At 40.0% G+C, this 288,358-nt stretch overlaps 1 protein-coding gene across 6 annotated transcripts; it reads left to right on the plus strand.

The window, feature by feature from the left end:
- The first annotated feature begins 83,600 nt into the window (after nt 1–83,600).
- On the plus strand, nt 83,601–225,090 carry ELAVL2 (ELAV like RNA binding protein 2). 6 transcript variants are annotated; one of them, XM_061425130.1, is made up of 8 exons: nt 83,601–84,151; nt 145,398–145,488; nt 148,288–148,531; nt 182,112–182,215; nt 211,945–212,098; nt 215,266–215,491; nt 222,060–222,098; nt 222,643–225,090. In XM_061425130.1, exons 2-8 carry the CDS (start codon nt 145,417–145,419, stop codon nt 222,971–222,973), a joined length of 1,170 nt encoding a protein of 389 aa, XP_061281114.1. In that variant the 5' UTR covers nt 83,601–84,151; nt 145,398–145,416; the 3' UTR covers nt 222,974–225,090. The 6 variants fall into 6 exon arrangements, with proteins under 6 accessions (XP_061281114.1, XP_061281115.1, XP_061281116.1 ...); XM_061425131.1 differs by having other exon boundaries at nt 83,602–84,151; nt 222,646–225,090; XM_061425132.1 differs by lacking the exon at nt 222,060–222,098 and having other exon boundaries at nt 83,602–84,151.
- Nucleotides 225,091–288,358: the final 63,268 nt, after the last annotated feature.

Consider the following 288,358-nt stretch of genomic DNA (forward strand, 5'->3'; position numbering starts at 1 on the left):
AAAAAATTAAGTGAGGGTTTGTGTGGCATACAAGCGAACACAATTAAGGAAACCCTCATTGTTGTCTTCTGAATAGACTTGTCACATTACTATTCACAGCTTTGTCTAGTGACAGTGGAATATCAAAAAGATACTGAATAATATAGCAAAAATCTATTGTGCCACTGAGATCTAATCTTTGTCTGAATGTAATTGCCTTATTAAAAGATTTGCAAGCTTACTCTTTCTATGATTCTAAAATAAGCTAAGAAAAACGATGCTGTAAAACTGCAACTGTAGTCTCTATGATATGACAACAGCATGTAAGTCAAACTGAAAATTAAAACCCCATTCCATGGTTCCCCAGCAATGTCATGGATGCTTCTAGTCCTGCAATTATCCATGGTGATGTGAATGGCATTTGGAATTATTTCTTCCCATGAACTTAGCTTACAGTGCCTGAGGAACTCCTTATGTCAATATGAGTATCTCATTTAGATTGTAATTTACGTTATGTGGCAACGTCTGCTTCTTCATACCTGTTCATTATAGCTAATAGATTTGGGATAAGCTCTTTGGTCTTTTTCCCCACCCCTTACCCCTGAAACACCTTGCTCTAAGCCTTCCTAGGGGGAGAACAGCTTCACCATGCAGAAGTAAAAATGTAATTGCACATGCTGATGCCAGTTCCCATTACAAATTGTCAGCCTTAGTAAACAGTGTAAGTGGATAATCCTCTTCTACTTTTTTATTTTTGTCCTTCAGATTATTTCTTCTTATATATTGCAGTTTTACTTTTATGATATTGTGAAAGGCATTGCTTCCCACTCCCCTTACTCCCTTGTTGTTGTTCAGTCACTAAGTCGTGTCTGACTGACTCTTTGCGACCTCATGGACGGGGTAGCCTGCCAGACTCCTTTGTCTGTGGGATTTCCTAGGCGGGAATATTGGAATGGATTGCCATTTCCTTCTCCAGGGGATCTTCCCCACCCTGGGATAGCATCGTGCGTGTCTCCTGAGTCTCCTGCATTGGCAGGCAGATTCTTTACAGATGAGCCACCAGAGAAGCCTTTACTCCCCTCACTCAGATATAAGACATAATACATGCTCCAAAAAAATAACCACATTAATTCACTTCAGTTGTGGCCTCAAATCCTTATTCATAATAGAGAAATGAACAGCAACTCATTTCAATTTCCTATAATGCAGCTATCTCATTTAGGAAACAGACATTTAACACAACCCCTTCATTAGAGTGGATTTGGATAGAAAAGAGGGTGAGGATTCCTGTGTATTTTAGCACTGGGCAAGACAGAAGAATCATTTGTTATGCATCCAACCTTGGTGGGTTTTGGTATATATTCAGTTCTGTTCAGTTGTTCAGTTGTGTCCAACTCTTTGCGACCCCATGAATCAAAGCACGCCAGGCCTCCCTGTCCATCACCAACTCCTGGAGTTCACTCAGACTCACGTCCATCGAGTCGGTGATGCCATCCAGCCATCTCATCCTCTGTCTTCCCCTTTTCCTCTTGCCCCCAATCCCTCCCAGCATCAGAGTCTTTTCCAATGAGTCAACTCTTCACATGAGGTGGCCAAAGTACTGCAGTTTCAGCTTCGGCATCATTCCCTCCAAAGAAATCCCAGGGCTGATCTCCTTCAGAATAGACTGGTTGAATCTCCTTGCAGTCCAAGGGACCCTCAAGAGTCTTCTCCAACACCACAGTTCAAAAGCATCAATTCTTTGGGGCTCAGCTTTCTTCACAGTCCAACTCTCACATCCATACATGACCACTGGAAAATATATTAGATATGTATAAAATCATATCATATGTAAATTAGACAAAGTTTTTCTTTAGTGTTCTCTTTGCATTTCAGTGGCATGGCAACAATCTTGTCACATAACTGTGAATTTATAACTGTGGTTTTTTGCTGAAATGAAAATATAAAGTTAACTCTACTCAGAAACTATGACTCATCATGATGATCACCAGAAACATCCATTTAACACTGAAAATTCCAGTCAAACTGTGTTCAAAACATAAAAATTTGACATATCAACATGGGATTTATTCAGTGAAAATATTAGCAAAATTCCAAAAATGGAAACTTGTTTATAATAGTAAGCTTCTCCTTACAAAATCCAGATTTTTGGTTAGCTGTTATGGAAAAGAACAAATGTCCTTTAAAGAACACTTGTATTCCTATTACAGTATATGAAATAAGACCAAATATATTTGCATATAATTTGCATGTGCCAATGTATCTGTGACTTCACTTCTAAATAGTAACAATTTAAACATAATTATTGCTTCCTAATAAAAGGCCACCTCTCATTTTTTTTCACTGTTTTTTCCCTCAAATCCTCACTAGATCTTCTACGTTTATAGCTTATGTGGGAAGTTGGAGGATAGAAGATGACTAAAATATATTAACAGTCTCACAAGTGAATGTCTGTTAATGTCCCTGAGCAAAAATGAGGCTAGTACTGCCTTCTAGTAAGATTAACCCAAGTCTGTCAAGTAGATAGCACACAATTGTCCAGTTGAAGGAAAATGAATGTGATAAAATGCTTGACCTCTAACTCGATGCAATCCTGGCAAAGTCATTCATTCAGTCTCTCTCCAAAAATCTTTTGGATTAGCTGGAAGAATGTAAGCAAAAAGGAACTATTCCCTCCACCTTGTCCCATCAGCCTGGTTTAACCAAAATAAACACTCAGTATCCTCAGAGACCCAGACTTAGATGGACATTCTGCATGTAAAAGAGGGAGCTATTTATAATTAGATGAAGACAACAAGTGTAAACAGATGATTTTATGTCTTGTGAAAACTAGAAAGTATGTGTACTGTATTCATTGCCCCTAATCTCCCCTTTTCCAAGGTGGGATACACTCACACTCTTCTCTTAGGACAGAGGTGGTGGGTAATAAGGGATTCCCTGATGGCTCAGATGGTAAAGAGTCTGCCTGCAATGTGGGAGACCTGAGTTCGATCCCTGGGTCAGAAAGATCCCCTGGAGGTGAAAATGGCACCCCACTCCAGTACTCTTGCCTGGAAAATCCCATGGACAGAGGAGCCTGGTGGGCTACTGTCCATAAGGTCACAAAACGTCAGACAGGACTGAGTGACTTCACTTTCAATTTCAGTGTGTAATATATGTGATGTTATAATATTAACATATCTCAGATGATAAAGACTCAACTGCTTCTGGAGACATCCTTTTGAAGGCAAAGGGGAATAAACTGAGAAGTTTTAATCTTTTAGGATCTCAATTTTTCATCTATAAAATGAAGATATTGGAATGGATTGTTTCAAGATCTCTTTTCTGTTGTGATATTCTTAGATTTCTTATGCAAACTTGAAGTTCTAAATTGTTAGGAAGAGGAAAACATAGTGAATGTTTTGCTCCTTGTTTTAAAAATTTTAGTTATACATTAAACATAAGATAATACCACTTTTTTTTTTCTCTTAAATGTGAAATCCTTGAGGGCCTTTTTTAAGAGATGGTTCATGAGCTTGGTTATAAAATCTTCAAGGGATAAACACCATTTTTTTTACTAATTTCTAAGTATAAAGCAAGATCAAAAAATGTAAATGCTGCAAATATTATCATAAACTTATAATGTTTTAAATATTTTATAAGACAAATACTGGTAAATAAATAAGACTCTTCAAATTATGCAAAAATCCCCCCTCTTCTGAGTTTATCTCTTTATATATAGCCTTCAGCACCTTCAGTAGAAATTATTTTTTCTCTCTCATTTCTGAATGAATTACTTTATCTTTGAGATTTTGAGTACTCATTTGTTTCTCAGCAGACAAGAATCTTCCTTAAGTTTCATAGGGTCCTTACAAGCAAGGTCAGTTATATTAAAGCTTTATTTAAAGACCCTTACTTTAGTCAGATGAGAATGATTTAAAATTAAATCATTAAAATGCATCTGATACAATCTCGTGAACACTCATAGTAAAATTTTCATTTATTGGCAGCAGTTGATTATGTATTTTGTCCATCTTTCATTTCTAATTTTACCTTCCATAATAAAAGTTAGCCTAAATATTTGTAGAATTTGTGCAGAAAAAAATAAAATGCCTAATACCTCTATACAATATTTACATTATTTTAGAAATCATTTTCTGTATCTAGCCATAATTCCTGGCTATAAAAAATTAGAAAATGTATTATATTGGGGGGTATAATTTTAATGTAAATATTTTTAGGAAACAATATTTTCACCTCTATGATATGATATTATAGAGCTCTGAGTCTTGATTTTAAATTGGAAGATATTCTACTGAACATTCTCATTATTGTCACAGCCAATATGACAATAGGTATCTCACTAAAGAATTTCAGTTCCCATCTCATGTATGTAAAGTAGTCATACCAAATGTATATCTTTTATTAGTATTTCTTTAAAATATTTAAATACTGCATTTTAGACTCTTTTGTTAACTATAATGGCTACACCATTTCTTCTAAGGGATTCTTGCCCACAGTAGTAGATATAATGGTCATCTGAGTTAAATTCTCCCATTCCAGTCCATTTTAGTTTGCTGATTCCTAAAACGTTGATGTTCACTCTTGCCATCTCATGTTTGACCACTTCCAATTTGCCTTGATTTATGGACAACCAGGACAATATTCCAGGTTCCTATGCAATATTGCTCTTCATAGGATCAGACTTTACTTCCATCACCAGTCACATCCACAACTGGGTATTGTGTTTGCTTTGACTCCATCTCTTCATTCTTTCTGGAGTTATATCTCCACTGATGTCCAGTAGCATATTGGGCACCTACTGACCTAGAGAGTTCATCTTTCAGTGTCGTATCTTTTTGCCTTTTCATACTGTTCATGGGGTTCTCAAGGCAAGAATACTGAAGTGGTTTGCCATTCCCTTCTCCAGTGGACCACATTTTGTCAGAACTCTCCACCATGACCCGTCCATCTTGGGTGGCCCTACATGGCATGGCTCATAGTTTCACTGATTTAGCCAAGGCTGTGGTCCATGTGATCAGATTGGTTAGTGTTCTGTGATTGTTGTTTTCAGTAGGGGAAGGATAGGCTTATAAAAGCTTCCTGATGGTAGAGACTGACAAAGGGGGAAACTGGGTCTTGTTCTGATGGGCAGGGTCATGCTCAGTAAATCTTTAATCCAGTTTTCTGTTAAAGGGCAGTGCTGTGTTCCTTCCCTGTTATGTGACCTGAGGCCAAACTATGGTGGAGGCAATGAAGATAATGACAACCTCCTTCAAAAGGTCCCATGCACTGCCACACTCAGTGCCCCCTGCATCAGGCAATTGCAAACCCAGGCCTCCGCCAGAGACTCCTAGACACTCATGGGCAAGTCTGGGTCAGTCTTTTGTGGGGTCACTACTCTCTTCTCCTGGTCCACACAACTTTCTGTTTGCGCCCTCCCAGAATCTGTTTCCCAGTCCTGTGTAAGTTCTGGCATCTCTATGATGGGTTAATGGCAACCTCCTCCAAGAGGGTTTATGCCATACCCAGGTCTACTGCACCCAGAGCCCCTGTCCCTGCAGCAGTCCACATGCTGACCCATACCTCCTCCAGTTCAGTTCAGTCGCTCAGTCCTATCTGACTCTGCAACCCCATGGACTGCAGCACACCAGGCCTCCCTGTCCATCAACAACTCCCAGAGTTTACTCAAAATCATGTCCATTGAGTCAGTGATGCCATCCAACCATTTCATCCTCTGTTGTCTCCTTCTCCTCCTGTCTTCAGTCTTTCCCAGCATCAGGGTCTTTTCCAGTGAGTTAGCTCTTCGTATCAGGTGGACAAAGTATTGGAGCTTCAGCTTCAGCATGAGTCCTTCCGATGAATATTCAGGACTGGTTTCCTTTAGGGATGGGCTGGTTGGCTCTCCTTGCAGTCCAAGGGACTCTCAAGAGTCTTCCCCAACACCACAGTTCAAAAGAATAAATTCTTTGGCACTCAGCTTTCATTATAGTCCAACTCTCACATCCATACATGACTACTGCAAAAACCATAGTTTGACTAGACGGACCTTTGTTGGAAAAGAGGAGACACCCAAACACAGCTCTGTCTCAGTCTCTGTGGGGTCTCAATCTCAAAAATGACAGAATGATCTCTGCTCATTCCAAGGCAAACCATTCAATATCACAGTAATCCAAGTCTATGCCCTGAACAATAATGTGGAAGAAGCTGGAGTTGAATGGTTCTAAGAAGACCTATAAGACCTTCTAGAACTAACACCCAAAAAAGATGTTCTTTTCAATATAGGGGACTGGAATGCAAAAGTGGGAAGTCAAGAAATCCCGGAGTAATGGACAAATTTGGGATTGGAGAACAGAATGAAGCAGGGCAAAAGCTAACAGAGTTTTTCCAAGAGAATGCATTGGTCATAGCAAACACCCTCTTCCAATAACAAAAGAGAAGACTGTACACATGGACATCACCAGATGGTCAATACCAAAATCAGATTGATTATTCTTTGCAGACAAATATGGAGAACTTCTATACAGTCAGCAAAAAAAAAAAAAAAAAAACACCAGGAGCTGACTGTGGCTCAGATCATGAACTCCTTATTGCCAAATTCAGACTTAAATTAAAAAAAAAAGTAGGGAAAACCACTAGACCATTCAGGTAAGGCCTAAATCAAATCCCTTACGATTATACAGTGGAAGTGACAAAAAGATTCAAGGGATTAGATCTGATAGAGTGCCCAAAGAACTATGGACGGAGGTTCTTGACATTGTACAGGAGTGAGGAATCAAGACCATTCCCAAGAAAAGGAACTGCAAAAAGGCAAAATGGTTATATGAGGAGGCCTTACAAATAGCTGTGAAAGAAGAGATGCCAAAGGCAAAGGAGAAAAAGAAAGATATACCCATTTGAATGCAGAGTTCCAAAGAATAGCAAGGAGAGAAAAGAAAGCCTTCCTCAGTGATCCAAGCAAAGAAATAGAGGAAAACAATAGAATGGGAAAGTCCAGAGATCTCTTTAAGAAAATTAGAGATACCAAAGGAACTTTTCATGGAAAGATGGGCACAATAAAGGACAAAAATGGTATGGACCTAACAGAAGCAGGTTAAGAAGATATTAAGAAGAGGTGGCAAGAATACACAGAAGAACTATACAGAAAAGATCTTCACAACCCAGATAATCACAATGGTGTGATCACTCAACTAGAGCCAGACATCCTGGAATGCAGTCAAGTCGGCCTTAGGAAGCATCACTACGAACAAAGCTAGTGGAGGTGATGGAATTCCAGTTGAGTTATTTCAAATCCTGAAAGATGATGCTGTGAAAGTGCTGCACTCAATATGCCAGCAAATTTGGAAAACTCAGCAGTGGCCACAGGACTGGAAGAGGTCAGTGTTCATTCCAATCCCAAAGAAAGGCACTGCCAAAGAATGCTCAAACTACCGCACTATTGCCTTCATCTTACACAGTTGCAAAGTAATGCTCAAAATTCTTGAAGCCAGGCTTCAACAGTACATGAACCATGAACTTCCAGATGTTCAAGCTGGATTTAGAAAAGGCAAAGGAACCAGAGATCAAATTTCCAACATCCGTTGGATCATTGAAAAATCAAAAGAGTTCCAGAATGATATCTATTTCTGCTTTATTGACTATGCAAAAGCCTTTTCTTCAAGAGATGGGAATACCAGACCACCTGACCTGCCTCTTGAGAAATCTGTATGCAAGTCAAGAAGCAACAGTTAGAACTGGACATGGAACAATTGACTGGTTCCAAATAGGAAAAGGAGTACATCAAGGCTATATATTGTCACCCTGCTTATTTAACTTCTATGCAGAGTACATCGTATGAAATGCCAGGCTGGATGAAGCACAAGCTGGAATCAAGATTGCCAGGAGAAATATCAGTAACCTCAGATATGCAGACCACACCACCCTTATGGCAGAAAGCAAAGAAGAACTAAAGAGCCTCTTGATGAAAGTGAAAGAAGGAGAGTGAAAAGTTGGGTTAAAAGCTCAACATTCAGAAAAATAAGATTATGGCATCTGGTCCCATCGCTTCATGGCAAATAGATGGGGAAACAATGGAAACAGTGACAGACTTTATTTACTTTGGGGGGCTCCAAAATCACTGCAGATGGTGACTGCAGCCATGAAATTGAAAGATGCTTGCTCCTTGGAAGAAAAGTTATGACCAACCTAGACAGTTTATTAAAAAGCAGAGACATTACTTTACCAACAAAGGTCCATCTAGTCAAAGCTATGATTTTTCCAGTAGTCATGTATGGATGTGAGAGTTAAATGTGCATTAATTTTTTTAAACACCATCCTTGTAGAGAAGGGGGACAAAAAGAAGCAAATGTAGAAAAATATAGGAAAACTATTGAAAGCTGAGCAGCAAAGAATTGATGCTTTTGAACTGTGGTGTTGGAAAAGACTCAGGAGTCCCAAGCAAGGAGATCCAACCAGTCCATCCTAAAGGAAATGAATCCTAAATATTCATTGGAAGGACTGATGTTGAAGCTGAAACTCCAATACTTTGGCCACCTGATCCGAAGAACTGACTCATTGGAAAAGACCCTGATGCTGGGAAAGATTGAAGACAGAGGAGAAGGGGTGACAGAGGATAAGATGGTTGGATGGCATCACTGACTCAGTGGACATGAGTCTAAGTAAATTCTGGAGTTGGTGATGGACAGGGAGGCCTGGCATGCTGCAGTCTATGGGGTCGCAAAGGTCGGACACAACTGAGTAACTGAACTGACTGACTAAAATGTTTAAAATTAGTAAGTTACATTATTACTAACTTATAAATCAAAAAAAAAATAGCCTATTCTTCTTTGAAATTCTTGGAATATTATTTTTGTACTACATTTATGTGTGTACATGCTAAATCACTTCAGTTGTGTCTGATTATTTGTGACCCTATGGACTTTAGCACTCCAGGATCCTGTCCATGGAGTTCTCCAAGCAAGAGTGCTGGAGTGTATTGCCATGCCCTCCTCCAGGGGATCTTCCCAACCCAGGGAATGAACCCTCATCTCTACATCTCCTCCACTGGCAGGCAGGTTCCTTACCACTAGAGCCACCTGGGAAGCCCATACTACATTTACACTATACCATAACAAAAACTGTAAGGACCTAACAGAAGCAGAAGAGATTAAGAAGATATGGCAAGAACACACAGAGGGACTATACACAAAAGGTCTTAAAGACCCAGATAACCACTATAGTGTGTTTACTCACCTAGAGCCAGACATCCTGGAGCATGAAATCAAGGGGGCCTTAGGAAGCATTACGATGAACAAAGCTAGTGGAACTGATGGAATTCCAACTGAGCTTTTTAAAATCCTAAAATACAATGCTGTTAAAGTGCTGCACTCAGTACATCAACAAATTTGGGAAACTCAGCACTGGCCACAGGACTGAGAAAGGTCAGTTTTCATTCCAGTCCCAAAGAAGGGCAATGCCAAAGAGTGTCCCAACTACTGAACAAAGTGTACAGTTGTGCTCATTTAAAATGCTAACAAGATTATGCTCAAAATGCTTCAAGCTAGACTTCAATAGTATGTGAACTGAGAATTTTCAGAGGTACAAGCTGGGTTTAGAAAAGACAGAGAAACCAGAGATCAAATTGCTGAAATTTGTTGGATCATTGAGAAAGCAACGCAGTTCCAGAAAAACATCTACATCTGCTTCAGTGACTATGCTAAAGTTTTTGACTATGTGGACCACAACAAACTGTGGAAATTCTTAAAGTGATGAGAGTAACAGACCACCTTACCTGCATCCTGAGAAACCTGTATGCAGGTCAAGAAGCAACAGTTAGAACCAGACAGGAAACAATTGACTGGTTCAAAATTGGGAAAGGAATACGACGAGGCTGTATATTTTCACCCTGCTTATTTAGCGTCTATACAGGGAACATTGTGTGAAATGCCAGGCTGGATGAATCACAAGATGGAATTAAAATTTCTAGAAGAAATGTAAAACACCTCAGATATGCAGATGATACCACCCTAATGACAGAAAGTGAAGAGGTACTAAAGAGCCTCTTGATGAGGGTGAAGGAAAAGAGTGAAAAAACTGGCTTAAAGCTCAACTTTCAAAAACTAAGATCATGACCTCTGATACTTCATGGCAAATAAATGAGGAAAAAATGGAAACAGTGATAGACTTTATTTTCTTGGCTCCAAAATCACTGCAGATGGTGACTGCAACCATGAAATTAAAAGATGGTTGCTCCTTGGAAGGAAAGCTATGACCAAAAAAGCAGAGACATCATTTTGCTGACAAAGGTCTATATAGTCAGAGCTATGGTTTTTCCATAGTCATGTGTGGATGTGAGAGTTGGACCATAAAGAAGGCTGAACACCTAAGAATTATGCTTTCAAATTGTGGTGCTGGAGAAGACTCTTGAAAGTTCCTTGGACTGCCAAGAGTTCAAATCAGTCAACCCTAAAGGAAATCAACCCTGAATATGCATTGGAAAGACTGATGCTGAAGCTGAAGCTGAAGCTCCAATATTTTGGCCACCTGATGTGAAGAGCTGACGTGTTGGAAAAGATCCTGATGCTGGGAAAGATTAAGGGCAGGAGGAGAATGGGGTGACAGTGGGTGAGATGATTGGATGGCATCATTCACTCAATAGACATGAGTTTGAGCAAACTCTGGGAGATAGTGAAGGACAGGGAAACCTGGCATGTTGCAGTGCATGGGGTTGCAAAGAGTCAGACATGAAGAAAAGTGAAAGTGAAGTTGCTTAGTTGTGTCCGACTCTTTGCGACCACATGAACTGTAGCCTACCAGGCTTCTTGGTCCATGGGATTTTCCAGGCAAGAATACTGGAGTGGGTTGCCATTTCCTTCTCCAGGGGATCTTTCCGACCCAGGGATCAAACCCGGGTCTCCCACATTGTAGGCAGACGCTTTACTGTCTGAGCTACCAGGAAAGCCCAGACATGACTTAAAGACTAAGCAACTACAAAACAACAACAACTATTAAATATTAACATGTGTCAATGCATAATGATCATTTCCTCTCAGAAAACTTAAGGGACATAGATGATTGGATTACAGGCAATCTTTTTCCTTAAGATTTCTGGATATGCAGTCAGCCCTCCATATCTGTGGGTTCCACAAATTCAGATTTGGTCAAATGTAGGTAGAAAATACTCAGTGAAAAAATTTTCAGAAAATTACAAAGAGCAAAACTTGGAATTGGCTGCAAGCTAGCAACTATTTACATAGCATTTACATTGTATTTACAGATATTTACATAACATTTACATTATATTAGATGTTATAAGTAATGTAGAGATGATTTAAAGTATATAGGAGAATGTGCATAGGTTATATGCAAATACTAAACTTTGCATAAGGGACTTGAGCATCCTCAGGTTTTATTATCCTGGGGTCCATGGAGTGGTCCTGGAACCAATCCCCATACCAAGGAACAACTCTAATGAGGAAAGAAAAACAAAAAAGATTTCTAATGTGTGTTCTGTTTTCTTCTCTTTCTCCCTATCACTACGAAAGATAATTCTGTCGTTGCCCATTTAGATTCTTTCCCTTCATGCTTAGAACTCCATCTTTGCCAGACCTGTTCTTTTGTGATGCAAAGTACAAGAGTGAGAGAGTGGGAGAGGGAAGGAGAGAATCCTTGGCAACAAAGGACACATCTATTTATATAACAAGGAACTAGGAGAGAGGGGATGGGAAGGGAGGATTGGAAGACTCAGTATCTGGGAGAGTTTAGGGAGGTTCCTAAGTGTGATCCTTCAGAGAATTACAAGATGAGTAAGGAGGAGTATCTGGGCCTTCCCTGGTGGCTCAGGTGGTAAAGAATCTGCCTGAAATGCAGGAGACCTGGGTTGGATCCCCGGGAAGATCTGCTAGAGAAGAAAATGACAACCCACTCCAGTATTCTTGCCTAGAGAATTCCACGGACAGAGGAGCCTGGCTGCAGTCTATGGGATCGCAAAGAGTCAAACATGACTGAAGTACTGACACTTTCAAGGAGTATTTTAGAGAGTACAGTTTGGTAATATACATTTGATCTCCTTTTTGTTCTATAGGCGCAAGTAAAAATTGAAATTACTTCTTAGTGACCATTGAAGTAGTAACTAATGTTACAGGATGGGTCTTTGTTTATTTATGACACACTTAAAAGAGTAAGCAACATAGAGCACTACAGTGAACATGAGCGTGAAGTCGCTCAGTCGTGTCCAACTCTTTGAGCATGTTCCATTTTTTCCCCAATATTAAAAGGAAAAATTACTTATTTAACCCAGATATCAGCTAGGGGATCCCTATGTTTATGACCTGAGCAAATTTGACTTGATCTGACTTACAAAATGCAAAACTCTACCCAAGATTACAGTAAATTACCAAAAGGTTCGTGTTCTCAGAGCTTCTGTAACCATCTTGGTTCTTGCTGCCTTGTGTATTGTCTCTATGATGCAGAGCTTGAACTTGGACATGAAACTTAACCCTCACTCCAGTGTATACACACACACACACAAACATACACACACACACACACGGCATGAAGTATTTATGAGTTTGGTAGCTAATTACTGACTTAGAAGGGGAAGATGAGAAATGGGCTTTGTTCTTGTTTTTAGTCACTCAGTTGTGTCCAACTCTTTGCAACTCCATGGACACCAGGCTTCCCTGTCCTTTACCATCTTCTGGAGCTTGCCCAAATCATGTCCATTAAGTGAGCGATGCCATCCAACCATCTTGTCCTCTGTCACCCTCTTCTCCTCCTGCTTTCAATCTTTCCCAGCATCAAGGCCTTTTCTAACGAGTAGGCTTTTCCCATCAGATGGCCAAAGTATTGGAGCTTCAGCTTCAGCATCAGTCCTTACAATGAATATTCAGTGTTGATTTCCTTTAGAGTTGACTGGTTTGATCTCCTTGTAGTCCAAGGGACTCTCAATAGTCTTCCCCAGCACCACAGTTCAAAAGCATCAATTCTTCGGCGCTCAGCCTTCTTTATGGTCCCACTCTCACATCCATACATGACTATTGGAAAACCATAGCTTTTTCTAAATGGACCTTTGTTGGCAAAGTAATGTCTCAGCTTTTTAATATGCTGCCTAGTTTTGTCATAGTTTTTCATGGCTGCAGTTACCATAAGCAGTGCTTTTGGAGCCCAAGATAATAAAGTCTGTCACTCTTTCCACTGTTTCCCCATCTATTTGCCATGAAGTGATGGGACCAGATGCCATGACCTTTGTTTTTTGAATGTTGAGTTTTAAGCCAGTTTTCTCACTCTACTCTTTTACCTTTCTCAAGAGGCTCTTTAGTTCCTCTTCACTTTCTGCCATAAGGTGGTATTCTCTGAATATCTGAGCTTATTGATATTTCTCCTGGTAATTTTATAAGCCAGAAATGGGCTTATATCTCAGCAATTCAAACAGTTTCTCATGGGATATTAAGTCAGAACTATCTAAAAGCCCTTCTGCCATCCTATTATAATATAACCCCAGATTTTCCCCAACTTCTGAAACCCCTGCCTTCTTTTCTCTTTCTCTTTCTCCATTCTTCATGCAGAGCAACTTTTTCTCTCTGATGATAAAAATAATGATAGCTAACTTTTATTATCTCATATATTTCAGACACTGTGCTAAGTGTTTTGTGTGTATTACCACACATTCTTCACAGCACTCCTAGGAAGTAACTATTACTATTATACTTTTTATATGTGAGGAAACCAAAAGGCCTAGTAACTTTTCCAAGTTTACACAGCTAATCCATAGTAGAGATGGAATTTGAAAAAGTGCAGTTTGATTCTACAGCCTATCCTTTGAACCACAATACTATGCTGCCTCCAACTATAATATGTGACCTTGGCAACTGCCACAACTTGCAACAAAATGCAGTTTATTCCATGTGAGCTTTCTACTCAAAAATCTTCTCACCATGAGAGGAATTCTGAAGCCAATTGCTCAGATGATAGAGTAGTTTCTCATTTCATTAAACTAATTTTTTTAAAACTTGAAACAAAAATTTGGCATGAAATGAATTAACAAAAATTATTATTTGATCACATTATCAATATTTATATTGACAAATCTATAGTCAGACTCAAGGCATAATGATCTACTTAGGAAATCAGAAGACAAGAGGGAAGGATGGGGAAAGGATTAGGAGCAAAGAGGATCTGAAATGAAACTTGTATTGTAAGTGCAGATAGGTCCTAGGGAAACTTACCTAGTTGTAAAAGTAGAGCCATATAAATAATGCTGTATCCTACATGTATCACTTTGGTATTCTTGAACATTAGCTGGAGATCAGAAATAGGAAATATAGGAATCAAACAATAATTAGGCATTAGATAAGCTGGATGGTAGAAGGCAGAAGTTCATTGTTCAGTGTAAAGCTCTATCTTAGAGTGAGCTGAGAGGAGGAAACCTGGCAGTGTAAGATCTAAGGCAGAAGGTAACTGTATTGACACTACAAACACAGAGTGAGGGGGCCACAGAGGATTTCCTAAGAGCATTAGCCCCTAAACATGAGAGTGACATGAGCATCTGGAGGTATTTGTACCTGTCAGCATTCTTCAAAGAATCAGAACTAATAAGAAACAGACAGAAGTTGACACTGATAGAGATTATTTATGCATCTTCAGTTCACTTCAGTCGCTCAGTCATGTCCAACTTTTTGCGACCCCATGAATCGCAGCATGCCAGGCCTCCCTGTCCATCACCAACTCCCAGAGTTCACTCAGACTCATGTCCATCGAGTCAGTGATGCCATCCAGCCATCTCATCCTCTGTCGGCCCCTTCTCCTCCTGCTCCCAATCCCTCCCAGCATCAGAGTCTTTTCCAATGAGTCAACTCTTCACATGAGGTGGCCAAAGTACTGGAGTTTCAGCTTTAGCATCATTCCTTCCAAAGAAATCCCAGGGCTGATCTCCTTCAGAATGGACTGGTTGGATCTCCTTGCAGTCCAAGGGACTCTCAAGAGTCTTCTCCAACACCACAGTTCAAAAGCATCAATTCTTCGGCGCTCAGCCTTCTTCACAGTCCAACTCTCACATCCTTACATGACCACAGGAAAAACCATAGCCTTGACTAGACGAACCTGTGTTGGCAAAGTAATGTCTCTGCTTTTGAATATGCTATCTAGGTTGGTCATAATTTTCCCTCCAAGGAGTAAGCGTCTTTTAATTTCATGGCTGCAGTTATTATCTGCTGTGATTTGGGAGCCCCCAAAAATAAAGTCTGACACTGTTTCCACTGTTTCCCCATCTATTTCCCTATGCATCTTATATATCCATATGTATATTGAAAGATAGGAATATTATATATATGCATACATATATATGTGCATATATGAAATTGCGTTATGCAATTGGGAGTGCTGGCAAGTCTGAATTTTGAAACCCGTAGGGCTGGAAACTCAGGAAGAATTTCTATAATACAATCTTCAAACAGAGTACCTTCTTCCTGGAAAACATCAGTTTTTGGTCTTAAAGCAACTGACTCACATTATCTAGGGCAATCTCTTTAACTTAAAGTCAACTGATTGTAGATGTTAATTATATCTACAAAATACCATCACAGGAACAGCTAGGCTGTTGTTTAACCAAACAACTGGGCATTGTAGCTTAGCCAAAGTGACATAAAATAAACCATATCAGTATTTGAAGACTTTGGATTCTACATCTAGTTACTAGGGGGGAAAATACATGGAACTATATAGTTAAGCAGTTGGGGATCAACATGTACACATTGTTTAAATTTATATTAAAAATGAATAACCAACAAGAACCTACTATACAGCACAAGGACCTCTGCTTAATGTTGTGTGGCAGCCTGGATGGTTGGTAAAGTTGAAGGAGAATGGATACATGTATATGTATGGCTTGGACTGCAAGGAGATCCAACCAGTCCATTCTGAAGGAGATCAGCCCTGGGATTTCTTTGGAAGGAATGATGCTAAAGCTGAAACTCCAGTACTTTGGCCACCTCATGCGAAGAGTTGACTCATTGGAAAAGACTCTGATGCTGGGAGGGATTGGGGGCAGGAGGAGAAGGGGACGTCCGAGGATGAGATGGCTGGATGGCATCACTGACTCGATGGACATGAGTCTGGGTGAACTCTGGGAGTTGGTGATGGACAGGGAGGCCTGGCGTGCTGCGATTCATGGGGTCGCAAAGAGTTGGACACGACTGAGCGACTGATCTGTTCTGATCTGATATGTATGGCTGAGTCACTCTGCTGTGCACCTGAAACTATCACCATATTGTTAATCAGCTATACTCTCATATAAAATAAAAAGCTTTTTAAAATGTATGGAGCAACAAGGGGGATTTGCTTCAGTCAAGAAAGATTCAGGACTGAGAGGAGGGAACCAGCCTGGTACTGGTTCTTTAAGGAGACATTTATTTGAGACACTAGTGAAACAGAAGGCAGTCCAAAATAACTTAGAGAATTATGGTTCTAAATTTTAGGTTACATGGAAATCACCTAGGAAATTTATTAATCCCAGCATGTTTATCCTATAAATGCATGCTGGTATCTATATTGTAATAGTCATCTCAGGTAATGCTGATGCAATTCACACAAAGATGACACTTGGGGTAAAACTGAAGTTAACAATGACATTCGTCCCATGACTAAAGAGAAAGTGAATTCCTATACATAGTCTCAGTGAGGACAAGCTTCCCCCATCAAAATAATAGAATGACCAGCTAGACCTGAGTCTTCTCATCCCACTGAAGAAAGATAAGCTCTATAAAACAAAAGGAAATGATAGCCTAGATATGCCAAGAGAATTTAATTTCAGAATAGCCATTTTTGAATGTACAAATGGAATCAGAACAAGTCACAGTTGAAAGCCAATTCAGGATATGGCCTGTACCCTACTCCCTATCCCTACGCCTTTCATTTGTTTGTGGTAATAAAATTAGAGCATATCACAGAGAAATAGAACAAAGTAACTGCAGCGCTAAGTGAACAGTTTGTTCTCTGTACCCAGTTTTCAAAACTGCTGTTTTTGGAAAAAACAACTTCATTCTTCTTGCCAAATGAGACACTCACCAGTCTGAATGACTTACATAGGGTATATTAGTCTGCAAGCACACCAAAGACAAAGCTTCTAAGAGAAGATGAGCTTGAAATAAAATCGTAATTGAATTACTGTTGGTAATAGAGAATGGAAAGTAGAATCAAACTTTCATCTTATGACAAAGCACTACTATTATCATATGTTTGAAACCATTCTTGTAGCCACGCAAGTAGAAAAATAAAAACCTCTCCCACTTTGAACTCAATTTAATTCATAATTGCCATCCACAGACCTCTAACCAGTTTCCTACCATTTAGAATCACGGATTTCTAGAATCTTTCATTTGTAAGTGGGCTTGATACTGGCACACCATGTATATATTGCAGGTTTGGTTCCAGACCACTACAACAAAGCAAATATCGAAATAAAGCACGTCATGTGATTTTTTTTTTTTTTATGCCAGGGCATGAAAGTTATGTTTGCATTTTACTGTAGTCTACTACATATGGTGTAGCAGTATGTCTGAAAAATAATGTGCATGACTTAATTAAAAAGTAATTCACTGACAAAAATACTAACCATCATCTAAGCCTTTCAATAAGTCCCAATCCTTTTGCTGGTGGAGGGTCTTGCTTTGATGTTGATGTCTGCTGATGATTAGAATGGTGGTTGCTGAAGGCTGGAGTGTCTGTGCCAATTTCTTAAAAGAAGTGTGCTCTGCTTTGTTACTCAGTCATGTCCACCTCTTTGCAACCCCATGGACTGTAGCCCACCAGGTCCATGGGGATTCCCCAGGCAAGAATGCTAGAGTAGGTTACCATGCCTTTCATCAGGGGATCTTCCCAACCAGATCTCCCACATTGCAGGTGGATTCTTTACCATCTGAGCCACCAGGGACCCCCAAGAATACTGGAGTGGGTAGCCTATTCCTTCTCCAAGGAATCTTTCTGACCCAGGAATTGAACCAGGGTCTCCTGTGTTGCAGGTGGATCCTTCACCAGCTGAGCTAACAGGAAAGCCCTCTTAAAAGAAGAGAACACTGAAATTTGCTGTACCAGTTGAGTCTTCCTTTCACAAACAATTTCTCTGTAGCATGCAATGACATTTGAAGCATTTTACCCACAATAGATGAGCGCCGAAGAATTGATGCTTTTGAACTGTGGTGTTGGAGAAGACTCTTAAGAGTCCCTTGGACTTCAAGGAGATCCAACCAGTCCATTCTGAAGGAGATCAGCCCTGGGATTTCTTTGGAAGGAATGATGCTAAAGCTGAAACTCCAGTACTTTGGCCACCTCATGCGAAGAGTTGACTCATTGGAAAAGACTCTGATGCTGGGAGGGATTGAGGGCAAGAGGAGAAGGGGATGACAGAGGATGAGATGGTTGGATGGCATCACTGACTCGATGGACATGAGTCTGAGTGAACTCCGGGAGTTGGTGATGGACAGAGAGGCCTGGCGTGCTGCGATTCATGGGGTAGCAGAGTCAGACACAACTGAGCGACTGATCTGATCTGATCTGACCCACAATAGAATTTCTTTTAAAACTAGAGTCAGTTCTCTCAAATCCTGCTGTTGCTTTATCAACTAATTTTATATAATATTCCAAATCCTTTGTTGTCATTTCAACAGTCTTCATAGCATCTTCCGTGTCTTCATCATGAGTAGATTCTATCTCAAGAAACCACTTTCTTTGCTCATCAATAGGAAGCAATTCCTCATGCATTCAAGTTTTTATCATGAGATTTCAAGTAGTCAGTCACATCTTCAGGCTTCACGTGTAACTTGGGTTCTCTTGTTATTTTCACAGCTCTAGTTACTTCCTCCACTGAAGTGATGAACCTTCAAAGTCATCTACAGAAGTGAAAACCAACTTCTTCCCAACTCCTGTTCATGTTGTTATTGTGACCTCTTCTCATAAATCACAAATGTTCTTGATGGCATCTGGAATGGTGAATCCTATACAGAAACTTTTAGTCATTTTGCCCAGACATATCAGAAGAATCATGATCCATGGCAACTTTCAGTTCAGTTCAGTCACTCAGTCGTGTCTGACTCTTTGCGACTCCATGGGCTGCAGCAGGCCAAGCCTCTCTGTCCATCACCAACTCCCGGTGTTTACTCAGACTCATGTTCATTGACTTGGTGGTGCCATCCAACCATCTCATCCTCTGCCTTCCCCTTCTCCTCCAACCCTCAATCTTTCCCAGCATCAGGGTCTTTTCCAATGAGTCACTTCTTCACATCAGGTGGCCAAAGTATTAGAGTTTCAGCTTCAGCATCAGTCCTTCCAGTGAATATGCAGGACTCATGTCCTTTAGGATGGACTGGTTGGATCTCCTTGCAGTCCAAGGGACTCCCAAGAGTCTTCTCCAAAACCACAGTTCAAAAGTATCAATTCTTCAGTGCTCAGCTTTCTTTATAGTCCAACTCTCATATCCATACATGAGTACTAGAAAAAGCATAGCTTTGACCAGACAGACCTTTGTTGGCAAAGTAATGTCTCTGCTTTTTAATAAGCTGTCTGCTGCTGCTACTAAGTCACTTCGGTCATGTACATCTCTGTGTGACCCCATAGACAGCAGCCCACCAGGCTCCCCCGTCTCTGGGATTCTCCAGGCAAGAACACTGGAGTGGGTTGCCATTTCCTTCTCCAATGCATGAAAGTGAAAAGTGAAAGTGGAGTCACTCAGTCGTGTCCAACTCTTAGCGACCCCACGGACTGCAGCGACCCCTCCATCCATGGGATTTTCCAGGCAAGAGTACCAGAGTGGAGTGCCATTGTCCAGGTTGGTCATAACTTTTCTTCCAAGGAGTAAGCGTCTTTCAATTTCATGGCTGCAGTCACCATCTGCAGTGATTCTGGAGCCCAAAAAAATAAAGTTTGCCACTGTTGCCATCATTTCCCCATCTATTTGCCATGAAGTGATGGGACCAGATGCCATGATCTTATTTTTCTGAATGTTGCATTTTAAGCCAACTTTTTCCCCTCTCCTCTCATTTTCATCAAGAGGCTCTTTAGTTCTTCTTCACTTTCTGCCATAAGGGTGGTGTCATCAGCATATCTGAGGTTATTGATATTTCTCCCGGCAATCTTGATTCCAGCTTGTGCTTCATCCAGCCCAGCATTTCTCATGATGTACTCTGCATATAAGTTAAATAAGCAGGGTGACAATATACAGCCTTGACACACTCCTTTCCAGATTTGGAACAAGTCTGTTGTTCCATGTCCAGTTCTAACTGCTGCTTCTTGACCTGTATGCAGATTTCTCAAGAGGCAGGTCAGGTGGTCTGGTATTCCCATCCCTTGAAGAATTTTCCACAGTTTGTTCTGGTCCACACAGTCAAAGGCTTCAGCATAGTCAATAAAGCAGAAGTAGATATTTTTCTTGAACTCTTGATTTTTGATGATCCAACTGATGTTGGCAATTTGATCTCTGGTTCCTCTGCCTTTTCTAAATCCAGCTTGAACATCTGTCAGTTCACGGTTCATGTACTGGTGGAGCCTGGCTTGGAGAATTTTGAGCATTACTTTGCTACTGTGTGAGATGAGTGCAATTGTGTGGTAGTTTGAGCGTTCTTTGGTATTGCCTTTCTTAGGGATTGGAATGAACACTGACCTTTTCCAGTCCTGTGGCCACTGCTGAGTTGTCCAAATTTGCTGGCATATTGAGTGCAGCACTTTCACAGCATCATCTTTCAGGATTTGAAATAGCTCAACTGGAATTCTATCACCCCCACTAGCTTTGTTCATAGTGATGCTTCCTAAGGCCCACTTGACTTCACATTCCAGGATGTCTGGCTCTAGGTGAGTGGTCACACCATCGTGATTATCTGGGTTGTGAAGATCTTTTTTGTATAGTTCTGTGTATTCTTGCCACCTCTTAATATCTTCTGCTTCTGTTAGGTCCATACCATTTCTGTCCTTTATTGTGCCCATCTTTGCATGAAATATTCCCTTGGTATCTCTAATTTTCTTGAAGAGATCTCTAGTCTTTCCCATTTTATTTTTTTCCTCTATTTCTTTGCATGGATCACTGAGGAAGGCTTTCTTATCTCTCCTTGCTATTCTTTGGAACTCTGCATTCAAATGGGTATATCTTTCTTCTGCTTTGCCTTTCATTTCTCTTCTATTCACAACTATTTGTAAGGCCTCCTCAGACAACCATTTTGCCTTTTTGCAGTTCTTTTTCTTGGGGATGGTCTTGATCCTTGATTTCTGTACAATGTCATGAACCTCCATCCCTAGTTCTTCAGGCACTCTATCAGATCTAATCCTTTGAATCTATTTGTGACTTCCACCGTACAATCGTAAGGGATTTGATTTAGGTCTTACCTGAATGGTCTAGTGGTTTTCCCTACTTTCTTCAATTTAAATAGTTCATGATCCATGCCACAGTTCGCTCCTGGTCTTATTTTTGCTGACTGTATAGAACTTCTCCATCTTTGGCAGAGAATATAATTAATCTGATTTCGGTATTGACCAGCTGGTGATGTCCATGTGTAGAGTTTTCTCTTGTGTTGTTGCAGGAGAGCATCTATAACCTTATGAAATATACTTATTTCTGAAATAATGACTTGAAAATCTTATTTACTCTTTATATCATGGGCTACAGAATGGAGGTTGTGTGAGCAGGCACAAAAACAACATTAATCTCTTCATACACCTCTATCAGAGTTCTTGGGTGACCAGATGCATTGTCAGTGAGCAGTAATATTTTGAAAGGAATCTTTTTTTCTGAGCATTAGATTGCAACAGTAGGCTGAAAATACATTTTCATAACAGGATGTGCTGTCAGCCTGGCTTTATTCCATTTAGAGGATAAGACAGAGTAGATATATTATAATTCTTAAACACTGTAGGATTTTCAGGATGGTAAATGTGCACTGGCTTCAACTTAGAATCACCAGCTGCCTTAGCCCCTAACAAGGGAGTCAGCTTTGAAGTTTTGAAGCTTTGGACCTAGGCACTGACTTTTCCTCTCTAGCTATGTAAGTAGCATCTTCCTCAAATAGAAGGCTAATTTGTCTCCACTGAAAATCTATTGTTTAGTACAGCCACCTTTGTTTAATTACCTTAGCCAGATTATCTGGATGATGTACTGTAGCTTCTACATCAGCACTTGCTGTTTCATCTTGCACTTTCATGTTCTGGAGATGGTTTCTTTCCTTAAGCCTCATGAAACAACCTCTGCTCACTTCAGACTTTTTTCTCTGCAACTTCCTCACCTCTCTCAGCCTTCAGAGAACTGAAGAGAGTTAGGGCCTTGCTCTGGATTAGGTTTTGATATAAAGGAATGTTGTGGCTTGTTTGATCTTCTATCCAGAATCTTTTCCATGTCAGTTGTAAGACTGTTTTGCTTTCTTATCATTCATGTGTTCACTGAAGTAGCACATTAACTTCCTTTGAGAACTTTTCCTTTACATTCACAACTTGGCTGACTGGGGCAAGAGGCCTAGCTTTCAGCCTATCTTGGCTTTTGACATGCCTTCCTCACTAAGCTTAATCATTTCTAGCTTTTCTTAAAGTGAGAGACTTATGCCTTTTCCCTTCACCTAAACACTTGGAGGCCATTTTAGGGTTATTGACTGGCCTAATTTTGACCTTGTTGTGTCTCAGGGAATAGGAAGACCTGAGGAGAGGAGAGAGACAAAGGAACTGCTGGTTGGGGTAATAGTCAGATCACATACAACATTTATCTTTAGTTTGTTATCTTATATATGTGCAGTTCATGGCACCTCAAAACAATTACAATAGTAACATCAAAGATTACTGATGACAGGACAGTATAAGAAATACAATAAAAATGGAAAAGTTGGAAATACTGCAAGAATTACCAAAATAAGATAGAGACACAATGTGAGCAAATAGTGTTAGAGAATGGCAGCAACAGACTTATTCAAGGCAGGGTTGCCACAAACCTTCAATTTGTAAAAAACACAATATCTGTTTTTGCAGAAGCACAGTAAAACAAGGTATCCCTGTAATAGATCCAAATATCCAAATACCCAACACAATATATTAGCCAAAGGCCTTCCATTCTCTCTTTAAAAAACTCTGATGTAAGTCAAAAGAGAAAAACAAATATTGTATATTAACAAGTGTATGGGACTTAGAAAAATGATACAGATGAACCTAGTTCCAGGGCAGGAATAAAGAGGCAGACATAGAGAATGGATGTGTGGACACAGGAGAGGAAGGGGAAGGTGGGATAAACTGGGAGATTAGGTTTGACATAAATACACTATTATGTATAAAATAGATAGCTAATGGGAAGCTGCTGGATAACACAGGAAGCTTAGCTTGGTGCTCTGTGATGACCTAGAGGGGTTGGGATGGAGGGTGGATGGGAGGGAAGCTCAATAGGAAAGGGATATGTCTACTTATAGCTTATTCACTTTGGTGTACAGCAGAAACTAACACATTGTAAAGCAATTATACTCCAGTTAAAAACAAAACAAAAAAACCTCTGATATGGTAAAAAACAAAACCTCAGAATTAATAACCCTGTAAAATTAGCAGTTAAAAGATTCTTGCTCCTTGGAAGAAAAGCTATGACAAACCTAGACAGTATATTAAAAAACAGAGACATTACTTTGCCAACAAACATCTCTATAGTCAAAGCTATGGTTTTTCCAGTAGTCATGTACGGATGTGAGAGTTGAACCATAAAGAAGGCTGAGTGCCAAAGAATTGATGCTTTTGAACTGTGGTGTTGGAGAAGACTCTTGAGAGTCCCTTGGACAGCAAGGAGATCAAACCAGTCAATCCCAAAGGAAATCAATCCCACATATTCATTGGCAGGACTAATGCTGAAGCTGAAACTCCAATACTTTGGCCACCTGATGAGAAGAACAGACTCACTGGAAAAGAGTCTGATGCTGAGAAAAACTGAAGGCAAAAGGAAAAGGGGCTGCAGAGGATGAGATGGTTGGATGGCATCACTGACTCAATGGACGTGAGTTTGAGCAAGCTCCAGGAAATGGTGGAGGACAGGGAAGCCTTGCATGCTGCAGTTCATGGGGTCACAAAGAGTTGGACATGACTGAACAACAACAACAAATACTTAGCAACACTGACTTGACAGTTTCTTTCTTTGATGTGTTCTGTTTTCCTCTCCCTACTTTTCCATAGCACCCCTCACTCCTCCTACTCCTTACATCCTTGGAAACAGAAATAGTCACACACCTTATATGTTCCCCACACCATATACATTCCAATCTCTTGGAATGGTTGAAAACATTGACCATGACAAGGAAGAAGACAACCAAGGCTAGAAAACATTTCTGATTCTCCCAAGGAATAATGTGGATTACATATGGTGATCATTTATACATTGGGGCTTCTTTGGTGACCAGATGGTAGAGAAGTGTAATATGTGTGCTCAGTAGTGTCCGACTCTTTGTGACCCATGAACTGTAGCCTGCCAGGCTCCTCTGTCCATGGAGTTCTCCAGGCAAGAATACTGGAGTGGGTTACCATTTTCTTCTCCAGAGGATCTTTCCAACCCAGAGATTGAAACTGCATCTCTTGCACCTCCTGCATTGGCACGGAGTATCTTTACCTCTTTGCTACCCAGGAATCCCAGACTGCAAAGAACCTGCCTATGATGTGGGAGACCTCGGTTCGACCCCAGGGTAGGGAAGATCCCCTAGAGACGGGAATGGTTACCCATTAAATTAATTTGAATTAATGTTACTATATAATAATTATATTTTGTGATATATTATATATTTGTGTAATAGATACAATATCATATAATATATATAATTATATTGATTGTTATCATTAACTATTCTAAACATTTGCTGGGACCCAAATTGACATAATATTCACCACACTTAGAAAAAGTCATTTAAATCAATATTCATTAAAGTATGTTTCACAGTCCATTTTATTTATGAGTGAATTATTACTTCATAATACCAAATGTAAACAATTTCACATTACTAATGATTTATCAAAAGGAGTTATTTTCTCCCCTTAAATTTCAGTCAGTCAGTTTAGTCAGTGTGTGTGTTAGACTACTACCAAACAAGTGAGTTAAGACATCCACCAAAAACAAGCTCAATAAATGCTTGTTGATTAATTGATCTGTCTATCAAATTTGAAGAAAACTTACCAACTTAGGTATATTGCAACTTCATTATTTTCAGCACCATATGTTCAAAAGCTATCCTGAAGAAAGTGAATTCTTCCATTTAAAAATGTAATATAAATAGATTTTAATTAATAAGGGATGAAGCTTTAGATGATAACAAGCAATCATGATTACATGAGAAAATGTCCATGCTTTTAAGTGCTACATACTAGTGTATGCTAAAGTAGCTAAAGCCATTATGACAATGTCTGGACTCTGCTTTAAAATAGTTCAGCAAATGTATACAACAGAGATGCACACATGTATTCACCAAAAGACATGTACAAGAATGTCCATGGTAGCACTGTTTCTAATACCAAAAACTGGAGTAACCCAAATGTTCAACAGTAAAATGGGGAAATAATGGCCTATTCATACTATTGAATACCATACAAAACCAAAAATGAACAAACTCCAGCAAAGTATGAAAATTCAAGTGATTCTTACAAACACAATGTCAAATAAATGAAAACAGGGTCCATGATATATGACACTATTTATATAAAACTCCAAAAAGAGGCAAAACTAGTATGTGGTGATATAGGTCATAATTACCCTTTAAATTGGGAGTAGTGACAAGAAAGGGGCATGAGGCAATTGTTGGGATTTTGCTTCTTGATATTGATAACTGTAGGGCTATATTCTTATAGTTTGTGTACTTTTCTATAGTTTGTTACTAATTTTTAAAAATTTTATATTTTATATACTCCTGTAAAGTAAAAACTATGAAGCAATCATAATGTCTTGATAACTTGAACTTAAATGACAGGTATACAAGGATTCATTTTACTTTTCTTTCTATGTTTGTGTCTGTCTGAAATTTTTTCATATTAAAAAATTTAAATGTAATCTAAAAAACACTGTATCATCACCAGAGAATTTAAAATGTATAAACCCTTCAGAGGTACAGATTGAAGATTTAACATGTTGATTTATAAATATATAGTATATATTAGCAGCAGCTTTGCTTTCCTGGAGCAGCTGTGAAGAGATACCCAACATCCAAGGTAAGAGAAACCCAAGTAAGATGGTAGGCGCTGAGAGAGGGCATCAGAGGGCAGACAGACTGAAAGCACAACACAGAAAACTAGCCAATCTGATCACATGGACAACAGCCTTGTCTAACTCAATTAAACTAAGCCATGCCATGTGGGGCCATCCAGAATGGACGGGTCGTGGTGGAGAGGTCTGACAGAATGTGGTCCACTGGAGAAGGGAATGGCAAACCACTTCAGTATTCTTGCCTTGAGAACCCCATGAACAGTATGAAAAGGCAAAATGATAGGATACTGAAAGAGGAACTCCTCAGGTCTGTAGGTGCCCAATATGCTACTGGAGATGAGTGGAGAAATAACTCCAGAAAGAATGAAGGGATGGAGCCAAAGTAAGAACAATACCCAGTTGTGGGTATGACTGGTGATAGAAGAAAGGTCCGATGCTGTAAAGAGCAATATTGCATAGGAACCTGGAATGCTAGGTCCATGAATCAAAGTAAATTGGAATTGGTCAAACAGGAGATGGCAAGAGTGTACATTGACATTTTAGGAATCAGGGAACTAAAACGGACTGGAATGGTGAATTTAACTCAGATGACCAGTATATCTACTACTGTGGGCAGGAATCCCTTAGAAGAAATGGAGTAGCCCTCATAGTCAACAAAAGAGTCTGAAATGCAGTACTTGGATGCAATCTCAAAAATGACAGAATGATCTCATTTCCAAGGCAAACCATTCAATATCACGGTAATCCAAGTCTATGCCCCGACCAGTAACGCTGAAGAAGCTGAACAGTTCTATGAAGACCTACAAGACCTTTTAGAACTAACACTCAAAAAAGATATCCTTTTCATTATAGGGGACTGCAATGCAAAAGTAGGAATCAGGAAGCACCTGGAGTAACAGGCAAATTTGGCCTTGGAGTACAGAATGAAGCAGGGCAAAGGCTAATAGACTTTTGCCAAGAGAATGCACTGGTCATAGCAAACACCCTCTTCCAACAACACAAGAGAAGACTCTACACATGGACATCACCAGATGGCCAACACCAAAATCAGATTGATTATATTCTTTGCAGCTAAAGATGGAGAAGCTCTTTCTATACAGTCAGCAAAAACAAGACCGGGAGCTGACTGTGGCTCAGATCATGAACTCCTTATTGCCAAATTCAGACTTAAATTGAAGAAAGTAGGGAAAACCACTAAACCATTCAGGTATGACCTAAATCAAATCCCTTATGATTATACAGTGGAAGTGAGAAATAGATTTAAGGGACTAGATCTGATAAACAGAGTGCCTGATGAACTATGGACAGAGGTTTGTGACATTGTACAGGAGACAGGGATCAAGATCATCCCCAAGAAAAAGAAATGCAAAAAATCAAAATGGCTGTCTGAGGAGGCCTTACAAATAGCTGTGAAAAAAAGAGAAGTGAAAAGCAAAGGAGAAAAGGAAAGATATACCCATTTGAATGCAGAGTTCCAAAGAATAGCAAGGAGAGATGAGAAAGACTTTCTCAGCAATAAATGCAAAGAAATAGAGGAAAACAACAGAATGGGAAAGACTAGAGATCTCTTCAAGAAAATTAGAGATACCAAGGGAATATTTCATGCAAAGATGGGCTCGATAAAGGACAGAAATGGTACGGACTTAACAGAAGCAGAAGATATTAAGAAGAGGTGGCAAGAATACACAGGAGAAGTGTACAAAAAAGATCTTCATAACCCAGTTAATCATGACAGTGTGATCACTCACCGAGAGCCAGACATCCTAGAATGTGAAGTCAAGTAGGCCTTAGGAATGCATCACTACAAACAAAGCTAGTGGAGGTGATGGAATTCCAGTTGAGCTATTTCAAATCCTGAAAGATGATGCTGTGAAAGTGCTGCACTCAATATGTCACCAAATTTGGAAAAGTTGGCAGTGGCCACAGGACTGGAAAAGGTCAGTTTTCATTCCAATCCCAAAGAAAGGCAATACCAAAGAATGCTCAAACTACCACACAATTGCGCTCATCTCACACTCTAGTAAAGTAATGCTCAAAATTCTCCAAGCTAGGCTTCAGCAGTACGTGAACTGTGAACTTCCTGATGTTCAAGCTGGATTCAGAAAAGGCAGAGGAACCAGAGATCAAATTGCCAACATCCACTGGATCATGGAAAAAGCAAGAGAGTTCCAGAAAAACATCTATTTCTGCTTTATTGACTATGCCAAAGCCTTTGACTGTGTGGATCACAATCAACTGTGGAAAATTCTGAAAGAGATGGGAATACCAGACCACCTGACCTGCCTCTTGAGAAACCTATATGCAGCTCAGGAAGCAACAGTTAGAACTGGACATGGAAAAACAGACTGGTTCCAAATAGGAAAAGGAGTACATCAAGGCTGTATATTGTCACCCTGCTTATTTAACTTATATGCAGAGTACATCATGAGAAATGCTGGGCTGGAGGAAGCACAAGCTGCAATCAAGATTGCCGGGAGAAATATCAATAAATTCAGATATGTAGATGACACCACCCTTATGGAAGAAAGCGAAGAAGAACTAAAGAGCCTCTTGATGAAAGTGAAAGAGCTTTAAGTTTTAAGTTGGCTTAAAACTCAACATTCAGAAAACTAAGATCATGGCATCCAGTCCCATCACTTCATGGCAGATAGATGGGGAAACAGTGGAAACAGTGGCTGACTTTATTTTTCTGGGCTCTAAAATCACTGCAGATGGTGGTTGCAGTGAAATTAAAAGAAGCTTACTCCTTGGAAGGAAAGTTATGACCAACCTAGACAGCATATTAAAAAGCAGAGACATTACTTTGCCAACAAAAGTCCATCTAGTCAAGGCTATGGTTTTTTCAGTAGTCATGTATAGATGTGAGAGTTGGACTATAAAGAAAGCTCAGCACCAAAGAATTGATGCTTTTGAACTGTGGTCTTGGATAAGACTTTTGAGTCCCTTGGACTGCAAGGAGATCCAACCAGTTCATCCTAAAGGAGATCAGTCCTGGGTGTTCATTGGAAGGTCTGATGTTGAAGCTGAAACTCCAGTACTTTGGCCACCTGATGCGAAGAGCTAACTCATTTGAAAAGATCCTGATGCTCAGAAAGATGGAGGGCAGGAGGAGAAGGGGACGACAGAGGATGAGATGGATGGATGGCATCACTGTCTCAATTGACATGAGTTTGAGTGGTCTCCGAGAGTTGGTGTTGGACAGGGAGGCCTGGCACGCTGCGGTTCATGGGGTCACAAAGAGTCGGACAGGACTAAGCAACTGAACTGCACTGAAGTACATTGAATCTTGTGAAAAACAGTCAAGATTCTTCCCCAAATGGCATTCCCCTATACACCTAAAAGACTATTGTTAAATTAAATTGAGTCACCCCCACTCCCTAGAGAAATTATCTAGCTAAGCCAAGAATAATCACATTGAACTCCAATGTTTCTTTTTTAAAAAGCCCTGAAGAATTTTAAATCAGTTGCCAACACTGTGAGAAAGTGGACATCTTCTCTGACATCTGAAGAAAATACCTATTCCTACATGATTTCTATTAATGTTTATTATGTGTATTCTAGAGTCTAGTTCTGAGCGATTTGGATGGGGTGGGAAGGGAAATAAGAAGGGGAGTTGAGTAACTTGACAGCAGTCTGCCTATAATTTTCAGCAAAGCAGCTTCAAATTTACATGCAGAGTTGGACAAAGTATCATTAAGCTATTGATTTAAGGAGGTAAAGAAAATTTAGCCTACAAGGAATAAATAGTACAATAATTCATTATGCTAACATGAAACCTCAGGAGTTTGCTAAATAGAACCTACTGAGTATGCATGGCCAACACTTTGTCTTTCAAATTAGGCCATTTTTATACCCCACCATGAAGAGTGCTCTTTCTGAGTTTGCTATTACTTAAGCTTTGCAAGCCTAAAAGGGTATTCTCATGGTATATGAAGAAATAATTGATTTCTCCCTCTTCTTTGTTTTACGTCTATGAATATGGTTTTTTTCATTATATATAATCAGAAAACTCGATGTCTGAGGTGAGGCTGGAAATTAACAACAGCCAAGTATTGATTGATTTGTTTTTCATTTTGTAACCATTTGCTAGGTTATTCCTACTTTTTTTTTAAGGTAACTTGAAGAAATGCTTTTACAGCAGCCAGCTACAACAGAAGTCAGTTTCTTTTTAAGCAAACTAGCTCTGCTTGATGCTTTTTTTTATGTTAAAGCTGAAAAGAAATTCACACCTAGTCACAGGATATATAAATTGTAGTTAATAAACCATTACTCTCTGTGAACATTATATTCTGGATTCCTACTATTATATATTCCTTAAATTAAAAAAAATTTTTAAATTTCTTTCCATTCAATGCAAGTAAAATAGGCTTAACAGTAATTGCTGATTATTTTTGCCAGATTTTTTTTTATTAGAATTGCATGGTAACTATCAAAATGGGTTTGCATTTTCTTCAAGAACATTAATTTTCAGATTAAATAAAATACATGGTCTTATTTTAAAGCAGACTCACTTTATACAACAGACCAATTTTTTAAATGAGCTACCCTACACTTAATGTCATTAGTAAACAATGCATTTATTCACATAGGAATACCAGGCTCATACATTTAAAACACTTTAGCATCTTGTTATGCCAGCTGAACCCCTACACAGTGATATAACCTAACAATAGATACTTATATAATCAAATGAGCATAGGAGACCAGATTTTCCAGCACAGATGCTGCCTCTTATCTAACCTGTCTAGGCTAATGTCAAAATAGTGATCATTATCTCTATATGTTGAATCTCTATTTGGTATTTTTCTGGAAAGAGTAAAAAAATGGATTGTCACCCACATATTTTCACAGAATTCCATGGAAAGTCTACCAAGTTAAATTTCCCAGAAGAAAATATCTCTAGGGCTTATATCATAAGAGCTATGGTATGTTACACTGCTTTTGCATGGAGGTAACAGTCTACCATGTTAACATCATTCTTTATTACAGCTAACAATTATTAAGCACTTATAGGGAAACGTGCTAAATCCTTCATATGTTTAATCTCATTAAATACAAAAGCCCTATGGTAGATACTATTTCCCCACTTTCCAGTTAAAGAAGCTGAGATTCCAAACAGATACACAGTGCTAGAAGATGGCAAACGCAGGATTCGACTAAGTCTATTTAACTCAAAGCAGAAAATCACCTCAGACAACTTTCTGACTTTCTAAAATAGTGACTTTTTTTTGGTCTTACTTTATGCTTTCTGTTTTTCTTTAAAATAAAAGCACTAGCATTTGCTGGTAAACAGAAAGCTTTGACATTAACTTCAACACAGTTCAAATACCCATATAAGTTATTTGCAGGTAAATGACTTTCTTTATTTTAAACAACTGTCATATTGTGATGCTTCTAAGAGATAAAATAATAAAAATTAGTAGACGCTCAAAAGTTGCATTAAATTCAATTTCTTACTTGCTATTATTATAAAGATGATAGTTTAGATTTTAAAATAATGATAAAAATATAATCAGCTTATAAATAAGGATGGAATTTTATAAAATACAATCAAATACAATCTGGGATAAACATCTACAATAATCATCTGAGCCCTTATCGCCACACCATGGCCAGCTTCAATCCACTGTCTATCGCATACACACTCAAACGCACACAGCCATCAGATACTTCAGTACCCTCCAGTAGCGCTACCACAGTGGAGATTTCATCTCTTATTAATTGCCCTCCAATGATGAGCAATTCTCTATCTCATGAGAAAGTTTATTCCATTTTTCAGTTTCCTCCAAGTCTTCCAAAAGTAATGGTTGCTCCCTAGTCTCACCAAATTAGGTAACTACAATTCAAAATAATTGGTCAGAATAACAATTACAAAATTTAAAATGTTGTCTCCCTTCTCATTTTATTTGTCCTTGTGAATTTATATCTTTAACTTCTTGACTGGTTTTAGTGTTGTTTCAGGAGGGAACACAGACAAATATGTGTCTTCAATGGTATATTTAAGTGGAAGCTCTTGAAATTTTTTCACTTGTACAACTAGCTCAAGAAAAGTCTCTTGTGATTTATTTATTCTGAGCTTTTAACTAGAATGCATATAGTGGATAAGTTTTGCACATTAAATATTTTACAGTTTCCTTATAAAAATACATTTGCATGTAAGCATAGAGCATGTAAAAAGCTTCTCAGGTGGCGCTGAGGTAAAGAATCCACCTGCCAACACAGGAGATGGAAGAGATTTGAGTTTGATCTCTAGGTCAGGAAGATCCCCTGGAGAAGGAAATGGCAACCCACTCCAGTATTCTTGCCTGAAAAATTCCGTGGACAGAGGAGCCTGGAGGGCAACAGTCCATGGGGTGGCAAAGAGTTGGATATGAATGAGCGACTAAACACAGCACACATAGAGTTAAACACACAATTACAACACTTCAGTTTAGTGCAGAGTGGAGAATTTTGTTCTATGAGAATAAGTACTTAGAAGGAAAAATAACTTCATTCATAGTTTTTAAGTTAATTTAAATTGCATATAAATGTTTATATTATACATATGTGTATATATATTGTATATACATGTATATATATTTAGCATGGATTAATTTAGTTTATCGATTCATATTATGGCTCAGTAAGAAAGAAATTAGAAAAAGTCACTTACCTGTGTTGTAATCTCAAAATAAATCAACGAGGGCTTCCCTGGTGCCCTCCACCTGCCAATGCTGGAGATGCACGTTGGATCCCTGTTCTGGAAAGATCCCACATGCTGCAGAGCATCTAAGCCCCTGTGCCACAACGACTGAGCGTGTGCTCTAGAGCCCAGGAACCACAACTACTGAACCTAGATGCCTGCACGCCCTAGAACCCGTGCTCTGCAACAGGAGGAGCCAGCACAGTACAGCGTAGCTCTTGCTTGCCGCAACTAGAAAAAAGCCCACACGGCAACAAAGACCCTGCACAGCCAAAAATAAACAAATAAATTAACCAATAATAGTGACATCTGAAAGACCAACCTTCCATCCTAGAAAGTAGTCTGTAGTTCTTTTTGTTTCAAAATTTAGTATTATAATAATAAATGATTGCTTCCAATTACTTCTAAATATTCTGCAAGTGTTAGGATGATGAATAACTTTGTTTTTGTTTGTATTTGAAACATACTTCACAACTAGTAAGTTGTGGGTTAATGTTAACACTATTGCTAAAGTCCACCTGATATTTAAGAGACATCTATTTTTGTATCTTCGTTCATTTGAGATATTAGAACATCTTCATTCCAGATTGTTAAACTTGAAAACAAGTCCACTTACATTTTTTTTTTCCCAAAACCTGGATCCAAACAAACAAGACTAGCAATCTCCCATCCATTTACCACAGAAAACAGTTTCAACAAATTTTTATTAGACAGAACTCTGGCTGTGTGCATGTGGATCTTAGTTCCCTGACCAGGGATCTAACCCACACCCCCTGTGTTGGAAGCACAGAGTATTAACCACCGAATACCAGGGAAGTCCCAGGATTCTCAGTATTAAGGCAACAGCAAGCAGTGCTATTAGTAGAATCAAAAGGTTAACTACGATGTCTGTTTTGGATAAATCTTAATAGCTAAATTTAGGTTAACACTTCAAAGCATTCCTGCTGTTAAAAGGTACCAGTACCAAAATTTATCACAAAATTTGAGAGAATACTTAATGTCACTCAAATGGTAACACAAATTTTTTGAATTATTTATTTTCAATTTAAGTTTCAATGAAAAGATAATGTAAGACATCCCCCTAAAGGAATAGTTCATTTTTTGTGAATCATGTCTTTAAGCATCTAATTATATTTAAATAAGTAAAACACATTTGTTTTCTATATTGCTTTAATTCCTCTACACCATCAAAAATAATTTGTATTAAATAGCTTGATGGACAAACGTCACACTTAAAAAAATTAAACTAAAAATAACTAACCCATGTCTCTTAAGTATAAAGTCATAGAAATCATTCCAAATTTGAGATATCTCTGTGATCAGTGTATTTTCAACAAGTTTAAAAATTCACAGTTCGTTTGTAAAGTTCTTTAACTCATGAATGCTGTATTTTAAATTTTCTTTTTTGTCATGATATTTTGCTTTCGATGGTGGAGGAGAAGGCACGTTCATGAAGAAAAGAGTGGAACAAGGAAAAGGTGATTAAGAACAGAAGGGCTAAGGAAAAATAGAGGCCTTGAAAAGTGAAGAATGAAAGAAAAGTAAGAGGCAGTTGTTATGTTTGGCAGTGGAAAAGGAGCCAGGAAACCCCTGTGGGGAAAGGAAATGGAGCAAATAGCACACTACAGTTATCTGTTTTGGGTGCAGGGAGAGGGGATTGAGAGTTCTGCAAGTAGTATAACCCCGCAATAAGCTATCATATTACAACAATAGAAATGGACAAACCACATCTATAAGAAACAACTTGGGTGGATTTTATAATGAACAAAATAATGCATATTGTATGACGCCACTTCTAAAAGCACAAAGCAAGTACAACTAAGTGATAATGTCAAAGTCAGGATCGTGGGTAGGAGCGATAGTGACTGGGAGGGGGCACAGTTGGCACTTCCAATACTTTGGTGCTGTTCTGTTTTTTGACCTGGAAATGCGTTCATGGATTTCACCTTGTGTTAGGTCATTGAAATATATGTTTGCGTTTTGTACACTTCTCTGTTTAGGTGTTTAATTCAAAGTAGAACTAAACAAAGAAGTACTGAGGGAAAAAAGCAACAAGGTAATGACAAAGACACAAAGCTAAATACTCCACTTCAGTCACATAATTATTAAGGCTCAAATACTAATACTATTTCATCTATATGGACATAACTACCCAGGAAAATATGTGTTTAATTAAAAAAAATTAAACCAGTGAACTACAAAAAAATTCAGATGTCAATCTTTTTAAATCCTTTCATTGAATTAAACAAAACAAGTTTTAAGTAAACAAATGTTAACTACTGTACACAGCATAGGACTTAATGGGGGAACGATGAAAGCATTCTTATTAAATTAGGAACAAGTAAAATGCATTCTTTACCATCATTATTGTTGAACACTTGTTTATTCATTTAACAAACATTTATTTAGAGTCAGCTGGTGCTAGGCACTTTTCTAGGCAGCTGGGATAAATCTTTGTACAAGGCAGCTAAATACCCTGCCTTCATAAAGCTTATAGTATTAGGGGAAAACCAATAAATAGGCAAATAAATGTTAGATAGGAATAACTGCCATGGACAAAAAATAAAGCAGAGAAAGAGAGAAAGAGTGAGAAATACAAACATTTGAAGAGAAAGAATTATCATTATTAGTAGATAGTAAAGTCATTTACTTAGAAAACCCAAGAGAATCAGCTAAAAAGCTATTCTAAATAACAGTAAAATGACCAGGAATAATATTAATATTTAATCAATAGCCTGCATATATGCAAACAGCAACTTAGAAGATAAAATTTAAAGATCCAATTATAAACTCTAAGAAAAAGGTAAAACATCAAGAATAAAATTGACAAGTAATATATTAGCTCTATATGATGATAACATTAAAATATTATAAATGAACACAAAAGAGGAGATAGAAAGGCATACCATGTTCTTAGACTATAAAATTTAAGTTCATAAATAGTTTAATTCTCTAATATTTAGTGTTCTCTTTTATCCCAGTAAAAATAGTTAGACAATATTTTTGGAATTTGACAAGAAGCTTATAAAGATCATATTGAAAAACAATCAAGCAAGAATGGCCAGAGAATTCTGAAAAATAAGAGTCCTACTCATTTAAAGCACTAAAATATTCCAAGTGGAATGGGAATAGCATTCCAGGTATTAAGACATTGAAAAACCACATTAGTTACAAGAGTATAGATTGGTCCATGAATGTGTGGGTCTGTATCAATGAAAAATTAATAACCCCAACTATATATGGGAATATTATAAACAATAAAGGAGGCATTACAAATAAGTGAGAAAAAAAGACTGGATTATTCAATAAATAGTGTAGAAAAAAATACCAAGAAAACACAACTTTGTAACCATACTGCATACCTCACACTGAAGTAAATTCTAGGTGGATCAAAAATGTACTGTAGGAAAAAAAAGTCATAAAACTTCTCAGGCTGGGAAAAGTCTTTCAAAATATTATATTTAAAAGAAATGTATAAAAATATGTAAACCATATAAACTCAAAATTTTATGCATAATAAAAAAGCATAAATCAAGTCAGATATACAAATTCAGGAAAGATATTTGCTACTTGTATTACAATCATTTGATTTCTTTAATATATTTAATGATAAGAATCTTCAATTTTTTAGAAGTCATTTAACTTTTTAAAAATCTCCCCAAATGGGCAAAAGACATAGACATTGCACAGAAAAGAAAAACAAACAGTCCTTAGATTATGAAAGGACTTTACCTTCCCTTATAGAAAAGAAATGCAGGTTAAAATAGCAGTGTATATGTGTGTGCTCAGTCCTGTCGGACTCTTCGCAACCCCTTGGGCTAAGGCCCACCAGGTTTCTCTATCCATGGGATTCTCCAGGCAAGAATACTGGAGTAAGGTTGCCATTTCCTACACCAGGAAATCTTCCCAACCCAGGGATCAAACTTGAAACTCTTGAGTCTCCTGCACTGGCCAGGCAGATTCTTTACCACTGTTCCATCTGGGAAGCTCCCCCCACCCCATTCTACACTTGATCTTAGCCAAAAGTCCTCAATAAGATACAGTTTTTAAAATTTATCAGAGTGAAAAACAAGAAAGTTAAGTACATACTGTATTGTATTGTCCTGTATGTCAGAAAATAGATACATTCATAAATTACTAGCAGGGGTGTATGTTGATATATGTTATCAAATTTTTTAAAGTGTAAATCATTTTATTCAGCATTCCACTTCTAGGCATGTTTGCTTGCACAGATGAAAAATGATGCCTGTAAAAATAAATACAAAATTGTTGGTAATAGCAAGATATTGGAAAAATCTTAAATGTTCATCAATAAGAAACCAGCAAATAAATATTACAGGGTGTTAAAACTGAAGTTTCCTCCAGGACATATATGAAGTTCCAAAGACAGATTGTTATGTATTGAATTTACAAAGCACATTAATAAAAAATTTCATCAAATCTAAAAACTTGTTCATCAAAGAACACAATCAACATGGTGAAAAGGCAACTTACAGAAATGGGAGAAAGTATATGTAAACTACATACCAAAAAAGCAGTTAATATCCAGAATATATGAAGAACTCCTTTAACTCAACCATAGAAAACCAAATAACACAACTTAAAAATGGGCAAAGGACTTGAATGGACATTTCTCCAAAGACTACATACAAATTGCCAGCAACCATATGAAAAGATGCTCAGCATAATAATCATCAAAAAATGCAAATCAGAACCACAAGGAGATAATCTCTTCACACCCATTAGGAAAAGCAAACTAACAAGTGTTCGTCCAAATCTGTACAAGTTGAAACTCTTGTATCTCTTGATAGGACTGTAAAATGATTGCATCCACTGTGGCAAACAACATGATGGTTCCTCAAAAAGTAAAACTAGAACTATATGATCCGAGCAATCCCACTCCTGGATTTATAGCCAAAAGAACTGAAAGCAGGGTATCAGAGAGGTATTTGTCCACCCATCTTCACAGCAGTACTATTCACAACAGCCAAGTAATAGAAGCAAACAGCAAGGATAAACAAAGTGTAGCTTATACATACAGTGAAATACTATGCAGCCTTAAAAAGGAAAGAATTTCTGTCGCATGCTACATGGATGAAACTTAAGGATATTATGCTGAGTGGAATAAGTGCGAATATGCAAATGCTGTATGATTTCACTTATCTGAGTCATCTGAAGTAGCTGAATTGATACATAGAGAAAGTAGAATGGTAGTTACCAGGTTTTGGGTCAGGAGGAAAAGGGGAGTTGTTTAATAGGTATAGACTTTCAGTTCTGCAAGATAAACAAGTTCAGGAGATCTGTTCCATAACAATGTAAATAAATGCTACTGAACTCTACACTTGAAAATGACCAAGATGCTAAATTTTATGTGTTTTCTACCACAATTAAAAAAGTAATGACTAACACTAAATCTATCATTACTAACAAGTACTTTATATGAGTTTATTCTTTTAAACCTTACAGGGACTCCATGAGGAACATAGTGCTGTTATCTCAGTTTTACAGATGAGGAAATTGAAGTTCAGAGAGTTTAAGTAATTTCACTTATAACTGAAAAAGAAGGATGTGAATCCAACCAATTGATTTCTAGAGTTAACCATGCTACTTCCTTACCAACTACTCAGAGCCAATTTCAAGACTGGTGGATGCCTCATCCAGATCAAGCTATAAAAATAATTCAGAGAGCCCAGAAGTAAACCCACACACCTGTGATTAACTAATCTATAACAAAGAGAGCAAGAATATACAATGGAGAAAAGATAGTCTCTTTAACAAGTGGTGCTTGTAAAGCTGGACACCTATGTGTAAAACAATGAAATGAGATCATTCCCTTACACCATATATGAAATAAACTCAAAAATGGTTTCAAGACTTAAATATAAGGCAAGATACCATAAAATTCCCATAAGAGAACATAGACTTTTTGACATAAATTGTAGCAGTACTTCCTTAGATCAGTCTCCCAGGGCAAAAGAAATTAGAGCAACAATAAACAAATGGGGCCTATTCAAACTTTGCACAGGAAAGGAAATCACCAGTAAAACAAACAAAAAACAACCTATGGAACAAGGTGGGCAGGGGGGAGGCCCACAGGAAATATTTGTGAATGATGCAGCAAACAAGAAGTTGATATTCAAAATATACAAATAGCTCATAAAATTCAATACCAAAAAAACAAGCAATCCAATCAAAAATTAGGCAGAATACCTTAATAGATATTTGCAAAGAAGATATACAGAGGGCTGACAGGCACATGAAATCATATCCAATATCACTAATTATAAGAGGAATGCAAATCAAAACCATGATGAAGTATTGCCTCACACCCTCAGAGTGGATGTCATCAAAAAGTCTACAAATAATAAATGCTGGGGAGGATGTGGAGAAAAGGAAACACTCCTATACTGTTGGTGGGAATGAAAGTTGCTGCAGCCACTGTGAAGAACAGTATGGAGGTTCCATAAAAAACTAAAAATAGGATTACCATATGATTCTGCTATTCCATTCCTGAGCATATAACTGGAAAAAATTAAGCAAAAAGCCTAATTTGAAAAGATACATGCACCTCTATTTGTAACACTACTTATAATAGCCAAGATGTGGAAGCAACCCAAGGACTCACCAACAGATGATTAACTTAAGAAGACGTGGTATGTATTTTACATCCATATATGTATGTATATATACATATATGTATATAATGGAATATTACTCAGCCATGAAAGAGAATGAAATAATGCCATTTGCAATGATGTGGATGAAGCTTGTGGAGAATAATGTAATTAGTGAATTAGAAAATACTATATGATCTCACTTATATGTGGAACCTAAAAAACCAATACAAATGAATGCTTATACAAAACAGAAAGAGACTTATAGGAAACAATCTTGTGATGACCAAAGGAGAGAGAAGTTGGGGAGGAACAAGCTAGTGGTATAGGATTAACAGGTATAAACTACTACACATAAAATAGATGAACAATGAGGATTTACTGCACAGCACAGGGAATTACACCCATTATCTTATAATAGCCTATAATGGAATATAATCTGCAAAGAAACACAATCACTATGCTATACACCTGAAACTAATAATATTATAAACCAACTATACTTGAAAAAAGCACTTCAAAGTATGAATCTACAGAGGAGTTTGTGAAGAGTTTTTGGGTTTTTTGTTTGTTTGATTTTTGTTTTTGGAGAGAAGTGTTGGACTGATGTGAAGGCGAAAGAATGAGGGATTTCTTCTCTTTCAGCTCAAGGAAGGAGCAGGTCCAAATGCAAAACTTAAGGGAGCTATCTATTTTTTTTTAAGGGAGCTATCTTTTGTCTATTATGAATAATGCTGCAATGAATATTTTTTATGTGGGTATATGTTTTCATTTCTCTTGGGCATATCAATAGAGACAGAAAGTAGATTAGTAGTTGCCTAGGGCTGTGGAGAAAAGGGACTGACTGCTAATGTGTTTTGTGGGGGTGATTAATGTGTTCTAAAATTGTGATTTAAAAACTCTGAGAATACACTAAAATTCATTCAATTGTATACTTTAAATAGATACTATGATGTGAATTGTACCTTAATAAAGCGATTATTTTTAAAATTTAAAGAGGATGCCAAACAGTAATCAAGATAAATAATAGTTAATGTAAGATTTTTAGAAGTCAAAATTAATGCAGAACCAATCCACATTGAACAGAATATCAAAATTTTAAATAAAGATGAGTTGTTTGTTTCTGTTTAGGATGTTACATTATTGTGCAAGGGAAGAGTCATTTCTAAACACCCCTCCTTTCAGACCAGCACAGTCATTGTGTTCTTCCCTCTAGGCATGTTTATGTGGGTTGGCAAAAGTGTGCAAACACATTGGACAAAAGTGAGGCTTTATAGGACTTTCCTGTAGACACAGTGGTTAAGAATCCACCTGTCAATGAAGGGGACATGGGTTGCAATCCCTGGCCTGGGAAGATTCAACATCCTAAGGAGCAAACAAGCCCGTGAATCACAACTACTGAAGCCCACAGGTTCCAGAGTCCATGCTCTGCAAAAAGAGAAGCCACCGCAGTGAGAAGCCTGCACACCGTAACTAGAGTCGGTCCTGCTCGCCACAACTAGAGAAAGCCCATGTAACAGCAGTGAAGACCCAGCACAGCTATAAGTAAATAAAAATTTTTTAAAGAAAGTAGAATTAAAATTTTTTAAAAGTGAGGCTTTATATATACTCATAAGGGGAAGCTTTTCACTTTCTTTCACTTGGTTCAAAACAGGCGGATAATTTGTTAACTGTATAGAGGGGTGCACATCTTTTGCCTCGGACTCTACTGTAATTCAGTGAAGTACTAGAAAAGAGCTTTGATTGAGGACATTGGGACAACTTGACATGTGTAGCCTGTAGAGGACCTCATGGGAGCTGAGAAGTCCACAGGATAAGAAATGGGGGTTAACCAACCACTTAGTGATAAAGCCAAGAGAGGTCTGTTGTGTTGAGTAGACCACAGTCCCAAAATTGTCAGGGTAAAAGATATGATTTTCTAATGGACAAGTTATGGACATTAAAGAACAACCAGGTTAAGACCATCTTTAGTTTGGCCTAAGAGGGCATCTAGAAACTGGCAGAGGGTGAGGGGACTCATCACTGAATAACTATGGAGGGTGAATTACCTGGCAGGGAAATGTAAGTTGAGGCAGGATAGGAAAGACCCTGCTGAAAGAAAAAGTACATGGCCCATGTCAAGAGTGTTATATTTTGTGGGACCCTGCAGGGAACCTTTGAAAAGCCCACCAGAAAGTCCACTTTAGACATATGTTTGGTCTAGTGGGCATGAAAAGATCTTGATGACCCAGATAACCACGATGTTGTGATCACTCACCTAGAGCCAGACATCCTGGAATGTGAAGTCAAGTAGGCCTTAGGAAGCATCACTACGAACAAAGCTAGTGGAGGTGATAGAATTCCAGTTGAGCTATTTCAAATCCTAAAAGATGATGCTGTGAAAGTGCTGCACTCAATATGCCAGCAAATTTGGACAACTCAGCAGTGGTCACAGGACTGGTAAAGGTCAGTGTTCATTCTAATCCCAAAGAAAGGCAATGCCAAAGAACGCTCAAACTACCACACAATTACACTCATCTCACACAGTAGCAAAGTAATGCTCAAAATTCTCCAAGCCAGGCTTCATCAGTACATGAACTGTGAACTGCCAGATGTTCAAGCTGGATTTAGAAAAGGCAAAGGAACCAGAGATCAAATTGCCAACATCCGTTGGATCATCAAAAAAGCAGGAGAGTTCCAGAAAAACATCTGCTTCTGCTTTATTGACTACACCAAAACCTTTGACTGTGGATCACAACAAACTCTGGAAAATTCTTAAAAAGATGGGAATACCAGACCACCTGACCTGCTTCCTGAGAAATCTGTATGCAGGTCATGAAGCAACAGTTAGAACTGGACGTGGAACAACAGACTGGTTCCAAATTGGGAAAAGAATATGTCAAGGTTGTATTTTGTCACCTTGCTTATTTAACTTACATGCAGAGTACATCATGAGAAATGCTGGGCTGGATGAAGCACAAGCTGAATCAAGATTGCTGGGAGAAATATCAATAACCTCAGATATGCAGATGACACCACCCTTATGGCAGAAAGTGAGAAAGAACTAAAGAGCCTCTTGAAAGTGAAAGAGGAGAGTGAAAAAACTGGCTTAAAACTCAATATTCAGAAAACTAAGATCATGGCATCTGGTCCCATCACTTCATGGGAAATAGATGGGGAAACAGTGGAAACAGTGACAGACTTTATTTTGGGGGCTCCAAAATCACGGCAGATGGTGACTGCAGCCATGAAATTAAAAGACACTGGCTCCTTGGAAGAAAAGCTATGACCAGCCTAGACAGCATATTAAAAAGCAGAGACATTACTTTGCCAACAAAGATCTGTCTAGTCAAAGCCATGGTTTTTCCCGTAGTCATGTATGGATGTGAGATTTAGACTATAAAGAAAGCTGAGCACCAAAGAATTGATGCTTTTGAACTGTGGTGTTGGAGAAGACTCTTAAGAGTCCCTTGGACATCCCTTGATCAAACCAGTTCATCCTAAAGGAAATCAGTCCTGAATATTCATTGGAAGGATTGATGCTAAAGATGAAACTCCAATACTTTGGCCACCAGATGTGAGGAACTGACTCATTGGAAAAGACCCTGATGCTGGGAAAGATTGAAGGCAGGAGGAGAAGGGGATGATGGAGAATGAGATGGTTGGATGGCATCACTGACTCGATGGACATGAGGTTGAGCAGCCTTCGGGAGTTGGTGATAGACAGGGAATCCTGGAATGTTGCAATCCATGGGGTCACAAAGAGTCAGACACGACTGAGTGACTGAACTGAACTGAACTGAGAGGGAGTGAGAAAATATCCCTTGAAAGGGATCAGTCCAAATATCTTGCCCTTCTGCATCCTCCCAGTTCTAACCCTGGAGGGCTCAAAGACTAGCAAATTTCAAGGGTCGGGGTAGGGGTTTGGAGGAGCTCCATAAGGAAGAAGAATTTCACATCAAAACAACCCTGTCCCTAAGCTTGGTGTGTTATATCAATTTTGAATTGATTATCTCTGAGTTTTGACTAATCTCTAAGACGGTGCATTCTGATTTCTGAATTCAGTCTGTGTTTTGACAAAATGACTATAGGATTATATAATCTCTTAAAAGGGAGCAAAAAAGTCATGGAGAATCTGCCCAAGCTTCCACCGTAGGGGCAGGGGAAGATTATGCCTACAAATTATATCTTGTGAGTTTCAGTGACATAATTATTCATGGATATAAAATAAAATATTATGCACAATTAAAAAGGATGCAGCAGTTGTATATGTTTGTATATGGAACTACATTCAAGATATAATAAGTTTTAAAAAAGTATAAAACTGTGTATGGTGTATGCTATCATTTTTATTTAAAAACTAAAAATATTTATGCGTGCATGTATTTATATATATTTATAAGTGCATGCATGCTAGGTCACTTCAGTTGTGTCCAACTATTGGTAACACTATGGGCTGTGGCCCGTGAGGCTCCTGTGTCCATGGGATTCTCCAGGCAAGTATACTGGAGTGGGTCGCCATGCCCTCCTCCAGGGGATCTTCCCAACTCGGCCCAAATCCACATCTCTTACGTCTCCTGCACTGACAGGCAAGTTCTTTACCACTAGCACCACCTGGGAAGCCCATAGAAACATGAACATATATATTTATTTTTTATGCACAGAAACCATTCGTTTTTGGAGATTTACACTAGAACTGGTAACAGTAATTGTCTCTAGGGAAAGAATCCATATTGATGGAAGGTAAGAGTAGGAAGAATACTTACTTTTCACTGTACACACCTTTGTATATTTTGCATTTTGTGCTGTGTGTTGCCTATTCAAAAAATTAAAGTTAATTAAAAAGAAAATAAATGATTTCAGGCTTACACATAAGGATGGCCAAATGAAATCATATTACAGAATTGACTACAAAAAAATAGTAAACACTAGACAAAAAATGTCATATATTCAAGGAAAGGGGCATAGCCTAAGGCCATTTTTTAAAAAAAGGAGGCACGGGAGGAAGTGGTTAAGACTCCATGCTTCCAATGCAAGGGGCACTGATTCTATCCTTGGTGAGGGAAACTAAGATCTCACATGCCATTTAGCGCAGCCAAAAAGTAAAAATTATTGAAAAAAAAAAAGTAGCCAACAAAATAAGAAAAGGATTTTGGAAGACAGCATGATGTATCTCTCAACATCAGCCTCCAACCTGCCCTAACCCCACCTAAATTGCTCTATTGAGGTCACTAAGGGGTTCTCTCTGGCCTTCCTGTTTTCTGAAAGGGAAAAATGAGAATTAACACAAGGTATAGGCAGTCCATGGGGTCGCTAAGAGTCAAATACGACTGAGTGTCTTCACTTTCACTTTTCACTTTCCTGCATTGGAGAAGGAAATGGTAACCCACTCCAGTGTTCTTGCCTGGAGAATTCCAGGGACGGAGGAGCCTCGTGGGCTGCCATCTATGGGGTCACACAGAATCAGACACGACTGAAGCAACTTAGCAGGAGCAGCAGCAGCAGCATAGGCAGATGAGAGACGTAAATGTTTCATTTGTAGCTGAAAGAAGTTAAGTGGATGACACAGTTTAGAGTTAGAGCAAAATGAGCAACCAGCTAAAACCCAGAATTAATTATGTTTATGTACCAAATCACAGGCATCATTATCCATCAGAGAAGTAACTATCATCTTTGGCACAAAGAGTTAAGAAAGGTCAGAAAACAGTGCTAAGGGATCTCATTCAATAGGAAACATACCATCTGAAGTAAGCAACTTTCCCTTTTCTTTATCCTGACTGGAGAGTAGTGGAAATGTTCCTAATGGAGAAGGAGATGATAAAAAGCAAGTGAACAAAGAAGTGAGGTCTACACTTAGAATTAAGAGACCACCTTAATTCCAAGTAAATTCTTCTTTAAGAGTGAGATATCCCACCACTGCCCATGAACCTTGGTAGAAAATGAAGCAATGGAGCAATGAACCTTGGTAGAAAATCTTTAATACAATTTATGAAGTGATAGCAGAACCCAGATGTTCACATAATCTTGAGTTCTCCTACTTGTTCACTTTGCCATCTTGGTTTGAGAAAAAAAAAACCTAGAACACTAAATTCCTAGCTATCAACTGTTTATGAAGAGAAAGCAAACTGGTTTTAGTTAAAGTAGCAAGTTATCAAAACATTCCTTTAATTACAAGAAAACAAATACAGGTCCAGACAGATCTCCATGCACATGCATAATGAAAATAAATAGTAGGCAATAACACAAACATATTAGGAAGGGAGGAAAAGCATATAAAAGACCGACATTGAACCAAGCCTAGAAAAAAGTATAATGCAAAAACAGTGAATTAATTTCTCTGCAAAGCTTTGCCATGTAGAATAAACTTAAGGAAAACAAGAACTCAAAAATGAGTTTTAAAACAGCAGAATGAAGAAAAGAGGGATCGCAAACCTAAGGAAGTAGAGCACTAAAACAATGTCATAACGAATTAATAATAAGTTTTAAAAGCAAGAAAGAACTGACCTGAGGTAATCATAGGAATGCAAATGAATAATAAAGAAGTTAATAAATTGGAAGGTCATGGCACAGTGGTAAATCTACCTACCAATGCACAAGACGCAAGAGACATGGATTTCATCCCTGGGTTGGGAAGATACCCTAGACTAGGAAATGGCAACCTGCTCCAGTATTCTTGCCTGGAGAATTCCATGGACAGAGGAGTCTGGTCGGGCCCCCTACAATCCATGGGATCGCAAAGAGTCTGACCCGATTGAGCATGCACACATGCACAGAAGTGGAAAACTGACAAATTCCATGTAACAGAATTTCTAACCTAAGTGTCTCTTAGGTTAGAAAATTCAGAGAAACATAGCAATGTACTCAAAGACATAATTTCTTTCTTTTTTTTTTTTTCATTAAGGAGAATCTTCCTTTGAATTGAAGCAAAAGTTTAATTTGCAGATTGAAAAGTAACATATTTTGATTAGGAAGACTCATCTCTGAGATAAATCCACAGTTAAATGACCAATCTTCAAGGATAAAGAATTCTTCAGGCACCTGAAAAAAGAGCAAATCTCCAACAAAGGGAAGTATCCATGCTGGTCTCATATTATTCCACAGTAATAATCAATGACAGATGTCACTAGAAAATATCTAAGAAATTTCGGAGTAAAGGAATATAACAGTAATGTAAATGTCCAACATACACAAAGTATACATGTACACAAGATAAACAACAGCAGTGTGTAGAACAGGCAGATGTTTTCAAACATGAAAGAAGTCTGAAAATACAACACCCTTGCACACTTCTTCACCAAAACCACACAAAACACAAACCAAAAAAACAGAGGAACACATGCTACTTGTTAACGAAATCCAACTACTTGAGAGATGATGGAAAAATAAAGAGAAAACACATAAAAAGTCTTGGGCAAACACTGAATCAATTTAAAATATGTCTAAATTATAGAACAGGATATAAATGTAAAAACCTTGACAATATATAAATAATAATATAAATAAGATGGAAAGGTAGAAAGGGAGCAAAGAGAGAAGTTAATATCTTCATCTTTCAGAGCAGGGAAACATTCAATGCCATCTACAAATTGAAATGGGTAGGTGTTAAAGCTATGACTCAGCATTTGCTTGTTTTTAGTCATCTCTTCTTAACTTTAGAGGGATCTCTTAAGAAATAATAGAATTCGTATTGGATACAACATTTATTTGAAATTTAGCAGTCCATTCCAATTCATTTCTACTTCATTTGACTTCTTTCTAATTCATTACTTATTTGTAAAAAGAGTAAGTATTATAAAATAAAAAATAGCAAGTACTGTGTGCTAATAATGGTTAAAAAGGGATTTGCGGTGATTTTTATAAAAACAGCTCTTTTTACTTTTCTGCATGACTTGAACTCATTAAAATGAGAAAGCGTTACATTTACAAAATCAGTGAAGAATTTTTCTTTAAAAATGAACAGGAAAGATAAAAACAAGGAAACATTTCAGTTATTTTAATAAACTTATATTGAGCTCAGTAGAAATAGTGTTGTAATTTAATTATTTCTCAGACTTAAGATTTTCTGTGCACTCAGATATATCTCATCTTCAAATTCCAGATAAGCACTTCCATTTGAAAATCATTTGATTCTGTAAACAGAATTTAGCATGCAGGAGAAGTCCAAACACTCAAATTACTGACTTGGCTGCTAAATCAACAGTATAGATGTGATTCAGGGTTGGGGCCAGAGGAAATGATGAAGGTTTGAGAGTGGAGTTATTACATTATAATAAGAATGTAAAAAACTGCTTCTGCTTTTATGAAGTCATCTTTTGTTCTGTTCCCTTCTGCTTATTCCTCCACCCATTTGAACTGGTCCTCATTTCTTTGGGGGAAGCTCGTTTTTACAAATGCTGTCCTCACATACATAAGTATGATATGTTCAGGTTAAAAACAATACTCACAGAACATGAACTACAGAACTACATAGGCTTTTAAATATATATATATATATATTCACACAGGCTATTTATGGGGTGTGTGTGTGCGTGTATGTGTGCTCAGTCACTCAGTTGTGTCCAATTCTTTGCAACCCTGTGGACTGTAGCCCACCAGACTCCTCTGTTCATGGGGTTTTTTCAGGCAAGAACACTGGAGTGGGTTGTCATCTCCTTCTCCAGGTGGTCTTCCTGACCCAGGAATTGAACACATGTTTCTTGCATCTCCTGCATTGGCAGGCAGATTCTTTACCACTGAATCATCTGGGAAGCCCATGGGCTACTTGCTACATAAAAATTTCCTTCTCAGACTCCTTAGGATTTTTAGTTCATTACATGAGTTCCCTAAAGTCAAAGTGCCTGGCACAACTTTATTTGTCTTTGTAATTCCTAGAGAGTAGATGTTACAGATACCATGTTTACGATGAGAAATATTTTTTTGTCACTACATGGATGTGGTAAGTAGAATAATGACCCTCCCCTAGGATGTCTATGTCCTAATCCCTCAATTTTGCAAATATACAGCAAAGGGAAATTAAGGTTGCAAATGGAATTAAGGTTGCTAATCTGATGACCCTGAGATGGGGAGAGTATCCTGGATTATCCAAGTGGGCCCAATGTAGTTGTAACAGTCCTTATAAAAGAAAGAAACAAGAGAGTCAGTATCAGAGGGACACGATGTGAGGAAGATGCCACCCCCATCACTGCCTTTGAAGATGTCAAGGAGCCACCAGTCAAGGAATGTAGGCGGTCTCAAGGAACTAGACAAAACAATGAAACATATTCTTCCCCTCAGCCTCCAGAAAGCAGGCAGCCCTCCTAACAGCTTGATCATAGCCCCAAAAGACCTGGGCTTATGACATAACAAAGTTTTTGTTTTAAGCCATTGCTTGTGGTAAGTTGTTGCAGCAACAGTAGACATCGAATCCAGTAATAAAAGGTGAAGACACAGCACAACCTTTCTCCATGGACCATGCTTCTGAATTTCCATGGATACGGGGCAGGCTTTAGGCAAAACAAAAAGTAGCTGTCTAAAGTAGCTTGTTCCCTCTCTGCATCTTACTGCTCCTTTTGGGTAACCTTGCCTAATAAAACCATAGGATTTAAAAAAATTAAAAGGGCACTGTCCGCTATATACCTATACTACACTGCCTTTCCAGGACCAGGCCATAAATCCTATTTCACTTTCTGCCCCCTACCATTCATTTCTAAGACCTAGGTGGTGGGTGAAACAGCCGCGTTGAGAGAGAATGGCATGCACAAAAAGACTGGGTGTCTGAACATAGAAACAAGGCAAGAGAGTCATTACCCAGAAGACAGGCATTCCAAGTAAAGAGTTCCATCTTTTGTCTTCCTGGGGAGAATGTAAGAGGACAAGGAAGCAGAGCAGAGAGGACACGAGCACAGTTGGCAAGTAAATCCTGTAGCAAAAAAAAAAAAAAGAGCAAATACCTAGGCAGGTAAATATTCCCTGATATTAAACAGGGAAGTTGAAAGGCAGGTATTGAACACTAGGACAGGTGATGAATAAGATCTGTGCATGGTCATAACAGGCAGTTAATTATATGAGAATCTAGTAATCCCCACTAGCAAAGAAAAGGGAAAACAAAGTAGGAGCTCTCTAACTAGAAAATTATGGTCAAAGTAACAGCAATAAAGTCTATAAATTGCTGGGCAATTCTTGAAACAATCTTTATAAACCGAATGTTAACACCTCAAATAATGTGATGTCTTAACCTTATTTAAGTGTTATCAATATAAAGCTTCTTAAGGACAGACTGGAATAGAATGTATTCTACACTTTGAGTAGGCTGTGTCAATTAACATGCTGCTGCATAATGAACCACATCAAAACTCAGTGGCTTAAAGCAGTAAGCATTTACTATTCCTCATGTGTCTGTGGGTCGGCTGGGCAGTTCCTCTCTTGGCTGGCATTATTCATATAGCACCTGTGGAACCTGCAGGCAACTCTCCTGATTTTCTCTGGGAGTTGACTGGCTGTTGGCTGGCCGGGATGTCCCAGTCTGGCATACCCGGGTTCTCCTCCATGTGCTCTCATGTCTGAATACGCTACTCTGAGATTACTAAAATGGTAGTGTCAGGGTACCAAGGGAGAGGAAAAGTGCAAGGATTCTTGAGGCCAGGGTACACTGTTACTACTGCCACATCCTGTTGATCAAAGCACTTCACAAAACCAGCCCAGATTCTAAGGGTATTGATAGAGACAACTTCTCTTGATGGGAGAAACTGCAGTGTCACATTATAAAGGACATATTCTTTTGCTCAAGCCTGCAGCAGAGGTTCTCAAATTTTCACAGTCATCAGAATCTTCTGGAAGGCTTCTTAAAACTTAGATTTCTAGGTCTACTTGGGTTTCTGATTCAGTAAGTCTGGAATGAGGCCCAATTATTTTACATTTCTAATAGTTTCTCAGACGATGATGGTGATGATGTTTGTAGATAATACTTTGAGAACCACTGGTCTGTAGTTGACTCCTCTCTATCAAAAAAAATTAAAGTTTAACATACATTTACTTTTATTTCTGAATAAACTATTCCCTGCATAGCATAACATTTATTATTCACGATATATTTATCTTCTAGTAAAATAAGTAAGTGTTGGTCACTCGGTCATGTCTGATTCTTTGTGACCCCATGGACTGCCAGGCTTCTCTTGTCCATGGGATTCTCCAGGCAAGAATACTGGAGTGGGTTGCCATGCCCTCCTCCAGGGAATCTTCCCGATCCAGGGATTGAATCTGGGTCACCTGCATTGCAAGCAGATTCATTACAGTCTGAACCACCAGGGAAGCCCAGTAAAGTAAGAAAAGTTTAAAATCTAAGTCCTTTTAGAGGATTTTGATTTTCCCTTTCTTCTGAAAAATAGAATTTCCTTTTTGAGGTCGCACCCTAAACACACAATAAACTCTAGTCAATCAAAAACTATTGAAAGATGTTCTTTTATCTCTCTTCTTTCCTCTGTTTTACTTTCCATTCTGCTTCACACAACTACAATTAGGTCAGTAAGGGGAAGGTCTTGATTCAAATGAGAAAATTGTGTTTTATATTTAAAATTAACTAGAAGCAAGTAACTGAATACCTTAAAAGTGTATTGTTTCATTTTCTTATTTAACAGATGAAGGAATAGGCTCAGAGGAGTTGAGTAACTTATATCCAAACCCTATTTTTGTTTAGTCACCTCTGTCTGACTGTCATAAACATGATCTAAATTAACTGCCATCTACCTTCTCTTTTTATCTTAGATCTCCAAGTAATGGGCGAGGGGTGTGGGGTGGGGCTTCCCAGGTGGCTCAGTGGTCAAGAGTCTGCCTGACAATGTAGGAGACAAAGTTTCGATCCCTGGTCAGGAAGATCCCCTGGAGGAGATCACCCCAGTATCCTTGCCTAGAGAATCCCATGGACAACGAGTCTGGCCGGCTATAGTCCGTGGAGTCGCAAAGAGTTGGACACGACTGAGTGACTGACCAACCAACTGCAAGTAATTCTGGAGATCTTTGGTAAACTACAAGTTAATTGTGACTTCCTGGCTATTAGCAAATGCTCCCTGTTTTCTGTTCTTTATTTACAAGAGGTAAAGAAGTAATTACTGCATTCTTAACTATTTTTTGAGAAGACAGAGATTAGTTACATTACACTGAAGAAATGAGACTTAGATTGTTTTATCTAGAATTATACACTGAAATATAACTGCATCAAACAAAATAATAAAATACCCAGATTAGTCCATGTTAACTATCCATGATAAACTATTAACTGACAATAAATTTATTGTGCACTTCTTTAGTCTGTTTTTCAAAGTGCCAAAGAAAATACCTTTATTCCATTAGTTAGCATATCCACTCCTTCCATTTTTCCTTTCCTAAGAGATGTGTTTCTAGGAGAACTGAAAGGGAGATCAGGGAAAAGTGAACTTAGTAAAAAGTATATTTTTCAGAAAGTCTTCAAAATTGTTGAAAATTAGAAGTATACAACTGCATGCAGTTCTTGGTAGAACTCCTATAAATAACCTATTATTGTTTACCTTTTAAATAATTCAAAGACTTCTCTATTTGCCTAACATAGTCTTATCCTAAGTGATGCTTGTTGATCACCAAGTATATCCCAGTCATAACACACAAAGTTCATAAGTATTATTTTATTTACTATTCACATTCTCTAAGATATTAATAGATACTATTTTTATCTTCATTTTACAAATAAAAAGTAGGCTTAAATGATTAAATAAATAATCATTCAAATTACACAGCTGGTGAGTAGTAAGGTTGGAGCTCAAATAAAATTCTGTTTGATTCAAAATCTTACCAGTATTATTATTTTGTTTTGCTATTTGTACTTTTCTAAAAAGCAACTCTAGTAAAATTACAGTACAAAAATGGCTTTCAATCAAATGAACACTGAACTTGTTTCAGAAAAAAGAAATTTATGACAGAATGGAAGGGGAAAGATGAAAAGGAAACATCTGGTTTATCCAAAGAAATTCCACCTGAGCATAGCTATTACGCATTCTTGCCAGGGAAATCCCATGGACAGAGGAATCTGGGCAGGCTACAGTCCATGGGGTCACAAGAGTCAGACACGACTTAGAGACTATACAACAATAACAACACAGTTATGAAACTGACGAGTTTAGCTAACATGTATGACCAAGTGTGTAGAACTCCAAAGCAGTCATCTTCGGAAGACATATTCATTTAAATCATGTCATCAGTGTTGCAACACATTTTAAACCTGATTATTTTGTGTACATATCGAATTGTTTTTTACAGTAACAAAAAATGTTTATTTTCCAGTTTGTGATTGCGTACTTAATTGACTAGATTTGACTCTGAACAATTTTTTGGATATTTTCCAAATTCAAAATCAATCTTAAGAGTACATATTTGTTGATCTTTCCAGCATGCCCTAAAATTATGATTCAGATTCTGAATATAATCACTAAAAGAGGGCATTTAAAATTGTTTTGGCTTTGCCGGTAAATTGGAGTCATCAATTAAATAAGCGTAGTCTTCCCAGGTGAGGATTCTGAATGTTGCAATATGAATACACTCCAAGGTGACTATGCCTATATGTTTATTTGAAAACGAAAGCAAAAAGGTATTTTATTATGAAAAGAAGGTGGAAAGACATCTGGATTAAATAAACTCTAAGTTCAATCTATTATAGACAGTTATGGGAATTCCTTAAAAAGAACTGTCAGTTGAAGGACTTCCTCAGATAAATGGTCCTTACAAACCCACTCTTGGTTCAATCATTTGAGCAGATCATCCCACGAGTACTAGTGACCTGATGTGGGTGAAGTCTCAGAGTAACCTTTACCTAGAATTCTTCAAAATGGCAGACATGCAGAGTCATTTGAATAATCAAGCAGATTTTATCTATAAGCAGGAAACTATAACAACAGTAGTAGATATGTCAGCTAGGAAAGCTTCAAGCTCCAGAATACTCAGCTAAATACAGATTAAATAAAGAACAGTATATTTTTTCATATAAAACAAAAGTTCCAAAGTTAGGAATCCCAATTCTTCCCATCTTTATTTTCTACCATCTTTCAGAGATTGGCCTTCAACTTATTGCCTGATAACTGCAAGATGGTTGTTCCACCTCCAGACATCACATAATATTCAGGCAGGAAGAAGCAAGTAGGGCAAAGGGGCAAAAATGTGTTGGCAGCTGTGTCTATTCCTCTTGCATCAAGAAAGCAAGTTTTCCCAGAAGCCCCCTCAGCAAATATGTATTAACATTTAATTTTCCAGAAATACATCAAACAGCCACAACTAACTGCAAGTAAAATTGGAAAACTCAAATATTCAACTTAGCCTCTAAATTAGAATAAGACGGGAGGAAGGAAGTTGAGATTTTGTTTTCATTCAGTTCAGTCACTCAGTTGTGTCTGACTCTTTGTGACCCCATGGACTGCAACACACAGGCCTCCCATCACCAACTCCCAGAGTTTATTCAAACTCATGTCTGTTGAGCCGGTGATGCCATCCAACCATCTCATCCTCTGTCATCCCCTTCTCCTCCTGCCTTCGATCTTTCCCAGCAAGTCAGTTCTTCACATCATGTGGCCAAAGTATTGGAGTTTCAGCTTCAGCTTCAGTCTGGAAGGACTGAATGAATATTCAGGACTAATTTCCTTTAGGATGAACTGGTTGGATCTCCTTGCTGTTCAAGGACTCTCAAGAGTCTTCTCCAATACCACAGTTCAAAAGCATCAATTCTTCAGCACTCAGCTTTCTTTATGGTCCAAATCTCACATCCATACATGACTACTGGAAAAACCATAGCTTTGACTAGATGGACCTTTGTAGGCAAAGTAATGTCTCTGTTTGTTAATATGCTGTCTAGGTTGGTCATAGCTTTTCTTCCAAGGAGCAAGCGTCTTTTAATTTCATGGCTGCAGTCACCATCTGTAGTGATTTTGGAGCCCAAGAAAATAAAGTCTGTCACTGTTTCCATTGTTTCCCTGTCTATTTGCCATGAAGTGATGGGACCAGATGCCATGATTTTGTGTTGAATGAGCCCAATTGCAATGGGGTTTACACTTTACTAGGTGGTGTGTTTTCATTCTTTGTATCATTAAATCATCACAATGGTAGTTTGTCCTTGCTCTTAATTTTACTAAAAGGAAAAGTGTAGTCTAGAGTACTTAAGAGAATTGCCCAAGTCATCCAGTTTATAAGAATTGGAACCAATTTCTATATGACTCCAGAAACCCTACTACCTAATATGGGCAAAGAAATCTCAACAGCACAAAAATAATGCTTTCCTAGAGACTGAGTATTGAAATTGCTCTTAAAAAGGCAGCACGCAGGAGAATCTTTTGATTCCTTATTGGAGTCTTACAAGAATCATCTTGCTCTTTCTTGTAACAAAACTCACTGAGAGGTTCCTAAAAGGGGAGAGTCAAGGTCACTTGGGATGAACCACTGTATTCCACGAGTCACTGAAACCTTGGCATGACTCTCAATATTTACCCACTGGTGGGAGATTTACAGTTGGTAAATTACTTATTTAATACCTAGCTTATATATTTTCCAGACCTGGTTTGTGTTTATTGATGATAATCTCATTCTTGATGTATGTCAAAGAAACTATTTTGTCCTCTATTTTTCCCTGCTACATACAGCAAAGAAAATAAATCAGGCTTCTAATTGTAATAAAATAGATTTAATAAAAATAGAAAATAGAATATATTACCTTTTTCAGGTGTTAAACATCCTTTTTAAAGTGTACTAATGCTATAACATAGGTTATCATGGAATGGGCTCGAGAATTTTGGGAGGAGAAACACTTTTGCAGAATGGTAAGTTTTTTGTTTTAACATATCTACAGTTTTTCTTTGGGCTTGATATATCCTTCTCTCCTAGGCAAAAATCAATTTACATTTAGGCATATGACTCTTGCTAATTTAGTACAACTGTGTTCCACACTAGGCTCCAGTTCTCCTCATTAATGCTGAGTGAGTTGATACGTCTTAATAATCTCCAACTGTGTTAACGTCTCCCAGGTGCAATTTCATGTTTTGCAAAGTTAATACATTTAATGCATACATTTACTGGAGCTATTTTTATCACATCTTAAAATTTTAACTTGTTAAAAGACCCAGTTTCCAAATGTATTGTTCATTTCTTTAGTCTGTTTTTCAAACTGTCAAGGAAAACCCCTTTATTCCATTAGTTAGCATTCCCATTCCTTCCATTTTTTCCTCTCCTAAGAGTTGTAGTTCTAGGCTGGAGGAGCAGTGCAGGAGACCAGAGAAAAGTGAACTTATTCAAGTACATATATTCTAGAAGGTCTTCAAAACTGTTGAAAAGGAGTGTAGGGGGAACTTACCCAGTCACTTAATGAGCTATTCTTTGAAAAATGTCCTGGGTACCTTCAACCAGACAAATATGCTAAAAAAGAAAAGTCCTTAGTGTCTTGCCAAACTAGGTCTTGAAGTAATGGTGAGTTTTAAGAACAAAATAAACTTTTATTCTTTATTATTACACTTATAATAATATACTACAAAAACCATTCAAGCTCTGTCTCCACTCACAACTGTTTTTATGAAGCCTTATATATTATGCAAATTATTAGTAAAACAATGTAAGAGGAAATATCTTTTAAAAAAGTTTTCTATGCTCTTTAAAGAGCTATTTACATAGAAACACTTATTTTGTTAATTATATATAATTCATATTCTTATTCATTAAGGTATATCTCTAAAAAGTTCCAAGGGTTGTGAAAAGTAGTTGGTTAAAAGAGGGGAAAGTTTTTGTGCCCTTGAAGGTTAGGAACAGTAAAGTCAACACCATATCCTTTTTTCCCCCGTATGCTGAAGGTCTCTGACAAGATCTCTGCTTGCTGTCACTAAATGTGGTTTCTTATTAGAAGCAATTAAAAGCTACCACCGGTTCCTTTACCTTCCCTTTGGATCAGAAGCTCTTTGAAGAGTGGCATAAAAATCGTCTTTAGTGCTCTCCCACGGCCTAGAACAGTCTGCAGAACCTATTCATATATGCACAAATTTTAAGTGATTAATAAATAAATAGCTGACATAAAAACGGAGAGATGCTTCATTATACATAAACTTTCTGTTTTCTCTGTGCTTTCTCTTAACTGCTGTAAGGCATGAAGAAAATATAGAAGTCGATTACAGTGTCAGAGAAATGGAGCTTCATTAACTCTAATAAAAATAGATAAATATGATCCACGCGCTTCTGGAGAAGTCGCTCAGGTTGTTCGAGACAGATGCTCTGTAGCCACATCAACTGGAGAGCATCACAGTAAGTTGGGAAATGGAAAGTTGAGTGTAAAATAACAATCTATTTGTCCACACAGAGAAATAAAGTAGACCGTAAGCCTTTCCCATACTTGAAAAATCAGTGCTTGTGAACAGGAAAAAGTATCCGCGGATGTTTTCAACCGGGCAATAGGAAGGCAGCGAAGCAACGATTCAAGAGTCTTCACAAAAGAGGCGAAAAGAGAGACGTTTTCAGGTGCTTTCTGCCTTCTGGGGGGTGCAGAGCGAGCAAGACGAAGGAGTGAGACTGGGAGGGGTGGCAAGGTTGATGGGAGGGGAGAGCAAGAGGCGAGGTAGACTCGTGGAAGCCGAGACTTTGATGCGCACCTGCGAGGGCGGCGCTTCCGGACCAGGGAGCCGCGCCGAACTAGCAAACGGGACGGGGCGTCGGGCCGAGGTGTACCCCTCGGTCGGGGACCAAATCCCTGGCCCGCTCCGCGGGACTCGGACCCGGAACTCACTCCATTACCCTGGCAGCCCCCTGCCCGGCCGATCTGGCTTTCAGTCCAGCTGCAGGGTGCCTCGGCTGCCGGCTGCGCGCGGTCAGGGCGCCGAGACCCCGTCTTGCAGTCTGCTCATGGGCCGGGACCTTTCGTGTGGATTTTATCCCCACTTCTCCCTCTGCGCCCGGCCCCCAGGTTGGTTCCGGGAGGAAAGCGGAGCGCTGGGAACTCAGTCTCGCGCCTCCCGAAGCCGAGCGGAGGTGCGAGTGCGACTGACTGACAGTTTTAAACTATCCGCTCGTTAAAGTCCCGGGCGCACGACTGCTCCCCTCCTGCCCCAACCTAGCTGTTCTCTCCACTTCCACTTATGCCTGTATGCTTCGATTTTATGATCTTCTCTTTCCTTACGGACAAATTCGCTATCCATTATCTGTTCACATGGAAAGGATCCGATGGTTTTCATACTTTTTTGAACGCTGACAGTAGAAAATCCCAGAGGGAGGTGGAGAAAGACGGAAGTGTGCGTGTGTGTGTGAGAGAGAGAGAGAGAGTGAGAGAGAGAGAGAGAGACCATCGGATCTAGGGGGCAGGGCAGGGGGCTTCCCTCTCCTGGAGGACAGACAGAATGATACATATTGTCATTAACAGTTTTGACCCACCCAGACCCCACCCTTCGGTTGCATCCATCACACAGTCATTACAAAGGGGCAGCGCTGTCACACTGCCTGCCCTGCTCCCGGGGCTCTCGGGCTGGCTTAATGAAGTGCACCCAGCCGGGGCTATTGTGCAGCGCGAATGAGGCAAGGACGAGACGGCAACGATCCTAGCAGCTGCTCTCTGCAGCCCCGCAGCAGTGGCCAAGCCCAGACCTCAAGTGGATGGATGCCTCTGGAAGTGTCTTCCTGAACGAACCCATCAGGCAGTAGAAGACTGTGGCGGGGCTAGTGAACTTAGATGAGGCGTTCGTCTCCTGCAGTTGAGCCGGCCGGAGGCAAGTGCAGACACTTGGGTAATCGCGGGGGTGCTGGGGGCGGGGAAGAGAGAGATAGTGGTGGTGCTTTTAAGCCCGTCTTCTGTCTAAAGGCGGCTTGGACCAATTTCTCTTCCAACCACTCTTTACCTTTTGTTTTGTTAGCTTGGCATTTCCCACCCCACCCCCTCCCTGGTGTGGTCTGAACCTTGCATCTTGCTCTGGGGGTTGTGCATTTTAATGTAATTCTGATTGGTGAATGTTCTCTCCTTTTTGTTGTGATTACTAGAGACACTTTAGTCCTGCCTTCCCAGTTCTGCGCCCTGCACAAGCAGTTTTGAAAAATTAAGTGCAAAAAGCATGACAAAGCAATATGAGGTTGCCGTGGTAAGTGAACTTTTAAACAAAAAATTACCATTTCTTCTCGTGTGCTCGGTCTGTGGGTGGTTTGAAGGGGACTCATCACACACAAAGGGCTGGGGGCTGGGTGCTGGGAGCAGGGGGCGGTGAAACAAAAAACAGTAGTTTTAATTGTTTTCTCTTTACTATGGTCAGTCAGTTAACATGTTCCGTGTTAATCTGTTTGATAATCTTGGGATGGCAACGTACCTGATGCATTTAAAGTGGGTGAGAGTTGGCAGTCTGCAGGGTCGAGGTACAGGGGAGGGAGAAGGGAACTAGGTTATTGTCTGGTTTCAAAAGCGCCGTGCAGTTCTGACTTCCTGAACTCTGCACAGTAGCCAGGTCATTCCTGATCAAAATCCTAAAGAGAAAAGGAACAATGGGGTCACTGCAAGTTACTACAACGATCTCTTGCTGTCACCTGCATTGTTAGACCTCCCTCTTTCTTCCTTGCACTTACTCAGGTAGCAACCTTAGAAGCCATCATTCTTAGACAAATTTTAAATGCTAAATGATGATCAAATGATGCATTTGGAAAGTTGTGATCTTAAAAGATTGGGTGCTGGAGAAGAGGATTGCTTGCTACCCTCCTTCCCACTTCTCCCTGCCCTCCTCCCGACTCCATCCTCTTTTTCAGCTAAAATGACCAGGTTCATTTAAGGGTCTTTCCTGCATCTCCTCTTCTAATCCCTTTTATTAGTTTTTTTTAATGAGAGGTATATTCCAGGGAAGGGTTTCTGAGTTTTGACCCTGTATCTCATTTACTTTCCTGAGGATAAACTATCCAACTTAATATTTGTGGCAAACTCGAATGATTTTCAAGTTTGGTAAAGGGCTCAACCTTTCATCTAAAATTCTGAATTGTTTGGCCAGCTCTCAGTAGTCCTAATTTTTTCCGTTTGTGAATCTAGTTGCCTTTTAACTTGTCAAGGGCAGGCCATGGAGATGACTGGGCCCCCCAATATTGGAATGGACTTGCACATTCTCTGATGAGGCAAGGGCATCCAAGTTTTCTCATTTGAAGGATGGGATGGAAGCAAAAGTACTCCCTTGAAAGTAATTGTTCTCATGTTTTGTTGAAACCACTTCTAACTTTGATTTATATGTGTGTAAATATATAATCGTATGTGCTTACATTTCTCTCAAGATGTATTCTGAAATAAAGTTTTTTAAAGTTGTTACAAATGTCCTCTGATCATGAGAAACACATATAGTAACTTTTAAAACTAATTATTTTGCAATAAAGATTAATGTATTTTATTAGACTTACACTTTAATAACTTATTTTAACAACTGACTTATTTTTTGTCTATTCTACATGAAGCTAACTGTCATTTACCAGTGAATATCACAGGAAAATGACACCTTATGGTTAACTTTCAAAGTAATCACTATTTGCAATTACTATCCTTAAAACAGTTTTCAGTTTGAGAGTTTAAATACAAAATAACTAAAACACTTATCTGTTGGTAAAAGCAGAATCAATTCAGTAAAGTTTTGACTCTCAGAAGAGTTTAGGTTAGAATATAGTATTTTATATATTTTTAAAATATATAATTAAATCCTATTACAGTTGGGAAGTTTGCTTTTCTTATGTATTGATATTCTTAGAGCACAGGTAGTCAACTAACAATCTTTTTCAATTGTATAATTTATTTTGGACCATACTACTCAACTTTCATACCTATTTAAATATATGGCCTGAACATACATATAGAAAATTAGATTGCTTTGACACTTGAACTGAGAAAAACATCTTTAATCAGATTTACTTTATCATACTCGTAATCTCAAACAAATCCTCAACTTTACTGTAGTTTTTCATTTATACATTAAAACTACTATTTCAGCTAAGGATAATCATAAAAATTATTATTGAAATAAGTTGGATAGTTGAAAGTTGTCTTCTAATATTCTCTATATGCAAATTTCTTTATATCAGAATATAATATTATAATCATTTTTTTCTCAATGTTCTAATTATGTTATTGGCACATTGGAAATACAGTGGCCATGTTTTGATATCTTCCCCTAAATCTTGTTCCGTTAGAACAAATTTTACAAATAACAGAAAGCTTATAGTATTCATAAGAACAAAATTTTAAGTGCTTTCAACTAAGCAATATTTCTGTTTTCTCATAGAAATATTCATTTCCCATGACATTGACTCACTTTAAGTGAATAGGTATCATAAATAAAGGAGGAAAAATGGATGAGATATAGGGAGTGGGGATGAGTGATAGCCAGGGTCATCTAAAATTATATTGTAGATTTTACCTTTTAAACCGTATCTTGGACATAAAATGTTCCTGTAAGCAAAAAGTACAGGTAAAAAAGAAATGGCTGAAGTGAAACTATGATTTTAAAAGTGAAAAAATAACTTTCATTTATTATGTCTAATTAGCATTAAGCTTAGTGTGTATCTTATATCAAATACACAATGTAAAACAGCTAAGAAGTTAACTTTAATAGTTAATATTTGTTGTCTTTCTACCATGATCCAGTCAGGCATCCCATCATATATGTAAGTGCTTTACCTGTATTATCTCAGTTCATCTTCAGAATGCTCTAGGTGGTAGGTCTAAGAACTGAGTAGTTGAGTCAGACAGCTCATAAACCATGAAGTGAGGATTTGAATCCATCTGACTCTAAACTTGGGTTCAATATCAAGCAAAATGAAAAGGAAATAATAGAAAATGTGAGCTCATTTACTAAATTTAAAGAGACCTGCCACATAAAACCCATGGTATCTCCCCAGATTCCAAACATAGGAATGACTACCTGTTACTCTTGGCACTTTCCTCAATAAAACATTTTGGAGAAAAAAAAATCTTACTGAAATATTCCTATGTCCCCAAATTGGGTTTGGATACATTTTGCTGGTTTGGCTGGTTGTTTCTTTTTGAGGATGCTAATGGAAAATTTATTGCATCTTCTATCCCACCCCAAAAGTTAACGAAAGAAGAGGACGATTAAATTTAATGACAAAAGTATTTTCAAATATGTGCCAATATATTAGAAATGTACACAACATACACAAATATGTAGCAACAACTTCATAAAAGGAAAGACTAACTGAAAACCAGTTTCCCTTAAAAATAAGGGACTTAAAAATAAGTCCCTTATTTAAATTTAACTTAAATAAGCAGTGATTTTTTTTCATTTTACCAATGTAAATAAGATTAATTTTCCGTTTTAAAGACTTTTTTAAAATAAAAAAATTCAGTTACAAAAGAAATTCAGTTACAGTAACATTTGCTAAAGTAGTGAAATGTTATATGACTCTATAGGTAGCAAATCATTTCATGATTTTTTTGGCCATATGTTTATTTTCTAAGAGTTTAATCAATTAAGTTTTAGCCTAATTATTCAGTGAATAGGGACCTCCATTTTAAAAACTACTTTCATTTAATGAACTAAGAGACTTAAAGATAGAAAATGATATAGAAAAATAAAGTCTCAAATGGTGCTTCATTTTGTGACTGTTTTTTAAATATTATAAAATGATAGACTCTAAAATACTAGGAAAAAAACTTTTCTCTTTAAAAAGCTCCAATTGTTCATTTTTATTTATAAAATATTTGAACCTAAGAGATTGGGACATAGATACTGTATCTGCTCAGGCTTATTTATTTACTACCTTGGGACTGCAAAACTGAAGATGTTAAGATTTTGTCAGGAGCATCCACTCAAGCCCCCCTAAGTACTAATAAAAGATCTTTAAGCACATCATGTCATTCAACAGAAAACTGCTCAGTTTTTTCACTTTCACCTGAGAAGAAACGAAAGCACTGTAACTGCGTTTTTTGCAGTGGGTAGAGTCCTCAGTTGTTTTGTGTAGACCCTTCTCTTTTAAAAAAAAAGAGTTGCTTTTATTAAATGCAGAGAGCAGTCATATTTAAAAGGCATTTGAATTAGTGCTCCTCCCCTGATAGCTCAGCTGGTAAAGAATCCATCTGCAACGAGGGAGACCTGGGTTTGATCCCTGGGTTGGGAAGATACCCTGGAGAAGGGAAAGGCTACCAACTCCAGTATTCTGGCCTAAAGAATTCCATGGACTACTCCATGGTGTTGCAAAGAGTTGGACATGACTGAGCGACTTTCACTTCACTAAGTAAAGGACTTTTAAAATGGATTCATTTTGATATTTGGCAAAACTAATACAATTATGTAAAATAAAAAAAATAAAATATAATCAAAAGCAAAAAAAAAATTAAAAAAAAATAAAATAAAATGGCTTATCCACTTTGTAAGTTTGACTCTTAGAAAGAGAAATCATCCAGCCCTATCCTGTTTAAACCTATGAAAATTCCTTTTCAAAAAAAGTTACTTTTTAAAAAGTCTGATAATTTTGGACTTTTAAGAACAATGTTAACAGTCTAGGAGTCAGTCACATATAATTCAGTTCTGCCTCACTTTGACCTAGGAAACCATGCCTTAAAAGACACTCTTAGACTTTTACCCCTGATCCCCAAATCTAATTCTAGTTATTGCCTTATTTTAATTAAAATTAAGGCTAGGTTGTTTAACAGCATTAATAAAATATTTGTGTAATCTTTTATCTTATTATATATTTTATATGCATAATATATTTATCATAAACAATATATTTGTTATTATACATATATTTTAAAATACATGTATTATTATAAATATGTATCTGTACATAATAATATATATTTATTATTGTAATCTATCCTTGATTTGAAAATTCACATTCCATTATTACTGACTAAAATCATAGAGTTTTATATATAATTTTCTTTCCCTTAAAATTCATCAAAGTACATAAGTCTGTATGTATAAATAATAACTATACAAAAAGTTATATTAGTATTAAGCAAAAAAGTTATTAAAGCAGTTTTTCAGTTTCAGTTTGTGGGATAATGCCACAAAACTGAATTTTGTCTAATAATAATATTAACATTTATTATTCACTAAAAATCTAAGAGTATTTTAGGATAGGTTTGTGGCATCTCTTGCACCTCTCCTCCATCGCTGTCCCGTAACTTCAACAAAATAATAATTTCACTTGAAAAATTAGGAAAATGTGGACTCTGTTTAAATTAGAAAAAGAAATGAAAAGACCTTAAGATAGTTCCTGCATAGGTCCTGGAATCTTTAATGCTATGCATTTCAATTATTACTTTAAATTCTTTCAAACATGAAATCTTTACATTTTGTGTTCAAAGTAAAATTACATGTTATGGATTTTCAAAGCCCTTCAGAACACGAAAAGTTTATAGCAAAAGGCTGAATAATACTAGCTGCTGCTGCTACTGCTGCTAAGTCGCTTCAGTTGTGTCCGACCCTGTGCGACCCCATAGATAGCAGCCCACCAGGCTCCCACATCCCTTGGGATTCTCCAGGCAAGAACACTGAAGTGGGTTGCCATTTCCTTCTCCAATGCATGAAAGTGAAAAGTGAAAGTGAAGCCGCTTAGTGGTGCCCGACTTTTAGCGACCCCATGGACTGCAGCCCACCAGGCTCCTCCATCCATGGGATTTTCCAGGCAAGAGTACTGGAGTGGGGTGCCATTGCCTTCTCCAATAATACTAGCTACGTACCGCCAAACCAGACAAAGTTTGACAATGGCTGAGAAGGCAGTATTAATGATTCTAACTTATAGAAAGAAAGACATGGAAAGCTAATGAAACCTGAAGTCATTCCCATTAAGAAGTGAGAACTCAGTTTTGTGAGTGTTTCCATTAAAAAAAAATTACCACTGGACACATTATATTTAATAAAATCTAAAGAATTACCCTTATCCTTTGTTAAACATAAGGAGAATAAGGACTGCCACAGAAATCTAGACTGGAATTTCTAATTTCTCAGTGCTTTAGATCACCATTAGATCACCATTTAGATCACCATTAGATTTGATGTTATGGTAGAGATAGTATTTAATATATGGTTGATCCTTATTAATCACCATAACAGTTTGATATGTCTTGGAGTATGGAAATGATAAAGTTCACTCAACAAACATGATTGTATGTTTACTAGGTTTAAGGTACAGTGCTGGAGCCCAGGAATACTCTGCTGGAAAAAGATGGCTTTGCTGTCAGGCTATATAGAGTCTGTGTAGGAGAAGGGCATGTCAGTCTCCTTATAATGCAGTGAGATAATTGTTATCAGAGGTGTGTATGAAGTGCTTTTAGACAGTAGAGGAAGCCATCGCCAATATGTCCACCGTTGGCTTTCCTGTGGGTATTCAGGAAGTGCTTCCCAGTGGAGGTGAAGTTTTGCACACTGACTTTTTTTTCCATTAATAGTGGAACTTCAAATAATATAAAGAAAGAAGAAAGTATATATATTTCCTACTCTCTACATTATGATATATACTTATGATGAGGAAGAGCAAGTTTTCTATGTAGGATGCTGAATTTTTCAAGATTCATTAGTGTAATTTCTCAGTTATACTGTTTTTGACAAATGCGCACAGCCAGGAAAGACTTTACTCTATTGATTATGTTAGTGTTTTCTTGGTAGTAGCATAATGGATAATGCAAAGGCCTCATTTTTATTCTTCAGTGCTCTACCAAAAAAAGGGTATCTTGTAAAACCTTGAAAGGCACACAAAAGCAAAAGTAATTAAATAACACAAATGGTGAGAGAGACTGCCTGTGATCTGGGCTAGCATTAGAAAGGGAGGTGTAAGAAAGAGGTTATTTGAGAGGAAATAATAGGGAAATGTTTTAAAATAGGAAAAAGGGTTCTGCTTCATAGCAATTGGGGATCAACTTAAGCGATTTCACTTTCCTTTGTATTGCTTTCCCATTTACAGTGGAGGAGGAAGGTACTATTAATCTTCAATTTTCCTTATTTATGATTGTTTCATTATTGATCAGACTAAAACCACCCCATTTTCTTTCTTTAAATGCATGGGAAATCTTCTCTTCAGAGTGATTGGTACTTCCTGTGAATATCATGCTCATCGATGTCGTGACAATACTGTTTAGTCCATTCCTTCTGGGATTCTCTCTTGGCAACAATTTTTTTTTCTTAATTTCCTTGTGTTCATTTTTAGGAAAATCCTCTCAACATTGTTATATGTATTATTTTATAGGAAGGAAGCATGTAAAATACTCTTGAACTCATATTACTTGTGAGTTTGAATAGCATTCAGATTAGAATGATTTCCCCAGAATTTTATAGGCTTGCCCAATCCAGCTGTATATTTTATATGCTAATGTAAATTCTATTTTTGTTCCCCTTGGGGGTTTAAGTGATTATAATTGTTGCTCTTCAAAAGCCAAACAGATGATGATTGCTGCTTCAGGAGTATACCAAAAGAAACTGGCTTTCATTAAACCTGCTCATCCACTTCATAATTATCTCCATTTTATCTAGCTAAGAAGCAGGAAAAAATGGCAAGTACAGTTCACTGAAGCCAGTTCAGTTATTTAAACATCGTTTTATTGAACTAGCAGGAGGTGTTAAAGTAGGGGGAATGTTTTCATTCTAACACCGATATGTAGCCAGTGGCCCAAGTCAAGAGTTAGTTGAACATCAAATGCCAGAGGCCACAGGGAATGAGAGGAGAGATATGTTGAGCCATTCTGAGAGGTATCCTCTGGTGAGTACAGTAAATAGTACTGCAGTGGCAGCTATTCTGAAATAGTCTTTTTGCTTGTTCTTCTTCCTATATGTTCAAAAGGGAGTTATTATTTAGTATCCATTGGAGAAGGAAATGGCAACCCACTCTAGTGTTCTTGCCTGGAGAATCCTAGGGACATTGGAGCATGGTGGGCTGCCGACTATGGGGTTGCACAGAGTTGGACACGACTGAAGCGACTTAGCAGCAGCAGCAACAGGAATACTGGGGCTCCCAGGTGGCTCAGTGGTAAAGAGAACCTGCCAATGCAAGAGACGCAGGTTCAAGCCCTGGGTTGGGAAGATACCCTGGAGAAGGAAATGGCAATCCACTCCAGTATTCTTGCCTAAAAAATCCCATCATTAGAGGAGCCTGGTGGGCTACAGTCCGTGGGGTCACAAAGATTTGGACATGACTGAGTACCTAAACAACAACAAACAATTCATTAAGAAGCACTCAGAAATACACCCTAAATAAAAGGGAAATTTCCTATAAAGTGTAAAAAAAAAAAAAAAAAGCCGAATTCTGAGACTGGTCAATATCAAAAGTCCTTCAAGGAATCTTTATGGTCACATAAGCCTGAGACCTAACCATGGGTCAGAAAGCAGATTTTTGTGGAGGTTGGTTTTCCTCAACTGAGAGACTATTTCCGGTAGGTGACCCAGGGCTCTGAGTTATCTGTGCCCTAGTCCTAGGGAGAGGATAGAAGGGTAGCCTTGGAAATGGGCTGGCGTGGGACGTACTTCTGACCACATACATTGCTGACTGTCCTCCTAATGGCATAAGGAGGGTCCATGAACTCTCACCCAGAGGAACAGAAAAGTGCCAAGTCAACAGCTGTTCAAGCTTCCAGCTGTGAGAAAGCAATTCTCTCTGGTTAAATGAAATATTCTGAAACGGATCTCTCCTCTAAAACTTTAGAGAGCCATGTTTTAGAAGCCAATTGTCTAAGTCTAGACTTATATAAAACATTACATTCACAAACAACCAAAAAGGAAGGTTTCATTTTTTTCTACAGATTTACATTTCCATGTTAATTGTTCAGCAAGTGTGAGGCAGTTTCACTTTTTAAGGCATAGGGTTATCTTCCAAGTTGATTTTGAAACTTTTGGGGGAATTATATTGAAAAGAAAAGAAAAAAAAGCTTACATAATAAATAAAAGTAAATATATTCCTGACAGGCTTTGGATAATTTGCTAGAAAGCTATGTACATTAAAAAACAATTATTTTTCTCTCAATTCTTATGCCACAGCAATAAGTATTTTTTCCAGTTTTCATATATGTAATCTTATTTTGACTTCATGGCATCCTTATAAAGTAAGAAAAGAAAATACTATAATTTCATTTTACCCTTATAGAAACATAGAGATTTAAAAATAGTTTTGCAATTAGAATTTAGGGAAACCCACTTCTTGGTCAGTATCTTAATCAACATTTCTTTGATTACCAACAACTTGGCAAAACGTGATGTTGAATTATATCTAGACTGTAGAGTCATTAGTGAACCCTGAGATGGGGTTGCAGGTAGAATGTTTCCAGATGTTTTCCCAGAGAGATCTTAGGTGAATTTTTGCATATTTAGATCCAAGGAAAGGGTATTGGCCTGCTCTCTAGAAACTCCCTAAATTCAAAATTCTATTTGGGGGTATGGCTGTATTGAATTTTCTTGGATTCCTGTATAGAGATGTACATGCGTTCTAAGTCGCTTCAATTATGTCCGACTCTTTGTGACCCCATGGACTGTAGCCCATCAGGCTCTTCTGTCTATGGGATTGCCCAGGCAAGAATACTAAAGTGGGAAGCCCTCCTCCAGGGGATCTTCCCAACCCAGGGATCGAACTCACATCTCTTACATCTCCCGCATTAGCAGGCAAGTTCTTTACCACTGGTGCCACCTGGGAATCCTGAATAAAGATATGCTAGAGTATAAAGAACTCTGATTGCCTACCAACAAAGAAGGCCTTAAGTCTGAGACCATACCAGCTGGACCTAGAGCAGCCCTAGGCAAAAATGGTGAAAAAATGGTGAATGACTTATCTCACCTCCCTATCACCTACCCTTGATACCCCTAGCACCTGGCTATCCCTTATTCCCCTAGGTTCTCATTGCCTCTTTACAAACCTTGCTAAAATCCAAGATCTACTAGGACAATCTCTCTTTCAACAGGGAGACAGTTTATAATCTAATAAACTAATCTCCACTAATGGGACGATATTAAGGAGAGTCTTGAAAAGTGAAAGTAAAAGTCGCTCAGTCATGTCCGACTCTGCAACCCCATGGACTATATACAGTCCATGGAATTCTCTAGGCCAGAACACTGGAGTGGGTAGCCTTTCCCTTCTCCAGGGGATCTTCCCAACCCAGGGATCGAACCCAGGTCTCCCACATTGCAGGTGGATTCTTTACCAGCTAAGCCACAAGGGAAGCCCAAGGAGAGTCTTCGTTTCAGTTAATATTTAAAAGTTGTTCCCAAGGAAAATGCCCTCATTTTTGTTAAACAATCATGGTGAGTTAACTCGTTGGGTGGTCATTTCAGGCCAAAATATATCTTTCTCTGGTGGTTGCTTTTCTTAATTGTGTGGCAGTCCTAATCTGTATCACTAAGAAGATTGCTCACTTGTCTTGGAATAGGAGAGTTAGAAATGAACTCAACAGGAAAATATATCACTGGGAAAAATTGATTTGGTAGTATTGGCTTATCTGCTTAAGTGTGTTAAACAGAAGCAAAAGCTACAAGAGGTAGTAAACACTAAAATATATCCATGCCAGTGGAATGACGGTAATTTCCCAGGTTTATCTCACAAGTCTGTTCTTTTATTATAATAACAGGAAATTGTAGAAAATCATGCTTGCTCTGTGACCTCACAGACATCTGAATACAAATAAAACATTTAAAATGTCTCCCAGTTAAATCTCTCAGCATAATCCAGAATACAGATTTGTCAATTACTCAGTTCATCTACTCAACGGAGAAAGCCAATCCAAAACAGTTCAAGCGAGAGTTTACAAGTCCATATTTAACTGAGCAACTGAAAAATCTGTATCATTTTTTGCTTTAAACCAGTAGCTCATGAGAATCATCCATAGAGGTTTTTATAAACATGTATGCTTAGCCCTCACCTTGGAATTACCGAGTAGAATTACTCCTGGGATCAAGACCAGGTATCTGTACTTTCAAAGGAAAAAGCCTCTGCAAGTGGGTTGAGGTATGAATGCACTTTCATCTGATCTCTCACAAGTTCTGTTGTTCATTGAAGACCCACTCTGTGCCAGGCACTCTCTTAAACACTTAACAGACATTTTTTCACTTTATGCTCACAACATCCTCCCTAAAAGGTAGCTATTATTTTAATTTTTTTATATTTATTTATTTTTCTGTGCCAGGTCTTAGTTGCGGCATGTAAACTCTTAGTTGCAGCTTGTAGAATCTAGTTCCCTGGCCATGGATCAAACCCAGCCCCCCTGCCACTGGATCCCCAGGGAAGTCACCTATTATTTTTATACTCATTTTATTAATGAGAAACCTGAGGCTTGGAGAGATCAGGCAACACGGCTAGAGTCATATACCAAGGAGTGAGGAGAGGCAGGACCAAAATGAACGTCTGCTTGAGTAGTTTGAACCGCTACAACCCTGCAAAGGCCTTTTTAATATACAGATTGCAAATGTATGGCTGCATTTTATAGCTGTAATTTCCAACCTAGAAGCTTCCATTTTGCTGCTTTGATTACCCTAAGATTATCTGGAGCGTACAGGGATTGTTTCATTTTATGGCCTTAAAAGAGAGCCACTATATTCGTGTGAAGGGGGAGACATGGTCTAATAGGTAAGAGATACTTTAAAATTACAGGTAAAATGTTTTCTTTCTTTGTGTAAAAGTCACAGATGGCTTTGTACCTTAGTTCTTAATTCAGAAACTCAGGAGCTGCTGAAAACTACCTTTTAATTTTGTGGCTGAAAAATATTCAGAAGTAAGACAGTGTTTGAAGAGCGTGATTTTTGTTCCAGATCAATTTCTTATTTTAAAAATATTTTTAAATTGTATAAAATCATTGCTGAGAAATGCAGTTTCCAGTGTGGAATATGCAATTTTAGGATATGTTCTTTCTGATTTGGGACTGACGCCATTATTTAGAATAGTGATGACTCATGTCTAGGACTGAAATCTGTTTTTCATGGGTTTATACATTTTTCCCCTTGAATTGCACCAAAAATGGTTTTTTAATTGGCTTTAACTCATGCCCAATAAATTGGACGAAAATTGATTGCTGCAGTCATGTTTGGTTTAAAATTATTCAAGACTGCACCATGAGTCAAATGAGTGCTTGAGTGAGGGCAGAGGCATTTTATGTCCTCTATTTATGACAAATAACTTTTTTTCCAAAATGGTCATAATTTGTGTATAAAAGTTAATATATATTCACATTTTATAAAGCTTAAAAGATAATAACAGGTCCACATTAAAACACACACATCATGTTAAAAAATAAAATTCTCTTGTTTTGATATTGTTTCTTAGTACCTTCTTTTTCACTTCTGTCAATACAAGTTTATTCATAGTATTCCTTTAAAAATAAATAATGCCTGCACGCAGTTCTTGTTAGATTCATGGTCACAATGTTAGATAAATGAGGCTGTTTGGACTGTCCCATCCTATAGAGCTGAGATAGTGAAGAGTGATTTTAGAGACAAAAATTAAACAATATGAAAATTGAATTAACTCAGGTAACTGTCTAGGGCACTGAAATAGCAATTCACTAAATGGTACCTGTCAGGAAGCCAGTTATTGTTCAATCTTATTATAATTCTTTACTGTATTAGAGTTTTCATTTATTTATTTGCCATAGAAATATAAGGGCTTTCTTAGTTGGGAATAAAGGTTCATTGTATGAGATTCTTCAGCAACTTGCAAGAAAGGATAGAATAGGGAAAAAGAAATGTTTAATTAAATGAAAGAACATCCCTTGGTCATAGGCAGTGAATGAAGAAAATAGTTGTTCCTGTGTGCAATTCATACTGGGCAATTCTAAATGGACAAGATAGTTCTATCTGATACTGCATTATCCTTAGAAACTGGTAGAGCAATTTCTGAGATTTTTTTTCATTTTGTTCTATTATATTTATTTTTATATACATTAAATCTCAGGATTTGTCTTTTATAAATTATTTTGTTTAAACTATAAAGCTCCAGAGCTGTTAATATGTCCTTCTCTAAATCTATATCGTCTTTGAAGAGGTCACCAGTCCTCACGACCCCATATCATACAAGGCTAAAACTTGACTGGAGCTGTAGAGATTTTTTTCCTTCTCAAAACTCAAAACTACCTGTTTTTCTGATTTGTAAAAAAAAAAAAAAAGCTCAGAATTTTTACAAGCTCAATATTGCAGAAAGTGTTAAGAAAAACTAATTCCAAAAAAACAAACTTAAAGTTCAATCCCTATTACCTCTAAATAGGCACTGTTTAATATTTTGGTGACCATCCTTAACTGTTTCCTCTACGGTTATGGAGTAAACATATGAACATTAAAATTTACAAAAGCTAAATAATTTTTTCTTTTTTTTTTTCTGGCCTTGTCTTGTGGCTTGTGGGATATTAGTTCCCCAACCAGGGATCAAATTTGCAACCTTGACAGGGAAAACATGTAGCCCTAACCACTGGACTGCCAGGGAATTCCCTAAAAAAGCTAAATAATTAAGATTTCTTCAACCCCCCTGAAATTGCCAGTGGTTAGGACCTCCTAGTACATATTATGTAATATTTCTCAAAATTTTATTGCATTTGATCTGAATTGTAGAAGCAAATCATCCACTTATCACTTTTATCTCTTTTTCATTTGTCAGCAATAGGTAGCATGCCAAGACAGGAGTATAATTATTTTCATAATAAAAAATAGAGTTTTGTTTGGTAACTGTAATATCTATTTTCCTTATGCCTTTGTTTTCTTGCACGTATTAAGTTCTGATTTGTTTCTTTAGAATTACTGAATTTTATATCTGAAAAGTACCTTACAAGTCATCTACTAAATAGTGGTTTCGGACTTGGACCATTCAAATGGTCTACTGAAGGTCAAATCCCAGCTTTGTCAACTTCTAGTTGTGTGGTCTTGGGCAAATTACTTAACTTCCTTAGTTACTTCATCTTTAAAATGATAGGATTGTTGTGAGGCTTAAACGATTTAATGCACATAAAGCATCAGAAACTTTCCAGGTGTGTAGTGGTTGCAGACAACACAAAAGATGCAGGTTTGATCCCTGGGTCAGGAAGATCCCCTGGAATAGGAAGTGGCAACCTCCTTCCTTCAGAAGAGTGAAGAAGCTTTTTGTCTAAAACTCCAAGGACTCCCTGGATGAGGTGGCAAGGTCAAGGGACAGAAATGTGGAGAAGACTGATATATATAAAAGAAGGATTTACACAGGTAATAATGAAAATGTTTTAATGGTCAAAGTATTTATAGCAGATGTTAGGGAAGTGATAGCGTTCTAAACAAATAATACTTTTGAGCCAAAAAAAGCTGAAGAAAGCTATGAGGAAGAGAAATCAGTAATCAGAGCCAATCATGTGGTAGCCTAATTAGCAGTGAAAGTGAAGTCGCTTAGTCGTGTCTGACTCTATATAGGGCTTCCCTGGTGGCTCAGAGGTTAAAGCGTCTGCCCGCAATGCGGGAGACCTGGGTTCCATCCCTGGGTCAGGAAGATCCCCTGGAGAAGGAAATGGGAACCCACTCCAGTATTCTTGCCTGGAGGCTCAGAGGTTAAAGCATCTACCTGCAGTGTGGGAGACCTGGGTTTGATTCCTGGGTCAGGAAGATCCCCTGGAGAAGGAAATGGCAACCCACTCCAGTATTCTTGCCTGGAGAATCCCATGGACGGAGAAGCCTGGTGGTCTACAGTCCACAGGGTCGCAAAGAGTGGGACAGGACTGAGCAACTTAACTTTCAATATATATATATATACCTTGTATCCAGTAGTTTTATGTCAGTTTTCTGCTCTGCTGGCTATCTATGATGTGAGGCCACAAAACCTAACCAACCTGGTAATTCTGTTGCTCTGCAGCCCACTTCCTTCATGACAGTCAGCCTAGTCTCCTCACCTCTCAATCTCGTTTGCTCTAAACATACACAAACACACACACACACACACAAACATGCCCCTGCAATAAAGTAGATTTATATAAAGTTCTTTTAAAACTAAAGAGTAAAACACCATAATATATTTCATATTTTCCTCTTCTATAAAAACCTTGTAAAGAGGCTCAAATTTTTCTGCATCCTTTTGATATGACTAATATGAAGATGCACCTCTATTTTAGTAATAATTACGTCTAGGAAATACTAGTATTCTGCAAGACAGTGCTCTTTGAGTTAAATAATAAGCCCTGACAAAATAGAGACTTTTTTTTATTGTTTGCACAAGAAATCAAGAAATATCAGCAAGAAAAAAAAAGAAATTTCACAGTAAATTATGTCAAAATAATTCAAGGAAACGTCTGTTTGTTACTCAGACAACTTAAGCAGTCTGAAACACCATTCATTTATGTTATATCTTCCAACTCGTGTTTATAAAAACTGACATTTCAAACAACCTATTCTCTAATTTGTCATCCTGGAATGACAGTGACCAAAGACACCAAACATTATTTCTATTACAACAGTACTTTCAGTCTTTAAGATGCATATACCTGTGCTCAGTCAGAGAAATAGATTTTCCATTTAGTCACATCAACATGAAGGGTTAAAAGGGGTTGGTGTGAAATGACAGTGAAGAGTAGCTCTGGCTGTTCTGTGTGTGTGTGTGTGTGTGTGCTTTTGTTTACTCTTGGTGGTAATTAGACTTTCTGGTAGAAGTCTGGCAGTCACATGGTTGGACTTGATTTTGAGTGGGTCAGTCCTATCAAATTATAAGATATATTTAGGCTATAGAGAGATGCCTACTGAAGTTTAAAGAATAGTAAGTTTGTTTTTCCATTGTAACCTATGAACTTACACATCCAAAAGCCTAAGCTTCATTCTTTTATCAGGCTGCAAAGTTTGGTTTCCTTTTGTTCTGCTTACTCACTGAAAGTCCGCATCTGTAGCTACATCTGTATTAATCCATGGCAAAGTAAGCCCAGGAGGGAAGTGCACAACCATAAACCATACGCAAGGTTTAGTATTCTTTTGACATCTTATATTTTACAATGTCAAGTGGACATTATGGCTCCATTTTGTTTCATTCAAAACAAACTATTGTAAAAAGCATAGTCTCCTGTGCCCTTTATAGAGTTTACCTCTGTGTTCTTTTGGATATTTATTTTAATAGATTTTCAAGCACAGACAACGTAAGAAATACAAAACTAGAGCAGAAAGTACTGTTCACCTATGTAAATGGAATAAATATAATAGCCTATAAAAATATATGTGGAGAGAGGGAATGAGCCTGGGGAGAGGCAAGTGATAAAGAGGTGGAAACTGATTTCTTTCAAGGTCATAAATGACAGGTAACTTCTAAAAATCTTGCTGTAAAGGTAACAAGAATGGTAAATAAAAATGGATAATGTATGTATATATGTATTGTGTTAGTCACTCAGTCTTGTCTGACTCTTTGCGAATGGAGTATAGCCCGTCAGGGTCCTCTGTTCATGGGATTCTCTAGGCAAGAATACCAGAGTGAGTTGCCATTCCCTTCTCCAGGGGATCTTCCTGACCCAGGGATCGAACCCAGGTCTCTCACAGTGCAGGCAGATTTTACCATCTTTACCATCTGAGCCACCAGGGAAGCATATATATAATATATATATATGTATATTATACATATGTACACATACATATACACTTACATAGGTACATATACATATGTATATTATACATATATAATGTACTTGAATAATAAAAGTTTCTCAGCACAAAATGAAAATATTTTTATTTGATTAGACTGTGATAATATATATTTGACTCATCTTGATTTCTGTGAGTATTTAACTGAATTATAACCTATACTTAAGGCCAAACACTAACATTGGTAGCCTAACTAAAAGAACAATGGTTGCAATTAATGCCAAAGAGAGTAACACATTGCAGAAAGAGTGGTATTCAGGAAACCTATTCTGTATTCCTATTAATCTTAGAAATGTTACCTAAATTCCTCGTGCCTCTGTTATGCCCTTGAAAATGAGAAATAATTTATATCCTTCCTTTCCTCCTGAGTTACAATGATAAATATGTAAAAGTACATTGAGCTTTTTGTGATAAAAGTTACTATAAAAATCTAAGGTGTTTTTATTATTATATCAATCAAATGGGATCTCAGACTAAGTTCCTTTTTGAAGACCCACAACTTTTTTACAGATGAATCATGAAATTGTATTGGGAAATATATTGAAGCTACCTTACAGGGGAGACAGAAGATTTTTGAAGCCTTTTAAACTTGGTTACAATTAGAAATGTAAGAAGCTATTTATCATAATATATATCAGGAAATTAATGAGGGCAAATGAAAATGTTTAAGAGACAGTATATAAACACAGGAATTCTAATTCTGGCGTCATCAAATAAATGTGCTAAGTCACCATTTTGTTCCATAGTCGTAGTTACCTTGTATGGACTACTTCCTCCATGCCAGGAAGTCTGAGTACTTCACACTTATGGCCTCATTTAACCTTACAGTGATCCTAAATTAAACAATATCATTACCATTTTATGGATCAGAAAAATCAAGGCTTAAATGAGATAAAATAACTTATCCAAGACCCCATACTAGTGGAGTCAGGTTCCGATTCAGATGTAGCTGAAGTGAAAACCCAAGCTCTTAAAATTTTCAGAAGTGTAGCTCATAATAAAGCAACATATCAATTTCTATTTAAAGGACTAATTTTTGGATGAACCATACTATTAAAAAACTTATAAGAGATATTTTACAAATATAGGCACTCAAAAGATGCTTAAAGCAAACTGAAATGGGTCTTTTGTCAAAGATTCAGGAATAGTTAGAAATAGGAAATGACTATGTACCACTCATCTGACCCTCACCTGAAGATAAATGTTATATCTGGGAAGATACATTTAGTTGTCTGGTTTTTTTAATAATAAAATTATAATCAGTTTTAAATAAAAATATTTTAACTTTTATATATTTCCAAAGCTTCCAATATTTTGCCTTTATACATCATAGAGAGACTGTTTACCTTAAAAATCTGTGATCCTATTTCCCACAGAGAAGAATTAACATGGGGAATCATTTTAAAAATAAATTTTGCACTTAAAAATTTTTAATTATTTTTTATCATTCATAATGTATTGCTATGCTTTTAGAAACTATATATATCATTTGTGACAAAAATTAGACAGGAGTGGTCTTTATAATAATTTCATGCTAAAACACTTTTCTGTTCAATAGTGAAAATTTTCTTTTTAAAATTATCTTTTCCTTTTGAAATGTTACAATAATTTATATTTATAAAATATATTTGTCTCACATTTCAAACTTATAATGCATCTTTTAAACCTTATGTAAATTTATCATCTTTAAAAAGTCCTACTTGTAGTGACAAAGAATAGGTTAAACAGTTCTTTGTATGCATATTTTCTATTTACTTAAGGAAAATAAAAATAAAACCCATAGCTTAAGAGACTCATTAAAGCTGGCAATTCAAATTTGTTTGACTATTTGTAACAAGCAGGGAAATGTCTCATTATCAGAAGATAATATGATATTGCCTAAAACTCTGAAATTCATTAAAAATATTTCTTAAAACGTGTATATAGCCTTCATTATTTAAACTAATACCATCACATTATGGAAAGTGGTGTTATGGAAGGGAGAAATTGCTTAACATAAACTTAGATTTCTCTCTCATGGAAGAACCCTTGCAGCACTCATTCATTTGTGTGCTTGAGTGTTTTTAATACCTCTTGGTGTTACAAGGCATGAAGGATTTTTGCAAAAAATGTTCAACAGAAACATGTTTGAGATTCCATGGCTTATATTTATTTGCCTACTTCCCTATGAGTAATCAAATGACAATTTCAAAGTTTAAAAGAAGTGTTTTTTTTAATATATCTAAGTAGTTCAATAACTGGAAACATACACTAGCATCTTAAATTTTTTCTCATCATTTTTCTTGACAAATTTATTTTCAATTCTTTCTCACCCACTGTGATTTATGCAGCCTTTATATTGTCAATTAAGTGCACTCTGACATTGATCAAAGTTTTGGGGTTAAACAAAGTAAAAACTGATCGATTTTCTAAAACTGTGTTAACCATGTCTTATCAGCTGAAGGTATCTTTTTAGAAAGGTTGCTAAAACTTAAAATATAAATGCTGCCTGGAAAATGTACTTCGTCCTCTCATACTTGCACATTCTCAAAAATGCACACCAGTGAATTTGCAAACTATTCAACAAAATAGAGAACAAGATACAGTGCAGAGTCATCAGTGAGTCAAGACAACAAGGTCACTGGCTATATTCTGGTTCTTTTACATTTGAAACTTTTTTGCCAAACATTTATTTAAATAATGCATAGAATTTCATGTCCCATATCCATAAAGCAGAAGTGTGTAGATGTAAAGTGTGCTGAGAGAATCAGGTGATGTCCAAATACCTATGTGGAATTTCTTGAGTTCCGAAACAACCCATAGTGATTATCTGGGTAAAGAGGGTGGGGTGGATGAAATAGAACTCTTATTCTTGTAAGTAGCTAAAGCAGATTCGTTTCTGTGGTTGACGACTTCTTTGGCTATTCTAAAAGCCACCCTGGAATCTCTCCTGTGACCCCATCACTTCAACAAAAAGGTCAGGTTTACCTCCGTTTATGGTACGTACACTCCTCTGTATCTGGTTAATCTACTTTTCTTACAACAAAAGGAAAATTTGAGAGCCCATTTGGAATCAGAGAGCTTCCGATTCTAATACTGGAGTCAGAGAGCTTCCTCTATCCTACGCTCTGAAAAAGACGGAATCCTGTTTTTTTAATCTGATTGGTTTAAATTGGCCCTTAATCTGTATTTACATCAAACTTCACACAACTTTATTTTGTTCTAATTGTTTCTACATCGTAACTATGACTAGGAATCATGACTAAGATGTTGTGTCCCTTTGCAACTTTTCCTTACAGCTTCCTCTCCCCAAATAATTTTTAAAACCGGTGGACTTCTCTCACCGCTCCCCTCCCCCCATTAAAAAAATAGATCCCGTTCCGGGCGCCCCCTCTCTGCCTGCCGAAAGCATTTTAATGACAGTTTACTTTAGCGGTCTATCAGCCGACTGCTGCCTCTGCCACCTGAATTTCAATTTCTTAATTTACAGCCCAGATAAAACAGAATGGAGCAGGATCTGGACTGCTCTCTACATTGGGTTGGCCTTATCAAGCGTGAAGTTTGGCGCATTGCAAACGTATTCAAGTGATTATCTGTTGAGGACCTCTCGAGCCATCTCCATCTCTGCAGCGGGCTGATAAGACAGCTGTTTCTCTAGCCGCTGTCTCCCTGGGCCTCAGTCTTCTTCTGATACAAACTCTGCCTTTGTCACCGGGCTCCGGTGCGGTCACTTGCTCTATGGGGCAAGGGTTTGATCTGAACACACGTGGGGGAGAAGTGGGAGTGTGTGAGACAGCAGAGGAGAGAGGAAATAGGAGGGGGAGAGCAAGGAGAGCGAGATAGGCGGAGGAGGAAAGAAGGTAAGGGATCGAGGGAGGTGGGGGCAGGGCTGCGTGCCGAGCAGCGTTGATAGCTCTGATTGACTGGTTGCTCAGCCCGGCTATATTATTTCAAATTAGACGTGCATCGCACACAAGTGGAAACATAAATCTTGAATATAAGAAAGAGTCTCCGAGCCTCGGAAGCAGAAAAACCGCTTCTTCCCAGGACCCGGCAAAGGGACCGACGAAAAGACTGATTGCCACCAGCTGAGACAGATGGTTTCCTTTAACTTTGCAAACTGCTATTTTTAATTACTTGTATTAATTTTGCATGAGATGTATCGGCTCTAGGAGGAAGCTTAGATAAGGCTGTTAGCACCTCTGGAAGAAATGGACACGAAGCTCTGATTTGCCCTTTCTCACCTCCCGTTTTTCTTACTTCACCCTCCCTGGTCGCCTAGATCACCCTTTGCATGCTCAGGAAAGACGTGAGTTTATCTTGCTAAAAGTTGGTCCCGAGTAAAATAGAGAAGGGAAAGAAAATCTGAGGGCATTTGTAGGAGCGTTTACATAAATGATCGTTGACCCGAAGCTGCAAATAAATTTTCTGAAACACTCTGGGGCACATGCAACAGATTTTAGCCTGAATATCCGCTGGCAAATGATCTAAAGGAGAATGAACCCCATACAAATTTTGCCGAGAAAAAAAAAAAAAAAAAAAAAAGCGATGGTGGTGGGGAGGAAGGAAAATATAGGCTGATCTTGAAATTTTACCGAGACACTACATTACGTTTATTTAAAAAATTATACAATTCATGTGTCTTTAAGTGTAAACAGTAGCCTCAGAATTTAGGGTCAATTCTTGCTGAGGTGTTCCGTTTACAGCTTTTTCCATTAAATAGGAGTTTAAAGACAAAATTAAAGAGAAAGTAAAGGATGTCTGTGATCCTGCTCACTGCCATCTCTGGCACAGTCCCTAATAGAAAGTGTTTGCAATGTAAAGGGTTCCTTGCAAAATAGTCTCCGAGGTCACTCACCTTCTGAGAGAAGGCTTTGCCCGTTTGCCAGGCAATGGAGGGAGCTGGGGGAAGAATTGGGGGAGGGGAGAGTAGACGTTTTTGTTGCGATTCCTCTGGGAATTTCGAGGATTACAAACTCTGGAGTAGGTTTAGTAGACTTTTTGATGACTACCTGGATTTGCATTATTTTGTATGAACACACTGATGACTGGCAGGCTCACTAGGGGAAGAAGTGTCTGCAAGGATTAGAGTTGAGTGTGCACAGCCAGTTCGGGGCATTTAACCTTCCTGGCGGTGTGTCACTATGGCCGAGTCTTAGCAAAAGCAAGCCTAATCAAAATAAACATGTTTCTATGGATAGGAGAGACTCTTCCTTGAAGTCTGTAGACATGAAATTTCCCCCAAAATTGCAGTTTCGGTGTCTCACTGGGAGGGACAGAAAACTCTATTAAGCTTTGCAAACGTGTAGTCAGGCTGGCTCGGCTTGTCTCTGTCCATGGTGCTAATTCCCGCCTCATTCTTTTGCTCCGCTGCCATGTTCTAATTCAAGTAGCATCAGTTTTCTCTACAACTTCCCCACCCCCCCAAATCTCCCGCCCTGTTTTTTAAACCGTGGAAGTAAAGTTGACATACTTCTTTAGGAAGGATAAATAAAATAGTAATTGTCAAGCTATATATTTCTCACGCAGGCAGTAAACTGTCACAGTTTCAACATTATGAACCACAGACATTCCCCTCCCTCATCCCAAACAGCCCAACAAATTAACACAGACAAATATTTTTACTTATCTGACAGGATATGATGTTTTAAATCACCTTAAGCCAAACATTGTAAACTCATTTAAATAGCTTAACTGCTTTATTTACTTAAAAAAATGTTACAATTGTAATGTACAGTCACCTTTATCATAAAATCCTGAAAGTTTTAGAGGATACTAAAAGAGGATAGTATTTCTCCCCAGATCTAATATAAGGGGGTTATTTATCATAAAAAAATTGCCACAATAGCTTATGAATATTCCTGTGAATGACTGTTCCTCTATAAAGATATTTTTGTAAAAGAATTAATTGAATTCATTATTTTTTCCTGCTTTGAGAACCATTCATTTTGCAGCTTTCTCTATGTCAAACTTTTTCTCCAAGCTCTCAATGACTCCCCATACCTTTCCTCCTCTGCTGTAGTTTAAAATAATATCAAGTACTTTGAAGACATATCAGAGTTAACAAGACAATCATAATTCAAATGCTTTTCTAATGCAAGACCAGATGCTCTGGATAATTCTTTACCCAACTATGAATGAAGAGGGATTGATTATAGGTGCTTAATGTACAATGTGATGTTTACACATGGTCTGTATTAATTGCAAGATAGAGTATATTAATATTTCAGTTTATAACAGTATAAATTTCAAAGTGAAATCCACATCCAGATACCATTTGTTTTAAAGTGATTGTATTTCATTTTTTATTGTTAAAAGTTGGAAAAGTACAAGTTACTTATACTATATCCATTTAAAAGTTTTTAAATTTAAAAACATTTGTTTTATTGAGGAAGTAAACTAGTATTTTAAGATATTTTCAATTTCTTACATAATTTAACTCCACGTTACAGAGAAAGAAACATGTTGAAATGACATTTTGAAAAGTATTTGCTCCTCTGAAAAAAACTGAAAAAAGCATATATACTGAATGAGTAGAATTTAGCATTTTGTGTTTGAATGGACAAGTTTACCATTTTTCAGGTAATTTCTTTAATGACATAACACACATGCTGGATTTTCATCACTCCACACCACACCCAGCTTTCCATATCCACCCTCCCCCAAATCTTGGAAAAATATACTACTGTTATCTACTAAATCTTTCTTGTGGATACAAACATCACAAAATAAAGTATTAGTTTCCATAGTTAGACAAAACTTACGTAATTATAAGTTAATGGTAAAGATTTTCTTCAAATTGCTGAAAATATTACATGATCAAATGCAACTCATTCAATATTAAGAGCATATTAACAAGGAGAAAAGACAATTTACTTCATTGGTAATTCTGACTAAACAGTATTACACTTTTACCCAACTGGCATTTATTATTTTATTTTTTGTACAGATCTAGGGGGGAAGGGAACGTTCGAAGGAAGATGACAAATGGAATCTTCCAGCTGTTTATTCATACATTGATTATTGTGGATGAGGTGGAGACTTTCTGTTTTTTTCCCTTGATTTGTTGTTCCCTCCACCCCTTGACTCTCTTTCTTCAAACAGCTTTGATTTCTTCTTCCCCTGAGTTCCACGCAGGTCTAGAGAAGAGTCTTAAGTGAAATTATGACCCCAGGCCTGTTGTTATGTAAAATGTAGGGGTGGGGATTACAGCATGATAATTATAAATGGTAGTTATATAGATACAGGCCTTGTTTCTCAACTCCCAGTTATTTTTATCCAAGGATCTCAGACATATTATATGGGCTATATGGGAAATAAACAGGTTTTATGTTTTTTTGTCAGTAAGCATTTATCAGCACTCAAGGACACTTTCAAGGAATTATGATTTACTTCAACCCGACTTTATAGTCATTTTGCATTGTGACTATCTGTCCGTTTTCCTTCCATCCCACTCCGCCCTCCTGCCGTCTCTAACTCTTACCTGTGCCTCCTCTTTCCAGCATTCTCAAAGATAGTGGCTAGTAATAAACAAGTAAAGGAATTTCTTTTGGAAAGGAATGAGCTTCTAGAGAAGATATTACATTGTGTAAGAATTGTAAGTACTGTGTAGGAAGTTGGTGCTATTTTTCAAGATTAAAAGAAGAAATTCAAGCTGGAAAAGAGCCTAGGTCAAGTGGATATTGTTTCTACTTATACATCAAGTCGATCCTGACGACTACAGTTTCACTTGGAGGATGAAATAAATACCATGAATAAAACTCAATTTCAGCTTCCTGAATGTTATTAATATATGGAATTTAATAAAGTAGTCTTCATCTATAAAGCAGAAGGGTTGACAGCAAGCACCTGGTCTTCTGGTTAAACTTTCTAAATCCAGATAAAGGCTCGATTATCTTTACTGTCAGCAATACATGTGTGGTCCAAGAACTGTACCGCCAGCAAATGCAGAGGAGTGGCTTGTTCTAATTTTATATACAGCTGCTCTTTTTGAGAGTCATCATACACCTCAAAGTGAAGGACCTTAGCTCAACTCAGTACCTCTTTCCCTGGACAGGATGTTTATCCTGCACTTTTCTATTGTAACATGAAGTGATAGGTAATTCAAACCGTGCAGCTTTATTTGAAAGCATTTCTGACTTCATTCTTTTCCTAAAAACCCAGACAAACAGCAGCACTATGCATATATTCAAATAGAGAAACACATAAAATTGCCTACTATCTAATATAGCATACTGGAACACAAATCGAAAAAGGCATGCGTGCAAGTAATGGATGTACATTCATTCCTTTCACTCAGATCAAAGACAGGGAGCTCTCAATGACTCATACATACCGGACAGAGTTTTAATGTTATAAAGAAACGTGCCACAGATGCGGCAGTGATGGCAAAGGAAATGAGTCTTTCCGAAGCAGAAAGATTTAAGAAGAAAGGAGGTCGTGCCATATCGCAAACTCTGATAGTACAGTTCCAACCCTCCCACGTTGCTCTCTCCCCATCTCTTTTTGCTTCTTGCATTTCCCTTCGCCGCCAGTGTTAAGTGTGTACCTCTCCGCACAACTTACCTTGAAACGGGACTCCATTGAGCTCTCGAGAGTGACACAAGCACCTAGCCAATCATATCGCGCGGCCTCGCTTGGGCGGACTCAATAGAACCGTCTAGGCCAATCAGGATCCTAGGGAGATGAGCAAGTTGCGTTGTGAAGCGACCTAGCGTATACTTCCGCGCGTGCTGCTTGGGATAGGAGCCTGGCAGAGCAGCTGCACACACGGCAGTGCGGAGGCAGAGAAGGGGTTGGTGATACCGTGCTATAAATCTGTGGTCCAGTCCACCTCCCTTTTAAGACGTCCTCCCCCCTTATTTCTGTTCTCAGTTAGAGATGCAGCAGCTTACTCCTGTAGCGACCTACTAAAAAGCAACAAGGAGAAAGACATCGTCTTTTTGAAAAAACGTTCTTTCGTCTCTTTCTTTGTTCCTTCGTTTGTTTTTCTTGCCCCTTTTTGTTTAGTTGAAAGGCAATAGGAGGGTAGTCTCTCCGTCTTTTTAAACTCTCTTTTTTAAGTTTCCCCTCCCCTTTCATATTTTTTTTTCGCCATTTCTTTTAGCGTTGGACTTTGGGGTCGAAAGCATTTCTTTTTATTTGCTTCTTTTAAGCCGAGCACAGTTTAGGTTTCGTGCTGTCTTAAGAGAACTATCCAGCAGCTTCTTGCTCATCCTTATTGGGAGAACTGCACCGTTACTTTAAAAACACACATACACAAAAACCTTAAGGGAGAAAGGTAAGTTTCGGTTTGGTTTCTTTAATCATTAGTTGCAGCGATGCGCTGGCAAACCCAGAAAACCTGTAAGTGAGCGGAATACAGAATAAGAAGTTAATTGCACATGTTTGTCTCATTTCAAAGCTACTGCTCTGCTTTTTAATTCTAGAGAGCTAGACTAAAAGACAGTGGACGCATGCTTGACGTATTGAATATTCGCAAATGTCAGGGGCAAAAACTTAAGTGGTAAATGTGGCCAGTGTATAACAGGGGTACAGTGGGAGTCTAGATGATCAGTGAACTGGGATTGAGGTTGGAAGTTCATTTCGTGGGAAGAGAGGGATAACTTGGGTTTAAGGGAGGATGCATGCCTCTACTTTCTCGAAGCAACCGAAGGACCGTAGAGGCTTTAGAACCATTAAGGGGAATCAGAAGCCTGGACTTGGAGATTAGACCAGCGAAAACCCCATACTTAATTGCATTAACCAGATAACATGTGCTGGGGAGATAGGATTGCCAGATGGAATTTAGATGCTGCACCAGGCAGCGAGTTGTAGTTGACTGAAAAAAAGTACATGCCGCCCGAGGGCTGGGGCTGGGGCTGGGCTGGGGTGGGTAGAAGCTGTCAAAACTCATCATTGCGAGGTATACGGACTCTAAATCACGGTCGCCAATTATCGTGCTTCTGTTTTAAAAGAAGATAGCCAATTTAGGGCCGAATTCTTAAGCCTGTACCGGATATGAGATTCCCTTTGTTCAGAAAAGCGTAAATAAGATCCTTAGAGCTGTGTCTGTGGAGGGGCGGCTGCATGGAAGCCGAACTGTGCTGGGCGCTGGGAAGTGGATTCCAAGCCCTGTCCTTGGTCCTACGCTGCTGACTTCGCCTTCTGGGCGAGGGGGAACCCCTTAGCAGCCGACAAGGCTCCACAGCCACCTCAGTAGCCAACTAGGCTACAGAGCCCTCACTCACCCCCTTCCTTGCTGCACCCCCCCAGCCCCCGTTTTCTCGAATAGCTATTGTTAAACTGACGCCTGAAGAAAGATGGTTGGGGATGAGACGCTGGGCAGACTCTTGCTTCATTTTAACTTTTGTGATTTGTCAGGGTTTAGGAGAAACCAGCTGGCTTTCTGCTGCGAAAAAGAGAACCCAGGGTAGAGGTGGGAAAGGGGGAGGATGTTCGCGCTGGAAGGGTGATCTTGGGGCGAGGAGGGTGGAGGGAGTGGTGGTGGCGCTGGCTTTGCCTAAGAGAAGTTTAAATTATTGGCACGAGGGGATGTGGGTGAGTATGTGTGCGTGAGAGCGCCTGTGTGGTGCTTGAGAGGGAGAGCATGGGGGAAACATACAAAGCCGGCTGGGGTTAATTTCTCTTTGCTCTCCTCCCCACCCACCCACCTGGTTCGAAAAGCCAACGCTCGGCCGGCCTCCTCTGGACTTGACTCTGCCATCTCTGGGGCAGTGGGGGTTGGGGATTGCAAGGTGGCAGTGCCTACCACGGGATCTCAGCGGCGAACAGGACTTCGTGTGGCCATTGTTGCTTAATTTATGCCCAGCACGTTGCCACATACCCACCTATTTCACGTTTGTAAAGAATTAATATGAGAGCTATACAACTGTGGGAAATTGGAGGTTGGATACATTTCCCGTTTTCCATTTTCGAGCATAGGTTAGCGAAACTGATGTCGCTGGGTGTTTTCTCTCATAATTACCAACTGCAGATCTGGCTTTATTGTGGCCCGAGTGAGAGAAATAGTCAACCATTTAGAATTTACTCTTAATACGGCTGGGCCAGGATGGATGTTCCTGTACTTTCTCCGCGAACAGGTTCTTTTCCCTCTCCTACTCATGTACAAACACTCCTGTTGGTTAAGATTCTAAACCTTCAGGCTTTTCCTACATTTATTATACCCATCCTCTGGATGTTGAGAGTGCGAGGGAAGTCGAGGTGATTTATTTCTTAGGCCTACAGTGCAATCTATAAAATGTAGTCTTAACATGGTGGGGGGAGGGTAAAGAGTGGACATTAATAACCTAAGAAATTATTTCCCAAACAGGAAATCAGTTCCTAAAAGTTAGGGGAAAAGGTGTGAGTGTTTGGGGGATGGAAGGATAGGAAGTCTGGGGCCCATAAAATTTCCTTGGTAAAATGGTTTCTTAAATGGGACATCTGAAAGATGTATTAGAATCTGAACAAATAAGTCTGAAAAAAGAGAGACAAAATGCCGAGTGTTTAAATATCACCTTTTGGGGGATTAAAAAGTAACTATTTCTCTTAGTTATTGCTTAGTGTGTCTTACACCAGGTACTCCTGGGTTCCCCTTCCCTCTTTTAACCAAGTGATTGGCAAGCCTACTTTATAAAGCTTAACCTATTCTGGAGTTCTCCACGAAAATGCAGTGTTAGCCAAGTAGAAGCGCTTTGGAAGACTTGGGGAACTCTGTTGAGAAAGAGGACTCCCATAACTTCAAGAAGTCAGTTTCAGGAAGTAGGGCGTCGTAAGACATTCTAAGAGTTTTAGGCTTGGATTGGCAAATTTGGTAGGCCCATTTTTGCCTGACGTTTCGAAACAGGCATTCTTAGCAATCCCGCCTGCCTGGGATGGAATATTATAATTGACTGTTTAGAGGGAGGTCAGAGAGACGCAGGCGCTTTGAGCCATTTTCCCAGGAACCCGTACAAAGTCAATTAAGGTCATTTAATTGCAAATCGTAACTGGAGTGACAACAGAAATGCTGATACAGAATCAATTAGCTCTTTCTGGTGTCCCTCGTCCGGGTCCCCCAAGTTGAGGGATGGACTTCTCCATTTCGATCATGGCTGAGCCCCCTGCTTTAGTGTGTCTGATTTAACTTCACGCAAGAGGGCAATTTTGTCTCCCCTACCCTGGTCCTGGGTTAGATGAGTCTTTCCCCTCTTTTCCCCCAGCCCCGCCCGTCGCGTGGGGGCGGGGAGCGCTGGCCGCCCTTAGCGGACCTTGCTGCATCAAACCCGCATCATGCCCTTGAAGCTGTAACCTCGGTCACGTTCTTGCGGCGACTCAGCTGCCCACTGCTCAGTTCCTTTCTCTTACCTCTTGCGACTACAGGTAGGTTTGACAGGTGATATTTTTAAATGTAGTTTTTTAGGGGGAAGGGTTAAAACGGAAGCTTTTGCAAAGGAAAAAAAAAACAACACGACAGGTGCTCTCGTAATTAAACGGCTGAGCAGGTGTAAAAACGTGCTTCCGCCGCGTGGCTTGGAGTCGGTTTTGACTCCCAGCCTTGGGTTTGAGGACGGGCACAGGTTTTTCCTGAGGAAAGAGATTGAGCAGGGCGTGGGGGCGGGCCAAGGAAATACAGCGATGGGACGCCCCCTCGGTGAAGAGTTGGCCATTTCAGGGCTTCGGTGGGTGGCGTTGGAAGGATGCGGCGAGAGGCAGGCGCTTATACAGTCGAGTGCAGGATTTCCTACTTTTGCGTTTGAAGCAGAGAATAGCACCCCGCACAGGTACTCGGGGCTTATTTGAACATCAGATTCCATCTAGAAAGGCAGAGAAGGGCAGCGCCGGCAAGCCTGTAGTTTTTCGCGAAGGGACCGGACCCTTCCGCTGTGAAGTAGGAAAAAGCCCTTTAGCTTTGCTTGCAAGATGTGAGTGTATGTATATATATATATATATATATACTTGATACACATAATATATCAAAGTACCCCTCGCGCAAATCTCTCTGGTTGCCGGTTAGCGTCCGGAGCCTCGGGGTTTGCAAACTTGCACCTGGTATTTGACGCTTCTGGGTGCGCGACGCTTTCCGCGCTGCCCGGGGAACCTGGTCAGGGGGCCTGCTCGGAATCGGAAGCCGGGCGAGAAGGACGGGAGCGGCTGCAGTCAGACGTCTGCTCCCAGGCACCGACCCTCGGGGCGGCCGGGCAGGGCACGCGCCGGCGGCAGCAGCCGCGGCGCCGCGAACTCGCCGCCGGCCCCGCCTCCTGGCGCTCTTCCAAGCAAGCCCCTCCTCCCCGCCCCGCTACAAACGGCGGGACCGCGGCGCCCGGGCGTCACTGAGGCAGCTGCCGGCCGGTTGAGGAGGCCGGTCACCGGCGCGCGCGGGTGGGGCGTGGGTTCCGCCGGGTTCCAGTCCGCCTTCCCGCCACCGTCAGAACTGGGGACGCCGCCGCCACCACCGCCTCTCCGCGGAGCCCGCCCGGAGCGAATCCTCCGCGGCTGTGTGACGGCCGGCGGCGCGAGCAGTAGTAGCTGCAGCTCCGAGTCGCAGCAGGCAAGTGCAAGGGGGCGTGGGGTGGGGGCGGGCACGCCTCGCCGGGCCTTGAGTCGCTTTCGGAGGGCGGTGCGCGCCGCCGCGGCGCTGGGCTGCGGAGTCCGGCCTCGCCTCGGCGGGAGCCCTCGTCCGGGCTCAGGGCGGGAACGCTGTTGGGGGCGGCGGAGGTGGTGCACGGGAAGTTCCTAGAGCTCGGCCCCTGGCGGCGGGAGTCGAGGGAATTGGGCGCCTCGGGAGGTGGCACCGCCCCTCGTGTGGGCACGGGCTGGTTGGGGGCGGCGGGAGCCTAGCGGGACCAGTCGCGCCCGGCAGCGTGCACGGGCGTGGACGTGCCCGGGTACGGCCGCGTGTAGCGCGAGAAGCACTGCGCCGAGACGCAGGTGAGTGTATTGGAGGGAAAGTGGGGGAGGGGGCTTTTCTAGAAAAAGGGCAGGATTCCTGTGGTGCACTGGCACCTCCGCCTTGTGGGAGGTGGCGTGCATTGGCTACCCCAGCCGGGTGGTATCAGGTCGTGTGCCCCGTGGTCCGGCGCCCCAGCGCGCGTGGCCCCCGGCGCTCTCGGGGCGTCTCGAGACTTGCCGCGGTCGCGCAGTGTGCGGAGGTTTGGGACCGTGGGCGCCCGGGGCAGAGCGGAGAGGCTCCTCGGGCCGCTCTCCTCCCTGGCGCCGCGTCAGGTGAGGTCGGGTGCAGTCGCGGGAGGTCGCAGCTCGAGGTCGCACCCGGGTTTGCGCGCGAGCGGTGCACTGGGCGGGAACCGCGGGTCGGGTCTGGCGGCCGGGTGAGGCAAGCTCCCGGCTTTGGCTCGCGGCGGCGGCAGCTGCCTCTTGCTCTGCCAGCTGCGCCCCGGGGCACGGACGTGTGAGCATGCCCTGGTGAGACCGGTAGAGTCTCGGGCGGACCTGCCTCGGTTCACCAGCAGGTGCTCCTCCAGTGGTCGTGACAATGACCAGCAAACAGCCTTCCACGGCGTTTCCTTAAAAGCCGACTTGTTATCCTAGAGGGCTGGAGCGCAGAATCCTGCCTCTAGATGTGACCTACAAGCACGGACTCGTAGTTGTCCAGTTGATCATTTTAATAGTGTGCGTTTTAAAAGATCGTCTTTACGATAAAAATTTTTATCTCTTCTCTCCGTTTTATAAAAATGTGCAGAGACAAGGGTTTCTTATCGGCTCTCTACTCTCCTTTTTTCCTTCCCAAAGGATGGCGTTTAACAATGCCAAACGAAATATGTCCGGCAAGGACAAAGAGCTTTTAAAAACTTAATATTTCGGTGGACCTACCCATAATAATTCTATCTTCATAAAAATGTACCTTAGTCCCGAACTTAACGGCAAATAAATCCATTTAGGAACGCTGCTAATACCAGTTGGGGTGTAATTTCCCCATCCCCTTAAGTAAAATCGGTTTGTTTGAAATACTGTTCAGTTGCCCTTGAAGACAACATTGTCCAGAATCGTTTCCCCCAGAGTCGTCTGAATTTTTCATTTGTGCTAAGGTCGCTCTTTTTTGCGGAAGCTGATCTGGAGTCTCCATTTTGGTGAGCGGGCGGAAAAGGTTTCCTGGATCTACTTTCTCATCTGGACCTTTGGCTCTAGAAATGCGAGACGGACTTGCTGGAGGAACTGCAAGGTTACTGCGTCTGTTTTTGAGCTGTTCCTTGTAATAGGTTTGTAGGAATGTTGATGTAACACTTTTTAGGGGGCGGGGGATGTACATACTTAGAGAAAGTTCTCTTGGAAATGGAGGTAGAGCTATGAGGGGGCAAGAGGGTTCTGGAAAATCAGATTTTGAAGGAACACATAACATTTGATTTTCTATGCTTCCTCTACTTCTCTTTTCCTTCTTGAGAGAACATTTTTGTGTCTGTGTGCTCAAAACTGGCCTCTTAATGCCCTTTTGGGTAACTTTGTGCTGCCACCTTTAGGGGAATAAGGTTTTTTTTCTCTTCAAAGACGAGTCGTAGGCGTTTAAGGTGTCCTTTCTCTCCGTTTTTTAGGTATTTCCTTCTCTGTATCTTGTTTACTCTTAGAAATTATATCGGGTCATCTGTTTAAGCTTCACACACTCTTTCTCCATGGTTCAAGAGAATTCTAGTTTTAGGATATTCTCCTAGAATCGACCAGGTACCCCAAACTGGTCAATGTCCATCAGGCCTATTATTTCCTACTGAACCTAGTTTTCCTGTTCTAGGCTCAGAGTGTGTTAGTAGTTAGAGTTCCTTTTTTGGTTTTGGTTTTTTGGTTGGTTGGTTCTGGTTAATGCTTCTTCACCAGAGAAGCAAGATAATTCTGTCTGGTTGGGCGCTTTTAGGTAAGACCCAGCTCCCAGCCGGTTAACTGGAGAACAATGCTCTTAAGTGGCATTTCTGCTTTCTCATTTCTTAATCTAGCTTCTGGTTCTTTGTGTATAGACAGATGTTCCTGGCTGGATGCTTGTTGTCCCCTTTCAGCCTTTCTAGCTTTTTGTGCTTTTCATGTTAATGTGATTGTTACAAAATACTGCTTTACCTCAAACGTCTTTTTCTCTTCTAGAAGGAAGGTGCACAGTTCTCTTTAAGGACACAACAGAGCCATCCAGAATACCCCAGCTTCTAGGCTAGGGTCAACCTTTTCCTCTTTATTTGATGGGAGAGAAATCTTTCTAAAAAGTGTGATGCCCTTTAGGCCTCAGCATGGTGCAAGAGCACTACAGTGGCAAAATACTCTTTCATGTTCTTTGTCCCGGAAGGCCTAAAATACTCTGAAGCAGCATCTTACCAAGACTGACTTTTCCCTCACCTCTTTGATGGTTTGGGCTGTCTGGTAGGGTCAGTTCTTTTTCTCTTACTTGAAATCTTACTAAATCTACCATATTATCACATTCTTATTGTCACCTTTCTCGCTGATCATGTTTACTTGGAAGTAAGGAAGGTTGGAGATACACAGTATTTAGCCTGGCCAGGTTAGTTTTTTTGATGGTGTAGGGCCTGGATGACGTGCCACCCTGTGGAAAACCTACCCTAGCGGTTTCTGGTTCTTTGGAAAATCAGCTGAACAGGCCAATGATCATAGTACGCTACCACATCAAAAACGGTGATGACGATGATGTTGTTTTCTTTAGCGTTAGTAGTTGGTTGGAGGCAGGGCTGCTGAATGGGCCCGTGAAACGGACTGAAAGGGGCCAAGCCTGCCCCTTGAAATTCTTGATTTTGAACAAGGGGACCAGTACTTTCGTTTTGCTCTGGGTCCCACAGAGTATGCTGCTTGTCCTGCTTAGAGGCTGTCTCAATCGTTAATATTTAGCTGCTAGCTTTGCTGCTTTGTGTTATAGAAGTGTTGGAAATCCAAGGCTTTGTGCAGTGGTGATGCCACACCCAACTCTTGAATTAACTCTCTGGAGGACATTAGATGCATAGAATGTTTACCTGCTCTGGCCAGTTTCCTTTTACAGATGTGGAAGTCTTCACTGGTTCTCCTTACTTCCAGAACCCACATGTTGTGTACTCGGATGCCAAACCCATTGTTTTGTTACTAATTTGGAAAGAACATTTATCATCTGTTTATTTGATTCTAGATACTGGTTGGTTTGCAACGCTTGTTGATTTTTCTTTGATTTCAAGTGCTAAGTATCAACAGAAGGCACTTAAGCTTAAAGGCAGTAATTTGTTTTAAGGCTTTTTTGTATTAAAAGATATGCATTTTTTATGGTTTAAGTAGAACTGGTAACTTGAAGTCTGAACTAAAAATAGGAATTTGTGTAGAGTAAAATCTCACAGGGTTTTATGGTATATTTGAGAAAATTTTCACTAACAAGAAATGAACAGATTTGGCTTTTAGCATGCATCATGTGTATCATGACTTTAATTTTAGTAAGGTCACAGGAATTTTTTTTTTTCCCTAAAGAAAGATGACTTTCTATATCAGCAGCCTTGTTTGTAATCCACTGTATAAAACAAAACAGAAGGCGGCGACTCTGTAACACTGCACTAGGTGCATCTCATGTATACCGGCTAATACAAATGCTAAGTTTCCGGAGATTAGTCTACGTAAAAATACTTGTTTCTGGGTAAAGATATTATTTATTTTCTCAGCGCTTTGGGTTAGATTTTGAATACATCAATTTTATTAATATTCGTAGCTGTGTATTTCCCTTTACAGGGTTGCTCATTAGTTTTGTGTGATGACAGATAAGGGTTTTCCTTGTAAGCAGCCTTTATGCAGAAGAAGATAGGTGCTTTGGCAAGGAGTGGGATAAGTAAAATAACGGAGACGGTCATAGGAATAGGTGGTGTGGGGTTGAAATCGAACCAATTTGGAGGTTGCCTTATTAATTGCAAGTAATTGTGTTTTTTTTTTCTTTTTAATAAACTTGCACTTTCCTAGTATTTGTTTTTATTACTGATTTCATTATATCAGTTTCTGACTGAAAATGAGTAGCAAATAAGGTTTGGCAGTCAAGACCCTCTTTCCTGCTTTTAGAAATTATTTGAAAAAAACCGAATGCTTTTTCTCAATAGATTTATTTATCCTGAGACAGTTATAGTAAAATGTTAGATTTTTTTTTTTTTAAATCATGAAGGTTTTGTTTTAGCATCAGTTAAGTTTCAGACTATTAGGTTGAGGTATCTGTATGTTTTTTCTTTCTCTAATAGTGGTAATTTATACCAGCCTTTTTCCTTGAATTAAGGAATCTGTCTTATAAAAAGGAAATTTATATTTTACATGACTAGTGTTTCTTTTTCCCCAGAATTTTTGTTGTTGTGGGCTGTTGATTACTGGAGATTATTTCAGCAGCTTTAAAGACTGTTAATGGAATAGCACAAAAATCCTTATTTTCATATATATCAGACTGATTAACTGTTCTTTCAGGATGGATTTTCATTTTATTTTGTTTTGCTTTTAGTTGTCAGATTCACTACAATCCAAGCTCAGTACTCCGTTTGACTTATCTCTTTAGGAGAATATGGGCAATGGTTGCTTTAGAATTCTCAGCTTTCCTGTGTTTCCTTATTATGGAGTCACTGTAAAACTGAAACTTCTTGTCAAGATTGAGGAGTTTTGAAACTCTCTGAGAATCTGAAGAAAGCTGTGGGCCTTCTTTCACTGGAGAAATTCACATCTACAGAAATTTCCATACAGTTTTTTGCCATCTTGCCCTCTGGAATAAAGACTATTAAAGTTCTATTTGGGAAACGGGACTTTGAGACTTGGAGTTGTCTTGTGTTGGTGAGAGCAGGGAGAAGTCACTCAGCTCTGTTCTGTGTGCCGGCGTGTTAGCGGTGCGGGCCTTCAGCTTTCAACCAGGACAGACTCTAAGCTCCCTTGTCTCCTCACAGTTTGTTTTAAAATCCATTCTGATTTTGTAAACAAATATTATACTTGTAAGGTGGTCTTGTGAGCACGGTGCTGCCAGTTTAGCTACTAAGTTGTCTTGCTTGAGTAGGTTTTGTCACTTCAGTTGAAATTCTTCATTTAGCAGAGCCAGGAGGAAAATACTAGGCTGGAATTTTGAAGTTTCCATTGTCTGATTTTTGACTCAGTTACCTGTGTCCTTGGTTTCTTAACCTTTGAGTATAAAACCTCAACCCTCCACATCTCTGATGGTGTGAAGATCAGCATATTAAAGTATAAGATTTCCGGCAGTGGAATGACAATGTTTCCTGAATTGGAAAGGTGGTAATAGGTGGACCTTATAGATGACTTTTATATATTTGACTTTCAGTGTGTTTTTAGAACATACCATCCTTATAGCATACTGTCATATAATATATATTTCTGCCATGGAGAAAGAAAATTCCCAGACTGTAGGGAGGTTTTGGGAGAATTATGTCTTTGAACATTTCAATATGGAAATAGATATAAATATATCAGTGGAATTTGGAAGGGAAGTTTAAAATGTATTTTTTTCTTGAAAATATAAATAAAGTTAAGAGATTACATGTAAAATTATGAGAATTTAGCCAGCTGACATTCCAGGAATATAAATGTCTCAATTTAAATTTTCCATCTTTTTTTCAATGAGAAATCAAAGTCTAAAATTTAAGCATTTACATTAAAATAATCAGTCCATATTTTCTTGATTTGAATTTTAATCTCTTATCAAGGATCTATTCCTATACATCAAAAAAAAATGAAATTTACACAGAAGTAACATTTTTTTCCGTGTTTGTTTTAATACCCTCTCACACCCCAAGTGAAAAGTCATTGATGAATGCCCTGTCAAGTAAGTTATTGGAAATTGCTCACCTGTTCAGTTTTTAAAGGATGTTTAACACTTTTTTATCCTTTAGGCATCATTTGTGCATATCAGAAATAAAAGAAGTATGTCTCAAAGCAAATAAATCACAGCGTATTTGAAAATAGATTCACCAGATTAAGGTGGGGAAAATATTCCTGGAACTGATGGTACTTGGTCCTGAATTTCCTCTGAGCTGCTTTTCAGAAGTGAGCTTTTCTATTTCTCCGTTGCTGCTGCTCTGCTGGAGGTACCTCTGGTGACGTGAGGATCACCCACCTTTATTGCAGAGCTATCTAGAATGTTTTAAATATACAAAGCTTATTACAGAGTGAGCAAGTTTCTATAATCTCTTCCAAGGTAAGGCCTATTTCTGTATGAGTTTACTCAACACCACTTTGTCTCCCCTAGGTGCTACTTACTGGTGCCTGGCTTGTTTTGTTTAAACCGTTTGGGTCCTTTCTGGCCTGTGACTGTGAATGACTCATGGACTTTCCCCAAATACCAGAACACCAGTGCTTTAGGCCTTTATCCTTTCCTTGCCTTTGTTTCTGCAGAAACCACCCACAGCCTTCCTCTCCTCTGTGACCCCTCTGTGCTGGCCCTTAGTCACCTGTCTGTGCTGCTGAGCCCCGTGCCAGCTCTACTAGCCTGGCACTTCTGGGTCAGGTGTAACCTACTCACTTGCCCTTTTCTTATTTGGCTTGCACTTTTGCATTGGCCCTTAAACATTTTGTTGCATTTTACTCACTGAAGACTCCCTTCTGTGACCAAGACAATTGCTATTACAAAACAAAAAGGAGAAATAGGTATCAACAGACAAGTGAATTCAGCCCCTGATTCCAAATGGTGGCCCATGGGTTACATATTCTGAAGTTTTTATTTGGCCTAAATTATGTTATTAGAAAAGTAGTGAGTTGTTGGTTTAGGCTTTGGGAAATATCAAATAGAGATCTAGAGCCCTATTTGTGTTGTCTCGGAAATGTGTGAAGATGGAGCAACACTGAGCCCATATTCCTTAACTGCACCCTTTATGTGGAGCCTGGTTTATTTCACTTCAAAATAAATTGCTGTCTGGCCTTTATGGGTATTTGAGCCTGTGAGTTTAATGCTACAATTCCTAAAGTCATGGGAATTAAAAAGTTTATTCAAATATTTAGGCAAAGGCAATAGTTCTAAAGGCTTTAGTTCTTTTGATTTTCTTTGTGTTTACAAGTAATATTTGAATTACGTTAGGTTGTTCCTTACAAATACACATCTTGAAGTCTTTGTTTTAGATAGAGAAGTCTTGTCTTTGACCTCCTTTTCCTTAATGCCTCCTCCTTCCTTTATATGTGCCTGCATCAGTTTATCTTACCTTTTCTCCGCTCCCACTCTGGGATTGTAGACCTGCCCCTTTGGGAGCAAATATTTCTTTCTTCCTATTGCCTGCTTATATTTGTTCAGATGCTTCCAGGTCAGCAGAAGTTTCTTGGTGCTGTGAAAACTAATAGGATGTTCCAAACTGTTTAAAAGAGGCCCGTGGCCCACCTGCTAATCTCAGTGCTGATGGTGTCAGCTTAGAAAAGACATTGTCCCCTCAGAATCCTGTGAAGAAGAGCTGATACGAGAGGTTACCAGGTGTGAGGTTTATATGTGTTGTTTTTCTCTCCTGCTCCCCCCCCACCCACCCCCCCTTTTTTTCCCCCAGTCTTCAGCCTTTTCTCCTCTCTAGAAACAGCAGGGCAGCTCTGCAAAGCTTTCTCCCACGTGTGCAGTAGAGCAGGTTGATGCGCCAGCAGAAGTAGAGAGAGGCTCCACATGTCATGTTTGGACCAATGCTGTAATTTTATTTTACAATAAGGAAGGTGGATATTATTAATCTGCTCCAGAGCATAATAGCACAATTTAAATAGCAGAGAGCAACTTTGGTGTGTGTTAATGTCTAGTGAGATGAATACAGATGAATGCTAAGTAGGTAGAAAATGTCAGTGTAGAGCTTTCCTTTTGGTGACTTTAAGCACTTACATTTCTAGTTAACTTTTTGTTCAGCCCGGCACACAGATATGAAGATCTGTTTTATCAAGCTGGCATTAATGTGGCTTCTGAGGACAGAACAATGCTTATAAAGCCCTGCTCTCCTGGCAGCCTCTTGAGCTGGGCCAGTCATAACGAGGAATTCTGTATTGAACTTCACAAAACCCTTCAGAATAATAGGAGCTTAATGCTGGCAGTTTTAAAAATTGGTGCAGTCTTTAGCCCAGCCAGATTTTTTTTGTTTTTGATAACTTGGAGTGCGAATAAAAGTGTGTGCCTCATTTGAGAAAGCAACTACTTTTGAATTAACTCTGTGTATAGTTTAAAAAATACTGTAGGTCTATTCTGAACTTATTTTTCAGAGGCACGTAAAAATAACTCTTGATACTAAGAGTATCTTCTTGGTGTCATCTTCCATGATTATATTATTCTTTTAGATGGATATGTTGCTTATTTTGACATGCCCTGGAGTGTTTGGTGGAGGGGCTTCCAGGGTGTCTTTCTTGTTGGGGGAATTGAGAATTTTTTTCTTTTTTTAATTGTGTTTTACCTTCCTAAAGGTTGAGAATCATCGTCACGGAGCTTCTGCTGTGCTATCAGAAAAGCTTTGGTTTTGGTGGGCCGGTGGGCTAGTCTACCTTGGAGACAATACTTATTCCAATTCACCTGAAGTTTTTTCTTCCAGTTTTAGTAAAGGATCTTAAGAAACGTCTTCAAGTCTTTTCGTATTGGAACTATGTTCAGAAGCCACGAAGTTTGTGTAATACTTAATGTTTCATCACACATCAATCCTGAGTGCCTAGGTACTGAGAGAGCTTTAGAGGAATTTGTAAAATATCGCTGTTTTCATTCCTTGGTCTGCTTAAGGAGATGAGGCAGAAAAGAATAACTTGAAAGATGTCACAGGCCTCTCCCTCCAACTTTAATAGTCTTTTGAGGACTTGAGAAAAGGGACATAGCTCTGTAGTCTGGGTATTAAGGACATGGCCGGAATACTGCATATTGTTTTGGGGAGAGGGTGTGTGGTTTTCTTGCTCTCCGTGTATATTATATTTGCTTAGTTTTTGTCTTTCCTCCTCCTCAGTCTGTCCCTCCTCCCCTCCCATGTCATTGTTGTTTCTTTTGGGTATATCTTTTGTGGCATGAATAATTACTTCCTGGTTTGCCAGGAGTCCAGCCACAGGTAAAGAATATCTGTGCAGTGCAGAACCTGCCAAGTGTAAGTTGTGGCTGAAGAGAGACACCACTGCGGCTGTCTTAATTCTGCCATTGTCCAGCAAAGCTTGGAAACATACGTGTGTGTGGAAACACTTGACGTCCCCCTAGTTTTCCCCCCATACTTTTATTCTCTTGCTAACATGTTGTGTCAGGAGCTTCCTCCATGTATAACATTTACTTTTCAAAACACTTAGGAAAAAGTCGTGAGGATGATGTGGCTTCTTCGACTCCTTCCCTGCTAGTGTAGTTGCAGTAGCAGTGAGTGAGTGACAGGCCAGAACCCAGGATGCTTTTCCGAGCACTAATCTCTGCCTTCTCTTTGAGTCTTCCTCATGCTGGGATCACGTCTCCCAAGACCACGTGTCCTTAAGGCTGTTGAGTTAGCTTTCTGATGCCCGTTCTTGGTATTCTCAGCTCTGCCTGTTGGCCTTTCTCCATTAGTGGCATTTGCATTATTTTTCTTCTGAAAGGTGATTGGACAGCCTGTATGCTGCTTCATCTCCTTGTTTTGCTGGAGAGGTTCATTCCTTCAGGTGGAACTGGCTCTTCAGAAATATGTATTCTTGTTTCTTGGACTTTTTAAAAAAAATTTGGCTAAGCTACCTGTATTGTTTGTGGACAGTAGGGGGCAAAGTTTGATTTCATGGTGAGCAACATAGTTTGTCATCCAGAGAGGAAAAGTGAAGACGTTGGTACAACTTTCATACAACTTCTAATGGTAAGTTCAGAATTACTGCCTTGTAAGAGTGCAGTGAGAGTAAGAAATTTTGTAGTGGGCAGTCAAGCTGGCATTGTATTAGGTGGTGGGGCAGCAAGAAGCTGCCTGTTTTTAGTTGCTCTAAGTCCTGGTCATTAGGATAGAAAGACAGATGGAATCAGTACTGGAAGGTGGTGTACTGTGCACAGTGATGGAGCCGGGAGACAAGCATTTCCTCTAGGAACAGTGATGACAGCTAGAGTTTCTCTTCTTCGAGGACCTTAAGAGTTGCCTGGGACAGTGAGTTTATAGGTGAGGGAAATGAAGCTCAGAGCTCGGTGGTTTGTCAGATTCATCCTGCTGAGTGGGGATGAAAGTCTGTGACCCCTACCTAGTTCATGACCTATTACCCTGGACTCCAGAATGATGTTCTTTCTACCTCTGGTAGTTCTGTTGGTTATAGTCTAAGGTGGCTGAGGACAGAGACAGATCCAGGAGGCACCTCAACAACTGTATATCATCTCTAGGTCGTCTTATTTGGCTCCTCAGTGGTGGGGCTGTTTTAACAGGTTTTTGTTCAGAAAGCTTCACTCTGGTCTCTATAGCAGTCCCAGCGGAATACCCACACCTGTTTCCCCAGGGCCAGGATTCTGACCTTGCATTATTTTAGGTCTATGATCAGAGATCTTCCAGGAGAATTTCATCACAGGCTGGTGTCTTGATGCCAGCTTGCAGTCTTAACCTGCAGGAGTACTTTTTGGAACCATATGAAGTATGGATCTGTAAACAAGGAAATGAAGACACTGTCTTTTTCAGACTTTCAGGATTCTGTTGGGTTCAGGATGGGGAACGCGGGTATACCTGTGGCGGATTCATTTTGATATTTGGCAAAACTAATACAATATTGTAAAGTTTAAAAATAAAATTAAAAAAAAAATCAAGGGGAAAAAAAAAAAGTTGGTGATACTGTGTGCTGTATTCCTGGTACAGTTGTCATTCCCCATTACCCTAACTTGTTGAAGAGAATCTGTAAGGGATGTTCCTTAAAGTTGTTAGGTTTCTGAGACTAATATGTTCCAAATCTGGTGGGGTTTTAGAAATGGAGCTGTCTTTGTTCTTAGAGAAAGTTGCAGGTCACGTACACCATAGAATGTATGATGTATAAATCTGAATAAACAAAATAACTACCCAGTAAAGATTGTTACTGATTTATCTTGGTTCTCTAGATTAACTTAGAAAATCCAATTGGAGGGAGGGTGGATGGAGAAGAATACAGATTCAAGATAATCTTTTTGTTTTTCCCTTGAAAGGGGACATCTGTCTTGTTTATTATCTCTTGCACCTAGTGTGCTACTTGTAGTAGAAATTCAGAAAGTTTTTGTTTCAGTTCGGTTCAGTCGCTCAGTCGTGTCTGACTCTTCGCAACGCCATGAATCGCAGCACGCCAGGCAGTACCTAAAAAAAGCTATCAATTGAGAAAGTTTTATTTGCATCTGTAGGTAAACCATGAATTATTAAAATTTTAATCACATTGAGGAAATTTTAGCAAAAAATATTGTTTTAACTAATACCATGTTTCCTCAAATCCTTTATGTACAATTTTTACATGTTTTTGAATATCATAAATATGTCCACTTAATGTACTGATTTTTATTTCTCTTACAGCTGGGAAGCTTAGTGATGTATCTTTCGATCACAGTATTGGAGAATAGAAGAGCTTCTTGGTTTCTTATCCTTATGTATATTTTACTTTTTCAAACTTGTAAATATTATCCTTGTGCTCTGTGAAGCTGTTGGAAATCTGAAAAAAAAAATTAAAACTGTCTCTACATATTTCAAGCAAGTGTCTCTGGTGTAAAATTGGCCCAACGGGCTATGTACACAGCGAAAGTATAGCATAGCAGTCAGGTGGAATCCTGCCAAGGGTACTCCGTACTGTTTAGCCATATTTAGGACATCACAAGATGAAGTAGAAGTTAAGATAGGTATTGAGAATTCAAAGCTGAATAGCTTTTTGTAAAATCATTTAATTGTAGAGGACACCACAGTCCTCAACTTTGACTTGAATACTGCCTATTTAGATACCCCCTACTTCTTAATTTCTCTAGGTTTATTTTAAAGTTTGCCTTCACTACCAAAGACTTTGAGTGAAAGTGGTCTACAGTTGCCCAGTTCTCTGAGACACTAAAAAAACATAAAGAGGCCAGGGGACTTGTGATCAGGTCTTGGGCATTTTATATTGAATTTCCCTAAGAATCTTTATGGAACTCTATCTTATGGAATTTTTTTATTGTGACTGGCACTTCTTTCTCTTCCCCATTCCCTGTGATGATTTCCTGTTTCTTATTGTGTAAAGAAATGAAGCAAATTTGCTGACAGTTTATTAAATAGCTCATGGGTATTTGAAAAAGTCCACTATACTTTTTTGCTAAAAACTGGCTTCTTAAAACTTTAGAATTTTTTTTTTTTTTTGCTCTGGACCCGTAGCTTTATAGGATTTAAATTTTTATGGTTATGTTGTGCCTGTCCTCCTGACCTTAAGGATATTTTGCTGTCTTCTTGATTTCTTATTCATTCCCATTTTTCTTGGATTGTTGATCAACCTCTTTTGCTCTGCAGTAGTTTAAAAACAATTATTTTTCCAGCTTATATGTGAAAATATCTTAGTTTCCTCAGTTTCATTTACTTGATAAACATTTGATTCATACTGTATGCCACACACTACCTTAGATATTGAGACATAGTGGTGAATGTGATGTAGTCTTTGCTGACATGAAACTCAGAGTTTAGGAGGAGACATATAATAATAATTCTGGAAATTATTATTTAGAATTGTGACTTGTGCTATACAGGGAAAGAGTCTTTGGGGTGCCTAACTCTGTGGATGGTCAGGGAAGTTCATTTGCTAACCTTATCTTCCATCCCCCATCTTCCTGCCTTACTCCCACAAAAGCAGACTTTTTTTTTTTTAATTTCATAGGCATTAGAATATTAGAATAGAAAGGGGTCCTGAAGTTGAACTCTCTTCTCCCTGTTAAATTCATGGTGAACTTTGAATCCTGGATCTGATGTATTAATAGTTTATATCTCACCAAAAATCTGTTCTTAAGTATACAGTAATTGGACAGTTTTCGCACTATAACCTATACAACCACTGCCACGTCCGGCAGTGTTATCTGCATAGTCTGCATCCTTTATTCTCTTTACTCGTGGTTTTGAAAATATGCTGTCTTACCCAGTTTTGAAGTATAATTTATCAACATTATTTGATAATACTTTTCTGGTATAAAGATTGCATTTATAAAAACTGTAAAGAGGAATGTTTGTTAAGCTTTCTGCTTGGTCTAAAGGACTGGACCAACTTGCCCAAAACTATCATTTGTCATGGTTTGAATTATTTGGTTAATTTATAAATAAACTTTGTAGAATCTCTTTTATATAAATTCCTTTTATAGAATCTTTTATAGAATCCCTGTGCTAGATCAAGGGAACCCACCCTATTACTTCACAGTACTGTGTTCCTCCCAGTATGCATTTAAATTTGAGCTAAAATCAAGTACCATATTATTTTGAAATTGTCTTTGAAACATTTGTTGGGATGGAAGAACTTTGGCAGTTTTTTTGTAGAAACCTTGGAAGACATTTATTGGGAAACACTTTTTTTCTTAAAATGACCTGAATGTCTTTTGGCCAGTCCCTTAATCATAAAGGGCTGTGTATGTTTGTAAGATATTGATTGTAGAGTCTGGGAAATTGCTCTAGGTAATTAGAAAAAGAGAAGAAAAAGAGGTTAAAAGAAATGAGGAAGTGAATTCTCCATGTGGCTTATTTCCTCTCCCGCACACATCATCAGAACAGTACCATAAACTTATAGCATGGTATTTTAAAATAATGTCTTACCTACCTATTGGAGCATTGTATTTACTAGAGTATATTGTTTTTTTTAATTGGAGGGTAATTGCTTTACCATGTTGTATTGGTTTCTGCCGTACAAGAATGTGAATCAGACATATATATCTATCCCCTATATTATACATATGTATATGTATATATATCCCCCTCTTAAGCCTCCCTCCCCCCATCCCACCCCTCTAGGTCATCACAGAGCGCCAGCCTGGGCTCCCTGTGTTACATAACAGCTTCCCAGTAGCTGTCTATTTCACACGCAATACTGTACACATGTCAGTGCTGCTTTCTCGATTGCTCTTACTCTCTCCCCCCCCACTGCCTCCACAAGTCTGTTCTCTACATCTGCATCTCCATTCCTTCCCTGCAATAAGTTCATCAGTATTATTTTTCTAGATTCCATACATATGTGTTAATACACAGTATTTGTTTTTCTCTCTCTGACTTCACTCTGTATAACAAACTCTGGGTTCACTCACCTCACTAGAACTGACCTGTTTGTCCCTCTTTATGGCTGAATCATACTCCATTGTATGTATGAACCTCATCGTCTTTACCCATTCATCTGTCCATGGACATCTAGGTTTGTTCCACATAGAGTGTGTTCTCTACTCATTGGTTTCCTCAGAGACATGAACTCTGCTGGCTAAAACAGTTGTTTTTCTCTTGTTTTTAATACTGTGTGGTCTTTTGGAAGGTAATCAAAACGTTTATACCCCTGAAGTTTACATCATCTAGAATTGTTTTTTTCTAGTTGGATCTTATTTCATCAAAGCTTTCAGATCTTAGTCCTTTGTTTCTTTAGGTGGAGATTGATGTCAGTGAAATGACACATGAATAATCCCCACTGTTGATTGAGGGAACATAGAAGTAAAACAAGTTTTAGCTCAGAAGAGAATTCTTGTTTTTTTCCTCCACTTTTTTTTTTTTCAATTTTTTAATTGTGATAAGATCTACATAATGAAATTTGCTGTCTTAATCATTTTTAAGTGTAAAGTTGAATGGCATTAAATACACTCACATTTTTGGCCAACCAGCAGCACCATACACCTCTGGAACTCTCTTCATCTTGAAAAACAGAAACTCTGTACCCATTAAACATTAATTCTTCATTCCCCCCTCTCTCCAGGCCCTGGTAACCACCATTCTGTTTTCTGTCTCATAATTTTAATTACTCTTCAGTACTTCATGTAAGTAAAATCATTAAGTTTTTGTGCCTGTCTTGTTTTACTTGGCATAATGTTCTCAAGTTTCATCTGTGTTGTAGCATGTGTAAAAATTTCCATACTATTTAAAGCAGAAGAATACTCCATCGTCCATATATACAACATTTTGTTATCCACCTATGGGTGAAGACTTGTGTTGCTTCCACATTTTAGCTATTGTGAATAATATTACTACAAACATGAATGTATGAATGTCTCTGAGGCTTGAATTGTAATCCTTTTGAGTGTATACCAAACGTGGAATTGCTGGATCATATGGTAATTCTATTTTTAATTTTTTGAGAAACTACCATTCTGTTTTCCACAATAACTGTCCCATGTCATTCCCACCAACAGTGTACAAGGTTTGCAATTTCTCTGCATTCTCATCAACTATTATTTTTTTTTGTTTTGTTTCGTTTGATAGTGGGCATCCTAGCAGGTGTAAGTGAAATGTGAAAGTCGCTCAGTGATGTCAGACTCCTTGCGACCCTATGGACTGTAGAGTCCGTGGAATTCTCCAGGCCAGAATACTGGAGTGGGTAGCCTTTTCCTTCTCCAGGGAATCTTCCCAACCCAGGGATGCATTTCGCTAATGACCAGTGATGTGCACGCGTGCTCAGTTGCTTCAGTTGTGTCTGACTCTGCGACCCCGTGACTGTAGCCCCTCGGCTTCTCTGTTCATGGGATTCTCCAGGCAAGAATACTGGAGTGGGTTGCCATGCCCTCCTCCAGGGGATCTTCTTCACCTAAGGATCGAGCCCTCATTTCCTGCATTGTTGGTGGATTCTTTTCTGCTGAGCCACCAGGGAAGCCCAAGCGATGTTGAGTATCTCTTAATGTGCTTAACCAGTTGCAGATCTTCTTTGGAGAAATGTGTGTTCAAATCTCTTGCCCATTTTTGAATTTGATTCTTTGTTTTCTTGTTGAGTTTTAAGTGTGTCTATGTATTCTGGATATTAATTTTTTATAGATGATTTACAAATCTTGCATTCTGTAAGTTGCCTTTTTACTCTATTGATAATGTCTTGATTCACAATAGTTTTTAATTTTCATGAAGTTAAATTTGTCTGAATTCTAATGTTACTTCCTGCATTACATGAACAGCAAGCATGAGAGTTAAGGGGCTGGTGATGGAAGTGGATTTGGGGGTAACAGTTTCCCATTGCCTTGAGTATAGATTTGTTCTTAACGGCTCTTTGAGTGAGTTTGCATTTTTAGGACACTTACTTAATGTGTTCAGCTCCATTGGAAGCTCCCTGAGGTCAGTGGTTGTGTTTTACAGCTTTGTTCCTTGAACATAGTAGATCCTGTATTTTAAAAATAAAATTTAAAATTATACAGGCCAAAAGTACTGCGTGTAAGTTTAATTTTTTTAAAGGCATACTCAGCCTTGGTACTCAGACTACTGAGAAGTTGCTGTATATAACATACATATTTGACCAGTTGGGATTAATCAAAATTCTTAATGTTTGAACTGAGCATTTTGAGGTTTTTTATAGACATTAATCATTACTACACAAAAGTATTTTAAGTGCTGGATAGTACATAAGACTAAAAGTCATCTTAAAATATTAAAGTAACAGTGCCGTTTCTCTTCATCCTTTCCTGTGAATAATTACGACTTTCCCAGTTCTCTTTGCACTCTCCTGGCTGGGAAGTTTAACAGTTTACTTGGAGCACACAGGAAAAGACCTGGTGTGGTGCTTCTACAGCCACTTTGACATGACTGAGATTATGCCTTTTACATGTATTTATGACCTCTTTTATATAGCTTCAAAGCATGCTGTATTAAAAAAAGTATCACTGCTTCAGGACTGAACTGAGGTGGCTGTGTTTGCCAGAAGTAAGGAGGCAGGCTCCAGGGATGACTGCCAGGCTGGTCTTGCAGTTTGAAACCTCCTCTGGCTGTTGGGAAAATGACTGCTTTCTGCTCAGCACTGAGTCTTTGGAAGCAGAGATGCTGAGGTCCAAGGTGGAAGCTTTGATCAAGGAAGGCTCATCTTAAGAAAGGTTATTGGACTGGGTACTCCTGAGGTGCGCGCTTGGTGAGCAGACACACACACAGTCCCGGGTACAGCAGCAGCTCCATCTGGTATGTTGCAGGCCTGCCGTGACATAGGACTGTTTGTTCTAAAGCGACTCATTTGAAAACTGCAATATGTTAAATGGGCAGCCCTTCATTGGAGGCCCCTGGTATGCTGGCAGTTCATCAGCAGCAGGGTTGTGATCCTGTCACTTCTTGTTAATGAAGGCTTTTATTTAGCATAGCAAATCATATCTCCTGTTTACATCCACTCTTTCAAATGGTAAACTTGAAAGGGATGTGTGTGACTTTTTATTAATTAGTAGCCATCAGGGTGCTGTGGTTGTCCCTTGTGATCGCCATTTAGCTGCATTTCTTCTCCTGAGATGCTGCTTGTCTTGACTAGGAAAGCCTCCAGATGATTAAAATGATCCTTTTTTTGTTTGTTTGTTGTTTTTGAAGTGGTTTTTTGTCTTTCCTCTTAGGTGGCCATTTCCTCCAGTCTCAATTTCACTTCCATTCTAAAATTCCTAGCAGGGGTTTTATCAGAGCATTTACTCTCCCAGTGCAACAATTTGACTTTCCCAGCGCTTGTTTGCTTATTTCTGGGCAGCCCAGGAGAGTAAGTGTTTTGTCTTCAGATAGAATATGCATTTGTTATATACAGCAAATTCAAGAACATAGAGAAAATCAGAGCTGGAGGGGCTCTTATCCACAGTGTTGACCAGCACCTTCATTTTATACATGTGGGACTTACAGTAAAGATGCTGTCAGATGTCTTAGGAATAGTGTCAGCAGTTGGTAACTCTCCACCCACTGCTGGTTCCTGACATACTTTTCCTTCTCCCAGTTCCCTCTCCACATTGCTGCATTATTTCCACTTCATTTTTAAAAATGCAGGCAGTGTCTTGGTGGGATTGTAAATTGATAGAACTTTAGAGGGCTTTTTGGCAGCAACTAGCATAATTAAAGATATAAATTGACTATGAACCAACAATTTCTGTCTTTGTATTTTTGCTCTCTTGTGTAGGGTATTTATTGCAAGTGTTTGAAATAGGTAAAGCCTTGGGTATTTATCAGGGGATCCATTACATAAATTTGGGCCCATCTCCTATAGTCAGCCCCTTTGTGGATTCAATGAACTGTGGACTGTATAATGTGTTTACAATCTGTAGATATGGAACTGAGACTGTGGATACGAAGGGCTGACCTTGGGGCTTGGGAATCCTCAGGATTTTGGTATCTTTGGGGATCCTAGAACCATTACCTTGCAGCTACGAAGAGACCACTTTATAGCTGTCCTAAAGAAAGCATTCTCGTATGTCTGATACTTAGATCTAAAAATCAAGTTGCAAAGACAGTTACAGGATGATCTACCTCTGTGAATGTACAGAAGTATTTGCTTTCTTCACCTGTGCTTGTTTATGTTTATATTGGCTTTGAAAATGTTCAGATTTTTAATGAAACTGTTAACCTCTGGTGTGTGTGTGTTGGAAGGATTATATTTTTTTTTCATTTTACAGTGTACAACAGTTAACAGTCTTTGTGTCATATATATATCTACATTAATGTGTAGTTACTAATTACTGCAGAAAATAATCCCTCATGTATTTTTGAAAGCATTTTAGCAGACTTTCAGTATTCTCTGCATCTCAACTATTCATTAGTGGTTCGTGCCTCTGAGAGCCCGGCTTTGTGCCAGGTCTTTGGGAGTTCAGGAACAGTTGGATGTGGATACTCTCCTTAGGTTAAGTCTAGTGGACAGCCTATCATCAGGAAATGTGATGAGCTGATTGTGGGAGAGGCGATTTGGTGAGGGCTGCCACTTCGTTGGGAAAAGGTTTGTGAAACTACAGAGATGTGAGTAACACTTTGGGGAGGTTTTATATAGATAAGACTCTTTTCCTCAGACAAAAGGGGATTAAGCATAACATGCTCCCATATTGAGGAAACGGTTTTGACTATTAGAGGGTGGTTAAGTTTCCAGAGAGCCTTGAAACTCAGGAAGGAATGTTTTCCCCTCTCTATATGGTGTAGGGTGTTTAAGCTTAAGGCCTTTGGACTGTGGGCATAGTGGGATGAAAGCTAGAGAGAAACTAGATTGGGGACAGTTGCAGGATGGCCCAGGATGAGGAAAATGGAAGTAAAAGATGTCGGTTGCCACAGCAAAAGCAGCCTTAGAGAGGAAGGAGCAGGGCTTCTGGAGGAAAGTAGAATGTCATTTGGTGCCTGACTCTGGTTGAATTTAGCAAATGGAAAATGACCATCTGGTATATTGTATACACTTAGTATTGTCTAAGCCGAAGTAAGTATGCAACATGAAGTATACCTTATTATGATGCTTTATAAGTGTCTTCTCTGAGATTACATTCATGGTTCCTCTATCATGGTTTTGTAGCATTTCTGTCGGAGAAGGCAGTGGCACCCCACTCCAGTACTCCTGCCTGGAAAATCCCATGGACGGAGGAGCCTGGTAGGCTGCAGTCCATGGGGTCGCTAGGAGTCGGACACGACTGAGCGACTTCACTTTCACTTTTCACTTTCATGCATTGGGGAGGGAAATGGCAACCCACTCCAGTGTTCTTGCCTGGAGAATCCCAGGGACGGGGGAGCCTGGTGGGCTGCCGTCTATGGGGCCGCACAGAGTCGGACACGACTGACGCGACTTAGCCCCAGCAGCAGCAGCAATTCTGTATCAAAGAAAGTTGAACTGATTAAAGTAAGTACTGGGATAAGAAGTAGTTTACATAGTCCCAGGGCTAGAGAAACATCTCTTGGAAGATAAGGAGAGCTATAGGATATCATTCTAAGGTTTATCTGTATTTGCTATAAAAATTCACCATGGAAGAAAACTTACTTAGCATGGGATTCTCAAACTTACCAGAGATTCTCAAACTTTTTTTCTTTGGACCTCTTTTTACACTTAAAACTGCTGAGGACTGAAAAGACATTTTGTTCATGTAAGTTATGTTATATTAATATTTTTATTGTGTTAAAAATTAAGATGAGAAAGATAAACATAGATATTTAGCTTAAAAAATCCAGTAGTATTAACAAAAATAACATTTTTAAAATGACAGATATGTGTATTTTTCTAAAACAAAAATAGTAGTGGTAAGAATGGCATGCTTTTACTTTTTTTTATTTCTTTAATTAAGCTTAATAGAAGTCAGCTGTTTTCTTACATTGCACCGGCCTGAATGTAGAAGCAGCTATCACATATCATATAACTTTTAGAAAGCTCTGCTGTATGCTTATGAGAGGATGGGAGAAGAAAAGGTATTGTTTTGACCTCCTGAATCTATGAAAAGGTCCCTGAGACCTTCGGAGGTTCCCGGAGCACACTTTGAGAACTGCTGAGTTGGGCTAATGTCTTCCTGGGACAAATAGGGCAAGGCTTATTTGAGCCTTAAAGGAAAATTTAGAATCTGTATCATGGGTATTCATGGACAGTCATGTTTCCTGCGAAAGTGCAAATTTAAGAATAAAGGCATGATATTAGGATAATGGAAAGTTGAGATTGTGCTGGGAATCGAAGCCTTGAATGGTGTAACCAGGTCTGTCACTCGCAAGTTTTACCTTGGTCCAAAGACTGGTTCTTATTTTCCTTACCTAAAACTTGAAGCTGTGACTAGCTCTCAGAAGTCCCTTGTAGCACTAATGTTCCATGAGTTATTCATTTTTTTATAGTGCTCGCAACACTTCCTCTAAACACACACATGGCCACACATCTACGTGCACGTTTGGAGTGCCGTGGGAGGTCACGTGAGCTAAAATGCACGTTGGAGCACCTCACCTAAGCGTTTTCTTTTTCCTGCATTGGCTTCATTGTCCTAGTTTGTTTCTTAAATAGAAATTGACTAAATGGTACTGTGGGTGTATATAGAATCTTAACCTCTTTTGTCAGCTGTTGAACACACCTGCAGTTTTTTTAAACCTCCCACTGCATTTATTTACCCCCCAGTTTAGTCATAGGACTGGAGGAAGGTGAGATGTCCTCCAAACCACTGTGTCAGGCAGGGCTCTGCTTGCCCGTTCCAGGTTGCTGAGGTCCTCACGAGAAGAGAATGGCACCAGAGTCCCTTCCTTTGAAAAGCAAAATGGGGCTGGTGGTGGTGAAGTGGTGCCCATTTACTTTTTTGTAATACCACATTCATTTAATGTCCTTATAGAATTAATTTCTTTAAGTTTCAGATTTGTTCAGTTAGACATTTCCTGGATTTTAATTTGCATAACAAATTCCTGGATGTTACGTTGTCATTTATTGAGGCCATCATATACCCGGATGTGATCAGGAAATAGCCACTTAAATGTGGAATCTAAAAATTACAACAAACTAGTGACTATAAAAAAAAATAAAACAGACTCAAAGATAGAAAAGACTAATGGTTACCAGTGTGGGGAGAGGCGGCGGGAGGAGCAGTGTAGGGATAGTGGGTTAAAGAGGTACAAGCTGCTGTGTATAAAATAAACCACAAGGATATATTGTACAGCACGGGGATTATAGCTAATATTTTGTAATAACTATAAATAGAGCATAACTTAAATTTGTGGGTCACTGTGTTGAACACCTGTGACTTATATTGTGTATCAACTACATGTTAATTTTTTTAAAAAGCTTATTTTTAGCTAATAAGAAAAATCCATACCAGCATTGTCTAGCATTCTTAATGGTGTTGATTTCTGTTTAAAACCAGAGTCCCCTTGCTAGGATACCTCTGGTGGGTGGTGGTGAGGTTTATTGATATTTTGGAGTTTCAGGTTGCAAGAAACTTACTTCTCTGAAAACTCTGAAGTCCCTGAGGACAAAATGACACTTGTATATTCTGATGGTTCCGTGAACACAGAGCTTAGTTAGTATTTATTGAATGAATGACAGTGAAACTTTTATTTCCTTTCAAACACAAAATTCCAAACAAGAAGTGTTAGTTCCTTTTTTATTTTGGAAATCTCTGTAGCTATAAAAATGAAATCAGTCTGAGAAAATTTCTGCCTAGGTTAAAAAGAAATAAGGTTGCAGTTAATATTATTTTATATGCAGGCACACACATATATATTTAAATTTGGAACTTTCCAGTAGTGCTGCTTTTGTATGTCATTTGGGCTTTTATATTTCATCCTTCCTGGAGTCTCAGGGTAATGGTGTCTCTACAGGTAAATTTTTGAAAAAAAAAAAAAAAAAAAGTCTGGAGGACACCTGTATCTGTGTTACACAGCTCTGCTTAGTAAATGAGAATGAGATCCTTTGAAGAGATTTAAGAAACATACTCATTGCCCTTAAAGGCACCCACATCCAAAGAATACAGATCTAAGTTAGTACTGGAGTAAGAATTTCAAATGTGATATGTTTCTCCAAACTAAATTTAAAAATTAGTTTTAAGTTGTTACTGTAACTAAGTAAGTTGAGTTTTTTAAATTTTGTAGATGCATTTGCTGAAAAGGATTCTAGACTGATTCTACGCTCGCAGACAAGTCATCTGAAGTAGGTTTTCATTCTCACACCTTAGGTCACAAGAAGTTACCATTAGTCAGGATGGGGACCTAGGCCCTTTGAAAGGTGCTTTAAAATTTCATTCTTAGTTTTTTAAGAAACTGAATGGGGCTTCAGTCCATTTCAAGTTACCCTTGAATGAGAGAGGCTAGGGAGAAGCTGAATTGCAGGTTTCAGAGTCACTTGGTATTGAGGCCTGCTCATATATAAGGGCTTCCCTGGTGGCTCAGTGGTAAAGAAACACAGGAGACATGGGCTCGATCCCTGGGTCGTGAAGATCCCCTGAAGGAGAAAATGGCAGCCCACCTCAGTATTCTTGGCTGAGAAATCCCATGGACAGAGGAGCCTGGCGGGCTGGAGTCCACGGCTCACAGAGTTGGACATGACTTGAGAGACTGAGGCAGCACACATGCTCATACAACCTTGGCAGAGCTGCTCTTTGGCTGCACCTTCTGGGGTTGGAGGTGACCCGTGTAGGAACTGACAACCTGGTTATTTCTGCCAGTGTTAGAAAAGCCAAGAGTGAGAAGTATGAACTCTCCCATTTCAGAGCTTGATTGTTACACCTAAGGTTAGGAATTCAGGGTCCTTATTTAAGTAACCAACCTCTCTAAGCCTGTAAGTTTGACTTACAAAACGGAAATAGTGGTGCTACGTGTGGCAGAAGGTTAACTGGGATGCTATAGTGATGCTCCCCTCCCCCAAACAGTAGGTGTTTTCTTTTTTCGTTCCTGAATTGGAATTCTTTGGAAAACCAAAGATACTGAGATTGTTTTAGGAGAAATTTAAGGCTTCGAATCCTGCATAAAGATCACTTGTGTCCTCTGCACTAGAGTCCTTGGACAAGTAAGTTTAAAGGAACAGGCTTGGTATAGATCTGCTAGGAGACCTCTCGTAGCTTTTTGAGAAAGGAAAAAGAAAGGAAAACTGAAGAGATGAAATTTCTTTTTGGTGATAAATAGAGTCCTCTCAGGGTTTTCTAATTCTTTATGGATTTTTGGCCAACCTTGTGTCTCTTGCTGGGTGTTTTAGGGCTGTGAAGAAGCTTAGTCTAGCCAGAAGGGACTTGGGTGTGGTAAGGCAATTACAGGCTCTCAATAGATGATGCACTAATTAGTGATCTGCATCCCTTTCAAACTAGGATGTTGGCTGCTGGGAGTAGCAGGAGTTGCTATTAAGCATCAGTGACTAAGAATTAATCTTATTTAGCTGGAAATGGGGATGGATATTGTAATTAGATGTAAGAGACACAGCTATCGGGCTTGAAAATGTAGGGCCTCAGAATTTCAGCTATCCACACAGTGGGGTAGAATACAAAACGCGTTTTTTTTTTTTTTTTAAACTGGAAGAGACTTGGGTTCTAGCCTGAGTTTGATCCTGAATGTCATAGGAGGGTACCAGTTCTTAGCGTGTCTGTTTCTTATGTCTAAAATGTGGGGTGGGAAACAAGCATAGGGTTGTGCTCCTCCTTCGAGGGCCTGATTTGCTGATGTCAGAACCAGGGTAGGGTTGAATGCCGTTAGCAGTGACTTTGTTTTCTTGTTCGGAAAGCACTAGGTGAGAGTGAGATACTACCTTCTATTTTGGGCTTTTTGTGGGCTGTTGTTTAGAGATGGAGGTGAAAAATTTAAAAAGCTGTTATGAGATTGCATTGGGTTGTGTTATGCTCTCTATTCTCAGATTATGTCTGTCATAATTGGGTAATAATTAGCATTTTAGAAGGCCATTATGATAAGGGTTTTAATAGTTCTTCCGCCCTTCACTTTATGTGACCACCACCTGGGAGAATATTTTGTGCACCTATCAAGGAAGAAAATGATCAAGTTTTGGATTTAAGAACCCAATTGTTAAGTTTTGATTAAATGATGCCTATTAGGTTGTAATTATATCTACCCATAAAAAAAGATGATAGCAGATTTGATTGCTGGGTTTCCTAAAGCAGTCTTTTAAGATAATGAATTTTAATTACATATGTGTGCCTGGGAACCATTTTAAGCCATTGAGAGGGGAAAATGTGTGAGACATATTGAAAGAGGAAATGTTCACCTGGTTATATAGCCTTTGGCTTGTGGTTTTAGGGGAATAGGAACAGAGAAGTCTGTCTCCTCATGCTGTCCTCTGACATAAACTCCTCTACAAAGGCTCCTGGATCAACAGGCTTCCGTTTTATAGGAACTGTTTTTATAGGTAACTTTGGTCAGATGTGAGAAGGGTGTGGCACAGTAGAAGTGGTTGTCTCAACTTCACTAGGAGGCTTCTTCTCGATGCTCGGCATTATTGTAAGCAGTCCTCGTTCTTTCACTCCAGTGCTCAGCACTCTGAGGTGCACACACACAAGATTCACCAGTTTTGCAGATGACAAATGGCAGCCCAGAGAGGTTTGTAAGTTACTGACCCGGAGACACAGAGTGGGAGGGCTAGAATTGGAACCCGTGCAGACTGGCTTCCGAGTGCACGATTCTAACCATGCTAGAGTTCTCTGGGCCCAGGTTTTAGACCTAAATTGTGGATCAATTGGGAGTACTGTTCTACTTTTGTAACCTTTTCAGCATTGATTTTTATGAACCATCTCCTGGGATAAAAATAGCTCTGTAGGATTTAGGCACATTTGAGTTAGAACCTTGGCAAAAGACAGGTAAAGGGCAGCTCTGGCTGTCACGCCTGCTGGAAACCTTCCTTGGCTGTTGGTGGCTGTAAGAACAGATTTCAAGCACTTTCAGACATTTCAGGTTATCTATTCTTTTTCAGATATAGTATTCGCTTTGTGAACTAGCCAAATATTCTTTTATTCCTTTAACGTGATCAATGACTTCTTAGCCCATAGTTTTTATTCACTCACGTGTTTTTGGTAACCCTAAATCCTAGGCATGTTGCCTTTTTCATCTCCTCTCAGCCCATCTTTTATTAATTCTGTTGACATCTCCCCCGCTTCTCTGATCATCCCCCCGCCCCTGCCCCATAACACTGTCCTAAATCCTAGTGCTGGCATTCAGGTCTCCTTTATGTGTGATTTATATGATTTTTATGAAATTAAATGAATATATAAGTTTATATGAAATTTATGTTATTCATTTATATGAATAACATAAAGATGACTTACAAATTCTATTTACACTGCTCCTATCAGGGTCTTAAACTCAGGGTTCACACATATACTTTGGATTGCTTTGGGTTTTTCATATAAATTCATATTCATTTATATGAATAACATAAAGATGACTTACAAATTCTATTTACACTGCTCCTATCTATCAGGGTCTTAAACTCAGGGTTCACACGTATACTTTGGGTTGCTTATATTTTACAATTCAATTAATCATTTTCAGAAAATAATTCTCTTTGCAAAGCGCTTTTGTTGGTTTGTATTGTGGGAAAATGCTTTTTTTAAAAAAAAAGATGAAGGCTCATTTTTGGGTTTAAGCAGAAAGTAGGATTTAGTCTGGATTTTGGTTCATTTTTGTCTCAAATCTTAAGCCATTTAATCTTACTGTTAGCAGTTTAGGACTCAGCTGGGCAGTTAGTGTCCATTGTATAACAGTCAGAACATTGAAGCATAAAGGTCAGGTTAATTCAACCTGTGCCCACTTAGGCTAAATTGGCTACTATGTCATGCTTGTGGGTTGGTCTCTACATCAGCCAGCTTTACTTTCCATTATCGTATTCCTCGTCCTTTGTGGGTTGCTGTCAAATGCATCCTTACTTGATTCACTCAGCTAGGGGTTAAAGTGAGTGGATAAGCAAGCCTAAATTCAATCCCTCTATTGTATTCTATGATTATGAAATTGAATCAGTAGGGAAATCTATGCAAGTGTAGTTACTCACAGAATACCTTTTGCGTATTTGCGACAGTACTGTGTTTTGAAGAGACTTAATTATAGAATTGTGAGTAAATGCCTTTCTGTTCAGGGAGCCAAATATGTAAGTAGAATTGACTGTGGTAGTGTCAAGGCTCCCTGTAACATCTTTCTTACGGAAATCATTGGCCCAGTGAGGGAAATCAGAGGTCTTTGGACCATAATGACTATGTAGCAGAATTATAATCTGGCAACTTTGTAGATTTACTGTTAGAGTGTGAAGCTGTTTTTGCCATTTGGCAGTATTTTGCTTGTATCAAAATGATCTCAGCTTTCATTAAGTTTTCATCTAATTGAAAAGATTGATTTTTGAGTAGGTGAGAGTCCTTTTATGTAATGTCTCAGAGGACAGAGTATGGGTCAAATCACTCTTCGAATGGATGGTAATTGTGAATGAAGAGTCTTTTAAAATGGAGATAGCAAGTTATCCAGAGCTTATTGGAACTGAGAGCTTTTATATGTAATGAGCTTCCACATTTGTAACCTGAACCAAAATAACCCAGTGGAACCCCGAGACCAGGGCTTGAACCAGACTTCTGCTTTTCCGTTCCTCACCCTTAGAACACTCAGGCTTTGTATTAGGCACTCCTGTAGTACGACCTGAAACGCTTGACAGTCTTCCCTTGGATTGCTGAAGTATTTTACTCTTTGTAGTTTCGGTTCTTGTAAAATTAAGACTAAGTAGAAAAATCCAAGGACCAAAAAGAGTACACTTCCTTTGTATGATATTCCACAATGTGATGGGGAAAAATATTGAGATCAAGTAAGTCAGTTAAGCATCCATTTAAGCGTTTCCCCCAGTCTATAAGGAGGTGGTGGTGCCACAGCAGGTTGTGAAGAGGAGTCAGTGTTGAAAACTATTGCTTAAGTCTTGGAACTCCTTCCTTGGAGTAAATCAGCTTTCAGGAAGGAGACACGTTGGCATTAAATGTCTTATTTTTGTGTAAGCTTTGTAATGAACAAAGGGATGTTTTTTCTTAAATACATGGAATCTTGATATTTTAAATGTCTTCCTAATACTGGCAATTGGAAATTTCTGCTCTGTGTAAGATGTTCCTTATTTTATACGTGTCCCGTTCTCTTTGGGGTAATTTTATATGCTGTTAAAGATTATGAACTTTTTATTGTTCCATATTTAAAATTCTGTCTTCTCAGTGTTTTAAGTAGTCACTGGTAGGGTAGGATCTTGGACTCTTTGGGAATCTTTATATAAAATGTAAACAAATAAATTACACACTTAATCATGAGCCTATTACTCTTCTGGTATATGAAGGTAGGGGCTTAATTTGATTTTCAAGGTTGTTGGGTTTGAAAATACTGCTTAGAAATGTGTTTAATGTCTAAAGACTGATAATGTTACTTTATTCCTGCAGTTTATTTTGATAGCTGTTGATAGGTAAGGGGTGTGTGTGCGCGTGCATGCACATGCATGTGCTTTCTGTGTGTCTAAAAATAAGAGAAAATTTGATTCAAGAGAACTGTTGGTCATTTTAACTTTCGTTAAGTATTATTTTTCTAGGAGCTATGTGTACCTACCAGTACACTCCTGACTCTGCTTATCATTGTAACAGTAGAAGGTGGAGATATTAATACTTACTTTGTCATGTTTTGTCTGTATTTCATTGGTCAGGGATTGTCCCTGGATTTTAGAGAGCAGTGCCAAGTAGTTGATGTGCTGGCACTGAAAAGATTAGGTAGCTTTAACCACATGAATTTTGAAATGATTTCCTTAAACATTAGGGATTGATTGTACAAGCTTTGTGTAATTTTAATAGTTAGTCTGGTTTGACAAATGTATTTCTTTGATCTGAAGAGGATTGGTATTTTGGAAGTCTCAAATTATAGGAGTTTTTAAAACAGAAAGATATCTTATTAAGTCCTGAATTTGAGAAAGGGTGCTGTCAATCCAGTATGGGTTGATATATATCTTGTCACCTCTTTAAAAAAAAAAAAATTGTTGTCCTCAGGAGCTTTTAAGCTCCCTGGCAGGACAGCTTTCTTTTCTCCTTTGAGAGGCCTGCTGTACATGTGTTGAACAGTCAATCTGTCGTAGAAAGTGGGTGGTTCTTTCCCCCTTTCGATGGGAAGCTGATGGCCCAGCCCTCCTGGGCCCCTGGTGTTCCAGGAAAGGAGAAAACCTGAAACAGTCGCTGAAGTCTCTGAACGTTACACTCTCAGTTTGCTTCCGACTCTGGAGCCAGATTGTAGCTCTGCTTGGTGTCACCTCTCTGTCCTTTCACGCCACAGTTAACGTGGTGGGAAAGATAGGGTCCTCGGGCAGTCTGAGTGCTCCTGGCGTGCTAATGAGGGACCCTGGAGTATTTCTGGGTACTGCTGACTGCAGGGTACTTTGATTTGGGATGGAGCAATAGCGCTTAGTTTCTTCTGATTTAAGTTTCTTCTCTGGTTAGGTTTCTACATAAAAACTACCACTTACAAGTGGAGTTATTGGTGGGGTCTTAAAAGGGTCTGTATTGATAGTGCATGCTAAGTTAACAGGGTAATTTTTAAAGAGAAGGAGGGATTTGAAGGTGCATGAAGTTTTTATAGTGAGGAGCTTGCGTGTGTGAAAAAGTGGAGAAAATAACAGTTACGAGAGTATGGAAGAGAAGGTCCACTGAGTGGGACAGAGGCTATTTTGGTGCATATGAAATTACGAGCCAGGCATTCACTTTGTGTAAATCTTGGTATATTACTGTTTTTGTCACTCACATGATAAAAATCAATAAGATATAATAATGTAGGTTATGGAGCTCAGTTATGTCCTCAGGAAAAGAAGGTTGATGAGGCCTGGGAAGTTCTTTGAAGAGTCGATAGGGGAAGGGATCATTGAAAATCAGGAAGATCTGACAGAGACTATTGATTAGAAGTTTCGTTGCTGGCATATAGGTGGAAATGAAACTGGGAAATAAAACAGTGGGTTTGAGAGAGGAGCTAGTTCAACCTGGAGATCAAGTTTGTGGGTGCCTCATGGTCTCCACAGACCTTATGTGATGCTTACTGGGATGGTAAGATTTAGGGGGAGTCTTTGGAAACTTTCTGAATTTAATTATGTATGATCTCCCCCATTTCCTGTTTATACGGAGCTGAAATTTTTATGTGTTGTGAAAGTTAAGCATCATTGACTTTAAGTAGAGCATGTAGTCTATTTTCAAGGGCCAGTTAAAACCTCATTGGTTTTCTCCTCCCTACTCCCAAACCAGAAATACTTGGGATATATTATGAAATGCATGGACATGATGTGGAATTTATGATCACATTTGATTATTTCTCTTCTATTGGATGGTACTGTCTTTCAGGTCTTGTGAAAGACCTTGGCATGATGCCTTGCTGAGGCTAAAAGCCTATTTGAATAAAATAAACCGAGCAGCATTTTGGAGCAGAAAGTTTTACCATAGCCTCTTCTGTAATTTTCTTCGGTAACTTCTCTTCCAGCCACCATTAAGAAAGAGGAAGTAGAGCAGAGAGGACAGTGCAATTTGTAACAATAAAAAAAAAAAAAAAAGGAAAATTGAAGAGAGATTCACAGGATGGTGCTGGCTCATTTTGACCATGTGCAGGGTTTCTGCATGAGAAGTTGGAGGGAAACATTAGGGCAGGTAAGTTGTTCCAAAGTTGGAGAGGTCCTTGAATGCAGGTCTGTGTGTATGCAATTGATGGTATTTCAGCAGGTGATAGAGGGAGATGTTCGTGGGAAGTTGAGGTTAGCTGCGTTGGGATGAAATGTAGGTGATGAGGGGAGACAAAACAGTAAGCAGTGTATATGGTGATAAGACTCGCCCTTGCGTTTTGGGAATTGGAAGATGGAAGGGTGGATGTCGTAGTGAGGGGAAAATTAATGGTTGTAAATTCAAAAGTAAGGAGGTATTGTTTAGTGGAGACATATAGATGTACACACATATACACACCCACAGTTCAGATGCCAAGAGTCCATAAAGGTTGGGCAGCAGCATTAGGAATAAAAAGAGAATGGAGAGAATGAATTAGCCGAGGGGTTGCATCAGTCTACTTGGGCTGCCATAACAGAATAAATACCGCAAACGGGGTTGCTTAAACTAAAGAAATGTATTTTCTCATAGTTTGGGAGGCTAGAAATCCAGGATGAAGGTGATGGCAGGGCTGGTTTCTGGTAAGGCTTTGCTTCCTAGCTTGTAGAGGGCTGCCTTCTGACTGTCCCCTCACACGATGTTAACTAGTGTATGCTCCTGGTGAATCTTCCTCCTTTTCGAGGGGCCACGGTGCTGTTGGATTGCAACCCACCTTTATGACTGCATTAACCTTTATTACCTGCACAAGGGCTCTGTCTCTCCATATGCAGTCACACTGGGGGTTAGGACTTTGACTTATGAATTTTTAGGAGAGGGGGGTAAAGGTATTTAATTCCTCCGGGGATGAAGAGAAATTAGTCTCTTTTCCTTGCATTTCTGATCTATACTTTGCCTTTTTTTTCATTGCAGAAGAGAAATACTTTCTGATCTTCACAACTAGTCAAAGACTTTTTTTCTTGCTCCTACGCAAGGGATTGGGCATTTCCATTGTGAAGTTTCCCTCCCCTTGCACCCTCTACAGCAGTTTCTGACCAGCTTTACCCTTTAAATTTGGTTTTTGACAGTTGATATGCAATTGATTTCTTATCTCTTCAATTTTATAGTCTGACTTCTTACAAACTGTTTTTAAAGGCAGGGTGCTTATGCTTTAAAGCCGCTTAAATAGCACATGTATTTAAAAGAGACATGATGCTTTTGCCGCAGGTGTCAAGAGAGTCTTGGCAGTGTTTTTCCCGAACGTCTGCTGAAGTGTGGGTGCAGCTCCGAGACCCTCTGGGCCCCCCTTTACTTGTAAAACATCAAGAGGTCAAGTGTTTATTGTGGAATTTGTGATATTTTTGTTGGAAATGTTAAGAGATGTGAGGTTTGTGGTGCCTTCTCTTTCTTTTCTGTACTGAAACAGAGCACACATCTGCAAGTCACAACTTCTTAGTGAGACACTGGTTTTCAAACTTAGAGACAGAACGAACACTGGAATCCTGTTACAGGACAATAAAATCAAAGCTCTGGGATAAATGACTAGCACCTTTTTACATGGATAGCTAGCCAGTTGGTGGTTATTGGCTCCAACCTAACGTAACTATTGCTTTCCTGTCTCTTCAGGGTAATTAGGAGAGGGCCAAAGCTTTAACTTTCTTCTCTTGGGGGAACGCAACAAGATTTCTAGCTTTCTTTGGGCTGAGGTTTATAGGTGTTAGCGAGATTGAGTTGTGAGAACAAGATGGTGCCTTAGATGGCTATTACCCCATTTCCATCAGTCAAGTTTTTAGTGTGGCCTCATTTTATTTGAAAGTAAACTCTCAGGGCAGCTGATATGCCTGAAATTAATCCTAAGTAGAAAATGCATTCCAAAACCAAAACTATTTTTGGTTGTTTCATCCAGGCAGGCCTTTCAGTGTATGTGTGTGTTTTCCTCTACTCTTCTCACCATGAAATGTGAATTTCAGGGTTCCCTCTCTGATCTTTCCTGGTGTTCATTATAACTGTTATCTCTGTTTTGTGTCCAGCACAGAGCAGGAGAACAGCAGTAGGGCGCTTCGCCTCTCAGAGTGCTTCTCTAGCCAAAGCATGATTTAGGAGAAAATGTCTCATTTGCTGCAAGGCCATTTTTCCTTCTTCCAGAAACTACCATTTTATTTGTGTCTTAGAGTTACCCAAGGTGTTATAGTGTTTCTCTGTGAGAACTGGTTTCAGAAATGGAAAATTAATGTAGTAATTACTTCACTCTAGAGACCTGCATTCCTCTGAGTTGCCCTGTGTCTCTACACTCGAGAGGGTTAAAAGAACACTGCTCTTTAAAAACACCTTCAAATATCTTTTTAAAAATAATTTTTAAGCTATACTTAGTAGACTTGACCAGAGAAGGCAATGGCACCTCATTCCAGTACTCTTGCCTGGAAAATCCCATGGACGGAGGAGCCTGGTAGGCTGTAGTCCATGGGGTCACCAAGAGTCTGATACGACTGAGCGACTTCACTTTCACTTTTCACTTTCATGCATTGGAGAAGGAAATGGCAACCCACTTCAGTGTTCTTGCCTGGAGAATCCAGGGATGGGGGAGCCTTGGTGGGCTGCTGTCTATGGGGTCGCAGAGAGTTGGACACGACTGAAGTGACTTAGCAGCAACAGCAGTAGACTTGAACAGTAGAAGTTAGCCCTTTTTATATCTATACTCTGTTTTATTCCTCATGTTGGGTCCTCTCATTTTTAAAAAAAATTATTTTTATTTTTAATTGAAGGATAATTACAGTATTGTGTTGGTTTCTGCCATGCAACAGCATAAATCAGCCATAGGTATACAAATGTTCTCTCCCTCTTGAACCTTCCTCCTACCCTCCCTTCCCCTCTTATTAAGAGTATTTATTTTCTTGGAGAAGGAACCCAAGTTCCTTTCTAGTTACCAACTTAGGTTTCTATCATAATGACTGCGTATGATAGCTTTTATAATATAACATTATTAAGGAAGCAATTTCTTGCCATTCAGAGTGTGGGTTTAAAGGTCACTTAGGTAAAGGATTACCCACTAAGTGTGTAGAAAATCATCTTAAGACATAATAAGGTATATGAAAACAAAAGTTAAATGGGAAATCTTACAGACTCCCAAGCTTTATCTTGTGTGGCCTATTTTGACGAATAATTGAAAGTTTAACCAACTCTTATTACTGGATTTGTTTCCTGAATATTTGTCTCAAAGAATCCAGTTGAGGACATACAGAGTATATTTTAATACATAATTTATGCAAAGTTAGTACCATCACTTAATATGTAAATTCAGTAACCATCTGTAAAATGACAGTCATTTTGCAGGTGGTGGGGTACATTCCACCTTACAATTAAGGAAAAATTTCCATCTTTAAATGGCTGCATCTTAGCTTCCTGGGTACTTGCTTGGACTGATAAAGAGAGTAACTGAAAATAGAAACTAAGCAGGCAGGCCAAGCTTCTATTCTACATTTATAAGTCTTTAAAGTTATCAAGGCCATCTAAAGATGTACTGGTAAGAAGGAAAAAAATTGGGGTACTATTTTCTTATACTCCTGGAATATGGCTGCTCCAAGTCTGTTTTATTTGGATTATCTTCTCATTTATTCCTTCCAGTAAGTGGACAAGATGACATGATTATTTTCTCCATGTTCTAAATGAGGAAATCGAGGCTTAGAATGGTGAATGCTAGAAAGGATCACTGCAGAGTTTGTGGTTACAACCACCGTGCTTCGTCTGATTGCTCAGCAAGCCCTGCTCATTATCCGTGCCTTCCTGTACTTTGTATCTCTGCCCATTTACTTTAGATTAGTCAACTCTTATTTCTTATCTACCTAACATTCATAGCCCTTTTGTCACATTAGCTGTAAAAATTACGTTGTGCCCCTTTCTTATTGTAGTCTTGTGAGCACAGCCTTCCTGGCCTGTACCTTGCTTGTGCTGTCAGCAGACAGGTTCCAGTTGACTGTCCCTGGCCTTTTAGTCACTGCCCTGCTGAGACTCCCTGAATGACCTCTGGCTTGGCTCTGCCTCCACAGCTTCATTGATGCTCACAGTCCTGTGTTCCCCTAAAAGTTGGACGCCTTTCCCTTCTCTGCTTGTTTGACTCTTATCTGTTCTGCATGTCCCAGCTGCTATTCCACTTGTTTTTTGAAGGTCTTTGCAGTGGCTCTTAACTTTGGCTTCATGTTACAATCAAATGAGGTGCTTTAAAAAATCCCAGTGTCGTGGGTCCTTACGGGAGAGATTCTTATTTAATTGGTCTGGACTGAGGCCAGGCATTGGATGTTTTAACTGCTTTACTGAAGTGGTGCAAAGAGCATGTGCTTTACAGTCTGATAGACCTGGATTTGCAAGTTTTGTAGTTCAGGGCAAGTTAATCTTTTCTAAACCCATTTCCTCATCTGAAAAATAGGGATAAAATGACCTATTTCCTTAGGTTGTTAGGATTGCATGAGGATAGTGCCCCTGAAAAGGATTTTTAGTGCACTGCCTGATACATCCCAAGTTAAACGAATAATCGCTGGTGTCTTTCTAACCCCATCCAGCAATGTTGTCTTCCTTTTCTAAATGCCTGTACTCTTCGTCACATTTGCTGTTTATATATTTGCCTCTCCACCATGTTTATATTTTTTTACCCATTAAAATTTGTTTACAGGTCCAAGGTTGTCCTCAGTGATGTTTTGTTCCATTGTGTGCTTAAGTAAAAGCATACCTTTAAACTTTTAAAATATATTAGACATGAACATCTTCCAAAGAAAAATAGATACATAGCATCAAAATTCTTTGAATAGAAAAGTAAACTGGGACAGATTTGGGAGAATGGCAATGAAACATGTAAAATATCATGTAGGAAACGAGTTGCCAGTCCAGGTTCGATGCATGATGCTGGATGCTTGGGGCTGGTGCACTGGGACGGCCCAGAGGGATGGTATGGGGAGGGAGGAGGGAGGAGGGTTCGGGATGGGGAGCACATGTATACCTGTGGCGGATTCATTTTGATATTTGGCAAAACTAATACAATTATGTAAAGTTTAAAAATAAAATAAAATTAGAGAAAAAAAAAAAAAGTAAACTGGGTCATGTGGGTGTGTCATTTAAAATTTCACTGGCTTAGATTTTTAAAAGGCTTTCTTTTCCTTTTCTCTTGTCACTGAAGGCTGTTCCTGAATCCACTGCAAGTTTTTTGCTAATACACTTTTTGAACATTTACCTCTTACTTTTTTGTCTTAATAGGCTCCCAGTCCTATCCTCACCTGAAGTTTAAATTTTTTCCCCCCTAAGCTTCTTATAGCTTCAGGGTGACTTTCTGAGTGATATATTCTATCTCCAGTGATAAAGGGGAGATCAACACGAGTTGAAAAGGATAACTGTCTTTCTATTTTTAAAAGATGGGTTTTTATTGAACTGTACTTTTTTTTTTTTTTGAGAGTAAAAGACTTCTTCAAAACTCCCATTGTTATTTTTCTGATGTTAGTAGTTCGCCTTTGGGTTGTCACCATTTTAGTTGCTCAGAGTCCATGTATGTTCCTAAGTCATTCATGTTTTATAAATCTCAGTATGAAATAAGCATCTGAGTTCCTTGCCTAAAATAGCCTGAGCTATGTAATTATGTAGTATATAATAAATTATATCTTTATTGCTTGCATTATTTTTATAAAAGTAGGTATCAAGGTTTTATTTTTCATAAAGTTCACCTTGACTTTCCTTATATATAATGGAAGAGTGTTTTTAAACTACTGTTCTATGTTCCTTTTTTTTTTTAGTGCACATGATGTGGGCTTTCAAGGCAATTTTTTTGGAAGGTGACTTTTCTTCAGTAACAGAGATAAATGCTCTGTTACAGACAAAAATGTTTCTGATGTCCTTGAAAGGTTTAGAAATCTCTCAAGTTCAGCTAGCTGAGACAGTGTTCAAGCTAGAGCATAGCATCAGTGAAGACCAGCCAGGCTGTTCCTTACAGTAGACCAGTCCACATTCTCTTCAGGGTGACCTTAACTGGTGACCTTCAGGGCACCGAGGTCTAGAATTCTTTCTTAGGTCACTGCTTTTCCTTTGGGGCTGTGAATTAATGTGAAAAGGTTGAGAGAAACCTGCCTTAACAGGGACCCTGTATCTCGCCAGTGCAGAAAGCTGTAAACTGATTGCTTTTTTTCCCGTTACCTCTTCACTTTTAACCTCTTTCTTCTCAGGCTAAACCTGGTTGCACACTTTAGAAGTGTCTATTTGCAAGTTAACCTGGACCTTGAGCAGCAGCTAATAGGCAAAATAGGTACAAACTTCTGTTGTAGGTCTGGTTGTGCTTGTGGGAGTTTTTGGTTAACCAGGCATGAGACAGTGAGGGGTGAGTTGTCGCAGCTCCAATCCGAAGGGCATTTCTCCCCATGTTCTTTTTGTTCCTATGTGATCTTTAATGTAAGAATGGAAAAACAGGTGATTGAAATGTAATGTTTCCTTTTTGACTCTATGTGACTTCTAAGGACAGTTGTAATAACTTAAAAGGTTATAAATCCCTTTGTCAAACAGGACACAGAATTAAATTGATCAAAATTCTCAGTTTGTAATACACTTTCATCTGTGCGTGGGCCTTCTTATTTCACTGCTGAATAATAGTTGTGTGAATGTAAATGACCATTTATTTATCTTCATGTCTTCCTGTTTATTTCCTTGAAAAGTACTGGAATTACTTTCATTTTTTTGCTTTAATGAACTTTCCTCTTAGGGACTCCTCACATTTTCCCAATTCTCTGTAACAGTTGTTCCTCATAAAAAAGAAGTGTGTGGAGGGGAGGGGACTGATGGATTTGCCAACTCTTTTTGCCTGGAAGAGGCTTTGAAAAAAATCTGGCAGAATCACTATTATCATTTCCTGGATGCTTAGATACCCAAAAGTAGGATGCATATAACTTCAAAAGAGAAAATGAATACATTTCACTTTACAGAAAGCTGGCTACGTTTTTGATTTTGTTCTGATGAGGAAAGATGATTCCACAATGATCTGAGAAATGCGTGGCTTGGAGTCTCCTTGTTTTCCCTGCACACATTAAGCATTCCTTGTACAGTATCAATTCACTGAGTTCTGATCGTCCGTATGAGTTTTCTGATAAACAATCTAATGGGCAATTAAGAGATTAGTGTCCCCACCTCTGCCGCTGCCTAGTTCAGGGACAGTCCCTGAGCCAATCTCTGGGCTTCATTTCCTTCATTAAAAAGAAAAATGGTTACGCTGAGTGGGTTTCAGGATCTCCCGAGGTCCTTAAGCTTCCATCCTGGTAAAACTCAGTTTACTGGGCTTCTCCATCCAGCATGTGCATGCTTCCCTAGGAAGAGATTGCTCAGGGTGTAGGTTGTATCTTATTCAGCATTCCCTCCATGTCCCCAGCACCTAGCATGTGGCCTGGCTCCATCCCCTCCCTCCAAAGAGACAAGTATTAATACATCTAAACATGTCCCTTATCTTTCAGGTTTCAGTTTAAATGTCACTTCTCTAAGAGACATTTCCTGATCACCCTTCCTATTTTATTCACATGGATGCTTTTTTCCCCCCATGGCATAGGTTGCAGTTTTAAACAATAGTTTATCCCTTTTCTTGTTTGATCTCTTTCCCACCAAGTTCCCCAGGTGCCGGTTGTGTGGACTCTCATAGTAGGCATTTATTAAATGGCTAAATCCACGTGTGTCTCATCCCCTGTGTGAGCACATGGCAATGGATAGCTTAGTGCAAGTGTCCTTTTTGTTTTCTCAGCCTTTCTGATTTTTTTTCCTGTCATCAAGAAATAATCCCTGCTCCCCACACATGCCAGATTGTGTCCTCTGTTGTGGTTCTGCATGTGTTCCCTTCTTCGCTAGACAGAGTGGGAACTGATCTGAGTCATCTTGAGTATCCAGCACAGGACACTGCATGTTACAGGATTTGCATATTAGAATGAATGTGAATGTCTTTGTCCTTCACATATGTTTATTTGAGGCATATCTATTTTTTCTGTGTCCTTTTGGTTGTGACTCAAGCCTCATTCGAAAACTCCGTCTCAAAGGATCCCTGATGCTACTTCTTATGTAATAAAAGCTCCCGCTTTGCAGGCTGGTTGTAATGCATGGCCACTTTGTAGTCCGCATCGTGTGAGTTTGCCATGCTGTCGGTAGTGATGTGTGTTTCTTCAGTTTCACTTTGGTTTTGCTTGCCGTCATTCCATTTAAGGGCTCCTGGATCGTAAGCTGAGATCTTGCTGTTTTCCATCCTTGGCCCTTTAAGCATTTCCTTTAATGTTCACTTTAGCCATTTTCTTTTGAGCAGTAAAGGTTAACGGATGAGGTTAAGATAGTTCTGCCCAATAGGTCCTCTGGGAATGGGATGACGCCATTCTCCAGGGAGTTTGGCTGTCTTTTCACAAGTATTGGAATACATTTAGAGGTATTTCTTGCTTTTTGAGGTATGGGTTTGTTGGATGAGGAGAAAATGCATTTACTTCTCTCAAGGCAGATATTTACCAGTTAGTATCTTGTGGGTATTTGGGGACCCAGCTGAGCTCTAAAATGGGAAAAGGGATAAGGGCTCATTGAGCAGCAGAGATGAAAAGCTGGGAGGGAAGAGAAGAGGGTTGGTAAGGTAAGTGCAAGACTATCAGAGAGATTTGGCCCCCTTCCTGCTTTTCTTCCTATCCCACCCCTCCCCCGCTTCACCCCCTTTTTTCAGTGCTCTGGGGTTTCCATCTTCAGTTATGCTTATCCTTGTGCCTAAATCTGTTTGTTAGGCTTGTAAGTAGTTTCTTTATCAGTTATTCAGGTAGGATTGCCTCATCAGCAGATTGTACCAGAAAGTATTTGGCTGTGTAAAGTGGTTTTCTTAACGTGGTACATGCTAAGCATCTTTAGGCTTAATTTTAGTTCATAATTATAGCTCTCTTTAAATGGCCTAATCTTTTACATTTTAAAGAATAGTAAGCATTAAACAGTAACTGTCAATTTGTTAACCATGTTAAGACCCTGTGTCTCTGCTAGGCTCTGAGCAGATGCCTACCATGTACTTCAGTTATTAATTATCAAAGGATATCTGCAGTACATGGTCTCTAACTTGGCATCTGAACATCACCATCAGCTGTTTAGCAGGAAAGTGTTTTAACTCAGTGTGTTTAAACATTCTTATGTTAAACTTTATTCAGATAGTCTGTTCTGTCTTCTGTTGGTAGTTTAAATATTTGGTACTTGAAACTTAGTGTATGAGAGTTCTTGGTCTGCTTGCAGGTAAATTTAAGGTAGAAACTGGCCCCCCCCCCCCTTTTTTTTTTAAAGCAGACCCAGCCTGGTCCATATGCAGACCTTTGTTAATTTGAATTTCCCGAGTTACGGTGATTGTGACAACTTGACCTTAGCACAGATTAGAAGCAGCAGAAAATAGTTCTCTAGAAGGTTAGCGTCTAAAGAGCAATACTCTACATGGCATTTTACAATTTTTATAAGCTTTTCTTTTTAAAAATTTTTATCAAAGAATTTAAAGAACAGCCTGTATATAAGTATGTATTAAAAGTATGGTGAGAACAATAGAATCATACATGTTGTGTGCTAAGTCGCTTCAGTTGTGTTTCACTCTTTGTAGCCTGCCGGGCTCCTCTGACCATGGGCTTCTCCAGGCAAGAATACTGGAGTGGGTTGCCATTCCCTTCTCAAGCTGTTAACTCTGATTACATCAGGTGAGGTCCAAAGGGTGGTTTTAGAGGAAGACATGGGGGAGAGATTTAAATTTGAATGTATAAGCTATTCTTTTATCCATTAACTTATAAAAGCCCTGTTTGCTGGGCATAGTGGGAAAAACCTATACTTTAAAGATGAGGAAAGTTACTAAGGTTAAAAAATTTTTCAAAGATCACAAACTATGAAGAAATACAGTTAGGACTTGGCAGCAACCAGCTGCTTTACTTCACACGGGCTTTTACTTTTATTCTTCACTGTTTGCATATCCCAATTAGTTGTCTGTTAGACTTGGACCTAGAAATCAGATATATATATATGTGCCCCTAATCAATTCCTAGCCCTCACTTTGTTTGATGGCGAAAGCTTAAATTCCAGAGTTCTAATGCTACATAGAACTGAGACTTGTCTTTTCTTGACCTTACTGACTACCTCTTCTTCTGAAGAATTAAACTGAAACTTTTATTTTAATACAAATGAATGCAATTTTTTCTGATATTTTAGGTCTGGGAAATAGTAACTATACTTGGAGTCACCGTGTGTTATAATGATAATTTTATTTGAGTACAGACTGATCAATCACTGCACTCATTTCTGTAACGCTGGCCCTTAATGAAGACTATAGTAAGAATCATGGTGGGGGCCAGCATAGCTAAATGTGAGCTGAAGGAGTGTAACTCTTACCTGCAATTCACATATTCCAGAGTTTAGCTTTTATAAGGTTATATTAAATTGAACAAAAATATAGTGAGAAAGTGATTAGACAAAGACCCATAAGGAGTCAGTATTTAAAAAACTTTGTCAAATTGGAGGTTATTTAGTACATAGAAAATAATTTTCCCAATTTTCTTAGGCTGAAAGCATACTTTAAGAGTTAATGACAACCAGGTGTCAAGGGGAGAAGATAAATACTTGTTTAAATGTGAGGATTTCAGATTCTGTTCAGTAAGTTCTCTATTGTTTGACTGCTTTCTTGTTTCGAAATCTCATACTGGACTAGTAAACAAATAAATATTTAATGCCAAATGTTGATCTGTTCCCATTTTATGTTTTATAATACAGTCCTGGGAGAAGAGAGAGTCAACCTAAGTTACACATCTGAGGCTTTGGGGCTTCCCAGGTGGTAAAGAATCCATCTGCCAGTGCAGGAGATTCAAGAGACACGGGTTCAGTCCTTGGGTTGAGAAGATCCCCTGAAAAAGGAAATGTTAACCTGCTCCAGGATTCCTGCCTGGGAAATCTGTTCTGTTAGACAGAGGAGCCTGGCAGACTACAGCCCATGCGGTTGTAAAGAGTGGGCACACGACTGAGCGACTGAACACACACATACACATCTGAGGTTTTTCACAGTGGGCAGTGTACTTTGCACATTTAGGAATTCATGCCTCTGACCCTTACTATAAAGATTGGACTGGAAGTTAATGAGGTTGTTTTTTTTTTTTTTTTTAAGGAAAGTTACCATGGATTCTGGGGGGAAACAATAGCATTAAAGTAATACTCTGCAACCCTAAATATAAATATTGGCAGTAGATAAAGCATAATTTAATGTGTCCTATAAAACCCTCAGTTTTTTTTTCTTTTTTTTTTTTAGTTCCTTTGGCTTTTTTAACTGTGGCTTTTAGTTAAGGAGAAGAGGTGAAAACTAGTTTTCTCTTAATCTCCCTCTGAAATTACTGAAACTTTGCATCCTTAGTTCAGGAGATCCTAGAGGAGACCATTATTAGGCATTGGGTGGTGGTGTCTTTTGCTTTGTTCAGCCTTCTATTTCTAGAGTATTCTTTATTTCCGGAGAATTGGAAAGAATGGTGAGTCAATTACTTAGGATGTTACCGAAATTGTAATTGTTATGATATTGCCAAATGGGCCTAGGGACAGTTTTGCAGTTCTTTGAAAACTCACAGTGGAAACAAAATAGCAGTTCGGGCCCTAGAAGAATGCATGCAGCCTAGCCCCTGGCGGTTCATTCCTTCAGCCCCCGCCCAGGTTAGGCATTCACCCCCTGGGAAAGTGGCCAGTCCTAGGCAGGCTTTCTGTAGGCCCTGGATTGCTTTTGTCCCACTGCCTGCCCACTCTGCAGGGTTGAAACAGGTTTTCATGAGAATCTATTTGGGTAAACTGAAGGCAGCAGGGAAAGTGTGAAGTAAGACCTTTTTACACTTCTGTTCTGTCCCTCCTTACCCTCTATTCTGCTTCCAAAATATAAATTGTGGTATGTCATGAGACAGTGTTCAGAGAAGATGACCTTGAAATTTGCTTGTATTCTGTCAAGGGCTTCTGGTAAAATGCAAGGTAATTTTTATCTTTTTCTGGGTGGATCACCCCCCTGCCTGCTCCACATCCTGGGGATAAAGCACCTAATATGTCCCTTCCATTCTTTATGGTCTCAAAATATTTAATTAGATCTGACTTTTTCCTTAGTCTCTGGAAAGGACAGGATATACTTAGTTCTATATGGACAGGATGGTTTTCAGTTAGTCTTAATCGGGGAGTATAACATGCCAAAATAAATCTCCTTTTAAGAGTGTTCTGAATGTAAGTGGCGGTCTTAATTAGGATGTATTAATACACAGAATTGGAGCCTTTTCTTGGGCCATCGCAATGTAGAATCTTAGTTCCCCAACAGGGATCAAACACGTGCCCCATGCACTGGAATGCCAGTAAAGCTTCAGTCCTTTTTATGCTTAGTCCTTGGAATACTTCATAGATAAATAGGTCCAAGATGAAAAATGCTGAGTTTTGAGCAACATGATATATCAAAAGTAGTTAAGATGAATTCATTCCACTCTAGCCCATCCTTGGTGCATCTCTGTGCAGTACCTATGGTGACATTTTCGCATGTTTTATACTGGGGATATTCTTGTCATTTCTATTCTCCCACGCACTTGCCAATATTCTGGTCTTCTGAACCTCTCTGTCACCATAGTAGAAAAGCTGTGCACCCTTCAGTAAGTTTGACCTTTAGGCTGTGATGATCCAGCCCTTGCAGGTCTTGCAGGGACCAGGACATGCAGGCCAAAGAGAAAAGCTGGTGCTGGAGGGAACAGTGGAGAACATGATCCATTTGAAGGGCAACCTGCTGACTCAGAGCTCTGTGGGAATATGGCCTCTGTTGCCAATCTGTTTATTTTTTATTTTTTTAAAGAGAAGCCGGGAATCTATTAAATAAATGTGAAATTGCTAAAATGGTAAAGTTTTATACGTTGAACACTACTAATTAAAAAAAAAAGACATAAACCAAATAACATATATTTGCGGGTTAAGTCCACCCGCTGGTGTTCAGTTGTGACTCTGACCTCAAGGTCTTGAGCCTGACTGCTTGTTTCCGTCTACCTCTTGGCTTTCCTCCGAGAAGCATATGCATGGTTGTATGTGGTCATTATGAATATTTTTTTGGCTCCCTTTCCTTACAACGTTTAGATGTGATCCTATAACCTGTTAATAACTTTGTGTATGAATTAAACGAAGTCCACTGTTGTCTTATATTTTTCATTTTATTTAAGCATCTGACTCAGCCAGGTGAGAATTTGGGTAATACCTTAATTAGGAAAATTTCTGTCTACCTACCCCACATTTTCTTCCTGCTGGTCACAAGCACTGTTAGTTCCTGTTCGCCACGCCACTGGTGTATGATTAACTGCAGACCACAAAGAGCGTTAAAAGAGCCCTCCCCCGGCTGTTGTCATTTCTGTTAGCCCTATTGATTAGATCTTAGTTCATGTGTAGCCAGTTTGGACAGATAAACAAGAGGATTCATTTGTTTGCCTTTTGGTCAGTTCCTAATGCAGGAGACCAGTCATTTTTAGTCTCAGCAAGTCAAGATATGGGTTATTTTCAGTCCGAACAAAGAGTACTACTGGTGAAATTGTATTGGTGAAATACTGCTGTGTCTTGGCCAGTGATGCATAGTAATTGTTCTTTCTTGATCTGATGGCAGTGAAACTCACTCTAATGAGTGTTCCAGCTCAGAGAAAGTTTTGTCCAGTCTTAATTTACTACTGCTGCTTCTACTTCAATGATTCCCTTCCTCTGTCCTTGCTATTCTTGAAGTACGGAATGAAGAGTATCCTTTTTCCTCAACACACTTCTAAGGCCTGCCAGCCTTTGTCGTGAATCTTGGGCTTTAGCCTGAGACAAGATAGCTTTAAAAAGCATGCTTGAGTATAGAAAATCACATTTGAAGCCATTCTACTTCCCTTATATTGATGATTCTCAACCAGAGATTGACAATCAGAATCAAGTCAAGAAACTCTTTAAAATTTGTGTGAGAGTGTACTTGAGTAGATCTCCACTCTCTTTACAGAACAAGTGAAAATTTGGGTTTGGGGTTATAGTCTCAAGGATGGCTTGAGAATTTTGTTTGTTTGGCTTGAGGATTTTGTTGTTTGTTTTTAATCTATCTGTGAATAAAATAGTAGCTGATGGTAAAAATGTTTCCTTTTAGGCTGATCTGAAATAGATTGCAGTCATAATTGCTCTGGACTGGTATGTTACTTGTTACATAGTAGGTACTTTTCTGAAAGTCTTGTCTGAGGTAAAATACTGTGCTTTTGCTGCCAAGCAATTTAAGTGTTCAATCTGCTTTAGTGAGAAAATTCTTGTAAAGAAACTTGCTCTTTATATGGGATAAAAGTATGGCAGAAAGTGGGTACCAGGAAACTCTTAGTGGTCCTAAATCAGGAAAAATTTTCAGCTTGTGCTTCTTTGTAACTTCATATTTTCCTAATGAGGCAGAAATCCAGTTTAATGTTTAATTGGGAAAGCTGTATATAATCTCTTGTTATCCTTTAGCATTTTAAACACCGGGAAGCAAGATGCTTCATTTCTGCTCAAATATATGTCAGGCTCAGATGTTTAAGTTAGCAGTGGTAGTTTCCATGGCAGCAGTGACTCTGCCCTTTTATCTTTTTCTTAGCACAATATTTAGCATAGGTTGTCCAGAGAGATTATTATTCCTGGCTGTGGGTTCTTAAAGACTTCTGCTGAGCCTTTGACATCTCTGGGTGAAGCTGTGGTCCAGAGAAGCTCCCCGAGGGGTAGGACGTGAGTCTGTTTTGTGTATCCTTGCTTTCATAGCATCTTGCACAGGATACCTGTCACATCTGGTGAATAAGGGGCGTTGCTTTTCTGCCCTGGTGGTTTCTTCTGTACTCCCAGCTTCCTGAGACCTTGGCTGGGCTGGAAGAGAGAGATTAACTCTCGATGTGGTTTTGTTTTTTTACTTTCATGGTGAAGCCTCCTTTGTTTTTAACTGTGATGTGATGACAACGGACCACTCCTGTAGTCCCCTCTCTTCCTTCTGAGGCTTGTGGTGTTTTAACAAAGGCTTGTAGCTAGAAATTTTTTTTTTTTTAAAGCTGATTCAACTTGATGCTTGAGCTCATAATAGAAGAATTAGTAGGTGTATCTGGAAAGGGACATGTGTGTTTGTTAGGGGTGGGGGACTACCTAGAATATGTCTACCTTCCTTCCCCTTCATTGACAACCTGAGGTGACTCTTGCTACTCCAGATGTATAGAGTTGCAATAGAAGGTTTCCTGCTTGGCAGGGAAGGTAAAACCGCATGAAAAAAAATTCCATAAATAAGTGGGAATTTTTTTTTTTTTTTTTTTTACTCATTACCTTGAATTGCACTTCTCTGCACTGATGTGCTTTCTTTTATGGGTCCTGTGCACTTTGATCGCAGAAGAGACTGAAGGTGAGTGTGGGCTAATAGCTCAGAGGAGGAGTATCCGTCTTGGGTCTCAGCTTAGCTGCTCACAGAGGGCTTCCTTCCTGGAGGCGTTGTGCCTCCTTTCGTGTGCTGAGGATGTTTCCATTCCCAGGAGAAGAAAGGTAGTGAGACTCTTGAGGGTGGAGAGAGGAACGTGAGTATCAGTGGGAAGCAGCCTGGATGTGAGAGGAACCGCTGGGAGATTGTTAGAGCCTCGTGTGTGATGGGGCATGGTGGGTGGGCATTCCCCTGGAGAGGGAGGTGGGGACCAGCTCAAGTGCCGACGATGCCCCCTCTGCAGGCTGAGATGGTACTTTGTAGGCAATGTGGGGTCAGTGTGAAGGCCTGAGAAACAGAAATGGTCCTGGGATGCTGTTTTTAGGTAGATCATAGTAGCAGTGGAATGGAGGATGGATTGGAGAAGGGACAAGCCCGGAAGCAGAGATCAGGTAGGAGGCTTCAGACACAGTCTCAGCACTGGTTACAAATCCTAGTTCTTCTTCTATTTAATACCTGATTAGACTTTTGAAATTCTGAAATCCATTTGTAAATGGAAGCTAATGTATACAGCTCATAGTGCACGAGATGACTAAGTGGGATTTTTGTCTGTAAAATATGTAGCTTCAAGCCTTTCCTAGACTAAGGAATAAATGCTAATTTTCCTTCCTTGCTTTTCCTTATTTCAGTCATAGGATTCACTAAATTCTGCTTCAGGAGGTGGTCAGATCATCTTTCCTGTAGCAAAAGATCCCTAAATCCTTTGGAGGGTTTAAGAGGATGCCTTATTTATTTTTTATTTTAATTAAACATAAAGCCTAGTGTAGGCTCAGTTGTTCATTCATGTCCGATTCTTTGTGGCCCCATGGACTGTAGCTCACTAGGCTCCTCTGTCCCTGGGATTCTTCAGGCAAGTATACTGCTTTGCCATTTCCTTCTCCAGGGGAATCTTCCTGACCCAGGGATCAAACCCACGCCTTCTGTCTTCTTGTATTAGCTGGCTTAGGAAATGTTTAAATTCCGGTCATTTTGAAAATCATAAGAGGAGAAAGATGGTGGGAGGCCATGGAGTTGTGTGTGGAATTGTATGGAACACTGATCTGTGAATTGTGGAAACTGTGACAGCATGCAGCACATCTCAGTGTGCAGCTTGTCGAGCTAGATTCTAGAGTACCGCTGTGAATGAGACTCTGTTCCCTTTCTGCCCTGTATTGTAAATAACTCTGAGTATGAGGAGAAGATGCTTGTGTCATCCTTGGAATTCTTAGCTAGTGAGGTAGCAGTTTCTAATCTTAAATAGTAAAGTTCCAAGAGACTGAGCAGCTGATGAGAAGACTAAGTTCAGGAGAGTGGAACCTGTGTACTGCTTTGCGGGTGTGTATGGGCTGTACTCTTTAAGATAAAATAGACAAGGCTGTAATTCCGATGTGGAACGTTTAGGCTGTTGGCACTGTATGTACTAATTTGGAGGTCGGGGGTTGAAAATTGCAGCATTTTAAGTAAAAATTCTAATCCTCCTCAGTCACCATTTGTGACCACATGCTAAGTATAGTTTAAGGTAGCATGTGCATCGGGTCACAGGAGTTGACAGTCATGACCGGGCAGTCTTCACACTGAGCTTTCTGTCTACCCGTGTTCCCTTTTCATGTTGAGAAGCTCCCAGTGCAGCTCTGCACTCTGTTGCCCATTTAAACATGAAAACAAAACAACTGCGCCATAACCTAAAAGACAGGTAAGCAAGTCCTCTATGCCAGCACTTCAAGATGCATCTTCCTTTGCCCAGCAATCATGATAATAGCACTTGAAAATTTGTAAAGTGCATGCACATATTATCTGTCTAAATTATATGCATATAATTGAAGCTTTTATAGAAAACAAGCCTCTTTACTTCCTCTGCCTCTTACCAGAGTAGAAATAATTCAAAAGCTAGATTAAAACATTTTTTTTTCTTGTTAAAATATAGCATTTGATCGCACACGTGCCCCACCTTCCCCACTTCAAACCTATAGGAGATGCTTCTCTTCAACTTTGGAACTACGTATGTACATATGTAAACAGGTTCTGTACTTCATGCTCACACATTTGCTTCATTGTCCATTTGTACAGTAGGGGGACTTGGCCCAGTGCACTTTGAGATACATTCAAGCGTTTACTTCAGATGTGCTTTAGCTTAGGGATAAGGTAACTTGTGAAGTGGGAAGTCTGACAGCAGTTGAAGTGACAGTCATTGGCAGGGAACCCAAGCACCTTAACTCCTTTTCGTGCTGGAGAGAGCTTTGAGTCCTTTGTTTTCTGTGTCTGAAAGTGCACACTTTCCAACATCTTAAATGTTGAATCCATCTGCTGAGAATTTTTTTAAATTAAATTTTATTGGAATATAGCTGCTTTACAATGTTGTGTTAGTTTCTCATGTACAGCAGAGTAAATCAGTTATACGCATACGTATATTCCCTCTTTTAGATTTCCTTGCCGTTTAGGTCACCACGGATCACTGAGTAGAATTCCCTGTGCTATAGAGTAGGTTCCCATTAGTTACCTGTTTTGTACATAGTAGTGTTATATATAAACATGAACTCTTTTGTAGGCAGCATATTAACCAGAAATTTACTTGTGACCCTCTCCTTTAGGCCCCCTCCCCCAATTGGAATGTCTAGAAGTGAAAATAACACTTTATCTGAATGCAGATTCTTGCCCCTTCCCGAAATGCCGTAAATAACCAGAAGCTTTTGTACTTGTTTTTCCTAGCTGGGATGTAGCTTTTTAAGAACACCATCTTTTGAGGAGGAGGGGAAGAGAAGATGGACCAAAGGAAATAAAGTATCTTTCTTAGTGTGAATCATGTTTTTTAAGATGCTCCAACTTTCTGTGCTAAATAATTCATAGTGGTGTTGCTAAATCAAATGTAGCTATCTCTTGGGAGTCTCAGGACTTCAACATCAACTGAAAAGAAAAATACATTGCATAGGTGAATACCAGTGAAGTGTTCCACTTGCCAGGAGAGGAAAGAAGCTGGCCCTCTGTGCTGACCACGGTTTATGCTCCCACAAATCCTACTGTGGACGGGGGAGAGCCCCTTGGTCATGTCTAAAGGTAGTATCTAGTATTTTCAGTTTCTTTAAAGTTCAACAGAAGTATTTGTAGCCTCCCAGCATTATGAAGAAAACATTTCTTGTTCTGTTGACATTTTATTTTGTTCACTTTAGTTTGGTATAAGCTACTTGGGGTTAAACACTTAACTATAGTTTTTGGTTTTCTGTGTGTACATTCTGCCAGATGACACTTAAGAGTAAAATAACCTTAGTGGCCAGATGGAGTATTGTGGCCCTTTATAACACTTCTGAGTTAAAAAACAATATTTGTGACTGTAAACCTTCCTTGTCTTTTATATTCCCTTTAAGACTAGGCATACTTGCTCTTTTGGAGCTCAAATATGACAGTATTTTAGTGGCTGTATCCTACAGAGGAGCTATGTTTTTAACCTACCTAATGAAAACACTCAACTACTGGGATTAATTTGAGGATTTCCAATCAGCCTTTTACAATTTGTACAACCCTGAGGGGGTTCTCCTTAGCTATGACTTTTGCAGAAGAATGTGAAGTTAATCCAATTTCTATGTTGATTACTACGTTAACTGTCTTAATTTAGCAATTCAAATTTATCTGCCTTTTCCAAACAAGAACCCTGCTACAAAACTGTGGGAGTAGTTGATTTTCTTCTTACTATGTTCATGTCCTATTTTAGGTTCTACAGCCAAATAATGGCGTAGAAATTAATAATGCCCACTGAGGTTGGAATGATTCATCACTAGATGACAGTGTATTCTAGCCTGTAACCAAGATTAAACTAACCCCTGGCCTGACCTTGACTACTGTGGAGAGGGGTGGGTGGGTGGGGGTGTGTGGGTGGGTGTGTGTGTGTGTAACCCTGTTGAAGATTATAGATTTAAAGTTTAATTACATATCACAGAAATGTAAGTTATTCTCATTATTTTCATGCATCATCTACTTTGTTTTACCTTTTGGGGTGAACTTTTGAGGGTTTTCTTTTTGAACTCTGAGCCTTAGGGGCTGTCGTAGTTACAAATCAGTGGCTGACGTATTACTGAGAGTTGCGTCTTTTGAATTAGTCTGCTTTTTATAGATTTTGCATTTGCTATTAAATGTTTCACTTGCAGAATTCTTTTAAAGACCCCATAGATAAAGTGAATAACTCTTGATTTAATATTTTTAAACTCAGATTTTCAAATGTTGGATTTCTTTAAGGAGATCTACTCCCAAAGTAAGACGCTAACTTTCTATAAAAGCTAATCCTTTTCTTAATCATCATGAATTCTTAGTGGCCAGAAAGATGAATTGATTCGAATGTGAGTAGTTAGAATCTAAAGCAGTTTCTCGATAATGGATTTAAATAGTTGGTTGTTGTTGTTCAGTCGCCTAGTCGTGTCTGACTGTTCGTGGCTCCATGGACTGCAGCGTGCCAGGCTTCCCTGTCCCTCACCATCTCCTGGAGTTTGCTCAGAGTCCTGTCCATTGAATCGGTGATGCCATCCAGCCATCTCATCATCTTTTTACTGATGTAATTAAACTAACGCATTGATGACATGTTTCCTGCTGGGTTTGTCCACTTCTCCCCTGGTATCACCCTGATTGGAATCACTGTCATCCTGCATCTTGGTTACTGCAGTTGTTTCTTGGTTGGTCTTCTTGTTTCCAAAGTTGCTGAGCTCTCCCACACAAACATGCCCAGTTTATTTTCACAGTAGCCACCTTTTCTGCTCAAAACCTTTTCTATGGTTCACTTTCTTGTGGCGGCCTTTGATGAAGTTGAGGATAACTGCCCCAAAGTATGTTACTTTGGCATATTTAATATCTTAAGCTGAAGGAGTTTGAGAAAATAACAGAAGTAGAAAGGTCATTCTAACCTCCTCCCTCTCCTTTTTTCTCTGAAATAGGTAGTAAAATTCCCATGTTGAAGGAACCCTCCCTGTACTAAGAGGAAGGAAGGCATTCTTAACATCAGTACAGTGATTTGGGGCCTGGAAATCTTGAACAAGCATACTTTGTTAAACTAACCCTTATCTTCCTACTTTGGGCTTTCCTGGTAGCTTAGCTGATAAAGAATCTGCTGGCAATGTAGGAGACCCTAGTTCAATTACTGGGTCAGGAAGTCCCCTTGGAGAAGGGATAAGCTAACCACGCCAGTATTCTTGGTCTTCCCTGGTGGCTCAGCCAGTAAAGAATGTGCCTGTAGTATGGAGACCTGGGTTAATACCTGGATGGGGAAGATCCCCTGGAGGAGGGCATGGTAACCCACTCCAGTGTTCTTGCTTGGAGAATCTCCATGGACAGAGAGGAGCCTGGCGGGTCCCAGTCCATGGGGTCGCAAAGAGTCAGACGTGACTGAGCGACTAAGCACAGCACATCTTCTTAGTTCCATCCTTATCACTCACTACCCCCAACCCAAACCGCCGTCTAGTCAAGTCTTTACACATCTGTTGTTTCTTTATCTAAGAGAGGTATATAAACTTCTTGCTCAGATTACTTCTCTCTTGTGAAGGCTCCCGTGTACATGTATAAATAAATTAAATAAAATTTGTATGATCTTCTCCTATTAATTTGTCAGTCTAATTTGCAGACCCAGCCAGAACCCTAAGAGTGTTGAAGGAAACGTCTTCCTCCTCTACACCTCAAAGGTCCTGTATGTCTGGCTTTCCACCTCTTAGACTCATCTCTCTCTAGCCTCCTCCTAGCTTCACCCTGGCTGGTCTCTGCCTGGTTTGTCTTCGAGATATCCCCATGGGGATGTATTTATTTGCTTATAAATCTTTAACAAACTAACCATAAACTTGGTGCTTAAAACAACACGGATTTATTAGCTTGCAGTTCTGAAGGGCAGAATCCCGTGACATGGGTCTCTTGGGCTATCATCAGGGTATTGGCAGGGCTGCATTCCATCTGGAGATGCTGGGGGAATCTTTCCCCTTGCCTTTTTCAGCTTCTGGAGGCTGCCCACATTCCTTGGTTGATGGCTCCCTTCCATCTTCAAAGCCAGTGACTGTGGGTTGAGTCTTTTTCAGGTTGTATCACTCTGATACCAGCTCTCCAGCCTCCGTTTTCCATTCATGTGGAGTCTTCTGATTACCCTGGGCCCAACTGATAATCCAGGATAATCTTCCCATCTCAGGGCCATCTGATGAGCAACATTAATTCCATATGTATGTTAATTCCCTGTCATGTAACATAGTCACATATTTCAGAGTTGAGGGTGTGGGCATCTAAGGTGAGCTGATATTCTGCCCACCACAGGGGTGCTTCAGATCAGATCAGATCAGTTGCTCAGTCGTGTCCGACTCTTTGCGACCCCATGAATCCCAGCACGCCAGGCCTCCCTGTCCATCACCAACTCCCGGAGTTCACTCAGACTCACGTCCATTGAGTCAGTGATGCCATCCAGCCATCTCATCCTCTGTCATCCCCTTTACCTCTCTTTTAAATCTTGCCTGAAGGCTCATCTTCTCACTGAGACCTCCTGTTTAATACTGGAAACTGTCCATTCTTTATCTCCACATTTTCAGCCCTCTTACTTGGCTCTACATTTTCTTTTATTCCAAAGCACACTTATTTCCAGCTAATACACAGTTTTATATATGTGTACACCTCCTGTTGCAGGTGTACACTCCAGGATATTTCTTCACTGCTGCCTCTGAAGCATGTAGGACAGTCCTTAGTTTGTGGGCGTTGTGAACTAATGTTTGTTGAACGAATGGGTGAATGAACAGAGGGTGAACCTTAAGCAAATCTTTTTCACAGGATCTTTGCTTTCGTGTTGCCCGGCATGGAAGCCTGATATGGACCTAGAATGAAGGGGAGGACTTGGGACCGACCCCTAAACTCACACTTTACTCTCTCACCTCAAAGCTTTTAGTTCTGCCAGCTCTAGAACTACAAAACCTCAGAAATCAGAAAGACTGGCGTCAGAAGGACTCTGTAGGAGCCATAAAGGGCCAAGAGACAGAGAAATGTTCGCATTCGCTGCCAAAGAACATTCTCCCTGTGAGTCCTGCAGCTGTCTGGGGCAGTGTCTCTGGCAGCTCTTGGACCCTTGTTGGCCCCAAGGCGAAAAATCTGAGCTCGACAAGGCTGAAGAATCCATGGAGCTGGAGGCAGCTAAAATGGTATGGGAGTGGGGCGGGGAGTTGACAGGGATTCCAGGATTGAGGATATCCCATGAAGTGTAAAGCTGCAAACCTTTATTCCTTTAGGAACCACATAGCAAAGTGAAGGGGTTTAAAGAAAACAAAGAAATGGCTTATTCTTGTAGCCAACATGCCAGTGCCATGATTTGAGTGCTTGGTTGACCCTTCTGTTGTTTTAATTCAACAAAGCCGAAATGTATCCTGAAAATGCCATTTTAGTGATTTGAATGGGAAAGATAAAACATTCTGTAGGCATGGTGTTTGCTAGACAGATGACCCACCTTGCTGCTTACCCAGCTCTCATTTGTGAACTCTAATTATTCACTTCGCTGATTATTTCGAGAGCTTTAGCTCCTTGCCTTGAGTTCCTCAAAGGAACATGCCTTTTGGCCATAGCTGCTGCCTTTTTTTTGTAGTGGGTTCTGCTCTTAAACTAGAGATACTGTTTCCTTTCTCCTTGTAACTTGGCCTTTACAGAGGTTTGATGTCGTCTGAGGAAAAGCTTTGCACTATACTGATGCTGCCCTGGTTCTGTGTTAGTCGAGAACCCTCTTCCTGTAAATGAATATCCAAGGTCACTCCATCCAAGCCAGACCATTTGAGTATGAGATACTTATCCTTGCCTCTAGCTGTGATTCTTTTTAGAGATCTTACCTTTTATGTTTGCTTGTTATGTTTTCTAGTCTCTATCAGTTAAAAAACCCTTTGAGATCTGTAAGTTAATCCTGATGTATTTTTTAGGTACTTTTGAGTTAAAATTTAATTTTTCTTCACTTCTACCTGTACTTCTGCTGGTTTGTTTGAAGTTAGACCCAGGTTCCAGACACTAGAGCTCGATGACGCTGTTGGCCAGAGGCTTGGAACACATTTGTACCATGTTTTTGGATTTGTCTTGGTTTCTGGCTTTTTTGTAGTGGTCAGGTAGCCATAGCAGGCTCTTGAAATGACAGTATACGACTGATCACTCAAAAGATAGTTTCCTTTGTTGTGCCATTTAACAAGAATTTAGATTTTAATGGGTGAGGATGGCTAATGCAATACGCCAAAAAAATGAAAATATGGTTTCATAATTATCTGTGGTTCGAAATACCTGAAGTGAGATAGAAAAACAAGCTACCAAGTTTGCATATTATTTACAGAGGTGATTGCCCTTTCATGCTCGAGTTTTTGTTTTTGTTTCCTAAAGGAACTGCTCTTGACCTTAAGTATATTTTTGATTGCTTAGTATGTACAAATCCCGGAGCTGGATATGGAATAGGTGTGACTTGGGGGCCTTCCTGGCAGATAGAACTGTACAGGCAAAGCCAGAAGAAGGTATGGTCTTAAGTGTACTGTGACTGCATGGAGGACAAGGAGCAGTTCATATTTTTAGATGCTTGACTAAGTAGCCTGGTGAAAGCAATTGTCAAGGATCTCAGATGTCTGTAGACTCTTCATATGAGCTGTTTGCACTTTATTTGCTAGGCAGTGGAGAACTATTGAGAGTTTAGGAAAGTCTGTTGGAAATAGTGTAACATGTGAATGAGGATGATGAAGGAAGTTTTGGGAGGCTGTAATTTGGTGGTCCAGATAAGAGATGAGGGCTCAGATCAGGATGGTCTAGGTCTCAGTGGACTGGCTGGTGCAGATAGATAGTCCTCATGAGAATTGTGCAGTAGGCTTTTCTGTGACTTTAAACCACACAGATCTGATCCCTGAATCAAGTGGGTTCTAGGTCTTGGAAACTTTTTTCCCCCTAGCAGATGGTGTACTTAATGAGAATTCTCAGACTGTCTTGATTAGCTGTCTGTCTTGTTTGGTGGCTGTCTGAAGGAGGTTTGAAAATAGGAAAGAAGCTAATTAGTTTTCAGAATTTTTTTATTAGGAAGTTTGGAAAATAGGGACTTTGCTTTTTTTCTTCATATGACCAGGAAGCTGTTAGTCCTAGCTGTGAGCAAACAGTAGCATTGGTTTCCCCAAATCCATTATTGTAAGAAACTTAAGATATTAAAGTATACAGAGGGCCATTTAAGTAAAAACCAGGGTGGGGGGCAGGAATTCCATTTAAAAAGTCTTTTTGGAAATTTGAAAGTAAACTAGGAATGAAAACATAAAGGCCACTTCTTCCCCTGCCCTCCACCCCATCCTTTAAAATCCATGTTCCCACCAAGCTGACACCTCGAGGATCTTTATCTCTCAGAACCAGGGAAAGTTTAGAATAGTCTAGGTCGATCTATGCTCAAGTGTCTTTTCATAAATGATTTCATGAAGAATGACAGGAGAAAAAGTAGTCTTAGTTGGCACAATTGATGTCTAAATTAAGAGGGGAACATACATTGAAACACTTTCTTTAAGCTTTAAAATTAATGGTTCTATGTTGCTGGAATATGGCCTTTTATTTTGCTTCCAAAGAGTTTCAGAGCCAGTAGAATCTATAAATAGTGCACAGCCTGGTTGTCTGTGGTAGACTGAGTAGAGCAGAATTGCCTGTCCTTAAGTGAAGGGGAAGTAGCTTTACATTTTTAGTAACTGAATTGTTGGCCAGCATAAAGGTAAGGGCCATGTGAGCAACTTATTTATAACTTCCCATAAAGGTATGTGTCTGCCTCAAGCAGAGAAACTGTCTGGGGTGCTTGAAATGTAAAAGTGCAGTAGAATCATTTTCCATACACAGCCTTCCTAGCTAGTTGGTGCAATAAAGTGATTGTTCGCCTCCCTGGGGCTTTCAGAAAGAGGGGTGTCAATAGATTAGCTCATTAGCGTCCACTTCTGTGGAATGGAAGGGATGAGGCCATTAAATTTGAATCTGTGGTTTTCTGTAGTGATGAATGTTTAGATATTAACTCCTCAGGGTATGGAGGACATGCATTTAAGCTTGATTTAACCTGTCGGGCGTGGTCCTCCTAAATGGTCTACCTGTGTAGTCTAACTGCCATTAGATTCTTATCAAAACATCGATACTTCATGGCTATGAAAGCATCTTATTTTTTCACAGGTTCAGTTCAACTATAAGTAGTGCTTTTTCTTTTTGTAAAATAAAGAACATACAATCAGACCGAATTCCCTGGTAACAGTGGGAGAAGGGAAGAAGAGTAAAACATTTTTATGGCATCCCGTAAAGAGTATGGTAAACCCTTTAGGTAGATGCCAGAAAATGGAATCCATCGTCACATGTTATAAATTTCATCACATATGCATCAGGGGTAAATCATGTGCAGCCAGGTTTAACTCTAAGGATGAAATTTTTATAATCATAAATATGCAAGTAAAAGACCTTTTCAGCCCTCGTCTGTTGCTTATTTATTTTCATAGACCGAGTTTTTCTGAATATTATGTTGACCATTAAAGTAGCTGCATATATGGCTAAAATGTAAACTTTGGTTTCTTTGCCAATTTTGTGACTCTGTTTAGTATTGGAGCAAGTTGTATTAAGTGGTAAATGGCCCATTAACCATATTGGAGTCCTCATAGCAGCACTTATTTCAAATTGTGCTGGCTTTACAATTTACATATTAAAAAATGTTCACTTGATTTTGTTCAGGGACAAAGCTGACATCCTATATAAACATTACTCCAAACAGTCCTGTTTATTGGTCCAATTATTTCAATTGAAAGATGCTGGTTTACTGCATCTTAGTGTATGTGAAGGGAACTTCCCTGGTGGCTCAGATGGTAAAGCGTGAACTATTCTCAGCAAAACTGTTAGAGATCCTTTGACTGTAGTGGCAGAATAACCTCACAGGGTTTCAATTCACTTTTAATTTTAAGCTCCAGGATTAAGGATCATTTATAGTATAATGTAACAGTGTGGGCAAATATAGCTTTTCTTAATGCCCTTCTGATATTTGGGGGAAAGAATGTTTTTATGCAAGGCATTCACTAATGAATTACATGACTGCCTTTTCTCACTGTAAATATAATTTCATTCACATTTCCTCCCTTCTCCCACATCCTTAAGAGATAGGACAGCATGCAGTGTTTTGCTTCATTTTATTATGAAAAAAAATTTTTTTTAAGATGTGGTTTAAGGTAGTGCTTTAGGATAGATGCCAAGGTAACTAGTTAATACTGTTTTAAAATCAGGCTCTTAATTAAAAATGCTTAATTTGTGCAAGAAAACTACATGTTAAAATGAATTTGGAAAGATTAGATTGGAATTGCCTCAAATTCAATTAAGCCACACTGCATGGACGTGCTGGGAATATCAATACAATCACTGTAAATTTTGTACAAACTGATTTGTTGCATTATCTTGCTCATCTAACATACGGTACTTTTTGTGTCCATATTGCAGACGGCAACTCCAAACTAACATGGCAGTCAGACTGTGTGATGTGGCTTCTCTGCTTAGAAGTGGTTCGTGGGCAGCAGAGCCTTGGACCGGGGTCTGTGGGATTTTTCTTAAATTCTGTAGGCTACTTTTTTTTAGCATGTTGCAGGAGTGCTGAGGCCATACCAAACACTTGAACTTTTCATTTGGCATACGAATTATTCTTACATTTAACCTATTGCGGTATGGCCATCATTAGGATGTAAAGCACATTGCAATTTTAGTGGTATATGTAGTATCAGAACCTGCTTTTGTATGTAACTTTTATTATCTTAATTAGGATTTAGTGCAGCCTCAAAAGAGTGACAAGCTTTTTTAAAAACAAAAAACAAAAGTTTTGGTATGGTCTGAATACTAAGTTACCATAATTTTTTCATTCTGTTTACTATGTATTTTTTTGGTTACTAAATTTTGAAGTTATTTACAATTCCTGATGCTTAAAAAAATGTCAAAATTGTAAATCTGGCTGAAAATTATTTGCCCAGTAACTGTTGAAAGAGTTTGCATTCTGTGAACAGTTGTGTTGAGCCTATCAATGGAATATGCATTATTTGTAAAATATAGCACATTAGTATCATTTTATTCTGAGCAGATGGTCCTATAGCTGAGAGATGCTGTAATTTTCAGCGCACACAGCCTACTGCAGCTGTTCACTTGAATGTTGGCTTAGGAGCTCATTCTTGCCACCTGAGCATGGAAATAAATGTGCAATTAAGTGAGGAGTGTTTGTTGTCCCTGCTAAATCCTGCTAATTTCAGTCAATGAACATTTTATATTTCAAATGCCATCCCAGTGAGCTTTAGTCCGAATCTTGTATTTGGGTCTCATGTAGTCTCCACATATACCCTAAGTTTTTGATTAGTGATTTGTTTTAATTGGCCTTGGCCACTCTCATCTTGCAGATCATTGTTTTCCTGACTGCTGGACAAAGGTTAATCTCACATACATTTTCCTGTGGAAAGAGTGACCCTGGGCTAATATTCTATAAACTGGAACGGTTATGCTTTATTAGCAAATCTGAAACCTCCTTTCGCAGTTTCAGATAAATTGGTTAATTATAATAAAATGCATATCTTGAATTGCTTCCGGTTGTTTTTTTCCCCCCAATACAGATTTCCAAAGGTTTCTTTATTTCTCTTCACCTCCCTAAAGTATTCTCTGAAAATACATACTTGAGATAGGTAGTTTCTAGCTTGCAGAGTAAAGAACCCATTTCTTTTGAAAAGGAAATGAAGTTTTGGAAGGGGTTATAGTTGGTTTGACATTTCATAGATAGGCTGGATTTTTGTCTCCTGTTTTTTATCCTGACAGCACGGCTCTTGTCCAGTCTGACCAGTCTCAATCTGTTCAGTTGACCAGTCGCAATCTACCCTGTGCTGCCTTCTTTTATAAACATCTCTTGGCAGTAGAGTTCTTCCTGTTTGCTTATCCATGGTTATGCCCTTTTATTTTTCTTAGGCAATATGCTTTTTAAAAGATATTTTTCCCCCTCTTTTCTTGTAACAGCCTTTGCCTCTACTTTGCTTTTTAAAAAAATTTTTTAAATTTTACCTCAAATTCTTTGCCTTTTTATATGTTAAACCTTCCCTAAAACTAGCATCCTATCAATTCAGGATTGTCAGTTTTGTAGTTCTTTGTGGAACTGAAAGATGGATGGAATATGAAGGGTAATCCTTTCAGTGATGCTTGGATTTTTGGATTCCCCCACAATATTGGGTTCTAAAGTAGATTGTTTTTGGAAAATGGTTTTAGAGAATTTGGGGCTGTGGTTTGTAACTCTTGCTCAAAGAGCACAGAATTGCTTTTTAGGAAACTAGATCTAAATTTGCTTAGTAAGAGATTTTTAAAGTAGCCTGAACAATTTGAGGCCATTTTCCCCAACTGCTGTTTATTCTGTATTTGGAGTTTATAGAAGATACCTTATCACTTGTGTTTTCAACAGGCTTAGGTGCTCAAATGAAAATTCCTTGGGCTGGTCTGTTTGCAAAAGTTGACGCATTTGCATTGTTGTTTTGGTGAACTAGATAGGTTTTTTTGTTTTTGTTTTTCCTTTTAAAGTCCGAGTCAAGGCAAAATATCACTTGGCATTGTTTGGGGGATTTTATTTTGATGCTGTGGATCATCTGCCTTGTTGGTGATCTTTAGCTGCCAAGGTTGACAAGAATGGCCTGTTAGATTCACAGGGTACACTAAGTACTCAGCTTATTCCCCAGGTTATCCTGCAAACCCTAACATAAGACATTTGCTATTTTCTTATTTCTTACCAATGATAGAGGTATGAGATATTGTCAATTAAAAACATTTTCAATATGTAACCAAAACAGTACATGTTGACAAATTTATAATTTTTCAAAGTACTCTTGCTCCTTGATTTTAATTAATGGATGTCTGTCAGTTTCGGAATAAACTCCTAGGCTAACTAAATATCTCTGCAAAGTTAGGGTTCTTTTTTTTTTTTTTAACTTTGTTTCTGGTAGCATGTTAAACACTTTTATTTTCTGGTATTTTTAGTCAGGATTTAATTCTGTGCCCTTTGCTACTAAATTTCCTCAACTCTGTGGACACAGCAGGTGAGTAAGGATTGTGAATAGACCCAGAATGGGGTTCTAGAGAATGTTAAAGATGTAAATTGTGCTTTCGTGCATGTGTGGAATATGTATGTGAAAAATACAGCTGTGATCTTAAATAGCTTAATGTGAAGTAAAAGTTAGCATAGGTGTTGTACTTTTTGAAGCTTTGTTGTAATTTCAGCAGGACGACTTGTGTTTAGTGACAAGTGTTTAAATTTTTGGATGGAATCTCTAATAGTTTGTGAAATATGAATTCTGACATGTCTTGTTTTCTCTGTTTTTAGCAGGTAATTGCTGCCATGGAAACACAACTGTCTAATGGGCCAACTTGCAATAACACAGCCAACGGTCCAACCACCATAAATAACAACTGCTCGTCACCAGTTGACTCCGGGAACACAGAGGACAGCAAGACCAACTTAATAGTCAACTACCTTCCTCAGAACATGACACAGGAGGAACTAAAGAGTCTTTTTGGGAGCATCGGTGAGATAGAGTCCTGTAAGCTTGTAAGAGACAAAATAACAGGTATGCAGTTTTAGATAAGGTTCCTCACATGTAAATGATTATGTTTCACGGTGTGAGAAAATTAAGTTTACTGCTTGTAAATCATTCAGTGCTAGAATTGTACACATCTAGATTTTCTCTCTCTGTTCTCTGGCTACATCAGCACTATGAAACTTTAAGTTTTAGATAGTTTTAAGTTTTTCTTTCAAAGCATAAAATATTTTTTATGAGCAGTATATATTTAACTAGACTTTTATATAATCTGAACTATACAATAACATTTTTGAAAATGTTTCAAAGTTGTACGTGTATCTGGAACAGCAAGCATCATGTTAACCTTTAGTTTTGAGCTTGCATGGTTTAACATTTCAACAATGAAATAAGGGGAGAATTGTGTTTAGCAGAGGAAAATGACCTTAAAATGTCCTTTTTCCTTAAGTCTCTGTAGTTCTGCTTATATATGACCAAGTAAATGGTAATACTGACATTGTCAGTGTATAAATACTTGTACAGATACAATTTGAGTATGGCAAGATCTTAGCTTCTGTCTGTTAACAAGGAAAGGAAAAAGTGGTATCTGAGTGCTCCTTTTAAAAGATAAGAATGAAAGGATGAGTAATTTGGGTTTTAATAGCACATTTTGAATATTAGGTAGTAGAAAGTCTCTTTAGTATTTTGGAGGATTTGACTAAACTTTTAGAATAAAGCAAAACCTAAGTAAGTGTTTTTGACCATAGATGGGTTGATAGAGGAATTGTTTGCAGACACTGAAAACGGATGAAATGTAGACAGACTGTAGCTTTTTCATGTTAAATATGAATGATGGTCATATCAGATGGTTTATCACCAGAATATTAAACTAAATATTTGAAATAAGCAGTTTGAGAAGCTGGACCAAGAATTTGAACTTTGACTGATCATGTGACCTTGGACATGTCAGCTGTTGGCTTCAGCTTCAGGTTTCCTTGGTAAAATGAGTTAGAAGGCAGAGGAAGGGGTCCCTAGCTAATTTCTGGAGTCAACTGTGACTTTTTATGGGATGGTACCTTTAGCTGTTCTTTTATCAAGAGAGAAGGGCTTATTGTCTCCAAAGTGACTTGGAGCTGTTAACCTGGGCTTGGCCTTGTGGTCATATTTACTTGAGATGCAGATTGAGGTTCACAAAAAGAATTTATTCATTAAAATCAAGTGAAAACCAAGTAAGACTTGTTTATCATCAATCCATAATTATATTTGAACTAATTATATTATTTAGATGTTCACCATGATAATCAGGAAGGTTTGTTTTTTGTTTTTGAATATTGATAATCAAATGGATAATATTTTTCCATTGCCCCCCAAATCAGTGTGAGCAGTATACATAAAATTTGTTTTTTAAAAAAAAAGTTATTGAAAAGTTGGGAAAAATAGAGAACAAAGACTTTTTATTAACATGTGTCTGTCCTGATACTGAATTTTATGTTTTTAGCAAAACAGCATCTTTTTATGTGTGCATTTTATAGCTGCTTTGACATAAATGTGATAAGTGGTGTTAAGGTTTTAATATAAATGATGAGATTTCTGGTTTGATTGCTTAGTTATCTTATTTAAAAAATGATGCTTGAATTGGTTGTAAAGGTCACGTTTTTTGTTACGATAGATGAAAGCAGTAAACAAATCATACATCCAGTCGTTCAGTCATGCATTGAATTAGGCATTTTCCCACAGGAAACACCTCACAGATTTTCATCTCTTACCTCTGGTCAGTCTTAAATTATCTTACTCTCTGTTAACCTTTTGCTAGAGCTGTTATGTGGCAAAGTTGGATAAATGTGATTTCTTTGTCTTCATGCCCTTAGCTTCTCTGGCTCTGTTTGGAGGGTGGTGATAATAGAACCACAGTGCTGAGTAATATGAAGTAGTGCATGGTTAGGTACTTAGGTGCTGCCAAAGCATGTTAATACTTGGTGTTCATTTCCTTCACTTCCGCACCCCTTGACCTTTTCGTGGAGAGCTGGATAATGAAGGTTTGCATCCTAGTAAAATTCTGTTTAAAATTTCTCACAAGCAAACCGAGTACCCAAGTAAAAGAATAGTAAGCACCAAAGATTAAAAGCTGTTTTTGCTAAGCTTAGTTCCATGAGATTTAGTCATAAGTACTCCTCAAAACAAGTGAACAAGTGTTCCACTAACAGACAAGTTTGAGAAAAACTGCACTCCATAGTTCACTGCTTAAGAACCATACTGCAGATAATTTATATTAAAAATTATGTTAAAATCCTGCAGTAAAGAAACCAGTTTGATCTACTGTTCCACCCATCTTATTTAATCATAGAACTCTGGGGAGGGGGTGCTATCTCCACGACCCTAGAATTCCATTGAACGTGTTACTTTGGAAGTCATTTGCTAACTAGTTATCAGACAGTCTGTAATTCTGCCGTAAAACCTGTTCACATCAATAAAATATGAACATGTTTCATGAAGTGAACATCCATGATAATGAAAGAGTTGAGTAGACCCATTAGAATACTGAGGACCTCTTCTGTTAACCCTGTTTTGACTTGGACCGCTAACATCTTATTCTTGGTATGGGTTAAATCAGCGTTCAGAAGGTTCTGACTCCTTTAGCTTCAAACATGGTTACTTTAGATTTTTTTGTAGTTGTGTTACTCTGAGTTTCTTAGTAAGTACTTATATTGAACAAAATGGTACATAGATTTCTGAAACTGGGTTTAGAATTGTTACACTTGGCAAAGTGGGCATATCTTCTGAAGAAACTACTGTTAACATATCTCTGAAAAGGTTTTGAAAAAATCTGTGGGGATTTGAACCCCACTCTGGTATTTAGCATTAGTCATCTTGAGCAGTTTTTCAGTATATGCTTTTACAGTCGGGGCAGAGTTTTTCAGTCACTCTAATTATCCAACTTATTCTATTTCCTGGGGTAGCTAGTGGGCCAGCTCCTGCTATCTAATTTTGTAGGAGCATTTAATTGATTGGGTTGTAAGAAAACTGGGATCACTCTGTGCGAAGAAAATTTAAATCCCCCTCCCCCCACTTTTCACTTGTGTTAAGTCTTTATTTAAATAATGCTAAAATTAGGAAACTCTTAACTACAAAATACCTAGTTAGGAAAGTGTGTGCCTCTTTCCTAAGTCCTAAAAGTATATAATTTTTAGGTTGTGTCAGTGTTAGCAGATTAATCCACTATTTTGAAAATATGAGGATTAGGGAACTACATTAAAAAACATCTTCGGTTTCAAATACAGTAATCTTCTCACTGGTCGAGATGCTGTTTATCACGTCGTTTGTCAGGCCCTTGCTTTGGGCTCATGCCAGCTCTGTGCTCTACCCTGTTTCCCATCTATAGGCATTAAATATGAGATGCTTCCGCTGTTTGTACAGCATGGCTGATGTCGCTTGGTCCCTCTGGGTTCTCAAATGCACTTCAGAGTCCTTGACACCTGCTGATGCTGCATTCTAGAGGAGTGAAATGGATTTTGTGATGCAAGGAATGAATAATAGAGCGTTGGAACTGGAAAAACCCTCGAGGTGACCTTAGCCAACTCCCTCACTGACCAGAGATGAGAGGCCTAGGTTTGCTGACATGTCGAGTTCAAGATTACATGTCCATTAAGTGGCAGAGCAGGGACCCTAATTCTGGTTTTCTCATTCTTTCTGAGCATGTCTCCTCCTTGCTTTGTTGTTGGAGGGCCAGAGCTCTTCAAAACCTAAGCATAGGGCCAGCAGTTGAATTTCTAGTGAAACACATAACTTTTCTAGGATCACACAGGGGCATCATCTGGTGAGTGGTGAGTCTTCCACAAAAGGAGAATGGAAGACTTTTGAGGGTCAAGGACTGAGGGATACCTAACAACACGATCATCCATGCTTCTCTAGAAACTTTATAATCCCAGATTGTCAGTTTAGGTAGTCTAGCCCAGTGACTGCACAACCCAAGTCTGGCTGCACATCTTTACCTGAGGGAATTTTTAAAAATAAAGACTTTGGAGGCCTTGAAAATCTGTTGTCAAGAAGGCTCTCTCAGTGATTTGATGGGGCAGTCAATTCAGTATTTAAAGTCTGGTCAGTAGAATACCTGCTTTGGAGTCACTTGGGATGACTGTCAGAAATGCAAGTTCCAGGGCCCTGCCCAGACCTACTTAGGGAATCGGTCTATTCAGGGAGGGCCTGAAATGTGGGAATTACCTGGGAGTTACGGGCTTCTTTTTCCTGAACATTTTGCAGGAGATGATAGAGCCAGGGATATCCAGGTTTATCTTATTTCTGGCTGGAAGTGGGTGGGACAGGTGGGTATGATTGCAATGCCCAACTGTATGGCAAACTTAAGTGTCAGATGCTGTTCCCTCTCCAACTTTTGATCTCTTGGGTTTCAGGACTAGAAACATTGAGTGTAGAAGTCACTGGGCTGTGTCTTTACTGAATACCCGACCTGTCCCTAGAAGAGTGTGTGTGTGTGTGTGTAGGTATGTATGTGTGCACGTGTGTGTCTGTAAGTGTGTAATCAGTTTTTAAAACTCTAGGGTAGTTTGTTCTGTGGCTGTTAACTTTGCCTTCCAAAAGAGGAGGTAAGAGAATTACAGTTGAAGACCTCAGGAAATGAGTGTTGCTGTTTCACATCTTAATGTGATAGCTTCATTCTTAACCTAGGAATTGTTGAGGTGGGTCCTGTGCTGACCCCATAAGCTGCCAATTAGAAGCTTTCAGACAAAAGGAAAAAACAAAAGGCAAAAACAGACATAAAGAAATACAAATTACAGGGGCCCAGAAGAGGGGCTTTGCAGATGTAGATTATCTCTGGACAGGCAGTGCCTTGGATAGGAACACAGACCTCTTTTTTTCCTCCCTTCCTGAGATCCCATGTGGTGAAGTCTCATACAAAACATGAGGGATCTTAGCTAGGTTTAACTTATGTCTTTGTTGCTTCCTGAAAACTTGAAAGTTAGTTTTTAATGCTGGTTTATTTTATGAGGATTATATGATTTTCAAACTTTATTTTGACAGCATGGTATTTTCCCCTCTTTTTAAAAGCAATCTTAGCTCCTCAGGATTGAAAGAGATAAGTGGTATTTTATTAGTCTAATGCATACCTTCAAATTTAATAGCTTTTTTTTTTTTTAACTGTGATGAAGTCAGTCACAGTGAGCCCAAGGCGGTGATGAACATTAATTTGAGAAATGTGGTTTTGTGCATCAGTTGTAGTCTTTAGGTCAGCTGATAGTTGTTAGGTATTCATAGTATCGAGAGGTTAAGAATCCTGATTCTTGCAGACAAGTGGTTGAAAAGAGCAGGATGGTTGAGTGAGTTGGTGGGTGATGGTAGTTTAATAAATACCTCATTTTTGCTGACTCTGGGTGTATTTAGTTAGAAATTTGGCACAAAGGCTGGGCTTATGCCCAGGTGTTCACAAAACAAGAAAGCTTGGCAGCACAGGGTAAATGCATTGCTGCCGAGTATATTAACTGTGGAATATAATATGTTTGAATATGTCCATCTTTAGGTTTTAGTGGCTAAATTTGTATAAAATGAAATTCATATAAAATAAGATGAAATTTATTTTTTCATGGTATTGAAGAAACTATCAATGTGCTATTGAAGAAACTATTTATTAGTATATCTTAAAATTACTTTTCTGTGTACCCTTGTTTCTTCCAAAAGTCATGACTAATCAGTCATTTCAAAAATCTGATGTTGCAGATTGAGCTTTTTATAAAGTTTCAGGGGAAAACTATAAAATTTATTCTTTTAGCTTTGTTTTTCCACTCAGACCTTTAACTTGGTGTTTTGTAGAATAATTTTCAAAGTGTCAGTATTGATTATAGGATTTAAGAAACTAAATATATTGATTTTTAAATTTTAATTTTTTATTCATTGTCAGGGAGAAAAAACTTTTTCTGTACCCTCTTAATTTGCAAGCCCCCAATTACTGAACCTAACAAAAGACAGGTTACACAGTGTTATATGTCCACTGTATCTCAATAAAATCAGGGAGAAAAGGGCTTACCAGAAGTGGCAATATGGTTTTTACTAATATTTCACATGCATTGGAAGTTCACAGAAAAGAACTGAAACAAAGAAGTGACTAGTCTCTGGGGCTTGTATGCCATTTTAATAAAACAGAGGGGATTTGGGTTCTGAGAGTGGATAAACTGCAGGTAATGACCAAGGAAATATATAGGGGGAAACTAATGGAAGATGAGAACGATTTTAGCAGGGTTATTTATGCAGCTTCATCTTGGTGCTGGTTCTCCATCTCCATTGGTAAGAGTGGCTCTCCTTGTCCTGGTAGAGGAGAGGGGAACACTTTCACAAGGGAAGTTTATAACCTGTTTTTAGGCAGAAAAAGCTAGGGGAGAGAAGAGTATCTGTTGATTCTTAATTGCCTTTAACTCAAAATAATCCTTGTGCCTATAAGTTTGGGGTGAAGGGACAGGGCATATTCTGACTCTCTCCACTATGAAATAAGTTTAATTCTCAGCAAACTGCGACAGCAGTTTCTTCTGATTGTTGCTGTTGTTCAGTCGCTATGTTGTGTTGACTCCTTGCAATCCTGTGGACTGCAGGGCGCCAGGCTTCCCTGGCCTGCACTGTCTCCTAGAGTTTGTTCAACTCATGTCCACTGAGTCGGTGACGCCGTCCAGCCATCTCATCCTCTGTCACGCCCTTCTCCTTCTGCCTTCAGTCTTTCCCAGCAGCAGGGTCTTTTCCAATTTTGGAATGTGGGGACAGGACATATTCTAACTCTCTTCATTATGAAATAAGACTAACTCTCAGCAAACTGAAATAGAAAAGTTTCTTCTTCTGATAGTTTGTGGTAATGAAACCTTTAAATGACTAGTTTCTGAAAGGAAAACATCTATTGTGAGGATATGGACAAGTTTGGAAGAGAACCATTCTCAATTAATTTGTAAATTATCTGTATTTTTGTTTCTTTCTTTTCTTGATGGTGATCTTTGTATTGCTTTGTTTTATTCCATGAGGAAAAAAAAAATGAAGTGTATTGTAACTCCCAAGAACAGGTTACCTAGTTTCTCGGCAGCTTTTGAGGAGCTTCCCTGGTGGCTCAGATGGTAAAGTCTGCCTGCAGGGTCAGAGACCTGGGTTTGATCTTTAGGTCAGGAGGATTATCTGGAGGAGGAAATGGCAACCCACTCCAGTATTCTTTCCTGGAGAAGCCCATGGACAGAGGAGCCTGGTGGGCTAACAGCCCATGGGGTCACATAGAGTCAGACACAATCGAGTGACGAACTCTTTCACTTTCTTTCACTTTACTGTGAACATGAGATGGAACCTGTTGGTTAAATAAAGTTGAGTTTTGACTTTATACTTTTTTAGTCCTTGTTGCCCCTGAGACTTGCCTGTTTTGCCAGTAGATTAGGAACATAGTGTTTTAGTGCCCTTGACTTTTTCCCTTAATTAGTTTGATACAAAACACAAACTTTGTTAATGTATTCAGATGTAAGTATACAGTTGAAATTCTTCTGTGAGCATTTCTTCTGTTAAATTACAGCAAGATGTGAACGCCCTTAGTGTTCTTCGGACTTTTCCATGATGTTTCTTCTAGTTTTTGTCTACTTGTACTTTGGAAAAAGTATACATACACACATCTGTACCTCAAGTGATGTAAAATAGAAACCAGTTTCAATTATTACTTAGTAGCTGTCATCATAATGATGGAAAACGTAGATGAGAAAAAAGATGGTGAATGAAATGGGAGAATATACAGAACAAATTCTGACCCAGGAATCCCTCCTCTGTTTTAATCTATAGAATGTTAAAATCCTGTTTTTCTGGAATGCAGTTGATTTATCCATCTGTTTTTCTTACGATGGTTTTTTTTGTTATACTACCTTATCTATTGCACCTGCCCTTGCTTTTTTAACTTTCTAAATTACGAGTACAGCAGAGTGTTTTTATTTTGCACCTGTTGAAGCATTTTAAGTATTTCTTGAACAGAATAGTTGATGACTGAAACTAAAGCTGTGCTTCAGCATACACCTCCTTCCTCTGTGCTTGTTTTAAGGTACTTGCTTTCGCTTGAGTCCACTGCTGCTACGGGATTTTGAGAGCTGAGGAAACCATGAGTGTCTTTTTACAACTAAAAGCGCTAACTTTAAAAAATACTTTCTGACATTTTACTTGTGAGTGTCTTTTGATCTGTCTGGCCTGTGCAGTGGCTCGGTTAGCATGTTTTACTTTAAAAAAAAAAAATAGTAATTTTTTGGCTGTGCTGCCTGGCTTGCAGGATCTTAGTTCCCTGACCAGGGGTTGAATCTGGGCTGTGGCAGTGAAAGCCTCCTAACCACTGGACTGCCAGGGAATTCCTTAGCGTGTTTTACTTATTAATGTATCTGGTTTTGCTTCTTAAAGTATCAGAATGTCAATATTTTGACATCATTGGATATCCCTTTATTGCTGATGGTATCTTCATACATTTTTTGAGGGACTTTAAGCTGCATTGGCAGCTCCTCCCAAGTATTATGAAGAGATGGAGTCTCATTTAAAACTACCTTTTTTTGTGTTTAACTACCCAGTAATCTCTTATATCACCTTAGGTAATTGAAGGGTCATAGCAGAGGCCACGGTCTAGGACCTGCTGTCCTCCCTGTTGGAGGACCTCTGCCCATCCCAGAGGGTCTTAGGCACAGCCTCCCTTGTCCAGTGCAGTCCTGTGACTCAGCCTGGACCAGCCCTGAGCCAGAGCACAGAGTAAGTCTGTTCAACCAGAAGAACCATTAGGGCTTCCCTATTTTTCAGATCAGCTGTGATCCACTCCTAGCATGCTCTGCCCATACTGACGAAGATCATTTGTTTGGAATCCAAACAGTTGAATATGGTGCCCTGAAGCCCAGAGCCCCTGGGGTAGGCTGAGTGTGAAGAGGGGACACAGCCATCTCAACCTCTTAGGGCTCAGGAGACTGCTTGGCCACTTCAAAAGAAGAGGGGAGAAGTTGGGGTTTAAACTGTGTTGTTAAGTGTTCCTTCCCATCTTTCCATGAAAGGGACTTTGAATGCAGTGGTAATAGGATTTACCAAACTCTTGTGTATACCAGGGTTGTTATTAGCTTAACTTGGGATCAGGTTGTTGGGATTAACAAAGAAATGAGACAAAATGCTTGCTATCTTCAACTCCCTTGCTAGGGAGATGGGCTAAGGAGCACAGATTTTCGATGTTTTAGCCTAGAAAGAACATGTTGCATTTACGTTCAAATAAAGTCCTAGCCATTTCTTTGTGTTGTAGTGTTGAATTATTTGACTCTGAACTTGTTTCTTCCAATAAAGTGCCTTTCTCTCTCTCCCCAGTCCCTTATTCATTCAGTTAGAAGACAATTGCAGATGTTTTTTTCCTCCAGGCAAACTGATTGAAAAAAAAAAAAAGCAAATCTTTGATTTTTCTCATGATGTGGAAAGTTTGCAAAACATTTTCTCTTCTTTGCTTTCTAGATGACTTGACCAACAGAATTGATTTTCTAGGGATGGGACAAAGTGGGACTAGGAAGTACAAGTCAGGACTTGGGAGCCCAGAAAGATGATTAATGACATTACACCAGCCTCTGTGAACTGGAGCACTGGAGTGTAGAGTTATTGCTCTGTGTGGTATTGTGTAACTGTTATTCAGAATGAATTAGCTTGACTTAAAATATGAAGGTACTCTCAGCCAAGCTTCCCCAGTGGACTGTTAACTGGCCTGGAAGGTCAGCAGGTTGTTAAATTGAGCCATGAGGTATCAGATGAAAACTAACTGAGGCTTGTTTTCACTGTTACTGATAGCTTCTTCCTTAAGATTAATACCCCTTTAATGTAAATCATAAATACCAGTACTATATATTCTGATTTCATCAAGTAAGATTTTGAAGAAGAGAAATGAAGGGATCTGTGTGTTTGGATGTTAAGAAGCCCAGTGTTCCTGTAGTGTTAGGAGATCAGAGGACTTAGGGAAAAAAAATTGCTGTCCCTTGATTTTCTTTTGTTGAAATAGTCATTGAAAATATTTAAAGCATTGCCTTATTCAGTCATCACAGACTTTACAGATTCCAGTTTGTGTAAATGGGGGGTGGCGATTTCCATGAGGGCATGGTTAACTTAGCAGATGCAATTTTACATCTTGTTTTCCTTTTTTTGTTAAATCCTTATGCATATTGTGAATTAGAGTTTATTTTTAGCTCTTAATGAGTTCTTTCCTCATCATTGTACTTTTTGTTGAAACTCTGTTTTCTACATAACGCTTTGATTTTGAAGGGGGAGTTTATATAGCTCACAAGTCCTGTATCTATCCCCAGTCTCCACTCCAGTTCAACTAGAATTTGTATTTTTTCATTTGCAGTAATAGATCTGGTTATCTGTTACTTTGTAGAGTAAGTGTGGTGATGCCATTGACTCTTCACCACCTGTTTGACCTTTGCAATTTATCCTGAGAAAGTTAGATTTAAAGGAGGCATAGCTGCTTGTAAACAGGTAAACCAGAATTATTTCATTGTATTCAAGGTCACTGGAGCCTGAAGGAGCAATTTTATTTCTTTATATTTTGATGCTTTACATTCAATCTTAAGGAGTCACTGAGTCATTAACACAGTAGCTTCCAAGATACTGTGTTCTGAATCCTTCTTCCTGACCCTGGTGCTTGTCTCTGAGAGCTTTTTTCATACCACTAAAATGAATTACACTTTGCTTTCAGTCCAATTGAATAAAATGTACCTAAATAGGCTGGTTATGGTGTGTCAAATCAGTTGACTTCTCTCCTCCTGTAAAATAAAGGTGCTTTCCTAAATGATCTGAAGTCTTACCTAGCCCTGGATTTCTGTGACCTTTCTCCTTTGTGAACAGAACTGCAAAGTTAACTCTTCAGCATAGTGTGGAGGGATTCTGACTTGTATGGTGCAGAATCATTCTGCCTCTTAGGCAGAATGATTTGGTATCTAACATTTAAGCTCAAGATATTTAACTAGGGTTTTTTTTTTTTTTTTTAACTCTTAGTATTCCTGGGCATTTCTTTCAGGGGTGAATTCCCTTCTTTCATGTTATAATCAGGTTAAAATACAGAATTGTCAATATTGATTTGTTACTGTGTTTTTTGTTAATGCATTTCTTTTTGTAAGTGCTGGAAATTGGAAGCCTTTGCAGAAAGGCATGATGGCGTATCATTGTTCAGTGCATTAATGTCCCCCAATTCCATATTTGGGGACATTAAAAACAGACCTAATGAGCTCTTAAAAATCGGAATGTGAGATCCTCTGAGGTCAGGTTCGCTGATCTTACTTGAGATTTTAGTTTCCTGAGTGTTTACTGAAAACAGCATATGTGGACATAGCCATCGGGGGAAGGAGGGCATCTAATATTCTTCCTGGTTGGTAGGGCTGGGCAGAGACTTTTAAGAGCCCCTCTCCCTTTGTGGTGGGGCAGTGGTGAGATACTGCCGATGGACTTAGTTTCGTGTATACAGTTCTTAGGTAGTTTTGGTTAGGTGAAAACGAACATCTGAGAGGGAAAGTGAAAGGAAAGTGAAGTCGCTCAGTCGTGTCCGACTCTTGGCGACCCCGTGGACTGTAGCCCACCACGCTCCTCTGTCCATGGGACTTTCCAGGCAAGAGTACTGGAGTGGGCTGCCATTTCCTTCTCCAGAGGATCTTCCTGGCCCAGGGACCGAACCCAGGTCTCCTGCATTGTAAGCAAGACGCTTTACCGTCTGAGCTGGCTTATCTGCTTCTTAAGACCAAATTCTGCCATAGGTTCAGGCATCAAGCTAGCTGGCTCTAATTGACTGATAAATTACTTTGCAAGCTTGATGGAAGTGCTAGTTCTCTGTTCTTTTTTGAGGTGCTTCCAACACACCTTTTATGAAGTGCTCACTTGTGGCTGACAGCATTCCAGGGGTGGGCATCTGTGCCCTCTGTTTGCATCATGCAAAAAGAAATCCTTCTGAACAAAGCTGAATCGAGGACTGTGTCATATTCAGCTTCTGTCCAGAAGCGCACGAGTGAAAGACCCCTTGGATTCTCGTGTCCTGTTGATACAAGACTGGATAGTGTCTCTAAACTAGTTGAACACATCTGGAATACCTTTGATTTGACTAATGAGACCGCCATTTCTAATGCTCAGTACACTAATTAACAAATAAGTAGCTTAAGGAACAAAGATGCTTTTTGACATTCATTATAGTAATTAGCAGAGAATTGGTTGTTGACTTAGATACAGATGGTAGATAGTCTTGTAACTAGGCACTTTTGGAGGTTTCTCCTTACTTGTGTTGGATGAACATAAATAACATCACATTGATTCATGACAAATTAAAGAAAAATTTAACTGCAGTGAAATCTACATACCATAAAGTTGACCATGTTGACCATTTTAAGTATATACCTCTGTGGCATTAAATACATTCACAGTGTTGTGCAGCCATCACCACTGTTTCTAGAACTGGTTAATCATTCTGACCTGAAACTCTGTGACCATTAAACATAACTCCTCACGCTATCTCCCTTAGCCCTTGGCAACCACTGTTGTACTTTTTATCTCTCTGAGTTTGTTCTGGGTAAAGCAGTGAAATTGTTTGGTATTTGTAATTCCAGGGCTTCCCAGGTGGCGAAGTGGTAAAGGATCTGTCTACCAGTGCAGGAGACATGAGAGAGATGGGTTCGATCTCTGGGTTGGGAAGATCCCCTGGAGTAGGAAATGGCAACCCACTCCAGTATTCTTCCTGGAGAGTCCCATGAACAGAGGAGCCTGGCGGGCTACAGTGCGTGTGGTCACAAAGAGTCAGACACAGCTGAGCACACGAGCAGAACATTATACCAAAGTGTTTTTTGGGGTTTTTTTTGGTCGTGTCATGCAGCATGTGGGATTTTACTTCCCTGACCAGGGATCAAACCCCTGCCCCTTGCATTGGAGGTGCAGCGTGTTAACCACTGAGCCTCCAAAAAAGTCCCTCAAAGTGTTTTAAAAGTAAATTATAGCAATTGTTTTAAGAGATACTAAATTTTTGTCTTGGGCCATGGGTTTTTTTTGCATATTTTATTTCCTTTTATTTCAGTGTGCCTTCAGGCACCAACCCCTCCTTTTGAAATATTTTTTTTGTTTTCAAACTTGGTTCTTGCCACTTTCCCCATAAAAGGGGTGTCCAGGAAGAAAAGAGTGAATTTGTACACTGTTTCGGCAGATGGCCTGCTCCTTGCAGGGACTTCATCTTGCCCCCTTGCAGTGGTCCAGCCTGGTTCGGGCTTGTTTTCTTCTTTGGACGTTGCCTCCAAGCTCCATGGCTTATCGGCAGGCCACCTGGAGGAAGGGGTGGTGGCACACACAGAAGATTCAGGAAAGAGAAGCAAAGCAGCTCTGTGCCCCAGCAGCCCTCTTTGCCTTCATACTCATCTACTTCCCCTTCTCCTGGAGGGGCATGCCCTCCAGGGACGATCGCCTGTGCGAGGTCCTGGGACGACACGGGGCAGTGGCCTCAGGCTTCTTTCTCTTGCTTCATCCCCTCTTCTGCTGAGAACCTGAAGGCAGTCTTGGCAGAAAGCTGTTGCTCAATAGAAGGAGCCAAAGAGGAAAAAGTGGACTTTCTCTTCTATAGTTGTAGCTTGACCTTCTGTTTTTCCTCCTTCTCTAGCACTCCTTTTGCCCATCCCATCCCACCTCCCCTAAAACAAACAAAAACACACACACACACACACCAAAAAAAAAAAAAAAATCCAGCGAGGGAGATCCCTTTTAGACCACTGGAACAGTTGCTGTAGTAAAGGAAGCCTTAAGCATCTTCCTGCTGCACCTTTGGGTGACAGATGCTGATGTAGGTTGAATGTAGAGGCAGGTGTTCTGTGGCCTATTTCCACCTTTACATTATTTCAGATTCTGTGTTACTGAGTAGAGCAGTCTTCCTTTAAAATTTTAGGTCCCATTTCTTGGCCTCTTGCCTTGTCTATTGGCATCTGCCAAATGCCTGCTTGGCTACAGGAACATCATTCCACACTTGGTGACTGTATTTATTTTCAAATGCTGGCTATTGACAACTCAAGAGCAATTCCACCAGTTGAAACTTAGCAGAAAGCTTCCCCTGTGGTGGAGATGTTAATAATGTTTTAAAGGTCGTCCTTCTTATGGTTTAGGGTCTGAACTGCAGCTTCATACAGGCTTCTCCATACTATGTCCTTTGTGGGGAGCTTCCGAAGGTCTCTTTTTGCCATAGGGAAGAGCGACTTCTGGAGCTGGAAGGTCTTGTCAGGTGTTGGTGGTGAAGGTGACTCACGTCAGCAGCTTTTGTTAACTGAGAACACTGGCGCACTGGAGAACACCAGCCAGAGTTGAGTACTTGATTTCAAGGCGGTGGCTGTGTCTCTTAAGAGATCCTGAGTCACAACATATTCTGCTAATCTAACTTCTTACTTTATTGGCACCTTGTTTTTTAGGTGAGTCAGAGTTGGAGGGAACTGGATATAGTTTGCAGAGGGGAATGAAGAATGCTCTGAACGGTGACTTGTTTTGGAGCTAGGATTTAGAAGCAGTACTTCCTGGGTACTCCACATCAGGAATGTGATTTGGAGAAGGTCTGGTTCACTAATGAGTTGTTGATTATTCCATTTGATGGTTGAATCTTTGAAGCAGTCTTTTATTTGAACAGAAATGAGAGACATTTCAGTTTGTATGGAGAAATCTATAAGACACTTCATGTATCCTAGAGCATTGTCTAACTTCATTATGACCATTCCATATTGAGATATTCTCTATCCTCCCTCTGTCCCTATCTTAAGTATAGGCAAGGGGCCAGTATGGGACCATAGCAAGATCAGTTAGGTGTTTTCTCCCAGAACCTCAAGGAGGTGATAGAAGGATGAGATGGTGATGGTGGCCCTTCTCATTAGACACCCTGTCTGTCTGACCTCTGAGATGATTGCTCTTTTCACTGCTTAGCCCACTGGAGCCTGGTTCCTAGCTCCTCTTGATTCTAAAAATTTCTGTGCCTCTTCCAATAAATTCCCTTTTGCTAGTTAGCTGAAGTCAGTTTATGTTACTTATAGAACTCTAGTGAAACAATTTTGCTTAATTCACATTCTGTCTCTGTGTGTCAAAATTGACTTTTCAATACACCCAAAAGTAAGCTTACCGATTTTTTGGAGGGGTGGAGCTGGTATCACTTAGACTTAGAAGAGTAACTTTTGTAATTGCTTAGAAGTCCTTGTTTTGAACTTGTTATCTTTCCACAGAGGGCTCTCAGAAAAGGTGCAGATTCTAGGCCTCACTTTCTAGGTAAAACCTCGTTTAGGCCAGAATGTTTTCCATTAAGAAGTTATTTGAATCAGAATGGGAGATTGAGCCCTTTTCTGGCTCAGGTCATAAGACATTTCCAGTTAGTTGGATTCCTTTCACACCTGTATCATTCTAACCTGAACTTTCAGTTCTTTAACATAGCATATGTGTTGAACTAGATTCTCTAAAACATTTGTGATGTGAAAGAAATTAAGCTGCTGTCTAGAGTCCTCAGACTGCTTCGTGGCGACAAAGGTGTTGTGATTTTTTATTTTGGTTTGTTTGGAACAGCTTTTACCTTTGAGTCTGAGGTTTGTTTAAGGACTGTTTTTCACTTCCAAAAAAACCACTTACCCCTTTTTGAATAGTACTCTGCATTGCCAGTAATCCTCTAGGCTTTGCATCCTGACCGTTTTGCAGGGTCACAGTTTTCCCTCCTTTGAACCCGTTAAATTTGTCATGTCTGTAATAGATGAACTGCCCAAGAGAACTGCTTACTCTCCCTGAGACTTAGCTTTGAGGAAAACAAAGGCTATTGGTAAAGATGTTTGTCGCTGTTTTGCGAGGTGTGTATGAATGTGTATTTTATAAAGTCATTTGTCCCTGTCTTTCAAATAGTTGACTCGTATTTGATCCACGTTGTCGTTGTTGGAGGGAAACCAAAGTTCAAGTATAATTATGCAAAAATCATAGGTGCAGTGAAGCTAATTAATAATATTCCCTCCTAAGTAATATCTTGTGACTTCTCTCCCATTTCATTATGTTTTATGGTCAGCCCTTTCCTCCTTGAGTGTAGTCAAGAACTACCTGAAGAATGGCTGAGATGACCAGTAGTAATGGCATTCTTAGTGATGACTCAGTTGATCTTTCTGGGTGTTTCTTCTCCAGCTTTTATAATCTTCAGAGGTCAGTGATGTTTGATGGCTGTTGTTGTTTATAGCAGCTGATGAGAGTCATAGACCTTATAGAAAAACAAGCTTACTTGTGAATGATCTCCATTTATTCCCTCTGCTTACTCAGTCATCATTTAATTAAAACCCATTGGTGTCTTGTGGGAATGCAGGTAGGCTTAGAGGTATTACATTTCTTTGTTCCGTGGTGTCAGTGATATACATCGTTAGTATCAATTTTTTTGAACAGCTTTCAGTTCTCTTTGAGAAGATCAAACCCTAATTTTTAATCTTTATTTTAGTATATTTATTTTTAACTAATCATTGATGCAGAATCATAACTCTTGTTTGAAATAATATCCAATCAATTTTATGTCCTTACCTTGCAGCCTCTTAGGATATTTATGTAAGCTTAAAGGATTAGAATGGGATATCTGTTCAAGTAGCTTTAAGTGAAAACACAGCATGAAGGTGAGAGGAAGGATGGTTTGGCCAGGATGTTACCAGGTTTTAGGAAATGATACAGAAAATCTTTGAATAACACCTTAATTAGGTGGTAGATTCTGCACTCTGAAAACAAAAATCCTGTGGGAATTGTTAAAGTTTAACTTAGGTCCTGGTCCCTTGATTCGAATTTTCTTAGAAATTTTGCTTCACTTTTATTTTTTTTTAATCCTAGATGAAAATGATAGAAAATTAAAATGAAAGAACACCTTAGCTTTGTAAAGAATGATGAAATCTAGGGCGGAGGCAGCAGTCAAGATTGGGGAGTTGACCAAGGACAATTTGATGAATTTGATAACTAATATAGTTATCATGAGGATTAACCTTTAGTTTTTTTATTTCTGAATATTTCTTAACCAGGAGTCTTGAATTGCTAGGGAAGAGAAGGAATTATGGGTTAATTTCCATGTGTTAACAGTGGAAGGGCTATAATTAAGATAGCCAAGTAGCATAGAATAGTTAATTGAATTTTTAAATTATATGTTTAATATAATCTTTCATATGCTGGAGGCTTATGAAAAATAATTTGCCTTGGTTTCTTGCTTCAAAAGAATGCTGTTTAGAACCAATCAATCTCTATCTGAATCTTAAGTAAATCTCAGAGGGATCTGAGGTTTTTACACATACGCAAGTCACAACTGTAAGATGATAAAGCTTTTTAAACCTTAAAACAAGTTCCACTTCCTTTAGTCTTGGATGTAGCATTTTAGGGAGGAGCAGAAGATCAAGACCCCAGATAAAGTATAGAAGGCTTTTGGGTTAAGGAGATGCATTGCAATTCAGAGTATATATGTGTGGTTTCTTGCTTGAAGATTGGTAATTTAGGTATATATGGACTACCTTAATAATGTTACTATTTATTAAGAGAACTAGAATGAGCATTATATTATTTTTGGAAATAGGGCTTAACTAGTAAGTGATCTAGCAGCGTACATAAAGTCTTCCAATTTTTCCCCCAAATAAAGGAGATTGATTTGCAATATGTAATTATTTAGTACCCTGCCTCCTTTATAAATAGCAAGTAAGAAATTATCAGCAACAAAACAGGAAAACACCTGGACACTGAGGGCTATTGAATACTGGAGTAAGGTAAGGACTAGTGTTTGGTGAAATGTTCATTTAAGTGTTATACTTGTCGAATACCTAGTGTTTTGTATAACATTCTCCAGCATAAGATGCTCCTTTAATGAAAGCGGCTTACTCTACTGCACAGGCCTGAAATTATTTGTGAAACTTAACTTGACAAGAGCAAGGTAGATGGTAGAGTCATAGGGGTGAGCATTAGGGTGCACTTTTAGTCTGGCTTTTGTCACTGATGAGGTATCTTTAATGAATCTAGGTCTTAGACATAGCAGGAGGACATAAACTCCTTGGCCCCTTTTTTTTTAGGGGACAGTTCAGTTCAGTCACTCAGTCGTTTCCGACTCTGTGACCCCGTGGACTGCAGCCTGCCAGGCCTCCCTGTCCATCACCAACTCCCAGAGTTCACTCAGACTCATGTCCATTGAGTCGGTGATGCCGTCCAACCATCTCATCCTCTGTCGCCCCCCTTCTCCTCCTGCCTTCAGTCTTCCAGCGTCAAGGTCTTTTCAGGTGGCCAAAGTATTGGAGTTTCAGCTTCAGCATCAGTCCTTCCAGTGAATATTCAGGACTCGTTTCCTTTAGGATGGACTGGTTGGATCTCCTTGCTGTCCAAGGGACTCTCAAGAGTCTTCTCCAACACCACAGTTCAAAAGCATCAGTTCTTCAGCACTCAGCTTTCTTTATAGTCCAACTCTCCCATACATACGTGACTACTGGAAAAACCATAGCTTTGACTAGACAGACCTTTGTTGGCAAAGTAATGTCTTTGCTTTTAATATGCTGTCCAGGTCGGTCATAACTTTTCTTCCAAGGAGCAAGCATCTTTTAATTTCATGGCTGCAGTCACCATCGGCAGTGATTTTGGAGCCCCAAAAAATAAAGTCTGTTACCGTTTCCATTGTTTCCCCATCTATTTGCCATGAAGTGATGGGACCAGATGCCATGATCTTAGTTTTCTGAATGTTGAGCTTTAAGCCAACTTTTTCACTCTCCTCTTTCACTTTCAAGAGGTTCTTTAGTTCTTGTTCACTTTCTGCCATAAGGATGGTGTCATCCATATAGCTGAGGTTATTGATATTTTTCCCAGCAATCTTGATTCCAGTTTGTGCTTCATCCAGCCCAGCGTTTCTCATGATGTACTCTGCAATACGTTAAATAAGCAGGGTGACAATATATAGCCTTGTTGTACTCCTTTTCCTATTTGGAACCAGTCTGTTGTTCCATGTCTGGTTCTAACTACTGCTTCTTGACTTGCATACAGATTTCTCAGGAGGCAGGTCAGGTGGTCTGGTATTCCCATTTCTTTAAGAATTTTCCTCAGTTTGTTGTGATCCACACAGTCAAAGGCTTTGGCTTAGTCAATAAAGACCTGCAAAGACTTTTAGGGGACACTTGGTGGCAAAAAGATGGATTCGTATGAATGAGAGCTCTTTTGTTAAGTGTCTTTGCCCAATTCTTGAAAATGTGTTTGTAGAGTAGCTGTGAATTTTGTAATATGGCCCCCAATAGCCGAGAAGCTCTGTTTATAGATGTTACTTCTGCATCAGATGGTCCTTTGTACTAATCTGTTGCCATGAAAATATAGCACCTTCCCCAGGAGTGAGCCTCATATATGTGAGAATAAGCAAGTAGTCAAGCTTCCATGTGATATGAAGGTGATGGCTGCAGGAGCTAACCCATTTTGTATCTCTCTTTAGAAACCATCTGTTAATTGGGAGAGGGATTGTGCTGGGGTCTCTGAGTGGTTTGCTGTAACGTACCTGTCCCTTAGCACAAAACACAGTGGATATTTATTTCTGTCAGGGTGCCTCTTTGACTTAATTATAGCCATGGCTCCCATCGGACCTGCAGCCTTTACCACTTTTACCATGTCCTGCTCAAGTTCCTCTATAGATTTTGTTCCATTGGGATTCTTTCCTCTTTATTGCTTCAGAGAGGGCCCTTTTAAAGTCCTTGAAGCTGTATCTGCAGTATTTAAATAGGTTTCCTTTACAGTCAGCATTTATACCCTAACCTGCCTAAACAATTGGTCTGTTTGGGGATTTCTCCCAAGTATAAAAATCAGTGCTTTCGTGTGACTATTTTAAATTGAGGGGGAGGAAAAAAAAACCACACTCCTCATAGTGTCTTGGAAATGTAACTGCCTTTCTTTATTAAATATAGACTAAACAAAATGTCCTGAACAAAAAGAAGGAAAATCATATGTTATTTATACCTAAATCTTTGTGCAGATTGGGGACAATGGATGTCCTTTGGAATTTTACTTCCTTTGTTGTTGCTAAAAATATCACTGATTTCATTCTGGTCTGTCTTTTTAAAATAAAATGAACTAAACTGGAGAACTGTCCCCAGAAGGAAGCCTTGTTACTTGTATGAAAGTGAAAGTGTTAGTTGCTTGGTCGTGTCCAGCTCTCTACGACCCCATGGACTGTACCCCGCCAGACTCCTCTGTCTGTGAGATTGTCCAGAGAAGAATACTGGATTGGGTTGCCATTCCCTTCTTCAAGGGAGCTTCCTGACCCAAGGATCGAACTTTTTCAGGTCTCCCACATTGCAGACAGATTCTTTACCACCTGAGCCACCAGAGAGTCCTGGTGTTACTGTTACTCGTATAGAGGATGCTTGATCAGTGATGCAGATAAGAAGGTGAAATGTTACCTGCTTTTACTTCATTTGAAACTTTTTGTTGTTGTTTGTTGGCCATGCCATGTGGCACATGAAATCTTAGTTGTCTGACCGGGGGTTGAACCCATGCTCCCTGAATTGGGAACGCAGCATCTCAACCACTGTACCACCAGGAAAGTCCCGAGCCTTTTTTTACTTGATGATATGATGCTATGCAGTGTCTCCTCTAAATGACACGGCCTTCCTCCTCCCTCTCTTTCTTTTTTGACTTGTTATCACCATATTGTATGAAAAAAGACTTAGGTACATGTGTGAATTCAGAAGTCCATGTGTGAATTCAGAAGTCCTGTATCACTTTGTGATTGCTACACAGAGTGTTAGAATAAGGTTTGTTAACACTTTGTGCCCACTTAGGGTAGTTATTAACACTTTCACTCATAGTAATGGCTTAACTGGGTGTGGGAGAGGATTCAGATGTACATGTTTTTTATAGCTTTGTAAAAGAGATCTTGGAAAATCATAAGCCTTCCTTAGGGCAGTCATCTTGAGTTTTGCTCTTTTTTGACTGGGGTTATCCTGTTAGATACCTATGAGTGTGTGCTCATTCACTTCAGTTGTGTCTGACTCTTTGTGACCCCATGGACTATAGCCCGCCAGGCTCCTCTGTCCATGAGATTATCCTGGCAAGAATACTGGAGCGGGTTGCCGTTTCCTTCTCCAGGGGATCTTCCTGACCCAGGGGTCAAACCCACATCTCTTGCATTGGAAGGCAGATTCTTAACCACTGAGCCAGCTGGGATACATAGTGAATGGGTATTTGAGAAGTTATTGTATGGGTGTTCTGCATTAATGTCAGAGTATTAACCTAAGATTCTAAAGGTTCCTTGTGTCTTATTATTATGATGAAGGTGAGAAGTTATCACCAAGGGGCTTGAGGGGCTTGCCTTTTTTACCCGTCCTGGCCCTTGGTCTGAAAGGCCCTCTGGAGGGAAAACAGTACTTGTTCTGAAAGTTCAATTTTGGGTAAAAGGCTGCTTGGATTGAATTAATTGTGCTCCTTTTTCAGGTAAGAGTGTACTTGACAGAGGCTCAGTCAGTGGTAGCATAAGGAAAAGTTTTTGTGGAATAGACAAAATAGGAATAGAAGACTCGGGCTGGAATTTGTCCAGATGAAAAGTGAGCCATTTAGGATTGAGGCGATTTGTAGGGACTTGTGAAAGATATTTTGGATTTTTAGCCTCTCATTTTTGCCTCTTCAGAGATCTCTGGAACCTTTTTGAAAGGAATTTGGGGTCAGATCCCCATTCTGGGTTGTCGCAGCTTCTTGCCCAGTGTTCTCCTTGCTCTTAGGTCTGCGTTTCCTCTTGATTGTCACCAGGGGTGGCTCCCTTGGTCTGTCTCGTGAGTTTCGTGGTCACTCCTGCTGGGTGCGTCCTGCAGTGTGGCCTCTGCAGAGCTTCGTGCGGGGAAGCCCCTGCTCCAGTGCCTGCTTCTCAGCTCCATGGACCGCTTTGTGTTCAGTGTGTCTTTCGTCTAACCAGCTCCTCTGTGCTTCTCTACTAGTTAGCTCTTCTCCATATGCCTGTTTCCACAGTTGCTCTGTCAAGAAACTTCTAAATTTCATCTCTTCTATTTCAAATGACTAAATAAAGCCTTCTCTTCAGGTTCTTCCTGGTGAAGCATGAAATGCCAGTGATTAAATATAGGTGTTCCATGTTTATTAAGTGCCATCTCTCTTGCTTCTTTGCATCTCTCTTGTTTATCGTCTTGCTTTAAATTTTTGAGCTAAGATCTTAGAGGGCAGACCATGTGGTATTGATCCCACCTGCTTTTCTACAGCTAGAAAACCATGCTAGGCGTGTGAACGCATTTTAATGCAATCTGCTGACGAGGGAAGCGTCATGTGTGGGAGACGATTTTGGCAGTAGCAAACATGTTTGGCTTTAGCCATAAGAATTGCTTTCTGAGTTTCTGGAAAGGAGGTATGTAAATTAAGTCCTGTTTTAAATGAATATTTTTACAATGTGGAGATCTCTAATCTGTTTTGTAGTGATGGATTTGTTTTGAAGGTTGAAGTGGTTTGTGCACCTGTGGGGTGATGAACCTTTTCTTGTTTTTTGTTTTGTTTTTTTTTCTTGTATATCTAGTGTCTTGATGGATTGAGAAAGAATGGTAACATTCCAATGAGTCAAAACACGACAGAGAACAAGCAAAATAATGCAAGTTATTTGGAAACTATAAATATCCTGGTTGAAAAGTTGTGTACTTTGGATGCACAGGAGTCTGCCTCAAAATAATTCCTAAGCTTGGCCAAAGGCAGTGAAGTGTATGCTGAAAAGACTGGGTTTGGATAAGTCAATACTAGTTTCAAGAAGTATCTTCCATGTACCAGCTACCTCTGTGCCTTTGAGCAAGTTAGTTAATATACCAGGACCTCCATGTTTTTATCTGTAAAATGGGTACACATGTATCTATACAGAGCTTTGCTTTGAGAATTAAGTACGATGGCTCTATGTTAGTACAAGTCTCATAAGTTGCTTGTTCAGTTCAGTTCAGTCGCTCAGTTGTGTCCGACTCTTTGTGGCCCCATGAACCACAGCACGCCAGGCCTCCCTGTGTATCACCAACTCCTGGAGCTCACCCAAATTCATGTCCATTGAGTCGGTGATGCCATCCAGTCATCTCATCCTCTGTGGTCACTTTCTCCCGCCTTCAATCTCTCCCAACATCAAGCTCTTTTCCAGTGAGTCAGGTCTTCGCATGAGGTGGCTAAAATATTGGAGTCTCAGCTTCAACATCAGTCCTTCCAATGAACACCCAGGACTGATTTCCTTTAAGATGGACTGGTTGGATCTCCTTGCAAGGAGACTTTCAAGCGTCTTCTCCAACACCACAGTTCAAAAGCATCAGTTCTTCTGCGCTCAGCTTTCCTTATAGTCCAAGTCTCACATCCATACCTGACTACTGGAAAAACCATAGCCTTGGCTAGACAGACCTTTGTTGACAAAGTAATGTCTCTGCTTTTTAATATGCTGTCTAGCTTGGTCATAACTTTCCTTCCAAGGAGTAGCGTCTTTTAATTTCATGGCTGCAGTCACCATCTGCAGTGATTTTGGAGCCCAAAAAGTTTGCTTGATCGCAGTCAATAATTAGGTAGTGGTACTGTTTGCTTCCAGACACCTAGATAAAAGCACTTATGGGACAGTGAGAACAGACTTTGACCCCAGGCTTACCAGGCTTTCCCAATTGGAAGGTCTCGGCTGACGAACCTTGAACTTTTGGGTGAGTGAGAGAAAATCCTGTGGGCCTGGTAGGATTTGCATGTTTCCCATTCTTCTGGACAAAACCCCACAGAGCTCTCTATAGTGGTCTGCGAGACTCTCATATAGTCTCAGACAGGGTGCTGGGATAGTTATAGTGTTTAGGGCCTTAAGGTAGTTCTTTGTAATACCTGAATAAAACAAATGTCTCACAAAGAGAGAAGCACATTAAGAAACTACTGGTTTTCAGTGACCTCCATGTGTGTACATAGATGGGCACCAGCTGGTAGTGGAAGCAATAGCACACACCCTCTTCACTGCTGCAGTGTTAACTGGTTTCTCGTTTCCCTCTTTACTGCAATAGTATTTTGAGGAATATAATTCCCTGGCCCTCACCTCAAATCATATTTATTTGGAGAACTCCATTGCTTTTCAAGTAAGCACAAGATAAAGCAGATTACGCAGCCCCTTTGTGTGTGTGTGTGTGTGGCAGGGGAGAGTTGATTATAATTAACAAAGAAACGAGACTATTGCAGCAGACTCAGATCTTAACTTACGAGTTGATTTTGTCTTAGCTCAGGGTATGTTAATATCCTAACTTTTTTTGAACTGTAGGGTTTGACTTTCTGGCCAACTAACAGTTTTTTGGCTTTTGTTCTCACCATGGGGATAGCTCCAGCATTTAAAGGTAGGCTTGCTGATTTTTCTTTAGGAGCTACTATGTAAATAAATAAGTGAGTAATGAGACCTGGGTTGTTGTTTTTTTTTTTGATAATGGTCTTGAGATGCTGTAATAGCTTAACTTTTTCTCAAGCTGGAGAACCTGGTCCAAGTTAAAATATTCCCCTAAAATGCGTGGACTAGAGGAACTAGTTTATTTTCCCACTTTAAATAAAGATCATATTTCCTAATCTTCCTGGTCTTGGAAGCAAGACATCTTAGTATCCATGTGCACTACTTGAGAATTTAGAGGATTTAACATGCTCTACTCAGAAGCCTAAGACTGGATTATGTGGGAGTTCTTAATGTTGCCTAAAATGGTGATATATTAAGAAACCCACAGTTTTGCCGACTTAAGCAAGGTCACACTGCATTGCCAGCAGATTCATAATTATTGGGACTGGAACTATAGGAAAGTGGAGCTTTACCGGTTGTATAATCAGAGGACAGATATGGCCATTAAAATTAACTCAGTAGGAAAACACTACTGCCGAGGCCATTAACTGCTCCCTCTCGAATTAGGAGTAGTATTTACCAAATGATTACTATTTACAACTTTGATTTCAGCAGAAAAGGTATGATTTGAACTCTTCTGTATTATCTCAGTACATCTGTGAAGTCCTGAAAACCATTTTAAATTTGGGCACTTAAGTCTCAGGCCAGCTTTATTAGCATTTGAGTGGAAGATGAGTCTTCGAGTGAGCCATCTGTTTTCTGTATTATGTGAGTGTCTAGGTTGAATTCTCCATCCTGGTGATAATCCCTGTTAATGTCCTTTGGGAAACTGGTAAAAATGCTCCGAGCTTTCAAGGGAGTCTGGCTTGGTCTGTAGTAATAGGATCACAGCAGTTCTCTGCCTCATAGTTTGATCTTTCCTGTTAGAGGGTGGTGAGAAGGACCTGTTCAATTTGACCTGAGTTAGTTGAATGTTTAAATGGAAGGACTTCCTGCGTCTGGCATGCTGCATCTGAGGAGGCTTGGGCTAAGTCAGGAATTAAAATTTGGAGAGAAACGTGACTAGAGAAGATTGCATTCCTCTGTTCTCTAGGCTTCTCTCAAAGCTTTCCCCCAATGCGTGGTCCCCACGTGGCTTCGTTCACAGGAGATCTGAGCTATTAAGAAAGAGCCTTTGTAAAGTCTGGTGCACCTTGCTTTGGTGCCAGAGTTGCAGTGCACAGCCTGTCTGAACAGACAGACAAGGCCAGCGCCTGAGAACAGAAAGTCCATCTGAAGCAACACAACACATTTGCAACTTTATTGTTGGGGGGGTGGCAGGGAAGGATGATGTTATGCTGTTAGCATGAGGGAAAGGGGTTTGGTCTGTCTTTAAAAATGAAAATTGTCCCCCTTGAAGTGAAAACTTGTTTTCCTAAATATCATTTTTTGTTGTTGTTTGTTCGTTAAGGGATTAAAGGATGCTGCTTTATATAGGGACCATGTTTAGAGACAGTGAATCTTCTCAATCTGCCTTTTTTTTTTTTTTTTAAGTGTTACGTTATTAGACCTCAGCTTGCAAATAGTCTTGCTTGTCAGAGAGGACCATAGTGACCTGTTTCTGCTTCCTGGGGTATTTAGAAAAGAGTCATGCTGCTTTTGTCTTTTTTTATTTCATAAACTATTACTGCTGCTCTAAATAAAATAATAGATACACATCAATCAGCATAGTCACCTTTTATTGTTGATTCAACTACTAGGTTTTTGCAAAATTCACTCTGCATTTTATTTGACTTGTACTTGAATAGTCTCAGCAGACTTAATTATATTAGTGAAAAAGCACTTTCAACAAAATTATATGCTGACATCCCATAATTCATACTTACAGATTTGTGAAACAGATTTATGTAAATCTATCAAATTACTCTAGGTGACATTATTTTTTTTTAAGTTGAGATTTCATTTAAATAGTATTTGTAGAAAATTTTCATATGAAAAGTTTTATATGAACTGCTTGAAAAGGAATGTATCTCACATCACTCCCTTAGAAAGACAGAATTCTGTCACATTTGAGCATCTTGTCTCCTTTTGTTCTGTAACCATCTGGTGCGATGTAGGGACATGGATGGGGAGCATGTGTATAAGGGCATCTCTCTTCTCAACCATAAGTTCCTGGAAGGCAGACGGCTGTTTCTTCATTTGTTCATCCTCCTCCCTCCCCCCAATTAGCTTGTTCGTTCATTCATTGTTTCCGTGAGCATGTTAATAATCTCTGCTGCTGCTGCTGCTAAGTCGCTTCAGTCGTGTCTGACTCCGTGCGATCCCATAGACAGCAGCCCACCAGGCTCCGCCGTCCCTGGGATTCTCCAGGCAAGAAGACTGGAGTGGGTTGCCATTTCCTTCTCCAAATAATCTATGCTAGGGTCTTCTATATCAGGATCTATGCTCAACTTCCCCTTGCTCAACAGTCTGAGCAATGGGATGTCCAAATTGACTCAGTACCCATATGTAGTAAGATAAAGGTGGATAATACAAGGGCTGTGGAAGGACTAGGAAAGGGCACTGAACAGTGAGCACTGGGAGTGAAACAACTTACAACAGGAAAAGGTCTTAGACAAAGCCTTGGGGCAGCGCTCCCCAACCTTTTTGGCACCGGGGACCGGTTTTGTGGAAGACAGTTCTTCCATGGACCTGGGTGAGGGGCTAGTTTTGGGATAATTCAAGTACATTACATTTATTGTGCATTTTGGAGAGTTGGACCATAAAGAAAACTGGGGGCCGAAGAATTGATGCTTCTGAACTATGGTGTTGGGGAAGACTCTTAAGAGTCCCTTGGACTGCAAGGAGATCCATCCAGTCAATCCTAAAGGAGATCAGTCCTGAATATTCATTGGAAGGACTGCTGCTGAAGCTGAAGCTCCAATACTTTGGCCACCTGATGCGAAGAGCTGACTCATTAGAAAAGATCCTGATGCTGGGAAAGATTGAAGGCTGGAGGAGAGGGGACGACAGAGGATGAGATGGTTGGATGGCATTACTGACGCAATGGACATGAGTTTGAGCAAGCTCCAGGAGTTGGTGATGGACAGGGAAGCCTGGCATGCTGCAATCCGTGGGGTCGCAAAGAGTTTTAGACATGACTTAGAGACCAAACTGAACTTAATTTCTATTATCATTACATGAACTCTACCTCAGATCGTCAGGCATTAGATCCCAGAGATTGGGGACCCCTGTCCTAGAGGAGAAGATGTGTATTCCAGGCACAGGGAACTGAATATGAGTTTCAGCATATCCATAGTTGTAGGAGTCTTAGAAGTGAGCAAGAAACTGATGATAACCTTGGAAACCAGATTATGATTGGGATTTTCTTCTAGAAAGACTGGTTTTGGAGTTAACAGGAGTCTAGTGAAGGGATGATGGTTAGGGTACTGTAGCAGTAATCCATGTTAGAATAGTATGTGAGGACCTGTACTAATGCCTGGGGGTGGGGGGTTGGAGGGGTGGGGCAGATTTAGCTGGTAGAACAAGTAGGATGTGATACGCCAATGGTAGAATGTGCACTGGAATGAATCTGCTTACACAGCCTCCCTAATAAGACTATGAGCTACTTCCTTCAGGTCTTGGATCAAATGTTACATTCAGGCCAGGCCCACTCTCATCATTATATTTAGGTCAGAGGCCCTGACCCCGCACCCCCAGCTCTCTACTCTGCTTCTTTTTTCCTCTTTAGCCCTTATTTTCTTGTAGTATGTACTGTAGGGCTTGTTCTTTTGTTGTCTCCTAACTAGAATATAAATTGTATAAAGAGGAACTTTGTGTCTCTGCTGTATTCTCCAGGATTAGCAAAAAGTAGCTTTTCTAAAATCATTGAACAAATGAATGCTGAATGTTGGTGAAAAATATGTAAGATGACTTTTAAATACAGAACTTTATTTTTCACAATTCCATGTTGAGAAGGATCTCACTTAATATTGGTTGGATAAAATTAAATTAATGTACCAGGTTTGTAATCAAGAATTATGGTGATCTATTGCCTTTACCTTTAAACCTGAGGGGGTAATTTGATATTCGGAACATTGGTAGTAATTTGAAATAGAAAAGACTAAATAAAGTGACCTTTGAATTAAATGGGTTCAGAAGATTGTGTGTTTTTAATTAAAATATGCAATTAAATTTTTAATTAAAGTGTGCTATTAAAAGCAATGTAGGTGGCAAGGGAACGGCTGCTGCTTTGAGTTATGCACAGTTTGGGATAAATTGGAGTTTACTGTGTTTCCCACTAGCACTCTGTCACTAAAGAGATTCTCTTCCTGTTTTCCTCTTCCTGCTCTGACCCCCCTGCAGCTCAGTGCGCCTCAGCCCCATTCAGAGACCCTTGGAGTGTTTCAGCTCTGTGCTTTAGATCACTTGACCATGGTTCTAAGCAGCCTGTTTATAACTGTTCTCCTTTGCCCAGGAGCAGTTGATAAGGGATTTTTCTCTTTTGTGAAGAAGCCATCCTTCTCTGTGGCATGTATTTAGATTAAAAAGAAGGGTGCGAAACAAAAGCCATTCACATTCACACACTGTACAGAATGCCATGTGCTGAAGTGCAGTATTAACCTGGAGTTTAAGGACCTGCTTGAAGTCATAGGCCTATGACTGTTCAGAAAGCTTCTTCTGTAGTGACGTTCTAGAATCCCTGCCATGGCTGTTAGGACCAAGGCTAGGATGAATGGTTTCAAAATCTCTGAGGACCATGGGGCCACAGGTAGCTTGTGAGGACTAGTGAAGTTGACCTTATTTTTGATGTTCAGCTACCAGAGGAACTTCTTGACTTCTAAAGAGGATTTATTGGTCTTGAAGGCTTTTTTTTGGGGTGAGCCTTGGCTTTGTTATTTTGTTCAGAATTTCTTTTGATCATGGTGGTTTCCATAATTGTTACACTTGGAATTTAAATGTAGAGCTTTATAAGTTTTTTAAAGAAGTGATTTTTGGTTTTGAGATTGTCAATATGCACATTCTAAATTCAGAATGACTTGAAAAATAGATTTGGAGGATATGGATAAATGATGCTTGGTTTCTGAGCCTTCCTTGGTAGTTTATGACTGTTACTAGCTGATGCATACAAAAGTGGGAGAAAGTGGTTCCAGGCTAAATATTTTTTTCTTTATGTTTGACTTCCTTCTGCTTTTCTTTTTTAAAAACCTGCACTCATAATAAATAACCTGAAACAGGCACTATATAAATCAGGTGACTTTACACTGTCATAGGAATAACAGCGTAAAAACTCATATATACTGAAATTGATACTTGCACAAGAAGTACTGGAATTTAAGACAGTAGGCAGCTGTCTCAAAACAACTTTTTTTTGGTAGAGCTCTGTTAGAAAATGCGTGGTTACATTATATTTCAAGCATACTGAAGATGGTCCAGGTTCATATATAAACTAGTCGTGAATTGAGAGAAGAACATAGTGTTTGAGATTTTTGGATTCGAGTTCTGATGACTACTTTCTGCTTGTTTGTTTTTTTTTTTCCTCTTTGATTTGAGGATACTGATCGACCTTACCCAGCTTCAGATACCATTACTTCCTTACAGAAGAAGAATGAGTATCTCACAAGATCAATGTGAGGCTAAAATTAAACACTAAAACACCACACAGCTGAAAAATGAGAATGGGGAGAGGCTTGCCTATCTTTGTATCATTTGTGATACCTTTATATATTTTAAGCATTCAGTACATGTTTGCTGACTTGATTAGCTCACTTGAAAATGAAAATCTGTGAAGTTACTAACTCCCTTATAGTTGCAGTGCCAACATGTTGGTGCATCTACTGCGGTGGATTTAGGAAAGAAGCCGTTTAGCAGCAGTTATCTCCCTTCATATTATTTTGCTTAGGGTTGTGATAACATTTTGCTTACCTTAAATACTAATTGATGAGTGTTGCTCTTCCTAATACCAGCACTAAAAAAGTTAGAAACTTTGTGTCAGAGAGCTCATTTAGGGATAAATATTGTTTGAGTGTACTCAGTTTCCAATAGTTGAAATTTGGTTCAGTTCAGTTCAGTCACTCAGTCGTGTCCGACTCTTTGCAACCCCATGAATTGCAGCACGCCAAGCCTCCCTGTCCATCACCAACTCCCTGAGTTCACTCAAACCCACGTCCATCGAGTCAGTGATGCCATCCAGCCATCTCATCCTCTGTTGTCCCCTTTTCCTCCTGCCCCCAATCCCTCCCAGCATCAGAGTCTTTTCCAATGAGTCAACTCTTCGCATGAGGTGGCCAAAGTACTGGAGTTTCAGCTTTAGCATCATTCCTTCCAAAGAAATCCCAGGGCTGATCTCCTTCAGAACGGACTGGTTGGATCTCCTTGCAGTCCAAGGGACTCTCACGAGTCTTCTCCAACACCACAGTTCAAAAGCATCAATTCTTCAGTGCTCAGTGCTAGCCATGGCTGCTTGAGGGGGTCAGATCAAAGACTGACCTAGGTCATCTGATGGTGACATGGATGACATCAAAAAGTGTTAGTCACTCAGTGGTGCCCAACTCTTGGGATCCCATGGACTGTATGTAGCCTGCCAGGTTCCTCTGTCAATGGAATTTCCCTGGCAAGAATACTGGTGTTGGTTGCCATTTCCTTCTCCAAGGGATCTTCCCAACCCAGGGATCGAACCCTGGTCTCCTGCACTGCAGGCATATTCTTTACTGTCTGAGCCACCAGGGAAGCCCATTGATGACGTTGCCTTTGGTTAAATGAATAACAGCCACTGTGCTTCTTATTCGTGCATTTAGCAAACTTTTTGAGTGCCCCCAGCGTGCTAGGAGTAAGAGCTTAGAGGAAGGGCAAGAGATGGCTAAGCAGACAGGATTTTGACTTTACCCAGCAACACAACTCCAGCAGGCCCCTGCTGTTCCAGAGAGTGACTTCAGTAGGCAATGAACTGTTCCTCTGCAGTGATGGATAACTTGAAGTATTTAGAAGAAAGACATCTACTAATGTTTTACAAATGCATCTGTCAAAAGGCAGGCAGTCTTCATTGCAGAGTCACTTCGTACCCAGACCATCAGCACCTGGCCCTTCTTAGGGCTCCCAGAATCCTTATTTGCAGTCTCAGATTCTCTCTCACTATTAAAACTGTGATTTTCAGCCTTGATTACATGTGTTAGAGTCACTAGGATTTAAGAAACCTGGTTTGAAAATTGAAAAAATTTTTTCAATTGAAAAAAAAAAAAATTAGGGGAAAGGGACTGAGACAACCACTTTCTGTTTTTGTTTTTGAAGTGCTGTGGATGATTCCAGTGTACCAAGATTGAGAAAGGACTTTGATTAGAAACTGGTAAAATGTAAGTGAGGTGCCAGTAGATAGGAGAGATGGACTCAGTGCTTGATAATTTGGTTTATTTTGTTATAAAATAGCAATGTGGAAAACCACACAGTGTTCACTTTGCCTTTCCTTCCCCTGTTATTTTGGTAGCATCTTGTCTGGTTGAATTTTAAATGAATGTGTATAAACTCCTTAACATGTAGTAGATATGTTATTTTTCCTTTATTTTTTCACTGGAGTGGTCTATCTCCATCGATAGTGAAAAGTTCTCATCACTGACTCGGCAGTCTCATTGGGTAGGAATTATCCACGTTCTAGAAATAAGGAGGTTAATGACTCAGAGAGGTTAAGCTGTTTCTTCAAAGTCACACAGCTGGTAAACAGTGGAGCCAGGATTAGAACTTATGTGTGTTTATCTCCTAGCCCATATTCTTTCCATCATAAAGTGCATCCTTGAGCAGCCTTTTTAATGTTCAGCCAGTTTGAATCCTGGTCAGTGATAACAGGACTGCAACGCATTTCATGAGAGGCCACTGTGCATGCAGTAGGCACATGATAAATGTCAAATTAGAAAAAAGCTGAATGCTTAAAACTTTAGTGATTCACATGAAACTTTAAAAAATCAGATCTTTGAGTAAAACACAATTTCTGTGAGTAGTGTGAGGAAGAAAGTTAATGAACTTAGTTTTAGGTCTCCCCTCACCCCCTTTTATAAAAATAGGAAAACATGTTTGATTAAAGAGTATAAGTTAGCAGTGATTATCCCCTCAAAATGATAGTGGTCCTCAAAATATAATCACAAGTTTTCATGGTTATTAGGTATTATATTTACTCTTCTCTCTCCCTCTCTCTCTTTGTATATGTGTGAGGAACCAAGTTAGGAAAACCAGAGTGGCCTTTCTAAATACCTGTATTCATCAATACTTAGACTTAAGGGTGCCACTTAAAAAAAATATTCTCTCACTTTGCTATGAAATTGATCCAAAAACGGTAGATTATAGAAAGCATTTGGACCTTTACTGGTAATCTTCCAGGAAACCCTCAGTTGGTTTGGTTTGACTTTTAGTAGACTAAACCTTTTAATGTCTTTTTTTGTCACCACCTTTTTAGTATTTTTCGTCTTGTCAAACTGAGAAACTTTCCTTGAGTTGAAAAATGGAGACCTTTAGGGTTGACTTGACTTGTCTGTGCATTCCGTTGATTCCAGTCTCTTGTTATCTCCCGTTCCCTGAGAGTCGGGACACATCGGTGAGCCAAGGATGAGAGGTCTCAGATGATGGATACAAGCAACAACAGACTCATTAGAAGCAACTCTTATTCTGAAATTTTTCTGTTATTTTTATGTTTTTTCTTTGTTTTCCACATATTCTTACGGGCTTGTATGTCTTCAACCATAAATCTTTGTATTCATATTTCCCTTTATTCCTTAGCTAAGTTTTCAGACCCCTTTAGTAAATTGGATTTAGTTTATTTGAATAAGCTCTCCTCTAAAATTAATCTACTTATGCACACACACACATAGATTACACGTGTACACACACATACTCATGATTCTCCACTATTTTGGACTCTGAAATAATTGTACTTGGTAAAGGCTGTAAATTTATCAGGGTAATGTGTACAGAACAGTGACAGATTCTTGGTTGATGCTTTTCACTTTCCAGTTTTATGTGTAAGGAAACTGAAGCTGAGCAAGTCGTGCCCGTGAAGCCCACACAGCAGCTCCCTGGAGACTTGCACCCACAGTCGCCTTGCTGCTGGGCGCTGGGGCTTAGGCAGGGCATGTGCGATGGAACACTGGGGATGTGTGTTTTTTAAACAGCACAGCTTGCTGTGTGCTAACTGATGTTTAAACTTGAAGCTGTAATAGACAGGAGACAAAAAAGGCCACATGTGTATTTCTAGAATTAATGTAGACTTCTTTTTACTCCTGAGAACATATGCTGGCGTTAATGACAAGACTTTATGCCAGAACGAACGTGGATGTCTGTCATCAGCGGTGGAGAACTAATGTATGCCTTTCTCCCCTTCCCTTTCATTAGGGCAGAGCTTGGGATATGGCTTTGTGAACTACATTGACCCTAAGGATGCAGAGAAAGCTATCAACACCCTGAATGGATTGAGACTTCAAACCAAAACAATAAAAGTATGTTTACATTTTTTTTTTTATATCTACTCACAGAACAGAAGTTGAAAACAATTAAGGTCTCTTTGTAGTTCTTTTATTCATTTTGTGCCCATATAGACACTTCTCTGGGAGGCATAGCAGAATTTTTTGGTTTGTTGCCTGATGGGGGAAACTTTATTCATGAGGACTACATGTATGTGCCTGTGCTTAGTCCCTTAGTCGTGTCTGACTCTTTGTGACCCCATGAACCGTAGCCCACCAGACTCCTCTGTCCATGGGATTCTCCAGGCAGGAATACTGGAGTGGGTTGTCGTTTCCTTCTCCAACTACATGTATTGCATTGGGCAAAAAGTTCGTTCAAGTTTTTCCATTACAATTTACAGAAAACCCCCAATGAACTTTTTGGCCAACCCAGTAATTACTTGTGTATTAATTAACAAAGGGACAGAGCAGGAACTTTCTTAGATAAGTATCTTACTGAATTAAACTTCCATCCTTTATAGAGAATTACTTGCCTGCTGCTGCTGCTAAGTCGCTTCAGTCGTGTCCGACTCTGTGCAACCCCATAGACGGCAGCCTACCAGGCTCCCCGTCCCTGGGATTCTCCAGGCAGGAACACTGGAGTGGGTTGCCATTTCCTTCTCAAATGCATGAAAAACCGTATCTGTTTCTCCTAGCACAGGGATCGGAGAAGGCAATGGCACCCCACTCCAGTACTCTTGCCTGGAAAATCCCATGGACTGAGGAGCCTGGTAGGCTGCAGTCCACAGGGTCGCTAAGAGTTGGACACGACTGAGCGACTTCACTTTCACTTTTCACTTTCATGCATTGGAGAAGGAAATGGCAACCCACTCCAGTGTTCTTGCCTGGAGAATCCCAGGGACGGGAGAGCCTGGTGGGCTGCCGTATATGGGGTCGCACAGAGTCAGACACGACTGAAGCGACTTAGCAGCAGCAGCAGTAGCACAGGGATTGACGGTTTTGTTCTGTAAAGGGCCAGGCAATAAATATGTTAGCTTTGCAGGCCATTATCAAATGTAAAAATCATTTTTAGTTCTCAGGTCATAGAAAAGCAGGTCCTTGAGCTATTGTTGGACTCTAGTCTAGCAGATTCAGCTTACTTTGAGGAGACTGACTAGGAGAGTGTATATGCCACACGGGTTATTTTTTTTCTGTTATAGTTTTCTTTTCATGACAAATGGTAAATAACTTTATGGATGTTTTCCCTGCCTTTTTGAGTTTTTGAAATTCTGATGTAAATTCTCTCTGCATAAGAAGTTAATTCAGTTTGCTGTGTAGATTTCTTTCCCTTTAGAAGATAAAAGGGATGTTGCCTCTAGCAAACGCTTAGTACACGTGCCATCAATTTTCCCTCTTCTGCCCAGTGCAGCCATTCCTGATCAATCATGGCAGCCTTTCTCACTGAGTCTGGATGTGGCTTCCGAATATTTGTCAAAATAGTGTTCCAGACAACCTCTATCAATTGACTAAAGTTGGAACCTATTTTCCACCCTTGATTTAAGAAGTCAGCTCAGACCATAGCCTGGAGTGGTGAGGGGAAGTTAGTCAAGGCTGACTGCGGTATCCATCTTGCTTAGAGGATTGTCTAGGAGATTTCTGCTCATTTTTTCAGGTATCTGGAAATGCAGTGTCATCTTTGTGTTTAAAAGTTGCTTCTCTCAGAGTTGTCAGTGAAGGTAATTCATTAGCCTGGGGTAGTTTTGACATCTCATTCTTTATATTTGTTGGCTCGGAGGGAAGATGCCTCCCACCTCTGTCTCATCTAAAGGAAACTGTATGCAGTGACCCCCAAATATACATGATGTAAGATGTCTGAGATTCTACATGCTTCTTGGTCAAGAAAACGTCCTAAGTCCGAAATGTCTAATTACTAGATTTCTAGTATATTCTAAGATCACAAAGGACTTGTTTGTTTTGACCTTAGTTTTTCAATCTGGAGTTTCTTTTCTAATTGTCTATTCTTTGCCTACTCTCTGTGTTACAGAGTTGAACCTTTGAATAGTATTTCTAAGTGTAATGATCAACACCTTTAAAAAGAAGACATTCAGTGTCCAGTTACCTTTTCCTATTCTTTTGTGAACACTCTATCCTACTGCAGATTTTTGTGAGGCTCCCCCAGTGTCAGTTGACTTCAGGATTGCTGCTCATGAATCGTGGTTAAGAAAATGGAATATTGATGGTTGGATTGACACACCCTTTCTCCATTCCAGATATAAGCACCCTTGTTTCTAGTGGGTCGGTTCTTTTGCTCTACATCAGTTCTTTTTGCAGTAAGGTCCATACGAAGGTAGAAATGCAGGAGAAATGGGTCTCCATAGAAGAAATGTCCATGGCCTGTGGAGAGACCACTGGTGACAGCTGCTTCCTCTTTGTCTGTCACCGGGCCTTCTCTTCCGGGCCCAGCTGCTCAGGCAGAATACGTGCAAGAAAGGACAGTCATGCCTTGTGGCTTTTATACCGTGACATCTGCCCCTTCTGTTCAGATTTTCTGGGGTGGGGGTAGGCTTGGTAGGTAAGCAGCAGGCTACTTCTTTCCCACCCCTCTTGTGCGGTTCCGACAGAAATATCCAGTAACAGCTGGTAGCCTCAGTTTGGCCCCGATTTGTCTGAGGCAAAGCAGACCGTTTCCCAAAACTGTGTAGCACCATTTTTGTCTCTCTGTTCTTCCTGATTTTTTTCAATTAGATGTGTTGTGTGTTCTCATGCAACATCTGAGGCAGGTTTTTTCCTAGTGTTCACTGCTTTCGTAGTTTTTTGAAGCTGTATTTAAGCCTTTCTGTTTTCTATTCCGTGAATCAGTTTCTTTTCGCTTTCTGCGGTCCATCCTGGTGGAGGCTCTGAAGCTAATCTTACAAAAACACCACTTTCCTCAGAGTGCTTCTCACTCAAAATTCTCTTCTGTCCCCCTACTGTTTTACCATATCATTTGGCTTAACTTTGGAGTGACCCAGCATTATCACTGATGACTGTTCTCCACAGTAGTCAGACTGGCTCTTCCATGGCAAGCTCATCTTACTCACAGCCTCTGCATATATGCTTTTATGGCTCCCCTGGCGTATTCTTTCTCACTCAGTGTAATAGCAGCCATCCTGTCTTTTGGAGTCCATCTGAAGTTCTTCTTGCTGCTGCCTTTCTGGGTTTTTCTACCTCAGGTTGGGTCTCTCCCTTCTTTTGAAGTAGTGCATGAGGGATCACAGAAGTTTGGGGATTGAAGGGAACCTGTAATATAGTTCAGACTTAAGCATTAACCTTTACCCGCAGTAAAAAAGTTGAGACCTATGTGGTAGTCACAGAGTTTAGCTTAGACCAGGCAGTTGAAGTCAGAGCTGTGACTCAAATCTTTGTCTTTTGATATCTACACTGTTACCATGACACCATATTTTCCTTTAGAAAGATGCAACAGAGTAATTAATATATGTGTCATTTATAAGTGTACAAGTATTGGTGCACTCATTTATAAGTGTACAAGTATTGGTGCACTCATTTATAAGTGTACAAGTATTGGTGCACTCATTTATAAGTGTACAAGTATTGGTGCACTCATTTATAAGTGTACAAGTATTGGTGCACTCCTTGAGCCCAGGTTTCTCTCGTGTCTTCCGAGCCACCTATGCATTTGGTAGAATTCCTATTTATTGGAATATTGAAACAGTGAATCAAGTGCTGTGAAAGGTTTATTTAGTAGTTTTTCCTGGGGCTTCCTAATAGCATTAGCCCAGTGGGGTTTTGTGTAATAGATGGATGGCATGTTGACAAATAGTCACTATTTCTGCAATGAGTGAAGCAAGAGTCCCTCAGTCACTGAGAAATCTAAAGCAGTTGTTCCCAAACTTGGTTGCAAAATCACAAGGAGGATGAGTTAGAAATACAGATTCTGGGACCCACTTCAGATCTACTCAGTCAGTGTCCAGAGGTAAGATGCAGGAATCTGTTTTTTTGTTTTGCAGGTAATTTTTGACAGTGAGTCTAAGACCTAACACTTAGGAACCGCCAACATGTATATGGGTTCTCTAAATACTTGGTATTTTTGCATGCAGAGTTCCATTTGTTTTCATCTTTTACCTTGATAATCTTGTGGATAATGCTCTTAACTGGAATATAAATCATGATTTTACTTTAATGCCAATTCAGCATTTGGACTAAAAAGAAGTTCATACTGTCTTCACTTTTTAAAAGGTGTGGCTTAGAAATTAGAAAAACTTAATAAGTTCACCTTATGTTAGAGATTTGTTATGTACAGTGGCATTTATAGGTTAAACGTTCAAGATGGCGGTTCTTTTAAGGTTCAGGTTTTTTTCCTGGTTGAGTTAATGTCCCAGCAGCTTACATGGCTGGTGGTAAGAGGCAATCATGGTGAGTAAAGCCTGCCTGTGTTATCCCTAATAATGAGCTGGTAAGTAAAGTGTGGATATTACAAGATGTTTTTAGCTTTTGCTACTAGGGAGGGTAGTAAAAAGGGAGTAAATGCACAATTTTTTCCACTCCTAAGGGAAAATGAATTTTTTTGCCTAGGTTAATGATATCAGACCTAGATTCATGCTGAGTAAAACACTCATTTCTGAAAATACTTAGACTTCCCCCCCAACATCAAGTGCTGTGAATAAGAGAATATCACATATACAGTAAAATTTATATTTTGACTCGCAGCTTCCCCCATTTCTACAGTGGGCCTGGGAAGTTTTATTCCACAAAGTGGCTTTGCTTTATTTGAAAGTAGTAGTTGCTGTTGGGCTTCCCAGGTGACTCAGTGGTAAAGAATCTGCCTGCCAGTGCAGGAGTCACAGGTTCTGTCCTTGGGTTGGGGAGACCCTTGGAGGAGGACATGGCAGCCTACTCTAGTGTTCTTGCCTGGGAAGTCCCATAGACAGAGGAGCCTGGTCGGCTACAGTCCGTAGGGTCACAAAAGTGTCGGACACAACTTAGTGACTAAACAACAACGGAAGGAGCTGTTATCTCAAGGAATAGAGAACTTTTCATCTTTATTGATAGGTTCCCTTGTGACTCAGCTGTTAAAGAATCTGCCTGCAATGTGGGAGACCTGGGTTTGATCCCTGGGTTGGGAAGATCCCCTGGAGAAAGGGAATGGCTACCCACTCTGGTATTCTGGCCTGGAGAATTCCATGGACTCCATAATCCGTGGGGTTGCAAAGAGTTGGACATGACTGAATGCCTTTCACTCTCACCCCTAGGAATCCATGTCTCCTCTCTCAGAGCAGAAAAAACCTGTCTGGAAATGCTACTAGCATAGAAAAACTGCCTAAATTTGACTTTGATTGAATCGATTTTTCTTAATCATCAGACATAAGTCAGATTAAACCTTACCTTTGCTTAAAAATTATTAATTGACATACATTAATGTGTAATTTCTCATTAAAATAATTAAACTGCCATTTCTGTCTATATGAAAAAACTTAACAATAGGAATATTAATTGAAAATAGTAATGTCTATTCTGTGAAGTGTTCAGTTTAATAGAGAGCAATTAAGTAAAGCTTAATACACCTTTTTTTCTGAGCTACTGTATTGCTTTTAATTTTTGTTAAATTTATACCTTTTCTACCTGTAGCTTATCCTTTTCTCAATTAGTAAATGTCATTTTTGTCGACTGTTTTTCTGTTTTGTGTGAACTGTATCCTTAATATAGGAGGAATCTATACATTTCTAAAGTTTTACTCTCCCTGATACTGTTTAAGTGATTTAACTGGCTGTATAAGCTTGGATGCACTCGATTTTTTAACCATTTTAATTCTATTTATATCTGTAAAATCTTTAAAAATAATGAATCAACTTATCACTGAGTCTATTTATTACCTGAGTCTCTTAACTTTCCATAGTGTTCCAAATTCTTTTCTAAGAAAAGGCATAACTGTTTTTAGTGAACTCATGGCTATCACATAGGATGGTTTGGCTGAGAATGCATTTAGAGGGAAGTGCAGCACCCTCTCCTGAGGCGGTAACAGTTAACTCTTTACACTGTTGAACGTTTAGCAGCCACAGTAACATGTGTACTGGAAAACTTGTCCGTCTCAACCCTCGGTTCATGATTATCTGGGATGGGGGTTGGTTTTTGTCTGTCATTTTAAGTTGTCGTTTTATAAAACTTAATTCCGAACCTGAGGAAATACCTGGTGGCTGCTGCATAAATCGTCTCCCCACTCATTAGTGGAGGGGAGGGCATGGAGACAGGAGTGGGAGTGAAGTTGGACTCTAGGCTTGCCTCTTGTTGGCTGCTCTGTTTAAAGTTTCTGCAGCACTCACTATTCTAGGGTATGGCTTTTATAACAGCAGGAAAGCTGAGAGCTGATACTTCTGCTGGGAAGTTTGAAAGCGGGTGTTAGGGAAATCACATATAATTAGAGGAGAAAGCAGGGTGAGGAGTGGTGTGGAAATGAGCCTGAGAGCAGGCAGGGATCTGAAAAGGTGTGTGTGCCAGGCTGAGTGAGGAGCCTTGGTTTTATACTGTAGGTAAAGGAGAACCAGAGTTTTCAGCAGAACAGTGACAGGATTGGATTTGGGTGTTTCTTAGGAGGGGAAAATCTGCCTTGGATTTAAACTCTGCATCCCTCTGAGCATCTCAAGCCACCTCCAGCTCTTGTGGCTTATTTACATAGTTGATATTTCTCATGAAGGTACAACATGTAAATGCTTATGGAAGAAGTGTGGGCTTCACAAATTTATAAGGCCTCTTCTGTAAAGTACCCATCAGTTCAACAAGAGTATAGATCGTCATTGACTTTTTATCTTGACCAGACTGGGGAATTTTGAAAGTAATATTCTGAAGGACAGACCTCACAGTAACTGACAACTTTTGAGATGTTATCCTAAATTTATTATTTATCTGATCACATCTCTGTGGAGAGACAAATGGAAACTTTGAGTAAATGATTTCTATGCCTTTTTTAAGAAAATGAGATTGGGTGTATGTTTTTCTAATTTCATTTTTAACCCATGATCTGGAACTTTCTAGAGCCAAATTCTAAGTGTATTATTACTACATGTGATTATCAGAAACTCTTCAATGCATTTGAATAAACCTCACATCTATATTGAATCCAGTTTACATAGTCCTTATATGAGATGAGGAATAATAGATTTTTTTTTTGAGTAATATGGTTTTTGTGGAATGCTTTACTTTCAACTTTGATTTTTTTTTTTTTAAACATAAAAATCTCCAGAGGTTGTTATTATCTAGGGGGTCTGGCAGGGTCCAGAACCTGGTCCTGACCTCAGGCCTGTTGTGTTATTTCTGCTCCTTAGAAGCTTTGCCCATAGTGGGAATTGGACATTGGAAAGTTCCCAGGGGGCAATCCCTTGGCATTCTCTGAACAGCTTTTCTGTAGAAGGTACTTCTTCATGGTTGCTGGGGCAAAGGCTACGACTGGGCAGAGGGAAAGTTGAAGACGAATGTTCCTGGGGTCAGTGTCCTAGCCCACTTCCTGTCCATCCCTGCTTGTGAATCACGAAGGGTGGCAGTGGGAGTCTTAGCAGCTGACCTAACCCATCTTCCTTGGGAGGGATTTTGTAGATCATTGTATTACGCAAGCGTGGCCCTTCATTTCCTGCCTATTTCATACATGTACACCAGCAAAGGTATTTCTAATGCAAGGCACTGTTAGCACTTCTCTGCTTAACTTTTCTAGTGCTCTTTAAGGGTAGGGTAGGGCTTGTTATTGTTCATGTATAACCCAGGAGAAGTAGTATATGCTCAGTTTGGTGGCTTCAGCCTGTTGTTCCAGACTGACTAGAGAAGTTAAGTAGATGTGCTGCCTTCTAACAGAGCCTCAGTTCCTTGCTGTATCTGCTTTTGTGTAGTATTTTCATAGGATTTTTATTCTTCTGTTTGTCTGGATTCATGCCCAAACAGCAATAGTTTCTTGTAGCCCTTTGGCCAATGAAATGAAGTGCAGGTTAAGGGGCTTGTTCAGAAGTAATATCAGATCAGATCAGATCAGTCGCTCAGTCGTGTCCGACTCTTTGCGACCCCATGAATCGCAGCACGCCAGGCCTCCCTGTCCATCACCAACTCCCGGAGTTCACTGAGACTCACGTCCATCGAGTCAGTGATGCTAATAATAATACTGCTAGGACCAGGAATGGGCCATGGTGGCTGATGCTGGCGCCTTTTACGGTTTTCTTTCCATTTCACGTTACTGATGTTCAGATATCTATACCACTATAAACAAATCGAATAGTCTCTTGAAGACCTTGATTTGGGGCTCTTAGTATCCTGAGATTTTCTGAACCAGTTTTGTTAGGTGCAGGGGAGTGGAACAGTGCCTGGTGATGGAAGAACTCTGTTGTCTTTCAGGCTGAGCACTGGAGATAGCCAGACCTCCAGTTTGAGAAGAAAACTGCTCTCTGGAGATCCTGTTTAGCAGATAGGTGAATTAACATTTCAATGGTAATTGGACAGTAAAAAGAATTATTATAGTAACTTTCTCAACCTCTGTTTTGTAGGAGACCATTCATACTTCCAGAATGTTTTTCTGGCAGGATCCTTTGAGCCCTAGACGCTAGTTTAAAAATCACAGCAAAGCGCATTTCTCTGTCTGTAAATTTGTGTGGACTCTTTAGAAAAGCATGTGTGGTCCATTTTCTTCTACTCCCACCTCTGCCAGGTTTTCCTTTAGCATCAGTTCTCAGCCACAAGTACTGCGTCAGAATTCCTGGAGGAATTTTTGCTTCAGAAAGTTTCTTGGCATGCTATTTATGAACAAGCAAGAGAGGCGGCTGTGTTTTGAAAACAATACAGGAAATCTGTTCCTTACTGTGCCCCGCCCCCCTTCTTTGAGAAGAGCTCCTTTGAATGCTGCATTAGGACATAGGGCCCTGAGTCCCAGATTTGTGTTCTGCTCTTGTCTGTTGGTCTAGTTTCCTCAGCTATAAAATGGTAGAGATGGTACCAGGTTACTTAGCTCCTGTGAAACATTTGGCCTGAGATCTAGAGGTAGAAAATACTTGTGTTGGCCTGTTATTTTCAGAAACAGAAGATCAAGAATATTTCATTGTTTTTTAGTTTGCATTTTCTATATTAAAGTGATATTTTTAGAAGTCTAGTTGGGAGGAATTAAGCTAGTTTTATTCTGAAGAAAGTAGTCACAGTGTTTAATTCTTTAGTTTAATTTTGTTGGATATTTTAAAAATGGCTCTAGTTACTTGAGTTATAGAGAAGTGGATTGTGAACAAAAATAAATCATGCTAATAGGCTTTCTTTTGGGTCATTAGTACCAGGTTACCTCCTCCCAGGGGAGAGGGAACTTTAATCCTTCCTGCACAGGTTCTGGGCTTGCTAATGAGTCTTGAAATGACCCTCAGGTGAGCCGCAGGAAGGAAAAGCAGAGCATCTGCCTGGCCCTGGAAACTGATCATTCAGAAAATGCTTTAGTTTCCCCAGAAGAGTGATTCTTTAGAAGTCTGGCCATTTCTGCTTGCTTCCCCCAAACAACCCTGTTCACATTCCTAGAAAGATTCTGGAGTCATATGGAATCAAGCACGGCAGCCTTTTCCAGAGACTGGCCATCCTGGTGGGCTCCCCAATTCAACTGAGCCATATATAGTTGGTCTACTTCTTGGAAATAACCTTTGGGTGGGTTTTTTGGATTTTGTTTTACTTTTGCATTTTTGTATTTGTTGGTGATTTATAGTCACATGTGCTTTCAGGATACCTGGGAATTTGTCTTATTCAGAAATTAATGCTGGTAGATGGCAAAGAGGAGGGCTTGACATAATTTTTATGAGCTCCTCAGGAAATCCAAAAATACACACTAGACTTTGAGGATTACCTGTTTAAAATCCCTTGACATAAGGGAATGCTAAAACTTTTAATGTTCATCAGAATCACTGTGGTGTGGTGGTTAATAAAATGCAGATTTCTGGACCCTAGTCAGGACTTACTGAATATGATTATCTACAGAGTGAGGCCAGGAAAGTTGTAAACCGCCACCGCAGGTGATTCTTAACAGGTGGTGGTCTAACCTGAGGGCCATTGTTTAGTGGTTTACACTTGAACAGCTTTCTGCTGCTTGTTTTAAAACATGTAAGTAAGATTTTCATTTTGGGGTCTTGTGATTAACAGGTGTAATTTTAATGAATATAATGCCCTATCTACCCTCCCCCTTTCTCTCTCTCACACACATGTGCTCATGCACTCATTTTCAGAGCATTTGAATGTCATTAAATACTTGTAGCATTACAAGTACTTAAACATCATGTAGTACTTGATTCTGAGAGTAGGGAATTTGCAGCATGGCTCTTCTGGGGCCCGTTCGTTTAAAATGGCTATTTCATAGTGTAGAGATTGGGAGTTGAATTTTGTGATCCCAGATGGTTGTGAATCCTTAGATTAAGGAAGTTGCTTTTGTAGTACAATAAAAGTTGGTCTCGTTTTTATAAGTGCCTAGCCACACTCCTGACCCACCCTCCCTGATACCTGGATATTTGAACTTTCCAGGCAGGGTCCAAATAAATGGAAATTTGTGCTCTTATAAAGGACTCTTCCACATAGTGTGTTAAAAATATTTAAAGAAAAAAATTTACAGTATGCTGTTTTAATTTATAAACGTTTTGACCTATAAACTGTATTTTGTCTCAAAGCTGTGGGAAAGCAGTGTGTACATACTGGGGTTAGTATGTGTCTGTTCTGCTCAAATTTGCAAAAAGGGTTAATAAGTACTTGTCACAAACTTGCAGGATTTTCCTTCGTGTTCTTCTTCATTAACCAGTGTTCTTGGGGGAATTGTGAAATATGCATTGTCTGCAAACTACTCTGAAGCACAAAGTCAAATGAACTGTGAAGGTGAGGGCTAAAAACACCCCTCTCACCTTTGTACTTTGTTCTTTGAGTATTAAAGAACATTGATCTGCCAAGTGGCAAAGGGGATACTATTTGGCGGTTTAATTACAGCCAGTGAATGTTATTGATGCTATCAATCAGTGGGACCCAGGGAAAGGGCATGGTGCCAGACCATTCTGTGCTCCCAACAGTGTAATTAAATACCGAAGGACTAGATTCTCAAGGTAAAGGGAGGTGCTTCCGCACATCTGAAGGAGGAGTACACTTTGTCTTGCAACAGAGGTAAAGGTGGCTAGCCCCTCCTTACGGCCACCTTTACGTTTCTGGAGGAGTTCTGTGAACGGCAGTGGTATGGTCTCTTTGTGTACAGTTAAGGTTGTTGGTGTTTTCCTTAAAAATCCTCTCTCTTTTCAGATCTTCACGACTGTCATTTAAAAGGCTCTAGTAATACAATAATTACTTTCTGTTAAAAGCTGTTTTGGGGGAAATACATAGCCCAGGTGTCTAATAGATATTTGGCAAATGAGAGATGATCTTCGAATGAGACTATTAGTCCTGCAAATCAGTTCATTTAAAAAAAGCTTTCCCCATGGTTATTCTCTAATGTCTAATCATGTTGAGAGAAAAATATCTTGGTTGGTTTGAACTTATAAAGCATTCAGTAATATTTCAGGGTTTATTCCTTTTAAATCATCTATTGAGCACAGTTTTCATAGTTGTATAACTTAGGTTTACAACATCTATGTAGGTGAAACTTTATTTGGCTGCAGGGAAGGCTTATAATAACGTTTCTCTTATCCTTTTATCATATATTTCATACACACACACACACACATATACATATGTGTGTCTGACACACAAATCTCTGCTAGGCCTATTTGAGAGAGAAGAAATGCCATAGCTAATCCAAAATGTTTTCTGTTACTGCCTATTTTTTTTTTTTTTCCAACTGATGTATAGCTTGTAATGACGGAGGGTTACCAAAGACAATCTGCCCTTGAAAGAGATTGGATTTCTGATTTTTTTTCCAAAGGATATATGCATACATGTACACGCTAGATCCATGACAAATGAGTCAAATCAGGCCCCAGAACAACAAGTCTCAGCTATTGTAATGTACTTGTAATACAGGTTTGGGTTGTAGGTTGTTTATATTTCTCACAGGTGTTTGAAGGGGGATTGTTGAACTATCTTCTCCTTTGTTTAGAACAGGAAGATTGTTAGAATTTTTTTTTCATAAGGTTGAGGAATAATTTTTTTAATATACATTAAAGGTTTACTAAAACTGCCTCATTGCATTATATAGAGCCATAACAAGACCAGTGGTCAGCCTCCCAAGTTGGGAAGGTCATATGCTTTAAAAGTCTGTTTTCATCATACATGTGCTTTTTCCCGTCTTCTCCCTTGCCACCAAGGGCAAAGGTATTATCATAATGTTAAAATAATTGCAAATTATTTTAAGACCGTATAATCATGGTTTTACAGTCTTGGATAGGGGATATCTGTGAGTAATTAAATAATTCTGGGGGCATTTTGAGTGGCTAGTATGTCCAAGTCAGCTTTGCTAAATGTTGAAGCAGTGCTAAAATGTGCCACGATACAGTCTTGTCCTTGACATCCGTGTGTAGTAGGGCAGACAGCACTTACTTCATGTGACCATCGTGTGGATGTGCGGTAAGTGAATGCAGAATGCAGTGGCAAAGGATGTGTCACTGGGTGCTAAGAGGCCTCTGAAATGGTTTCAGAGGTGATAGGGTTTTACAAAATAGGATTATCAGGCAGAGAAAGAAGAATGGTATTACACATGAAGGGATGTCTGATCCAGAGACACAGAGGCCATTGTGTGACATGGACCTTTCTGGAGGAAACTACATGTGAGAATGATAAAGTGTGCTTATTCTATCAGAATGATTCTACAAAAATGATTGGTAAAAAAAATTTAATCCAACCTAGCCCTGTATTTTACATTTCTCCTTTTTTTTTTTTTAGTGAAGACTTAATTTATAAGAGGAACTATGGGAATGGACTTGGACAGATTAATTCATTCATTTGTAGACACGTTATCTTCCTTGTTTTGAAAAGATCCCCTGTGGCCTATGAGGCAAATGGTACTGAGAAGACATTTCTCTTTGGAGTATTTAGTATCCACACAGAGATAGGATCATTATATTTCCTTTACAGTATGTATACATAGGCCAAAGAAGACTTAGATATCTGAGCTATAATTGTAGTGAAGTAGTTTTTTCTTCTAGTTATAGAACAAAAGAAAACTTATTGTAGATGGTTTTCTTTTTTTTTTATTGCCACACTAATTTTTAACTGTTCTCTTCACCCAGCTTATTATCTCAATATTATATATGTGTGTGACATCATGTGTATTTCTGTAGCCCATTATTCCTTTTTATAAAAGCTTGACTGTGACATTTAAGGCTGTAGAATTACTGTTCCAGTGTTGTCATTGTCCTATAGAAATTTTTATCCTTTCACATCTGGCTTCTTCACGTCCTCCAGGATTCCAGTCTGATTCTTATTTCCTACCTTGGGGTCATCCCTGCTATACTACTATATACCATTGTCATTACTTCCTAAGTTTTATTTGGCTAATAAAGCATTTATTTTTCCTTGCATTTTATCTTTCTCTCCTATTTGGTGGTCTGCTTTCTGAGAGCAGGCAGTCTTTGTCTTCAGAGCACCTCATGGAATACTTATGCTTTCGTTTATAATTTCTGAATGAGGAAGTTGCTGTCCATTGACTCACAAGAAAGAGTGGAGACCTGCTCAGTATACTCAAAGATGGGAAAATTCATAATATAAATGAAATTAAAAGTGAACCTATCTCTTCCTGTTAGGTGTTCTGATTCAATGAGGATGTGGTAAAATGATTAAGGGACTTACCAACTCTTTTTCCTTTTCTACAATAAATGAAGATTTAACTGCTCTTTTTCATGTGAGATTTTCTACATAATGTCCATGACTCTGTGTCTTTGTCTATCATCTGTGTGTCTCTTGTAGATTCTGTTTTCCTCTCTCACATCTTAGATGGAGTATGTGAAAGCCCTAGAATATTTAACCTCCTGAAATTGACGTGCTGAGAACCTTTTTCTTTTCCCTCACTTTACCAACCAGTAAAAAAAACAGCTTAGTTTTTATTCTTAAACAGCTCCACTTATATCAGCTGTAGTGTGTAGTCCCTTCTTTAGGTTTAACTTTCTAACTTAGCTTTTTAATCCATCAACAATGCCTTAGACATACTAGATGCTCAGATACTACATAAATCATAGTTAAAGTTTGTTTTTGAAGGTATCCTGTTGTGACAGGTATCCTGATAGTATGGTTTTTGTTGGAGATTGCATCTAATCACGTATCAGAATCTTGAAAGAACCCTTTAAGAAGCTTTTACTGCAGAATAACTTTCTATGAATTGGAAGAATACAGCTATTTTTCTATAAGCCAGTTTAACGTTTCCACTGAAGTACAAAATGCCAGATAGTTTGGACAAGCATCGTACCTTCTGGTCATCTTGCCTGAGGGGTACTTCAGAAATAACCCCTGCAGGAGGCCGTGGAATGGATTCACTCAGCAGATGCTGGCATGCTTACTTGGTGCGTGGGGTATCCATATATACACACATACAGTCAGCCCTGGGGTTCACATCTGCAGATATGGAGGGCTGACTGTGTTTGTTGTACTAAACTGTTTTATATGAGAACCGTGCGCATCTGTGGATCTTGGTATCCATAGAGGCTCCATGGATATTGAGATGACAGTAAATATAAGTTTCAACCCTCTAGGAGCTTAACGCCTAATACTAGAGAAGTTTTGTAAGTGCATTACAGTACTCCCAGTCACTTGGGGGCAGCAAGTGGGGAGGCTATGAGACAGTCTTCTGCTCTGGCCCTGATGAAGAAGCCCATGCACTTCTGAGTATTGAGTCTTAAGTAGTGAGATTTCCCGTCTCTAAATCTCCCCAGTGTCCTTGTAGTATAGTTAGTGAAAGTGTCTGAAGTGAAAACTTGACATTATCACCTGCTAGTGTAGCGTTCTTAGTGTTTTTTCATGCTGTGGGTTCACATGGTGTCATTGGGCACTGGCTGCGTGGTGATTTGTAACCATCTCATATTCAGGAATAAACGTGGAACCTATTCTAACCTGATGTTCGGCTGATTGCATGAAGTTCATTTATTGTGTCTGCTGTTGACTCCCCCAGAAGAACCCCTTTTCTCATCTGGCATTTCACATTAAGCTCTCAGAGACCTCTGAGAAGGGAGTGACAAAGTGGGAGGATTTGATATGTGGCACTTTATTTGGAGAAATTAAATTGGCCTTTCTTATCAGCCCATTTAAAGGTGCTGGATGGGAATTCCCTGGTGGTGCAGAAGTTAAGACTCACTCTTTCACTGCCGAGACCCCAGGTTTTATCTCCTCCCCATTGGTCTGGGAACTAAGATCCCACAAGCTTAGAGGTGTGTTCAAGGAAAAAAAAAGGATGCTCTATGTTGAGCCTCGAGGTACAACAGTCGGATGGCCTTTCCATCAGGGTTGGTTTTAGCCAGGCTTCAGGCTTTCCAAACCTACTCATCTGTTGCTCTCTTGTAAAATACTTGTATCGTTTTGTGATGCTGTAACTACAGATTTTATTGTAATGATATGAATTTTGATAATAACTGCAATACATTTGGAATAAGGCTTACTTGATCATTGAACAGTTTTTCTGTTAACTTAATCTTTGAACTGTTCTTCTGTTAAAGTACTTCTGCTCTGTGCCAAAACTCTCTGTCATCTTCTCTGATCTCAGAGATAATGGTATTATTTGAGTCTTTTTCTTCAATAAATTGGGGCCTCTGATAATAATAGCCAATTAATACTCTTGTTATGAGAATCAACCAAATTACTAAGTGTAACATAACCCAGAACAATGCTTGGCACATGGTAAGCACTTAATAAACACTAAGAACTATCATCATCTATATTGTTACATGATTCTACACATATGAAATCATTATATGATAAAGCATTATTATTGTTCTCTAGCTCTGTACTCTTAGTTTTATTACTTCATGTAATCCATGTAAGGTCACTGTGAGGTAAGAACTCTCATTAACCTCAAATTACAAATAAAGACATAGAGGCTGCAAAGAACCTAAGGAAATATTCCCAAGTTACATAAATGGTGAGTGACAGAGCCAGGACCTGAGCTTAGCTTGTGAGACCCCCTTGCCCCATGTTTTCACTCCTTCATGGGTCTGGACAGTTAGTTCTAGCACAAGCACCAGTTTCAGGGCACTGGTGGTTCAAAATATGCTCTCTTGTGGCCTGAATTTCACCAGTAATAGTATATTCTCTTTTGCTTTTGTAAGTTTTTTGACCAGGTACTAAATTAACTCATGTTTGTTTCAGTTACACCTTGTTCGTGTTACGTGACATTTCTAAAGATTTCGTGGCCAAATGAACACAGGCTCATTTTTCATTTTTAATACTAAAAGGAATCTGCTTTCGTAACCACTGTTGAAGGTAGGAGTGGATTCTTTGGTGGTTACAGCTGAAACTCTCATCTGTTTTTTTTCCTGGTGGGCTTCCTGGTGGCTCAGAGGTTAAAGCGTCTGCCTGCGTCTGCCTGCAATGCGGGAGACCTGAGTTTGATTCCTGGGTCGAGAAGATCCCCTGGAGAAGGAAATGGCAACCCACTCCAGTATTCTTGGCTGGAGAATCCTATGGATAGAGGAGCCTGGTGGGCTGCAGTCCACGGGGTCGCAAAGAGTTGGACATGACTGAGCGAATTCACTTCACTTCACTTAGTATAATCACTTTCAAAAATGTTAATGGGCTCAGTGAAGGTATAGGGTTAGAAATGGAATACGGAACATTTTGATTGACAGATTCCTGCTTAGACCTTGAGATGACTAAGTCACTGCCACTGCAGTGGTGGATATGATTTAACCACACACTCCCATTCACATGCCATATCTACTACTGTTGCTCTGCTTGTGCTTTGTTTTTTGTTAAATTCTTTGCATGCAAAGATCTTGAGGAATTTGAAAGGCATTTGTGGCCTCTCCAAGTTGCATTTCAAGAACATCTTTACCACAGACTTCCTGTTGGTCTTGACCAGGCTGAGAGTCCTTGCTGAACCGACTGTGTACTACAGCCCAAACAGAAGAAATAAAAGAACAGATACCTGCCAACTATGATAGTTTAATTAAAAAACATAAAGGTGTCTATGATGACCTCATTATGAACCTTCATTTAATCAGTACACATGGATGAAACTGTTTTGGGTAACATTTAATAAACTCTGCTCAAAGTAATTTTTCAGAAGGTGTTTTAAGATGTGTGAAAGGGGAACTCTAATCTGTCAAGTCCTCTCTTTTTGATTAGTTACTTAATAACAAATTGTGCAACTAGTATACTTTAGTTTTTCTGAGGCTCTTTAGTAGTTTTAGTGTTGTTTTTTAATAGTACCATACATCATCACTTATTCTTACGGCATTACTGATTCTTTGTTGTTCAGTTGTGTCTGGCTCTTTATGACCCTGTAGACTGGAGCACACCAGGCTTCCCTGTCCTTCACCATCTCCCAGAGTTTGCTCAAACTCCTGTTCATTGAGTCAAATTTACCATCCAACCATCTCATCCACTGTTGTCCCATTCTCCTGCCCTCAATGATTCTTAGCTGGTTCTTAAGTGATTCTTAGCTACATCTTTAAGTTAGATACAGGAATTAGCTGGCTTGAATTTTATTTAGTGATGCTGCACTAAAACTTGGAAATAATGTGAAGCCAAGACAGTCTCTCTAGTATAAAATAGCCAGTTGCTATGTTTATGTTAAATGGTGTGTGTGTGTGTGTGTGTGTGTGTGTATATATATATATATATTTTTTAAAGGAGACAAAGCATTAGTCTCACGTATTGTAATTTAATTTTTTTCTCTCCTCAACTCCCCTCACCCATGTTAGATTTTTCTCAAATATCTCCTAAATAGTTTTCAGGCACTGCTAATAAAAGAAATATAGTAACTGTCCTAAGAGAAAGACTCATTTGATATGTTTCAGGTTTTCCTTATACATGTATAAGGAAAAATTTAGCAAAGTTAAGGTTCTTCTTGCATGTTTTGTCTAGTATCTCCATATTAAATGTCTGATCATTTCTATAGAAATTTGCATGTTACAGCCAGTGGCTTAATAGAAAACCCCTAGAAGAAGAGTCAAAACTCCAGAATTCTACATTCAACTCTTTTGATCTGTCTTTGGACATGTCATTTCACTTTTATGAAATCTTTTTTTTTGCTAAATACAAAGATATTGGACCAAATAATGTCTATATTTTTGCTCTAAAGTTAAGATATCCTCATCTGTGCTACACAGTACTGTGTTTAAGAATTTAATGTTTCTAGAGATTTGAATCCTCAATATAAAAAATGAAACTTCATCTTTTTTTTAATGTTTAATGGAGTCTGTAGTCTAGTATGATGCTGTAAAAGTGCTGCACTCAATATGCCAGCAAATTTGGAAAACTCAGCAGTGGCCACAGGACTGGAAAAGGTCAGCTTTCATTCCAGTCCCAAAGAAAAGCAATGCCAAAGAATGCTCAAACTACCACACAATTGTACTCATCTCACACTCTAGTAAAGTAATGCTCAAAATTCTCCAAACCAGGATGCAACAGTATGTGAACCATGAACTTCCAGATGTTCAAGCTGGATTTAGAAAAGGCAGAGGAACCAGAGATCAATTTGCCAACATCTGTTGGCTAATCGAAAAAGCAAGAGAGTTCCAAAAAGTACCTACTTTTTCTTTATTGACTATGCCAAAGCCTTTGACTGTGTGGGCCAGAACAAACTGGAAAATTCTGAAAGAGATGGGCATACCAGACCACCTTACCTGCCTCCTGAGAAATCTGTTTACAGGTCAGGAAGCAACAGTTAGAACTGGACATGAAACAACAGACTGGTTCCAAACAGGAAAAGGAGTACCTCACGGCTGTATATTGTCACCCTGCTTATTTAACTTATATGCAGAGTACATCATGAGAAATGCTGGATTGGATGAAACACAAGCTGGAATCAAGATTGCTGGGAGAAATATCAGTAACCTCAGATATGCAGATGACACCACCCTTATGGCAGAAAGTGAAGAACTAAAGAGCCTCTTGATGAAAGTGAAAGAGGAGAGTGAAAAAGTTGGCTTAAAGCTCAACATTCAGAAAATGAAGATCATGGCATCTGGTCCTATCGCTTCATGGCAAATAGATGGGGAAACAGTGAGAGACTTTATTTTTTGGGGCTCTAAAACGACTGCAGATGGTGACTGCAGCCATGAAATTAAAAGATGCTTGCTCCTTGGACGAAAAGTTACGATCAACCTAGACAGCATATTAAAAAACAGAGACATTACTTTGCTGACAAGGGTCCATCTAGTCAAAGCTATGGTTTTTCCAGTAGTCATGTATGAATGTGAGAGGTGGACTATAAAGAAAGCTGAGCGCTGAAGAATTGATGCTTTTGAACTGTGGTGTTGGAGAAGACTCTTGAGAGTCCCTTGCACTGCAGTGAGATTGAGCCAGAGCATCATAAAGGAAATTGGTTCTGAATATTCACTGGAAGTGTTAGGTAGTTAGAATAGGAAACAGGAGTCCAGAATGGCTGTGGCTAAAAGACAAGGAAGGGAAAAGCCCACAAAAATAAAACAAAGGAAAGTGTGAGGACTGGAGTGTGGACCTCAGGTAGAACATACAGACAGCACTCCTGGCTAGTGTAATTTACATAGGGCAGGCCCAGGGGGAGGAAAAAACATATAAAAAGAGGAGCCAAGGAGGCTGGGGGTCTCTCTCTCGCAGGCTCTGTGACTTTCTTTCTCTCTCTCTCTCTCTCTCTCTCTCTCTCTCTCTCCTCTTCACGCCTTGCGGGTCGGCATGCCCTCACACCTTGAGGATGTATTTTCCTTTATTTTCTAAATAAAACTGATCTGTCCGAGAACTATCACGTGGCCTGTCCGAGAGCTGTGACACGCTGAGGGCTTTAATGTCTGTTGCTTCAAATCTTTGTTGTGACGAGACAGAACCGAGGAGACTACACTCCCCTTACAGAGGGACTGATGATGAAGCTGAAACTCCAATATTTTGGCCACCTCCTGCAAAGAACTGACTTATTGGAAAAGACCCTGATGCTGGGAAAGATTGAAGGCAGGAGGAGAAGGGGATGACAGAGGATGAGATGGTTGGATGGTATCACCGACTCAATGGACATGAGTTTGAGTAAACTCTGGGAGTTGGCGATGGACAGGGAGGCCTGGTGTGCTGCAGTCCATGGGGTCACAAAGAGTCAGACACGACTAAGCAACTGAACTAGAATAGTATATGCACAAAGTACCATAACATAGAATTTTTGTTATATTAGCAGATTATAGCCTTTTCTAACTTTCTAGACAAGATTTCAGAAATTAAGCATCCGCAGTAAGTTTGTGAAGATCATTTGTCATCATTACAATGAATATGTGGTAAGTACTGGAGTGTACAGTGAAGCTAAAGACAAGGTGTCATATTTCAAGGAATTAAGCCAGTCACAAGACATGGTAACAGATGAGTATGTCTTGGTTTCCTCAGTATTTAGGAGAACGAGGCATATAATACAGTGTGGGCACAGGTGAGAGGTAACCAGCTCATACTAGAGTGAAGGGGATGGCTGGAGGTGATTTTCAGGCCTAGGTGATGCCCACGCAGTGTCTGAAGTGATGAAAAGTTAGATGAGTGGGAAGAGCGGTTTACCTTAACACAGGGACAGGAGAGCAGGACACTTTGGGAAACTGTTGGAGGTTGTGGTGTTCATATAGAATAAGTGGTCAGTACCCTGAGCAGGAAAGGTGGTTACTGAGCCACAAAAGGCACCAGGATTCTTGTCCTCAGGAGAAGTATTCAATCCAGGGCCAGTGATCAGAGCTTTTGTGTAATAAAGAAAGTGAAAGTGAAGTCGCTCAGTTGTGTCCGACTCTTTGCAACCCCATGGACTGTAGTCTACCAGGCTCCTCCGTCCATGGGATTTTCAGGCAAGAATACTGGAGTGGGGTGCCATTGCCTTCTCCGATATAGCTACTAGCAGTCTGCTAATTAGAGAAAGGAAATGTCTCAAAACTCAGACTAGCACCAGGCCCCTCACCCACAACATGCGTTTTGAGATAACATTGGCACAAGGTGAGTTGTCCTGGGCCATAAAATTATTGACATGAATCTTGAAGAAAGGCAGGTTTCCAAGTAAATACAGAATTTCATTAACATAGGAGACCAATGTTACCAGTAAAACATACTGGTTTGTCAAGTGGGTTCTGAGTCTTAGGTGGAACAGACTTGAAGACAGAGTCTAGGGTAAATACATAGTTCATTAACATAGCTTAAGACAAAGATTTCCATAAGAAAAACACATTGGTTAGCTCAAGGTTTGAGAAAAGTTAAGTTCAGGTAGAACCAGGTGTAGTCATGGCAACACAGAATTTTAAAAGAAACCCCCTTTTAAATTTGTATAGAGAAGGGGGAAAAATAATAACACTGGTAGTTTGTTTCTTCCTGCCACTTAAGAGAGATTAAAAATGTCTGACACTTGCAGCCTATTTCCTCCATTTGGAGACCCCTGGCCTTCCTGCCTGTTAGCCTCTCAAGCATAAACAACCAAGAAACTTGAAATTAGTCTTAAAGCATTAGGGAATCCGTGAGAGAAATAACCTGATCAGATGTATTTTGCAGTATTTCTGAATGTCTCTTTTGGATCACAACAATCTTATATAGACTAAAGCATTCAACCAGCCCAGTGTTCAATAAAATCTGAGGTTCTGTGTGTTGTCCACTGTTGCAATATTCTACATTTTGTGTCTTGGTAGCTCAGATGGTAAAGCGTCTGCCTACAATTGGGAGACCCAGGTTTGATCCCTCGGTCGGAAGATCCCCTGGAGAAGGAAATGGCAACCCACTCCAGTATTCTTGCCTGGAAAATCCCGTGGACTGAGGATCCTGGTAGGCTACAGTCCATTGGGTGGCAAAGAGCTGGACACGACTGTGCGACTTCACTTTCACTTTTCTCTAATCCATAATACCTTTGCTAAGCCTTCCTGTTAGGTGTGATTATTCCTATTAGCTCCAACTCCTTCACTAGAGCTAATCTTTAATTTCTTATGAACTTATTTCTGTATGCTTTGTTCTCTCTCAAGTTTACTCATTTGCAACCCTCTGTGAAACATGCTTGCTCTTATGCCAAACCTAATCTTGGACTGATATGTGTATATCCTGGTGTGTGTTTGAGACCTGTTCCTGATAGGGTTTTGCATTTAGAAGTAGATCAAAGGACACTGCTTCCTTTTTGGTGGATTTTGAGGTCTATGGCCTGAATTGTGGTTAGAAGTTAATGCCTTTCTGTGTGCTTCTGAGTTCTCTTGATGGGTCCAATGTAGCCCCCTGCCTATAAAGCCTTGGTGCTTTCACAAGAACTTTGCTACTGTCTGCCAGAGCTGGAGCTAATTTTTATTTAGCGATAGTGTCATTTTTCTTAGTCCCATCAAGGCTGCATTTTTTGATATGAACAGCAATTAACTCTCAATTTAAATAGGAGTAAATGTGACCTTGTCCACTCCTTTCAGCTGCAGAATAGAGCTTTCCAAAAAAAAAAGTCTGAAGTGGCACGTATCTCATTTTTTCAGGTTTAGTTTTTGTAGTCCTGGGTCAGTAATTGACAAGTGATAGAAGTTGTTTACTGGTGATCTTGCCAGTGGGAGATTTTTCAGATGTCCTGAGTTTAATAAAGAAGAGATTGCTTTGTTCATTTATAGTCCTTATCACTTTAATCTCTTGGTATTAATGTCCACTGTCACTGATCTTTCTGTTGGTGAAGTGGAGAGAATTGAGAGCAGTTGTACTTTTGGACAGAAGCATTTAAACATACTTCTGTTAAAGTGATGTACAGGGATTTTAAACTTTATTATGTACCTGTAATAAAGTACCAGTTCTTGTCCATATTTTCATTCCTTTTAGTTCTGTGTATTTTTATTAACTTGTATTTTTGACAGCCCGTTCATAGTGTATGTGTTACTTTTCCTTGAATGTTTAATGTATAATTAGTTTTATTTGCTGATGAAGATGGCTCAGATGATAAACAATCTGCTTTCAATGTAGGAGACCTGGGTTCAATCCCTGGGTTGGCAAGATCCCCTGGAGAAGGGAATGGCTACTCACTCCGCTATTCTGGCCTGGAAAATCCCATTGACAGAGGAGCCTGGCAGGCTGCAGTCCATGGGGTTACAAAGAGTCTCACATGATTGAGTGACTGTGCATGCTGATGAAGAAGTGAGTTTTTAATTACAAGGAATATGCTGTGTCTCAAACTATTCCATTTTCAGGACCTGATTACTTTGATAAATCTATTTTTACCTCTATTTTGTCCAGTCAGGTCTCTTTTGTGAAGAACAGCTTGAGAAGCCATTGACTAGAGCATTTATTGCCTGGTACTTCTATCTCCCTTCCTTTCCCTTCAAGTAATTTCAGCATTGCTTGTCTTTGTTTATAATATCACTTGTACACTTGTGAGGAATTCCAGAATAAACCTGAGATATAAAATGCTATCTTTGGAGTAGATTGGTGTTCAGTGTTGTACTTTCTGTATCATCTTTAAATATTTAAATTGCAGACTCTCTGGCTGCCTCTTAAATTAGATCCTTCACTTAGTAGTTTTGACATTTCATAACCTTGCTCCTCAGGCATTAAATATTCACCTGTTTAAATGGCAGTGAAATGTAAAACCCCAAACCTATCTCTTAATCCAGTGATTGCAGATTGAAGAACACCTTGCATTTGGTGAAGGAAGAAGCTGTTTTGACCCTCCTGGAACATATGCTGGAGGTTCAATCCTATTGAAGTATTTCTAATACAGAAATAGCCATAAAACAAAACCATCTCATGGCTCTTCTCCATGGAGTGTTATTTTGGTCTTTGAAGAACCACAAAGACAGACTTAACAATTTGAAGTTTCGGATAGCCCTAGAGTCGTTCTCTAGGTAAAAATTAAAGCAGGGCACCAGTTTGAGCTCTAAATCTATAGAAAAATCAGAATCAAGAATTGCTGATTAAAAAAGAATTGCTGATAATTGTTGGATAGAAATTTGGTCTAGAAACTGATTTGAATCTGCAAAGTACAAGTCCTTATCTCATTCATTGCAGGTCTTCCTCAGTTCAGTCGCTCAGTCATACCTAACTCTTTGCTACCCCCTGGACTGCAGCATGCCGGGCCTCCCTGTCCGTCACCAACTCCCAGAGTTTACTCAGACTCATGTCCATTGAGTTGGTGATGCCATCCAACCATCTCATCCTGTGTTGTCCCCTTCTCCTCCCACCTTCAGTCTTGCCCAGAATTGGCGTCTTTTCATATGAGTCTGTTCTTAGCATGAGGTGGCCAAAATATTGGAGTTTCAGCTTCATCATCAGTCTTCCAATGAATGTTCAGAACCAGTATCCTTTAGGATGGACTGGTTGGATCTCCTTGCTGTCCAAGGAACTCTCAAGAGTCTCCTCCAACACCACAGTTCAGAAGCATCAATTCTTCGGTGCTCAGCTTTCTTTATAGTCCAACTCTTACATCCATACGTGACTACTGGAAAAACCATAGCTATGACTAGACAGACCTTTGTCGGCAAAGTAATGTCTCTGTATTTTAATATGCTGTCTAGGTTGGTCATAACTTTTCTTCCGAGGAGCAAGCATCTTTTAATTTCATGGCTGCAGTTCTCATCTGCAGTCATTTTGGAGCCCCCAAAATAAAGTCTGCCACTGTTTTCCCATCTATTTGACATGAAGTGATGGGACCAGATACCATGATCTTAGTTTTCTGAATGTTGAGTTTTAAGCCAACTTTTTCACTCTTCCTCTTTGACTGTCATGAAGAGGCTCTTTAGTCTTTCTTCGCTTTCTGCCATAAGGGTGGTGTCATGTGCATATCTGAGGTTATTGATATTTCTCCTGGCAATCTTGATTCCAGCTTGTGCTTCATCCAGTTGGGCATTTCTCATGATGTACTCTGCGTATAAGTTAAATAAGCAGAGTGACAATATACAGCCTTGACGTACTCCTTTCCCGATTTAGAACCAGTCTGTTTTTCCATATCCAGTTCTAACCGTTGCTTCCTGACCTGCATACAGATTTCTCAGGAGGCAAGTCAGGTGGTTTGGTGTTCCCATCTCTTTAAGTATTTTCCATAGTTTGTTGTGATCTACACAGTCAAAGGCTTTGGCACTGTCAATGAAGCTGAAATAGATGCTTTTCTGGAACTCTCTTGTTTTTTCAATGATCCATCAGATGTTGGCCATTTGATCTCTGGTTCCTGTGCCTTTTCTAAATCCAGCTTGAACACCTGGAAGTTCATGGTTCACGTACTATTGAAACCTGGCTTGGAGAATTTTGAGAATTACTTTACTAGCGTGTGAGATGAGTGCAATTGTTTGGTAGTTTGAGCATTCTTTGGCATTGCCTGTCTTTGGGACTGGAATGAAAACTGAACTTTTCTAGTCCTGTGGCCACTGCTGAATTTTCCAAATTTGCTGGCATATTGAGTGGAGCACTTTTCATAGCATCATACCTTGGTGTAAATACATTTTCTGTTTCTAATCCTTTGAGGTGGAAGAAGAGGAAGAAATATTTTCCCTTTCCTGGAATGGAGGATGTTGCTGATAGTAGAATCCTCAAGAGAGCAGGGGAAGGGGTTTATTTTAAATCAAAGAAAATAGTAAACATGTTTGTTTATCAAATAAAGGGGGAGAGATGGCGCATTGGTTTGGAAAGAGACCCGTTTCCTTTTCTTCATCTCTTGGATCTTCATCTCTTCATGTGTTTCCTTTATCTCTTGGAAGTGGGTGAGGGTGGGGTGGTGGTACATGGCTCATTTGATGGTATTCAAAAAATTAGAAAGTAATAAAACCAATTTCAGAATCCTAATTATGTATGCATAGTTCTCCAGTTAATTGTAATTACTGGCCACTCATCCTTTCTTGGGAAAAATTGCTTTAGAAAAATATTAATGAAAAAATGAAATAAAATAACTTTTGACATAACTGTAATTTCTGTGCCATCCTGTTCTGCTGTCTGTCCTCATTTTCACTGTGTGTATATTTAAGAAACAATTAAGATCCATTTAATTTTTCTAATTCTCAGGACAAGTGCACTGATAAACTGGTTACTATTATGTGGTATTACGGCAAGAAAACTGGACAAGGAGACAAGGACAAGGGTTTCAGTTCAGTCCAGTCGCTCAGTCGTGTCCGACTCTGCAGCCCCATGGACTGCAGCACACCAGGCCTCCCTGTCCATCACCAGCTTCCGGAGTTCACTCAAACTCAAGTCCATCGAGTTGGTGATGCCATCCAGCCATCTCATCCTCTGTCATCCCCTTCTCCTCCTGCCCTCAATCTTTCCCAGCTTCAGGGTCTTTTCCAATGAGTCAGTTCTTTACATGAGGTGGCCAAAGTATTGAAGTTTCAGCTTCAGTGTCAGTCCTTCCAGTGAATATTCAGGACTCGTTTCCTTTAGGATTGACTCCTTGCAGTCCAGGGGACTCTCAAGTCTTCTCCAACACCACAGTTCAAAAGCATCAATTCTTCGGCGCTCAGCTTTCTTTATAGTCCAACTCTCACATCCATACATGACTACTGGAAAAACCATAGCTTTCACTAGACATACCTTTGTTGACAAAGTAACGTCTCTGCTTTTTAATATGCTGTCTAGGTTGGTCATAACTTTTCTTCCAAGGAGCAAGCGTCTTTTAATTTCATGGCTGCAGTCATTATGCAGTATGAAAAGGTAAAAAGATAAGACAGTGAAAGATGGACTCCCAAGACAAGGATTTAGAAGATCAGAATTTTAATCCAGAGTTCAACACATGTGTATAGCATTAGCAGTGTTTACCTACCTTTTCTGTATCCCTTTCCCCAGCTATAAGATACTGATATGTGCCCTCCCTACCTCACAGGGTTGTTGTGAGGCACAAAATACTGTATCTGAAAATGCTTTCCAAATGGTGAAGTCCCATAAGCCCTGAAGTGTAAGTTAAATGGAAATACTGTTGCCAACATCAGTGTCTGTACGATTGAGTCACCCGTGTCCTGCCTGTGGTGATAGGAACCAATTCTTTGGCAAAGTCAGTGCAAAACAGGGTTGAGATGGTTTTTTATTGAGAGTTGGAGCCTTATTAGTGTAGCTGTGTTCTGAAAATGCACCTGGGTAATCAGATAAGACATACATAAATGATTGTTACGAAGGAGGAAACTTATACTTTAAGAATTTCAGAAAGAGGAGGTACAGCATGCCATGCAGGGTCACATGGGCAGGCACCAGAGATGGCCAGGAGGCAGAGGGGAGAGTGCAGAGTGTGGCCTGGGGCCTTTTTTGGGGTCCTGGTGGAAAGCTAAGGACAAGGCAGGACAGGTAGACTGGGTGAGTTTAGCATTGGAGAATTTGAATAGTTCTTGACAGCTCTGGGCTCTAGGGGTGGTAGGGCTTCCCTAGTGGCTCAAACAGTAAAGAATCCGGCTGCAGTGCAGGAAACCAGGGTTCAATCCCTGCGTCGGGAAGATCCCTGGAGAAGGGTTTGGCCACCCACTCCAGTATTCTGGGAAATCCCATGGACAGGGTGGCCTGGCAGACTGCTGTCCACAGGGTTGCAAAGAGTGGGACAGGATGGAGTGACTAACACTTTCACTTTCTACTTGATTGTCTGGTACCTGGCCCTAGGCTGATTCAGAGTGGGAAGAATATTGGCTTGGTCTGAGGATTTGATAAAGGAGATGAGGTGTGGCCTCTGGTTTGTATATCAAAGGTACCTCCCAAGGGAGTTGTTTGCTCTCTAGAATTAACTGTTCCTGGGAAGGGAGGTCTCCTGGATCTAGGCCATAAATGCTAGAGCATTGAGAATTCAGAGGATAAGAAGATACAGTCAGTACAGGTTGGAATTAAAGAAGCAGTGTGAACTGAAAACCAGACACTGAAAGAAAAAAAAAAGTGGATAACATGACTGACCCAAGTATGTTTTCAAAGCTTTTACATAAGCACTAAATATAAACCCGTTTTCCTAAATATATTTTAGGATAACTTTTAAAACACTCCACCCACACTCCTCTGAAATGTTCAAAGCAGTGAATGTCACTGCATGAGTAAATTATTATGGAGCACAGTAAGGGACTCAGGTTACCCTCAACTTTAATGGCCTAGGTCTTTACCTGCATTCTTAGATGTATTTAGAGGTGAATATTTATAGTATAGTCACCTGGGTTTTTAGGCTCTGTGCTAACAGAATTTTATGTGGATTAGAGATTATTTCATTATTCACAGGATACCCCATTTGCCAGACCATTGACAGAAATGGTTGAATCCTAGAGTGACTAACGCTGATTCTCCCAAAGAATAATATAGATTACCTGTGGTGATCGTTTATATATTGGGGCTTCCCTGGTGGCCAAGATGGTAAAGAAGTGTAATATATGTGCTCAGTAATGTCTGACTCCATGCGACCCCATGGACTATAGCCTTCCAGACTCTTCTGTCCATGGAATTCTCCAGGCAAGAATACTGAAGTAGGTAGCCATTCCCTCCTTCCCTTCTCCAGGGAATCTTCCCGACCCAGGGATTGAACCCAAGTTGCCTGCGTTGCAGGCAACTTTTTTTTTACCATCCAAGTCACCATGAAAGCCTAAAGATTGATACTAATGGTTATAATCAATAGGCAGAAGTTGACCTGTCATGGTACTCCACCAAATAAAACCCAGAGCTAGACTCATTTGGCCATTTTTGTCAGTGGTCTGGCAAACGGGCTATGCTGTGAAGTTTCTGTCCTTGTAGTCAGTCTAGAAGAGCTTACTATTAAACTAAAGGAAATGGGGTCAAAATAGCACATGAGACTCAGAGCTGACTTAAAAATTGGCAAAGAGATGTTATAGGCAAAGAGGTATTGATCACAATTTGGGCAAGATCTCAGTGACTTGATGAACTCTCCCTTGACTGCTGTGTGCTTTGTGAACTGTTGTGGATCCACAACAGATTGTGGGACCACTGGGGTACAAGATTGGCTTTACTCAGCAGTTATTCCAGCACATGCGATGTGCCAAGATGATGAGGATGCAGTGATGAGAGGGGCAGCTCTAACTCCTTCCCTCCTGGAGTGTATGTAAGGTGTGCTGATGATAAATACACAAGGGCTTATTCTGTCTTGGTAGAAGTTTAGACACTCTATCTCAAAGGTGGGAAGCCAAATTTTGAAAGGGCATGTAAAGTCAATAAATCAATAGATGGGCTTAAGGCCTTTTTAATCAAGATTGAAGAGATTTGTGGATAAGACAACAGACAAAGGATGCAGGAGATACAGTCCATTCATACATCTCAGAATTTAAGGATGATAGCTATTTTTTTTATCATGATAATCTGCTTCAAGATGTTTATTTGTGTTTATTAAATAATACAGGGTTTAACTGAAATTGCTAAATAATTTCAGAAAAGGGCATATTTAAGTTCTTTAGAAAGTTTGTACGGTCCCCCACCCCCGGTGAAATGGGAGGCCCAAAAACAGGTCACACAAATGTGTCAGATGAATTTAGAATCCTTAAGCCTGAGCATTCAATTGAGCCCAAGTCGCTAGTTTAGGAGGTTGGCCCCCTGGAGGACAGATTATTACAAGGAGTCCTCTCTGCTGTGTGCACCACTGGTCAGTTTTGAACACTTACACACCTGGGGTAGATGTGCCCTTCTCTTCACCCAGGGGAATGGTGTTTCTCTTGTCAAGAGTTTCTCCAGAAAGGAGTGAAACAGTTCATACTAGACACGCTTGAATGTCTTGTATGCTCCTTATGGAAAAGCTAACTTGAGGCAGTTTTCGAATTTTGGAAGGAAAGTCACTGAGTGTGCATGTACATTTCACTACTCTTTTCCAGGTTTCCTATGCTCGCCCAAGTTCAGCTTCCATCAGAGATGCTAATTTATACGTCAGTGGACTTCCAAAAACAATGACCCAGAAGGAGTTGGAGCAACTTTTTTCACAATATGGACGCATTATTACTTCTCGTATTCTTGTTGACCAGGTCACTGGTAAGTAGGCAGCCTCTGCTCTGACTGGCAGATGGTGAAATAGTCTGCCTTCTCATACAGAAGTCTTGCCTCTAGAATACATCAAAGGTATATCTATGGGCCAGAAAATGCAATTTTCTGATAGGATTGTTCATAGATATGCATGGATAAGCATAGATACTGTAGTGAGCAAGCTTGAGTCATTTCCTCCCCAAAGGTCAGGTTTGGAGCCTGTTTTGTGGCTTATAATAAATTTATAATTATTGCATATAAGTTATTCAAAATAATTATTACAAATTAATAACCTTCATTTCTAAGCTGCTGCATGAAAAAAGCTCCCAACCTCCTTATGAAGCATTAAGTAACAGTCTTACTCTTTGTGAAAAACATAGTTTAATGCTGCTAATTCCACTACATCTACACTAGTGATTGCTGTTCAGACTTTTTCAGGTCCATGCTGTGTTGTATAGGCATGCATAAGAGTTTGAAATTTTAAGTGTTAAAAGTTAATTTTAATCTCATGTTACTTTTAACCAAACCAAAATAAGAAGACCAATATGTTTATTAAAAACTTTGTGTGGAAGGGACCTCTTTCTGCTAAAGCTTTCAGTTAAAGAAAAACTAGCAATACAGATTTGATTATGGATCTTAAAAATAAAGTAAAGGTATATTTTTCTATTATAAAAGCAATATTCTTTTTAAAACATATTAAAATTAAAGAAGCATGCTAAGCAGGGGGAAAAAATCACCTGTAGTGCCATATACTAAAGCAGTCACTTTACGATTCTGTGAGTAGTCTTTTTTTTTTTTTTTTTAAAGAAAATAGATTTTTCTCTTTTCTGTGTGATTCTTCTTTCTGTCTTCCCTCCTTCACTATCCCTGTTGTCTTTCTCTCTCCTTTTCTGTCTCTCATAATTACAGTCCCAGTGGAAATAGTTGTGCATTATAATTTGTGATTATATTTTTAAAGAAACGATGGACCACAGAATACAATTAGGCCAGTTTTTTTAATTCTTCAACTAATGATCAATTTAGTTGATCTGAACTTAATCAGAAGCATCCTTTGTTATGTTCCTCTGTGCTGGTCATGAGCTTCTTACAGAGTCCGAACACCATACTTCTGAGCTCTGAGTATAGTGGTATCTACCATCATCCATATGCTTGGGAGAGGGGCCTGTAGATTTTACTGTATGGAGAGAATTAGTGCAGTGAGGGTATATAAAAATGTGGTCTTCTTAGCTACGTTTCATGGTTTTCATACATTCTATCACAGTGTATTGTACACACAGATGGCAAATGAGGTTGAATAGAAGTCCAGGCCTAACAGTCCAAATATATTTGTTTAGAGCAAAATAAAAAGGCCTTTAGTTTTGTTTGTATTCATGCTTTTTAATTCATCCGTTCTCAGTGAGGACCTGAATCAAAAGTCAGTTTCACCTGTGATGCAGAAAGCCATTTCTCAGCTGCAAGTCCATCCTGAGGGTGTAGGCTCACAGGTAGACTACCTGGTCACCTCCTGATTGAGTCAGTGTTTCTTAAGTGTGGTTCTGCACCTGCAGCAAAGGCACCCTCCTGGAACTTTGTTAGAAATGCAGACTTGGGCCCCTAAACCTAGTGAATAAAACTCTTAGAGTGGCCATTTTACCAAGCCCTTTAGGCTGTTCTGATGCGTGCTCAGGTTTGAGGACCATAGGTTTAGGTGACTCATCCTAAACTGAGGCTGTTTCACTGCCCATCTAAGGCTTTCCTTATGGAATAATAGTTTTAGGGGTTATTCATGCTCAATAGATAATGGAAAGGATAGATTTGGTGTCATTTCACCATTTCATCTTTACACTTAAGACTTCAGTATGAATTGTCCACTTTACCTAAAATGAAAAAATCCTGCAATTTTGTTATTCAGCCAGCAGGAGCATGCAGCATGTGTGTGCACGTGCAGTAATGTGCACACAGCAGGTACAGCGTAAAAATAGGGAAGGTGAAGTGATAGGGGCTGAGATAGTGCATATGGGGAAAAAAATGCCTTACCTACCTTAGAATAAAATTCTGAGCCATTCACTTACACAGTATTGATTATAAAGTTCCTATAAATCATAATGGTCTAATGCTTTTTCTTAGCTTACCTTTCTTAATTGCTTCTCACTCTTCCTCAGTGACATACTCTGAATCATCTAGGCTTTTCCTGCTGCTAGTCCCAAGTTAGTACTGCTACTACTGATTTGTTTTGCCAAGAAAGTCTTTCTGTACAGCTGCTGATCCCATGATGGCCAGCTCTGGCCACCCCAAAAAGTCTGTTAAGCTAATTAAATGGAATGGGTTTCTCGTTGCCATTTCTCAAAAGCTGGGCAGGTACTTGGCCATCCTTCTGCTTCCCCCCTTCTGGTCTCTCAAGGTGGGGCGAGCGTGAGCTGGGGAATAGCATTCTGTAGCCAGAAGTAATGCTGCCAAAGAAAGTAAGCTTTGAGGCTTACTTCTGTCTTGTTTAATTTTACTCTTACCTCCTCTTTTCCCTCTTTTTCTCCATATAATATTATTTCTCTAATAAAGAAGAGTCAGTTAAAAGCAGTGGGGGAGCTTCAGGGAACCAGAAAAACCTCTTGAGGCATTTCTCTCAAAGGGTCGGTAGCCTGTATAATTAAGTAGAATTTTACTATTTAAAAGTGTAGCTGAAATACGTTTTTCTACCCCTGTGCATATATTTTTAGCATAGCTTTTTAGCATTTTTAGCAAATGCTTGGTTCTCTTCTCCTCGTTCCAAGAGAAAGAGCTCCTGTGCCCTTTTTTCTGAACTGTTTGTCCAGTAGCATAATTTGAAAAGTACAAGTCAGTCATACAGTTGACATCATTAAATAATGCATGAGAGGGAGAGAAGAAGGTGGGGAAAAGAAACATGGACATACTTGTGTGCTTTCTTCTTCCTGGCTTATTGGTAGCATGTGGTAATGGACTTTAAAGTGCATTAATTTAATTAATGCATTTCATATATTTAAAAAATACAAAATTGTAATGCTAGACTGAATTGCTACTAAGCAAAGGCGAAGCTTTTCTCCTGGTGTGATTTTTGTGGCAGATGTTACATGTGGGTGAAAACATGTTCTTGAGAAGGGAAAATTAATGTATCCTTTCTTCTCTCCCTCCTGTCTCCTTCCACTCCCTCTTTCCCAAATCCTTACCCACATCTACCTTAGGCATATCAAGGGGTGTAGGGTTTATTCGATTTGACAAGCGGATTGAGGCAGAAGAAGCTATCAAAGGCCTAAATGGCCAGAAACCTCCCGGTGCCACAGAGCCAATCACTGTAAAGTTTGCTAATAACCCAAGCCAAAAGACCAATCAGGCCATCCTTTCCCAGCTGTACCAGTCTCCAAACAGAAGGTATCCAGGACCACTAGCTCAGCAGGCACAGCGCTTTAGGTAAGTCCAGTCTACTTCTTACGCCCAGCTGCTCAAACCAGAACTCTCAGGTTCGCTGTCCAGCACTTTTATTATAAGACAGGATCTCTGGTTTGCTATTATTGTTGTTTTCTTTCTTTTTCTTATGGGCACAGGGAAAACCTACTTGGGGTATAGCGTCTTTTGCGGAGTATCCAAGGTGGGGGCGAAAGTTCAGTAACCTGCGGCAGGCAGTGGTTCTCAATCGGGAATAGTTTTGCTCCTCTGGGAGCGTTGGCAGTGTTTGGAGACATTGATGTCGGCATCAGCTGGGTGGGGATGACTGGCATCTCAGGGGTAGAGGCCACGGGTGCTGCCCATCATCCTGCAGTGTACAGTAGTAAAGCCCCCCAACACCAGGGGACTATCTGGTCCCAAACGTCAGTGGTGCTGAGGCTGAGAAACACTGACCTGCAGAATACTGGGGGTCTTCCTGATTGTTTCCATTGCTTCTGATTTCCCTCTTTTCGTTTTTTACTTGAGAAGGTCTTTTCCTCGTATTTTAATTTTTAGGTCAAGCTCTTTCAGTTACTTGGTTTTATAATATGTGCACAACTAAGGATATATAACTTATATGGTTACATTATGTTTTTATAAATGGATTCATCTTCCCATTTTAAGTTTTTAATCTTTGCAGTTTAGAGGTTGGCAAACCCCTGTAAAGGCCCAGATAGTAAATATTTTAGGCTTTGTGGTCACAGTATCTGATGCATGTCTTTAAAAAAAAAAAAAAACAACTCTTTAAAAATGTAAAAACCATTCTTAGCTCTTGGGCTATAGAGAAACAGATGGCAGTCTGGATTTGGCCTGTGGGTGGTAGTTTTCTAACCTCTATAGTCCATGGAATGACCATGCATTTTTAGTCCAAAGAAGACATTCTATCTCATAGACAGGTTAAATATTCTAATTTTTCAAATTTTATTCTAATACTGGGGCACCAACCAAATCTAGTCATTTTTTAAAAAAATTCCTTAATCTGCATGTGAAGAGAATGGTGACTTTTAGATGTTAAACAGAGCACAGATACATAAGTAGTTTTTATTTTCTCGAACATTTTTAAGATCCTTTTTGGCCATATGGTATACTGCAGCCATAATGCCATCTAACATCCATGCTAGTATTTTTTGTTCTGTTCTTTATCACAAGTGCATTATTTGCTTGCTGGGGCATAATAGTTAATTATCAAAAATATTATCACAAATTTAACTTAATAAAGATTTATATGTTTTCTAGCTTATATCACATGCATTTTTTTTTTCATTCGGGTATTTAGAATGCTGAAGAGAGTAAAGATAAAAATCACTCAAATGTCTTCTTTAAACTTCAGTTACCTCACCTGAGGTGTGAAAGAGAAGTTTTCTGTAAACATCATGTTCAGTTCCTACTTGAGGTGGCTTTTGCCTTGGGAGAAAAAGTTGTACTGTCAGGAGGCTTCATCTGGAACTGGATGACTTGGTACCCAGTTGACTGAGCCTGGCGATCACTTCGCTCTGCTTCAGCTTTGCACGGTTAAAAGGTGTTGGCAGAAAGGAAACACTGCCACTTTTGTCTGTGGTGGTTGGTGGTAGTGATTGGGCTGGAGGAAGAGATGGATGGAGCTGCCTTTGTGGAAACAGAAATTTCACAAAGTCGTTTCTTAGCTCTGCTTGTAGGTTTCTTCTGTGGCATCTTAAGTGGGTAAACTTTTTTTTTTTTTAATTTAGCACAGACATGAATGAAGGAATTTTAGAGATTTTTCTTGGGCAGCCTATCCAGTTAACCCCAGAGCTCTTTGAGGCCCAGTAAAGAATTCTGATCTTAGGTACAGGAGAGTTCTTTCTTACTGGTTGATTTTAACACTGAAAATACCACGTTAGATGTTAGAAGAAAGCTCTGTGAGTTTAAATCGTTATTTTTGATGTTTCCTAATTTAAGCTCTGGTTTTTGTCTTATGGTAGTTATTGAGTAAAACTGTGCTCTTAAAATCAAGATTGAATTCTGAGAAAGGCTGGGCAAGAGGACTGAAATGATAGTATCTTCAGGAGAATGCCTGATTACTGAAACGGCAAGACTTGTAGGGGACTCAGATATTAGGTTGTCTAACTATTTTATTGTTCTCAATTTGATATACCCCCCTCCATACATGGTATGTGTTTGTTTTTTTGTTTAATTAAAAAATGTTTTTTATTGGGTAAAACTTTACAGGTTGTTCTGGTAGTCAGACTTAATATTTTTTTTTAAATATTGCCCATTCTGTGTTTTATCATTTAGTTCCATCTGTAATTAATTTTAGAGATTCTTCCTTCCCTTCGCTCCTATTAAAAATTAATTTTGGGAAAAGGGAATAAGAGTTGTCTGTAAATTTTAAGGGAAACTTGGTTTCAGAAAATGAGAAAGATGTTTATTGTCCTTTCAGATTCTTAACTCTTGTGTCTGTCACCTCACTTCCCATTCTTCTCATAATCCATCTTCAGATAATAAATTATGAACTAGTCTTTGAGCTCAGTGAAGGCGTTTGGTCTAGATTCAGTGTTACAGGAAATTGAGAGCTTCTATTCCTAGGGTTCAAGTTTAGCCTGATGTGTGTTTGGCTGTTTTTCTTTAATATCTCTGAACCTGGTCTGTTATTACCTTGATTTTTTTTTTCCCCTTCCTCTATTGAATTAAGGTTGAATCTTCTTCTTTCATCTCATGAAGGAAGGACTGGCTTGCTTTGTTGGTATTTTGCTCTTCTGTAGTTCAGGCCTGGTTCATTACTTAGAGCTTTTGTTCCTCATATCTGTGTTCTAATGCTCTTAGCCTTGAGTTTGTCAGCTTCTTGCCGACATTTAGAAAATTTGCACTATGTTTTTATATTATTATAGTATTTCGGTAGTTGAGAGAGATTGGAGAATACAAGTTATAAATATTAATAGTCAGGGATATTTTTTAATATTTATGAAATGTACTGTATCTTTTAAGGTTAAAAAATTAAAATCTATGTAGTAAGAGTTAAGTTTAAAAGTGGACTTATGGTGTTTATGGCTCAGTCAACCTGTATGAATAATTAGAAAATTATTTTAACATGAGCACTGCTGATCTAATATGCTTACCTAATTGACTGCAGTTTTCAGAATAAGACCAGCCTTATTTATTTGGATGGCTACTGTGAGTCCCTTAAGTATATTCCTGGGATATGGTATCTGAATTAAACTTCCAGCCAAAGTTTTTTTCATCTCTCTTCTTGTGGAGCAGCCTTAGTTTTAGTAAATGTGATCTAGTCTAACGGCCTGTGTGCCTGCTTCCAGAAGCCTTTATGCATTTTTAAAGGAGCGTCTAAGTCAGCCCTTGAGGTTCATTTAAGGCATGTGCCGCCTGCACTGTCACAGCTCCTTTGGGAAAACACTGGTATCAGTCCTCCTGAATAATTGTTTTCTCTTTTGTAGGAATTAGATAAGGACATGGATTGATGATCTTGTTGTGGGTTAACTTCAAAGCAGTCTTGGTTGGTGATCTTTAGAGAGGTTTTGAGAACCACTATTTGTAGAGTTCAGAGTTTTATTTTCTTAACCCATTAACAATCTGTTTATATTTTTTTGTTTCTGACTTGGACCGACATTTCCCTTTACCTGCATGTAGACCCTAGCATAGTCTGTCAGCCGAATTTCTTGGAAACTAGGCACATATCTTCTTTTTATTCTCTACTTATCTAGCTTCGAAATGGGAATATGTTTCTATTCAAAGTATTGCCCACATATAGTCTGAAACGAGGCGTATAGTCATGAACTATATGCACATGGGGGCTTGTGCTGGTACATTCATTAATTCATAAACCTGAATCAAACATAGACAGTAAAGATAACAATGAAATAAACAGTATATCAGTGTTTTGCTAATTATCATGCTGACTCATTTTTCACATATGTAATTAGTAAATATTGAGTAATACACCTTTGAAGCAAGAGTCATAGAATTACGATCTTGATCATTTGACATTTCTTGACTGACTTCATGTGAGACAGGTTAGATTATTTTGTCTCATCTCAGTGTAGCTTATCCTAGGAGCAGCAGGAATAACCAGCCCTCCTTTTTCTTATTTACTCCAGCTTTCCTTACAGGTGTCACCCTCGCTCAGATTATGACGGTGATGATGATATTGATGTTTATTTGCAGGAATCTCTTTTAATCTACCTCTCCTTTGAGAGTTGTTGTAGTTACAGCAAGGTTTCCCAGTCTCATCCTTCACATCCACTTAGCCTGTTATTTGTGAGTGGATTGTGTCCACGCTGAAGGACGGTGGCTGTGTCCCTGTCCCTTTGAGGACCGCCAAGTTGTCCCTCAGGAAAGTATGTGATGCCTGGGACTGATGAGGCTATTGGGTGCAGTGTGTTGATTCGGTAGGAATAAAGATTATTTTAAGATGAAGAATGTATTTTTAACAGACTCTTTAATGTATATTGGCCACACTGCTGTACATCATCAGGCACGTCCCCCTGGGTCATTCTGGAGGCCACTAACTTAGTCTCCCTTAAAAATTTGTTTCTGTCATTAAAAGAGCATATATACAAAAGGCGGCTGTCTCTGAACCCTGGACAAACCGAGGAGAAATATATGATTCTGGAGAGTGAGAGTGGTCCTTGTGTCTCAGGTAACCACCTGGTTGACAGTTTTCCAGCTGCTGCAGGACTGGGGTACATGCAGGCCCGTTGGAGCTCACACGGCCTTCTCCCAGCCCCCGTTGGGGTGCTGAGAGCAGGGAAAGCCACTGGTTTCAGCTGCGTGCAGGAAGGGCTTTTCAGCATTGCTGGGGTTCTGATTCTTAGGTGTTGTATTCCTCCCAGCTCTCCTTGTTGATGGGAGAGGAGGGAGGGTCAAGAAGAGCAAGGAGGGGAGAGAGAGAGTTAAGTAACTTTGCTTGAACTCCATAGGACTGATTTTTTCCTAAAATGGATATTGAACAAAGATATGGGTGGTCAGGATCATGGTGTCATACAGGGTTTCACAGGTAGGGTAAATATGAGGCCCATTGAGAGAGTCCTCAGAGATCCTAGTATAGAAGTCTCCTGCCTGGAGAATCCTGGGGTGGGGAGTGACAAATGAGATCTCTTCCTTTAACACATGTAATTCACTTCTAGGGCAGTTCTGGTTTCTGCCCTGTCTTGAAAGTACTGGAAACTCACTCGGGAGTTTCCTGTCTCTGGACTTTGGGCTGGCATCCTAGCTGATGGTGGCAGAGCGTGCATGTTAATGTGCAGAGATGACGTGACTCTGCTTTGGTGCCTCTGCTTCGGGATCATCGAGTGCTTTGGAAGGAGACTGCAGTAAGCTGCTCCATTCCACATTCACATGCCAAATGCACACTGTATTGGTCATTCCAGCATTTTTATTAAATTATCTGTATCATTACTTTATGGTTGGTGGTTTTGTTTGCATCCCTATTTCTGGTATTTGTGGCCTTTATGTTGGAGTGCAAAGGTGTGGCATCTTTGACCAAACAAAACCCTTCCACCCACCCTCCAACCTCTTTTCCCACACAAGTGCCCGCTCCCTTGCATGTGCAGACAGGCCCCCCAGCCTGCCTTCCTAATAGTTCTTACTCTGGATTAAATAATTAAGGATGCTGTTAGCAGCCTCATTGCTTTTATTCAGTCAACAGATACTGATGGTAAACCTGCTGTGACCCAGGCTATGGTCCATGCTTAGTAATGTCCCTGCTCCTGAGAGGGTAGGAGGGACAAGGTACACACACCACAAGGTACTCCTCTGTCATTGGGGTTTGTTCCTCTCTTTTATTAAAAAGATGGTTTGCATTACATCAGCTTGATTCTTTTCAGTTTTATAAAACACTCAAATGTGCAGAAATAATTGGGAATAGGAACATGTATCTACCTGATCTCTTAGACCTTGAGTAGTAGCACTGTAGTTCTTGTAGAACAATCAAAATAAACATCAGACTGGGATCTGAGTCTTGCCTTATTGCTCAGTGAGTCTGTAGTCTTACGTTCAGTGGACTTAGTTGAGCATATTGAGAAATGGGAGGTTTGGCTGAGGTTGTGTATAAGGTTCTTTTTATCTGTACTAGTTACACTTTGATTTTTAGAAATGAAAGTCCTTTGTATATGGGAGGTTTAAGGGAAATTGTGAAATTCTGTGTAAACTGCAGAATTTGAGTGTCAGTGCCACTGCTTTCTAAACCCTTTGGCCTTGGGCGAGTACTCGGGAGCCAACAGCTGTGAAAGCTAAGAGTAACAAAGACTATGTAGATGTATGTGGCGTGCCTAGACCTTGCCTGCAAAGGTGAGAACCCAAATGCTAACTATTTCACAGCCCCCGCATTTCCTCTCAAAAGGGTTTTCTGAGGTGACCAGCAATGATTTCCCTGCATTGCACTGACTTAGAGATTGGAAGAGCTACTGTCATATGGCAGTGGTTCCCATTTGCTCAGAAATGTAAGAAGACCCATTAGTTTGAGACTTCACATACAGTTAACATACAAACAGCCCCCTTGGAAGATGGCAGTAACGAGCCCAGCTTTCTTGGACCTCAAGGGGAAAAGTTAAAAACTGAAGTTTGCTGAATGTATGTTTTGCAGGTTGGACAATCTGCTCAATATGGCTTATGGAGTAAAGAGGTAATGATAGAGGTTCATGACACTCATAATCCCTTCCCATAATTGACTAGTTTCTTTGATTTGGGGAGTGACAGCCATCATAAGTTTGTGTTGGGTTTTCTTTTGCATGTACAACCTAATGAAAAGCTGTTTCTTGAAGCATGGTTGACTCAAAGAGTATTTTTATACCACTTGATGCCACCTGGTGTTTAAAAACCTCATTATTTATTTTCTGTTGTGTTGCAGCGTTTAAGCATGTTTATGTCTGTGTTGGTCCTTCCTGCTCCCAATCCGCTTAAGTTGGTGAAACCAGTTCCAAATATATTTCATTTTCTCTAGTGGACAGTATTACTCAATACAGCATATAATGGCCATTTCATGACTTGTGAATATCATGATAGTATAGCATGCTGCTGCAAGCCACATATGGACTTTGGTTGAAACATCAAATAGTTGTGTGTATCTGTTGAGGGGAGGGGAGTTAGGGAAAGAAAGAAATCCATCGCTGTAACCAACCTCTGTTTCTGTTTTGTGTGTGTATGTGTGTGTTTCCTCTTTTGTTCAGTAGGTTTTCTCCAATGACCATTGATGGAATGACCAGTTTGGCTGGAATTAATATCCCTGGGCACCCAGGAACAGGGTGGTGTATTTTTGTGTACAACCTGGCTCCTGATGCAGATGAGAGTATCCTGTGGCAAATGTTTGGGCCTTTTGGAGCTGTCACCAACGTGAAGGTCATCCGTGACTTTAACACCAATAAATGCAAAGGTTTTGGATTTGTGACTATGACAAACTATGATGAGGCTGCCATGGCGATAGCTAGCCTCAATGGATACCGTCTGGGAGACAGAGTACTGCAGGTCTCCTTTAAGACAAACAAAACGCACAAAGCCTAATGAGCTCTTGTCCTCAGTCCATTTATATATGAAAACTATACAACAAAGGCAAGTTAAGAGAAACTTTATACATTAGTAAATGTCTTTGTAAGTCAGTGTTGAGATGGGGATAAAACGACTACTTAGCATCCTAAGAAATATGTGAGATTTTTTATTGCTAGTATTTGAATTAAAACTTCTTAAAATATCTTTTATGTTTGAATATGGACAAGAGGTACAGGGTTTTTACCTGTCACATTGCATTTTATTGCCTTCTTTGAAGAAGGTGGACCTTTTAAAGTGTTTCAGCTAAGGGAAGACATTTCTTTTCTTTTTACATAACTGCCTTGAACCTGTGAGTAAATATTGAGGCTTTGTGTTGTAATTCTTCAGTTGGTTGTGTCCTTCCCCCCCTCCTTTTTTTCTTTTTCTGATTAGCTTTGTGTTTGGTTTACATTTAAAGCATTGCTGTTATGTCTAAGAAAAGTATTTTGAAGTTTACATTTTTATTTATGAAGTTAAAAACAGTATTTATTTTGTAATTATGATTTGGGTTGGGGAAGGGGGGGCTACATTATAAACGCTTATTGTAAGAATACTGGAGAACTTTTCGTAAAGCAGTACCTTGCCAAAGAGATAAGAGCCTCTTTGATGTGGGTTTAAAAAAAGCATCTATTTTTATAAAAAAGAAAATTTGGAGAAACTTTTTACTGGTCCTGGAACAAATATTTTGACTTGAATACTTTGAGAAATCTCTTCATATGACACCTAGTGAGCTTTTAAAATTTACCAGGAAATTTGCAGTGGTTGGAAAATTTAGAAAGATTTATGATGTAGAAAATACTTTTGAGATCTTTGTATGAAAGGAGTAGAATCAATGGGGGAAACACTGCTGGTTTCGTTTTTGTAATCACCAGTGTAGCGTCTGATCATCCTGGTTATTACCTGATAGGTGGCTCACATTGATTTGTGATTTTGAAACAAATAAAAAAAATTTACAAAAGAATATATAAGAGCAGGCAAGAAATTTAAATTACCAAGAGATGGGGGAAAAAAATCTGTTCTTCCTAAAGAAATCCCTTCAGATAGAGCTCATGGTGTTTAGTGATGTACTTGCAGTATTGTTTGAAGAATTGTTTTGTCTTAAGGAAAAAAAGATGTTGCACATGATTTGTACTGCAGCAAATCGGCAAAAGTGATCTGAGTTGGATATATTTGAAGGTATTTTGAAAGTTACGTTCAAGGCTAACACCTGAGCTTTGTGTAATGTAAATAAGACCTTGTGTTTATGAACCTTTCAGCTAATTTGATTTTTTTTTTCCCTTACATGCCAAGTGATGTTCAGGTTTTAAATGTTTTTGTATCAGTTTTTTCCTTTGTAAATGGCATTAACATTGTTACTTGAGGTCTTGCTTAATCACTTTTGTTGTCCTGAGGACTTGGATTTACAGTGCATCAGATTTGTTGCTAATTTTGTCTGTAGATAGTCTAGCTTCTGCTGTTTATGGTGATGCTACATTTTCGTTTATAAATATGTTTGTGGTAAAAAAAAAATGAGTATAACCATAGGTTTTGAACAAATTTCCTTACATTTTTCATACAAAAATCATAAATATCTGTATGCTATTGAAATTTAACTTTGTATGATGCTTAAACCACTATTTGGGGAAATAATAAAATAAGTCTTTACCATGTATGAAAGAAATTTTAAAAAATACAAAATATTTTCTGATTAGCATCTAGCTTATAATAAATTTTCAAAAAAGCTGAAGGTAAAAATGCCTTCATCAGGATGCACTGAGAACTATATAGTTACGTCCTGCTTTTTGTATAAACTGAGATGCTCACATGCTTCCCCTTAGAACAGGCAATGTGCTATGCATAACATAGTTGTACATTATCTTTGCGGTTGCGTTGTTTTATTTTTTATTATTTAAAATTGTAGTTATAAAATTTTTCAGTATAGTACAGTACATATACTGTGAGGCGCGTGCTAAAGTGAATAAGCGAGTTTTCATGCTGACCCACTCAATGCTATTCAGAAATCAATTGGCTTAGCACTTTCTCATATCCTTAGGTGCATTTAGATTGTCAGAGTTAACCTGCGTTTAAAAAAAAAAAAAAACTAAAAAACAAAATACATGTATATACTTAAAAAAAAATAAGGTTTCCCCTCACGGGAAAACAGCAGCTACATGCTTCTTTCCTATACTACTGTAGCAAACCAAGGCATTGATGAGAGGGCATGCAAATTGTGCTTCACTTCACTGTGTTTATCAGAGCACTTAATAAAATGTAAGGCTGGTATTTATTTGAAGTTGTACAGTATGACTTAATTCACATCTGTTGGAATAGAAAATATATTCTGTTGAGTATTTAAGAGGCTGTACATGTTTTCTTTTGTGTTTGGATTCTTTGTACTTTTTCATGTTCAGTACATCAATAAACAAAGTTGAAGGGAAAGAACAGTGTGGTGAGTAGGTCTTTATACATTTTTGGGGGCTCCTGTGCTCAGTCTAATAAACTTGCTCTCTTGAGCTAAAAGAGGTTACCTCAGAGCTCTCATTGAAAGCAGTGTTATTGAACAGATTCCAAAAAGCATGTTATTTGAAGTAGAACATGCAAAAATTCTTCTTTCAATGACAGCTTCTTCTTATTTTTCAAATATTACTTCATGAGTAATTCGTATAAGGATGTGTGCTTTCATTGGCTAATTGTAAAGTAATTGGATGCTGACATCGTTCTATACCTCCAACTTAATAACCATCAACTTTTTTTTTTATAAAAACAAATGGAAATTGTCCTCACACATTTACTTGAGCTAAAGAAAACCAAATAGAAGGAAGATAACTTACTCTGCTGCCACTAACAAGATTTAATTCACCCATAGCATCAACTGTTGTTGAATGAAACTTACTTTTGTTGCTAGTGCCAGATTGTCAGACTCATCTGTAAAATCAGAGAAACTCCATTTTCGTTAGGTTAGGTTGCTGTATATAGTACATGTGTCCATATCATGAACTCTGCTGGTGGTTTCACGTATATATTCAACAGTGGTAACACATCCTTAAGAGATCTCTGGGGGAAGAAAAAAGGTGTCTTGCTCATCTTTTATATAAAGATTCTACTTCTGTAGAACTTAAGAAATACGATAATGAAGTACTTTCTTTTTCTTTTTTTTTTAACCGAAGTGTACTAAATGGCTTCTTCTAATTTGATTGTATCTGTCAGCTTTTTTGGTAAAAAGCCAGTCTAAAAGTAATTGTCCTGAATTCACAACTTGGTAGTCAAGAGCTTAGCTGAGTGACAAGACAATTCCTTTTCTTCCAACATGCAATTAATCTCAAATCTCCATACTCCCTTTTTTATTATATGAATTTAATACTCTAATTTTGTGATGTTGGAACAGCCTCCCCTCACCTCTCTCCTCTTGCATGGTTATCAGTATTTTGACTGGTTTGCATGTCAGCAGTTCTTTTGTATTTGAACAGATAGGGGGAAAATTCTCAGTATAAGTTTTGTGACTCTACTTGGTGTGCTTGAGGAAACATATTTTTTTCTTAGAATCCCCTCTCACCTTCTGCTTTCAAATCATCCAGGGTGTCATAATGCAGTGTTAGAGCAGCTGATATAAATTTTTAATCTTAACATCATTTTACATTATTATATTCTGATTTGAGGAAATGTATTAGCAGTTTAACCTGTTTTAAAAAAATAGATTGCAAGTGTCCTAGCCTTACTTTTTAAGCTGTTCAAAATGTAGTACACACTTGTAACTTCTATTGAAGGGATTACCTAGAAATAAAATGCATCCACATTAATAATATGTTGAAATTTTAATATAGTTCCAGAACAATATGTGTTTGCCTTGTAGGTTGAAGATACAAAAAAAGAGAGAAACAGTGATTTTGATCCTATTTGCCTCTGTTACCATAGAGGATCCTCAAACGGTAGAAGAGAAAAATATTGCTAAAATCATAACAATTGTTGTGAAGAGCACTTTTAGCCTCAGTTATTTCAGAAAGTGGTTCATTTTTTTTTTCTTTACTGTTTTTTATATTCTTTCTCTGAAGACTTCCAAAACTGGTCTCCACTCCTTTCAAGTTGAAAGGATTAAAACATCTACACTGTTAATATAGACAGACTGTTGATGTGGGGTTGCTGAAATGAACCCTCCCAGTGTTCTGGTTCATAGCAGTAAACAGAAGTTTTTTTTGGTTGCTCAGCACAGGTTTATTGATTATGTGCATACTTATGCTGTTTCCTGGGTCTGTAAAAAGGAGCAGTACATGGCTGTTGACCTTCTTGGAAACTGTCACTTAGAAATGAGAACAGGCAAGCCACCCCACAAGGCTGCAGTGTCGTAAGAGCCATGGCAGCCAAGAGGCAGGCATCCAGCTAACTTGCTGGAGTTTTTGCAAACCCCTTTACAATTCAGAAGAGTGGATCTGCTGTGTCCTTCTCAGAGGTCCTGCTTTTCCTTCTTTGGATTGATTAACTCACTTGTGTAATTTTCAGCCCAACATCAGTATCATTTAGGTTAATAAATGATGTTCTCCTATCCATGAAATTGTCCATTTCCTTTCTGAAGCAACATGAAAGTTATAATATACAATAAAGACACTGCCTATATGAATAGTTGGGTTGATAGAGGAATTGACTGGACCATCTTATTCTCTCTAAACATATATATGGAGTGACAATTTGCACAGGATTCATATAGTAAAATACCTTGAATATTAAAAGTGTGCTGACTAGCATTATTCTGCTTTGAATGAAGACAGGTCACAATCTTAGGGTCTCAAGCTCATTATTATTACTACTACTTTTAGTTTAAAAAACTAAAGGTTTAGATTAAGATGAAGTAGTTGATACTAACCCCCAGAAATACTCATGAATATTTTCAAATACCATGTAGGCACCAAGCGTGAACCCATTTGGAAGACTGGCCTCTCCTTACACAGCCTGTCTTGTTCACCTGAAGATTTGTCCACATCCACAAGTAACTACACAGTACAAAGAAAGTCAAGAATGCTGTGCACAGAATACATTAAAAAGAAAAGGAGGACGGGTGTGACGTGTGTGTGTGTGTGTGTGTGTGTGTGTGTGTTGGGGGAGGATAGTTAAAAGGGTGGGAGTGGGCTGCCACACAGAAATGTGCTGCATCATTAAGTGGGATTTGGAAGAGAATGGAGAAGGGAATTCACCAAGAGAACACTGACCAAAGGCTTGTAGGTGAGCTTCTGTCTATGTGTGACATTTTCTCAGCTTCCCTGATAGCTCAGTTGGTAAAGAATCTGCCTGCAATGCAGGAGACCCTGGTTCAACTCCTGGTTGGGGAGATCCACTGGAGAAGGGATAGGCTACCCACTCCAGTATTCTTGGGCTTCCCTTGTGGCTCAGCTGGTAAAGAATCTGCCTGCAATGCAGGAGACCTGGGTTTGATCCCTGGGTTGGGAAGATCTGCTGGAGAGGAGAACGGCTACCCACTCCAGTATTCTGGCCTAGAGAATTCCATGGACTGTATAGTCCATGGGGTCCCAAAGAAAGGACACTACTGAGTGACTTTCACTTCACAAGTTATATTTAATACAGACCTATGAGCTTATTAAACATTTTTGTGTCCACAACTAGTTAAATCTCAGATTAATCAGAAATTAGAGTTCATAGATGAAATACAAACCATGTAAACATCGAAATTTTGTTCTCATTACTTTGCCCATTTCTAATGTAACATTGAAAGTATTTTCTGTGATTATATATGATTTTTGGAGTTGCGTAGACCTACCTAGTAAGGATACTGACTTTGTTTAAAAGAAGGCATTTATATTTGGAGCATGTTGTTCAGTGTATGCAAAAAAGACCAGAAGAAGCTAAACATCCCCAGTATTAGAACTGGACCAATCTCTTTCTCTTAGTGTATCCTTTTCAAACTCACTAATTTAAGATGATAAAGTGATCTTTCTTTAGTATTCACACTGTTTCTAATGCCATAGTACCTGGTTCACTCGAAAACTTTGGATTTGTAGTTATTACTTTCTTATCTATCGTATCACCTTTGTGGAAGGTGCTGCTGCTGCTAAGTCGCTTCAGTCGTGAGGGGAAAATTATAAAATCCAAATGTTTCTCAGATGTTTCCAAGATGAGGTTTTAGTTTGACAACCTTTTACCTCTTTGTTGTTTTGATAGCTCAGTTAATACTCACACCGTGCATTTCAATGAAGAACTGAAGGAAAGGAAGGCAGCCCATTTAAATAGCCCTTCCGGAGAAGGGCTTTGTTTGTCTGTTTGTCCTGAAGGGCCCTTGGATCCACCGATCGTCTATAGCTCGGTGCTGTCTCTAACTCTGATTTTTATTGTGCACCCCTTCTGAGAATCCTTCTTGTCCAGATTTGAAAGCAACCAGCTCTACTGTGGACCTTCTTGAAGAAGTGAAGAAACTGGCCGCGGTCTTCAGGGTGACCCACCTGTGGAATGAAGCACAGCAGGTGAGGTAGCTCGGTTCTCTGGATTGGGCTGGATTGTGACGAAGGTGCAGCAGCTGTGCTGAGAATGGAGGAGGGCGGCTTCCACCCATGAACGCAAGCGGTCAGACATTCAGGAGGTGCACAGCTTTCATTTCAGACCCAGAGGTAGCATGTTGAGCACCATGTTGAAAGTGCCTGAGCGCCTTACGTTTACAGGCATGTACTAAGTCTTTTCCTTTCTCAGAATGTAACTTTTGTTGAGTTGCAAGGAGTAGTAATTATAAGAAATAATGCAGATTTCCACACCAAAAAAAAAACCCAAAACCTACTTATCAAAAAGGATAAGTAGCTATTGCTATAAATGTTGAAGCAGCAGTTGCAGTTGTTATTGTATTACTTAAATATCTTCAGCAGAATTTCATCTCTTGAGAATGGCTGCTGCTGTATTCTGCATATGAACCCAAGTATATGGTGAGAGAACCTCCTGCTTTCCAGGAGTTACTCTTTGAGAAGTACCTGTTTTACACCCATACATCACGTAAGGAGAGCCTCTTTGCTTCTTCAAGTCCATTGCTCCTTATGTTCTCTGTCCAACGAGTAAATGGCCTGAGTACCAGATGAATAGGCAGACTTTCTGGTTTTGCTAAATGCAGGGTGGTGAGAACGTCTTAGAAGTTTATCTGAAGCTTACCCTAATACCGGTGAGTTGGTTTTTTATGTGATGGTGGTGTTGTGTGTCTCGAACTTTTTTCCATGTTCATGTCCTGAGAAGATCAATCTCTCTACATGCCTTGATCCTTCTATGTTGCACACCGTGGCACACAGGTTGGGGAATTGTCTTTTAAATACACTGTTTTGTTTTTTTTTTTAACTTCCTTTCTTTCATTAAATGTACATTGAGCTTGTGCTCTATACCAGTTGCCTTGCTGTTTCAGGACTGAAGATTTAATTTATGTCTAGCTTCAGTCTGGTTTTGAGCTGGAGGACACCTCAGGCATCCTTAATTCTCACCTCACCTTAATTCTTCAGATGTCAGTCAGACCCAGAGAAGGTAAGGTTCTCTAAAGTTCTTCTGCTGCCATGAGATGTGGCACTTGAACTCAGTCCTCCTCACTCTTGAAATCTGCCCTTTGCTCTCATTCAGGTACTAAAGCTCACACTGCATTAACTTTCGTAACCTGTGTCCTTTTGAGTGATCAGATTTTATGATTCTTGCAGGATTTGGGTATTTAGAAGTCGAATACGGGTAAGAGCATTTTTTATTTTATTGTGCACTCATTAATTTACATTCTTGTGGATAATTTTAACCACTAAAATATGGTCACAATAGAAAATTTGTAAAGTACAAAAAGTAACAAGTTAAAAATTACTCAGCTCTTTCCTGAAGAAGATCACCTTTTTTCCCCTCTGATACTTTTCTTCTTGAAGTTATGATTATATATCTCATCTTCATAAAGATTTTAAAAGTTTGGTTTTTTTCTTGATAAAGCTGTTTTACTTTCTGGTTTTGTTCATGAGCATTGGAAAACATTTTTCAACAGGCGTAAAATAATCCATTTTGATTTTAGTTTAAGGCACGTGAAAGCTGTTATTTGGTTTTGATTGTATTGATTGTTACTGACATGTCAGGGAGGTTTATAAAAATCAGGGATTCTGTATGGTTTCCCATTACAACCTCATTCTTCCAGGTTTTCATAGAGACTGAAGACCAACTGAAGGATAGAAACTGGGGCAATATCTCAAAGTCTCAGTGTGGGGAGGTGCTAAATGCCTGCTTGCCACTATTTAAGGTGCGCAATTTGGTTGCACACTTCAGCTAAGCAACAGGAGCCTGGATGGGAAGTAGGGAGATGTGTGAAGCTACTTTTTCTCCCTCTATACAGGGACACACAGATTCCCTAGCATACTGATAAGTCAGCTGCTTCTGTCCTTTCTTTCTTTAGAAGAAGGCAGTGCTCCCTTTGTGAATAGGGGCTCGGAAGAGAGGAGGATGATGAACTCGGTTGTGGGTGAGTAATTTTTCCTTCTTCCATGGGTCTCTGATTGCAGGGATCTTCTTTTCTGCAAGGGTCTGGGTATATACCGACTCCCTATTGCATGTGCTGGGAGAAATAGCTGATAGAAGAAGAGCACTCGTCGAAGGATGGAGGAGGCTGAAAAATGCTTGTTAGAGTGCACCTGGATGCTGCCGTGACGTCAGAGGCGGACCCTAAATGGCTCTCCAGCAAGTACGACAGCCTTTTTTCACCCCTTTCTTAACAATGAGATGTAGATTGGGCTTGTTCTCTATTCAAGTATCCTTATGAGTAAATGTCTATTTTTATGGTAGAGCTGCACTTTAAAAATAGCTCCAATCAGTGCGACTCTTTTCCCCCATATGTTAAAAAGTTATATATGAGTTAAAATATCTCAGATTGCTTAAATTCTTCCAGACACAAGGCACTTTTCCTTTTTTCTTTTCTTGTGGGGAGAAGTGGAGGGTGACAGGGGAGGATGAAATACAAAGTAAGGACTTTCTTTCTGGGCCTCCTCAACCCTGTGTTTGTTCTTTGAGACTTTTTCAACCAGTCACGAGGCTTTTAAACCAAGATTTGGGATTTCTGACTGTTAAAAAATTCATTAATATTTGGCGGGTTACAGTCTTCTTCCTGGAGCGATTGTTTATTTTTGTTGCTGAGAGCAATTAGCTAGAACAGTCACAGTTGCAGCTGTTAGATACTCCAGGCTCCAGCAGAGATCACAAAAAGCTCTCTGCACATTTAGAGTCTGCATTTGAATTGTTTTTAATGGATGATTCTTCTGGAGTATACTCTGCTAGCAAATTCGATTGGGTGATCCTAAGCCAAGTCAAATTACAATGGGATCCTGAACCTGCTGTGTTGATTAGAGTCACCTAGGCCCCTTGCTTTGTAGAAGCCTGAGTAACTGTGGCTGCTGCGTGTGGCAGGAACCTGTCCCATTCCTGTCTCTCTGTATCTTTATCGTGTAAACCTTGGTATGGCTTGTCCCCAAATGCTGTGCCCAAAACACAGTGTTTTCTCAGGAATTTGTCCTGGGGTGTTTATTCCTTGTTTGTTGCTCTTAACTTGTTGAGGCTTTTGTGAGATAATCTGCCTGTGCGAATGTGAGCAGAAGAGTCATGAGTATAATCTGGTGCCCATTGACATAACATCTTTAGGAAAGACTAGCTTCTTAGAAAATCTTGGCTCCAGTTAAATGCCTTACACTTCAGAAACAGCAACCCAAATGAAGGGATTGTTTCTCTATTTTTATGTCTGTACTTTTGCCTTTGCATATGCTTTTGATGGAAAAGTCTTTATGTGTGTCCATATTTAATAGCCATACAGCTTTAAGGTTCACACTATGTTGTTTTAATATGCATATCAGTCATGTGTGAGGCAGGGAATGCTGTGTTTCGTCAGTTTATGGAAGAATAGATAGTCTCACAGGTGGGTGGGTAGCCAGCAACCTGCTTGGTTTTCTGTACCCTGGCCATTTACTTTGCGTAAATAAAAAATATGTGTTTTGCATATTTCACTGCTCATGTACTGAGCTAAAGCAGATTGATGCACTTAGCTTTATCTGAAAGGCTGCTGGAGAATTGCTCTAATAAGTTCAGGGCTGGAGTGAGAACTCAGTAAAGCAGGGTAGAATCAGGATGATGTTATTTCATCTTTATTTCGGGGAAATTATTTGGGAATCTTGGAGAGGCTTGATAATCGCATTACAAGTAGGGATCCAAAATGTACAGTGAAAGTTTGTTTCCTGCTAGCTAGCATAAATTAAATTAGCAGTCATTACATTTTGATGAGATTTAGTTACTTATACGAAGATATTTTTAAAATAGCCTTTCAAATGGCAGTTGATTGACCAGATGGCAGTTTGCTTGATTAGCCAGCTTGGATCTATTACTAAGTCAGGTAGGTTGTTTTTCTTTAATCATGCCCCCTTCCAATAAAAATTTTTATATACTTAGATATGAACACTCCTGAGATCTCTGTATGCAGGTCAAGAAGCAACAGTTAGAACTGGACATGGAACAACAGACTGGTTCCAAATCGGGAAAGAAGTACATCAAGGCTGTATATTGTCACCCTGCTTATTTAACTTATATGCAGAGTACATCATGAGAAGTGCTGGGCTGGATGAAGCACAGGCTGGAATCAACATTGCTGGGAAAAATCCCAATAACCTCAGATATGCAGATGACACCACTGTTATGGCAGAAAGTGAAGAAGAACTAAGAACCTCTTGATGAAAGTGAAAGAGGAGAGTGGAAACGTTGGCTTAAAACTCATCATTCAGAAAATTAAGATCTTGACATCTGGTCCCATCACTTCATGGCAAATAGATGGGGAAACAATGGAAACAGTGACAGACTTTATTTTGGGGGGCTCCAAAATCACTGCAGATGGTGACTGCAGCCATGAAATTAAAAGACGCTTGATCTTTGGAATAAAAGTTATGACCAACCTACACGGCATATTAAAAAGCAGAGACATTACTTTGCTAACAAAGGTCTGTCTAGTCATAGTGATGGTTTTTCCAGTAGTCATGTACGGATGTAAGAGTTGGACTGTAAAGAAAGCTGAGCACCGAAGAATTGATGCTTTTGAACTGTGGTGTTGGAGAAGACTCCTGAAAGTCCCTTGGACAGCAAGGAGATCCAACCAATCCGTCCTAAAGGAAATCAGTCCTGAATATTCATTGAAAGGACTGATGCCTAAGCTGAAACTCCAATACTTTGGACACCTGATACGAAGAACTGACTCATTGGAAAAGACCCTGATGCTGGGAAAGATTGAAGGCGGGAGGAGAAGGATATGACAGAGGATGAGATGGTTGGATGGCATCACTGACTTGGACATGAGTTTGAATAAGCTTCAGGAGTTGGTAATTGAAAGAGAAGCCTGGTGTGCTACAGTCCATGGGGTCGCAGAGTCGGCCACGACTGAGCGACTGAACTGAACACTGGTGAATAAAAGTTCAGTAATTTTAATGAAATTTTAATGTAAATATTTTATCTCTCTCACAGCTTAAATGATACTATGGTCTCCTGAAATACCATGATTTGAATTGAACACAAAAAAAATTGCAAGCAGAATGCAAGACTCTCTTCTCTCTTCCCTTCCGAAGATTACATAATTACATTGATATGAATTACTGATGGTTTTCTTGTTTCTTCAAACTTTTAAGAATAACTCATGTTTTTAATGGGCTTTCCAGGTGACTGAGTGGTTAAGAATCTTACCTGCCAGTGCAGGAGATGCAGGTTCAATGAGGAAATGGCAGCCCACTCCAGTATTCTTGCCTAGGAAATCCTACAGACAAGGGAACCTGGAGGGCTACAGTCCCTGTGGTCGCAGAATCAGACAAGACTTGCATGCACGCGCACAATGTTTTTAAATGTTGGAAACCTTGGTAGTATCTACTAGGACACCACAAACATTAGCATTAACTCTTAAGTATGTTTGAAAGCAGTGTGGCAACATCATCTTGGATAAATTAATTAAGGACTCAAGAGTGATGCAGATCAATGAGAAGGATGTGAAAACGCAAGGATAAATGATTTGGCCAGAACATGTGAGTGGAGCAGTAAGGGCATCTCTGTGATGCTTTCGTTTCCATCACAGTAAATGGAAGCCTGGGGTGAGGTCGCTGATAAATCATTGAGAACCCCATTAGGAAGATATATGCACAGAACTTTGGATAGTGATCCTGAGATTTTGAAGCCTGGCGGCTCTATTAGCCTCAAAGTATAAACCATCAGAAACACAAAAATAGTTTGTGTTTCACAGTTCTTCTCAAACTTAGGTATGCATGATACTCCCCTTTGAAGCTTATTAATACAGATGCTTGAGGCTCACCTCAGATGCTGATTCAGGGGGTCTAGAGCAAGTCCCAGATAAGCTTCAAAATAGAGGAGGGTCTTCAGCCAAGGTAAAGACGTTCTGGCCTGGTGTGTACCGGAATGAGCTGTCGAGAGTATAGGAATTCCAAGTGTTCTTACTCTGCCTATTCTTCCTTCTGTGATGCATTCTCTTTGCTTTTCAGGAAGCCCTTGGTTGGCTATTCCTAGCCCAATTTTCACCTAGAAAACTGAATGAGATTTTGGGTCAAGCAATATGCTATGTGTAGTATATCAGTAACATCAGAGGAGAGGTGCGCTAAGGATCCCTGCTTTACAGAAGCATAAAGTGGAACTTAAAGAGGTTGAGCACCTTGTCTGAGAACCTCAGCTGGACAGTTGTTGAGCTGGAGCTGCAGCTCCCTGTCTGCCTTCAGAGCTGTGGTCTGAACGACACAGTGTCCCGCAGTGGTTATCAGTGGGCAGCCATGGTGGAAATACTTGATTTTACTCTAATATGAGCTAGTTTAGTTTAACTGCTACAAGTACATCCCCTCGTGGAAAAGAGTCTAGCTTTTTGTTGTTGTTGTATGTGGAGTTTATAATGTAAAGATATGTTTGCTTTGTGTTTTAGCTCACTTTTTAGACTGGGAAATTCCTTAGGGTAGGATCTTTCTGTGATTCAGCTTGGTGTTTCATTTCCCATATGTCCACCATGGTGCCTTGTACTTGCATCGTGAGTGCTCAAAGGGTTGTGGAATACATAAAATGGAAAAATGAAGTTTGAGGAGCTGTTACCTACTCAGAATTCAGGCTGGTGTGAGACCTGGTGTATTCTTACATTTATTTTCTCCTTTGGAAAATTAGTACTGATACTATTCCATGTTTCTTGAACATTTCAGGTGTGTTTTCTTGTTTTGCCGATGAGTCAAGGTTGAAAATACAACAAATTGTAAAATGATGATCCCAGGAAAAGTATGGAAAAGGAATTACTGTGCTCTGGGAGAAAGTGAAAGTCTGTACACCAGGGATTTTTGCTATACATTCTGGTTTCTCTTCTCCTTGGTTAAAAATGTCTTCTAGGTGAATGTGAAGAATATGATCAATTAATTTCTTTTGTCGTGGACAGTGCTTAATCTGGTCCCATGTCTGAATAGTGTAGAAGACAGAAATATAAAGGAAAGTTGAAATGTCTTTGGTTCTGTTGCTCAGGAGTCCAAGGTGACCCAGTATTTTGTGTACATTTTAAAATAAAAGATATCACAGCTCTTCATTTATTTATATATTTATTTTTGGCCATACCGCATGGCATATAGGATCTTACTTCCCTCACCAGGAATCAAATCTGTACCCCCTGCATTGGAAGCTTGGAGTCTTAACCACTGGACAGCCAGGAAAGCTCCTCTTTCATTTTTTTAAGAGAGATATTACGGTGTTAATAGGAAGAAAGTAGCTATACCTTTTGGATTTACTCTGATAGGTACAGTGTCCTCTGCTTAAAGTTTATTGCTTGACTAATGCCATCTCTTGAGCAAATCCAAAACTTTCTTAGTGAAAGTCATATAAGAGTATCAGAATGTTAAGTATAGTGTATTAGTTCAGGCTTCTGTATCTGAATGCCATAGGCTGGAGGCTTATAAACAACAGAAATTTCGCATCGTTGTAGAGGCTGGATGTGTGAGATCAGGGGAGTCGTATGGCAAGGCTCTGGTGAAGGTCCTCCTCCAGGTTACAGACTGCCAGCTTGTCACTCTGACCTCACAGGGTGGAACTAGCACGTCAGCTGTCTGGCCACTCCAGTATTCTTGGCTGGAGAATCCCATGGGCAGAGGAGCCTGGTAAGCTACAGTCCATAGGTTCACACAAAGTCAGACACGACTGAAGTGACTTAGCGCGCATAAAGTGATTTGCTTCTACTAATCTCAAGCGATTAGATTTTAATATATGAATTTTTGTGGGGAGACATTCAGTACACAACATTTAGTGTGGAGTTCTAAGGTATATTTGGGTAGACATCTCTCTAATTCACCCTGTGACTCTCATCATATAAAACTCTTCTTGTTGTGATGATTGTCTTCTATTGACCCAGTCATAAGGCTGGGCATGTCACATGAGTTAATTGTTAATTTTCACAATGCTGCTGAAAAGATACATATTATTCCCATTTTACAGAGAGGAAAATCTGAGACTTGGAGAGACCTCTGATGGAATAAAAATGTTTCAACTTCTTTCATCATCGCTAAGTAAAATGGAAAAGAGAGTTCTCCATTTCCAGGTAGGTTGATGATAAATGATATATTTGGTAACTAAAGCATGGTCAGGGGAAACATTTGGGGACTGGAACTCAGGTTACTCTCTCTGTGTCTTGTACATGCACCTCTGAGAGAGCAGTTTTGCAGGCTTTAGTGGAACCTAGTTCACATTAAATCTTTATTTTTCTGATTTAAGAGACAAGAGAGCATTTGTTCTTTTGGAAGTAAGATACTCATTTATCTTATTGCTTTCTTATCTCAGTGACAGTTGCGACCATTTCTGTTTTTACTGTTTCCTATTGGTCATGCATGTTACTGTCCCTGTAAGAAATATGTAAGTCTGTGGATTAGTTGTTATAAGTGCCTTCATTTGGCAGGTGAGAAAGTCGGGTAAAGGAGAAGCAATTGACTTGATTAATGTACATTCTCTGTGTAATTAGAACTGCAAACCGTCAGGTACCAGGCTGTGGTTTAGAAACGGAGCAGTGTCATGTGAAGTGGTACCTGGAAACACATTTGGCAGTAGCACTCACTGTCTGGACTGACGTGCATACAAATGGAAGGTTTGGGCTGTGCTAAAATACAATGCACAATATTTCAGGGAGTGGTCCTCTTACCTCCCATTATTACCTCTTCTTGTTCAGCATCATGCCGTCCTGGTTCCCTGAATAGGTGGCCAATATTATTATCGCAATACACAGAATAAGAATACTGGACTCTGTTCTCTAAGATCTTGCTCTTCCAGTGTTAATATATATGGTCATTGACAGCTCCTGGGAATGGTTAGAATGCAGACTTGGTGTATTTTCAACCCCCAACCTGCTCAACTGTCATCTGTATTTTAGCAGAATTCATGGGTTGATCCAAGTGCATTTTAAAGGTTAAGATGCAGTGCTCTAAGTCAGTTTCTCAAACCTGAACATGCTGAAGATTGACCTGAGAGCTTACTAAAACACAGATTCTTGAGCCCACAGATTAACTTGGTAGGTTTGGGGTGCACACACTGAAAATCGTTCTGTCCTTGGACACTTGCAGCATTGCTTGGATGATTCCTGGTGCTAGCACATTCCAGGTATTATTATCATTTGGGTGGTTGAACTCAGTGACCGTAAGATACTGCACAACCAATTGTAGGAACTTTTACCAAGGGCGGAAGATAGATTCACACCAGTGCCACGTTTATTTATTGAAAAGTTACCCTGCAGAGGACTAAGGTTGATGGAAAACTGTTCTGTGGCCACTAGGAGAAGGGAAAATCTATTTCTCTATATAAAGATAAATAGAACAAAAGAATAATGTCCAAATAGTTTCCAGTAAACCATTTATTGGGTTGACCAGAAGCACTGCCCTCTTTGTCCATCAAAGAGGAAATCTTGCATTCCTCAGCTTTTCTAAGAGTCCACTTCCTTCTAAAAATTCTGATTGATTCCCTTGCCAAGTATAGCAAACACAGATCAGATGGGAGTAGCTGACATGGCCATCCTGCCTCCCCTTTTATATTGATCTAGGGAAGTTCTTGTGAAGCTAAGGGCTGGCCTCCTACTACTTTGCTTTAAGGCATTTTTTATGTTTTTCCCTTGAGAGAAAGGTACCTTTGAGGACTAAACAATTCTTGATCCAAGGAGTCAGAAAATTCTGAACCTTACCCACCCTTGTACGTCACCTAATCTTCAGGGAAGCAGATACTGGATCCATTTTTCTCTTTTTTACTGAAGTATGATTGATTTACAATGTTGTGTTTCTGGTGTTCAGCAAGATGATTCAGTTATACACATGTATTTAGATATTTTTTCAGATTCTTTTCCATTTTTTTATTGCAAGATAATGAAGTATTCTTAGAGCTTTAGTATACTCTTGTGTCATGAAATTTTAAAACAGCAGATGCACTGGAAAATTCACACACATACCGAAAGTATATTTTTCTTAAGAACTTTTTACTCTGTAGCATTTAAACAATTTTTGTCTTCTGTAGTTGACATTAAGTATTTGATGTGTCTTCAGGAAAAAAAAGTTGCTTCACTGTCTGTGGCAGGTGTGATATTCAGCAAAGTGCATATGTTTGAAAGTAAAGCTTTGGGTATGTGAGGTTTTATCCATTTGCCCTTAGTTTTTAACTGATTCCTTTAATTATACTAAGTTACTTATTCATAGATACATAAAGAAACTATTAAAGGGGGAAATTCCTATATGACAGATGTCAGGATTTTAAAACCCTGTAAGTTTCTTTTGGTTCAACTTTCTTTGCTTTTGAAACAGTAAGAGTTGAAAACATTGGATGGATATTTTCTAGGAAATGCATACTAGGAATAAATGAATTTAGCATTCATTTTGGACATGGCATGTATATTTACTTACTATATTACATCAAAAATATCATGTATATGAAGATATGTTTCTCATATACATTATATATATATATATATATATATATATATGAAGTCTACTAAGTCACTTCAGTCATGTCCGACTCTGCGACCCTATGGACTGTAGCCCACCAGGCTCCTCTGTCCATGGGATTCTCCAAGCAACAGAACTGAAGTGGGTTGCCATTTCCTTCTCCAGGGGATATATATAATATATATACTATATATATGAGATACATCTCATATCAAAGCTGATAAATAAGCATAGACGTTTTATTTGCGACCTCAGGATTAGAAGGAGAAACCAGTGTTTAATGGAGTAGCCACTGTCAGCCTAGCACTGTGTAATGCACCTCACAGTTTTGCCGAGTTGTGTGTTCTTACAGCTGAGGAACCAGAGGCTTAAATCAGTTACCAGATTTATTTGCAGAGCTGAGATTTACATTTGATTTTGAATGTGAACTCTGGAGCCCATTCTCAACATGTGCCTTACTTTATTGAAAGCTGGGTAAAAGAGATTTGATTCCATGCAGGCATTATAAACAAATCTAATGTCTAAACCTAAGGATTTCAAAGTTTTAAGTATGTGTTTTAATTTGATTCTCAGCGTGTTGTGATGTAGATGGGGCAGGTGCTAATTGTTCATTTACAGGTAGTGGGGGCGAGGGTGGATGGATAAGGATTTGAAACTCAGAGGTTGAAGGATTTGCTGAATAGAGCAAGGCTAGTGAATGGCAGAGCCTTTAATCAGACCCTCCTGTTGACTCAAGACCTTTCTTGAGTCACCTCATGTGCTTTCTCACTCCTGTCCTCCCTGTTTGCTAAAAGTGTATTTCAAAGAGGCTGGAGGAGTTGTTAAAGCAGAGTGTCTCAGGATTATAACATCTCATGAAAAGGCTTGTGAAACACTGCTTTCCTTCCATGCCCTCCCCATCCCAGCATCCTTTGTAAATGGATTCTAGCAGGAAGCTGTGTGCTGCCCAGAATCAGCTGAATGAAATGCATTAGTAGTTGGGATCTGTTCTAATTGTATTTAATACTCATGTCGTAAGAGCCTAATTTTCTTAGGAGAAAGTTTTTCAATGTCCTAAACAATCCAGTGATTGATGACACATACCATAAAAGTTTGTGATCTTTTGGCTTCTGTTCATATCACTAGTTTTTATTTGTAAGACAAGGAGGTTTTACTCACTGTAGGAACATTTTTAGCCTCTTTGCTTCTTGGGAGACATTTGGGGTTTGAAGGTAGTGCCCAATGTGAACATTTGGGACTCTGGTTGGGAACGTGGCAGGGGTGGGTTTTAATTCCTGTGGGGTGACTTCCCTTTCCCTCTGACCTGTCAGGTCCGTGTTCTGGCTCTAACTAGTCACGTTTGGGGGTCTGGTCTTTCTCTCTGGTGAACCCCAGCTTAGGAAGTGACTTGTCGACCCTGCCCCAGGAGCCTGCCTGAGAGGTTTGGCAGACCCTCCTGTTCTACGGTGAATCCCTCAGGCTTGTGCGGGATGACAGATGGTCGAAGGAAACTCAGGGCCACCCCTCTACGTAATGATGAGAAGGGACCAGCCTCCTGATAAGTGGAAATCAGAACCCACGCACCTTTTAATTCTGGTAAATGGGACATTGAAACAGACACAAAGGGAAGAGGGGAGGAAGACCTTTCATAAGTTACCAGTTTGTCTTTGTCTGTACTTCTTGCACTTACTGGTCGAAAATTCTTCATCTGTATCTTGTTTTATGTGTATAATGAGTACACTGTACTGACCGTATAATGTACACTGTATAGCACATACATAGCACACTCTATATAGTAGTGCACTATAGACTACTGAGACTGAGGAATTGTCTTTTTGTTCCCTTTTTGGATATAGATAATCACTGGAAATGCCAAAAATACGAGGCAGGATCCAAATGAGGGTCCTGTCGGAGCAGCCACGGGGCTCCCTGTGCTCTTAGCCCCTCTCCTGAAACTCGTGCTGAGGCCTCCGTAGCCCTCCATAGCCGCTTCTGTACCTGGCCTCCCTAATCAGACCTCTGGCATGTGACTAAAGGACGTGGGCTGTAGGCTAGCCAGGGAGTGACTTGGGTCTCCTTACAGAGTGGACACGCATTAGTTGAAGGCAGAGAAGCAGCTGGTAGGGTGGCTGAGTCCCCAGGCATCGTGGACTCAAGAGGGAAGACTCCTGAGCTTTTGCTGCCTAGTTGCTTTGGCTACAAAGCACGTCGTTGGACTCTTGTAGCATTTCTGTCTTCCTCATTACCATCATATCCTTATGATGAGACTTCTTGGTTTAAGCCAGCCTCTACAGGAGGCCTGTCCACAGCTTGGCTTCAGTGCCATCTCTGCCCATTGCTAGCTGATGACTTCTTGGCTGCCTACCCTCTGTAAGCATTGGTTTTCTTCCCTGTACAGTGAGATAATAATACCTGCCTCAGAATATTGGAAGGATGAATATGTAACAGATGTGCCCCATAAGCTTCTGCCATCACGGTGATTGCTGTTTGTTGTCATAGTTATTGCTCAGAGGAGACCATATGCACATACTTCCGTTTCCTAAGAGGATACAAAATCCCAAGGTTATCATTGTCCAGTTCTGACCACTGGCGTGATTGATTGTGTTGGGGTCTCTTGCAACAGTAAAGGTACATTTTACAAGGCTTTCCTTTCCTTTCCCTAAGCCCCTTAGAATTCTGTTGGCCTGATCTTTGCCCACAAACCTGAGGCTTTTTTTCTATTGTTCCTATTTGAGAGAGAAATATCTAGCATACAAAAGGGGCCCCAAATGCCATGAGTCTCAGGCTACTGACAGGTTATCATGCCGGGATAAAATCATATGGTGTCTGTCTAAAGTATACATGCACTTTAAATGTGTCTTTCCTGACCAGTTATAAAAAAAGGAATTATAATAACATCCCTATATATGTCCCCAGACAACTGTTGTTCAGTGAAATACACAAACATACCACAATCTTTTGACTAGGTCTCTTCTCCTTCGATGACCAAGGCTCTCTAGGTTCTGATATGCTGGTGGCTGGAACAGGAGAAGAAGGTAAGTAGAGATAGTCTTTTATCTTTGAAATGTTCACCTCTGGCTCAGTACCCTACTGTTTGTGTATAGGAAAGAGAAATAAAAAGTAATTATTAAAGAGAACTCCCCCACTGTCAGTGCTGTGACCTCCTTCTCTGGCAGTCAGCTTTTAAAACAAGCATCTTAATATTTCAGCAGATGGTGCTAAGGTTTGTTAAAGCAGCCTACAGTATTCCGAGTTCATTGCCACATTTCTGGATTCTTTGTAATTAGCTCACGACATGGGTGAAAGTGAGCTCAGATGTAACCCAAATCCGTGGAGCTTAGAGAAAGAGAAGCATTTGGTGAGAGGAGCTGGATTCTTCCTTTGCTTTCAGGGAGTTGCCCAGAGGTGAGCTCTGTGAGATTAACGGCAGCTGGAAGTCATTGCAGCTGCTGAGTCTGTCCTGGCTACTTCTTCCTTCCAGGTACGATTCAGGTATTGATTTTCATGTATAGGAGCCCTTTGTCATTTTCATCCCCAGCCTGGTTTCTTGAAATGGACCCTTGTTCCTCTGTTTATTATTTATTCCTTGTCTCTGTTCCTGCGTTTTGTCCATGTGTCTAGAGATCTCATGTAGAAGGTGTTAACAGTTTTAGAAAAACACTGAGTTAGATTTCGTAAACAAAGAGTGTGTTGTTAAGAAAATCTTGTTAGACTGAATTTAAGCACTTTACTGCATGAGGATGGGTGATCGTATTTCACTAATGTTATAGCAGTCCTGAATATTCATTGGAAGGACTGATGCTGAAGCTGAAATTCCAGTACTTTGGCCACCTGATGTGAAGAGCTGACTCATTTGAAAAGACCCTGATCCTGGGAAAGATTGAGGGCAGGAGGAGAAGGGGATGACAGAGGATGAGATGGTTGGATGGTGTCACCGACTCAATGGACATGGGTTTGGGTGGACTCTGGGAGTTGGTGATGGACAGGGAGGCCTGGCATGCTGCGGTTCATGGGGTCGCAAAGAGTCGAAAACAACTTAGCGACTGAACTGAAACTGAACAGCTATTTACACTCTCTTTGTCAAAGGAGCTCTTTATTTCACAACCCACTCTGCCTAGATAATGCTGGGCAGGTAACTATTTCTTGATGAGTGTATGTGACATAGCATCATCTGCAGGAGCCGACAGTTACTGGAGGCGGCATCTTTTTTCCCCCTTGATGTCACACCCTCGTGAGATAATGTTGGAGCGCTGTGTCATACTCACAAGTAGCCTCACAGAGGGTTTTTGAACCAAAGCACATGAAAGGTGGGAGTGCTTCAGTATTGCTCATGATAAGAATAGCAAAAGTAGAATACCATCTTTTCTACTGAGAATTTGCCTTTGTCTCCCAAGTGTTTGGCTTAGAAGAAAGTCGAGAAAGAAATCTTCCCCTTGTGACTTCTTCCCTAGCCCACTTGTGTTTCTGTTTGTAACAATCACTGCGCTCCTAACAGGAACTTTGCCCAGTAATGATTCTTAATTAGATATTAAGGACTTAAGTACATATGCAGAACTTACTATGAAGCAGACACTGCTAACTATTTATATGCATTTTAATTCAGTTCTTCTAGAGATAACTCCACAGGTAAATTGGTTACTATTTTGTTTCATAGATGAGGACCCTAAGATTATTCAAATAGTAAATGGTAGAGTTGGGACTTGAACTTCAGTCCATCAGACTTCAAAAGCCTGTCAACTGAGACTGGCTGGAAAGAATTCATTTGGACTTGCTGTCCTTAATGGTCTTGTTTCTTCTTTGTCAGCTCTTAATTTTATCTGTTCCTCACTTGGAGACAAGACAGACACAACGTATACACTACACTATGGAGTAGAATTAGGAACAGAATGGGGGAAAACTTCAGTTTTCCTGGGATAATTAACTGTAGCAAATGTATGGTTTGTTACTCTTTAGAACAACAGGGTCAGTAGCAAAAGTGAGCTAGAGCACTGAATGAAAGGAACGGCATTGCTGTGTCCAGGGGAGAGCAGCTCAGAGCAGATCTGACAGTAAATGCTGCTGCTTCTGCTTTCTGCACGTGGTGCAAATATCTGGGTGTTATTTTCTTCCCCGGGGGATTATTTGTTGTAAGAGGAGTGAACAAATTCTTTGAAATGGGACCTCTAGATGACTATTAGCTGTTCTTGTTGTCTTCATCCTTATCATCATCTTCTACCCTTAAAATTTTTTGAGATATCTTATCTCAAGGGCAGAGTTGGAATGCGTTACTGACATTTTGACAGAGAGCAAATAACCTGAGATTCTAGCCTTGGTACCTAGGGTTTCCCTCCTGAATGCTAAACTGATTCAAATAGCAAAGGTACTCCTGAGGAATCCTCTTTGGCCAGATGGATCAAGGATATATTTCCAAAATTAGTGCTGCATGGAGAATTCTCTCTCATGGACTAATTCTTCTCCCCTCTCTAAGGACCATCTGTCTCATGGGCAGAAGAAAAACAGGCATGTGTTCAGCTCTGCAGGGTTGCCACCTGGACCTGTTCCTATAGTGCTTCCAAGTGGAGGGTTGGGCTGTCTTTGGGCCAACCCAAAGCCTCAAGTTCTGGTTCTTCAGTGAGGAATTATAGAATGAGGACAAAATAATTTTGATCCAGAACCTATTTTTGTAGAGCAAGGATTGGTGGGTGACCCATCACTCTACACCACGGGTGAGCAGATTTTTTCCATAAAAAGCCAGGTAAATGTGGCTTTGCAGACCAACTCAATGGATATGAGTTTGAACAAACTCTGGGAGACAACAGAAGGACAGGGCAGCCTGGCATGCTGCAGTTCATGGGGTTGCAAAGAGTCAGACATGACTTAGCACCTAAACAACAACAATCTCTTGTCACGGCTATTTAACTTTTCCTTTGTAGTGCAAAAGCAGCCACGGATAATTCATGAGAGAGTAACCCTGGCTGCGTCCCAGTAAAACTTTATTTACGGCCAGCCACATTCGGCATGCAGGCTGTAGTGTGTTGACCCTGTTCTAGACTACAAGCATTCAGTATAAGGGGAAATTTTCCCGTTAAAGGATTGGGATTCATGCAGTGTAGTTGTGAAGGCTGGTGTTGAGAAATGTAGACTTCTGGATTTGTAGTTTTTTTTAAAGGCAGCTTTGCCTTCCACTTCCACAGTGTTCAGTGTTTAGTCACAGTTCTGATTATTTGAAAGTAATTTCATCAGCAGCACAAGATGACACCGGGAGGATTCAGTGCTGATATTGGACTCCCAGAAGAACACCAGATGCATTGGAATGTCAGTCTGAACACATCAACTTAGACATGCTGCTTTTAAACTGAGTGTGACCAGCTTGGTCCTGGATGTCATGAGCTATACTGAATAAAGCCAATCATGTTGAATAGACTGTTCCTTTCCTTCTAGATTTGGCTTCCATATGGGTTGGAGTTCTTTATCACGAAGCTGTAACTTCCTTCTAAAGATGCTGTGGGTGTGCAGCTCATCACAATTACGGTGATGGATTTGGGCCCAGTAACTATGTTCCCTTCCTCATTTTGGCTCTGAAAGGATACATTGAAGACAGAAAGCTGCAGATGTGAGCCACCAAAATAAATGCGCCTGTGACAAAGCCGATGCTTCCTGTTTCTTGGTCGGGCTTAAATTCTTTACATCCAGACTGATGGTTAACTATCTAGGCAAGTGAATTGGAAATTGTTTACAAGCTAGAATGTGAATACCAGTCAAATATTCCCACGTTATTTTGTATCATTTCCTTTCTCTTCATTCTCCAAGGGGAGGGATGGTAATTGTGCCCATCTGAACGTTCTACTTTTACTGCCCAGTTTAAAGAGATAAAGCCTTGTTTGACATGTACAATGTTTGCTTTTTTTTAATTTGTGATCAGGATTATGTAGTAGGGAGAGATACTAACCTCTTTACTAGGTGATTGAAAGGCAGTATTTAAGCATTTGTATTAAGACTTAATTTTCTTTGATTGGGTGAGTCAAACAACGGGGTAATGACATATCACATAAATTAAATATCTCGCTCTTGGAAACACATGGAAACCTCAAGTGCACATAGTAGGCCTTATGTACCTGAGCTTGTTTTTACAAGGAAAATTCACTGTCAAAACAACAGAGAAGAATGAATGAGAAATGAAGAAAATAAGGAATTGTAGTGAGACAGAGGATGAAGACTGGTGTATATGTTCTCCCATCTGAGTCCAGTGGACTATAAGCTTCTAGGCACCATTAACTCATGTTAATGGAGCATATATAGTAGGGTCATGTGAATATATAGTTGTGTTTTTTTTTCCCTTTAGTATTTTCCTCAGACTTGGAGGAAGAGTTGTGAAAAATGAGTGAAGTAAATAATACACACATATCAGCAAATACAGTAGTATTAGCTTTACGTAGAAAATGGTTCACTTTTTCATGCGTGAGATTGCAGGGATTTAATGAAATCTCCCACAGCTTCTTAAGATAATGAGTGAGAAAGACCGAAGGAAACATGCAGGGCAGAATGTGAGGGTGCTGGAGAGGAGAGGAGAAGCTCCTCGCTGAGGCTTGCAGAGATAGATTGGTCTTCCTGGTAGAACTGCTGTACAAGCTGAGCACTGAAAGGTGAGGGGAGGTAGCGGGGTGCCAGGAGAAAGCAGGGAGATGCCTGCCCTGTGCAGAGCCTGGCCTGTTCAAAGGTAAGAAAGTATATATGTGAGTTTAGGGACTTCCCAGTAGTTCATTTTAACTAGAGTATAGGGACAGGGAGAGGAGAGTAGGTGAGAGGCAAGCCTTACAGGCAAAAACAGGGGCCTGCTCTTTTTTAGAGGGCTGTTTATTTATTTTGGCCCGCACAGGTCTTAGTTGTGGTCCGTGGGTTCTTCGCTGTTTCACTCCGGCTTCTCTCTCATGGACAGGATCAGTAGTTGCAGAAGGCCACATGTGGACTCTTCGTTCCCTGACCAGATATTGAACCCACCCTCTGTGTTGGAAGGCAGATTCTTAATCACTGGGCCATCAAGGCAGTTCCAGGGCCCAGATCTTTTTTATTTTTTATTTTTTTGATATTTATTTACTTTGGCCTGCATCAGGTCTTAGTTGTGGTCTGTGGGCTCTTCATTCTTTCACTCCGGCTTCTGTAATTGGACAGGCTCAGTAGTTGCAGTAATCTCACATATGCAGATGGCACCACCCTTATGGCAGAAAGTGAAGAGGAACTAAAAAGCCTCTTGATGAACATGAAAGAGGAGAGTGAAAAAGTTGGCTTAAAGCTCAACATGCAGAAAATGAAGATCATGTCATCTGGTCCCATCACTTCATGGGAAATAGATGGGGAAGCAGTGTCAGACTTTATTTTTTTGGGCTCCAAAATCACTGCCAATGGTGATTGCAGCTATGAAATTAAAAGACGCTTACTCCTTGGAAGGAAAGTTATGACCAACCTACATAGCATATTCAAAAGCGGAGACATTACTTTGCCAACAAAGGTCCGTTTAGTCAAGGCTATGGTTTTTCCACTGGTCATGTATGGATGTGAGAGTTGGACTGTAAAGAAAGCTGAGAGCTGAAGAATTGATGCTTTTGAGCTGTGGTGTTGGAGAAGACTCTTGAGAGTCCCTTGGACTGCAAGGAGATCCAACCAGTCCATTCTAAAGGAGATCACCGACTCCTGGCATCACCGACTCGATGGACATGAATTTGAGTGAACTCCGGGAGTTGGTGATGGACAGGGAGGCCTAGTGTGCTGCAATTCATGGGGTCGCAAAGAGTTGGACACGACTGAGCGACTGAACTGAACAGTAGCTGCAGAATGCCACATGTGGTATCTTCGTTCCCTGACCAGAGGTTGAACCCACATTCTCTATGTTGGAAGGCAGATTCTAAATCACTGGGCCATCAATGAAGTTCCAGGGGCCAGATCTTGATAAATTTTATAAGCCATGTTAAAAAGATGAGGGTTTTTTGTTTGTTTTTAACCCCTGTCTGGCAAGTGGGATACCTTGAAGAGTTTTAAGCAGGGAAGTGATTCAGTTATATTTGATCACTATGGAATATATGGATGAAACATTGGGAGGAAGATAAGATTGGAAACAAGGTGATTGATTAAACCATTGGTATAAGCAAATGAGAAATGGTGGTATACATTTCTGAAATCTCCAGGAATTAGTGATTGTAGAATCCTTTAAAAAATAATATTCAAAATCAGAGTAAGGGAAAGGTAAGAGTTGTGACTGATGGTAAGATAGCTAATAATTTGCTATATATTCAGTTGCTCATTTATTGAGATAGAAAGCAGGGGGATTCAAACAGGTTTGGAAAGGGAGCAGATGAGTTAATGATGTCTTATTGAAGCCATTAACAGGTGCATGGGAAGAGCCCTAAACTGAACATCAAGAAATGGAGCAAGAAATGAGGCTTGGGACTAGGTTGGGGGCTGCAGTGGTCTGTGAATCCTCTGTGTGAAACCAGATTTCCAGGTAAGGAATTTGTTGTTGTTTAATAACTAAGTTGTGTCCAACCCTTTGCAGCCCCATGTACTGCAGCACACCAGGCTTCCCTGTCCAGCCCTCACTGTCTCCTGGAGTTTGCTCAAACTCATGTCCATGGAGTCAGTGATGACATCCAACCATCTCATCCTCTGTCATCCCCTTCTCATCCTGCCTTCAGTCTTTCCCAGCATCAGTCTTTTCCAGTGAGTCGGCTCTTCACATCAGGTGACCAAAGTATTGTAGCTTCAGCTTCAATAGCAGTCCATCCAATGAATATTCAGGGTTGATTTCCTTTAGGATTAACTGGTTTGATCTTGCTGTCCAGGGGACCCTCAAGAGTCTTCTCCAGCACCACAGTTCAAAAGTATCAGTTCTTCAGCACTCAACCAACTCTCACATCCATACGTGAATACTGGAAAAATTATAGCTTTGACTAGACAGACCTTTGTCTGCAAAGTAATGTCTCTGCTTTTTAATATGCTGTTTAGGTTTGTCATAGCTTTTCTTCCAAAGAGCAAACATATTTTAATTTCATGGCTGCAGATAAGGAATTGTGACAGAATTTGAGCTGTAATTGAACGAAAACTCGAGGGAGGTGGAAAAGAACTATGAAACTAAATGGCCTTTGCTTTAGGCTGGGTAAGAGGAAGAGACAGTGTCTGTGGAAATGGAGGAAGAGGCTTGCAATAAAGCACCAGGGTGGATGATGGAACATGGCCACGATACGGGGGATTTCAACACAACTCTGAAGCAGATCTCCTTTGCTCAATGGCCCAGTACTTTCCCAGTCTCACCTTATACCTCCTTTCTTATGCTTATGTTCTTTTGCCAACCTGGATAGTTTGCAATTTCATGAATATATGAGCTTCATTTTTTTGTATTTTCTCCCTATATTTTTCCTTTGCCTTTACCTTAAATGCCCTTGTCCCAGTTAATCAAATACCAGTGAGCCTGGAAGAAAGTAAGAAAAGAGAAATTTTTCCTCTTGGTAAGCTTCACTTCAAAAGCCACCTTCCTACATCTTCTGCCCTTAGCCTGAAATCTGTTGTAGGGTATCTTCGTAGCTGGTTCTCACTTCTGGCTCCACTAAGCTTTAACCTCACTGACAGCATATGTCTCGATTTTCTCAGGTCTGTTTTCCTTCTTCTGTACCTGGTACTTTCTCAGTTAAAGATTTACTCATGCTTACTAGAGTCCAACAGACTGGAATCAGATCTATACTGTAGCACTTACTGGTTCTGTTACCTGGAGTAATTTATTTCATCCTTTGAGGCTCAGTGACTTTCTGTGTAAAACATGTGATATGAAGGGTAAGTTAGGTCACACGTATCCTGTACTTACTGAGACGTTTGGTACACGACAGCTGCCATTACTGAGTGCTACTGCTAATGGCCGTGTGGATATTGGATTATAGGGGGCACGTCACGTAATGCTTTCTTGTAACTAAAAGAGGACACCTGTACTAATGGATGTCCCAAGGTGTACGAATGAGGATATGTGTGTACAAATGAGGATATGTAGGTCCAAATGATGGATTCTGATCATTTTCCTGTATTTTTAGAAGAACTAGCAGATACCTGACATGTAACCAATGGAAGTCTGGTGGAAAATAAATCTGCAACATAAATAAATCTGCATAAACCCATTCTGTTTTATTTTGGATTAAAGCATATCCAAAATAGACCCCCCAGACCCCCCCCCCTGCCTTTTAATCTACTAAATTGTATCAATTTGGTTCCCTATGACAAAGGGCCTGATGCCTCCCTCCCAATTTGGAATGTCAGGAATACTCAGGGAACTTTATGGCAGTGCTCTAGATAAGTAATATGCCTAAAAATTTTGTCAGTCTGATAATGAAAAGGCTCATCTGAATTTAAGTAGCGTTTACCAGCTTTTTTTCACATTTATATGCGGCAATGCCAATTCTTAAAGGGTTTTTTTTTTGAGATTTTATTTTACTTTATTTTTTCTTCATTGCATGAATTCTCTTTTGCTGTACTTGAGTAACTAATAAATTGGCTGTTTTCGGCTCTGAGTTACAAAATCCTGTTTTCCTCAGTTCAGGCAATAGACAGCACAGACTCCTATGGGCTGTCTCTTGCCCATCCTCCCCGTGGACTTTTCTGTTTGGCTCAGTGTCTGTAGATACTCTCCATATCCTGAAAGTTTGGTTTCCAACATAATTATCTTGAAGTGAAAGCTGTTTGTGTTTTCCATCCATCCAGGCAGTTTCCCATTATAATACAGCTTCCACACTCGAGTACTACTGATCTCTTGTGGTTGGTGATTAAAATCACCCTTTTTGCAAGCAGCTACCCACGGCTGCTCTCCACAGAGAATAATAAACTACTACAAAGAAATATTAAGATACCACTTAAGAGTACTAGAATTTTAACCACTTCATGTGTCTAAGGCACCAGAGCCTTTTCAGCCTCAAAATTGGTAACGGGCCTAGCTTAACTAGGTGCTCCCCTGGGGCCCAGGCCACCTCCTGCAGTGCAGCGTGAAACTTAACTGTAATTTGTTGTGACTGATCCCTAATGCAAGTGTTAACAGTGGCTACTTGCCATGAGTAGGGAAGTGAGAGTACGTGTTGTTTATCCCGACAAGAAGTGATACCAAAATGAGACTGGAGGTGTGATTCTAATTTGCACCTCCATTTCGTTTGCCTGGAGAAACTACATTTCTATGTCATTATTTCTGAATATATATAGTGACAGGAGAAGGCTTCCCAAATGCGCTGCTGACAGATGTGGCAGTCACACCATGCAGCCCCTCGTTTTGTTCATTCATACTTTCTTCAAACCATCGTGTGTTTTGGAGAAGGGGTCTGTACCAGCATTGCCCCAAATCTCATCCAAGTGGGAAATACGAGTAATAATGCCAGGGAGCATTTTGCAGCACTTTCATCATCCTGTACTTTTCTGTAATGTGACACTATGTTTTAGATTGTTTGTGCAAAATATCCTCCTGCTGCTGCTGCTAAGTCGCTTCAGTCGTGTCCGACTCTGTGTGACTCCATAGACAGCAGCCCACCAGGCTCCCCCGTCCCTGGGATTCTCCAGGCAAGAACACTGGAGCGGGTTGTCATTTCCTTGTCCATGAAAGTGAAAAGTGAAAGTGGAGTCGCTCAGTCGTGTCCGACTCTTCGCAACCCCACGGACTGCAGCCTACCAGGCTCCTCCGTCCATGGGATTTTCCAGGCAAGAGTACTGGAGTGGGGTGCCATTGCCTTCTCTGAATATCGTCCTAGAAAATGGGAAATAGTGAAGAGTATATACGTGTGATAGAAAAGATAGTAGAAAATTTCTGACACTTTTAAGTGACCAGTTTTAGAGATTGCAAAAGTTTGTGCCATGGAATGCTAGCCCTGTGGAACATGACACTGTATGAAGAAGGTTCAGTGGTAAAACATTAAAGATGTAGAACACCGTCTAAATATTAAAGACTCTGGGAAATTCAGCAGAGGAGCATCCCAGTTAACTTCTGTTTCACTCTGAACGTCTTGTATTTATTCTTGTACTTATTTGCTCAGAGAAAACTTGTTATGCCCCACTTAATAAATTATACTTTTGAAAACACCAGCCTGTTCTGATTGTCAGGATAGATAGACATTTTTGTCACATGAACCAGCTTTTGTGACCCTGCGTTCTTTGACAGACTAGTAGTGAGTTCAGGAGTTGATGCAAAGTACAGCAATTTTTCAGTAAGAATATTCATGACAAAAAAAGAATATTCATAACATTGCCATTATTATTATTTTTACTGCTGCAGTTGACTTTAAATAGCTCTGTCCTAAAGAAAACCAAAGTGTAAGTTCAGGGAATAAAGTATAGTTGGCGTCACGGTGTGAGACCGTTGTATTTCTCCCTCATGCAATTGAGGAGAGAGGGACAAGTCCTTCGAGAAAGCTAATCTTAGCAGCTGTGGGAGGCTTCCTGAGTCGAATGCCGAGGAATGCTTTTACCCTGTAGCCGTACTTATTAGAAAGCCATGTTGGAGGTTTTCAGGCAAATGGAGACATTCCTTCATTTCTAGCTCTTACCCGTGTTCTGTGGAAATAAAGCTTTAGGAGATGTAAGATCGATTAATGCCCTCCTTCCCTTTGTGACTTTCAGCAATAGCTCACAAATATGTACTTTGAGTCAAATAAAGAAGTATTGTATAAAAATAACTTCAATACAAACTGAACCATATTGCCTTGTAAAAATGCAGGGCTGGAAAATATCATTCTGTTGAATCAAAAGCAGCTCCAGCGTCACTGGCCAGCCCTGAATCATGTTAGAGTGTGACCCACATAATTGGTTTCCTGTTGTCATACGACAGACATAGCACCCCAACATTCTATCAGAGAGCTGAAAAGTAAACAGCCTGCATGACAGTGTCTGGAGCTAGGGAAATAATGCTTGCAATTTTGCCGTCGTTGCTGTTTCGAAGTTTGCACCTCAAGGTGCTGCTTTGGGAAGAAAACTAAAGTCAAAGGGAAAGTGCCCAGGTCTAAGTTAGCCATTAGATCCAGGATCTTTTTCAAGAGATCTCGGGGAAGCATTGCCAATGATACTCCCGTTTGCCTATGTGAGTAGAAAGTTGGGCAAGTCTAAAAATAAATGCCTGGTTTTTCCCAAACTTAGACTCTTTGCAGCATGAAATTCACACTGGAAAAGTGAAAGGATTAAGCCTCTTTCAGTAGAGCAGATAGAGGGATCTTCCTACATAGAAGGAAAATTCTTGTACAGGAAATGGACACATTTCACAGTCAAATCCCATCCATGTTCTCCATTAAAGAACGAGGTGAGCAGGATTCTATCCCAGGCACACACAGGCCTGAAGATCTTTTGATAGAAGATAGTTCTAGCAAAGGAAGATTTCCCAGGACCCAGATCCCAGAGTTACTGGCAGGTTTCAGAGAACTGTGTCTGGCCTTATTGGGGAACTCTCGGGTGGAGGGAGACAAACTCACATAACTAGGGCCGACAGGTTATTTTATCTTCAATTAAGTTGTAACATGCCCTGAGATCAGATTGTTCTACTTAAATTAAAGATGTTCTTTCTCTTGCAGTTTGTGAAGCAGGAGAGAGGCTCAGGGGATGGGTGGGACCACAGCAGTTAGAAGCTTGTCAGCTTCATCACTAACCAACCACAAACAAATCAGAACGTACACAACCTGCTTTCACTCTGCTCACTGTTTCAGCTTGAGCTTTCCTCACAGGCCGAGGTGAGGACTAGGAAGCAAGCGCTGACTGGGTGGAACCTGCCAAAAGTAGCTGTAAGTCATTGGGTGAAATGATTTTTGCTAGTAGAATATGATGTAAAGCCAGTGGGTGCTCAAATTCTCCTTTTCGAGGTGGAGACTGTCTCCTCCTGGGCTGTGTGCACTGCTGAAGGTCTGGGTAGCTTGTTTCTTGTTCCCAGCTCCTGGCAGTGTACGTAAGAGATCTGCTGAATGAATCAACTCTCATGCTTGATTTCCTCATTGTCTTGGTGGCTTCTCCTGATCAGATTGGCAGGGGAGAAAATGAAAGCATATGAGTCTGGGACATGATTCTTGTCCTGCCCTTGGACTGGACTTTACATCTTCAAATTCCCCAACCTTCATAATCCTGCCAGCCAATGTAGATTCTGTTTCTCTGGAGACCCCTGCCTAACACAGAGGGCACTCTGCTGTCCTCAGTCTGGTGATTTGAATGTTCATCTCATTCCCAAAACACCCTCACTGACATACCCAGGATGTTACTTGACCAGTTGTCTGGGTAGGGTACCCTGTGGCCCAGTTAGTTGACACATAAAACTTGAACATCACACTGGGTCATAGACTAGGAGAGGAGTACACATAAGTTTGGAGAGAAAGAAAGGCATGGGCTCATGCAGGGTTTATTCTGAAAGTACTGGGAGCGGGGTTGTTGAAGTCCTCTATTACACAGGGAGTATATATAATACATGTATCTCCTTTCCAAGCCCCTCACTCACATTTCAAGTTTGGGTGGAGGTCGCTTTGAAGGTATGAGGCAGGATGATGGGAGGTGGAGACACGTGGACTCAGTGGAGGAAGATAAGGAAGGTTTGAGTTTGGGGAAGGTGTGACCAAGTCTCTAGAGCAAGGCTCTGCTTTGCATTCTCCAAGGTACGATGCTGAACGTGATAGTTGTCTCATTCCCAGACAGGTTTCAGCAAACTACAGCCCATACCTTTTTGATGGCCTGCAAGTAAACAATGTCCTTTACATTTTTATATGGTTGAAAAAAAGACCAAAGAATACAGTTGACCCTTGAACAAAGCAGAGGTGAGGAGTGCTGACCCTCTATGTCATCCGAAATCCCCATATAGGCATGTATTTTGTGACCTGTTACAAATTATGTGAAATTCAAATTTCAGTGCCCACAGAGAGTCTTATGGGAACATTTGCATAGTGTCTGTAGATGCCTTTGCCCTAGAATGGCAGAGTTGAGTAGCTCCAGCCGAGGCCGTGGCCTGCAAAACCTGAATTATATATGGTCGGGCCTCTTACAGAGTTTGATGATCCCATGCTAGCGGTCTCTGGAAAAACATGTTAGCATTCATCCGTCCATCTTACCTAACCCTGAGACACCTCTTGGCAGGAGCATTGTCAGAGGTGTGAATTTTTCTGTCTTCGCTGTCTGTGGACTGAAGAAAGCCAGCCTTAAAGGGAAGGGGCACTTTGTTCGCCAGCATTAGTGCCTTGACCCACTCTAGCAGCCAATTAAGGCAGCTTCAGAAATTGAACAGATTATAGAGGTGGTGACCAAGGATCATAATAAGCACAGCTGCCTCTGTCCTGGAAGAGATTGGCTGGCCAGGGCTCCAGGAAAAACAAACCAGAGGGCGCTGGCTGCCCTGATGGTGGAGGGACTAGGTGTCAGATGTGAGGCAGAAAAGGTGCCTGATGGTAGCTCAAACCTAACCCTTTTCATTTTTAAATTCTGCAGAGATTATCTTCCAGTTCATTCAGCTGTTGGCCGCCTGCGAGATGAAGTTGTGTGTTAGGCGTCCAGCTTTTGCCTCCATACAGGACTGGTCCTCAGCAGGGATCTTGCAGAGCCCCTAGAGCAGAACCCACCTCACCTGCTTTTCAGATACAAAGGGCACTATTCCTGAGTCCCTTGGGGGTAGGCACTGCACCCGTGTGGTGCATATGCTTTCACAGGAATGAGTTTGACACGAAGTTTTCTTCATTTGGGGGGAGATAACTGTACCTTTATGGTTGGGACACAGTTTCCTAAAACTAGCATGGCTCAAAATTGACCTTATCAGAATATGTTTCTATAAATCTGAGCGTGACTTCATGAATTGCCACCTCAGAAGCACAGAATGGCACTTTGGTTTGCAGGGGAGGGGTCCTTGCCCTAATTTTTTCTAAGGCTCCAGGGGTTTGAGGGGATTTTGCAAGGCTGTTTCCTTGTCTATGAAGAGGCCCAGCTCAGGGCCACAAGCCACTTCTTGAGGCCAGTGGCGGACCATTCACACTGCCTTTGTGCTCTCTGCAAAGTCATCTGAGAAGCACTTTTCTGGGCTCCACGTGTGCAAGCTCTGCTGGTGAACTTTTAGTGATACAAGAGGGAGAGCCCTGCCCTCAGAGAAATGGCATTAGAGCTTTAAAAGGCTGAGACTGTCTAAATAGGACCCAGGCTTAACCCTGAAGCCAGAGAAGGGAGGCTTCCCTATACAGGTCTTGAGGCTGGTCGGGGCAGCTGAAAATTCTCAGACTTGGTGAAATTGACAACACAGTGCCACGTAAATGCTCCTCAGTAAAAAGTATTTAGTCTTCCTTTTTCGTTTAACTTCCTGTTTTCTATCTTCTTGACCTCATGTTCCATCTTGCCTTTGCTTATACTTCCTGGAGAAATCTGAAAAGAATACTGAATAGGAAGCATTCTTTAAAAAAAAAAAAATTATTCTGCTGTTCCAGCATTATTTTTTCATACTATGCTAATCGTTTCTGAATACGTTGTACAGATGGTAGGTTGTATTTTTGTGGAGGGTTTTTTTTTTTTTTTCAAGCCAAGTTCATAGACATGATCTTGAATTTGTAATGCTGTATTCCTAAGTGTCTTTTTTGGCTGTCAAAATAGTGCTGTCTTTAAAAAGTACAATGTAGATACTCTGGGTAGCACTGATTATATCTGCTTTCTTTATTAAAAAAAAAAAATCTTTTCCCCTTATTATAAAAGAAACATTTATTATAGAAAATTGGGAAAAGGGGAGAAGTAAACAGAGGGATAATAAATTGGTTTAAGTATCACCCACCAGAAGAACCACCTCCTTTTTCTTATCCTCCCACCCCCTTTTCTTTTTTTTTTGGTCATACGATGAGCAACATAATACACATTCATTCAGTTCCATCTTAACTGTATGTGTCAGATATGCCTGGAACAAAATACCTGGCTTGGAGAACGGATTAATTGAACAAAACAGCTGGTTTGGAGAACAGATTAATTGTATGCAGTTTGGATGATAGAAATAATATGGGTTTTAGGGACATAGAGATCTGGATTTGAATTCAAGAATTGGAGTTAATGTGTTCTTGGGAAATCACTTGCCTGCATTTTAACTGTAAACTAAGCAAATGGTATTTTGGAGAGGTACTGCATGAAGAGCCTCAGCTATTGCCAGCCTCAGAACTAGGGGGTCCACTTACTCTGTGTGATGGCCCTCACCTCCTGACTGCCTACTGCGTGCAGACCCGGCTCAGGGGCGAATTTGCATTCTAAAGGGTGACATGAAAAATATTTTAGGCTTTGAGGACTAAGGGCAAAATCAAGGATATAATGCAGATGCTTATGTAATCATTTAAAATATAGCCGTTAAAGAATATAAAAAGACAGCATTCCTAGGTCACAGCCCCATCCAGACAGGCAGTGGCCTGTAAAGCCATGTTCACATATTGTGAAGTAGTCACACTTCTGATAAATCCAGAGCCGGGGGTGGGGGTGGGGGGTGGGTGCCAGTCTGCACGCCTCTCGTGCCTGCAGGTCGGTCACTGTAATCCGAGTAACCACCAGGACCACCTTTCCGTTGATCTGTCGGCTCTGCTCTGTGTCTGTCTTGGTTGCACACGCCCGCTTGCTCTTCCTCTACCCTGCCCTCATTCTTGAACCCACCAAGCGCTTGTTGTCCTCTGGACCTTTTCATTGGAGGTCTCTCGTTATGGAGTGCCCTGCCCCCGAGTGCCTGGCAGACTCCTAATCCCTCAGGTTTCAGTTCAGACGTTAACCTTATCTGGAGAATGCTGCTTAAAATACTTACCCTGCTGCCCCAGACATTCTGTCACACCATTCTTTACCTTCACACTCTTTCCTTCCTCTTCACTTCTTAGCGTTCATCACATTCTATAATTGTGTTGTCTCTGCTTCCTGGATTGTCTGCTTCTGCCCAGTAGGACACAATCCCTTCCTCAAGGGTAAAATCAGGACCAGTTTCTTTTCGTTGATAAACTCTCAGGGTCAGAAGAGTGTTGAACAGAATAGGTGCTTAGTAAGTATTTGACAGATGCCTTTACTTGTCTCGATGTCTGTCCTTATTTTTAGAAATCAGCTTACATTTTCAGTGTGGGCTTGCCTGATTATAAGTGCAGGTAGTGGGTCTCTTACGGTACCCAGTTCTTTCCCTTTGTGGCTACAAAAATCACCTATCATTTGATAAGCCCAGCATCAGAAAAGGATCCGTTTCCTCTCCTGTGGAAGGAGGTATGAGGTGTGAGTTTCATGAATCCAGAACGGCCAGGATTCCTGCATGAGATAGAACCTCAGCCTCAGCAAGAAAAGGGAAATTGCGTAGGAAGAAACTTCATTTTGCTGTCTTTTTAAAAAAAAATAATTTTATTGACTTCTTTTGGCTGTGCTGGGTCTTTATTGTGTAGTGCAGGCTTAGCTGTGGTTGTGGTGAGCAGAGGCTACTCTAGTTGCGGTTCATGGCTTCTTACTGCAGTGGCCTCTCTTCTTGTGGAGCATGGCCTCTAGGGCTTACCGGCTTCAGTAGTTGCAATTCCAGGACTCAGTAGTTGTGGTACGCGGGCCTAGTTGTTCCGCAGCATGTGGAATCCTCCCAGACCAGGATCAAGCCCATGACTCCTGCGTTGGCAGGTGGATCCTTTACCACTGAGCCACCAGGGAAGCCCCAGGAGAGACTTGTTTGACAGAGGCATCACTGGATTGCAGTTGTAACTGGAGCAGTAGATGGTGCTTCTCAAACTTCAGTGTGCTTAAGATACTCCGGATCTTATGCAGGTTCTGATTTAGGTCGTTTGAGATAGGACCATAGTTCTGAATTTTGACTTGCTATTAGCTGCTGCTCAGAGCTGCTGGTCAACTGACCACTTATAGTAATATATAGTAATAAATACTTAGGTCAGTAGAAGAACAAGGAGAAATAAGAAACCCTTCCTCAGTGATCAGTGCAAAGAAATAGAGGAAGACAATAGAATGGGAAAGACTAGAGATCTCTTCAAGAAAATTAGAGATACCAAGGGAGCATTTCATGCAGAGATGGGTTCAATAAAGGACAGAAATGGTATGGACCTAACAGAAGCAGAAGATATTAAGAAGAGATGGCAAAAACACAGAACTGTACATAAAAGATCTTCACGACCCGCATAATCACGATGGTGTGATCACTCACCTAGAGCCAGACATCCTGGAATGTGAAGTCAAGTGGGCCATTGGAAGCATCACTATGAACAAAGCTAGTAGAGGTGATAGAATTCCAGTTGAGCTATTTCAAATCCTGAAAGATGATGCTGTTAAAGTGCTGCATTCAATATGCCAGCAAATTTGGAAAACTCAGCAGTGGCCGCAGGACTGGAAAAGGTCAGTTTTCATTCCAATCCCAAAGGCAATGCCAAAGAATGCTCAAACTACTGCACAATTGCACTCATCTCACATAGTAGCAAAGTAATGCTTACAATTCTCCAAGCCAGGCTTCAGTAATACGTGAACCGTGAACTTCCAGATGTTCAAGCTGGTTTTTGAAAAGGCAGAGGAACCAGAGGTCAAATTGCCAACATCTGCTGGATCATGGAAAAAGCAAGAGAGTTCCAGAAAAACATCTATTTTTGCTTTATTGACTATGCCAAAGTCTTTGACTGTGTGGATCACAATAAACTGGAAAATTCTGAAAGAGATGGGAATACCAGACCACCTGATCTGCCTCATGAGAAACCTGTATGCAGGTCAGGAAGCAACAGTGAGAACTGGACATGGAACAACAGACTGGTTCCAGATAGGAAAAGGAGTACGTCAAGGCTGTATATTGTCACCCTGCTTACATGCAGAGTACATCATGAGAAGCACTGGGCTGGAAGAAGCACAAGCTGGAATCAAGATTGCCAGGAGAAATATCAATAACCTCAGATATGCAGATGACACCACCCTTATGGCAGAAAGTGAAGAAGAACTAAAGAGCCTCTTGATGAAAGTGAAAGAGAGTGAAAAAGTTGGCTTCAAACCCTCAACATTCAGAAAACTTAAGATCATGGCATCTGGTCCCATCACTTCATGGCAAATAGATGGAGAAACAGTGGAAACAGTGGCAGAGTTTATTTTGGGGGGTCCAAAATCACTGCAGATGGTGACTGCAGCCATGAAATTAAAAGATGCTTACTCCTTGGAAGGAAAGTTATGACCAACCTAAACAGCATATTCAAAAGCAGAGACATTACTTTGTCAACAAGTCTGTCTAGTCAAGGCCATGGTTTTTCCAGTAGTCATGTATGGATGTGAGAGTTGGACTATAAAGAAAGCTGAGCACCAAAGAATTGATGCTTTGGAACTGTGGTGTTGGAGAAGACTCTTGAGAATCCCTTGGACTGCAAGGAAATCCAACCAGTCCATCCTAAAGGAGATCAGTCCTAGGTGTTCATTGGAAGGACTGATGCTGAAGCTGAAACTCCAATACTTTGGCCACCTGATGCAAAGAACTGACTCATTTGAAAAGACCCTGATGCTGAGAAAGATTGAGGGCAGGAGGAGAAGGGGACAACAGAAGATGAGATGGCTGGATGCCATCACCGACTCAATGGACATGGGTTTGGGTGGACTCCAGGAGTTAGTGATGGACTGAGAGGCCTGGCGTGCTGTAGTTCATGGTGTCGCAAAGAGTCAGACACGACTGAGTGAGTGAACTGAGCTGAATTAGGTCAGGGTTTCTCATCCTTAGTGGTATCGATGTTTTGGACCACATTTGTTGTAGGAGGCTTTCATGTGCATCATAGAATGTCCAGCACCTTCCCTGGCCTCTCCTGACTAGATGCTGTAGAAGTTCTCCTGGAAATGTCTTCAGACATTGGTAAATGCCTCAGGGCTAAGGGGTGGTGCAAAGTCCTTTCTTGGAGAACCGCTGGCCTAGATGGTTCTCTACTCTTAGTTTGCTTTTCAGTGCTGCTTTAGATTCTCTGAGACAGTGAAGTTCCCTTTTGCTTAAGCTAGTTTAGTTATTTTTGAACCTGTAATTGAATCTTGCTACTTAGCTACGCATACGTATGTAGTTCTCTGCATGGTTTTATATATAGTGCCTGTGTATTCCACCAGGCTCTGTAAATATACATTTGGTGTCACTTTTAATACCCAGTGTGGAGTCCATCTTTGAGAGGTAAGTTGATAAATGCCAACTGAACAAATTAAGTTCTATAAGGGATGATGTATTTGTACTCTTTTTTCCCCTTTCAAGTGCAATAATAATTTTTAAAAAGTTTATTGAAATATTTTACATATATATACACACACACACACACACACACACACCTAAAAGTATACATAAATGTGTGGTTTTTTAGTTGCCAAATTGTGTGTGACTCCATGGACTGTAGCCCACCAGTCTCCTCTGTGCATGGGATTTCCCAGGCAGGAATACTGGAGTATTCCAGTATTCCCTTCTCATGGGAATCTTCCCGACCCAGGGATCGAACACCAGTCTTCTGCATTGCAGGCCCTGATTCTTTACTGCTGAGCCATCAGGGAATCCCACATGTAAGTATACATAGCTTGATAAGTTTTCACATATTTCATTTGTGTGTTAACAGCCTCCCGGGTCCGGAGCAGAGCATGCCCAGTGTCTCAGAAGCTTCACCTGCTACTTCCTTCTACTCGCTCTAGCATCTTTAAAATATTTCTTACTTTTCAATAATGAAAGGGAATCCATGTTCACTGCTCAAAATTTAAAAAGTGCAGATAATTAAAAGGAGAGAAACATGATACTATTTTAATACATAAATTTTAACTCTTTGATGTATATCCTTCCAATTTTATGAATGCCATGAATGCAAGTAGATGTGTTTTTTAAACCAAAATGGATTCACTATATTTATCTTGTCCTCTGACTAGTTTTTCTCACTTAATACCACATTGTGTCCATATGAGGAAATGCACATCTAATCACTGTCATAATGACAGTGTGGAATTCCACTATATTGATAGACCACAATTTATATAACTCATCTCTTCCTTTCTTGGAAAATCGGGTATTTAAGTGACTTCCACCTTTCACTCTTATAAACATTGTTTCAACACTCTGTGATTTTCTTTACTTCTTTGCCATTACAGTTGCAGCATTAAATAAAATGGACTCCCCTCATAAAACCTCTAACCATATATGTTTGGTTGCTAGAGCTATTTTTTAATGAACTAATTAGAAAGTGTTTGTGCAGTGGAACTTTGTTCAGTATTGTGTGGCAGCTTGGATGGGAGAGGAGTTTGGGGGAGAAAGGATACATGTATATCTGCAGCTGAGTCCCTTTGCTCTTCACCCGAAACTATCACCACATCGTTAATTGGCTATACCCCAATACAAAGTAAGTTTTTTTAAAAAAATATGTGTGCATGCATACAAGTATACATAGAAATTGAGTTTAGCACATGCTTTTGCTAAAATAGTCAAAATGAACAGGAAGAAAGCAGAAGAGAGTAGCTGTTCCTTCCCAACCCTCCAGCCTTTCTCCGAGCATGTGCTGTTACTGGTTTCTTCAAGGTACAGGAATGCTGACGTGAGTGGTCAGGTAAGGCCTTTGATGTTGGAACTTTGGAACTGTGGTGCTGGAGACTACTCTTGAGAGGCCCTTGGACTGCAAGAAAGTGAAACTAGTCAGCCGTAAAGGAAGTCAGCCCTGAATATTCACTGGAAGGACTGAGGCTGAAGCGCCAATAGTTTGGCCATCTGATGCAAAGAACGGACTCATTGGAAAAGACCCTGATGCTGGGAAAGATTGAAGGCAGGAGGAGCAGGAGACGACAGAGGATGAGATGGTTGGATAGCATCACCAACTCGATGGACATGGGCTTGGGTGGACTCCGGGAGTTGGTGATGGACAGGGAGGCCTAGCGTGCTGCAGTCCATGGGGTCACAAAGAGTTGGATACAACTGAGCAACTATACTGAACTGAGAGCCTTTTAAAATAAAGTCAGTGGAACTGTTCTCTCAAGCTTGAAATTTCCCAAAGACATCAAAAGGACTTACTGGATGACTAAGTCTATACTCTTCATCAGAGGTCGGCAGACTTTTTCTTTGTAAAGGGCAGGATGGAGAGTCAATACTTTGTAGACTTTACAAGCCATATGATCTCTCTCATGGCTACTGCCCAGGCTTTCAGCCTCCTTGCAGTGTGGGAGGAGTCACATGCTGCTCTGTTGGGTGGTAAGGTTTCTGCCTAAATGAGATTGAACTAAAAACTATTTCTCACAGGGTTCAGATTCCCTGAAATCTCTGAATTGTTACTGTTAAGTTAGGTGCATGCTCAGTCAGGTCTGACTGAAGCCTGCCAGGCTCCTCTGTCCATGGGATTTCCCAGGCAGGGATACTGGAGTGGGTTGCCATTTCCTACTCCAGGGGGTCGTTCTGACTCAGGGATGGAACGTGTGTCTTCTGCCACTTGAGCCACCTGGGAAGCCCCCTCTCTTTATCTGCCAAAACCAAGGGGTTCCCTTCTTCTTGAAAGGTCCAGGTTTAATGTGTGACTATACCTATAGGAGCATTTTTGGTGCTCATTTGATGAAGGATTCCGAGATCAAAGGTGCTTTCCTTCTCTCTGTCTCTTTTTTTAGCTGTACTGTGTGGCATGAGGCATCTTAATTCCTCATCCAGGGATCAAGTCTGTGCCCTCTATGGTAGAAGCTTGGAGTCTTAACCCCTGGACCACCAGAGAATTCCCCAAGGGTGATTTCCTTCATTAAAGTTGTGCAGAATTCTCCCAGTTAGGGGTTCTGTGCCTCAGCTGAAAGCTGTGCCCAATAGTCCTCACTCTGGGGTCTCAGTGAACTTCTGGGCTTCTTCTCTGTCTTCTGTTCTCTCCAGGTTGTAAGTGTGTAATGAGCTGCCCGTGCACCTTTGGATGAGTGTTGTTTCTCCTTTTTTTCCCTGAACAGTTGAAAAATCACTACCTGACTTTAAGACATACTGTAAAGCTACAGTAATTAAGGCCATGCGGTAGTGGTGAAAGTACAGACAAATAGATCACCGGCTGAGAAGAGAGAGCTTGGAAATAGATCCAGGAGATTCTAATCAACTGATCTTTGACTGTCGGAACGAAGGCCACCCAATGGAGAAAGGAGGTCTTGTCCACAAATGGAAACAGCTGGACATCCACATGTTAAAAAAAATGAACCTAGACACAGACCTTGCAGTTTTCACAAAAATTCACTCAAAATGGATCACAGACCAAGGTGTAAACTGTAAAAATCCTAGAAGATAATCTAGTAGAAAATCTAGGTGATCTGGGACTTGGTGTTGAGTTTTTAGAAACAACCCCAAAAGCATAAGCCATGAAAGAAAATAATTGACAGGTTGGATTCCATTAAAATGTAAAACTTTTGCTGTATAAAAGACTGTTAGAGAATGAAAACAGAAGCCCCAGACTGGCAGAAAATCTTTGCAAAACCATGTATATTATAATGGTGGTATGTCTAAAATATACCAAAAAAGCTCTCAAAATTCAATAAGAGAAAACCCAATTTAAAAAATAGGTAAAATACCTGAAGAGACACTTCAGCAGAGAAGATACACAGAAGGAAAATAAGCTCGGAAAAGATGTTCCAGGTCATATGTCATTGCAAGCATGCGTGCTCAGTCGCTCAGTTGTGTCCGACTCCGTGTGGTCCCATGGAGTGTAATTTGACAGGCTCCTCTGTCCATGGGACTGTCCAGGCAAGAATACTGCAGTGGGTTGCCATTTCCCCCTCCAGGGGATCTTCCCAAACCTGTGGCTCCTGCATTGGCAGGAGAATTCTTTACCACTGAGCCACCTGGGAAGCCCCCTTTGTCAGTAAGGATTGCAAAGTAAAACAAGGTATCCTACTACACGTCAGTCAGAATGGCTAAAATCCTAAAACCAGCACCAGGTACAGAAGAGAATATGGAGCCACAGAAACTGTCATTAACTGCCATTAGGAATGCAAAAGTGTACAGCCACTTGGAAGACACTATGGCAGTTTGTTATAAAGCTCAACACGGGCATACTGTATAGTCCAGCAATCATGCCCCTAGTTATTTAACCAAGTGAGATGAAAATTTATATCCACAGAAAAACGTGAATGTTTATAGCAGCTTTATTCATAATTGCCCAAATTTGGAAGCAACTAACATGTCCTTTAGCAGGTGAGAGGATAAGCAAACTCTGGTACATCTGTACAGTGGAAATCTGTACAGTGACCAGAAGAGAAAGCGTTAACAAGCCACAAAAAGACATGGGAGAACCTTCAATGCATATTAGTAAGTGAAAGAAACCAATCTGAGAAGACTACAGTGATTTCAACTATATGACATTCTGGGAACGGCAAAACTATGGAGACAGTGAAAAGATCAGTGGTTGCCAGGGTTTCAGGAAGAGAGAGGAAAGGAGGGAAGAGCTGGCAGAGCCTGGGGGATTTTTAGGGCAGTGAAACTGTTCTATTTGATACTCTGCTGGTGGATCCATGATACTGTGCGTTTGTCAAAAACCACAGAACAGTACAACACAAAGGGGGAACCCTGATCTAAGCGATGGACCTTAGTTAACGATGATGCATCTATAATGGTTCATTAGTTTTAGTAAATGTATCACATTAATGCAGGGTGTTAATAGTGGGGGAGCTGATATGCATGAGTATGATACAGTGGGAGAAAAGGCATATGGAACTCTCTTCACTTTCTGTACAATTTTTTTATAAACTTTAAAGTGCTTTTTAAAAAGCCTGTTAATTAAAAAAAATCAGATGCTTGCCTTTTCCACACAATTATTTCCATGTGTGTGTGTGTGAAAGTCGCTTAGTCGTGTCCAACTCTTTGCGACCCCATGACCTATACAGTCCATGGAATTCTCCAGGCCAGTAATACTGGAGTGGGTAACCTTTTATTTCCATAGTTGTAACAAAATAAGACTCTAGAAGACATTCATAAGCAACTGAGCAACTAATACTAGTGTTTGACGGTATTGAAAAGAACACCAAACCTGTGGTTATCACTCCCCTGCCTGTATGTGAAACCTCATCTTTCACTACTTTCTTCTTTTCCATTCTCCACAGGACCCACAATCTAACCCCTTACCGCTTCTTCACATGGGTTTTCCTGTGATTGGAAAAGCTCCTGCCAGATTTGTGCTTCAGGAATCGGGTTAGGCGGGTGGGATACTTCCCTGGTGGTCCAGTGATTAAAACCTTGCCTTCCAATGCCGCAGGTGCCAGTTTGACCTGGTCGAGGAGCTGAGATCTCACATGGCTTGTGACCAAAAACCAAAACATAAAACAGAAGCAATATTATAATAAGTTCAATAAAGACTTAAAAATGGTTCACATTAGAAAAAAAAAAAAAGAATTCTTTGAAAAGAAAGAAGTCAACTTGAGAATCATGGCCCATGTTTCCCTAGCACCACTCTCCAGTTGCCACGAAAACTTTTAATTAAGAGCTCTGCACGTGTTCTATTCATCAAATTTAGGACCATGCATCCTTGGATCTTTGTCTTCTTGAACTGTTTTCCCATGATTAGTGAGTTTTCTGGGTTGAGTGATTTGTTTCCTGATTTTATGGCATGTGTGGAATAGCCAGTATATTATTGTTTTAACTGAATCAACATAGACGTTAACACATGGAGCAAAACAATTGTATTAAGCTAATGTCAGCCACTTCAGGAGATAACAGCAGTAGTTTACTGCTCCAGGCTCCTTTCGTTTTGTGGCTCTGCCAGACTTCTTTCACAGATGTCCCCGAAGGCTGGTGCAGAAAGATAAGGAATGTGGACAGTTGTCTCTTTGGGGGTTTATGGGCCAGGCCTGGAAGCCATGCATATCACTGAACCTGAACTCAGCCCTATATTCAACCCTGTCTGCCACAGAGGCTCAGAAGCCTGTGTAGCTAGACGTCCATGAGAAGGATGGATATGGTTTGTGAATAGCTAGCAAGCTTTCTGCCATGTTTATTTAGAATTAATCTGTGTTGAGATCTGAAGTCCCATTACTTTCCATTTAAGATAGCCACTTTTTTAAGGTTTTTATTTCATAGTGGAGTATAACTGATTAACAATGTGGTGATAGTTTCAGATGGCCAGCAAAGGGACTCAGGTGTCCATGTGCCTGTATCCATTCTCCCCCAAACTCCTCTCCCATCTAGGCTGTCACATAACATTCAGCAGAGTTCCATGTAGTATACAGTAGGTCCTTGTTGATTATCCATTTTAAATGTAGCAATGTGTACATGTCCATTTCAGTGGAATATGGAGTGAATAGCAGGAAGGGGAGTTAAGTCCCTCTTAAAAGTAAGTAGATAGTTCTCTCTGCGTTCTAGTGGTTTTATATATATATATGTATATATTTCTACCTTATTTAGGATACATTAAGATATCAATCTTACCATTTTGCAAAGCCAGATTTACTAGAACACGACACCATGCCTAATCACACTCCTTGTGCATAGCACCACTACTTTCATCAGTATGTGGCAGTGATTCTGTCTCTTTCAATTAAATGTCATATAAATTACGTTATTTTTTGGAGGATCAAGGAGTTCCTGTAAGTGTGGTATGTGTTTGAAGGAAATGGCTTCCCGGAATTCAACCTAGTAAGTGAATTAGAATTCAATCAGTGTGATAAATCATTGAACTTGCTGTTGAAGGGCCTAAATTTAAATTAAACCTTTAAAAGCAATAACCTCTTTTCAATTTTGGTACTACTAGGAGATAATGGAGCTCTTAAGTGGAATGAATTTAATTTACAAGAACAGCAATTTTGTCTTCAATTGCTGATGTTTTCCACAGTATATGTTTTATTCTTTCAAAGTTTAATCAATAACTAAAGGTAAGTGAAATGTCTCTTTCTTATCTGTTTCCTATTTAAAACATTGTCTGGTTTCTAGATGTGTGAAGCTTTTGTTTGACATCAGGATTATAGGTATAAATATCCTGGCCAGAGAGATGATTTTAAACAGATACTACAAATGTCAGGGAAAGATGTATTTAATGATAAGTACACATTACCCCAGGTAGTGCTGGCGTGGCTGGCGTCCTGGATTTAACTCACTTTTAACAATGTACCACTCAAAGGTGCTGTTGTCATTCTTGAACCAAAACCAAGATGGGGATTGCCTTCAGGCACTGCTCAGCCAGAGTGAACCTTCTGTAGCCTGATGTAAATCGAGACCACTTTCCTATTTGACTTATGTATGTATATATTTGTTTTGTTTATTTTGGCTACACTGCGTCTTGTCGCAGGCTTTCTCTAGTTGCAGTGAGCACGTCTGCTCTCTAGTTGCCATGTGTGGGCTTCTCACTGTGGTGGTTTCTCTTGTTGCCAAACGTGGACTCTAGAGCATGTGGGCTTCAGCGCTTCCTGCAGGCAGGCTCAGTAGTTGTGGTGTGCAGGCTTGAGACATGTGGAATCGTCCCAGATCAGGGATCGAACCCGTGTCCCCTGCGTTGGCAGGTGAATTCTTAACTACCGGGCCACCAGGGAAGTCCCATTTGCCTTCTTTGGACTGCGGCATTGCAAAAATTTGATTCCTAGGGCTGCTGTAATGAATCACCACAAAGTTGGTGTCTTAAAAGAAACTGAAATTTATTCTCGTGATGCTGGAGGCCAGAAGTCTTAAACCAGTTCCTTTGGGCTGAAATCGAGGCATTGGCAGACCTGTGCTCCTCCATGGAAGCTCTGAGGCATTCCGTTTACCTCTTTCAGCTGCTGGTGGCTCCTGGCATTCCTTGGCTTGTGGCCACATCACTCTCATGTCTGTCTCTGTGGCCACAGACCTTCTTCTCACCTGCTTTGCCATATCTGTCTCCCTCTCGTGACAACACATGAGATTGCGTGTTTGTCATGAGAGGGCCCACGCAGGTAATCCAGGATAATCTTCCATCTCAAGATCCTTAAATTGGTGACATTTGAAAAATTCTTTTTTGCCATCTAAGGAAAATTCACAGACTATAGAGATGAGGATGCAGATATCTTCTGGGGGAAAAAGTGCATTATTTAGCCTACTGTAGGCCTGTAAGCTGTTCTGGAAGTGATGTTTTGGAAGTGACTTCCCAACTATAATGCTGAACTTAAAAAACATCTGTATTCTTAGTAGGCAAGAATGTCTCATCACAGTGTTACACTGTGTCTTTTGCAAAAGCTAACGCTTTCCTTTCTAATGAAAGGCGGCCCCTCTACCTTGACAGAAAAAAAACAAAGGCAGTTTTAGCACTTTGGGCTCATTTTTCATGTTTTCGTTTTAATTTCTGAGCTAGGTTTTTTATATTCTACTGAGTATGAAGATGAAAATGATGACATTGTAAATAGTTCTGTTGTAAAAGCTCCCCTGGGAAGCAAATACATTAGACTACCTTTTAAAATGGTATGTAACATTTATTTTCTGATTAGAAAAGGATAGCTCATTTTTGGAAATTTATAAAACCCAGGGCAGCATGAAGAAGAGAAAAACCTGTGTAATTTAACAACTTAGAAATGATGACTGTTGATATTCTGGCCTCTTTTATCGTCTTACATTAGTTCTCGCCCTAGACTGTTCGGCAGTTGTTATGCCATTTGTCCACACTGGGTTGAAACATCATCATTATTATTGTCAGGAAGTGGGATTTTCTGAAATGCTGGAAAACTGAAAAAGCAGTGCCATTAAGGTAGACTCTGCTTTCTTTCTACAGTTGAAGAGTTGGCATTACTGACACTGAGTTTGAGTCAGGTTCAGAGAGGTCTGGATATTTGCAAGCTTATCCTTAAATGGAAGGCCGTCAATTATTAGGGTAAGTTCTTCCTGAATGCCTCTTTAAACTATTCATTCTAGCATGTTTTAGTAGAACCCCAATCCTGAGAGATGCTCTGAGGGAGAAACAAAAGGAACAAGTGAGTTTGGGAAACCATGCACGCACATGCATGTTTTATTAGTCACAGTGGGAGAATCCCAGGGACAGGAGCCTGGTGGGCTTCCGTCTATGGGGTTGCACAGAGTCAGACACGACTGAAGCGACTTAGCAGCAGAAGGCAATGGCACCCCACTCCAGTGTTCTTGCCTGGAGAATCCCAGGGACGGGGGAGCCCGGTGGGCTTCCATCTATGGGGTCGCACAGAGTCGGAACTACTGAACAGCAGCAGCAGCTAGCAGTAGCAGTGCATATTAACATTTTAAAAATCCAGAGACCTTGTAGAATAAAGAAAACTGTTTAACCTAGAGATTCCCTCCAGCTGATTGATAGGTTTTTTTCTAATGCCTGTTATAAGAACTATGTGGAGCATACTTTGGGAAGCACAGTATTAATGAATTTAGATAAGGGATATCTAAATGTTTTTGGTATGACACAATTTTGGTTGGTCAAAAAATATGTGTATGTGTGTGTGTATAGCTCTATACAAATAGTATTGTTGTCATCCTTGCCAAAATCAAAGTTTTTAACAAGTGCCTTATTTGATTCTAGTATTAAAATCCTTTTTTAAAAAGAAAAAAACTAAAGATATCTTAAATTGTATTAGATGGCTTTTCTCTACCCTTTGGGGAATTAGGAATTAAAATCTAGGAATAGTATCAAGCAGAGTGAAAGTTCAAGGGAAGAGTGAAAGAAATGTGTATGTTTAAAAAAAATGTAGTGTGAAAGCTTCCCAACCTCTCCCACCAAGTGTCATTTTGGCCTGAAGCTGAATTAGTTCTCATCTGATTAAATCAGAACCAAATTCTGCTACTTCCTAACTGCTGTGAAGTGCAGATTTTTAAAATGTGTCAAAAAAGCAAGAATTTAATCCTGGTAGGAAACAACTCTCTTAAAAGAGAATAATTAGCATTTCATTTATATCATCATTTTACAACTTTTCAACGTACAAAATTATTCATCGTATTTGTGTAACATGTAATTATTAAGTGCCTGGTCAGAACACCAGCATTAATTTTGATATTCAGCTTTCTAAATTTAGATCTCTGAAGGCTTGAGAAATCTTAGGAGGGGGAATGCAAAGCTAAACCAACTTTGTTTTAGTTTCCATGTCTGTCAGATGAAAATGGTGATCTCAGAACCATAATTAAACTTTTGAGTTTTATACTTACGGAATCAAGAAGGAAGTCAGGTAATGTAAACAAGTGGCTAATCTGAAAATTGCTTATTTGAAATTAGGAAGCAACTACAGATGCATACTTTTACACATATCCTTTCTACACAAACACATATCTAGACTGGTGTTTGGCCAAACAACTGGCATTGCAGTCTAGCCAGTCTAGATGTTGCTGTGAAGGTATTTAAATCAGTAGGTTTTGAATAAAGTGGATTACCCACCATAACCTGGGCGGGTCTCATCCAATCAATTGAAGACTTAAAGAGAAGATTGAGATCCCTAGAAGAGGGAGGGGTTCTGTTTCAGACTGCCTTGGTACTCAAGACTACAATATGGACTCCCATTGGAATTTCTAGCTTGCTGACCTGCTCTGCAGACTTTATGTTTGCTGGGCCCACAATCATGTGATCCAATTCCTTAAAATAAATCTGTATCTGGTATGAGTGTGTATGTTTTTATATATGTGTATGTGCACACACTCAGTCTGGAGTAGGTTGCCATTTCTTCCTTCAGGGGATCTTCCCAACCCCAGGACTGAACTGCATCTCTCATGTCTCCTGACTAGCAGGTGGATTCTTCACCAATTGCACCGCCTGGGAAGCCTGTGTGTTTTTACATATATACACAGATCCAGCACACACCATATGGTTCTCTGTCTCTGGAGCACCCTAATATACTTGAGTGTTGGTTAGAAATGCAAATTCTCAGGTCCCACCCCAGACCTGCTGAATCAGAAATAGCAGGGTTAGGACTCAGCAGTCTTCGTCTGCAAACCATCCGTCTGATGCTGATGACACCCAGCCCCCAAAACGTGAGCGCCACTATAGAAAAATGAAAGCAGCCTCCTTTAGCAGTTGAGAAAATTGAGATTCAGAAAGGTTAAGTAATGTACCCAAAGCTATCCAGTCCTGGGGGAGCCAAGATTTATTCTTGATCTTTTGAAAGTGTAAAATAATATTCATGGATAGCTTAGCAGTCTCTGAATCTGCTTTTAAAGTGCCTTTTGGGGATGTTTATTTTCTTAAAAAGCATGCAGGGAACCAAGTGTGTGTATATAGTATGCGCCAGCAGTGGTTCCAAGTCTTTGTACCCTCACATATCACTTTTATTACTTCATGTGATGAAAGATTTTGTTGATTAAAGAAACTGTATCTTAAAGTAATAGTTATTTTGCCATAACGGCTGTGCAGAGCCCCTGATTTGGCATGAGATCACCAGTACTGCTGCCCAGAGGTGATGTATCCCAGGCAAAAGCAGGGATGTTTCACGTTTTAATCAGCTTGTAAACCCAAATGTAGATTTTTCCATTTCCGTTAAGCATTTTCATATTGGAAGCAGCCAAGGGCTCTCATTACAATATTACAGTTTTCCAAAGCATCTGGAGAATCCTAGTTGGATGTATTTGCAGTGAAGGACACTTTTAGATACAGTTCCTGAGTGTTGGCTTGCAGCAACGAGGATGTATTAGCAGGGTATAAAAGATAAACACCCAAGTCTTAGAGTACATCACTTTTGCTTTCACCAAAATCGATGTACTTGTCTGGGTATAGCTTTCCTCTAATCAACAGTTCAGAGACCCAGAGTCTTTTTTTTTTTTTTTTGAGGCTTAACCTGAAAGTGATTTCCAAGGTTGCCATGTAAAGGAGAGAGCATGGAGGTTTCCAGTGCACAGGGTGGGAAATGAGGTCATTTCCAGCCCCTTTCTGTTGTCTGGAACTCAGTCACATGACTGCACCTTAACTGCAAGGGAAGCTAAGGAATAGGGTCTGACTGTGTGCCCAGAGACAAGCAGAAATGAGTTTGATGATCTGCCATCAGTCTGCCATCAGGGCTCTGGTTGCTCTGATTATTTGTAGGTTTGTGTTTCTGCTCATGTTGAACTTACATTCTTTCCTAATAACCAGAGCAAAGTGGGTGTGAGCAGTAGGAATAGACATAGTCATTACTGATACGTCTTGACTCTTCCCAGGTCCCTTACTGGCCTGTGGGAACAGAGTGTACCAAGAAAATGTCACTCAGCTTGCACTGGCTCTTGCCCTTAGCTTCGGCAGGCATCTTCCACCACCTCTAGGTTTTCATCTAGTTGTATCTTATGGATCAGTCTACTAGCAATGCATGTAATATGCTGTCTTCCATCTTTTTTGTCTTCTATTTCGTGTGTACCCCTTACCCATGGTGTAAACTCACTGCCTTAGTCAACTGAGGGAACCCTCAGGCTGCCACTGTGCCAAGAACACTGACTTGGCCTCCATAAACCATTGTCCCCCAAGAGGCTGGAATGGTATTGTGTTCAGGGCAGAAATAAGGAGAATTCCTGTTGCCTTGGTTATCTACTGCTGTGAAGCAAACAACTCCAGTTTATCTTTTTTCAGAAATCTTTGGGTTGATTGGGCTCAACTGGACACTTACTCTGCTCCATGTCTATTGGCTGGGGCTGCTCAGGTGATTGCTTTCATCTGGGAACTCGGCTAGAGCTGGTGAATCTGAGATGGGCACCCACTCTCCAGGACCTAATCCACGTGGCTCTCATCCTTCAGCAGTTTCTCCTAGACTTCCTTACAGCTTAGCAGCAAGGCCTGGAGAAGGGGGAAACTGCCAGGCCTCTCATGGTCCTGGAAATCAAAGAACTTTACTTTTGCTACATTTTATTGGTGAAAGCAAGTCACAAAACCAGCCCAGATTCTAAGAGAGAGGAAATAGGTCTTATGTGTCCAGGGACGGGAGAAATTGGCCATGATCATATTTGGAGATTATCACCATGTTGTATCACACTGTCCATATCTGTTTTCTCAAGGTTGTGCTACTTGTATTTTGGTATATCAAAATCACCCATGAAAATTATTCCTTCATCCCACCACCAGGATAACCTTTCTCCTGAGAATTCAGGCTACTGACATCATTGCTATAACCTTGGTCAGGGAGTCCCTGATTCTGGGAATATGTGAAGTGTGCACAGGGAATAATGAATGAGCTACTTTGGTTGGTGATGAAGGTTTGTGTTAGGAGGGTAGCGAGCTTGAAGAATTAAACAGTGGCCTGAATTCGAGACTAAAGGCTCAGGAAGCCTTGAACTAGTGATGGTAGGTCACAAGACAGTATTTAAGGAAGACATCTCACAACAGTGTATGAAGAGGATTGATGCACTGTGGCATTGACCATGGGGCTTCCTAGGTATTTCAGTGGTAAAGAATCTGCCTGCCAATGCAGGAGACATGGCTTTGATCCCTGGGTTGGGAAGATCCCCTAGAGGGGCAGCCCACTCCAGTATTCTTGCAAAGAGTCGGACATGACTTAGCGACTGAACTCACAGAGCACGGTATTGACCATGACCTCCGCGTGTAGGTGTGACATGAGCAAGACTTAGACCAGAGGCAGAATAGTGGGACCTGAAAGAAACAGTCATGAAAGATAGAAATAATCAACTTGACTCAAGAGACTGAGGAGGCAGAAAGGAAAAATGGAAGTCTGGATGCAGTCAACTCTGCCACAGATAACAGTTTTAAAATGCTGTTAATTGGAAGGTTTGTACTGAACATAATATTTTAGAGCTAATCAGAGATAGGTAGCTAAGGGGCTCTTTTATTTAAATCTTAGTTTGGCCTTGTTTGGAAGTGATAGTAAAAATCCATGCATCAGTCTGCTTAGAATTTATTATGCTATTGAAGCAAACAGCTCCAAAATCTCAGTGGCTTATGATAACCCAAGACTTATTCTCTCTCATATTATGACTGTTAACAAGTCAGCTCAGATCTGCTTCATAGCTTCTGTATTTCGTGGTCAGGCAGAAGGAGCAGCTCTGTCTAGAACAGGCTTGTCTCAGGGTGGAGGAAAGATAAGGCACATGCTAGCTCTTCTGCTTGGAGTTGCACATGTCCTTTGGCTGTTTTATTTTATCTTTATTGTGTTAGTCAAGCAGATCACATAGTTAAGCCTTGTGTCTGTGGGGATGAGAATTATATTCCTCTCACAAGAAGAGGCACCAGCAAAGAGCTCCTTTGGGGCAGCACATATTTTTTAATCAATAATACAGTCAGCTGTGGTCACATTTTCCCCTATTTTTAATTACACAAATGATGAAAATCATCATAGATAATACAGAAGGGCACATGGCAAACATCTCCAGTCACCCCGAGTTTCTCTCACTAGAAATAGCTGCTGCTGTTAGAATTTTGATGTAAATATCTTCAGAAATTTTTCCCTGGGAAGTTTATATAACATAGTCAAATGCTAGATAGTATCCTGTCACTTAGGTACTGACTTCCAGGTACACAATGTAAGTAAATACATGTCTGGATCCCACACACCCATGTAAGTCAATATGCATCTACATACTAACTCAAAATTACTCTTTAATATTCCTCTGTACCAGTGTACCATAGTTTACTTAATTGCTGGACACTTAAATATTTTTTCCAATTTTACTGTTTAATAAGGTGCTATCATAAGTCTCTTATATGTACATATTTGCACATATATCAGACTGTTTCTCTTGGAAAATTTCCTAGCAGTCATATGATAAAACACACTGAAGTCTTTTTTGATACATCATTGACAAGTTTTAAGCTCAGATTTTATGGTCCACTCTTTTCCCTCTCCTAAAATGGAGAATTGTTACCATAGCAATAGAAAAAAAAAAAAAATCAGTACTTGTGGAAGGGGCTAATTTATCTTTGTCTTCATTTTAGCTCAGAAAGTTAGGTTTTGTGCCAAAGTTGGCACATAAAGTACCTGCTCAGAATCCCTCCTGGATTAGGAGGTCAGTTGCCCCTGGAGATGACCTCCGCACCCCTGGCTATCCTGTCTCACAAATTGGCTCCCCCGTCGTCTGCTGCAAAGGTCTTGTCCATCACTGCTGGTCATGTAAGTTATCCTGTCTAGGGAGACAGTGACTGCTGAGTGTCCCGTTAGCCTGTAATTTAGAAGCAGTCAGTCATAAACAGGGTGGTTTATGTAAAGATCATTAATCTAAAAAAGCCCGATTCATTATGGTAGATTTATTTGGGGATCTGATTCATTTCTCAAGACCAGTTGGAGAAACTACCTGTTGTCCAGGTAGTTTGTGCAAACTACCTGTCATCTGATTTTCTTGAAGACAAGAAGAAAATGAGTGCATGATGAGATGATTAATTTATCGCCTCCCACTCTTAATTTACCCCACCTTGTAGGGAGGGGGTGCTGCTTTGGAAACAAAGCTTGAAATTGGATTCTCAAACTGATAGTTGAATTAAAAGATGACCAAAGATGGTCCCCGTGTAACTTCAGAGATGTCCGTGTGAGGCAAGTGAAGTGCTCTTGGGGTGAAGGGCGGAACACAGTTCTTGGGGCATGGGGAGAGCAGAGAGAAGCAGCAGGAAAATGTCCGGTCATTACACAGCTGCTGAGATTGGGCTGGGGAACCCTGAAGCTAGACTTAAACAACTCTTCAGTGGTGCCAACTGCAATACCAGGTTGCTTATTCTGTTGTAGCAGAAAATAAATTTACATTTATGTTGTAAAAGGCAGAGTCCCAGGTAGTAACTGAGGCAAGGGCCATGATACTGCATTCTTCTCATTTGTTTCTTCTGTAAAGAAGGCAGGTAGCAGATAAAACATGAGCTTTGGAGAGAGACAGCGTAGGACTTGAGTTTCGGCTGTGTCGCTTTCTAGCTGTGTGACCTGGGCTTGTACCTGTTACCTTCCCTGGGCCTAAGCTTTGTAATTTATGAAATGAGCCAGGGTAGCATTGAAACTGAAAGTGAAAGTCGCTCAGTCATGTCTGACTCTTTGTGACCCCATGGACTATTCAGCCCATGGAATTCTCCAGGTCAGAATACTGGCGTGGGTAGTTGTTCCCTTTTCCAGGGGCTCTTCCCAACCCAGGGATCAAACCCAGGTCTCCTGCATTGCAGGCGGATTCTTTACCAGCTGAGCCACCTGTACCTGTTACCTTCCCTGGGCCCAAGCTTTCCAATTTGTGAGATGAGCCAGGGTGGCATTATCTACCTTATAGGGTATTTGTAAAATACATAAAACATATGGTAGGATCTCTGCCTAGCACACAGACTGAGGTCAGTAAAAGGTGGCTGTTTTTCAGTATGATATATATGATAATTACCATTATTTTCTTAAAGCAGTGGTATAGTTGATGGGTTTCAGTCACATAATCAAAGGCAGTACCACAGCCCTCCTAATCATGCATATGAAGATGATTTGAACTTTAAATGGTTCTAGTCTTCTTGGTATTTTTGCTTTAATAAAGTCAACTGCAGTATTTCAGTGACTGGGTACAGTAAAGTGAATTTCTTAATGTGTCTGTTAAATGGGACGTTATTGGGTAGAGGATCACTTTCACGTAGTGATTGAGATTCCAAGTTTTTTGCATTCTGTAGCTCCACCACTGCTTAAGACCTCAAACTGGATTGGTGCCAGCAGAGAAGGGAGACGCCTAAAGGGACATCAAGAGGTTTTCTGTGGTTCTGGCCTGGGAGTGGTACACATCACTTTTGCTCATGTTCCATGGTCTAGAACTAATTCATAGTTTCACAGCTTACTGCACATAGTGGGACTGAGAAGTAGAACCTCTGAGTGGGTAGCACTTCTTAGCAACACTCTATCCCACAGAGAGGGGACAGGGATTTTAAAGACCAGCTAGCCAGCTCTGTGATGAATGCTCTGGTTCCAAAGCATGGTCAACTGATGTTTTGTACGGTTTACCTTCCCCTGATACTTTAATGATGCTGGGAAAGATTGAAGACAGAAGGAGAAGGGAGCAGCAGAGTATGAGATGGTTAGATAGCATCACCAACACAATGGACATGAATATGAGCAAACTCCAGAAGATAGTGAAGGACAGGGGAGCCTGGTGGGTTGCAATCCACAGAGTTGGCAAGGAGTCAGACACGACATAGTGACTGAACAGTATTTTAAAGGAAAAAGTGATGAGATTTTTGTGGCAGGGGAGATAAAAGGAGACAGGAAAAAGGATTTGAGAGTTTGAGGTATTGACTCTAGGCTGGTGATCGTTACATTACAGGAAGTAGGGATTGGGAGCAAATCAACATCTTTGTGGGAAAAAGATCAGTGATGGATGTTTGAGCCAACTGTGAAGTATGCCATGGAAATCTTCCTTAGGCACTTGGAAACAGGCCTAGAGCATCAGTGTGGCCATCTTTCACAAATGAGGATACATTTGCCTATATCCATCTTAGATATTGAGCTGTCAGATGATGCTCAGGATTTAACCTTTTCTTTGTGCACAACCCAAATGGAGGGAAAAAAACTAGACTTTTGGGGGGATATTTTTTTAAGATTATGCATTCTCCAGAAGACCATGTGTAATGTACCTTGTTGTACATTTCTTTCTGTCGTCCCCTTCTCCTCCTGCCTTTAATCTTTCCCAGTGTCAGGGTCTTTTCCAATGAGTCGGTTTTTCGCATCAGATGGCCAAGGTATTGGAGCTTCAACTTCAGCATCAGTCCTTCCAATGAATATTCAGGACTGATTTCCTTTAGGATGGACTGGTTTGATCTCCTTGCTATCCAGGGGACTCTCAAGAGTCTTCTCCAACACCACAATTGGAGAGCATCAATTCTTCGGCACTCAGCCTTCTTTATGGTGCAACTCTCAAACTTCCATACATGACTACTGGAAAAATCATTGCTTTGACTATATGGACCTTTGTTGGCAAAGTGATGTCTCTTGCTTTTTAATATGCTCTCTAGGGGATTGGTAATTCTATCACATGGTTTATGATTTGTTCCTCTGCTGCCCAGGGAGAGTGAGCCACCCTTGAGTGCAAAAGATCCCTTGAGGAATGTGGATCCAGCAGAACTTCCAGCAAGCTATCGAGTGAGCCATGTGCATTATAAAATCATAGATCTGGTGTCAGCAAACCTTTGATGGTATTTTGATTTAAGTTGGCCTCAGTGTAGGACTGGGTCACTGGCTGCATGCACGCTCAGTCGTGTCCTACTCTTTGCCACCCCATGGGCTATAGCCCACCAGCCTCCTCTGTCCATGGGATTTTCCAGGTAAGAATACTGAAGTGGGTTGCCATTCCCTCCTCCAGGGGATTACTGGCTGCTGTACTTAAAGAGTTTGTTAACCTCACACCAGAGGGGAAGAGTTTTCTGACATTCCTCAGATTCTGTAAAGAAGTATTTGTTGTCTGCAGAGTTTTTTATGCAAATAATTCATTTAATAATTCAACCTGGGTGAGCATTTCCTTTAGTTTAATTTTCACTTCATCAGTACTATCTGTATTTAATTGACTATGACTTTCAAGCTAAGCATCTGAGTTTCCTGTCCTCAAAAGTCTTACACCTTGATACAAGATGGTATACCCAGGCTACCTTCATCTTGGCAAAGTCCTGTGACACAACTGGTAGTCACTCTGTTAGCCTGCTTGGACTGCTGTAACAAACTATCAGACTGAGGACATTTGTTTCCCTCAGCTCTGGATATGAGATGTCCAAGATGGAGGTGCTGACTGATTCGGTTCCTAGTAAGGACCCAATCCCTGGTTTGTAGATGGCCACCTCAGTGCGAGCTCACACGGCCTTTCCTTGGTACATGTGCATGAACAAAGAGAGTTTTCTGTCTTCCTTTTACAAGAGCACTCGCCCCATCATGAGGCCCCACCCTCATGACCTCATCTTAATTATGTCACCTCCCAGCAGTCTTACCTCTAGGTATCATCGCATTGGGGGTCAGGAGACATACAGATATTCGACCTATAACACCTACCTTTATCAATTCAGTAGGTTTTACACAGAAACTTATTTAGAGGAGCTGAGAGTCTTTTCCAGATTTCAGATGGAAGAAAGAAAAGGGTGCAGATGAGTCACCCTGATGTCACTCTTGTGATAGCCTTTGATTTATTCATTTAGTTCTTAAACATCAGTGACACATTTAGATACCAGGTGGTGAGCTAGGTGTTCAGGATGCAGAGATTTTTCAGATATGGTCAGTACCTGCAGATAAAATAAAGTCAGTTAAAATAAGTCAACTTTTACACAAATATCCCTGACAGAGTGCTGTGATAGGAGCTAGTGTAGGGCATGGTGGGGAAGCAACAAAAGGAGTGGGTCCTTTTGCCTGAAGATGTCGGGGAACGGATCCTATCAGAGGAGCATGTGAGCAGTGGTGGATTGGTGTTCAGAAGTCAGGTGCAGAGGACTCAGGTACTGAACTGAGGAATCAGTGTGGCCAACGTATGTAGCTCTGAAATGACCTGGTGTGTGTGGAAAAGCAAATAGGTCAGCGTGGGTTTCAGGTGAGGACTTATCTGATATGGAAGCAGGTACCCTATGCACGAGGACCCCGCCCCACATAAGGATTTTGGACCTTATCTTTTGGGTGTTGGAGAACCACTGAGGAGCATTAAGCTTGGAAATGACATTGACCTGCAGTTTTGGAAAGATCACTGCAGCAGAGTATGCGTGCCTACTCAGTTGCTTCAGTCTTGTCCAACTCTTTGCAACCCAGTGGACTGTCACCACCAAGCTCCTCTCTCTATCCATGGATTCTCTAGGCAAGAATACTCGAGTGGGTTGCCATGCCCTCCTCCAGGGGATCTCCCTGAGCCAGGCATCGAACCCACATCTCTTCTGTCTCCTGCACTGGCAGGCGGGTTCTTCACCAGCAGCACCACCTGGGAAGCCTGTGTGTGTGTGTTGCTCAGTTCTCCAGGCAAGAAGACTGGAGTGGGTTGCGATTTCCTTCTCCAGGGGATCTTCCCCACCCAGGGCGTTATTGCAGGCAGATTCGTTACCGTCTGAGCCACGAGGGAAGCCAGCAGCAGAGTATAAATCATGTTAAAATCATTATAAGTCATTAGAAAATCATGTTGCATTTTATTTTGTCAATAAATTGGACCTTGAAAGTTTCTTCCATGGGTGTCAACTGTTACCATCTTTTGTGGATCACTGTGACTCAGGTCTAAAAGTGCATTTATGAGAAAGTGTGCAAGAGACATGAATTCCTTTGCTCACAGCTCTCCCTTGAACTTAGACCTAAAGAAGACGGAGGTCTTTCCATCCTGAGGTCACTGCCCTCAGGTTCTGCCGCTTCCACCTACTGTCAAGCAGCGTACCTGAGATGAGAAAATACAGTTATGGTTGTGGCTTGTTTTTTTTCTTGAAGAGAAATTTTGGCAAAATGTTTAATCTTTTCTGAGTCAGTTTCCTCATCCATAAAATTGGAGTTCATACTACCTGGCCTGCAGAATATAATCAGTTCTGCTGTAATTATGTTGAAACCATTTATTTATTTTGAACCCATTAATTTGTTCTAGTATACTCAGTCAGGGAGAAATTTGATCATAACATAGATTTTGTATTCGCTTATGCAAGGTTTTGTCTGCAAGGGGCATTTGGCAAACACGGAAGACTATAGCCAGCTGACCAGGCCTCACAGGAATACACAGATCACAAAACCATGCTTCGGAAATCTGCCGGCTGCCTCAGTGCTGTGCTAGGGTTGTAAGCCCCAGCCACCCAGGTCTGCTCTCACAACTGTCTCTCTGGTTTCAGATAGCCCTCCCTGCATCAGTTCAGTCGCTCAGTCATGTCCGACTCTGCGACCTCATGGACTGCAGCACACCAGGCTTCCCTGTCCATCACCAGCTCCTGGAGCTTGCTCAGACTCGTGTCCATTGAGTCAATGATGCCATCCAACCATCTCTCCCTTCATCACCTCATGGTAAAACCTGAGCTGTGCCCATCTGATACCCACCCATTTCCACAAGGAAACTTTGGGCCTTTTTCCAGGTAAAGTTGCATGAAGTTTGATACATATTTATTATAGTATATCTTGATCATTTGGCATGTATAAAATGGTGCTGCTCTTCTTATTAGATTTCTCTGTGTCATTGACAAAATTTTGTGAGAGTTAGATCCTCACAATTTTCCCATGAGCCCTGTGCTTTTTGTCATGGGATTTTTGCATTGCACAGTGATTTTTCTTTTCTTTTTGTTCTTTTTGTTCTTAGGTCACAACATGCAGAGTCTTAGTTCCCTGACCAGGGATTGAACCCGTGTACTTTGGGAGCATGGAGGCTTAACCACTGGATTGCCAGGGGTATCCCATGACACAGTGATTTTTAAGAATGCCCGTGTTGAGTTATAGCAGAACTGACTGTCCCGTGAAGATTAAATGTTAGGATGCATGTGATACAGTTCTTAGCACAATATTTACATGTTGTGGGCATCCACACAGGCTGATGTTCTTCCATTCGTGAAGCTGTTCAGGTGGGAGCCAGATGAAACGGGAGCTGTCTTTTCAGTTGGCATTAGTGTGGGTCACACTTCATCATCAAGTGAGGGGACGGGGTCATTGGTGGTGGGTACCTGGGGGTTGCTCTGTTACTCCATTTACCTGTGCCCCCCTCCCCCCGAGGGGATGTGTGCTGCTTCTCACTACGCTTTGTCTCCAACTCCAGACTCACCTGTGTACTCCACCTGGTGTTTGGACTTGGACTCAGTCCTTGAAGGTGGCTCCCGTAGCACCGCAGGGAGACGGGTTGCTGGAAGTGGGAAGGAGGGGTTGCTCCTTCCTCTGTGCTTGCTGTGGTCCTGGCAGTGGCCCTCCAGTTGGTTTGTTGTTTTGACATGCCCAGCACCAGCTGGCCAACACCCACTCCTCAGATGTGTGCACCCAGCTCACAAAGCCCCTTCTCCAAGCTTCTAGAGTGCTTCCATGTCTTTCCTAAAGGTGGTGGTTCCTTCCTCGGGTTTTCACTTCTGCATTAACTCACTGATCCCTGTTTACTTTTTTGATTCCACAACACCCATTTAACTAGTTCCTTATATCCAGGTCTCTGGTAAGATGCTTGGTATGGTTTCTGTTTTCCTCCCAGGATCCAGGATGAAAGATATGGTAATTACAGTCAGTAGAGGTCGTGCAAGAGCAGAAGGTAGGGTGGCTGGTTGATGACCAGAACTTAAGAGGCTTAAGTGAGAAGCAGTAGCCCAGACAGCCTCTGGCTAGGATGCCAGGCTAGTGCCACTGGAGTGAAGAACTTGGGCCTTGGTGCCTCAGCTCTGTCATTTAACTTGTTTCCTCAACAATTTATTAATCCCTTTAACTATACCTACCTGTATCTTAAAAAAGAAGGATAATCATATCAGTGTGTTGTGGTCAGGACTAAATGAGATGACACTTAATGATGTGTTTAGGACAATGGCTGACACATAAATAAGCTCTGAATTAAGGAGATTTTCCATTTCCATCCTGCTGCTGCTTGGGCAGTCAGCCTGAGGAGGGCCTTTTGATGTCTGTGGCTATAGGTACTCATGTCCTTTTGTTTTTGAGTGGCATCAGAGGAGGCATTTCATAGCCCAGATTTTCAGTATTAAAGTTATCTTTCTGATGGTGATAAAGAGTGACTCACCTTTTTTGAAGCTCATTTTAAGCAGAAACTTCCTTGATGAGTTGAATTTAGAATGGTTGAGTGACTTTGCAGGGGAGTGAATTGGGGAAGCTGGTGACCCTGTCCCAGCGCCACACAAGCTGGATGTTGGAATGTGCTGTGGGCTTGAAGGTGTGATGCAAGAAGATGCCGTGACGTCACTGTAATGAAACAGGGCCTCCACTGCCTTACACTCAAAATCTCCACACAGAGTCCATGTGGGTCCCGCATTTAAGTGCTAGCTATGAATTTGTTCTATTATAATTGGATGCATGAATCTTACAGTTCCTCTTTGTTCAAAATTCAGATTAAATCTGAGACTAGGCCCTTTGTGCCAAAGTGGAGAGATACCCAACCCAAGTTATTGGGATGGAGATGATATCTTCCTAAGGTTTCCCATGAATTCCTGAGACCTTACACAGTTCTTTCATTTATTTGGCTGTGCTGGGTCTTAATCGCTCTTCATTGTGGCAAGCGGCGGCCACTCTCTAGGTCCGGTGTGTGGGCTTCTCGTTGCACTGGCTTCTCTTGTGGAGCGTGGGTTCTGGGGTGTGAGGGTGTCGGTGGTAGTTTGCAGCTCCCAGGCTCTAGAGCCCAGGCTCAGTAGTTGTGGCACACAGGCTTAGTTGCTCTGCAGCGTGTGGGGTCCTCCTTGATCAGGGATTGAACCTGTATCTCCTGCATTGGCAGGCAGATTCTTTACCACTGAGCCACCAGGGAAGCCCCACTTAAACAGTTTTGACATTCTCTGTCAGTGTCCTGGTATTACCGGTATTGGTTGCCACCGACTCATTATTTAAGTCAGTGTGATCCATTTTAAAGGCAAGCTGGACGCAGCAGACATTCATCCAGGTTCTGAGCTGAGGATTTGGTTTGCCCTTTCAGGTACCAAGTAGAAAGCTCTTGGGCACCCTGTTTACCTTCTCATTTGAAGGGAGCTTAACCCCCTTTCCTCCCCTTGCCACCTCTTGTCCCTTTTAGCCTCCAGGTAAAGCCCCAGAACTCTGATCACAAGGATGTAGCTGTGTTCTTACAACTGGGAAAGTACTGCTAGGATTTTGCTTGTTAGAGGTGTGAGTCAAAAATCAGATGGTCATCTCAACAGATACCGTGTCACATTCCTACTTGTCAGAAATCATGCTTTGCTTTCACTACCCCTAAACCTTGTTAATTCTGCATGGTATTGACCCTGTTTAACAAATAAGGAAACTGAGGCTCCAAGAATGTAGATGACATGCCCGAGGACTTAAGCTGTTAAACGATAGAGCTCAGGTTAGAGTTGAATTTTTAATATTTGAGACTTGTGTGCATATTTCTTTCTAGATGATTTGATGATTGGCTCAGAATGAGAGAGGAGCGGCACTTGGCTAGCCACTTGAAAGAGAATGTCATACCTTAGAATTATATTTGTACCGTATTCACCTTAAGTGTTTTGCATTTTGCCTTTAAAAAGAAAAGTGAACATAATATTGATGAACTTGTGACTGTGACTGAGTGTGTGCTCTGGCACCTCTCCTGTGGGAAGCCTGCTTGTTACATGAGTGTCTCAAGGCACATGCTTTAGATTTCTGAGCCCCAGGCCATGTTTGCTTGGTGACAAGTATTTTGGTACGTTGGTATTTTACCTTGTTGGCCTAGAGCTGTTAAATATGAGCGTCACTGGTTATGAGCTTCCCTTGGGACTCGGCTGGTAAAGAGTCTGCCTGCAATGTGGGAGACCTGGGTTCGATCCCTGGGTTGGAAAGATCCCCTGGAGAAAGAAAAGGCTACCCACTCCAGTATTCTGGCCTGGAGAATTCCAGGGACTGTATAGTCCACGGGGTTGCAAAGAGTCGGACACAACTGAGCAACTTTCACTTTCACTGGTTATAAGGATGTGAGCGTCATTACCGTGGCCCCTTTTCTCTTGTTGCCACATGCTGGTTTTGTGACCTCTTCTTTTTTTTCCTCTTGATACATAAACTGCAGTTAATCCTTGTTTTAAGAGCTGCTGCTGCTAAGTCGCTTCAGTCGTGTCCGACTCTGTGCGACCCCAGAGACGGCAGCCCACCAGGCTCCCCGTCCCTGGGATTCTCCAGGCAAGAACACTGGAGTGGGTTGCCATTTCCTTCTCCAATGCAGGAAAGTGAAAAGTGAAAGTGAAGTCACTCAGTCATGTCCCACTCTTCACGACCCCATGGACTGCAGCCTACCAGGCTCCTCCGTCCATGGGATTTTCCAAGCAAGAGTACTGGAGTGGGGTGCCATTGCCTTCTCCATGTTTTAAGAGCACCTGAGCACAAATGTGGGCTCATGGCTAAGAAATGAATATACATTTTTTAAATGGAAAAATTCATTTTATCAAAAAATTTTCCAATATTGTATGGTTTAAGTTCTTAGGTCTTTCAACAAAGAGGATAATACAGTCTTTTGAGGGGAAGTAGGGCATTAATACTATGCATAATATGTACATATATACACAGGGACATAAGAAAAATAAGACAAGTGTTGTAGATTAAAAAAGAAAGTAAGGGATATCAGGAGACAGGCTGAGGAGTGTTGAGTCATTAAATACAGCATCCAAAGGATTAGATATACATGAACATATAGTGGCTGTTGCTCTAAGTTTGAATACAACTCAGCAAGGGTTTGCAAAATGTATTTAGTGCTAGACCTAGTTATTTGACATGTCATTTCTGTGTGGGATAGTGCAAGCTATTATAAAAATCTGGCAGTCACTATTCAACTAGTGTTAGACTTTATTCATCAAATATATATTGGGAACATTATATCCATTTCACAGAAGTTACGATATTTGTATTGGTAAATTTTACCATTCAACATTTTGGCAATAAACCCATATAACCCAAAGTCAAGTCTCATTATAGCAATACCATTTCAAAAGATTCTATTTAACACAACTGTTACTTTTTTCTTAGTTTTTTTTCTGTAACAGAAACACAGAGTTTTTTGTTTTGACCTCAAAGAAATCCTGTTTAGGAAGTAGTGCAGTCGAACAAAGTCCTTTGAAAGGTCCTTTCTAATTCTTTGTTAGTGTATAAATTTTAATTATATATGTAGAAAGGAAGAAAGAAGCTAAACTGGAATTCTGCTCCTTACTTTGGTTCAAAAAAGAACTCTTTACACCAAAGAGGGAAAGGGGCTGCGATGAATTGGGAGATTGGGATTGACATATATACACGATTGATACTATGTCTCTGTCTGTTAAGTCACTTCAGTCGTGTCTGACTCTTTGTGACGCTATGGACTGTAGCCCGCCAGGCTCCTCTGTCCGTGGGGAATTCTCCAGGCAAGAATATTGGAGTGGGTTGCTATGCCTTTCTTCAGAGGATCTTCCCAACCCAGGGATCGAACCCATGTCTACAGTAGCTCATGCACTGCAAGCGGATTCTTTACTGCTGAGCCACCAGGGAAATACTATGTGTAACATAGGTATCTCATGAGACCCTACTGTACAGCCCAGAGAACTCTCCTCAGTGCTCTGTGGTGACCTAAATGGGAAGGAAATCCAGAAAAGAGCAGATATATGTACACGTATAGCTGATTCACTTTGCTGTACAGTAGAAACTAATACAACATTGTAAAGCAACTGTACTCTAATAAAAATTAATTAAAAAATAAAGAACTCTTTAGCTTCCTCAACCCCAGCATGTCTCCAGTATAACACCCTCCTGCAAAAGAACTGGCTACAGACATGCGTGTTCCCAGCGCCTGCTCTGTGCCACCAGTCTAAGGGAGAGGAAAGGGGAAAGGAGCTGACTTCAACCAAGTGATTACTTGGAGGTGGTGACGCTGTGCTGGGGACAGTGATGGCAGTGACTTTGGCTGATGTGGTAACTCTGTCCCAAGCTCGCTCTACACAGCACAGGGCATCATTGTCACGTCCGTGATTTAACTTGGTGGTGGGTGGCTGATATTATCCCCGATGTACAGGTGAGGAAACTGAACCCTAAGTCTGCCTACATGAGTTTTAGCTAGTTTGGCTGGGTTTCCCTCCAGGGTGAAGGGAGATGAGAAGGCAGGGTTGTGACAGTGCTTCTTGCTCCTTCCTTGTCCAGGAAATGCTCTCTGTGACCTTAGAGAACACTTCCT

The sequence above is a fragment of the Bos javanicus genome, chromosome 8, assembly GCF_032452875.1.
Source record: "Bos javanicus breed banteng chromosome 8, ARS-OSU_banteng_1.0, whole genome shotgun sequence".
Lineage (NCBI taxonomy): Eukaryota > Metazoa > Chordata > Mammalia > Artiodactyla > Bovidae > Bos > Bos javanicus.

Bases quoted from the DNA above. Each gene is read 5' to 3' on its own strand.
- ELAVL2 (XM_061425130.1), top strand. From the start codon at position 145,417: ATGGCAGTCAGACTGTGTGATGTGGCTTCTCTGCTTAGAAGTGGTTCG. The intron at 145,489-148,287 runs GTCTGTGGGATT...CTCTGTTTTTAG, and splicing joins CAGCAGAGCCTTGGACCGGG to CAGGTAATTGCTGCCATGGA. The intron at 182,216-211,944 runs GTATGTTTACAT...ACTCTTTTCCAG, and splicing joins TTCAAACCAAAACAATAAAA to GTTTCCTATGCTCGCCCAAG.